This window comes from Galleria mellonella, unplaced genomic scaffold (genome assembly GCF_026898425.1).
Source record: "Galleria mellonella isolate WM207_F2 unplaced genomic scaffold, CSIRO_AGI_GalMel_v1 utg38, whole genome shotgun sequence".
NCBI lineage: Eukaryota > Metazoa > Arthropoda > Insecta > Lepidoptera > Pyralidae > Galleria > Galleria mellonella.
The window spans coordinates 2,491,565-2,779,922 of NW_026442090.1; the positions used below are offsets into that span (position 1 = coordinate 2,491,565).

The window sequence follows — 288,358 nt, forward strand, 5'->3', positions numbered from 1 at the left end:
GAGCAATATCCTACATTACCACTCCTAAGGACTATGAAGGTATTATGCGCCTTGTCTTAAAAAGCATATTGGGACAGTACCTAATAGTTATAAAGGGACAATACTAATCACAGAATAGATATTGCAAATGTCTCAATTTTTTTCAGGGTAAGTAAGACAAACAAATTTTATTTAAGTGCGCAGCCATATTATATTGTCTGTGTTGCAGCTGCTAAGACACGCGTCTCCATTTCCAACTTCTTTATCGTTCAATTGCTTGTTCAATAAGCATCAAAAACCAATTTCACGTGCCATCAATGCAAATAACTTGACTACTTCATAGATTTATATCAGTCTAGTCGACTTCAACTTTAGAACCCTGATCAAGATGTGTAACCGATCCCTGAGGATAAGTATGACCAGAATCACGTCTACGTTACAATATAAAAGACTTCATCAGTATTGACAAATTAAAATAATCCTTAAACTATTATACATAAAGACTAATTTCCCTAACAGGGATCATAAGCTGAAATTTTTGCGGCGTTCGGTACAAAATAATCCTCCGTTACTTTATCCCTTGCACAAAAAGTATACTACGGTCAGTCAACAGGGCCTTAGCTTTGTCCTACTTTTTCGACTTCGGCCCACAATGCGAAATAATCTCCAAAAAGTGACCCCAAAAGTACTCAGAATTGTACCGATGAATGCAGACCATCGAATCGGGCAAAATGGTCCACGAAAAAAACCGTATCGTGTAGTCCACACTCCAAACGTATAACTAGAGGGTGTTTAAAAATACACGTTGGAAAAATAAGTTAATTAAATAAATTAATATACTTTTAATGTTAACATAAAAAATTCTAAAAATAAAGAAGAAATCTAAACTAAAAAAGCTAATAGTTGTGCCTCATAACAGTATATTACTCTTTCACTGACTCATATTTTGTTAAGTTTTTTCTAGTGACTCAATATTTAAAGAAACTATTATTTATTTATGAATAAATTGAAAAATGAGTACTGTTTATATGTTGTCACAAGTGTATGTGACGCAAACTTATATTCTTGGTCGATAGATTAAATATAAAAACAGAAAACAAAACATGTCAATAATCTTTAATAATATTTCATTAAGTAAAAATTTACATCAATTACTTATAGAAACATATCTATTACTTTTATAAGTGTACCTAAAGTTTCTATTTAAAGTCTGTTTTATAAGTAATGATATTGAGTTGTAACCGCTTGATAGACAATTGATAGGTGCATATATAATTAATTTTCTATTTATTTTTGTGCTGGTACATTGACGTCATAGGAATATTACAAAATATAAGCAAAAAGTAAGTACTTACAATTGAAATGTCAATGCTAATAGTATATACACGTATTATTTTTATAATCTTATCAGATATTAATAAAAAATGTTATATTTTTCTCCAAAAAGAAATCAAACTTCAATTTTCACAGAATTACAGTTACGATCACAATCTAAAATTAAAATAACTCTGAAAATAAACTGCATTCAACCACGTTATGCACTCATTATTTACCATTCAATTACATTTATAACCACAGCTGTCATAATTTCTTTCAAATTTTGTAAAAATGTGATGTCTAGACACAGAGTTTCATATTTATAGTAAATGAACCAGTTATACTGATACTCACGTCTCACTATAACAATTGTTTTCATTTAAATTCGATACACGTTAACATAGAATTTTTATATCTATAATGAAAACCACTTACCTACTTGACTCGATATTATTATTAAACTATCATTATTTTCGTTTCGTCTATTAATATAGGCTACGATATACACATTATGCAAATATACAAAATAAAAATTCATTTACAAACAGAACATGCTGTATATGAGCACAATGTGCACGATGGGTGCCCACTGTAAGGGTAGGTACAGACGTACAGCAGCTTGTCCACAAAGGATGGACGCGCGCCGATGCGACACACCTGCTCCCTATAAAAAGTATTACCAAATATCTACATCGATTTTGCGATCAGCGATGGTTTATCTTCAACGTTTCAATTAGGTTATTAAAACTTTTTAATTCATCTTTTTCTGTAAACAGAACCACATCGTCCGCAGACACGATTACATCTAAAAACTCCACTACACCATACTCAGGCTTTTCGGAATTCCTTCACAGTTATATCCATTCGATTATGAAATAGTCTGCCATTCGAAATAAGGGAATAGCCAAGCATAGGCATCTCAGAAAGCATTACTTATCACTATACTGACGTATATAGATATATGATATGTGTGTTTGTTGTTATTTTTTTTTTCGATTATTATAAACTCCAATATTTGTATGTTTACAGACTTTATGTATTTTGTGTAATTAATATGTAGTTTGTATTATTCTTCCTATACTTATCTTACAAATATTATATGTTTATATACAATGTACACAAATCGTATGACTGCCTATTTTTATTTTTCTATATAAATTTAATTCACATGAAAAGGTTTGCTGGAAGAAATCACTTATTAGATATAAGCTCGCCTTTGTACATAACATTTAAAATTATTTGTTCTAATCATTATGTTTGTGTACAATAAAGAATAAAAAAAAACCTACTATTACGAACGGGCATTATGAATGTAAACTGTATCAATAAATTAAAGAAATCTGTGACGACATGTGAATAAGATTCAAGCTTAGATCATATAGATAGTGTCTCTATACAAATACTTCGAGAAAAACGGACCCACTTTTTCATACAATTTTGCGTGATAAATAGTTATGAGTGATTCTTCTATAACTTCTATATTTGTTTTGTCTTATAATTTCTGCATCTTTTTAATATGTAAATACTTATTTTATTTGATAAATAATACGTCAGGATACATTTTATGAGTAAGTATGTAAAATACTGATTAAAAACGATTCTGCTAATTTGACAATTAGCTGCCAAAAAGTTGACTCGTTTTTGAGGTTCCATTCTCTATCTTATATAATCTAAGATTCAAGTTGTTCAGAGCTCGATGGCAGAGTCCTATTATTACCTAAGTAAGATCTAGTTAGGCCTTCAGAAACAATTAGACATCTACTATGAAAGGGCTTTCCAAGATTCTACGAGAACTGGAAAAAACGAGCATGCAGACACCACGGTGTGAAGTGTTAGTTTATAAATTATAACCTATAATTACTGGATGGTAAGCGTACAAAATGCAATAAATAAAAAATTTTACAAATTAAGATTTTCACTAAACCGGAGAATTTTCAGTTGTGAGGCCATACCTCCTATAACTGCCAACCCGAACTCGGATCAATATCGCTAGCCGTTTCATCACGTCGATGGGAAAAAAGAGGAGAAAAAATACATAACTTTTTAGGGGTCGGTCGCCCCCTGCGGTCCCGTACATCACCCCACTCCCCACCCTACTCGCGACCCCGACGATGCCCGTAATCATATACAAATACACATAAACAAAAAAAATATAAAAATCAGCGCTTTGGCGCGTGGATACAATACTGCTTCATAAAATATCGTATCAAAATTATACATAAAGTAGCTTTTGTTGGCACGAGAAGGTGAAAAAAAACTTTTGATTCGAATTTATGAATGGGCCGAGACATTAGGGTTGTTTTGATGGATTTAGGGTGCTGGAGCGTGTACCTACCTAAGTGAATATACTCACACACAGAGTAATGATGGCGAATTTAGGTAAGTACTTAGATTATAGATAAATATTTAAGATGCGTCTACTATTAACGAACGCCCTTATTCATAAAAAAGTGGAAAATATAAACCTAGCTATTGCAGTGTTTTTTCTTTGTCTTCTGTGCTAAATTTCCAATTTGAAAAAATGACAAAACAGTTTAATGGATAAAATATATAGGTTTATATAAAGTTATAGTTTTTATGAATAAGAGGAAAGTATTTTAGCATTAAGCAAATATGTACTTAATTATAAATAAAAAATGTTAATTAACGTTAATGTTAACTTAGCAGCTTATGAAGCATGTGATTTCTAAATCCGTAGGGCGTGCTTTTTAATTAGGTAGGTACAAAGTATATTACGCCGATTACGCGATAGTAATAACTATAATTTATTTGATTATGTAGTCTTACTTTGTCTCCATACAAATGTTTCGAGAAAAACAGGTCAACTTTTTTATACAATTTTACGTAATAAATAGTTATGAGTGATTCCTTTGTAACTTTTATATTTATTTTGTCTTATAATTTCTGCATCTTTTAATGAGTAAACACTCATTTTATTTATTAAATAATACGTCAAGATACATTTTATGCGTAAATATATAGATAAATATATAGAACACTAATAAAAAGTTAATCCATTTTTTAGGCTCGATGCTCTATGTATTATAATCTAAGTATAATATGTACATTAATATAAAAATAATTAATATGGTATTCATTTATATAATCATCATTTCAAGCAAAAATTGTTTCTCGTTCTCGATAACAGCAGTCATAGTACTTAAAATAGGTAAGTGACATGAAAATTAATATTACTAATTTCTAAGAAAGTAAACAGTTTTGTCTAAGATAAATAATGTCATAAATAAATAAAATAATTAAAAAACACTTAAATAATGATAAAATAATGACCACACTACCCTGACATAAGCTTAATTGAATTTTTATTTATTTATTTATGTTTACCAATAATTGTTTTCACAAGATAGTGTAAATATTTATACAATTATAAAGCTTTGAACTAAGTATAACAATTTTTTATAGGCAAACACAACATATATTGATACTAACAATTGTCACTGCAACTATTTATAATTTTAAAGAACCTTACAACTGGAGAATTAATTCCCAGAACAGTTCTTCTAAATGGAGGTATTAGCGGAGTTATTGGTCCATGAGGTAATCTAAAAGGGTTTCGTAATTTTATAAGGCTTAGTAATTGGAGACAATGAAATTTATATAAGTTTATACATAAATATGGCGTCAGAGACTTTCCTGCGTTTTTCTAATGAATTTATTCAAAAGTACTGTAGCTTGATTAATTTTTTTTGACAATACCTGTGGAGAATGCCAAGTGCAAAATAAATGCATTGTGTAAATAATTGACTGTTAAAATTTATAAATTTATAATACCTATTAACTAGTTGACATGATAGTAGTAACTCAAAATAAGAAGTTGTTATTTGCAGTTTCAGACTGTATCCAGATTTTCTTCCCAAATTCCTCAGCTTTTATGTTGTGTTCAACAGGATTTTCCCAAATTCCTGCCCAAAAGTCACATGAGGTTCTTCAATCACTATTTCTGTTTTCTTGTATATTTGTCGTTTATTTATTTTTGCGAGTTTCTGTTTAAGCGTATCAAGTGTGTGTTGAGATGCATGTTAGATTCCTCGTGTGCAGAATGTGTTTTATATTGTTCTACTAAAAAACCAACACCTAAAAAATTTCATAATAAAAAACACAATAAAAACAAAAAACCAGTTATAGGTTTTCACAAATAAAAACAGGATTTAACTAATTCACATGACAATACTGATATTATACTTGCAATCAACTAAATAAAACCTAGATTAAGAACATTATAGTAGTATAAACATTATAAGTAGGCAATTGCACAAAATAAAAAGTTTAAATCACACGTTTAAAGATGAACCATCAAAGAACTCTCTAGATATTTTATAAAAATTATCACTTACACGCTAAATACATGTTGCATGTTCTTGTATATTTCACTTGTATATTTTAAGATTTTCAACACTGAACTTGGCCCCCATATAGATCTAATTTTTTTTTTCAGTAGAGTCGAAACGATGCAAATTCGTAATATTGAACTTTACTCTTATTTCATATTTATTTCAACACTGAACTTTTAGATCTAAATTTTTTTTTTCAGTAGAGTCGAAACGATGCAAATTCGTAATATTGAACTTTACTCTTATTTCATATTTATGTTTTGATTGGGCTATGCACTTCAACACCCTCTCCCGTTTCAACATTTAATTTATTAATAGTAAATAAATAGTAATTAAGTACTCATTACGTTTTGCAATTTATTAATATTTAGTGACTTACAAAAACGTGTTAAGGAAACGCATTAAAATCTAATTATCTGATAACAGTAATAACTATACAAAATTAAGTGACATTTTCATCCCATTATAAGACTATCCTGTCGTAAATTTCATTTAGTCATTTATGATCATAAATGATTATTAATTGCCCATAAATTTTATTAAATTTTTAGTAATATATAAATAATATTAGACCGTTAATCTTCCTAAAATAAATAATAATTAATTCGTGTCTATAGGTATTTACAGTCGTTAGTTTTTATGCAACGACTATGAGGAACCCTACATTGACAGTTCAACCGACGACTAAGGGTCGTCCGTTGAACGGAAATATCCAACAAAGGCCATCGAAACTTAAAATACATTGTAATATAGAAAAAATATCAACATCTGGCCATTGTCTCGCGGGTCGCGGGGGAGTCGCTATAAAATAAAATAAATAAATAACAAAACGTCGCCACCGCACGCGTCATTATTCAGTTGCGATTGACAGCCACTTCCATGGGTTTTGTTCTCTGTCGACTGCGTGCAGGACTTGGCTCAATAATACGCCTACTTATTGGCGCTGAGCAATCGTGCCTTACTACAACTTACATGATTTGATACTTACAAGTGATTTTAATTATATTAACGTATCAATGCAAAATGCAACATATTAATACTACGAAAGGCGATGAAGCAGTTTTTTTAATACAGTTAGTATGATGGATGAGATGATGACAATGGAGACATCAAGCAGTTAACTCATCATGACTAGTTTACAACAAATTAAACACTTGGTTCCAGGGCAAAACGCAAAGAGGTCCAACTGATAAAGTAAGTATACCACTAACCAAGATTATTAATCATAGGGCCGTTTAATAACAATCATACCAGAGGAAGATTTTGTACAAAAGTCGTTTGCTTAAACTCCTCTGTCCCATCCGTGTTCATACCGTGAAGCAGTTGTTTTTGCATGACTGTGTTTCGGTTTCAAAAGTGGGATATGGCAGTGAATTTACAGGGTACAGAAGAAAGAAAGAATAACATCTAAATCCTCAGGAATGCAACGCACAGGGAGTAACATGAGCGAAACAGTAAACTCTGTTATGTCCGTAGTACTGCTCATGTCTATAGGCGACGGTTACTACTTTCCATCAGGTGAGCCGTCAGCTTGTTTACCAATCTAAGTTGTATAAAAAAAATGCGCTTGTCTTGGCTTCCATTAGGTAGTACAAGGGTACGAAAAAACAATAAAATGCCAAAAGCTCTTGTTCATCCGCTGAATTAAAAAAAATAATATTATTATTATAATAACTTGCATTTTGTATTATACATCTAAAAGAGTTATATGATCTTTTTTAATAAAATATCAAAACCATTTAAAAGGACTTAAATAAGAAAAAATGGCGGATCGCGGATATATTTTTCTAAGACGCGTGTTCGCTTCTTTTGAACAACGGTGGCGAATCGCAAAAATCATGAATAAAATCAATTCATATTTAGAACTATTCCTTTTGAATAAAAACGTCGAATGAAACGGTGATTTATCAAAAACGTCAGCTCATTCAAATCGGATGGTCTTTTAGAACTTTTAAATAAACATCGTTTTTGGGATGACATACAAAATGGCGCGTATCGAATGCTGTTTTTTTTAATGTACCTACGTGTTTGGTGGGACAAGGGGTGCTAATGAGTGGAGGACACCCACGCTACGATGATAGTGCATTTTTGTCACTGTTTCTAAGTTGTTTGCGAATTTACCAATGGTACCATTGTGTGGGTATTACCTTAATAGGTAGATAAATTATGATTACACCTAAATAAAAATAGTATTCTGTATTTTTCAGTGCAAACTTTCATGAAATCCCATACCTTTTCGCTCAACCATTTTTAGAACGCTAATATTTACACTAGAAAATAAATATAATAAGTGATATAACACAGTGCATAGACACCAGATAATCAATAGACGTGAAAATGACTTGTTGTTCAGTCTCCCCCTAGTAGGTACCCATGTCTTATATAAAAAGCGAGTAGTAATTAGCTATTTATTATATTTTCATTTCATCATAAAGGTCATCCATCACACTTGCTGTACTGAAGAAAACCTCATTCCATATTTCTTTTAGAAACCACATTTTGAAACCATTCTGACCTAAACGATCTATATTGGAAAGAAGGGAATTATAGTAAGCAGTCTTATTACTAACAATACTACTATGCCACTTTAAGTAGAGTCAACCTCCACGCCGGATAATGATCCCTATAACAGCAAATAGTTGTAATAACAAATATATCTCATAAAACTGAGGCAGCAAACAAGCATACGGTCCACCTAAACATGTGGTTACTATAGCCAATAAAAGATTACAATACCAGAGCACAGAAACATTATGCCCATATTACCAATCTTAAAGAAACCTCTTTACTCCATTTTTATAGAATTCATCTCTCGGGAAAACTTTGCCAGAGAGCACGATTCATAATTTATTAGTCCGTGGGAAGAAACATCTCCAAAACCGCGCTGTGCAAGCAATACTTGCTATGTAATTCTTTGATATGAAAGTGAACTCTCTATTAGAGGCTAGTAAAAACACACAATAAATTTTTTATCTTCAATATAAGTGATTAACGAGCGACCGTTGGTGCTGCCTCTGTCGTGCTATTTAAGAACTAAAATTACTGTTGTAAATTAATAATTTCTTGCCGTTAAATAGCAAATAGCACTATTTGTTTAAAAATTAATTTTCTGATATGTCTTTATTTCATTTATAAGTTTAACTTTGTTTTAAAGATAATAAATCTAAATCATTAACACCATCGATATCGATCTCATAGCCTTCATAATTGTACATAAAGTAACGGAATACACACTGATGATTTGACATTTTTCTTGTTTGACATTGACAATTTGTTTGTCTTTTTCTAAGTGTAACCGGAATAAAATCGTGATTTGTAACTTTTTTCATAGTTTTAAATTTTATACATCTTTCATCTGTAAGTGTTAAGTAGTCAATATAAATTAATAATATATTCCTTTGAAACCAGATTCAACATACTTAATACTTAAATAACCTTCATCTTAAAGCTCAAATTGTTGTTTCTTTTTTTTTCTTTCTTAGCCCCCAAATTGTTGTTACCTATGATTTGTTATTCTTCCAGTAAATAAAATGGCAACGTCCGTTATCAACACATACGCCGACCCATGCATCCCAGAATGGATGAGTGCACCCCACAGCACTGGTACCTCTATTATGGCGTGCGAGTTCAACGGCGGAGTGGTGATCGGAGCAGACTCTAGAACAACGACGGGCGCGTACATCGCCAACAGAGTCACCGACAAGCTCACTAAAATCACTGACCATATTTACTGTTGTCGATCTGGTTCTGCTGCTGATACACAAGCTATTGCTGATATTGTCACATACCATTTAAGTAAGTACTGTAATTTTTCATACATGAATATTGATTCAAATCTTTGTTTACATTATAACATTTTTTATGCAACTTTCAAAGTCGCACCCTATAAACCACAGGTGTGCACACACTTGCACATCATCAAGCTGAAATTATTATATCAAATACTCAAATCTGCAATCCCTTGAAGATGTGAATAAATAATAAAACCATTTGCTGTGACTTCATAATTCCAGTCTTATGCTTGTTTGCCCTCTCAGTGGTCAATCTTCACTCAAATCTATCTTCTGAGTTAATAGAAATAATCTATCCTTTTAAAGCATACATTTTGAAAGCATAGGTTTTAATTCGCTTGTAAAATGTTCTAAAATAATAAAATTTGACAAGCGATGTTGTACATTACAATAAAAGGAAAACTCTGAAACTAAATTTATCAAATATTGCTTTATTTTTTTCTATATTAAAAAATGTATATATTGTATTTATGTATATATTGGTTTGCCTAATGGTTGACTGGTAGAGAACACTGTCTGGTGTTAAGTCCAATAAATGTACATAAAATTTTACTATGCATTAATGTTTAAATAAATAAATTTGTAGTTATGGGAAAAAAAAAAATAATTTGTACAGAACCCTCGACATATGTCCAACTTGTGCTTGGCAGATTTTTTTAAACCAATCTCTAAGTCAGTGTCACTTACATGGGTAAAATTTGACATAGTGTAATTTTCTTATGTGTCTATAGCTAAAGACAAGTCCTGAACATTTCATATAATTCATTTCAGATTTCCACAAGATGGAATTAGGAGAACCTCCTCTAGTGCAGACAGCTGCATCCATATTCCGTGAGCTCTGCTACAACTACCGTGATTCACTTGTGGCTGGGATTCTGGTAGCTGGATGGGATAAAAAGAAAGGAGGTGATTATTTTTAAAATGCCACTAAGAGTTTATTTGAAATGTTTAAAATAAAGTAAGGAATGGTCATATGGGTGGCAAAATCAGAATAACTTGCTAGTAACAAATATATAAATTTGCCACTAAATAACTATAAAACAAATCAAATTATGGCTTATGTACCAAAATCAAGTAAATAATTTCTGTAAGAATACAAACCATCATACATAACATACAAGAATCTCGGGTCCAGCAGTTGTATAATAATCAATAAATTTACCTGTTTCAGGACAAATCTACTCAGTACCCATTGGGGGTATGGTCCAACGACAAGCTGTATCCATTGGTGGGTCTGGATCTAGCTATGTCTATGGTTATGTTGATGCTAACTTCAAGCCTAACATGAGCAAGGAGGAAGCTGTAAAGTTTGTTACAAATACACTAACATTGGCCATGCTGCGCGATGGATCCTCCGGAGGCGTCGTAAGATTGGGCGTCATTACAGAGGCTGGGGTGGAAAGGTCCGTCATTTTAGGTGATCAACTTCCTAAGTTTTATGAGGGTTAATATATTTTGTATTTTACAGTATGTGTAATAAAAAATCTACAGTTCTACAGTTGTCTTTCATTTAAAACTTAAAAAGGAAAGTGAAAGGTATATTGATATTTAGTAATGTAGCTTCTGAATACAATTTTGGTAAAGACTAGCTGTTGCCCGCGACTTCGTTCGCGTTTCCGTTGTTTTTGTAAAATAAAAGTATATATAACACATTGTCCTTCACGGCTCTGCTCCTTGATCGTAGTGTGATGAAAAGTATATATAACCTGCCCAGGAGTATGAAGAATAATTGTACAAAGTTTCGTTAAAATCCATGGAGAAGTTTTTGTTTCTATAACGAACATACAGACAGACAGACAAAAATTTTACTGATTGCATTTTTGGCATCAGTATCGATCACTAATCACCCCCTGATAGTTATTTTGGAAATATATTTCATGTACAGAATTGATCTCTACAGATTTATTATAAGTATAGAAGATAAACACAGTTTTATATATTTGGTAAATGCATTTATTTTAATAAAATTTATTTCCATATACTATTTACATAAATTTCTAAGATTAAGATCCTATGTAAATTACATAAACGAACTTGCCCACCTTATAACAGATTTCCATTGAGTTTTATTCACCATTCTGTTTCTTATTCACGCAGCTAATTATTTGGAGATCTTGTTCCTTATTATTATTACCAAAGCTTATAAAAACCAACTACACTACAGCAATAAATCGCAAGAAATACATCAGTGAAATATTTTTTTAATAATTCGCAAAATCAGAGTGACCACATAAATAGATCATTAACTTTTTCTTAAAAACGCAGATTTTTTTATAACAAAAGTGTTTATAAGGGGCACAAGCAAAACTAAATTGCTCCAATTAAAGCTGAATTAACTTAAAGACGATTTCAAAATAAATTCGAATCGAAGATCCACTAACTAGCTCCGAGCTCCTCCATGGTATCTAGATCCCTCATCAACATCTGGATGGTTTGCTTCGTGCGCGGGAAGTAGTCTGCGGTTTCGTCATCCTCAAACGATGGGTCTTGTGACTCCAACTCTGTAAAACCCAGATAAGATCTTTTAAGTTCACCAGAGAAAGACTTTGTACAAAAGTCGATTGCTTGGGTACCTCTATCCCATTCGTGTTTCAACCATGAAGCAGTTGTATTTGCATGGCTGTATTTCGGTTTGAAAGGTGGAATATGGCGTGAATTTACTGGGTACAGAGTAATAACACCTGAGTCCTCAGGAATGGCAATGCATGGGGGGTATCATGGGCGAAACAGTATACTCTGTTATGTCTATGGTACCGCTCATGTCTATAGGCGACGGTTACCACTTTCCATCAGGTGGACCGTCAGCTTGTTTGCCATTCTAAGTTGTATAAAAAAAAAAGTTTACACACAAAACATCAAATCCAATTGGACAACTACAGTAGTTATCAAACTGAACAAATTTTTTATATTATTTCAATAAAGCCATAATTAGCAATAATTGAGAATCTAACATGACAATAAAATGATGTGCAACAGTAACGGCAGTAATCGATTCAAGATCCATTTCTAGTTCTGTAGACTGTAACATCAATCATTTTATCTTTCCAATTTAATTTAAATATAAAAATGATTAGAAGACTGTCATCATTGTGTTCTCTTGTATTTGATATTTATATGTTGTATTTAACGTGTGTATGTATGTGTGTATGTGTATGTGTATGTGTATATGTATATATATGTGTATGTGTATGTATGTATATATGTGAATGCATGTGTGTATATATATAATTATTTATAATTTATGTAAATATTTATTTAAATTTCTGTCCATTTCTAGTTCTACTGTAACATTAGGTTGACTGGAAGAAATCTCTTTTAGAGATAAGTTCGCCTTTGCTAACATTGTTATTAACTTATTGTTGTTACTGTATGTTTTTGTGCAATAAAGAATATATATATCAATACTATATTATTCTATTTCAATCTGAAGATACAAAAAGCTCTAAGTCCTCAGGTTAACTAAACTAAGTACACAAGAGACACCATAAATAGCACAATATAATAATTCTACAATGCCCGACGTGGCACTAAGCCACTTATATTTCATACAATAATTTTCATGACATGAATCGTTCAACTTGATATTCTTAGCAAAAAAAAATATTATATCCATTTCCTGTCAGTAAACGTTAATGAATAAAACTTACGTATTTTATTTTAAATTTAGAATAAGATTTTAAAAAACGACATTTAATTATGAAAAATAAGAAAGTAGGGCCATTTGTGATATCCACAAATAGCCATAACAATAATGTAATTTACCATTGCGACAGATAATTATAGCACTGACAGAGAAATTTTCTAATTAATTCTATCCATATAGAAGTCATGATTTATTCTATATTCATAATTGTTTTAAAAATATTTCTATACTTTTTGGTCATATTAATCTAAACAAGTAAAAATTATATTGAATATTAAGGTGTACATATTGTATACCTTTGTGGAAGTATCAAAACAACATACCCGCAACCTGTGCCTCAATGGAGTCGAGCCTCGCGTCAATAAGCGCCTGAGAGCGCTGAATATGCCGCAATAGACGTTCCCGACACGCGCTGTTCTCTATCGCCGGCTCCGGCTGCGGCCCTGTCGCTCTCTGTTGTTCTTGTTCTGCAAATTGATTCACTATTTAGCTAATGGATACCATCTAATCCTACTAATATTATAAATATGAAAGTTCATACGTTTAGTTATTCAATCACGTATTCAACGGCCGAACCGGTTTTAATGAAATTTGATACACGGGTAGATTATGTCTCTACATGGGATGCTTTATATACCAATACATGACATTACGTTTACCGCTAGTAGAGGGAGAAATGTAAGTCACGTGAACAGCAAAACACGCTAGTAGACAAAATCAATATGGTGAAACAATGTTTGCATACCATTCAGTTATTTGAGAATATCTTTTTAAAAAGATATTACAATTATAGATCTTATGGTCACTTTCAAACATCGTAAAATCATGAAATTTACTATAAGCTTTTTACGTGTGAATCATATTAAAATTCACTGTGTATACCCATTATGCATCTCGCATACAAAATTAATCAATATGATTCGCTTAAAGTAACAATTTTAACACCGCAATAACAATTTAATCTCTTAGTCAACCTACACGAAAAAATATCAAGATTTTTCACAAATGTATAGAATAAATTAAATATGAAGCTAGTAAAATTGGTATTTATTTTTTATGAACATAATGATAGCGTTTTTTTAACAATTCTTAAAAATACTAAAAGATTACCTTGAACACTCTTTGTCAATTTGTCCAAATCTGAATTGCTGAGAGGTAAGTCGAGAGACACTCCCCCTGGGCTAGAAAGCAGGCCACTGAGGAGAGTTTGTGGACCTAGCGGGCCTTCTCTTTGACTGAACCTATAAAAAAATTGTTCTTTTTAAAACTTTATTATAACTGACTAGTCATTTAACTGCATTTCAAGGATCACAAGATGAATTCCACTATAAACTCTAAATTCTTCAATGTAATTTTTAAAACTATGCTTTGGCGAACATGTAAAGTTGTCCAAAAAACAACTCTAAAGTTCGTCATGTACAATAAAGGCAATATGGTCATGAAGTATCGAATTGCAGGATCCAAACAAACTATAAAGCATTTAAGTCATGTTTTCAAGCTTTATAATTGTTTATTTAAACTTTAATGCATGGTGACAACCAATGGACAAACAGAGAAATGATTTTTTTATTTATTTTGTTTATTACACGCAATATAAATATTCATTACTTTGTTTAAATAATGAATATTTATTTTTGTTAAAATAATTTGCCCAATGAACATTATAAATTAAAAGAACAATCAGAAATCAATAAACTATTGTAAACAACTAATATATTTAATCTTCAAGACCTCATAGGGAAAGCAGAGTAAAAAGTGCATTAACTTTCTGTCAAAACACATGTGCTAAATTGTATATTAACATAAATACCTGTCATTCTCATCATCAATCCTCATATCAAGGTTCATGTCTCTCATATCATCCTTCAGCGGTAGATTCTCCTTGCCGATGTTGTTGATCATGATATTCAAATCTGAGTAGTCAGAGTTCAATCTATCCTGGCTGAAGTTAATATCACCATTCTCCCAATCTTGGGCCCAGAGGTACAGTTTCGGGTGATTCTTTTTCCTGTAAACAAAGTTTTAGCAATTAAATAGAACATGCATACAGGTATACTGTGTGTAGCAATTTTTTTTTTTTTTAATTCATGACAGAATTCCGTGTCATTTTAGCAGACATGCAGCACACCCTATATATTATCATACCCACTACATATACATATGTCCATATAAAAAGGTAAGGTACAAGTACTAATCAATCGACAAATTTATTTTTGCTATATTTTTGAGACATAAGGAAACAGCAGTATCTGAGATATCATTCTTTCTCATTTGTACTTTAATAAAACATATGTGCCAATAGATTAGAAATATGCAGCACGTTTTGTATGCTTAGCACACTACTCCTGTACCGGTCCAATATAAATGTTATATTATCTGTGTGGTCCCGGCATAGAATGGGCCACCCCTTCCTTTCCCGTAGGTGTCGCAATAGGCAACTAAGAGACCTTAATGGTCGAGGGATGGTCGAGCAGTGTCCTTTTTTTAAACATTACCAAAGCCTAACTGCAGTTGCCAACCCGCGTGCCAAGCATGGTAACTACTGGCAAAGCCCTCCCCAATAATGATTGGGGAGACCCTATATTCAACAGTGGAGAGTTGACAGCTGCTATGATAATAAAATAAAAATTCAAAAAAATTCAAAATTCAAAAATCATTTATTCATGTAGGACATTTTAGCCGCTTATGAACGTCAAATTTTTATAAATATAGTAATGTGCACTCACGTGGCGACGTGGTACTTGAGGCGGCAGGCGTGCAGCGCGTCCCGTATGCGCAGCAGGTTGCCGGCGAGCTCGTGCGAGCGCCGCAGCGAGGCGCTGGGCGGCGCGCCCGGCAGCAGCCCCTCGTACAGGCGGTCCTGGTCGTGCAGGAACCGCTGCGAGCGCCGCCCGCGCCGCGGATTCAGGCAGATGCTGCACGTGTACTTCTCCGGTACCTGACACAAATAATAAATAAAAACATTAAACTAATTTAAAAAGAAATTAAATGTAACAAGAGATTTATTTATAGGAACACCAACAGCATATTGCATTATGGCATATATAACAAACATTAAATACAATAATAATGCACATGAACCTTTTAAAGAAATCAAATCATTTTGATCTCTTAAATTTATAACAGCATGTTGTGACTAGTAAATAAGCTAGTAACTATTAGTTTGTTCTATGTTTTAGGCAGAGTTTGTACTATGGATACTAGACAACTGATAATAATACTTTTTATAATATTGTAAATATTTCATCTCTATTAATACAGCAGGCAGCTGAATAAATTGAAAAAACAAACATATGAACACATGTTCTCTGTTTGACAAATCTCAAAGTGATCTCACCTCAGATTCTTTCTGTATGTTGTGGCAGAGCGCGTGCTGCCAGCAGAGGCACAGCTCGCACTGTACCATGAGGCCGTCCTCCTCGCGGAACCCGCAGTGGCAGTTGATGATCTCCTCGCGTTTCATGTGCACTATCTTGATACGCTCCCCATCTGTCACAGATTATTTTGTTGTATATATTTCTAACTGACCTGCAAACGTTGTTTTGTCACCTACTTGGTTAATTTTTTATTAAATTTACAATTTGCAACATGTCTTTTTTTTATTTTTTAAGTACTTTATTATTACTTTAAAGGAATACTCAAGAAAAACTCATTATTAAACTGCCAGCGTACTCGTGGCCAACCTCATAAGGTGGAAAGCATCATCTATCAATATGAACGAGGTTAAATATTACAAAATATGAAACTTAAAGAGTTTGACTTGCTTTTCCATCAAGTATCAACAATATTGTATAATGGGGTATAAGAAGAAAATTCGTTAAATATTAGAAGTTATAACCATTATCCTTAGTTAACAATAAACTGTAAATATTAGATTACATAGATAAAGTGTCTCCATAGAAATGCTTCGAAAAAAATGAGTCAACTTTTTCCTACAATTCTGCATGATAAATAGTTATGTGTGTTTCCTTTATAATTTCTATATTTATTTAACTTTATAATTTCTGCATCTTTTTAATGCGTAAACATTCATTTTATTTATTAAATAATACATCACAATACATTTTATGAGTAAGTATATACAATACTGATAAAAAAACGAGTAAACTAATTTGCAATTAGCTGACAAAAAGCTGACCCGTTTTTGAGACTCGATGCTCTATCTATATAATCTAAGCTGCAAATATGACTGACTACTCACTCTCTGTGTACGTGTACATATCCGATTCTTTCTGTTCCTCGTTCGACACTGCTAACACAGGCTTCTGATCCGTATGTTTCGAATCCGGTGTCCCTGATCTTGGAAAACTGGACCTTGTCTCCATGTCAGAATTACCACCGAACCATTCGTCATCATCGCTTAAAGGCTTCTTTAATGGTAAAATATGTTTATCCTTCGTAACTCGTTCTAAGGGCTTTGTTACAGTGTGAGTGGATATGGCGGTCTCGAAATCTAACTGCTCTATCGGGGGTATGTATACCAGTGGATCTATAATTTCATTATCTGTCTCCACTTGGTTTTCCGTCTTTGGTTTCTTCAATTCAGGTTCTACTGTTTCAATCCTCCTGACTGGCAATAGAACTCTCGGTCGTTTCACCGGCTTGTTTATTAACGCGTGCCTAAGTTTAGGAGAATCTTGTTTTGATATCTCCACTTCAGCCTTCACAGGAGTAGTTGGACATTCTATGGGCACTTCTATCTTTGGTTCTTTTAATTCTTGTTTCACCTCTTCATAACGCTTTGGTAATCTCGGTATTTTGACTTTAATAGTCTTTAATTCTGGCATTTTAGGCGATTCTATATCAGTGGGCATAGTCCTAGCGTAAGCCAAGTCCAGAACTTTGGGTGTTCTGCCCATCATTTTACGAAGCTCCCGGTGGTAATGCTTGATATGCATTTGCAGAAGTGTATTGTTACGGAAATTCTTTAAGCACCCTTCCGCTGGGCAGCGCAGTAGATTATCTATGACTTGTACCTTCAGTGCTCCAACATATACTGAAATGTGATACAAAAATTAAAACTGTTTGTGTCATATTATTAGATTTCACATATATCTAAGGGTACAATAAAGTTTCAAGCAATTTAACCACACTTAAATAAAATTTAGTCATTGCACAATGCCAACTATAATTGTAACATAGATAAAGGTGTACAAAAGCGATATAACTTGGACAATCCTGTTAATATAATAAATGCGAAAGTTTGCAACAATAGATAGATAGATGTTTGTTGCTCTTTCAAACAAAAACCACTGGTCGTATTTGAATTAAACTTAGTACACGAGAGATAATATTCTTACATAGGATATTTTATGTACTGATTCACTGCGCAAAGCCGCGAGATACAACTAATAATGAAATAACACTGATATCAAAATTAAAAATGTTAAACATTGTATCGATTAAGCTTTATTAATTCATTTAGAAATTACAGGGCATAACAACTTAGTCCTCAGGAATGGCAACACATGAAGGGTATCATGAGCGACATTGTATATTCTGTTATGTCACTTTCATCAAGTGAGCCGTCAGCTTGTTTGCCATTCTAAATCGTATAAAAAATGAAACCTCAAAACGAGTTTCATACTATACTATATCATATATCATACCATAGAATGTCATAACAGTGCAAGACGAAGAGAGGTCGACTTAGCCGCTCGCTTGCACAGTCCTAAATCTACGCTACTTACACTAGGTCCCTAAAAGGTCACACATACATACTACATATACATATAAATTCATATAAACAACATAATCACAAAACCATTTTAAAAACTCACTGAGCACTACTTACCATATCCATCTTCTAAGGCAGGAGAATCAATTATTGGCTTATATTTCGACGTTGTTAACGACTTTAACTTTGATCTTGCTTTTTTCTTTAACTTTAATTTCGGTGGAAACACACCTTCGTTACTGCCTTCTGCACCAGTAGTAGACAACGGATGCTATAGCAAGACGAAATAATTAAAATTGTTACGCAAAAAAAAACGGACTTCAATTGTGACAAAACAAGTTATTTTGATTTAAAAACTAAACTAATGAATCGATTTTGATAAAAAATTCCAAGCTATAAGTATATTCTTTCAGATAAAAAAAATCTCCAAATCGGTTTTTTTTTATACAACATAGAATGGCAAACAAGCTGACGGTCCACCTGATGGAAAGTGGTAACCGTCGCCTATAGACATGAAGTACCATGGACATAACAGAGTATACTGTTTTGCCCATGATGCGTTGCCATTCCTGAGGACTCAGGTGTTATTCCTTTTTAACCAAGTTAATTCACGCCATATCCCACCCTTCAAACCGAAACACAGCTATGCAAACACAACTGCTTCACGGTTGAAACACGAATGGGACAGAGGTACCCAAGCAATCGACTTTTGTACAACTTTCACTGTGGAGGCGAGACACTTTAACGCAAAGCGCCAAATGCCCCCCGAAGGTGACTTCCAGATGACGTTGAAACAATTGCCGGAAACGACAAAAACACAGTCATTACTTTCCCGTTACATATGTATATAGATATTCGTAAACCGATTTGAAAAATCCATAAAACATAAAAAAATACCAATTGAGAACCTCTTTCTCTTTGAAGTCGGTTGTAAAACTGTTCATATAAATACTAAACAAACTATAATATTACACTACATTTGGTCTAAGTAATAATAATAAATTATGGCTTAGACCAAATGTATTGTACAAACATTTATTATACATATTTTACATTGGGCACGTTACAGGTTACAGAAAAATTGAATGGCAACATGAACAGTACCATAGGCGACACAGTATATTCTATTACGCCCATGGTACTTCATGTCTATAAACGACGGTTACAACTTTCCATCAAGTGGGTTGTCAGCTTGTTTAAAATATACACATTAAAAACATTTAATATACAATGGCGGACTTATCCCATAGAGGGATCTCTTACAGTTAACCTTTGAAAAGCCGATTATAAATTTGTATATTACAAGATAAAATTACATATATGTATACACGTATAATAGATATCTATTGTAAACTCTGTATCTAGTTTACAAATAGTTTTAAATAATATTGTCATAATTTAAGATAATTCAAAGTAATTTATTTCACTCACATTTTCATCGCGTCGTATTTTGACGCCAACGCCCATTTTGCGTTTTTTATCTTTAACACTGTGCTTACTGCTTTTAAGGCTCAGTTTTCTTTGCTTCACGAGCGGTGACGTGCTAAACAATGTGCCTGCCGGCAGTGTCGTGACCGGTGTAGTGTCAGTTCCACCTACAAATAAGCCATAAATCAGTGACTTATAAATCCAACTTTAAGTAATGTGACTAGGCGAAAAAAGAAAGAACGACTCCCGATTAGCATTCACTATATATTGGTTTTACGCTTTATTAAAAACAAGTGAAATGTGTAAATGGCAACAAGGTAATTTCTTTCATAGCAGCATAGTTAACCACTGTATCTACTAAGACAATTAATTACAATTTTAAATTTAGATTCAATTTGGCAATGAGTAAATCATAGCCAAATTATAAGTTCGCCGGAAAAATAAAATTATCAAGCAATTTGCTCTCCCGCTCTATTATGTATTTCAATCTATATTTCTATATCTAATATAGTATTTATAAATAATAAAAAGTGTATTAAAAATTATAAAACAGAAGTACCTGGAGTTGTGGTTACCCATCCTATACGGCGAGACAGCTTGAGATGTATTCCAAAGTCCAGCAACACATTCTCATATGAACGTAAATCTTCGCTAGGATTATTTTCCAAATAATTACGCATCTCATTTTTAGTGTGAAACCGACGATTATCAGGACTGCCAATAAATTTAAAAATATTATGAAAAGGAATAAAAAAAACTTTATTTTAAAAGCACGCTAAGAAAAAAAGAAATGCAATTCAACAACACAGCACGTACCTTACTAAAACTACATCCCATTTACCAGCTGAATGTCCATAACTTCTGCGAACCATATGCTTTGTCCAACCTTGCGGTAATCTTTTATCTTCAACCTAAAATTTAAAAAAAAAAATATAATTTTTGTGGTTGACTGATAGAGAATACTACGAGCATTATGTCCGCCTTTTATACCATATTTTTATTAGTTCAATAAAATTATATAAGTAATTTTTTAGAAAATATAAGCAAGTATATTAATACTTGCAACCTGGTTCTCTTTTCTTATATAGTCATATTTTTTTTAAATAAACCTAATCTACCTGTACACTTCGTCTTGGCAGGCCTGGCTTAGTGTTCCCATCCTTAACTTCTGCTTCCAGCTCACTAACTTTTCCAACTGGTTGTCCATTTACCCATTTGCAGCACCACTCCCCTGGCAGCAAGAAACCCATGGGCATATTGTGTTCCGCAAGTTCCTCTGCTCTCATCATCATCTGCTTTTTCATTTCTTCTACTTGCTTCTTCATAGCTTCCAATTCACTCTTAACCTTCTCCACTTGTTTCTTTACCTTTCTCTCCTGTAACAATCTTAATTTTTTACCTTTCTTTATCTTTGCTAACTTCTTTTTTTCTTTAGCATCATCTTTAGCATCATCTTTCTCAATCTTTATTTCTTCCTTTTTTTCAATTTTTATTAGTACGTCTTTAATCTCCGGTTTTGGGGAATTTACTTTTTCAACTTTATATAAATCATCCTCTATTTTGGTAATAACCTCTTTTATCTTGTCTATGACTTCTTCATGTTTCTCTCCATCTTGTTTATCAAACTTTTCCAGCTTGAGTTCTTCTTCTGATGTCTAGATTTTATAAAAATCAAACAACAACTTTTATTACAACAGAAATTCTATAACTAATATAATTAATAGACATCAGGCAAACTACATCTGCATAGATATAAACAATAAAATTATAAATACATACTAGAAAATTTTTTAATTATCTAGATAATAGAATTCAAAAATACCTTACTATAGATATAAAAGAAACAAAGCTATTATATTCATAATTTTCCAATATATAAATGACAAATATTTATAATATATATTAACTTACACGATCATCCTCTATTTTACTACTCTGCACGTCAGAACTATCTGAAATATCTATTGTCCCTGGTACCTTATTTAAATTCTCCATAGACTGACTTATTTTCTCATTTATATCTTCTTCTTCATTCATATCCTCTTCTGGTTTATCTGATTCTTCTAGTTTATCTGATTCTTCTGGTTTATCTGATTCTTCTATTTTATGAGTGTAGTCATTTGACCTTTGAACAGGTTGTTCTTGTTCATGGCTAAGTTCTGAAGGTGTTGGTTCTTCTGAAGATTTATTTTCTCTTTTTAATTTAGTTTCTTGCGATGGTTCTTCTTTTACTTCATTGTCTGATTCATTTTTAACAGTACCTATTATTGATGCTACTGCCTCTGTTTACAGTGAAAATTATCGAAAATATGCATTAATATACATATATATTATTATAAAAAAATAAATGAAATTTATACTAAATATCGCTCCACGAGTAACGCCAAAATATTAAATTTAAATACCAAATGTAATTTTTTCGAGGCCAACAGGATTGGCTATTAACACAGTTTGCATTGCTGTTTGTTTTTATTTTTGGTATATGTATGATACCAGTAAAATATTATATTTATAGAATATTAAAATTGTAAATATTTTCTTATTATTTCAGCCATCAACTGTCCACTGCTAAACAAAAGCCTTCCCCATTAGAGGGGGGGTATTGCCAGTAGTTGCCATGCTTGGCAGGAAAGTTGGGCACCACAGTTAGGTTTTCGGAGATGTTTAAGAGGAATGCTGTTATCCATCTCTCGGTCTTCCTTAGTCACCTCTTACGACCCCACAGAAAAGTAAGGGGTGGCCCATTCTATGGCGGGGCACACACGGCGAATTGTGATAATAATAATAAATTATTGCACTTACCAGGAACTTCCTTTTTCACTTTAACAGGATCAATTGGATGCTTCTCAGCCAATTTCTTTTTAACAATCTTTGGTTTTCTCACCACTGCAACCTTGGGTTTATCCGATGCCCGTTTTTTTGACCGCTTTTGTCCAATGTTGAATATTTCTTTAATATTCAACTTTCTCTTCATTTCACGACGTTCACTTTTAGAACCTAAATAATCACGGTTAGGGTCAAATAGATGTGTGTGGTAAGGAAGTGCCATGGCACTACTAGGGCCCCCTTGCTGTATTGGTGAGGGAACTGAATTTGCTGTCAAAGATGTCGTGTCAACAGTTAAGTTATCAGTGACTTTGGATTTGTACATCCTGGCGGTACTGCATTTCCACAGGAACCCATCATCAAATATTATCTCATAATTTCCTGTTAATAAAAAAAGAAAATGATTACTATATTTCTTATATGGCAGTAAAACCTTTATAACAATAAAATATTAAATAAACAAACCTTACCATTTCCCAAGTCTTTATTGACAGTAGCCATAAATCTCCGATTATCCCTCCATCGAGCTAAACATCTTTCACCTACTACAAATGTGAGTTTAGGTTTCTCTTCTGTTTTAGGCTCCTCTTTAACCATTATGGGATTAGCAACTGGTGTTGATACACTTTGTACTTCTTTTGCAGGCTCAGGAGAATTTACCACATTATTACCACTACCTAAGGGTCTTAATCTTGGACTGCTGAGACTAATCCACTCATCATGCCTGAAATTAAATTACACAATAACACTCTATTTTTATCATAGGAATAATAAATTCCATCAACTACTGCCCCATTATTAAAAACCAAAAATAACCGAAATGTAAATATTATCATGAGCAGCAATTATGATAAACTGCATATATGAGCCAATACATAGGTTTTATTATATATATGTGCAGAAAACAAAATAGTAATATTTTCATACTTATAATTTAAATTTGTCTCAATATATAAATTGGCTCGTCATGACGTTCATTCATGGTAATCTTCAATTTTAATGAAATTTTATTGTTATATATTAGATCCAACTTGAAGAATAGGATACTTTTTATTCAAATAGCAAAAAGTAACCCAGTAGGTGCTAGAAAGAGATGTTTTCTGGGACAGCTAGTAATTATACACAACAAAACTAACTTTTTCAAGTCTTCATAATGTACAAGCACCTCCATTTCATCATAGTCGACTTCAGCAATCTGTGCTTCATACCAAAATTCACCAAAATCCTTTGCCTCCACTCTAGAGCCTACTGAGAGAGGTGTACTGTTACCTATAAATAAATAATGCACTTTAAGTAAAAAAAATTATAACATTAAATATAATAAAATTAATACTATATTGATACAATGAGATTACTATGATCTTTTATATGTCTTCTATCTCACACTGTAATAATGAAAGGCAACAATAAGTGATAGAGATGTAAAACAACAGTAAAATCTCCTTGACCTAAATACATGATGGTGACAGTGAGATAAAGAAATGAGGCATTTTCAATATTAAATACAACGGCATCAAAATAATATGATCCAATTATAATTTTCATCTGATTATATTATAAATCCTAAGGTTTTTAAAGTAACATTTACATATTTATGTTGATGTTGATTCCAGACGTAATATTAAAATGAAATAAAAAATATATCAACACAATTAAAAATTCAGGATTTTCTATGATAAACTAAAATAAAAAATTACTATTAGATTTCTGAACCTCACAATTCTATTAAATAGTTATTATATTCATAATAAGCAATAATGCCCAAACTTCCCGTTTTCTAATTATTTATATTTCTAATTATAAAATACAAAAAAACATGTCAAGACCATCTTCTTTTTATCTTGTATTAATGTCATCAAAGACAATAATGTGATCCCAGGAGATCTCTTTTTAGCAATTTAATTTAGAACACTTATTATTAAGTTTTCTTTTTTACATCTTATAACCTGACAGCAAATTTAATAAAAAATAGAAATTACTACTATTATATGAGAAACAATATGGTCTAATGTGACAACTGTTACTCATATACATAAACAAAACCAAAAACATAGAATACACTGCAACACCCATAGTACCCCTTATATATTGTTATTCTTAAGAACTAACATGTTACGCCTCTGAACACTTCAATTTTACTGCCATATCTCATTTTTCAAATCAAAACATAGCTTTGCAAATATAACAGCAGAAATATGTAAATAGCATATCCGAATAGGCCCCACATTACTCTCTATCATTTTTATTACTTCATAATGTGTACTCACCTTTGTCACCAGAACACAAACTCTGTTTAGCTTCTGGTTTCATAATTCTTTTAGCGATTAATGCTTCAGACTCATTGAGTATTGCATCCATCATACTGGAAGCCACAGACATTCTCTCCTCTAGAGATTGATTATATTTATCTAATTCTACATTTTGATTTTCAATCTTTTTTTCTTCCTCTGGCTGTTTCTCCTTCTCTTGTATTTCCTTCTCTTGTTCCTGAATATACTTTTTTATAGCATCCAAATTCTCTCCTTCTGACTCTTTACTACTATTCTGAGAATCATTCTCACTTTCTTCTTTAACAACATTGTTAATATCCATGTTCAATGTATTCTTGTCTGGTAACGACCAAGGAAATATTGAGGGTATTGCATCTACAAGCAAAATTATTAATTGTATCATTGATTGTAAAGTAAAAAAAACCATGCATTAACTATACTCCATAAGCTCAATCTACTAGCAAAAATTATCAAAAGCAATGTCATTCTGATTACAAATATCAAATACAAAGTAAATATAAATAAAAAAAAAATAAAAACATCAGTGAATCCAGTGAACAAAAACAACTACTATAAAATACTACACATAATGCAAAGTAAATTGAGCATTCAAAATACACCAATGTACTCAAGCTACTAGCAACATTCTAAGAAATACCTGACTTCAAAACATATTTTGAGTCCTTATATATTCGAAAATCGCATTTACGAAAATGCCGAGAGCACACGTAACTTGCCAAATCAGTGTTAGTTAATTTATATTGTGTAACTTCTATCCAAATGTCACGTAATGTTACGTCTTTAGGATATCTGTGGTATGTAACACCGAAATCTTCCTTTCTTGTAGAACAAGAGTTACAGTTCTCAATACAACATTTTTTTACAGCCATCCTAATGTTAGAATAGTGTGTTAACTAGTGTATACACATGTTTATAATGATGAATTTCGAAATGCTTCAAAGTATAGCTACCCACTGATAAAAATGATATTTAGTAATATACATTGTTACTAACTAATATTGTTAGTCGCAATTTTAAGAACTAGAAATCTGTTTTGATAAGAAAACAAACCTGTTTGTTAAACGTTGATCTATACCAAATCACAAAAATTCATGGCGGAATACAAGTCTCAGACTACAGATATATAATCTATATTACTATAACAATATTATTTATATAAGTCTTTATAATTTAAGTTGGAAACTCCTTCAGGTTTCGTCTACAAGAGTAAATGGTATAAAAAAAACGTAAATGATAACTATTATTATGATTAGACCATATTTATGCTAATAAATACTGAAGTCACTAAATGACGTAGTGTACTGACTGATACGTACTGACAAAGATTGATTAGACCATAGATTTTTTATTTTATACCATTAAGAACCTTTAGCTACGGCCTATGGCTATATGGCTAAGAACAAAGAATTACACAGAAAGAATGATAAAATAAAAACTGTAGATCATATAGTTACCTCCTTTCTTTTTATGGAAATGTAATTAGTAAAAAGAGGACGAAAGATATACGCTCCATCAGATGAGTCGTCAGCTTGTTTGCTATTTCTAAGTTGCAATAAAAAAAAATTAATACATGAGCATTCAGAACATTAATTAGTTTTTAAATGTAATAATTTGCTCTATCGAATCATATACAAAATATTTGTAATGGCTATAAATAAATTAAATGTTTCAAACATATTTAGACGTAAAACATGAAATTATAAGTATTTTCTCTGTTATTCATATTATATATAGACAAAGCTCTCTAGTGAATATAATTAATTAAAATTACTAACTAATTATATTCACTTGAAACTAATTCCATTTCAATAGGTAAATTTATTAGAAATTATTTTGTACATCATCGCGCCAAAACAGTTTCGAATGTATGTTATGCAAATTATTATTGTATTGTCTCTCTCGCTCTAACACACACATTATTGTGTTTTCTGTTTCGTACATTGGCAATCTAAATACTTTATAATGTAAGATACTGATAATTTTTTAAAGAATAAAGCTGAGCTGTGTATCGCGATAAGGAACAAAAATTACCTACTTATACAGCTTTTTTATTTAAATGCTTTTTTCTTCGATTAAGAACTTCATTGACGATATAGTGACAGAAGACTGACATAATTTTAGTTCAAAAATTGTTCTGCAGAGCCTATATTAATATTCATTCGGTAATCGTTTGTGTTTTTAAGTAATGAGATAAACTTTGATTTATTATTTCTCTTTGTCTCTTAACCTCATATTTTGATTTAATAATTTCCCAAAATTATTGTTTTATGGACCATCATAAACTAAAATAATAATAATTTTTATTTGAATCTATTAGAAAATTAAATTATATTGGCCGTTACAATAAATATTTTGCTGTAACATGAAATTGAAATTTTTACTTTAAACATAAATTTATAACATTGAGGCTCCATACTCAACTACAATATAATAAAAAGGCCAAAAATAAGGATTATTACCTGTGGTAACGATGTGAGCCATCTAAACAATATATTCTTTAATTTCTTTTCCTGCTCCTTATATGATCATCATTTTACATCCATCCATCCATCATCACCACATTTTATGCTTGCTAGCTCATTCTGACTATGTAGGGGGAAAGGGATTATTAGTAATAGGGACTAAGAATCACATTGCTAGCAATATACCTAACCAGGTCGACCTCCTTGCGGTTCCCCCTCGAAACTATCATGGTTAATTCCTGATGAATTCATCATGATGGGCTAACTAGCCTGTTTTCATTCTCATTGATCACCCTTCATTGGTGCTCCGCCAGAATATCCCGTTAGCGCAGGCAGGGTTACCATTCCATTTTCACCCATCAAAAAGACTATGTATAACTACTTAGTTTCCTTTTTCATAATAACATCAAACTATAACTATCACTAACACCAAATTACTTGCTGTTCCTTTTTAATATCCTGTCTCGTTTCCCGTTTCTTGGTGGCAAATGAGCAACATATTTTTTAATGGGTGAAAATAGAATGGTAAACCCGACTGCGCCACCGATATACGCTGGCGAGGCGTCAGTGATAGATGATAGATGAGGATGAAAGCAGGTCAGTCGGCCCATCGTGAAGAATTCGACAAGAATTAACCATCATGGTTTCCAAGCGAAACTGCGTGGAGGTTAACCTGATAGGGTGTATTGCTAGCAATGGGGCCGTTGTAAATCATTTCTAAAAATCCATTTACCCCCAATGAGTAACATTAGCTCCTTGCTATAAAAAGCTAATATAGTGCAATTTTCGTCTATTGCAACACTTTACTATATAGGAAATCACCCTTACATAAATAAAAGCTACTGAATAGATAAAAACGTTTAAAACCTACTTGCATAAAAAAAATCTTTAATTTATTTTATATTATATTTATAAGGCGCTATGATTTCTGATTGTTCATAAGACTAAAATTCACATGAGAATAATATTTTTTTATACAACTTGAAGACAAACAAATTGAAGAATTTAATCGGAAATTATAATCGTCGCCTATGGACATATCACTATGGACGTCACAGTATAGACTGTGATACTACTCATGCGTTGCCATTCCTAAGGATTAAGATTGAATGTACCATGTAATGTCACTACTATGTCGCCTGTACCTTCATATACACGGAAAAAATATAAATAAGACTAAATTATTTACCTAAACAGAAACAACTGTCTACTATTGTAGTTTTCCTCTGGCAAGTATCATCTGCCCGTGTGGTCCCGGCATAGAATAGGCCACCCCTTCTTTTCCCGTGGATGTCGTAAGAGCCAACTAAGGAAAGGCGAGTGATAGGTACCAGTCCCTCTTAAAACATATTCAAAGCCTAACTGCGGTTGCCAATCCGCCTGTTAAGCGTGGCAACTACTGGTAATACCCCCTTAAGGGGAGGGGGAGGCTTATATTCAGCAGTGCACAGTTAAAACTTGTTTTTATACAGTTAAAAACTGATATGATGATGATGGTGAAGCATCATTTAAATCATTGCTTAAGCAAGTAATCAGATAATTTAAAAGCTACTTAAGCGTTATAACTAGCTACTTACTCTGGCTTCGCAAATCACAAAATCTTGCCAACAGCGCCATTTATGGAGATAAAAATTATCCTATCCCAAGATAAAGAAACAATACACATTTACAAAATCGGTTTGAATGAACACCGTAATATGTGATTTTAATATATTCAGATATTTATTTGAGAACAAAAGAGGGAATGAAACAATGAACATTATCACAATCTAGTTTTTATTTTTCGCTTACTTCTTGTTGAAAAATTTTAATACAGAAATAAATACAGATAGATATACATACAGTTATGTAGAAAACGAGATTTATAAAAAAAAATAGGAAAGTATACAGTACTTTGTAAGTTAAAACAGTAACTCCTATGTATGACTTTTTATGAGTATTTTTTATGGATGATAATTAAATGGTAACCCTGCCCGCGCTATCTATATACACTGGCAGGGCACCAGTGAAGGATGACTGGTGAGGATGAAAAGGCAGGTCAGTTAACCCATCGTGACGAATTCAACGATAAATTAGTCACGACAGTTTCCACTTTCCGCGTAGAGGTCAATCTGATAGGGTATATCGATAGCAATGTGTACCAGCCTCCCCATTACTTACAATACCTTTCCCCCTTATTATAAGTATTAAGGTATAATGAGTATTTTTATGATAAAATATAATATGGCATTGGGGTCGATTTTGAGGCAATCACTCTGTAAACATATCTTCAAAATTAAAATTTGAATACTACACCGAAATCTTTATTCTAAGGACCATAATGAGCTAAATTTGTATTAATAAAAATCAATATTCGAATATAGGTAAGAGCGTCACTTCAGAACAGCTGCGCCTATTCTGCCAATTCTTTTTTGTTGTATTTATAACTTTTAGGGAAATGTTTGAAATGTTTCTATGAAAGAAAATGTTTATAAAATCATATGTAAAATGAAAGAGTTGGGTCATTAAATCTCTGCGTAAAAAAGTGAGTAACTGAGTGAGATAGATGATTATGGATCTTTAAAAATGTTGACATAATTGATCGTAGTTGTGCTATAATCACATTTTGTTACCATGTAAAGCCGAGGCCGGCAGTTAATTTTTAATAGATTTTTAATCAAAATTATTGATGTTTAAATCAGTAATTTTGTAAAACTATTAAATCAAAACATCGAGAGGTAATTTTAGAGAAATGGCACCTCATACTCGACCCCATTGCACCCTTCCCTTTTCAAATAGAACATCAATAGAGTATTTTTGGATGTCCATTTTAATTTGTTATACAAGTCTACATGGTATCACTTCTATTATATTAAATTTTGGCATTATTATTTATATCTAATTCTTATGCTTATTATAATTTACTGCTATCAGTTCTTTATTTGGTTTATAAATTAATGTTATGATTTGAATCATTTATAATTTTAACATCTAACACTTACCTACTAACTTAGTCTTAATACTTTAATGGTATACATGTATCATGTTAATTCTTAGAGAATAAATAAATATAACTTTGGTATTCATACGACTAACTAATAGCAATATTATGTTTATAATATCATTTAGTTATATATTCTTTAATATTTCACGTCACTTTGCTTTCCTTTAAAGGTTTTGCAATATTTCATGATAAAGATTCTTTTAATATTTCCTTTTCAAATATTCTATTTTTTATGGTACAGTAGCTTTTAACACATAAAAATATAACAGACACAATAATGTGCATACGATTTGCATCAAAATGCTTAGAACAAGTATGTAACCAATCAAATGTCAACTGTGTTTTTAGTATATATATTAGTCTATTTTTTAACTCATCAACATAACCTTCTTCATCTAGATATTTATTAACAATAGTTGTAGCAGACGCGACTGTTTGTATGAAGTTATTATTTATATACATCAAACTGGTGTTAATACAGTTGTATTCAACAAAATTAAACAAATGGCTTACCTCAATGTTTTGATCTACAAGCATTGCAGTTTTACATTTTTTACAATTTGATCTTATTTTTTTAATAACATACCCACAAACATATGCACATGTTTGTAATTCACCATAACATTGAGGTGTTCCAAATTCACTTGCGTCCACATGAACAGAAGAATCATGTTGGTCTTTATCAACATTAATAATAGAAGAATGTTCATTAATATCTTTAATATATGAAGATTTTAAATCACTCAGTACAATGTTATTGTCATCTCTGCAGCTATTATTGCGGCTGCCGTGTTGTAAATTTTCAATAAATGCAGTTTTAAGAGCTGCAACAAACTGTGTTGAATTTGGGTTTTGATTGCGCCCACAGTAGCTGCGTATGCAACCAAAACAATTATCAAGAGGCTCCTGGTTGAGTCTTCTCGTGGACAAACTATTTACTTTATATTTCTTTTTTAAATTTGCAAAAAGATGCTCCACTGCATTAATCGTTCTTACAAAACCATCTTGACACATCGGTCTAGTGCTGGCACCGATAAATTTCAACTTTCGAAACATTCTCTTCATTTTTTCAAAATGTTCAAAATGAGAACTCCTCTTGGTCATATTTGTTAATAACTTTTTGCCACGATTACTGTCTGGTGAATCGCCATTTAATGCGTCAAATAATTGATCCATGTTTTCGATGGTCAGAGCAGTCACCGTCGCTTCTTGTGGCAGCTCCTCTGTAAAGTATAGTGGTAGTGCATGATAAGTATATAAACATTTCATCCAGTAGCGTAACAATAGGATTGCCATCTGGCATCTGTACTGGCAAAATGTCGCGGGCACCGGACCCAAAAGGACCCCAGCTCAAAAGGCCGCGAGCTCAGAATTTTTTTACCTTGTATCTGAGTATTTTATTTTACTTGAAAATTAATGATAGGGCCCCATCAAAAGAATTTGCCACCGGCCCCAAATGGTATATTTACGCTACTGATTTCATGAAACATAAAATAATCCTACCATATTATAAACGTGAAAGTGTTTAATTATATTTGAATATTTCAATGTTTGTATGTTACTTAATCACACTTAAACGGCAGAATAAAATTCGGTACAAGGGCAAGTTATATCTTAACACATAGAATACTTTTACTATATATATATCATTACATAATATTATATTATATATGATATATATTATAATATTAAAACAAAATGGTACATATTATTAATATATATCGTTTTGTCCATGCGAATCAGTATTCGCACGGGTAAGAAACAGTTAGTTTTTTTATAAATGTGACAGCCAATATGGCTGTCACTATGTTTTAGATATTTAAGGTATTCATTATGATAGGCTAACTGACCTGTCGTTTCATTCTCACCTATCATCTCTCACTGGTGCCCCGCCAGCGTATACTGTTAGCGGAAACGGGTATAAAACTTCATTGTCGTCCATAAAAAAAATATAGCTGACATGCCTCTGTACGTTTTATTCTAATAAATAATTTCTTCTTTATACACTCCATTGTTTTACTTCAAAAAACCTGCTCACATCAACAATGATACTGTATAAAGAAATAAGCGATTATATTTCAAAATATGTCAAGTCCTTTAGTAATTATACTACAGGACTTGAATCCAAGTCAAACCTCAAATAAAAAAAAAAGCCATCTAAAGATAAACAAATTGAAATGTTAAAAATGTGTACTTACTATTTGCAACCTTCACGAGAACTCCTACCGCAACTGAATGGCTCAACACTTGACAAGCTAGGGTGAGTTTAGTTTTTTGTTGGGAGTTTGGTTCAATATGATCTTTAGTTAAGGCGGGTGCAAAAACAAAACCGGTGTTTGCATGGTCCTTTTCATAAAATCCTTTGACATGGCTCCACTTTGCTATACCTGTAACATTTTTTTTTTTTATAAATCAGAAAAATAGTATCCTAAAGAAAGGAACATGTTGTGATATTATTACAAAAATGTCTTCAAAGTGCCACCGAGATATCAAGGAGATGAGGCTCTTAATAAATGTGCAAATTTATTGTAAGTATACAATATAAGTAAGATACAGAATGAGATACAGTTCAATAAAAAAAAAACACCGACATCAATAGTAGCAAATACAGTTATTTTTGTTTAAAAACTAAACTATAGAACTGATATTGATAAATTGTCTATGGAACCAATCTGCAAGTTTAGCTTTTCAGACGGAAACAAAATCCAAATCGGTTTGTAAATGACAGAATCTTAATGTAATAGAGGATATTAGGTAACTCCTCCTTTTTTTAAGTTGGTTGTAAATACTAGATGACCCGTAAACACCTTGCCCCTTACGACCATCTATCAACTCCATTTGTTCTGAACTTGATAAAACTTATTCTATTTATTAAGTTAAAATAAACAATACACATTTAAAAAAAATATCTTTAACACTGGTTGATACTAATGTGTTTAAAAGATAAAGTTCTGAACATCGTGACATAGTGTTTTTATATATATAAGATATATATTCCCCTTGTATATACTTGTGATAGCTGACCCCGTAAACGTTGTTTTACCACGTATTGCGAAATATAAAAATCGCGATTAAAATACAGGGGTTGATCGTAAAACGATGAAAATTTAAAGTTGTATGTATTTTTCAATGCTAAATTATAATAAAATAAAAATATAAAACATTGTCAAAAAAATAAAAATAAAATATTTTGAGGTGGGTCACCCTTATTATTGACGGGTATGAAAAATAGATGTTGGCCGATTATCAGACCTACCCAATATGTACACAAAATTTCATAAAAATCGGTAAAGCCGTTTCGGAGGAGTTTGGTAACAAATACCGTGACACGAGAATTTTATATATTAGTTATTCCCCTTGTACTTATACTTGTGTGTTATGTATGTTTTGACAGTAGTATTAAAAAAGGTACCTGTTATTTGAGTCCCATCATTTTGCTGTTGAGTGCAATCAATGTCGTATTTGATAAAGTTATCTCGGAAACTTTTAAGTAAATCAGGGGGGTCCAAAATTGTAACGATTTCATGATTCTTAAAATAAAAAAAGGGATTTACTACTGATGAACCGAGTAAATTTAAAGCTTTCACATTCACAGCAATATTCTTACAAACAGTAGCTGCAATAATGAGTCCAGCCTGGAAGCTAGCTTCAAGGACCTACAAAAAATATATATATGTGCTGATTATTCTGCAGTACTAACTTAGTGTACATAATACAATTCAGATTCGATGATTGCATAAACATACAGAATATACTGTGCTTTTATACATACTCTTATATTTCTATAAGAGAGAGAAACCATGAATACTAAAATACAAAACGTTTTAGGATCACATAAATAAAGAACGTATTTATTTATTATTACATGAATTACTACATTTTCAATCGAATTTAAAAAGGAGGATTTAAATTCGGTTGTATTTTTTGTTTGTTTGTCATAACTCCGATAGTTCTAAACCAATTTGAAAAAATATTTTATTATCCGAATTATATGAATATACTTACAGAATGGTTCCATAGAAATTTTATTGAAATCGGTCTAACAGTTTAATTTTTGAAACAAAATAACTGGTTTTGTTACAACTGAAGTTTTTTGTGAGATACAATTTTTAAATATTTTATAAATGGAAATAAAATATTACCTACCTCCTTAATAAGAACAGATAATTCGTCCGCCGTAATAGAATCACCAGAAAAATAATATGCAAGTGGTTGTTTCCATTTTTTTCTAATACCAATGGCCATAAATAATAATGCACGTGATGCTAGCTCTGTAGATCTACCTTGGGTACCGTGATCTTGGTAACCATTAATTATATCTTGTTCATTATTATATGATAATTTCTTTCGTATTGGCATTTCATCAAATGCCAAAATACAAAGATTTTCATAGCTTATTTGATCATCTGCGGTTCTTTTGATTGTATCAAATATTTTATTGTTTATGCCACATTTTATTGGGACATCATTTAAAAGCGCCTTTAGTGTGTATTCACTGGGCAAGCAAATAAGACGTTTTAGTAATCTGTAGCATGTAGTTGATCGTTTATATATACTCAAAGCCAAAACTTTGTCATCAATAGACCATTTTCGTCCAGTAAATTTTCTTGGAGCTTTTACAAGATGACTTTGCAATAGCAAAGCAATTGAACCAGATATATTTTTGTCCATCAACTGTTTAACATTTTCACTTGATACTAATGCTTGTAAAAGTGCATGAGGTTGTTTTCTAAGAATTTTTGTTAGCCTCATTATTTCATGCAAGTTCCTTGTGCACCTTTGGTATAGTTTACGCTTTTTAGGAGTTAATTCAGCAGCTTTATTGATGTCTAGCTTTCTCAATATTTCTTTAAACACCTTTGATGCCTGAAATATGAAATAGATTAATTAATAAATATTATGACGACTAAATAATTAATAATAGATTAATTAATTACTTTGTACCAGAGGGAGACTGTACAAAACTGTACACTATCTGCTTGGAATTCTCTGTCCCATTCAAGTTTCTGCTGTGAAACAGTTTTTTTTTATATTTTTTTTTATACTACTTAGAATGGCAAACAAGCTGACGGCCCACCTGATGAAAAGTAGTAACTGTCGCCTATAGACATGAGCAGTACCATGGACATAATAGAGTATACTGTTTCGCCCATGATACCCCCCATGCGTTGCCATTCCTGAGGACTCAGGTGTTATTCCTCTGTACCCAGTAAATTCACAGTTGTGTTTACATGGCTGTGTTTCAATTTGAAAGGTGATAGTTTGCATTTTCCATCAGATAGGCCATTATGTAGCTAGTTTGCCATTCTAAGTTGCATAAAAAAAATATATTTGTTAATATTGTAAGTAATTATGAAAATTTGTTTGTTTGTCAACCAATTATCATGAAATTTAGTATACCTATATATAGTGATTAAGATGGTATGATGGTATTTAAGATATACAATCAACATACACTGCTAACACATGAGACACAGGTATAAACTAGTAAATATATTAAAATAGAGACCAAATGAAGCTAATATACATTATACTTAACAATGTTTGTAAGAATTATTTTTTAAATATAACCCTGTAAAATAAAATTCACCTGTTCACCCAGCTGTTTCTGGAATTTTCTTGTAGAATTACTTTCAAAACTAAAGGTTTCTATATAAGATAAAAAGTTATAACAATAGATATAAGCAAAGCACTGCAGTTTTATACATTTTTAAATCAAATACAGCCCATACTCACTGGCAACTGGCTGGTTGTATGTGGTAACCATCACTTACAGATATGAATAGCACCATGGACATACCTGAGGACTATGATGCCATTCCTAAACACTATGATGATTGCACATGAAAGGATTATTAAAATAGTAACTTATTTAAGTTTATTGATTACAAAAAATAAAATTTTTCCTCTGTATAATATTTGTTCAGATAAACTTACTTGATCTTCCTTAATATCATGGTTAGGGGCATCATCCAATATTTCACAGGATTTTTCACGTTCTTCTAACTGGCGTAACTCTAACAATAGGTTTTGTGCATCAGCTGGAATGGCAAAATTGGTCAATCGTGTTCTTGAACTATTGGTATATGATGAGTCATCAAAATGCTTACTGCATAACATCTTATGTTGCAAGTATAAATCATTCAATGACTTTTCAGTTGACCAATCTTCATCTGGATAACAGTATTTAGCCCACACACGCGCCCTATAATAATTAAATTTTTTATACAATTTTTTAATGTATAAATGGGACAATAATTAATGAAGTGAAAATAGAATGGTAATCCTGCCTGTACCATGGTATATGCTAATAGGACACCAATTATTTGACGGATGATAATGGAATGGCAACCACTTTCACACTATTGTTATAGCAAAACAGAAGTTAACCCATCACAATGAATTCCACAAACATTAATTTTGAATCTGATAGACTACATTGCCATAGAAATGGACCTATTCAAACCCAATAATACAAATAATCAAAACTAATCTTCCCATTACTAAAAATCCCCTTCCCCCAATAATATCAGGTCATTTAGACCATAGTATCAAATTTAACAGGAATGAACCATGATTGTTTCTAGAGCGGATTGTATAGAGATCCACTTGACAGATTATATTGTTGGGTACTTAAGTGTCATCTGAATATGTTGTGATGGCCAGTTGTTTATATCTACACAGTGATGATTACCACTCACCAACAGATGGAGACTTGTTTACTAATATATAAATAATGTACATATATGATAGTTCACAGTAAACAATGATTTAAAACAAAAAAAAAATTACATATTTGTTTTTAAAGTTGTGCATAAATTTATTAATTTACTCTAAAGAACAATTATTGATCTACAAATTGTATATTTGTCAGAGTTACAGCTGAATACCTACTTTGTTAGGAGTAGATATACATAAAAAGACAGACCAGCATAAAAGTAATAGTAGCACTAGTATTGAACACAATAGATTTAGTTCTTAATCCAAGTAACTTAATTATAATAAATATAACAGTTTATTTATAATAAATACAACACACACTAAATACACAAAACACTATATCACAGTATTATATTAAAATATTATTTAAATTGCAAAGACAGTTTTTAGACAAAAGTCAATTCGTAAAAACATGACAAATATAAAGGTTACTAGGCAATATTTTCCTATTTTCAAATTTCACTAAAGAGTTTATTAATACCTAATTTGCACCTTAACAATACTTAGTGCCTTAAAATTTTTTTTAAGGTGAGTAGGGAGGCACACAATGATTCAACGTACCTAGTTAGTAGATCAACTCAAAATATTTTCAACACAGATGGTTACAGAAGAATGTTAAAATAATTATTATTATTTAGCAAAATTACTCGAGTTCTAGGTACTTACTTTAACGACCGGTGTTTACCAGGTTGAGGAAATCTATGAAAACTCAGATTTCGATCTTGTACTGGACTACTGCCACATTTGGCACATTTCCTATAATGTTCTTTGTTTCCCATTTTAACCTAAATAAAAAAATATTATTATATTCAAACGAAAACACTTAAAAATTGCACATAGGTAAACAATCAATGTTAAACACAGAGTACTCAAAGAATTAATTCTGTAAACATGAATAACAATAAAAGTCTACTCTATGACTGCAGTCACCTTGACACTTATTATATGTCAAATGAGTTATGAAATTCCAAGAAAGTGTCACTTTAAACAAATAATTTTACTCTTTTATTTATATTAGAAAGTTGGCTAACAGGTGTGCAGCCCATCTAATAGTAAACAATCAATAGGGTTAATTCTGAGGTATCATGTCTACATTTCTCTTGTAGATACTAAAATCAAAATTCTTTATTGTAAGGACGAATGTGAACCAATTTTCTAATACATTTAAGTCCAAACTATTACAAACCTGGTTTTCTACACAAAACACAAAAATTTCGTGCAACTGTCACATTAAAATATTGAGTTAAAAGATAAGGTTAGAGGAATGGTAACTCAGAATCAGCGCCACTGTAGCCTATTAACTAAATATCTAAAATGTAAAATGCATGCTATCTATACAATTAACCAGTACATTAAACTTAAAAAATAGTATAATATAAAATAATAAAATCTTTTATAGTACGTACCAATATAAATATTTTGAATAAAGGCGTATGATAAACAGACGTGCAACTATTACTACTTATATTTGCACGTTTGTTTATCATACAGTACTAAAAATTTTTTTATTATTTTATTTTATTGACACTTTTGGTTGCATAGATGTATTTTCTACTTTTCTAAATATAAAGTCGGTGACGACTTTTAAACGTTGATGGTGACAAGTGAATAATTGATTATTGTTTTGTGGCATTATCCTAATCGTTTTGTGTAGCCAATTCTATTCAACTATTTCATAAAACAGTAAGAGAAAGTGTACCTAATTTATTAACTTTTTCCATGGTACTATAAAAAATGGATCTTGCAAAATCATTTTTTAGTTCTCGTGATCATGAGGGCTATGTAGGACGCGAAGATCATGAACGCAAAATCAGTGCAGCTTTAGCAGACGATGATCCAGAAGATGTAATTGATTCAATACGGGGTCTAAATATAGCCGACGAACTGCTTCCAGCTCCTGGAGGACCATTTTCCGCGCTTACAGCAAGTATGGTACCACAAGATATCATGGCTAAACTAGCACAACCAGAATCAGAAGGGCACAGTGTGGGTTTACCTGACTACAGGTTTGACGAGTTTGGCTTCTGTGTCGAGGAAGAAGACGGACCTGAACAGAGTTCCAACAAATTATTAGCAAATGCCTTTGTTGAAGATGACCAGCATCGTCTCCAGTGGGAATTCTACAGTAAAGAAATCAGTTTTTCTGTAACAGAAGGCAAAATGGAAAAAACAGATAAATTACATCAGATGGTCAAAGATGGTGTGCCTCATTCACTCCGCCCGCAAGTGTGGATGCATCTCTGTGGTGCTAACAAGAAAAGAGCCACAACTGAAATTACATATCATGAAATTGTGAGAGCTTCAAGTGATGATGGACTGGTAACTAGTAAGCAAATTGAAAAGGACTTAGTCCAAATACTGCCCAACAATGTTTGCTTTTCTCATCCCACTAGTACAGGTGTACCAAGACTCAGACGAATTTTAAGGGCCCTTGCATGGTTATATCCAGATATTGGGTATTGTCAAGGTACAGGAATGATTGCAGCATCGCTGCTGCTTTTAATGGAAGAAGAAGATGCATTCTGGATAATGTGCACTACTGTGGAGGATCTCCTTCCAGCATCATATTACTCATCAACATTGATTGGTATTCAAGCTGACCAGAAAGTTTTGAGGAGTTTAATCTCAACATATCTGCCAGGTATAGACCAAGTTCTAAATGCTCATGACATAGAGCTCTCTCTCATAACAATGCATTGGTTTTTAACATTATATGCCAATGTTGTACATATGAAAATCTTGTTGAGGATTTGGGATTTATTCTTTTTAGATGGTTCTGTAGTATTATTTAAAGTGACATTGGCTATGCTTAAAATTAAAGAGAATAGATTCACTGAGATATCTAACTCAGCTCAGATTTTTAATGCATTATCAGACATTCCTGGTGAAATAGATGATGTCGATCTCATGATTAAAACAATTGATGAAGTATGTGGTGACACTTTAAGTCCTACTCTAATAGACACACATAGGAGGAGACATTTAGCTTACCTTATGGCAGATCAAGGTGCTCTAGTTGGAAATCCAAATGCAGTCCCCAACCTCCCTAAACAGCAATTACAGAGACGTCAAATTAAAAGGAATAAGTCAGTTATTCAAACAATTCTCTTTGGAGAGGATAGTAACAATGAAGATGCTATTTCAAAAAATGTTAAGCAAACTGAAATATTAGTTGATCTTAGAGAAGCAATATTACAAGTTGCTCGTCACTTCTTGGCACTAGAGCCACAGTTGGCTTCTGAAATTCAACTAACTGCTGACTACACAATGCAGAGTCATGCTGCAGATAGAGAAAGATATGTTAATGTATCCAGGAGTAAAAGGAGACGAGCAAAAGCATTACTGGATTTTGAAAGGAGGGATGGAGATGAATTGGGCTTTAGAAAGAATGATGTCATTGAAGTTATCAGTTCTAGAGATGAGCACTGTTGGATTGGTGAACTGAATGGCCTCCGTGGTTGGTTTCCTGCCCGCTTTGTCAAATTGTTAGATGAGAAAGGAGTTAAATATAGCAGAGCTGGAGATGATTCTGTTACAGAAAAGGCAGCTCATTTGGTTAGAGGTGTTCTTGCTCCTGCTTTCAAAAGAGTTCTATTACATGGAATTAAAAAGCCTAGTTTTTTGGATGGTCCCTGCCACCCATGGCTGTTTATTGAAGAGGCTTCATCACGCGAAGTAGAAAAAGACTTTAACTCTGTTTACAGTCGCTTGGTGTTATGCAAGACTTATCGTTTAGATGAAGATGGAAAAGTTTTAACACCTGAAGAATTGTTATATAGATGTGTCCAAGCTATCAATTTGTCCCATGACAATGCTCATGCTCAAATGGATGTAAAGCTACGCACATTAATATGTATGGGTTTAAATGAAGAAGCTCTGCATTTGTGGTTAGAAGTTTTATGTTCTTGTGTGGATGTTGTCCAAAAATGGTACCATCCATGGTCTTTTATAAACTCCCCTGGTTGGGTTCAGATTAAATGTGAATTAAGAATACTATCTCAATTTGGTTTTAATCTGAATCCAGAATGGGAGCTGCCATTAAAGAAGGACACACAAAATCAACCACTAAAAGAAGGTGTTAGAGATATGCTTGTAAAACATCACTTATTTTCTTGGGATCTGTAAACAAAAAAAAAAAAAACTAGGCAAATATATTTAAATTTAATGTGCAATATTTGTAATAAGTATTATATATTTAATTAATTTATTAGATTAAGCTTGCCTATTTATGACACTTCTAAAGTACAATTATATATAGGTATATATAAAATAACATTGCATTACTTCAAAATCTAATTATCTTTAAATGTATAAGTATCATGTCATGTATGTAATAAAAGAAATTCTATGCAACATATTTGACAATTTTTTTTATTTTGTATATTGGAATGACGGATAAGTATGTGAATTGAATACACTTCATAAAAATGAAAAATATTTTAAATATAAGGGTAAACTCTTTTCGGGTAAGAATCATTCGAATCGTTTTCAAATTATATGCTATTTAACACGATGGTTCGACAGTATACTAAAATCTCAGAGAAATGTATGTCCTCGGAATATTTTTCAACAGTTTAGTATGATTTCTATGTCAATAATACTTAGATTTTCCTAGTGACTAGGTATTAATTTTTTTAGAAGTAAAATTTTCTTTTACAGCAAATACTGGGCGCAAGTTTGCTAAATGTAGTGATGCGCGACTACTAATTATTAGACAGCAATTCATTAGATTTATTAGAATGATTTTCAAATTATTCGACTACTAATTTTATTCAATTGACTATTAATTTTAACCGATTACTAATGTCGTTGTTACTAATGTAGTAGTTGATGTACAAGTCGGTACGAGTCGGTACGAACATAACTGAGTCGCCCCGATCGCTGCAGGGGGAAAGGGATTATTACTAATGGGGATTTACCAGTTCCATAACTGGCAATATACCATGTCGACCTTCACGAGGTTCTTCCTAGAAACCATCGTGGTTAATTTTTGTAAAATTTATCACAATGGGCTAACTGACATGCTTTAATTCTCACCTATCATCACTCACTCTCACTGGTGTCCTCTCAGCGTATATCGATAGCGCAGGAGAGATTACCATGTCATTATAATTCCACAAAAAAGAAGACTCGATGACTGGAATGGCGTTTTTTTTTTTATAATGGACAAGAGTGTTACACAATTTGTTACATTATTGTTTAGGTTTTTGTTTTTGTCGTCACTTGTTATCACTGACCTTGTTAAATTGCCACGAAAAAGACTTGGTAGTAGTAGATACAGAAAAAGGACTTTGTTTTCGTTATTTTGATGGTTACTAATTAGTAAAATTGGGGGGAAAGGGATTGTTAGTAATGGAGACTGAGAATCCCATTGTTAGCAATATACCCAACCAGGTCGACCTCCTCGCGGTTCTCCCTGGAAACTATCATGGTTAATTCTTGATGAATTCATCATGATGAGCTAACTGGCCTGTTTTCATTCTCATCTATCACCCTTCACTGGTGCTCCGCTAGCGTATCCCGTTAGCGCAGGCGGGGCTACTATACCATTTTCACTCATCAAAAAAAAATTTGTAAAAATTGAGGAGCAAGGGATTGTTAGTAATGGAGACTAAAAATCCCATTGCTAGCAATATGCCCAACCAAGTCGACCTCCTCGCGGTTCTCCCTGGAAACTATCATGGTTAATTTCTGATGAATTCATCATGATGGGCCAACTGGCCTATTTTCGTTCTTATCTATCACTCTTCACTGGTGCTCTGTCAGCGTATCCCGTTAGCGCAGGCTTTCCATTCCATTTTTACTCATCAAAAAAAATTTGTAAAATCATTTAAATATAGAAATCAATATATTACTAATTCAGTAGTCGAATTATAAAATTAGTAATTACTAATTATTTTAATAACAAAATCATTCGGAATCGCGCAGCGTTATATAGCAAAATGTATAAAATTACTTGCTACAATACCACATACAACAATTACTTTCTAATCGTTAAAAGTTGTTAAACGATTTTTTCTCTGACAAACCGTCTTTTGCAAACAAGTGGCAAATAACAATTAATTCGTGTTAGTAATTTTAATCATTCCTAAATCGCTTAACTGGAATAGTATCTTATGAAGTGTAGTATGCTATATTAAGTTTATGTGTTGCATATATATTTCCACATTAATCGCTTTAATATAATACTTATCAGAAAGTAGGCAACAAAGGCATGCTAATATAAATAAATAAATACCAATTCTACAAATATAGTGCAATTTTGGCTGTCTAAAACTATTATTAAGTTATTAAGTAACTAATCTAAGCTAATGCAGTCCGCCTTAAACATGCATTAAAATATACGATAGAAATTTTAAAAAGGCAACATTAGATCAAGTATCAAGTGGTTCAAACTGACAGTGACACTGACAGCAATACGTAATACAAAAGTGTCACTAAGCCGTCTAAATTTTTCTTTCTTTTATAAATTGTGAAGTGAGACGTGCTTGTTCTCTCCGAGCTAAGGCCAAAAGGCGACTTGCACGTATATTATTAAAAATGGCAACGAAAGCCGAATTAGCTTGCGTTTACTCAGCTCTAATCCTTGTTGATGACGATGTTGCTGTTACTGTAAGTTGTAAATTATTATTTATTGTTTTAGGTTATAGCACGACTTAGAATTTCAATGTGAACGTGTTTATAAATCCACATTAATCTCTATTTTCACCTAATGTTTACTTGTTTATTATTTCAATTTTATATATATTCGCGTGTCTGCGCACTATTAAACCATTATTTTTCATGTTATTACTAAATTACTCACGATAACTTCACTTATTTTAGGGTGAGAAAATCTCGACCATTCTGAAGGCTGCGGGTGTAGATGTTGAGCCTTATTGGCCAGGTCTATTTGCCAAGGCGCTCGAAGGTGTGAATGTAAGAGATCTCATCACAAACATCGGATCTGGTGTGGGAGCCGCGCCGGCTGCTGGAGCGCCTGCTGCTGCCGCCGCCGCGCCTGCCGCTGAAGCCGCCAAGGAAGAGAAGAAGGAAGAGGAACCTGAAGAGTCCGATGATGACATGGGCTTCGGTATGTTAATTGCAAATAACTTGAGGATTTGTGTAAATTGAAATTCTTTATTGTGAAAGAAATGATCTTTTCGTGGAAGAATTGTGTGACTATGATGATGTAGTTATTTAATGTTCTATTTTCTCATAATTATGAATTGATACCTGCACACCACAAATATTATTATTATTTACTATAAACATTTGTGTCTGTTTATATTTATGGATTTGAGTGTACAATATGTGGGAATGCATTTATAAAAAAATGAGTTATATCAGTAATACTCATAGTCATAACTTCTCCTTTATTCAGAGTACATGATACTAATAGGAACATATTATATAAAGGATATTTGTTTATTGTATTTATAACTATATACTTCCAATGATGTATGATTTTACATGTATTAGCTTCAGAAAATGAATGATAGACATTTTTTTACTGAGGAAAATATTTTATCATTCTGTTTACTTTCAAGTTTCCATAGTTGTCTAATTCATATTTTTGTTTTGTTTCAGGTCTATTTGACTAAAAAGCTTTACTTTAAAGCTATGGTATTCCATTGTAAGCTTTATGAAGCTTTTAGTTTTAAGGAAATGACTTTATAAAAAAAGTTTAAAACAAGAGCATTTTGATTTTTAATTAATAACCTTCTTAAAAAGCAGTGTTGAGTGCAAGATATCTGTTTATTTAATAAATAAATATTTTGCTTTTTGGAATCTCATAAATTGGTTCCATAATGTTCTTACTTCAAATCCAGTATCAGGATTCTTCCTTGTGTACAAATTCTATAGAATATGATGTGTGTATCAAATTTCAATCTTATCCATTCAGCATTTTAAGTTTTATCAAATTGCAAACCTCCAAATATGATGTTTGGAGGTTAGAAATCCTAATATTATAAATTGTATAACATTAGGATTCATGAAATTATTAAGATTGATATTATTTAGTTACTAAAAACGTATTCATGATAGAACATATCAGAACAAAAATTGTATGAATTGAAAATTATTAAACCACTAAAGAATTCAAATTTTTCATACTATAACTGGTTAGCTGAACGCACCGAGTTATATAGGCTCTTAACATAGCTGTTAGAATTATTTAGTTTTGCTTAAATTTTTTGTGTTGGTCCTTAATTTGTTTAATGAATATGATCAGTTTCATTGATAGAGCACTTTCTTAAAAAAGAGTTCCAACGATCACGTTTTCACACCTATATATAAAAAATATAGCTTTAGGGTGATTTAGGATCATAATATACAAAATATAGATCTAAATAATAGCATGAAAGTATGAATACTGAGCTAATCTAGTCTTTATAATATATTGTTCAAATCATGAATGACCTAAAAATTCAATTTTGGAGGTACAGAGGAGTAATACGGACTAGCAAACTCATCGCTAGCTCGACCACCACGTGGTTCCCCTTGAAAACCATTGTAATTATTGTTGAATTCTTCATTGTGATGGATTGACCGATTGACTTACTTCACTGATAGTTCGCCAACTTTTACCGATAGCGCAATCAACAGACTATTTCATTATTATCCTTTAGGAAAAATACAATCGCATTTATAATAAGTTGCTCGCGACAGTAATACCAGATGTAATCGGAAGTACTTATTTTATAGTGAGAGAAATACTTGATATGCAATAAATGCCCAAACATAATTTTCAGTGGTAAGGGAGAGGAGCCATTACGGAATAATTTGGTACATCATTCATATGATGGTAGACATTCTGGAAATGTTGGTATAGACAATTATAAGAGTGATACCACTTTTACGCCTGCCCTGATTCTTCATACCTTGATATAAATAAAAGATTAAATATAATTAAAACAATGTAATTAACAATTATAACAATGAATCTATCACTAATATAGGTATTAAAATAAATCATCCCCACATAGCTCTTTGTACTCCAGAAAGTTTGTTATAGTCTGCAAGATGTCGCCAAACTATACGGCTCATTCGCCACTCTTTGACGATACCACGCGGTCTGAAATAAAAAGATTGTTAAAATAAGTGTGTAAAGGGAAATCAATTGTTACATAGCTGTTAAGCCCCATTGCTAACGTCGCAGTCCCCTATAACGATGAGCTAACTGACCTGCTTTCATCCTCTTCTATCATCTCTCATTATACCCGCCAGCAAATACCGATACTGCACGCAGGGTTACCATTTAAAAAAAAAAAACTATAGGTATATTATTCTAAACTATTTACATTGTGTTTAATAAGTCTATTCATGCTATTGATATTTTTAAATAACCAAATATTCTGATTACATTCAAACTATAGGAACAGTTCATATGAAAATTTTGTTGTGGTATTGACTTACAGTTCATTTTAAAACACCATGTATTGCTGGCTATGTGCATTACTTGGCTTCATTCATATTATCTTTAATATTATTATATTGGATAAGGTAAAAACTGTTTATTTAAAAATAAAATATCTGTTGACAGAGTAACACATTTAAAAAATCAGGGAATTATGACAAGAACTTTTGAAAAGACAACCTGCTTGTAGATTTAAAGAAAATCTACAACCATGCAATAAAACATTATTATAAAAAATAGAACATAAAACCACAATTAGTAAATAAATATTATCATTAGTATTAAAATGAGTATTAATTACGTAAGGAGAGAATTTATAACAAACCTAGATGTCACAACACATCTGTTGTTTATTCTCAATGGAATAGCATTCATTTCAAACTTATTAATATCTTTATCAGCCAGCTCTCTGATTTCCACTGGCAAGATATCGTTTTTCCTTATTGCATTGATCCTGGACCTTTCAAGAAAATTTTCAGCACTCATTCGGCGACGTTTCACATCACGTATCATAAGCCAATTGGCCCATTTGTTTCTTACTTGTTGATACTGTAACAAATTATTATCAAATTGTATCTGTACACAATGTAGAGCAGATATAGCAGGCTTGACTAGACCAAAGATCTACTGTTTATTGACGAAACCTTGTGCCATCTATTAATTACATACTTCTTGAAATCTCAAATGAAACAATATAGTTCAGTAGACAATTATGTAGTATTGTAGTATTTTTTATTTTATTAAGAGGCAAAACAAAACTTAAAAATTATTCTTAGTAACTACTTATTTATATTAGTGTGAGCATTGCCTCTGAACATCTTCTACTAGATTAGCAACATATTATATTTTTTGCCTTACCATGATCAACTGGACTAATAGTCTTGATTGACTGTTAGCCACCCCTGATGTAGAGCATAACATTGTGATTTACAATTAATATCTGTTGAATTAATAATTAGTTACAATAAAGTAGTGTACAGGAACTATACATATTTTTATTCTAATTTTTGTTGAGACTTCTGTAAGCTAAAATACAGAACCAGACATTAATTTATATTAAGAGAACACCATACAATGCTTTTAATACATTAACACAAAAAAGGCTATAGCATCTATAGCCTTTTTTTTTGTAAAGAGTTCAGAAAATGTTTCAAAAACATACTCATTTATATAAGGTAAAATTGATATGCCAAATTGTTTGCCACAAAAACACTAACTGTTAAATTTACTTTGTTTACGGTATATAAATTATTATCATAATATGTTACTATACATTCATCATACAATCAAGAGGTATTTTTTTTAAATCCCTCAAGTTATTTATGCTAAATGTTATGCCATTCATTTTTTAGCACTTAAAAAATTTTCTTTATAAATCAGTAGAATTGTTGGGCCCTTGGAACTATTTTATAAGTGTAATGAGGAATCTATTAACTAGCCATATACTTTGTTAGGACAAATTAGCACAGCCCCTGGAAACCATCCTAATTCCTTAGAAATTTATCACTATGAGTAACTGACCCAACTTCAAACTAACCTATCATCCATCACTTGTACCCAGTATAAACAGAAAGTAAAGATTACCTTTGCATTAAATCAATACACCACTGACTGATGGGGGAAAGGGTTTTTTTTTTTATTTATTAATGGAATGATAACCCCAAATGCACTATTGCTATATGCTGGTGGGCACTAGTCATAGATGATAGCTGAGGATAAAAGTAGGTCAATTAGCCCATCATGATGTATTCCACAAGAATTAATCACTATGGTTTCCAAGGGGAACAGTGTGCAGATCGACCTTATAAGGTATATTGCTGGCAATGGGGCTATTAGACTCTATTACTAATAATTTGGGAGAAAGAGATTATTAGTAACAGGGTCTAACTCCAACCCTTCCACACGGTTCCATCTGGAAACTGTCATGGCTAATTTTAGTTGAATCCGTTACAATGAACTAACTAACCTGCTTTTCTCACCCATCATCTCTAGTTTAATGCTTCGCCAGCATATCTATGCGCAGATGGAGTTATCATTCCATTATCACCTATACACAAAGTCAATAAGACTTCTAATAAACTGCTTCACGTAAGATATATGCTTAGTGCCTCTTAAGTAAATTGATCAGTTGGTACCGTTAAGGACAATAATTTTATTCAAAATCTCTAATAACATTGGCTATGTGTACATACCCCAAATCCAGCGACGATTTGAGATTTCCACACAAACTTTCCTAAATTTGAAATGTTTAAATTCATTTTTATTTTTAGTACCTTTGCCTAGTTCAAACGACTGTGGATCTGTATATATTAATTATTATTTCTTTCAATGCAAAAGTGAAAATTACAATATACACAAAAATAACCTTAAAAAAAAGCAGGTAGCGATGGGCGATTCGAATAAAAAAACTCGAGTTACTTGAGTTGCTTTGCCCCCGGCTCAATTCGAACTGGCTTTTCTATCAAATCGAATAAACTCGTATAAAGTCAATACGCCGCTACCTACGTTAAATCCACACCCTGTTCGCGTTCGTGGAACATTCGTTACACACCTGAAAGTGCGCCGTCCGCGGCGTATCCTCGTTCCCCCGTTCGATTCACCGACCCACCGTCCCTTGACGGGGGCCAAAGTGTGGTGGTTCGAGCCATTTACGCGCCCTCGGGCGCACGCCGCAGTCCATTAAAAAGAGCTGACACCTCTATCGCTCCCCTCTCGCGGGCTTAGAGTGCCATCTGCACTTGCCCCTGCTTACACACGTTCGGTAAAGTTGTTAAGAAGACACCACGTCGGCATACACAGACCACCAGTGTATGCCGGCTCAAGAATCCAGTGACCCGGAGGTAGTCGCCTCCGGACATGAAGCCGGGGTTTGTTTTGATGGGTGAAAATGGTATGGTAACCCCGCCTGCACTAATGGGATACGCTGGCGGAGCACCAGTGAAGGGTGATAGATGAGAATGAAAACAGGCCAGTTAGCCCATCATGATGAATTCATCAGGAATTAACCATGATAGTTTCCAGGGGGAACCGCGAGGAGGTCGACCTGGTTGGGTATATTGTTAGCAATAGGATTCTCAGTCTCCAATACTAACAATCCCTTTCCCCCCGATGCAGCCAGGGTAGAGGGGTTTACCCCGAGGCCCCTACCTCGCCCGTCTACACAACAAGGCGGACAAGAAGACTATTGATGATGATGATGAAATTGTTAAGGCCATCTGCGGCGCACAACAATTACAGTCAGAAAGAAAAAAGCCACAACCGTGATATGAATGCGATCCTCGCTCGGATCACTATCGCACGCAACTCGGCTGGCTGGCTGGCTATGTTTGTCATAACATCAAGTAGATTCGGTTGCTGTGAATGCGGTGTGGCTGTGTGCGTGCGACGAAACAGAAACATCATACAACGAGCAAGACTCTCGTGTGCGTGATATTTCTGCAGCGTGTTTTACAGTTACACTCTGCGCGCTATAGCATGGTGCGGTGATAGCTGAGATTTTTATTACTTCTGCCTTTAAAAATAATTACAATAACAGTTCAATCAACAATGTTGTTGTGACTTCTGAATTCTGAATGTTTACTACGTTACGCTAGTTTATTTTATTCGAATTGATTGAAACCCGCGAGTTCACGCTTTCGACGATTTAAATCTAAAGCGAGTTAAGTAATCAACTTGCCGAGTTCATATTCAACTGCAATACTGAGGGCCTATCATGACATATTTTCCGAAATTTCGGGCACGAACGAAATAGAAATTTGATGTTAAAATTACATAATACATGCCGTTTTAAATTATTAAAAATATTAAAATATCGTTCCTCTGGATTATTAGGATAGGATTTATGATGAATGAAATGTTAAGCTCCATTTACTGGGTCAAAAAACACACGAAATTGAGCCCGAAAATTCGGAATTTCATTTAATGGTAGTCCCCCCTGATTCTATACGAAGTGAATGCGAGATGATTCGAGCCGCGATTCGAATCAACCACCATTTCAATTCAGTTTATTCGAGTTCAAAACTATGCGAGTTGGCTCATCGTTAAAAGTAGGTTTAAATTAAACAAGCAAACATATTAAGAGTATATAATACACCTGAAACCTAAAAACAAGGAACCTGAAACGTTATATACAAATGACAGATCCGTAGTGATTATATATCATAGAACAAGAAATTACATGGAAGGAACTAAAAACAAGGAATTACATAGAAGGAGTGATAAAGTTGTCAATTCATAGCAGGCTAATGTATAGAAAATGTTATACGGCTGTATAACGCTACCAAATTCAGATACAACCTCCTTACGTAGTTTCTACATAAACTGTGTCGAATATATAATCTAGTAATGTAAAATTTGATATGGACAAATAATTGACATATCAAACATTCAAACATATCATACACTAGCATGGTATGAATTGAGAAAAATAGTAAATGATGGTGTATCTTTCATCCTCTTTTTACTAATTATATTTGCATAAGAAGAAAGGAAGCAATATAAAATAAATATTTTTTATGTAATTCCTTATTCTTAGCCTGTCTTTAAACATAGTCTGTCTAATCTGTGGTCGTTTCTTCCTATCGAACAAAGTATTCCGGTAATTTTTAAAATTATAAGTCTATTTTGCCATTTTTTCTTTTTCTTAAACATATATAACATAATAGAGTACTTACAAGGTAACGAGTGCATACAACTATATAATAAATATATAGTACGGACTTAAATCACAAACACAGACATAGTGCCCTTTCAGTGGTTCAGTGTCGAAGTCTTATACACAAATTATATAGAGATGCTAATGCATGAAGCTTAGAAAATTTTTATTGTTAACTATTAATTTGTAGAGTGTAATGGCATCTAAGAGATCTAATAGTGTGACTGGAAGTCAGAGCAAAAAACACAAAACAGACGATGAGTATCTTCAGAATAGTTATCTACGCAAGACTCTGATAGAAAGCGGCTTAATATTGAAACACCCTCCAGAGAAATGTATAGCTTCTGAGAAAACTATTATCGTGATACGCAATATAAAGAAAAATATTCAGAAACATTTTGATTATCCTCGGAATATTACAGATTTATATATGAATTTAAAACAAGAGTGTCACAATTTAGATGTTTTCAAACAATATTTGTTCCCAAACATAATCAGAATTGTTAGTGATAGTTCTGATGAAATTATTCTTAGTGACAGTGTCTTTAAAATATTGCTAAATGTTCCTATTCTTCAAAATAAATTGATTGATTTTATATTTGAAAAAGCTATAGATTTAGCAAGCGAGTCTAACTGTAGTCCGTGGATTCAAATGATACTCAAATGTTTCTCTTCTTTGAATAATATATCGGACTCTGAAAAAATGGCTACAAACCTTATTAACTTATTAGATGTAACTACCGAAAAGATTGTTCGTTTGGAAATTATATCTGCAATTCCGGGCATTATTGGTGACCAGGAACACAGCAATGTTGCAACTGAAATGAGCAGAATATTGAGTGAAGATCAAGACTTGATACCGGCTATTTTAGATTGTCTCTCATATCTTTGTTTATCTAATGAAGATTATGAGAAGTTGCAAAAAAAGACATTAAATATTTTGTTGAGTTTGTCAAAATGTGTACATTTTCCCAATTTTGTTAAATTTTTACTTCAACCATCTCGAATTAGTGATACAGCATATTTAGAGGCAGTACAAGGTTTAAGAAATGCTTTAGGTTGGTCAACTTCAATAGCAAAATATCAAGACATTGCTACAAGCCAAGTACTCACAGCAGTTGCTATCAGAAATTCCATGGTATCATCAAAAGTGATTGCTAATGCATGGTTAAAAGTAATATCTGCTTGTAAAGTTAATACTGATCATAAAGCTATTGATTTCATTATATTCTTAATTTTATATTCCACATCAGAAGAAAAACAGAAACAGGTTGAAATTATTATAAAAAAGCAAATTAAATGTAATGCCCTGAAAGAAACCCTTTTAGATGAGTGCTTTGAGAAATACAAGCCAATATTGAGGGATTACTTAAAACATCTCATTTGTCTTACAAATTCATTACTGAAAGTAAAAGCAGATATAGTTATTGCAACCTTCGCTTCACATTTATACACACTGATGTTCTCCAAACTTGAGAACAGCTCTCGGACAGTTGTTGCTGAAATACTTCAATTAGGTTTAGACAGTAAACATTGTGTTCTGAATATACTACTTATATTAAACAGTGTTGCAGCTAAAGACATATCTTTACTAAAACCACAGAGTGTTCAGATGTTAACATTACTGGACAGAATGGATGACATGAATTTGAATGAAATTAGGGCTATAATGAATTTACTGTGTGGACTTGCTTACAGTTATGAAAACTCTGTTATAAGAGATGATATTCATATGGTAATAAGAAAAGAACTCAGTAGTTCTAGCCCTAAAATTAAATTGCAAGGCATCCTTGCTGGCATTCATGCAGTGAAATATCTTATGGCTAACAGTAATGATGATTACACACCACATTTATCAGATGATAATAGTTTTGGATCTGTTTCTCATTTGTCTGAAGGTGATCTCCGTGAAGCTGCTGTAATTATTGAATTAATTAGCCAAAGCACCCGTCAATTACCTGACATGATTGCTTTTTTTTATGATGAATTTACCAAAGTTATTGAAACAGCATCTCATATAAACAAACAATTTCTGTCGTGGCTTACATATGCAGTCACAAATGACTTGCAACAAAATTTTATTGTTGAAAGTATAGAAAAAGAAATGATTGGTGAGCTAAAATTATCACTACAATATTGTCTTAATACTGAAAGTGAAATGGATGAAACCATAGCAATAAACATTGCAGGATTAGCTTTACAATCTAAAAGTGAAATAGATGTGGGTATCTTGTCGTCTCTCTTTCAACTTGTACAAATATTGCACTGCAAGCAATATGAAGGAGATTTATCAAATATAGATGCATTGTTAGGATGTGCAGTTATAATGCCAGTAGTTGATTTAGATGTAATTGAAGATCTAGATAATTCTTCTATCAGTAATATTTTGGATTGTTTAATTCATTGTGTCAATTGGTTTAGAGAGTTATTGAATGCCTTTGCTATGCAAGATGATGATGCACTGAAAACGAAAATATTAAAAAGAGTTCTTCAAATTGAAGAATTAGAAATATTAATTGAGAAAATTATTTTAAAATCCACTGTAACATATAAACCTCCAGTTTGTAATTTTAATGTAAAAAAATATACAGGAGAACAAATTGAAAAAAGGCCATTCAGAACACAGATATCAAAATTAAAAGCTCAGAAAGTTAATGCGCAAGATGATGCACTGATACCAGAAACAGTCAAGACTCAAGGAACACAAAACAATCAGAACACAGTAAAAAGTAAACTTGATTCCGTTCATAATGTCCCTCTTCGTCATTTAGGACTAAATGTGCTCCATTTGTTAAAGAATGATTTATCATCGAATGCTGACAGTGGTGAATCTGATATGTCTATTAAAACACTAAAATTCGTCTTAAAATGTGTTAATAATAATATAGAAAATATACTGATTGCTAAAATAAAGAGTCAAGCATTTCTCCTAAAACAAGATCATTCTATGATGTATGATCCAAAAAAAGCGGAAGATTGTGCTAAATTAATTAGTGACATATTACCAAAAACAGTAGATCATCTTAAAAATATAACATTTTTTCTAGATGATTTTATTGCATCTCACAATAATCAAGATGAACATGTATTTAATCTAACATCTGAAGTAATGGATTATATTACTTGTTTAGAATATATATTTAATATGTATACAATATATTTTAAATGGATTGGATTTAAAAGTCATCATAATGCCTTATTAAAATGCTCCCTCCAAACTATAGCATTTACTGATAATACTAATCTAGTGTCATTAAAAGACTTAGTATCAGCAGCGGTTAAGCATCTTAAAAAATATGAAAAGTACTGTTTACAGTTGACTACTGCTGTAGCACTGATAGAATTGTTGAAATCTGTTCAGGAATATTCTGAGAACACAGTTACTTTGAAAATACTTAGAGGTATGGCTCATAATTTCTTGTCACAAAAATGGCTTACTCCAGATGGAATACCAGAAAAGGGTTTATTTTTTAATCAGAGTGTGGATAAATTTGCTGCTCTGTATTTCATTAACAATGAAATTGTAGAACTAAAAGCTTTAACTATTCAGTTGGCCAATGATATAAAAGTATTGAAAAGTCGAAATGATACACTGAGTTCACTGAAAACTATTAGCAAAGGAAATTTTGCTATTTTGTACAGAAATTTAGGAACAGCAATTCATGAATCTACTAAATCTCGTTTAAATAAAGGATTAACTAATACAGATCATTTAGAGTTATGGAAAGATGTGGCTATTATTTTGAAGCATATGTCAGATATAGCAAAAACTCTTGAAAATAGAAATAACTTATCAGCATTTTTCAAAAAATCTCTTCCAATTATTAAATTATTTTTATCTCAAGGCATTCCCATATTAGAAATTCAACTGAAAAATGAAACGGAAGAAGTATTAGAAATTTTGAAAATTCTTCAACAATCTACAAGATTTTTGCAATCGCTCTGTTGTCATTCTAGATTAAAGAAAGACATTGTTTTAATGAGTAAAGTACCATATATGAGGCAGTTACTGGAGACACTGATTTACAAGGTAAAAGCAGCACTAGTTGCTAACAAATGCTCTGAAGCATTTTGGATGGGCAATCTAAAAAACAAGAATATTCATGGAGAAGTTATAGCCAGCCAGGAGAGTATAGAAAGTGAACAATCAGCTGAAAATGATGATGAAGATTTACTTGAAGAAGATGAAAGTACAAATAGCGATGATGAAGTCCTTAATCCTGATTCTAAAAGTATCAGTGACATTGTTTAATGTAATTTGTAAACCTGTTGTTTAAACTACAGTACAAAAACCTAACACAATAAAAAAGTTTATATCACTAATATTGTTATTATTGCTAGATAGCTTCATAGAGGTATCAAAGTCTATCAAATTATACATATAATCGAAGAACAATGAAAAAACTATAGTAGAATCTCAATTATCCGAATATTTGTAAACAGAAATATGACAGTTCATCTAGCAGGCAAATGGAACAGAAAGGTAACATCCGACTATTCGTCATAGTCGTAGAATACTGACGGATCTGACGAAGATTACATATAAAGATCCGTCACTATTATACGATTATGACAAATTGCCTGTGTGTGATGTCGTCACGGTAGCCTTTTTATTCTTACCCATCATCCTTCAGGTACTACTCTATTACCTATTTTTTTTTTGATGGGTGAAAATGGTATGGTAACCCCGCCCGCGCTAACGGTATACGCCGGCGGAGCACCAGTGAAGGGCGACAGATGAGAATGAAAACAGGCCAGTTAGCCCATTATGATGAATTCATTTAGGAATTAACCATGACAGTTTCCAGGGGGAACCGCGAGGAGGTCGACCTGGTTGGGTATATTGCTAGCAATGGGATTCTCAATCTCCGTTACTAACAATCCCTTTCCCCCCTCTATTATCTATTACCCTACTCTGTTCAAATATACTACTAGTAAAGCGTAAGAGATTATTTATAATGAAATCGAACAGCCCCATTGTTAGGGGGGAAAGGGATTGTTAGTAATGGGGTCAAATAGGCCCATTACTAGTAATATACCCTGTTGGTTGGTTGACCTCCAACCTCTACGTGGTTCTCCCTGGAAACCATCGTGGTTAAATCTAGTTGAATTCGTCAGGATGGGCTGACCTGCTTTCATCATCATCAGTCATCTTTCACTGGTACTCCGCCAGTGTATACCAATAGCGCAGACGGGGTTACCATACCATTATCACCCATTGAAAAAAGCCCCATCGTTAGTAATATACCCTATCAGGTTGACCTTCTCGAAGATTTCCCTGGAAACCATCGTGGTTATTTCTTGTGGATTTCTTCACGATGGGTTAATTTTTTTTTTATAATATGAAGACAGTTAATCGACCCGTTTTCACCCTCACTATTTGTCACCGACTGATGCCCCACTAGTGTATACAGATACAGATAGCACAGGCGGGATTACCGTTCCATTCTCACCCAAAAAAACTAATATACTTAAAATTTCATTGTACATTAACAAATTACTTTTAAGTTTCCGCCTTTGTTACACATTAAGGCCAATTGTAGTGAGTGATGATAACATACAAATGGAGTATATGATTTGATTTCTGAAAACCATGCAGTAAGTTCATCTTGGACATAGTGTTTGTAGTTGGAATTTTGTACCTGATTTTGGAATGTCTTTTATTTTATTGTTATTTTTACTTTTATAATTTCTTTTAACAATATGGTTTACTTATCTGTTCTTTGTATGCCAGTGGCTGAGTATGGGGGCCAGAATATCGTAACATAGAGTATCCTAGTACGGATCCTGTTCACTTCCAATGGCAGTCTATTGGAAGTGAACAGGATATCCATAATAGGATATATATTTGATTTTGTAAAATGTATAAATGAAACGCCATTGTGATAGAAATAAATATTATTATTATTCTTGGTTACACAAATGTAAGAAGCTTTTTGGTTCAAGAGTGGGTGCTGCCTTCACCGCTAAGAAAACCCCATTTGCTGTGGTTCCACAGTTCTAAGGCACGTCTCTTAACATCTCTAATAACATTGGGAAACTTGGTATCGACATCTCTAGTGATGTACAATTCCGTGGCCACCTCGAAGATAAGGTGAAGCTGGCATCCAAAAAACTTGGTGTGCTCAATAGAGCGAAGCATTACTTCACGCTGGATCAGCGATTAATGCTCTACAAATCGCAAATCCGGCCCCACATGGAATATTGCTGTCACTTATGGGCCGGAGCACTTAAATACCAGCTTGAACCTTTCGACTCGTTGCAACGACGAGCTATGAGAATTATCGATAATACCAGGCTCACAAGCGGTATCGAGCCCTTAAGTCTTAGGAGATTTTGCCTAACTCTGCGTGTTCTACCGTCTGTACAATGGATTATGTTCAGAGGAATTGTTCAATATGATGCCCACAGCCATTTTCTACTATCATACGGCTCGCCATCGACAGGGAGTTCTCCTTATGTCCTACAGCTTCAATGGTCATGTACTGCGCGGTTTCAGAGATGTTTCCTCCCACGAACACTCAGGTTGTGGAATGAGCTCCCTGCCCAGGTTTTCCCAAGAGACTACAACATGGGGTTCTTCAAAAGGGGGGTAAAGAGGTTTCTTCAAGGTCGGTAACGCACGCATAATACCTCTGGTATTGCAGGTGTTCATAGGCTACAGTAACAACTTACCATCAGGTGGGCCGTATGCTTATTTGCCACCTCAGTGGTATAAAAAAAAAAGACTGATAGTAGCAGGTGGAATCTATTATTATCTATACTCATTATAAAGAGGAAAGATTTGATTGATTGTAAAGGATAAATTTGAAAATTGCTAAACCTATTTTAAAAATTCTTTCATCTATATTTAAAACCTACATTTTTAGCAAATAATATGTTATTCATAGAATTTTCTAAAACAATATGGAATAAAAAATATAAATAAAAAACATATAAGATGTCAATATTTATAAATAAAAAGATTAGTACAATCTTTGGGGTGGTCCCATGGTTGACTTCATGTGGAGTGAGCGCACATTCTGCCAGTGTTTCTTCAGTAGGGACACAAGGAAGTTGATTGAAAGATGTACATTCTGTGCAAGCTCATCAGGACTCATATCAACATGGCCCACCGCAACAGAGAGACATAACACCTGTAAATGTGTAAAATTATATGTTAATTTTAATAATTTTTAATTTAATTTCACATCAAAATTGATCCTGTAATTTAGAAAACCAATATGTACTCTAACAAAATTGAATCAATTTAAATATGTTGATATAATATTTTTCCTATTATGTATAATAATATTTCCTATTATAGTGAGTGCTATCAAAAATACAAGTGGCATTTAACCTTTCAGTAGAGGTTATTGTTTTTAAACATATTTCAATATGTTTATATGTAAGTAGTATGAGTTGACATACAGTAAAAATACAGTTTGTTTTAAACATGAAATTTTGCATACAAAATTTCTCAAAATAATTCATTACACTGGCTATAATGACACAAGCATGACAGCTCCAACAGCGAGAGGAATAAATGATAGTGGGATCCATGGTGACAAGTTTTGCTAATGGTTGATATTGGAGTGGTAAGCCTGCCTGCACTGTCAGGGTCCTAGTAAGAAATGATAGGATAGGTAAGGATGAAAATATCTTGTTTGGCCCATAATGGCAAATTCAATGAGGATTAATCACTATGGTTTACAAATGGGACCACATGACAGGCTAACTTAACAGGTTATATTGGTAGCAATAAAAGCTCCATTGGTGTTCACTATTAACAATTCCTTCCTCCCCTATAATAAAGATTTTCTATTTGGTACTTACTGGCTACTCTATAGAGCCATGAGACAGCCAGTATGTGTTATGGATTTTATCTATAGATAAAAAAAAAAAATAAACTACCTTCTTCATCTGGAACTTGATAGTGGCTTTAACTTCATCAATCTTCTGAGTCATAGACTCCTGGTGAGATAGTAAACCAGGGAACTTGCCGGCTTTGTTCAGACCAGGACCCAGAAGACGGGGGATTTGTTTGATCAGGGACTCGGATGCAAGGAAAGCATCATATCTGCAACAATAAAAATTAATTTGTAATTCTTAATTCAAGAGAGCATTTACTCATACTCCAGATTGGTAATGACCGATATCATTTCTCAATAATGATATTTGTCAATGATATTGATGTTAACACTTAAGTTTATATAAATTGATAATAAAAATATTTAATACTATTCAATTTTAGCAAAAATAAGAAAAAATTTAAGAAAGCAATTTAGCAATAGTTTAAGAATGTTAAATTTATAAATTATTCTAAACTTCTGCATTTTAATAAGTATTATACACAGCCTCTAGTGGTCTTTTAACATTATCTACTCATTTTTATATATAGTAGTAATGGTTATTATACATTGAAATTAATGTAATTTGTTTCTTTTTAAAGAGAATTCTGGTAGTGAAAATGAATATTTTCTTCAATATACTAACATGGTCTGACTATCAAGTTCATAAGGAACACTCAATATTTTTTGTTTTCTAATCCATTTATTTAGAAAATATGTTGTAAAAATGAATGTCTTATACATTAAACTTAAAGGAAAATAATAATAATAATTAATAGGAAGGTTTTATCGTAACTTAGCACATAGACTACTTTATATAGACTTACTCGGGTGAAGCCATAGGATACAGTTAGTTATAAATATTGTTAAGTGACTGAACTTACTTCTTTGCCAATTTCTTAACCAACTTCTTGTTCTTATTCAATTTCTTGAGAGCTTCAGCATCCATGCATGGCACTTCAAGCTGTTTCGCTTCATCACAATGCTGTTGGTCACCCAATACACACACCTGCATCTTAGGCCTTGGGATGTACTTTAGCCTACAAAATTAAAATTTGTTAATAACAATTTATACAATTATAAATAAATCTAATATGGATTAAAAATACATCAGTTTATTTATTTTTCATCAATATACAGTTAATACATGCAATTTAAACATCATATTGAGTTTTTTTTTACAAATTAAAATTAAATCACAATATTTTCATCATTGTAAATAAAGATAATACCGGCCTATTAATGATCTTACCCCACATGATGGTGAGTGCTAAAATTTGGTAAGCGTGAGCTCACCTACCCATTATTTAAAGACTTCGGGTCAAGTCCCGTCAGATTGCTCTGACTCCCTGTACAGAGCCATTTTTGTGGAAAGCGGTTCATTATCTTTAATATTTATTATTTTCTAAATTATATTAGTCTTCCCACAAAAATGTTCCTTCCAGGTAAACGTACTTGACGGTGCCGGAGAAACGCTTGTCCTTCTGAGGATCATAATTCTTCAAACCAATTTGTAGCTCAACAGTCTCAAGGAAGTTCCGTTTCTTATCCTTGGACGATTGGAGAACCGCATTCACGCATTCATAGAGCGTATCACGAGATACTTTAGACCTTTAGAAAAAAGATTGTGGTTAAGTCGCTAGGTAAACGGCATGAGAACATATTTAAAAAAATAATACATATCACTAAAGAATAAAAGTAATAAATAATTTTAATATTAAATTAAATTGACAAAATTTAATGATTGCTAGGATTATTTAAGATTACTTACGACATCTTGACAGTAAAAATCCACCACCACGTTAGACGTGCAAATTATGAAAGAAAAGGAAAGGAAAATGTCAAGCTACACTTTACGTAGATGACGCCTATTGTCAATGTCAATTTCTATTTGTCATTACTCCTTTTGTTCCTATTCTTAGTCTATGGCTGTGAAAATGCAAACCACAGATATGACTTTTAATTAATGATAATAGAATGATGATCCCGCCTGCACTATCGGTATAGTAATGTATTGTTTATTTTTTTTTTCAAAAACTTATCAGCCTGGATTAAAATTGTAGTATCGTAGTGAAAGACCTATTAATTGTTCACATCCACAAAAATAATTAAAGTTTTGGTAATAATAGTTTAGGAGAAAATAAATAAAGAATGCAACATTTCGGGTACAAACGAAAAATTTATAAAAATGCAAACTTCTCGAAAACTATAAATTTTTGCAGAACATACATGGGGGTGTTTAGAGAAGCTCTTGGACCCCTCTATTGATGGTTTTCGTTTGGACCACATGAAACCCGACACCTGTATATTGTCGGGACACCAGTCGGTGAACATGAAAAGGCAGATCAGTTGGCCCATCGTGACGAATTAAACAATAAATTATTCAGGATGGTTTCCAGGGAGAACCGTGTGGAGGTCGACCTGATAGGGTATATTGATAGCAATGGGAACTAACCTCCTCATTACTTATAATCCCTTCTCCTTACTACAGATATGGTCCATGATGTAAACATAGTACTATAGGATACCTAAATTATTATCATTTAATTATGATAATATTAAATTATATTAATAGGGGAAACCTATGTTCGTATGACGAGGACGATTTTCAATTATTGGTTTATAAAATATTCTATGTATTAACCATAGATAAATTTAGATATCTATGGATATAACCCTTTAGACATAGTCTCTCTAATTTGTGTATACATTTACCAATTTCACTGTAATCTGTTCAGCCGTTTAATCATGATTGATTTGTGCCATATAATCATTTTTAAAAACTTAATTTAGTAGTACACAATGTGTAGCATAATAGTATAATGTACTATTATAATTCCATTCGAATTCAAGATTAATAATACTTTTTTTTACTTCTATAACAATTGTTTGGCTCTGTAGATGGTTGAAATTAAATCTAGCGTCTTATCAAAAAAGGTAGAGAATATAGGTGGAGTAAATCATTTAAACTTTCATTGTCATTTAGTTCAGACACGTGCCTCTAAAGTTTATTGTTTTGTGCTTAAAACAAGAACTTATACTGTGTAATGTATTTTTCGAACACGTACCTAACGTGTTATAAGATAGATTGTTTATATTAGTAGGTTATTTGTATTCGAAATTTTGAATTGCGATATTGGATGTTTAAGGGGTAAAAAAGCTACTATACATGAATACAATTGATTTCGTATTATCTACCGAATAAACTACAAGTCTATCAACATTATATCTCCAGCCCAATTTGCCAACTTTTTAACTGGTCTGGTTATAAATCGTTCAATGAATCATATTAGAATTTGTTTAAATCGTTATTACTATTGCTACATAACGTTCTATTAACTGGTTATAAAGCAAATAAAAAAAAAAACATGTTTTATGTAAAATATATGAGTTTTTTATAAATTTCATAAATATAATTCCATAAATTTTACTAAAACAATGTAGCATACTTATTGTTTTTTCTAACTTTGTCAAGGATTAAAGTATTTGGGGATGCAGGTTGTGGATATCTTGGATGAGTATGGTGCCAAGTAGTTAATGTTATTTCTGGATCATGTTGCCACCATCCAAACTGTATGAAAACGAAAAATAAATAAAATTCTTAGTTACTTAGTAATATCAATGTGATTTTTTTTTATTATCTATTAGAGCATTTACTATATACGTATTATTTGAGATAGAAAAGGACAGGCTACTGTCTTAGATTATATAGATATAACGTCAAATATTAAAAAATATTAAATGCGAGTCAAGTTTTTGTTAGCTAATTGTTAGCTAATTGTTTACTATAATCTAAGGTTGTAAATAAATTAATGTAAGTAAATGTATAATCTAAAACTGTTTATCCTGGTCAGCCAACATACCCCGGTCATGTGGTCGAAGTCGCAAGTAAAAGTATAGTATATACCACTGAGGTGCCAAACAAGCATACGGCCCATCTGATGGTAAGTGGTTACCGTAGCCTATGAACACCTGCAATACCAGAGGCATTACGCGTGCGTTACCGACCATATATATATACGACCATATGATATTTAAAATTACAACTGTGATTCATTTTTTAATCAAAAATATATTTTTAATTTAAAACTGACTGAACTAGCCTATGCGCGTTTTGATTATTTTTTTTTTTTGGGTATTTTAATTATAAGTAAAAAAAAAACCGCGTATATTTTTTTTCGCTTCATTTTCGCACATTGCTTTGACAACATATCATAGTACGAGTATTGAGCCATCCAATCATCGATATTCTGAGAAACAATATAAATCTACCAAAACAAAAATCGCAGAATAATAACGTCAATAAACATAAAAAATGTTAACACGTCGAAATCGCGAGATGCGTAAATTTAAACTAGTAGATACTGCACGCGAAAATCGCGGTATGCCCGGTCAGAGGGTTAATCGGTTTGTTTAAATTGTGCGATACATTTAAAATTGAATGGACCGGGATGAATGGAACAATCAAACCAATAGTTAGTGCTGAAATTATATCATGCCATTTACATCCCCAATTAACTGATCCATTCGACATAGAAATGAAGCCAACACACTGACTATAACCTATAGATTTGTAAGCAAAGGTAATGTAAGTATATTTCTTAATCTCGGACATGTTAAAACGTTTTTTAAGATAATGATGTCAAATTAGCTGATCCATCATAATGAAATCTCCAAAAATTAACCACAATGACTTCCAAGTGGATCCACATGGAGTTCGATTTGATAGGGCACATATGTTAATAACAATGAGACTAATAAACCTTATTAATAATAACCCTCTTCCCCATAATTTAAACATGTACGTTTAACTAACATATAATTTGTTTTATTTTTTTATAATATGTTTATGAATAAGAGCAGATGAGATCAGGACCGGCGATAGAGCGATGTCTTAAGACGCCGAAGTCCGAAAAAGACACCGAGATGTACGAGAGTAATGTACTCAAGATTAGTGTTATTACCTCCATTGATGTTGTAGGTGGAAATCTATACATGTCGGAGGGTCCAGCTGGTTTGATGACACCTTTTCTTTTCATTGTAATAAACCTTTGAATTGATCCATATGCAAACCCATTGACCCTACCTAGATAACAATCTATCAAACTGATAGCATCGACGTCAGGTCTTTGTATCTGATAACAAACAGAAATATTTCAGGTAGTATCGTGCATGATTTAAGGAACCCTAGAACAGAAAATCCTTGTAATTATATCCTTCACGTCAATCCTGTGCGTTAGTGATAGTCCTAGACTAATATCAAAACAAATATCAGTCTGTCAAAAGTCAAGAGTGTTCCGAATACTATTGATATTATGAATTTGGATAACGTGTGGTATTGGATGTAAACTACTTTTATCACGTTTAATTAATAGATTTTAATAGAACGGAAGAAGTCGCGTATATTATCTTATAAATAAATAACAGCGATTAATGAATCTAACTTCCATTTTGCACACATACCTGTTTAGGCATAGTAGAATACATAATAATTTTTCGCATTAAGGGGTTTACATCATCTTTATTATTTGGTTCCTGGTATTCTTCTCTCATAATATCTTTTATGTAGTTTTGAGGTCCATACAAAGTTAATCCAAAGAATTCCATAGTTAACAAACTAGAAAACAGCGCTAGATTCCTGTTTCAATTTTATTTTTTATTATTTATTTGGCGTTTACTATTATTAATTTGCCAGTGTGAATTGTTATTAATACTAGTTTTCCACATTCCGCAACTTCTTCCGCGTGACCGTAATGGATTCACAGATCGACAAAAAAGTACCTTCTCCATATTTTATAGTACGCATATACTAAATTTCATAATGAATGGTTTAGTTGTTAAGGCGCTAAAATTAATAAACAAAGTTACTTTCATACTTATAACACTAAATAGAAGGATTAATACGGATATCAATTCGAAAATTTTATATTAAATTCCTAAATCCGTGAATTAAATGCAGTAATTTTTTCTTCCAAATCGTGTGATTTGTAAAGATTTTATAGCTTTTCTGTTAAGAATATGAGTTATATTACGATTTACACATAATCAGTGTTTTATCTATGACGATGTCATTGCAAAGCATTGTGTTTGATGTAACATTTTATTCTGCATAATATACGTTCTTTAATATTTAACATAACTTTCTGTTCTCGACTTTAATAATTTCATTATTTACTTGTATGTAAAATTTTGAGATTTTTTGCTAATTAATTTAATTGTACTAAACTAATTAATAACGCACAATGGCCCAAATGAGAGGCTAAGTGCGGAAAATGGAGTCCCTTTCACAACTAATTAATACCCCATGTGGTCCCGACATAGATAAAGCCACCCCCTTTCTTTCCCGTAGGTGTCGTAAGAGTCGTTTAAGGAAGGACAAGAGATGGGCAGCAGCCTCCCTTTTAAAATATCTCTAAAAGCCTAACTGTGATTGTCAGGGGGAAAGGGATTGTAATCAATGGAATTTGACAGCCCCATTGCTAGCAGGTCCAGTATTCCTATTAGGTCGGCCTCCACATGGTTCTCCCTGGAATCATCGTGAAAAATTCTTATTAAATTCGTCATGATGGGCTAACTGACCTGCTTCATCCTTACCATCACCCTTCACTGGTGGCCTGTCAGCGTATATCTATAGCGCAGGCGGGGTAACCATTTCAATTTCATCCATAAAAAAAAACGGCGGGTTGACAAACTGCGGTTGTCAACCCGCCTACCAAGCGTGACAACTACTGGCAAAATTCCTTTTAGGAGGAAGGCCTATATTCAGCAGTGGACAGATAATAGCTGAAATAATGATATTAAATAATAATAAGCTAATTAATACCGTAAACTGAATTACATTTTAAATTAAATTCCCGGTAATACCTTTGGAGACTATAGTATATAAGTCGTATAGTAAATAAGTCAAAGACTTTTCTATCTATCTTACTTTATATTTTGTTCCTCGAAAGAGAATTCTAATATAAAAAAAAAGTTATCATCGACACATAATAGTCCTTTGTAAAAATAAAAAATGGGATTATTATTTTTAGTATCAATCCTTGAACACAAGGTCCGGTTCTGAGGTGCCATTTCTCTAATTTTACTTGTAAAATTAAAATATTAATTTGATATTACAGCAAAATATTTATTGTTAGGACTAATATGAACAGATTTTCTAATACAGTTCAGTCAAAATTATTATAAATTTAGTTTATGATTCTTCATAATATAGTAATCTTGTCAAATCATTAAATTAAAATATTAGGTTAAGAAATAAGTTTAGAGTAATTGCTATTCAGAATTGACTCCATTATCTCTTTAATCTGTGGCATCAATCAATCTAATGTCATTCGTATGAGGTCAACTCTTGAGGTCAGCTGTTGCGGTGATTGTGTTTTTATTTTTCTTGCTACCTAGTTATCTCTTTTGTTTACCTAGGTGCCGATTATTTAAATCTAACTCAATAAATTCCTATATTCAGATTCTCATATATGACGAGTAATTAAAGTCAACATTATTCTTCAATCATATACCTAATCCGAGGTCGAATAGACTTCATTGAGTCATTGCTTGATTTAACTCTTGTCCATTCTTTCAAACTTTTTAACGTAATTTATCATTGTTTGTTTACACAAGTGTACACGATTTGTCCTTTTAAACTTTTATTATGGACATGGTAAGTTATTTTACTAATAATTACAATAAATAAGAAATAAATATCTAACTAAATTTGAAATGATGTCATTGTAAGAACAATAAGTCCCATTTGCATACTAATCTCCTATTTATTATTAACAGTTCAAGCAATTGAAATGGAATATGGAACGTGGCAAAATTGCTATACTATCTAACTACATAATGTAACAGTAATAAGTAGCGAGTATTAACAAAGTACACAAAATCATGTATTTACCATTGCTAAGAATATCAATATACATATTGTTGATACTGTGCAGGTCCCATGATTTATTAACCATTATCCATAACTCAATATATATATTATAAATTTGCAGTTGGGAGTTGCAGAAGAGAAAAGAAAAGTACCAAACATGCTAAGAAAGGTTCTACAGTATGATGTGCAAATTACAAAAAAATTTGTTGAATTAGCTCTGAGGACTACAGCACTGAAATCACTTCGTACTCATGCAAAATTATTTGAGGTTAACAATATTTATGGAATTTTAAAACAAGTACACTCATGGGTGAAATGTTATCAGTTTTAAACTTTTTTGTCTTATTTTGCCACTGTACTAATAGTTTTTTGTTTTATTGATTTTTATGTTTTTCTAACAGGTGTCTTGTCATGGCATAGTGTGGCTAGCTGGCTGGCTCAGTTTCATATGGCTGTTTAATAATAAAGATTTGTACCAATTGCAAGTTAACATGTTAATTGGTAAGTTTGTTATTATTTTTACTGAGAACTAATGTATATTTTTACTATAAATACAAAGAAAAACAAAGAAACAAAAAAAAAGCTATTATTACTTTAATATTTTATATTCAGTCAATCAAACTTAAGTGATTGAATGGAGTTAAGTAGTAGTATATAGTATAAAGATGGACCATGTCCGGCATTATGGATTATAGATAATATCTAATATTATCACAAGATAATATTTACAGTTATAGTTTTATAAAAAATATTTTATAACTTGATCTGTAGTGTATTAAGTAATAAAATTAAATAATAATTACTTGTATACAGAATAGAGATCTCTATATTTATAAAATTTTCTGTAAACCTTAAATTATTCAATTACTCTAATGTATAAAAAATACTTGAACTACATATGTCCTGTTTACTTTTGCAGCTCTCATCCTGGACATTATAATAATAGCTGTAATCAAAGCATTTGTAAGAAGACGAAGGCCCGTGCCCATGAATAAGTTGATGGAGCTTGGTCCTGACAAATTTTCATTCCCGTCAGGTCATACTAGCAGAGCTGTACTGGTTGCTTTTATACTGATCTGTCTGAACCCCATTTCTATTATATTTTATCCTCCATTACTTGCATGGGTTACTGCTGTATCCATATCTAGAGTTCTACAGGAGCGTCATTATTTGCTAGATGTGTTCTGTGGAGTTGGTATTGGACTTTTAGAAGGCCTTCTCATGTCTTTAATATGGTTTTCTCAAAGCGCATCAGCGAGTATATTATCATCATTGTCAGATGAAAAATTAGATGGTGGAGAGTACCATGTTTAAAGTGTGCAAATATGTGTAATGATAGTGTTAATAAATTTATTGATACTGTGTCAGAGTTGCCATCCATAAAATTAACAAACCAATTATAATAAAAATAATATGGAACAGATTTTGACTATATATGAAATTTCATTTGGACATTCTCTAGAAAATACTTTGTGTAATCTCAGACGGATGGCAACCCTATGGTATTATTCCTGTGATCATAATATTGAGTGAAAAAAGTAACAAAATATAAATTAATAAATGATATTGAGTGTTAATAATATATAAGCTGTTAGAGTAACTAGTCATTTTAAAGTAATGTTATGTTCAAATCAGTTTTTATGGTTGCTACTTCCTACCAATGTATACAATGTCTTGATTTTTATAATACAGTCTATATAACCTGCAGTAACGAGGTGTCTACAAGTTTTTGTTTTTTTTTTTTAATAAGGTGTAAAGTTTGAATCCATTAATTTCTGTTATTATAGTGACAGTTTTTTTTTACAACACAGGGGGCAATCGAGCATGCGGCTCATCTGATGGTAAATGACTACCGCCGCCCGTGATCACTTACAACACCAAAGGCATTGCAGGTGTGCTGCCGGCCTTTTAAAAAGGAATATGCTCTTTATGTTGAAAGTGAAAAAAATGAATGCTTTAATGTTTTTAGATATTAATAAATAAATAAATATCATACAATTAAACATTTATTGACAATAGGTCAATATAATATCAACATTTAATTTTTGAGGTGAATAGTCCAAGAAATAATATTTTTCATAATGGCAATCCAAACCACAGATAATAGGTATTTATCAACCACATAATCCGAATTTGATCATTGGTACATTGGAAATCATTTCGAAAACAAAGCAGCTGTGATATTTAATTATGTGTTTATTTATTACAAATTTGTAAGTTTAAATACCTTTATGTGACATTAAAATCCACAATAAATAGAAATAATTTTTATTTTAATAAGTTTACAAGTTAGTCTTGGAAGTTACTGTTTTAAATAATTTCCATTCTAGGTAATTTACAAATAATGATTTTTACAAAAATAACGTTCACTCTTATATATAACTTACCTACCCACTTATTTAAAATTTTTAATACCTATTTTAAATAAATTATTTTCCAACAGCTTGTACACTTTCATCCAATAACTAATGCATTTTCTTTGATTAATAAATAAATATTTACCGAAGTAATAACAACGATACAGGTTTGAGTGAGTAATATATTTATAAGGTACGAGTAATGTTTTTTTACAAGCGTAGTATTTAATTATATAAAAAAAATTTACAATTAGTATTGTATTAAAGATATCTGGTTAAATAATATATACAGGAAGAAAAGTTGGACCACGATTAGTATGTAATGTATATATAAGAAGGATGGAGATATCTATATCGGAGACATTCAGTATCGAATAAGAAATTAAAGCAACTAATTATAAAGTAGGCACTACTTATAATATGGAAAGAATTTTAGAACTAGATACGCTATTGTCGTAAATTAGTACGGAAATAAACTTTGTCAAATGCAAAGAATCTATTTATTATAAAGGAATCATCAAAATTAGTGATAAAAAGTCAAATTTAAGAAGGTCCTTAAATTGATTGCAACCACAGACTTAGTTTATACATATAAATTAAGATTGAATAAAGCGTTACAGATCATATATGGAGCTAAAATAGAAAAATGTCAAACCCACAGGATAAATTTAATTTGTGTTTATGATTTTGATTCTGTGGATTCTTACAAGAATAAGGAATTACATAGAAGGAATGATAAAATAAAAAATTCTGTAAATCATATAGTGCTCTCTTTTCTTCTTATGCATATATAATTAGTAAAAAGAGGACGAAAGAGACACTATTAGTTGCTATTTTCTCAATTTATAGCAGGTTAATGTATAGAAAATGTTTGATAATGATAAATTTTACATTACTAGATTATATATTCGACATAGTTTATGTAGAAAGTATGCAAGCAGGTTGTATCTGAATTTTATAGGGTTATATGGCCGTATATCATTCCTTTTATATAATTCCTTGTTCTTGTTATAGTGTAGTACTGACGCTACTCTACACTTTAGACGATCTCTCTAATCTGCGTCCTACTCTATCAATTGTCATCGTCATTCCATTACTGCAACTAACGGATTATAAACAACATTATATTGGATCTACAATTTTTCTTCTAGAATCTACGTAAAAACTTTACTATTTAAAATATAAGTCGCTAATAAAATTGGTTTTATCGACAAACAATTATAAGGTGATATTTTCGATACCTATATCGTCCTACTTTCGTCGCTTTAATAAGATTTGTATACGAAGTAATTTATTACGTGGCACAAATAATTTCTACAATTTTTTATGATTTTAATTTTACAGCTTATCATGAGGAAACTTAAGGGAGCAGTGAAAGAAACTGCTAAGCAAAAGCGAGAAAGGAAGCAAGAGTTTGCTAAAATGAGGCAACAGATCCATACAATTGTCTTGCCAACAGTTGCAGTTATATTCCTCTTAATTTGCACTTACGTATATTTCAAAACGAGACCCACTTCAATGCAATACGCGTAACAATGTCTAAGGGGACCAGTGAAATTCTATGAATGTCTGCAATTGTACATATTTCTTAGTGAATCAATGTTCCAGAATGATACAAATACTTTTGGAAATATATGGCTAAATATTAATGGTTGTGAATTGGAATAATGAGTATTGTGAAAACATATTTATTAATATATTGAGTATTTAAAAGTTATTTGGTGAACCTGGTTAAGTGTATTTACATTTCAAGTGACATCCCATAAGTTTAAACATTTCAAGTGACATTCCATAACTTTTAAACATATCAGGTGAAATGTAAATAATAGATCATAAAATATATTTATTCAAAAATATGAAAGTATTTTTATAAAACTGTTCTTAGTCTATTCACAGGTGACAGTTACTTATTAGCTATTAGGAAGAGTGCCTGTTTAAAAAAAATCCTTGAATACCATTATATTGTGACAAATATGTCATGATGGTTAATTAACCTGACTTCCTTCTTACCTGTCACTCTGCCAACATTTTTTACTTCATTTATACATACAGTATACAGCTTTTTGGGGGCAGGGCCTTGTAAATATATCAACATTATTTGCAATCTAATTGAAATCCAATTAGACTCTATATAATAATAGGGAATACAGGAATTTTATACCTTATAAGTGGCAATACATGAAAAATAGCATGGGCATGTTATGAATAGAATAGTATATATGGTGTCATGTTCATAGGCAGCTATTATAATTACACATTAGGCATAAATAAATACAGTATTTATACATTTAAGATTTATTCACTTACATATTTCAACAATGTAACATGAAAGTAAACTGTTCATCCATACCACAGCCAAAATTGGTACAAATATTTTTTATTAATATCCATAACAATAAATATGACAAATTTTTGTCTATATCCACGCACAGATCTTATTTAGGTTTGCATTTATTTAAATTATTACAAAGGTAATATTTGATCAGGTAAATCAAAATACTGTTAAAGAAATAAAACACTCCAGACCAGATGTGTTGATGTAAGTGACGCCATGACGATTTACGAAACAAGAGGCACAAAATGTATTAGACAATTGTTTCCTTTAAAAATGGTACATGGTGGTAAGTAAATTTGATATAATTTCATATCGAAATGACATTATATGAATAAAAAGATTACTCTTACTTATGTATTGATGTTTAGTACATTTTGTCTGTCTTATTTTTAAATAATCAATTTTGCCCATAAAAAATTTAACACTAGGAATTTGGCGGGAAATTCATTTATACTTTTGATCATTTACAATGCTAACTACATGCTGATAATATTGCTTTGCAATAATTCATGTACACCTAATAAGACCATATTTTCAAATAGAGGAACAGACAGACAAGCAACATGATCAAAATAAATATAAATAAATAATAATATAATCAGTGAAAAAGTCGAAAAGAAACAATATTAAGAGCTCATACGAACTTCATTGACGCGTCGTAGTACAAGTTTAAAATTTTTATTAATTTTCGATCTGTTTCGATGATAATAGCATTACTGGTAAAAGATCATTAAGAATAAATATAACTTTTGCTTAACGAAGTATGGCAATTTCGCTATTATCTGTCAATTTTCATAAAACAATTTAAAAAAAAATTATTCTGACGGGTATTTAAAAAGGGCTCAGATAGCGAATTAAAACATTAATAATAACATACATTAATCTGAATATGAATCTGCGATTAAAAACTTTGCACCTACTTCGTATTTTGTTTTGGAATATTTCAAATACATTTTAAATGTGTATTTGTAAAATTCCGAATTCCAATAACAATTATAAGAATATTAATACACGATTAACGTTTGAAATCGCTATCAGAGCTCTTTTTAAATAATAATCAATCAGAAAAATTTAAAAGATTTACATTGTTCATGACTGTATGTGTAAAATAACAGATAATTAATTTCCATTTTCTATCAAGTATTTGTTTTAGGCAATAGCAAACAACCATTCTAAATTGCTGTTGCAAACACCAAATTTAATATTATACTATATATGGCAACTCTAAAATTGCTTTCGCTCTCTTCCGTTACAACAATCGTCCAATGTGCAAGTCTTTGTATAAAAATATAATTAAAATAAATATATTGTGAAATTAAAAGGTGGTTTTGCAATATAAAGTACAAATTCCAACAATTGCATAAAAAATACGACGTTATCGTATTTCGTTATGAATGCTCTTAATGATTTCTGTTTCATGATGTGTAATTTTATTTTAGACGGCTGTTTAGTTTATTCTCCTATTTGAGAATAAGGTTTCATTAGTTTAATATTTTTAACATTAATTCAATGAGTTTTATCACTAAATCAAACTAAAAAAAAAAAAAAAACTACCTCTAGAGGAACAATTCGTTAAACTTACGTATTGCACGATTAGTGTCTTTTCAGTCTGTAAGTTAGTCGCGTTAATCGCCTGTTTCTCCATTAAAGAGTCAATTAATATCTCGAGCCATAACTGAGAATATCCAGATTCGAGCCAATTTAGATTTTTTTTTATACACGTCGCACCCTTAATAAAATATTGAATTGAAACAAGCAAAACAAGTTTTAGTTAAATGTCGACCTAAAAAAAAAGAGATTTTACAATCTAGTTATCTACAATTTAGTCTAGAGATCTTTCCTTAGTACGTTATATCACATAAAGAAAAGCGTCTCTTCTTTTTTTAAATAGGTTATGAATTTTTTTTAGGTTATTATTTTATTAATACTCATTTTGCGAATTTTATATTAAGTGGTGGTACTAAAGGTGTATTGTATAAATAATTTAAATTGCCTCGACAAAGAATTAAAAACAAGACATCTTTTTAAAAGTATATACTTACAATCCGTCACTAAGTAACAGAGGTTATATTTATATCGACATTACATGTCATTTTGTAACATAAATAAGCGAATTTCTAAAAAAGTATAAATTAAATAAGATAAATAAAAAGTGTATACTGTATAATTTAAAATCTACATCAATAAATGCACTAAATATTGGTGACTTCAAGTGACACCAGTCAAAACTAGTAAAAAGAAATAGCAATACCTCAAATAAGGAGGACTTTGTCAAAGTAAAAATGCCTTATATGTTATGTTTTTAGGATTAGTTTGTCTGTCAATTTGTTTAAATTACATATTTTAATTATTTACATATAGAATTTATAAGACCAATTTTTATGGGTCAATAACCAGTACGCCTAAAATAAAAATTCAATAATAAGAAGTTTCACTTTTCAGTCTATAAATTTTAACATTAACTTTTTTACATAATTCGTACAGAGATTTTTAGATAGACCTTCTAAAATGCAATATAATTACATTTTGAACATGTTTGTTTAATTTTAAAAAGTCGCCTGAGATCACCAATAGACCTAAAACATACTGTATACATAACACTATGCTATAACTATAAGTAGTAAAAACAATGCGATTTCTTCTTAAATGATTAAGACCCATTTAGATATAAATACAATTAGCTTACGATATCAATCAAAAAGTTTATTTGTCTAACATTACGGTGAATATAAAAGAAAGACTATCACTTGTATAGAATGTAATCATGTATTGGAAAACAAATAATAATACTACATCCAGTTTAGAGACCAAAATAATTGTCATTTTTTCCCAAAGAGTAGAAATAAGACAAAAATTTAAAGCTTTCCGTACATACTTGATAGTCACGGCGTATAGATATAGGGGAGTCAAAATGTTTTTGTTATTATAGGAAAAATTATGAGTCTCATTGGATAACAGTCGCTTAATAGCTTATATTTATGGCGGCGACTCTCATCACGTTTTAGGACGGTAGAAACTCGTTCTATTGTAGCTGTTGTCTTCTCGTATCCATAAAACAACAAATTATCCCAAAAGGACACGTGACTAAATTGATCACGTGACTGCGCAGCAGTTTATATGAAGGCTGAAAAAATCTTTTTTTTTTATCGCCGTATCCATATATTAAATATAATACTTAATTCGCTATCATATTTAGACACATGTTTCTTGGGGAAAGTAGTTTGGTTTTATGAACACAAAAATCCCTTACTATTACTGTTTTAACCTTATTATTTTAAATATTGTAAGTCGCTATCGCCTTATCCAGCTTATATCTAAATGGGTATTAATTTAAACACGTATAATGCAGTCACATGACCAACCAGTAAAATTATTGGTTGGAATTTTTAAGGATTATCGTCACTCACAAGAAAAGCAGTAGTGATGATACTAATACTGATTGCTGATATGTATACTTTTCCTCTGACGACACAGGTTTATACTCCATCCGATTATCCAAATAGCAGCTAGAAATAGGAACAGTCCGCTAATGACGTAGTACTGCGTCGATATGTCCAGCACGAGGGTTTGGATGAGCACCAACGTGAGGATCGACTGGAGTCCGGTGCCGAGAAGGGTGTTGATGCCAAATATCAAGCCGAAGCAGCTCTCGTCACTTAACTGGCCAGCTATTTTGGCGCTGGAAGAAATATATGTTGCAGTTATAGGTTGTAATTTAAAGACATAGAAAGAGATGCACAATTTTTTTTATGCAATGGTGACTCCCTGAGAATCATCGTGGATAAATCCAAGTGAATTCATTACGAACTGACTTCATTTTCGCCTATCATCGTTCCAAAAAATTCGTGAAGATTGGTTGAGTTGTTAATACAACTTAGAATAGCAAACAAGCTGACGGCCCACCTGATGGAAAGTGCTAACCGTCGCCTATAGACATGAGCAGTACCATGGACATAACAGTACACACACATACTGTTTCGCCCATGATACACCCCATGCGTTGCCATTCCTGAGGACTCGGGTGTTATTCCTCTGTACCCAGTAAATTCACGCCATATCCCACCCTTCAAACTGAAACATAGCCATGCAAACACAACTGCTTCATGGTTGAAACACGAATGTATATTTGTTGTTTCTTTTTACCAGACTTTATACAAAGTCGTTTGCTTGGGTACCTTCGTGTTTCTACCGTGAACCAGTTGTTTTCGGTCTCAAGTGTATAGCAATGAAATTAAAATTGAAATTACAGGGTACAAAGATATAACACCTTAATATTCAGGAATGATAACGTATGGGAGGTATCATAGGTGATACAGTACGCTCTGTTAAGTCCATTTTTTTTCATCAGGTTAGCTCATTTGTCATTTTAAATTGCATAAAAAAAATTAGCATAGTTTATATACTGATTCGAGGACAGAGCCGCGGGACACAACTATATAGTATAAAATATTTTTATAAGGATTATTACTACTTATATCCCACCTGGCCACTGTGATGGTGTAATGGAAAAGCATGCCCATGACGATGTACCCCGCGTAGGAGACGAACACGTTGGGCACGGCGGTGCCGGCGAACATGGCCAGCGCCTGCACGGTGGCGGCGGGCGCGGGCAGCACCGCGCGGCACCACATGGCCGCCACCATCGCGCCCCCGGCGCCCAGCAGCGTCTGCGCTGCCTCCACTGCCCCATTGTACGCCACCTATACATTTTTTTTTTACATAAGTCGTTTAATGGTCGATTACGCAATATTATATACTTCAATTATATAGATAGTGTTTCCATAGAAATGCTTCGAGAAATACGGGTCAACTTTTTCATACAATTTTGCGTGATTAATAGTTTAGAGTGATTCTTTATAACTTCTATATTTATTTTCTCTTATAATTTCTCCATCTTTTTAATGCGTAAACATTTATTAAAGAACACGTTAAGATACATTATGTGCGTAAGTATGTATATAGAACACTGATAAAAAAAAAAAAAAACTATTCAGCTAATTTGACAAAAAGGTGACCCGTTTATGAGGCTTAAAGCTCTATCTATATAATCTATGGCTTCAATAAGTCTATATCTATTTCGTTCAATTAATTATAATTTATTCCTAATGGGCAAGATCTTAGTTTCTTATAGTCTATGATCTAGTAAAAAATGTAACTAAGAATGTCACTGGTCATGGCTGGAAAGAAGCCATATAGTATAATTGAAATAAAAAAGAAAAAGTATTATTTAATTTTTTTTCATAACATTCTTGTATCTCTTCATGTAATGTGTTATAACTATAATTTTGATATGTAAATAAATATAAAAAAAAACACTAGTGGAAATATAAAAATGGTATCATTTTGGAGTACGTCGTCTAGTCATTGATTTGATCTCTTTTTCATTTGGCGCTCGATCAAACAAGCGTGTCTCTGCAATTATATTTCGGTTATTTAGTAAATTAATAAGATATAGTAAATACATTTGATATTGCTCAATCAGAATACTCGTCAGTGAGCTTACGAGAAATAAATCAAAGGTGAATTCAATATTTTTCAGTTTTATTTACCAAGTCATCGGGTGGTATTTCTGCTCTATCCCGCGTGCAGTAAAATTAATCGACCTTTGAACTATAAATAAATATGTCAATAATTATACTCGCAGTTTAGAATTATAATATAATTGTTATTACAAATTATAATATAAATGTAATTAATTACAAGATAACGCTACGAATAATCTAAATTAGGTTTACTGAATTTTGATATAATTGAAGACGATTAGGTCAAGATAAACTTCCCCGTATAATTAAACGTCATTTTATAATTAATTATTATTACGTATATAAATTATAGACATTTTTATTATATTTTTTTTTAATACAATTATAATTGCAAGAAAACAAAGTATACAGTTTTTAAAGTTTATGATTATAGTCGTGCACGTAGCTTCAAATTTCAACAAACTAAACATTGACTGTCCACTTGATAGGACATTATAACAATATTTTTTATACGGTAATTTTTTTTTTATAAAAAATCTTTATAATCTTAATTATTGAGAAATAACTTAACTCGTCGCCGTTTTATACTTAACAAAATTAATAAATACATATTATGAAATTTTTTATTAATAGAATCCGTAATTAGTATCTTGTTTTTCTAATAAGGTGGATTAGTTCATTATTAATTTTTTTTCTATATCCACACATAATTAGAATTGTGAATATTAAATTATTTGCAATCGGTAAAGGGGTCAAAATAATAAGAAAATTAATATATAATATTCCTTTGTTTCCGGTGCGCAAATACAATCTTATTGGGTGAGAGGTCTTGATAGATAAGCGGTCTCGCTGGAAACTACAGTGTTAATTTCTGGTAAATTTATTACGATGAGTTTATTGAACTGAATCATTGGTACCCTGGTAGCATAATATAGCGTAGGTGAATTCACCATTCTATTTTCAATTATTAAAAAAAAAAAATAGGAATATTACTTTACCTAGAAGCGTGTTTATTAATCGTACTCGTAGCAGTGAACAAAAATTATACTGATAAAAAAAAATTGTAACTAGACGATGTCTATATACAGGAAATATTAAAAAAAAAAAATTACATTAGTGGTCTTAATGATAGCAATATAAGCCAAAATAATACTTTTTTTTTATAATTTTTGTCTTTCCGTCTATATATCGGTATCTGCAAAAAAATACTGCACCAAATTGAATGCATTTTTAACAGTTAGGAACATAACTGTTCCCAAATGTATAACTTAAAATCTGGGGTAAATTTTATTTTAATAAGTCATCTAGACGTGATAACCTACTTGTATTTCCAAAATCCACTGGTACAAAGTTGTAGGCAAAAGCTAGTGATTAAAAAAACGAGACTCACCGGTGCGTTGCTTTCGTCTTGTATCTGTTTCCAAAGCAGCTGCATATACGTTTGCGCCTGTACGAACAGCGCCAGCGCAGCCGCGTAGAGCGCTGACCACGCGAGCACCTTGGGCCGCGTGTACGCAGCGCGGGCGTGACGCCCGATCAGCATCGACGCCTCCACAACATTTGCACGGAACGATTGCTGTTTGGAAAAAAAAAAAAACTTTTTTATTATTAAATTATTTGCTATGTTGTGAATCAGACATGAGGTATCTTATGTCTAAAGTTAGATATATAAGATATATAAAATTTACATTAATTCAATTGATTATATTTATTAATAATATATATTATTGATGTATCTATAGTTACTTATATGTACGTATAGTTATTTATATATGTATTGTATGTGATTTATGTGTGTATATTTTTTGTAAGTATATTATTGTATATGTTTGTATGTTTATTTAACATAAATTGTTATCTTTCAAAATATTTATTTAATTTACATTTTTTTTTTTAATCTATGCACCGTCATTTATTCTCTTTCTCTGTTTAGCGTAACGGTTGATAGGTAGAGAATGCCATCAGGCATTAAGTCCGTCTTGTAGACATTTTTTAATGTGTGCAAAAGTATAAATAAAAATGTTTACATTTAAAAAGAAAGAAAAACTATTACGCACAAAAATAAAATTGGTTAAAAAATAACTAATAATGATTATAATTTGCCATCTCTACTCCTTAAAATGTTAAGAGGAGATGTGATATTTTAAAAATAATAATAAAACTACAAAATTAACTAAATACGTAGAAAAAAAAATCAACGAAAACATATTACAGCAGTTTCAGCAAGAATGAGTGTGTTCAATTAAATTTAAAAGTTCAATTTTATATTCAATCAGAAACAATTTAATGTTAATTATTGAAAATTGCGACGTTACCAACTCTTCGTCAAATTAAAATTACAAACGCTCTTAAGGACGACATAAGTGACTTTTGATGAAAGATATACAAATATCATACACATATATCAAAATTTTATTATACTTTAAAAGATATAAAATGATAAATATTATTATAAATAACAATTTTAAATTATAAATATAAATAAGTACTATTTACATCAATCCTATTTCTTGATTGTCATCGTTTTCAAATTTCGAAATTACAATTTTTTATACAACTTAGAATGGCAAACAAGCTGACGGCCCACCTGATGGAAAGTGGTAACCGTCGCCTATAGACATGACCATTATTATTATTAGGTTAATTATCTATTATATATTAATATATTGTCTGAAGAGAGAAGAGAAGCACCACTACCCACTGATAAATTTTAAGATCACGCCTCCCCAATAGAAGAGAGCTTATAGCCAATGATCCCGGTGTGGAAGCTGGGTAAAGAGGATTTCTCCGAGAGCCTTATCAACTCTCTTCCAGAAGGTATGAAGACCTGCTGGAGACGTGACGGAAAGTGGTAACCGTCGACACCTATAGACATTTATTTTTAAAGAGTAACTGTTGACTATCTTGCGGGTTTATCTTAGCAGATAATATTCCGAACCCAACGCTTTTTAGCAAACATCAAAACACGGCAATTCAGAAGTACTTGTGATTAAGTTCATTTAAGTAAATATTTTTTCTGTTCTATTTTTATTCATCTAGCCAGATTAGAATAAGGTCGATATGACAATAACAAGACGAAGTATGGTAACACATTCTTACTTCAATACTAAGGATATGGGAAAAATAGGGCTAGCAATATATTTCCTTGAGACCTCCACGAGGTGCTTCACCCATCTTTGTCGATTCTTGGTGACTTTGTCACGATAACTGATCTGACTTCATCCTTATTTATCATCATTTACTGGTGCTTCGCGAGCATATACCGATAGTATAGATGGGGTTAGTATTATATTATCTCTTGAGTAAAGATTGTTAGGAATGAGGATCTAACAGCTCCATTGCTAGCAATATAGGATATATTGCTAGATCAGGTCAATTTTTGATATATTCATCACGATGGGCCAACTGACCTGTTCATTCTCTTCTATTATCCGTCACTGGTGCTCTGCCAGCGTATACCGATAGCGCAGGCGGGGTTACAATTCCATTACCATTCATAAAAAAAAATATATATATCCTGGTGTAAAGAAATGACGTAGCTTAGAACCTTAGGTGCAGGCGGCGACTGTTTATCATCCAACGCCTTCGAGTTTTGTTGCAGTGGATTGGCGATGGACACTTTCCGATGGAAGTATATCCCGTACTGGACCGGTGGCAGCCAGAACGCCCAAAATGTCGCCAGGATCTGAGCTGAAACGAACGTCGTCGTGACGGCGATTTTTATTGTATGCTTTGTTCTAAATTTTACCTAAACACTTGAAATGAGTAAGTACAAATAAAATTACGATTACTGATACTGATTTCATCATCATCATCATCATTTCAGCCATTATTCGTCCACTGCTGGACATAAGGCTCTCCCATAGACTGCCATAAAGAACGGTCCAGAGCCACCTGCATCCTGATGTAATGACAATAAATTTACTACTGTCAATAATCAATACCATAGTTTTTGTAATAAAAATATAAATAATAAATAAAAGATAATATAAATTTTCATGACTGGTAGAGAATGCTGCCAGGTATTAAGTCCGCCCTGTATATATATGTATTTTAATGTGTGTAAAATGATAAATAGATGTCCTTACATTTATGCAGTATTGAGAGAGCCACACCAACTAGAACATATGGCGTGAATTTACAGGGTACAGAGGAATAACACCTGAGTCCTCAGGAATGGCAACACATAGGGGGTTTCAGGCGCGAAACAGTATGTGTGTGTACTGTTATGTCCATGGTACTCATGTCTATAGGCGACGGTTACCACTTTCCATCAGGTGGGCCGTCAGCTTGTTTGCCATTCAAAGTCGTATAAAAAAAAAATATATATTGCAAAACATAAGTCACATTGGCGGTATAGTATAATAATAGTTCCTTATGATATTTCGTAATTCTTTTTAAACGCTCTCCTTCCTTTCGAGTCTCTCATGATTACCCTAACAAGATATAAATAAATATGACGATTATGATAAATAAAAGTTCTGTAAGCACCTGTAAAAGTGATATAGTTGAGTTCTCGATAGTCCATGACCCCGTAGTGGGTTAAAAGTTGAGAGCTCACGCCTGATATGAATCTGCCGGTAAGAGCTGCGATTCGGGTATACGACGACACCAGCGGATACTTTGCAGAGTCCACCTGCCAAGGAAATTTTTATTACAATATTTTGCATAAAATTATAATATTTAAAATAACATCACATTTACAGCCCCACTGATGACTTTTACAAATTCGATATGACAGTCTCACCAAGACGGCGGATTACATTATATAAGTATTTAAAAATAAAGATTTGTTTTTCTATATGCAATTAAGATCTTGTAAGTTCCACAAGGATTGGTATGCTTTGGCCAGCGACCGTGGGAAGTGGAAGAAGTTAGAGGAAGCTTTTGCCTAGCACTGAGACACTATAGGCAATGTATGACTTGTATAAAATTAAACATACAGTTGAGAGTGTGGACTGTGTGGTTGTACAATATTAAATCATAAATATTTTATGGCAGTATATTTTGTTACTAGGAATAGCATCAAATACAACATCTGAATATTTGCAATATCAGATACATTACTCAGTAACTACCAATTTCACTGCTAATTTCATTCTTCAAACAGGTACACAATATGCAAGCGAGTTGCTTGGTAGGGCCATATTTTTTTTAATAGGTGATAATGGAATGGTAACTTCACCTGCGATATCGGTATATGCTGGCGGGGCATCAGTAAGAGATGATAGGTGAAGACGAAAGTAGAGCAGTTGGCTCCATCGTGATAAATTTAACAAGAATTAACCATAATGTTTTTTTTTTTTTTTTATAACACTGGGAGCAAACGAGCAAGCAGCTCACCTGATGGTAAGTGACTACCGCCACCCATAATTACCCACAACACCAAAGCCATTGCAGCTGAGTTGCCGGCTGGTTTTGAGGAGGAATCGCGAAGATCAACTTGATATGGTATATTGCTAGTAATGGGGCTGGGCTATTAGACTGTCAATCAACAACCCTTTTGCTCCCAACAGGGCCATAATAGGTAAAATAGAAGTATCAAGCCAGACGACTTTGTACATAATGTATATATAATAACTATGGTAATTACGATGATTGGGCAAAGCAATCGATCTCGTAAGTACTCAATATGAGGAAGCCTAAAAGTGGCATGGCAATTGATGACAGAATAAACGTTGATTCGACTTGGACATACATATAAAAGATAATAATAAAAAAAGATCGAATTTGGTAATGTATGGATACAGAAAAGAGAAAACTAAATATATTAATGAATGGTCTGTGTGAAGGATTACTTGAAATGGGCTAGCAGCTTGATTCCAAGTACATCATTAGTCATCTGTAACTTTTTATCTTATTGTGTATTTATTAAAGAAATTTAAATACATAAAATTTCCAGTTACATAAATATATTATTTTTAGACGGTAGGTATATAGATAAAGTATTTATTAATTATGTGAGGTAAAGTCATTATAATCAATTATTAAATAATTAATGAATTAACTTCAAAGTTGGTTTACAGTTCAATGTCGTTCTCTTCTTATCTTCACAGAAGTGTGTTCATTAAAGATTTATGTGCATATAATTTATTATAAACAGACTATATATCAATAGTTGTTATCTTCAATTGCAATTGATTTATTACCGATGGTTACACATACTGGCGTTCGCCTGTGATTAATTTCGCATCTAATAAAGTATCTATGTGCCTTACTGTGTACAACAATAACATAAAAAATTGTATAATCGCGTAAAAGTAAGTTTGTTTATTAGTTTTCTCTTAGCGTATATTTCATAGTGACTGGTTAACGGCTTAATCAGTCACTATGAAATTTGGTACACACGGTATAAATTTGGTAAATATGGGATAAAGAAGGACATAAGTTACTTTTCGTCCCAGTCAGCGAATATATCCCGGTTATGAGGACGAAGTCGGGGGTAAAAGCTAATAAAAGGAAAAAGTGAAGTATACGTATGCTTGATGTATTTACTCAAAATGAAGATAATTACTTTAGGTAATTACATTACCTTGTAAATTTAACGACGCAGACTGGTTTTTTCCAACTGTAATCTTAAAGATATACCGAAGAAACGTCTTATATTGCATACCACTTATAATTAAAATTTGTACTTCACAGCTGTGTTATTTTTATACGAATTACTTACTACGAAAAAAAAATGCAATTTGTTCGAGTAGTAATAAAATGTAAAAGTTAATTTCACTGGTGTATGTGTCACTACATGTGCAAGGCCAGTATGTATTCATATAATTTTTGACAAATAAATATTTTAACTGAATAATATAATTTATTTTCATTTGAGAAGTCAAAATTTTATCTACCTATTATTTTAATTTTCATCGTGTTCGCGACATTATTTGTATATATGTAATCGTAATTTATAGTTATGAAGTCCCTAGTTAATCGTTTCTGTATTCTGTTATTTTATATAGATTTACATAGATTTAAGATAGTGTAAGTTAAATAAAGTATTCCTTTGCGTGTTGTCATTATTACCTACGAATAGAAATAGAAATTGTAACAATAAATAGAATTAAGAAATTGTAAATTGCAATAAATAGACGCTATAGAGTACCGATCTGAAGAGACACGCGTCTCGTTCATTCTCGCCCCGTCCCGCTCACACAGATCGCTAACGCGAGTTGGAAATGTTATCGTGCGAGCGGGCGGGTATAAAGATAGGCCGCCTCTCGTCGAGCGGCATTCGCTTCCGGGCAGCGACACACTACACTCGAGAAGAAATAGGACAAGAAGAAAAATACTCTCTTCAGACGGTACCGGAGGCTTCAGAATAGTAATCCCTGTGTTTCACTCCAGCCTGAACCAACGCCCCTACAGTCCACGCTCACCGTACGGCAGTCCACACCGTTCATCGTGGTCCTTCGAGAAGCCGGATTGCTGGAGGAACACCGTTGGTACATCGAGAAGCCGGATCGCTGGAGGAAGACCATTCTGAAGCCGGATCGCTGAAATGCCGACTACGAGAAACATGAAGTCGTCGCAACAAAAAATCGCCGTCACCGAAGCCACAACGTCCGCCGCCACCACGTCGACTACGGCCGCCGGAACGCTGTCCGTCGCTGCCACGCCGTCCGTTGCTGCCACCACGTCGTCTGCGGCTGTCAGAATGCCTTCTGTCGCTGCCACGTCGTCTACCGCCGCCACCACATCGACTACGAACACGTCCGGCGATACGACGACCACAGGAGCCACGGAGACTACCGAAGCCACAGGAACGACAGAGGAGACAGCAAGGAAGAAGGAACCGAAGCACGGCACGGCACGCACGGTTCGCACCACGGCCTCGCAGAAGAAGAAGGCTCTGGCCAAGGCACGGGAGGAACTCCTACTTCGAAAGGAGGTGGAATTGGCCGCCGCACGTGTCGCCGCCCTGGAAGCCGAATCAGAGGACGACGAGGAAGTAGAAGACGACGACGCTACCGTCAGAAGAGAACGAACGTCGGATTGGGTTCGTCGAAGCACGCTGGCACTCACAATGGAGCCGCATGTACCAGAGATAGAAGAAGTCACCGGCAAGCGTCAGGGGTTCGTCCCATCGAGACCCGTTGAAGAGGACGAGAGCGCCGCCGCCACAGCCGAGCAGCGACGCACTTCACCGGGACCACGCACGCCACGTTGACCCACATGCCGCCATTCCTACGATAGCAGCAGCGATGCAGTCGATGAAGAAAGAAGAACCGGTGCTGAAGGTGGGCATCGATTGTAATGAGTTTGCGATCGCCATGCAGATGGCCGCTCGTAACATACTGCCCTCCACAGCGTCAAAGTCACCGAGTTGCCAGTCTTCAATGGATCGTCGAGCGAGTGGTTACCATGGAAGATGGCCTATGAAGAGAGCGCAAGTCAACTCACAGAACAAGAGAACCTAGCAAGACTGCGCAGAAGCTTGAAGGGGGCCGCAAAGGACGCGGCACGCTCCCTATTCGTCGGGTCTACGACCGCAGAAGAAGTAATGAAGATGTTAGCCGCGAGGTTCGGCCGCCCTGGAGCACTCGTCACAGCCGAACTGAACAAACTCCGCGCGCTACCACGACTCTCGGACAACGCAAGAGACGTCTGCCTCTTCGCAAGCAAGGTGCAGAATGTAATGAACAAGAGTCACTACCTCTACAACGAAGAAATAGTGAGAAACGTCACAGAGAAGATGCCGTCGGTACTACGCTTCAAGTACTACGATTTCGCCAACGACCAACCGGAGGGACAACCGGACCTCATAACACTCTCTGTATATATCGCCCCCGCCGAGGAGATACCGTCCGAAGACCGGCGGGATAGGAAGACGGCGAAGACATACACGACGCAGGAGAAACCCGCTACACCACCGTGCCCGATGTGTCGACGAGAGGGACACGCTCCATCGGACTGCAAGACGATGAAGGAAGCGGACACATCGGCGAGATGGGAGTTAGCGAAGACTCATAGGCTGTGTTTCCGTTGCCTCAAAGTAAGAAGATTTCGCCACGCCTGCAAGAGCAAGAGATGTGGAGTGGATGAGTGCACGCAGACTCATCACCCTCTGCTGCACACCACGCGACAACAGCCGGAGAATGAAGTAACGACACACGTCGTCGAGGACAAGTCCGCCGCAGTCACCGCATCGGCAAGGGAAAACGACAAGATCGCGTTCCTGAAGATGCCGATACGAGTCACGGTCCCACGGGAACGTGCGACACCTACGCGCTACTGGACGACGGGTCGACTTGCACCATCAACGGTGGCGGAGCGAAGACGGGTCCCCCCGCACCATTCTACATGGAAGGTGTGGCCGGGGCACGGATCAACGCAGCCCAATCGACGCGTGTTCACTTCAAGATCCGCGGGCGGAATTCACAAGAATACACAGTGGGGGCACGGACGATGGACAGACTGCAGTTATCACCGCAGTCGGTACCGCGCAGCGTCATCAAGGGCTGTCCACATCTACGAGACATAGAGAGGGAGTTGGTCTACGAAGAGGGCAAACCGACGGTACTGTGCAAGACAACTGGCACCTACTGCTGGCCCACGAAGTTAGAAGAGGATCCGACACGCAGCCGGTCGCATCACTCACCGACCTGGGATGGGTACTGCACGGTACGAGTCGCGGCAGGACAAGACAGCAGGTACACAGAATCAGCCACATAGTGACGACACATGAAGAGGAACAATCGATGGAAGAAATGATGAAGCAACATTTCGCGCTCGAATGTGGGAATCGCACCGAAGAGGTCTTACAATGAAGAGGAACGTCGCGCCCTACGCATTTTAGAGGAGAAAACTCGTCCGTTACCGGCGGGAGGATACGAGACGGGGTTATTATGGAAGAAGGACGACCCTGTGCCGCCGGACAACTACGAATCGGCAATGCGACGTCTCCAACTGGTCGAAAGGAAACTCGACAAGAATGAAGAAATCAAGAAGAGATATGAACAGCAAATGGAAACCCTACTCAAGAACGGGTATGCTGAAGTCGCCCCGCCACGGAGTTCCCAACGGGTGTGGTACCTGCCACACTTCGCCGTCATCAACCCGCAGAAACCGGGGAAACTATCGTGCACGACGCAGCAGCCAAGACGAAGGGCATCAGTTTGAACGACATGCTGCTGCCGGGCCCCGACTTACTTCAATCGCTACCGGGGGTCCTCATGCGGTTCCGGCAACGACGGGTGGCAGTCACGGCGGACATAAAGGACATGTTCATGCGGGTCACCATACGGGAAGAAGATAGGGACATGCAACGATTCCTGTGGCGAGGAGATCGACGAGAGGGTACCTTTGGAATATAGGATGAAGAGTGTCATATTCGGCGCAACATCGTCACCGTGTACAGCGATCTACGTCAAGAACAAGAACGCAGAACAGTACAAGGAGGAGTTCCCGGAGGCAGCAACGGCGGTGGTCATGAACCACTACGTCGACGACTACCTCGCCAGCTTCGACACGGAAGAGCAAGCCGTACGCGTCTCAAGACAGGTCGCACAGATCCACGGTCGAGCCAACTACTATCTCCAACGGTGGGCGTCGAACTCGCATCAAGTGCGCGCCGCGTTCTCCGACACCGGCGGGGACAGCGTGGTACAACTCGACGCGGAGAAGATACTGGGGATGGTATGGCGACCTTCTGAAGACACCTTAGGCTTCAACTTCAACGGACACAAGCTTCCGCCACAGATAGCCAGCGGGGAACAGACGCCGACGAAGAGGGAAGCGCTACGAGCGATCATGTCACTGTTCGATCCACTGGGCCTCGCCACTCCCATCACCATACAGGCGAAGAAGATATTGCAGGAGACGTGGCGTACCGGTATCGACTGGGACACCGAGCTGCAACCACGGGAAGCGGACGCCTGGCGGATATATCGACGGCTGTCCGCGCTGGAGGTGCCGCGGTGCTTCGATACATTGCATACATTCGTCGACGCCAGCTCGGACGCGTACGCCTGTGCCGTGTACTGGCGGGCCGTAAGCGCGACCGGCGAGGTCCACGTGTCGCTGATCGCGGCAAAGGGACGAGTGGCCCCACTCAGCAAGGTGACCACGATACCGCGACTGGAGCTGCAAGCGGCCGTCCTCGGGTGTCGCCTATCGCGCACGGCAGTCGAAGAACACGACCTGAAGCCCGCTCGCCGATTACTGGTCGGACTCACGCACCGTGCTCGCATGGCTACGCACCGGTCCTCGCGCATAAAGCCGTTCGTCGCGCATAGAGTCGCCGAGATCGTCGAAGAAACGAAGACGAACGAGTGGAGATGGATACCGACGCGGCACAACGTAGCAGACGACGCCACACGCGACCCACCGACGGACTTCGGCTCGCAGCATAGATGGTTCCGTGGGCCGGACTTCCTGTACCTCCCCGAAGAGCAGTGGCCGCGTGAAGATAGTACGAGCGACGATAGTCAAGCGGAAACGGGAGAAGAACGCGTACACAAGCTACAGAACGCGACGCAGTTGTCTATAGCATTACCCGATCCGTCACGTTTTTCTAATTGGTTGAAACTTGTTCGCAGTTCAGCACGGGTGTTGCATATTCCTCATCAACGCTGCACCGCCATGCCGTTGGACCCGCACGAAGAAAGTCGATAGAGAGAAGACGAAGATGAAAATCAAGAACAGCAATAGTCCATCTGTGTGTTTCATCCCCATAGACACACACTATAGATCGCGCGCGACGGCTATGGATTCGCGCGATACAACAAGAGGCGTTCGGCAACGAAATCGCAGCATTGAAACATTTGCCGTCATCCAGTCGACTAGCTGTCGGTCGTCATAGACAACGACGACATTCTGCGACTTCGATCGAGAATAGCAGCCGCCGCCGATCTGTCAGCCGAGCAACGAGAGCCCCCCGTCGTCGACGGAAACCACACCTGGGTGCGCCTATACATCGCATGGGTGCATTGGAAACTTCACCACGGCGGCTTCGAGATCACCACGAACGAGGTGCGACAACATGGGTGTTATACGACACGCCGTCCGCAGTGAACTGAAGAGGTGTCAGCTGTGCCGCCTACGAAGAGCAAGACCGGCGCAGCCATCAACGGGCAACCATCCACAAAGGCTGGCGCATCATCAAAGTGTTCACGTTCACCGGCCTAGACTACTTCGCCTATGACCGTGACAGTGGGCCGATCGCCAGAAACGATACGGAGTGCTCTTCACCTGCCTAACGACGCGCGCAGTCCATAGAAATCGCCGGCAGCCTCAGCACGGACTCCGCCATAATGGCCCTGCGGCGCTTCATAAGCCGCAGAGGGTGTCCCACGGAATTATGGTCCGACCAAGGCACCAACCTCAAAGGTGCTGACGTCGAACTGAAGAAAGCAGCCGAGGAAGCCATCCAAGAAGAGTCATCAGTTCATTTCATCCGGTGGCGCTACATTCCCCCGAGCGCACCCTTCATGGGAGGTGCGTGGGAACGGCTGGTGCGTAGCGTGAAGACCGCACTAGCCGCTACGTTGAACGAGCGGGCGCCCAAGGAAGAAGTCCTCCACACTCTGCTGGTCGAGGTCGAGCACACCCTCAATAGTCGACCGCTAACCCACGTGTCAACATCGGCAGACGACGACAGCGCCCTAACCCCCAATCATTTCATATTGGGCGGTCCATCGCGCGTCCCACTCCCAGGCAGCTTCACAGAGAGCGACGCGGCGGGACACAAGGAGTGGCGTTATGATTGCTTCTGGAACCGGTGGGTGAAGGAGTACCTACGAGTTGCAACACCGGCGGGAGCCCCGAGCTACACACGGAGCCATCAAAATGGACGACCTGGTCCTGATAGCTGATGGGACCTTGCCTCGCAACACGTGGCCGCGAGGCGTGGTGGTGGCGACCTACCCTGGACCAGACGGCGAGATCCGAGCAGTCGACGTGCGGACGAACAAGGGCATCCTACGGCGACCCACTAAGAAGCTGATCATACTGCCCACATCGACATCGAGCGACGCGAACACGAGTTAACTCCAGCTACGAGAGCTGCGGCGGGAGATTATGTTCGCGACATTATTTGTATATATGTAATCGTAATTTATAGTTATTAAGTCCCTAGTTAATCGTTTCTGTATTCTGTTATTTTATATAGATTTACATAGATTTAAGATAGTGTAAGTTAAATAAAGTATTCCTTTGCGTGTTGTCATTATTACCTACGAATAGAAATAGAAATTGTAACAATAAATAGAATTAAGAAATTGTAAATTGCAATAAATAGACGCTATAGAGTACCGATCTGAAGAGACACGCGTCTCGTTCATTCTCGCCCCGTCCCGCTCACACAGATCGCTAACGCGAGTTGGAAATGTTATCGTGCGAGCGGGCGGGTATAAAGATAGGCCGCCTCTCGTCGAGCGGCATTCGCTTCCGGGCAGCGACACACTACACTCGAGAAGAAATAGGACAAGAAGAAAAAATACTCTCTTCAGACGGTACCGGAGGCTTCAGAATAGTAATCCCTGTGTTTCACTCCAGCCTGAACCAACGCCCCTACAGTCCACGCTCACCGTACGGCAGTCCACACCGTTCACATCGATATATACAAAATACGAAGATAATTAAAGTTTTCACCTTAACGTAAGAATATCCATTTGTAATTTTTATTATTATTATTGACGTCGAAAATCGTTAGACTAGGGGATGCATTGAGTGGTAGCCTTCATAAGTAATTAAATATTTGAAATGCTTTTAAAATGAACAATACACTTTCAGTAACGGGTGAGCCTAATGCCTAACTATGCCTCTGGTGCAGCAACCATTCATGGGTTACTGAATCCGCTTATCAATATAACAGACAGGCCCTATGCTTGATTGCAACTCTTGTTGTATGTACAAAAACAATATAGATATTATTACAAGAAAACAATATACTTCACTACTTTTTAAAATCTATAGATACTATGAATCAATTTATTTCAATTGACATAAATTACCTTTGCATATATGTAAGTGAGGTACGCGACCTCTGTAGCCATATAGAGACCGAATAAAAATTGTGAAACCTGAATCCATTCCAGACTTGAAGTCCATAGTAATATAGCATATACAGAGATTCCACTTAATCCTGTAACAAAATAAAAAAAACACATTATTATCTAAAATTTTATGGAAATTAATTGTGGGCGTAATTTCGATCACGCTCCAAAATTGTCTTATCTCTTGAAAAAGAGAGCTCTTAATGCAGTAACAAGTAGTCTAAACATTGACCTACATACTATACAGTACTTTATTAAAATTCATACAACAGTTTAATTAATTTCTAATTTATTACAAGTTAGGTACTTGTAGTAAATTAAAAATTACTAGTAACACCTGGACTTACGCAAACCCGGAGTTATGTGGTTACGGAGTTACAAATCTCGTAGATTTGATCGTTTGAACGTCACATCACTCGGTATCTTATTCCCCACACACTATTGGTAAGCTAACGTATATATAAGAATGTGTCTCGTGAAAGAAATGCTTAGCTAGGAGTTTACAGAGATGCATAAGCAATTATACTACGACAATGCGGTTATCGCTTAGTCCTACCTCATTGCGACAGTACGAGGTATTAGTGTATAAATAATATCATTTAATATTGTATCAATACTCTATCTATAGTGTAACACATACTCGTATATATGTACAATACTATAATATAATAACACTTGTGTATAATGCAGACACGCTTTTGATTACACACACATTTATAATTGTGTCTAATTAGTTAATTCGTATCTGTAGTAAAATGTTAGGTGTACTCATATACGTCACACATGATGTTTACAGAAATTGAAAGTGATCATTGCGTGATGTAGTTAGAAATGGAGTCGCATTCAACCCGGAGTTTTTTTTTAATGGGTGAAGGTGGAATGGTAACCCCGCTTGCTCCATCGGTATATGCTGGCGGGGTACTAGTGAAGGATGACAGGTGAGGATGAAAGCAGGTCAGTTGGCTCATAGTGTTAGAAAAGTTAGTTTTCTAATTACCCCAACTGAGAATCGAACTCGTAGTCTAATAGCAATCCAATATGCTTGACGCTGCGATATGGAGTTTGTTAAGTTGAAATTAGAAGAAATTAAAATAAGTAAAGGAGTAAGTGCTTTTGTTTCATTTACTCAATAAAACTGATCAGAGGGCTTATCACGAAATATTTTTCGAAATTTCGGGACCGAACAAATACAAATTTGATGTTAAAATTACATAATACACACCATTCTAAATATAGTTCCTGTAAACTTTTATGATAGGATTTATAATGAACGCAATATTACGCTTCATTTACCAGATCGATTTCGGTATGAACGAAAACACGAAATTGAGCCCGTAAATGTGGAATTTCATTTCATGATAGACCCCTCTAACATCGTCCCGGAGGGAAGGTAATATACGTGAAAAACTTTCACAATACTATCTAATCATCATACAACGCATATGACATTCTTAGCAATAAGCACCACATTATTAGACCACATTCGCGTCATCTAGCCCTTGAATGAAGTGCAATTTAGTAGAATTATCTTATTGAAGTTGCAGATACACGCAGTAAAAATTCGGTAACTAGGCCACCTGTGTTATTTAACACACAGTGTAAAACGCAACAGCAGTAGTAAATCAACAAAATTAGTTTGAATTATCAATTCGATTACGTCACATAATTATTATGCATGCGTGTCTACTGCTTATGCTAAGTGGCCATTTATGTATAGGTATAGTGTTAAGAGAGCTAATGCAAGTATACTTACAGCGTATTAAACGCAAAGACCAATGTGACGATAAGGTTCTTTTGTGAAAGGATGATTAATGAAGTAGTAACCTACAACTACCACCGGTGAAGGATGATAAGTGGTAAGGCCCATTGTGACGAATTCATTAGGATTACCATAATGATTTCCAGGAGGAACCATGTAGAGGTCGGCCTGATGGGTATATTGCTAGTAATTACTAACAATCCCTTCTGCCGATAATAAAGGTTTTTTTTTTGGGTGATAATGGAATGGCAACTCCGTCCGCGCTATCGGTATACGCTGGCAGAGCACCAATGAGGTACGATACGTGAAGATGAAAGCAGGTGAGTTAGCCCATCGTGATAAAATCCACAAGATTTAACCACGATGATTTCCAGCAGAAATCACTTGGCGGTCGACCTGATATATTACAGTACATTGTATTATAGTACATTGCTAGTAATGGAGTTGTTAGATCCTCATTCCTAACAATTCCTTCTACCAACAATAAAGGTTTAGTCACAGTATAAAAATAGATGAAGTCTGCTATACAAAAGTTACGAGTAATTGTAATTTTTATGCTATCGTATTAATAGGGATATATTATATATAGGGATTCTGTCCTGTAGTACCAGTGTCGTCTACGTTTTATGCAACATTTACTACAAATGTGAATTACATTGTATTCTGTGGGCGACGGAACGTCTATCGATAGCCGTGTAGGAAGAAACTTGGCCGTGTTCCGATGTTTTACAAAACAATCACATGATACTTAGCGTCACACTATGCCGAAATTACGTGAAAATAAAATATATTCTATAGAGTGCAACTGAGGTTAGAGGACCGCATTTTTAATGTAGCAAAGGGAGACCGAGTTGGTTTGAAAGTATCAGTGTACACGTGAGAAACAGCGTGGTACGTTGGATTAGGTACTTACGTGTTGGAAAAAATATAAAGGGAAAGTAGGTACTTATGGCATGCGATAGAAATTTATGACAATTCAATAGATCATGTTTTACTTGAGGGAGAAATAAAAAATCTCCAGAACCAGTTTCTTGCTTTTCTCTATTTACGAAATGAGACAATTATTTTCTATACTAAAAAGAGATTGCCAATATTCAATTTCACAGTAAAATTCAATGTAAAATTTAGATTCAATTTCTAGGAGAAACCACAGATTAAACCCATTAATTACTGGGCCCAGATTCCTCCTGACAAGAGAAGGATATAGGCCTACCAATCTAATACAGTTCTGGCGCTCTAGACAAGTGACAAGCGAATTCGTCGATGGAATCGACATCGCTAGCGTGTCGTAAGTTGGAATGAGTCCTCCGGCATTGGTATCTCATTCTATCTCACGGACGCGCTTGTGATGTCGATTTCATCGACGAATTCGTTTGGCATTTGTATAGAGGCCCTGGTCAGACGACTTGACTTTAGTAGAGAGTTGAGGAGAAAATGTAGAGTGTTATTCCGAGGTTTCTTTTTCTTTACGGGATACATCCTATTTTGTTTCCTTAGTCACCTCTTACGACGTCTCATCTGATTGATGGGGAAGTATTTTCATCCTCATTACAATGTAATCTAAGTCCATCACCACAGAGAGAATTAATTTAAACGAAAGAAAGAATCCTTCCTTAGTATATTAATATTTTTTTTGTTTTTATATAGCAGCTTAACGGTTTAACCATTCACTTTGAAATTTGATATACACGCACTATATCGGATGGAGAAGAATATAGGCTATGTTTTATCCCAGTCAGTAAATATATCCCGGTCACGTGAACGAAGTCACAGGTAAAAGCTAGTATCAAATAAATTCGTAAACAGACTATCAAAGTACACATAGACATTGTTGATAAGAAGTAATCATTATAACGTTTTATAATCCGACAATTTCACTCTTGTGCGTTCATATTGTAAAGGATATAAAATAAATCTACTTTAATTTATGTTTATTTAGGAACGAATTTCGTACTTTAAGCTTTACTTATGGCTTTACACTCATTGTAAAGTATGTATAGGGACATACCTGTATGTGATAAGAATGGATGCTGACATAGATATGGTTTAATATACATGTCGTAATGTACTTATATTTTGCATATAAATGTTTGAAATAATTACTTAGTTTTGTAATAATACTCTGTTACGTCCACAATATTGTTCATGTCTATAGGCGATGGTTATCAGGTGGGCCGTCAGATTGTTTGCCATTATAAGTTACATAAAAAAAACTAAAAAAGTATGTTGATTTAAAAACTTTGATATAATTGTTAACAATTATGGCAATATCCTTCTAAAGAAACAACTATATGTGTATAAGAACTATAGTTGCAAAATGAACCTATGTTTCAATTCCATTTGGCGCCATTAGTTCAATTCAAGATCATGGCCACATGCAAAGTAATCTATATTAATAAAAAACTATAAAGATTTTTTGTTTGTTTTTCTGTACATACATTCTATAGGTACTGGATGGATTTTGATGAAACTTAGCATGATTTACTGTAATAATTATTATTAAGTATGGATAGAACAGTAATGGCAACGCATGGGAGGTATCGTGGGCAAAACAGTATACTCTGTTATGTCCATGGTACTGCTCATGTCTATATGCGACAGTTACCACTTTCCATCAGGTGGGCCGTCAGCTTGTTTGCCATTCTAAGTTGTATAAAAATAAAAATAAAAAAAATTCCTGTAGAAATTTCAAGAAATATTATCAATAATTTCTTCAATAATAATCTCAATAAGAATTTTGGCACTTATTTGGTTATAATTCTTTTTGTTGCATTTGTAATTATTAGGTTTGTATTAAAGCATATATTTGAAAAATTATACAGAAGAGTGAAAAGTTTGGGTTAAAAAAATCCATATAAAAAAGTGAGTGGGGGATGATTTGGTCTCATTATCATCTTTAGTAGACCGCAGGCAAAATTTTAAAATACTTTTAAATGCAACAAAATGAATGTGCGCACAACCAATGGGGTAATCAGAGGCATTTGTCAACTGTTGCTATTATAATGTATGTAACAATTAATATTTCAACCTTTTATCGAGTATAAACTGACACTTAGATTAATTTGGTCTTATATTACAAAAAGGGACAACTGTATAAAAATATTATAATTATTACATAAACAAATACACTACATACATATAATGCTTTACAGTATACCCTTGATATTCTTACATATCACCTTTTACAATGACTATGAAATAATTTTTTATAACTTTTGTTTTTCTAATAATTTTTGCTTACTGAAATGTGGCATTGTTACCTTTAAATTTTCAATAACAAATTTTTAATGTTTTTATTTATTTATAAAAGAGACCTGTTAATAAATTAAAACATTAATAGTAGAATATTTGGCATTTAAATCTATTATTAAAATTTTTGCACCTATTTAATATTTTGCTTTGGATTTATTCAAAAACATTTTTTTTAATAATAGTTTAATAACATAATATATGATTACTATAAAATGTTTGTTAGCAGAACATTTTTTAAATAATCAGTCAGAAACATTGTAAATTCTTCAATTATTTTTGGAAATTGATAGAGTTGCAAAGTTGTCACACTTCATTATGAACACTTAAAACTGTGCTAGTTTGTCTAATTAAAAATTCAGTTTGAAAGACTTTCAAATATTTATTTTAAGAAAAAAAAATATGTTTTTTAAAATGCATCTTTGCTGTGTGGTCCCGGCATAGAGTAGGTCACCCCTTCCTTTTCCATGGGTGTTGTAAGAGGTGACTAAGCAAATTGATGGTCAAGGTATTGACAGCAGCATCCCTTTTAGAACATCACCAAAGTCTAACTGCACTTGCCAATCTGCCTGCCAAGGTAGCAACTATTGTCAAATCACCCCTTTTGGGGATCATCAATCTTGAGTTAAATAAAAAAAATTAACCTTACAATAGTTGAAGTAAGTTTTTATATAAGATATATGAGATTTTAAAAAAAAAGTTGTGAGTTTCACTGCTACATAATTTGTTATTTAAATAGTATATTCATACGAGTCTTAGGGATAGGCAAAAATTTTATATTTTCATAAAGAGTAACTATATAATAAAATCAAATATGTATAAATATTATACACTACATAATATAAAATTCATTTTATAGATTAAGGTAGTTAATTGTCTGTTAAATTAAACAATAAAAACCAATAGAATATAATTAAATATAATGTAAAAATTATACTCACCAGACAAAATAATAATTGGCTTAAATCTCAAAAAGTCAGTTACTAAGAAGACCACAACCAACAGGCATAAATATGAATATGTTCCAACAGGATACACCTCACGATTCAATTGATCTTCTGTAATATTTCTCCATTCTCCAAGTAAAAATTCAGTTACAAACGGTTCCGAAGGGCGGATTTCTCGTAAAGTACCGAATAAGCATAAAATAAGAGTTACTTTGATCCAATCTTGCATTGTACTGAGTTTTTTGTACAATTTATTATTGTACAATGTATCTATTGAAAATCACGCGCGAACTTTTGACATTGAATGCACCCACAGCCACAGCGTTAACACTTCAGTCATAAGACGCAGTCGGCTGCCAACTGTTCGGTTTCTTATCTGGGTAGGAATGCTTATAGCTAATGTACGTAAACATTAACGGCGAGGGTTTTATTATCAAAGTTATCGTAAATATAGTATCAGGAATACCAAATATAGACATGTTTCCTTAAATTTATTAATGAAATTTCGAATTAATTTATTTTTAATTTATCATTGCAAAATAAACACACAACAAATAACTTACGTAATTTGTTAATTTTTAATTCTGACAGAAATTGGATTTGGAATTTATTTATGATAATTATAGAGTACAATGATTAGAAAATTATTCTGTGTTTGTTTTTTTTAATTTTGAAGACTATAATATGAAATGGAAATAAAAATAACTTTCAAAACGCGATTAATAATCCCAATCGTAATACCCAACACACATTACGAATAACGACACACGTGATAGTAGTGACAATGACATTGATTTGACATTGACGATATGACATTTTACTTACCACAGAATACATATGTCTATATTATCATACAGTAATAGTACTATCTTAGACTATACTTCTTCCTCTCGCCATACAAATGTTTCGAATTTTTTTTTAATCTTTTTCATGCAATTGAGTACGCGATAGGGTTACCAGATTAGAAATTATTACCTTTTATTAAAGTAAACAGGTAAATGTCGTAAAATATTAGGATTCAATAATCTTGTACAATATTAAACTAGAAATAGAAAATGTTGTACGGCCGTATACCTTACAAAATTCAAATACAACCTGTTTGCATATTTTCTACATAAACTGTGTCGAATATATAATTTAGTAATGTAATTGAACAAAAATTTTACATACACATTTTTTATACACTAGCCTGCTATGAATTGAGAAAAATAGCAACTGATGGTGTATCTTTCGTTCTCTTTTTACTATGATTTACAGTTTTTATTTCATCATTCCTTCTATGTAATTCCTTGTTCTCAGTTTTAGGCTCTACCGCAATAAAAAAATTTAGGCTACTTAAGGTCCAGTTTGGCGCATTCCGGTCCATTTTATCTGGCAACACTGACTATGTATTTCTCTATAGGAATTGTCTTTCAATAAGAATATGGTCCTTAATAATATTATATATCACTTCCAGCATTGTTTCCAATCCTTGTCTGAAATTTCAATCATAATGTTAAATGTTAAAGATATAGCAAATCACATTTATGTAAAAGTTAAATGGTCAATGTACAAATGTCCTTACAATTCATTGCTTAACTATCTAGATATTAAATGATAAATAGACTTAGTACATAACAAATTTGATTTTCTTGAATTTTTGAATAAGAAATCACATTTCTATGTCATCTATATTGATGGTTCTAAAAGTACAAATAGTGTTAGAGCAGCATATTATGATTTACAAAAAAATTCACTTAAAAATATTAAATTGGAAGAAAATTGTAGTATCTTTACAACTGAAAGTTATGCTATTGTAAGTGCTTTAGTATTTGTAAATAACTTTGTACATAATGTAAATATATTAATAGTTTCTGATTCCAAGAGTGTATTGGAATCTTTATATAATTGTAATTACTCATATAAACAAAATACTTTATGAAATTAAAGATCAGTTACAAACATTGAGTTGGAGTAAAAACTGAATTTGTGTGGGTACCCTCGCATAGTGGCATACCAGGGAATGAAGTTGTGGAACAAGTGGCTCGCCGAGACCACGTTGAGGATCAGTCGGAAATGTTGAATGTTCTGTTCACAGATTATTATCGACTAATTAAAAGTAATACTAAAGATAAATGGTATGCGGAGTTACAGCGAGACTTACCAATTAAACCTTGGTATAGCAAATTCAAATACTGCGGCAGGAAATTTATTATGACCATCAATCGCCTTCGTTTTGTGCATTGTTTAGTTCCGGTTCACCTCAACAGATTTAATATTACTAGTGGCAATAAGTGTGAATACTGTTTTAAAGACAATGCAGACATAAAACATATTATACTTGAGTGTCAAAATTTCAATATTCAACGGTTAAACCTTGTTACTGATATCAGTAACATTGCGAAGGAACATCCACAATGTGTTCCCCGCCGCGTTCAAGATTTATTATCCAACGAAACTTATTTTATGCTTGTTTTTAATTTCATTACTAATACTGTAGATAAAATTTAAGACATTTTTTATGTTATCAATATTGTTAATTATTTTTATTTGGTAATTTGTACTATATTTTCTTTTTTGTAAATATCATTTATGTTTGTGACTGAAGGCCATCCATTGTCATAAATAAATTAAAAAAAAAAAAACCTTTAGGTGTTTTTTTCTTATCTGTTTTTAGATATAGTCTCTGTAATCTGCGATGTATTCGCATTTATTTATATTTGCTTATATCGATGTTTTTCATTCATTGTTTTGTTAATTAATTATACATGGAAGGAAAGCAGGAAATCTTAAAAATAAAATCAATATGACAGAAAAAGTTGATTCAAATAATTCATTATTTTGTGCTTATTGTGGAAAAGAGTTTAAATATGAAAGTCAAAGGAAAAGGCACCAACAAAGTCACTCTCTCCCATTTCAGTGTAAAGTTTGCAAGAAAAGATTTAGTTTTATGTAAGTTTGTTATTATTTGTTATTGTTTTATTGGTTCTAGTAGAGTTCAGTAATGCACCTTTTAGTAGACTAAAATTTATCTGTTCATGTGGTGACAGAGTAAGGAGAATAAAATGTATCGTCATTCTATTATTGTGAACAGAATGAGATAAAATATTTGATGAATAATATATAGTATATGGTGGGCCTATATTGAGTATATTAGTGTAAAAGTCATCTACCCAGAATGGGCTAATTGTCTTCCTTTTGTGGAGAACCCACACCTAGCTAGAAGATGTTAAGTTTTTATGATATGTATAAAAAGTATAAAGAAAATTGATATATAGTAATTAATAAATTGAATATGAATGCATGTTACAGATCAGCATTACGTCGCCATGAGAAGCAACATGAAAGAACTGGGAGTGTTCAATGCACTGAGTGTAAAGGAAAATTCCGTGATGAGACATTACTTAAAAGACACATCAAATATGCACATAAAGGTGGTAATTACTTTTATTTATTTTTTTATCATGAAAGACATACAAAAGTCAAAGCAAACATTAAAATATGAACATTAAATCCCTTGGGAAATTTAATGTCCAATTAATATAATATTTGTATTATAGGTAATATTACTTGATTGTTTAACAGTTGATTATGTACTTAATCAATTATTATGAAATTCAGTATATATATATTTATTTTTTATACCATGAAGGTGGAAACAAGCATACAGCCTGTCTAAAGATAAATTGTTACTGTAGTCTATGGACACCTGTAAAACATATAATGGTACCCATAGTGGCCTAACTAGGTAATCAAAGGCCCTGGAACAAAAATTAAACTAACCTAAGACTACAGGGGAGTTTCCTGCAAGTTTCAAACAAAAATGTTGGTGACTTGTTGGCAATGTATTTGCCATCAAGTCTCCAACATTTTGTATTTTTTCAAATAAGTTGTCATTATTAAAGTTACATTTCTGGAATCTGGTTTATTTGTATTCTGTAAGTGGGATAAATTTTATTAGTTTCATTTATAGTTTGTTAGTCAGAGTCTGAGGGCCTGAACTTAGGGGCCCTGGGGTACTGCCCTATCTAGCCTTCTGGTAGCTACTCCACTAGCTATGGAAGATATAGGTTACTTTATCTTGGTTTATCAATATATCTCTTAAGTGGATGATATTTCCGGTAATTGCTGTTAGTAATACAAATTTTAAAATAGTATAACTAGTTATAGGATGAGCATTTAGTCAACAAGTCTAGCTAAAGAAATAGTATGAAAAGTTAAGCTTTATACTTATGTCCTTTAATGAAAACAACCATATTTTGTTGATATTATATTATCACAAAAACAATCTCGAATAAAATTAGTAACAAATGAAGATTTATTCAATTAAGTAATTGTTTGTTCTTACTACTATTGGACATCAGTAGATTGTCCTATGTTTAGATTAATTATTTGATTGTTTAAATTTTAATCATGTTTTGTTGAAACAGTCTATACCTACATGTTCCTTATAAATTTTACATTTAAATAAGATTTTATAACTTTATGCATTTAATTCTAAAAGAAAAAATAAATATTGTTTTACAGAAAAATGTGTTTGCTCACAATGTAGTACAATATTCAACAGTGAGTTAGCACTACGTACTCACATGAAAACGCACAAGCCCGAGTCAGAACGCAAGTATCGATGTAGTGCAGATGGGTGTAACAAATCATTCAACTTTGCACATCACTTAAAAAATCATGAGTTCACCCACACAAAAGCGAAACAACACTATTGTAAAATATGTGGCAAAGGTGACTTATATTGTTATTATAAAAAAATATTTAACAAAGTAGGCACTAGATCTGTAGCTATTCTTGGAATATGTGTTAGCCTGTGGCAGTTAAAATATATAATAAAATTCTGATTAAATACAGAGATTTAACAGATAAGAAATTTAATGAGAAATAATTGGCTTTCTGAGAAATGTGTTTACTTGCTTGAAATCTATTTTAATGTAAAATTTAAAAAACAAGTTCAATATTAAATATTTGTATACAGAAGTTGAATACAGATGCTATTTTTGATTTTTAACACTTCTAATGTAATTAAATAAATATTCAAGCAAATAAAGTTATCATTAATTCATAGGGGATAGAGGATGCTGTCTAACATGTCCAATGGTATTTATTATTATGTATTTAAATTCACCAGGATTTATACAACCTCATCATATGAAAACCCATATGAAATCCCATGAACCCGATGAAAACAAACTGTGCTGTATTATGCCTAATTGTACCAAGAAATTTTCTAATGAATATGCAAGAAAACGGCATCTAGCAACCCATAGTAAGTACATTTTTTTATAAAACTTGGAAAGATAAATAAGCTTATTACCCATTCGATAGAAGATAGTAATGGTATAGAAATGAATACAATCATCCACTCTGTTCTTAAAAAGAGGAATATTTCTGTTACACTTTATATTAAACTTTTTTACATCAATTGTGAACTCTTTTTGATGACTGTTATCTATTAATTTCATGATTGCCAATTCAAAGAATGAGGACAATTTTTATGTTTCTAATGTTTATAATTTTAGAAAATAAAATGGACAGCGGGATATCTTCCGATTCAAGCGCAGGCTGTGATGTTACACATGGACAGAACACTTCAGGTATATTATAAATATTATATTTAATTTCAAACATTATTGTGATCAGTGGCGTAGCTAGGTGTGGGCGAACTGAGCCCTCGTCCACGGCCTCGCACGTAAAAGAGGTCTCGCGAGACGTCTTTAAATGTGATGCCACCAAACTTAAAACACCAGTTTATTATAAAAATTAAATAAAAACTTAAAAAATATTGACCACACTTGTCTCTTTTTTAAACTTGAAATAACAACAACCAAACAATTCCTAGTTTTATTATATGAATTAAGTACTTAAGAAACAGTATGGAGCAGGACTAACTCTCTGCTTTAGCATTACTGTCAATCGAAGTAGATTTAGCTGCAAAAATCAATTAGAAATCCTTACTACAGGACTTGAGTAAAGCAAAAAGCTGAAGCTGATTACTTTTATAAAAAATTTAATCACTTATGTTACAAAAATATTTTTTTTTTTCACTATCATAAGTAGGTATGTCGTGTCGAAGCATGTTTGGTAAGATAGGTTTATTGGGTAGATATTGGGAACGAAAGAAAAGGGGCTCGGTTATGCGACTTTGCTCATGTCTATATTAGTCTACGCTACGCTACTGATTGTGATTATTTATTTTAATATTATGATATATTTCAGGTGTGCTACATAATAAAGTTGAATTTGGACAGACTAGTGGGTGCACAACTAGTGATATTAACACTTCATTAAATTTGGAAAAATCTCTATTGAAAGAAACACCTAATAATAATAAGTCAACTAATAATGACAAATTATCTAATGCAAATACAATTGATAATTCTACTGTTAGAGACTGTAAATCAGCGTTAGGTGGATGTATTATGGGTGATGGAACGGATATAAATAAAAATTGTTTGTGTGCTCAAATATCTTCTCCTGTCAACGAATATTACGATTTAATACCAGAAGAAAATAATCATAAATTAAAGGAGTTACATAAAAACGAGAATTTACAAGAAGTAAATAAAAACATTTATGCTAGTGATATAAGCGTGAAAAGTACAAATACTTGCGAAGGTTGCGATTGTGGAGGTGTTTTTAATACGAGTGATACACAAGTTACAAACTGTGTAAATATTGATAAAGACAGTGTAACATCGGAAAATGAATGTGGGTTTGGTTTGTCTAAAACAAAGGAAATATTTGACATGGAGACAAATGAAAACATGAAATTAGAAAAAAATGAAAATATTTTTGTATCATTCAACAGCTGTAAGAGTGTACTAGGAAAATGTATAGTTAGTGGTAATGGTACTATGGGAGAAGGATGCTTATGTGCGAGAATGGCTTTAGATGATCAGTCGATGATTGCTAAGGAAATTGATGAAATCACCCCACAACCAAATATTTATTGATAAGACTGTAACATATTTTAGTCAGTGGTCACATAAAATGATATTTAGATTTTTGTTTTATTGAAAATACTATTTAGAACATATCTATTGTTGCGTAGTATCAATAAAATCGTTGAGATATGTGTATATGTGATTGAGTAGCAAATATCCAAATTTGTAAAATTTTTCAAATTGTTATTGTTGAAATAAAATTTCTAGTTTTATAATTATTATAATTTTATATTTATTTACAAAGTAATTCTTTACAATTTCAACCATTTATACAAAATATATCTTAGTTAACAAATACTACATAATTATTATTTTACAATCAGACCTCACTTCTGCATATCACTAAATTAAGATATTTAAGAACAATTGGAATGTAGCTATTACTTGCGAGTTATCACAATACGGCATGGCAGACAATATTTTCATTCGTCACGAGAAAATATACATTAGACGTAATTTATTAATACATTAAATCGAATATTTCATTCAAGAATTAATTTTGATAATATAATTATAATATACACAGCTATGGTAACAATTTATAATAGGATATTTCAAGTAATTCTTTTTGGCTGAAGTACCCATTCAGAAACATCTACACTCTTTTGGAAACATCATGTTAGGGTATATATGTGAATCAATAAATAATTCTAAAACCTCACGATGATGACTCTTTTCTAGATTGACTAGTCTAATAAAATTAAGTGTCATCAACTGACTGACAAAATCTAAATTACTATTCTTTAGTAGGTAGGTACTGTTTTAATAATATTACGGGGGAGTATCACTTCTTCATAAAGTGGTCAACTAATTAGAATCAATAACCTGCTTTTACATTGGTATAAAAAGTTTGTTTGATAGAAACTTGTTCGACAGCATCACAGGAAACAATCAGAATATAATACAAAGTACACATTAATTATAATATACTACTACGCATCATAATTAGTTACTGTATCCAATTTGGTTATATCTAATGTCCTTTTATCACTCTTTTTTGGAGAATCACTAATGTCGTTAAGCTCCTGTAGGTTCTTACTTTCATAATCCTTTTTAAGTGCTCCCCTTTCGTCTGTTTTTTCAGGTTCTATAGGAACAACACTAAGATAATCGCTTGAATCGTCATTTATAGCTTCTGTTGTCTCGGGAATAGCTTTGGTTGAATTGTTTAATATTTCATTTACATTGCTTTTTGTCTCAGAGATCTGTTTTCTATAAAGATCTAAGTCGTCAGTGTCTTGTAAAAATGTTGATAAATTTTCTTGCTCAACTACTGAATACATATGGTTTCCGGTACTCTCTTTGTTTGTTTCTATGTTTTGGTTCAAGGAGTGGCTATTCATCAACTCATTGAATGCTGTATCAGTTTCTGTGGTAGTAGTATCAGTTTCGCTTTTCGTTAATACTACTAATGTGTCATTATTTGCCGAAGTATGGACATCTGAAGTATTCATAATATGCTCTTCAGTGTTTTCGTTTTGAGTCTCGTTTAAGTTAGTTGGTTCTAAGTCGTGTCCTTCTTGTAATTTCTTAACGAGATGTTTATTGTTTTCCACCTCTGGTAGAAAAGGATTCATTTCTATTTCGTGATCATCATACTCAGCCGAATGAGAATGTGTGATATTTGTTAACGTACTTGAATGGTTACCAATATGACTAGGTATTTCATATATTTGAACGCCTAAATTGTTCCCTTGCGTTGAATTTAGATTTTCGGTACTTTTAGTATTATCCAAACCTAATACTACAGTCGTTGGGGTATTTGTGGTTACAGACAGAACTGTATTATTTATAAGAGAAATATTAACATCCGATCTTTCCGATATCTTGTCTGTATCTGTATTCTTTTCAGTTTCTGATACTTCCCAAACTGGTGCTGGTTCAACATTAGTAAAAGTTGGAGATTCATTCGTAGTTTGAGTCCTATTTTGATCATTTAAAATATCCGTAGATTCATTCGTATATTTTTCGGCTGTTTGATAGATATATTCGCTGATAGTAGTAGTTTCTATTGGTACGATATGTAATGAACTGTTGACAGGTGTTTCTTTAATGTTTTCTGTAGAACTTTGTTTTGGAAGGGGTTCAGTTGTTATATCGTTATTTACTCTTTTGACTCGAGAATCTTCATTATCATAATCTTGTATTACACCATGGAGAGGTACATCAGATTCCGTAATTTTTGTACTAGTTGAACTCATGTTATTTAAATAATCTGGTTCGAAGTCATCTTTGGTAACATCATGGTTAATTATATCATCAATTTTACTACTTACACTTGTTTCAGTCGTTTCGTGCTTTTCCATTTTATTTATTGCTTCTTCATAACTAATCTCTGTGATAGTTTCTGATAACCAGTCTGAATCAGTAGTAACAGTAGTGTCTTTATTTAAGTGATCAGTCGGCTCAGTAACATCAGAAATGTCGGTGTTCTGATTTTCAATTGATTTAGATGAGCGACTATAAAGTGTATTTACATTATCAAAAGTTATATCCGATTCATCGTCTTGAATATTTTTTTCGGAAGACGTTTTTTCCTTTGCTTCACTTTGATTTTTTTTATTAAGAGTGTCCATTAAATTTTTGTTCTCCACCGAATCAGAATATTGGTTTTTAATAGAATATTCATTTAACAGTTGTGATCCCGTGGTTGTAGTTTCTGAGTGCTCATTACCATCAAAATGAAATGATCTCGCTTGATCAGTGACAGATGTTAACGAAGATTTATTATTTTCAGTGTTCTCTAAATTATTTTCAGTTTTGTCATCAGCCGAGTGCAATGAGGTGTGATTGTATTCTATTTCTGTTGTTTCTTGGTTTTTCATGTTAACTGGAATTTCTGACAATGTTGTCGTTTCTATTGGTGTATTTGTATTTAATACTTGATCTTCGGCATTATTTTCAGCATTCATGTTATTGATGTTGGAAGACATTGTTATCGTAGAGTTTTCAGTATTAGGAATAGTACTAATTTCTGTGATTGTTTGGTGCATTTGTTCTTGTTTTTTAATAAAATCATTAAATGAAATGTCTTCATCCATATTATTTATGATATCTTTGGTAGTTGTAGTTTCTTGAACAAATTCATTATCGAAAGTTTTAAACGATCTTTGTTGTGTTAAATAATTTTCATCCATTTTATTCTCAATATTTCTTACAGTATTAGTTATATCAGTCTCATTGTTGTTGTTCTCTAGCCATTCATGATTAATTGGGTCTTCAGTGTTATTGTCTGATATATAGGTAGTAGAATCATTCTGTTTCTTAGTTTTACTTAAAATAGAAATTATTTCAGGTTTTGGTTCATAAGATGGTTCATTTATAATATTCGGTTCAGATATTGAGACCCTGGATGTTGTTTTAATAGGATTTTCACTAGACTGTTCTTCATGGATTGCAGTTTGGAATGTATTTTGTTCTGAATCGTGTTTTGTTTCTGTTTCAAGGTCTAGTTTCGGTTCAGGAGTTGGTTCAGGTTCTGACTGTAATTCCGTATTATGCGATTCAGGTTCCGTCCAGTTTTCAGATAATATTGATTGGTGTTCTGGATTAAAATATGAGTCTGTAGTTGTTTTTGTCTCTAGAATTTCTTTAGCAGATGGTAGGGGTTCAACACGAGGTTCAGAATCTGATTCAGATTCTGCTGTTGGTTCTGCTGTACGTTCGATATTTAGATAATGTTGTGCTGATGCAGGCGTAGCTTCTGCTTGTTCAGATTTTGGTGCCGGCTCTGGCGCAGGCTCCGCGGTTGGTTCTGCGTTTGGTTCTGGCTCTGGTGTCGGTTCTAATGGGTGTTGTTCTACTGATGATTTAGATACAACTGTAGTTTCTATAGCTGGTTCAGATTTTGCAGCTGGTTCTGCAGTTGGCTCTGCAGTTGGTTCTGCTGCTGGCTCGGCGGTTGGTTCTGCTGCTGGCTCGGCGGTTGGTTCTGCAGCTGGTTTTGCAGCTGGTTCTGCAGCTGGTTCTGCGGCTGGTTCTACAGCTGGTTCTGCAGTTGGCTCTGCAGTTGGTTCTGCTGCTGGCTCGGCGGTTGGTTCTGCTGCTGGCTCGGCGGTTGGTTCTGCAGCTGGTTCTACTTTTGGTTGCAGCTCCACAGCAGGTTGAGGTTCAGCAGTAGCTTTTGGTTCTGCTGTTGGTTCAGGTTCTGGCACAGATTCTGAATTTGGTAATTTAATAGGTATTGACTTGGGTTCAGAATTGGTTTCTTGTTCAGAAGAAGGCTCTGGCTCTGGTTTTGGAGTATGTTCGTTATTGTGCTCTTCGTTCATATTACCAAATATATGAGAAAAGTTGACATCAGCTTCAGATTGTGTAGTTGTTTCTGGAACAACATGGTGAGATTCTTTCCAGTCAAAATTTCCATTTTCAGCAACATGTACTGACTCAGTATTTGGTTTTTCTTCTTCTGGTATAGACTTACTTGTGCTCGGATTTTCACCAATTCTCAGAACTTTGAACTCTTTTTGTTGTGTGTCTTCGTTTGAATCTTGTTCTTTTTCTTCTGTATTGCTATATATTGGCTGTTCAAGGTAAGGTACACAATTTTTTGAATTCATCATATCTAATATTTGGCCGTGTGGACAAATACAAGTAAAATCAAGAGTAGTTTCGTCGAACTCGCATTTGTATTGACAATCGTAATTTGATATTTTACATAGGTCCAGAACAGATCTTGTGGTCATTTTGTCTTCGGCGATGTGATAGATATTAATCATTCTGTTGTTTCTACCTAGATAGTTATCGAGGTTTGATTTTAATGATTCGGGTGTCAATAAGTCTTCAGCAGGTTCATGTTCTTTAGATCTTGGTTTCCAGTGAATCCTGTAGGTTACGATCAGCGAACCCTCTCTGTAAGTAAAATAATATACATGGTTACAAATCTACTAGTACGGTACATTTATTACAGTTTGTATGTAGACACTTTTAATTTTTCGTTACGACATTGTGGACGTAAACGGAAATTTTAAAGTTTCCATATAATTGCATATATATTGCACCCTTATTATGACGCGACAGTAGAATCGTACGAAATCGTGTAAACTATAAAAGCGCTCCAATAGTGCTTAATTAATTTAAAAATTTCTTTCTGGATTAATGAGAGTTAATTTCATTCTGGGACTGTGACATTTTTAGGAAAATGAAATGTATTTAAAGGGTTAGCAAATTTAACGAAATGATTTATATATGTGGGGGCTATGCAGTGGTTTGTGGCTTTTGGTCCATGGGTGTGTAGTCTATTCCTGTAATGATCATTTAAAAAAAGGCCGATTTGCTATAATCTTCTGAATAGTCATGTTATATAAAAAAATTGCATTATCGAAATTTTTTTATATAACCTGATAAAAAGATTTCGATAATGCAATTTTTGTTTCAAATAAATTTTATTTAAAACGTCAAATTTTAGATGTATAATTGGATGTTGATTTCAGGAATGGCAATGCATGAGGAGTACCATGGGCGTTAGTGTTATTCTGTAATGTCCATGTCTTCAAGCAATGGTAACCATTTTTCATCAGGTGGGTCATCAGCTTGTTTACCATTTTAAGTACCATAAAAAATTATAATTCTTCTAAGTGTGTGATAAATATAATACTAATACGAGAAGAAAATGTGAATAGAATGTTATAGTAAATTTTATAATACCAACCTGACATCTACTACTTCAACCATAATTTCGTCGTCACCATGCTCTAATGTGTTCCTGTCAAACAGCGCCCTTTTTAGGGCATCACTGAAGGTTTTAACAAATTCCTGGTACTCTGGACTTTCAGGGTTGCGCATCGCATTTGTGAATTCTTCGTTGTCGATCCTCAGCTCACCTTCCACAGTTTTTGGTACTGTAAGAAGATAAAAAGATTTTTTATATTTAAACAACTGAAATTAGTTTGGTTATTATTCTTTTTTGGGAATTAATTTCTTTGACACTGACGAGTTATAATTAAGTCACGTAACAGCTGTTAATTTTATAACTATAAATTTATGAAAAAAATTGAAAGGTCCCGACATAAACCTATATAAAGAGTTGACCTTGAAACGCCTGAACAAATCTTCATAGTCAAAGTAGATCACGTCAGTTTAAAAAAATCTGCATTATAATCGGTCCATTTGTTTAGGAGCTATAAATTCACAAACAAACATACAGACACTTTAAACTGTTAACACTATTCTTTTTGTAGCAGGGGTGTAGCATTTGAAATATTTTTTTTTAAAATGTATTTTTTTCTGATAGAATTTGGCGGGAGTTTAAGTAGAATTAAATACGTTCAAAGTTATTTTTACACTGGTGATATGATTTACAGACTAATCATTCGATAATGCATCTGACTACTCCATTTGGAATAGTAGTCATACGACTATATTATATTTATATAAGTTATGGATTTCATAATTTGGTGTATTTCTACACATTATTACTTCTGACTGATGTGCTGGATATTTATACTCTAATTCGTATTCTTGAGAAAAGATCTGTAACCATAGGTATCCGTATTTGATACTATTTGGCGGGACTTCAATATTTGTTTAAATGATTTAATTTCTTTTTGCAATGCAATTGTTAACACTATATTCTTCAAATACATATTTAACATATATATGTTTACCATATATTGTAGTCTTAAAGGAATTAATTAAAAGATTTTTAAGTCGTAAAAAAGTTGAAATCCGTATTCATATTGGCGGATCTAGACTCGAATGATCCTTATTAGTATCCGCGAATACAAATTTTAATTATCTGACATATAACGTACCTTATACATTACATATAATATATTATAAATTGTGTAAGAAATTAGATTTAGCGTTTTTTGTCTGAGAAATAAGAGAATAAGGAGTCGACATGAAATGTTCATTGAACCTCCTCTTTCTGTAATTTAATAGAATTTTGCCACATCTTTCCCCCAACTTAAGGTCACATAAGTAATTGATGTTCATAGTGGAATGAGAATTTTGTTTTCTGCGAACAAAAATTTTCGCATGACATTTAGTGCAGACACTCGAGATTAATTAGATTTTAAGTAAGTAAACACTTTTAGTTAGCGTATCAAAGTAAACTATAAACTATGCAACTATAAAGCAGCATCTAATTTGATGCAGTATGTTTTGCGTGATGCTAAACAGATAGAAAAAAAAAAATCTAAAATGAATATTTTGCTCTTATCAAGATTTCTCATTTTTTTCCTAAATATGCCCTTTGTCTATCATAAACATATCTTTAAATATCGTCTAGTAACAATTTTATTATAGTTCCGGTATCACATAATTTTTTGAAAATAAAGCACATCTCGTGTTATTCGCTGATAATATAACTTTCTTAAGTATATTTTCGATTTTATCCATTACAAACAAAAAATGAAATATTTCCTTTTTATCACATAGACTTACCATACATAGATAAATCCGATTCATCCGACCCAATGGAGTGATGACTGTCGTCATTCTGCGTGTCTGGTCCGTGTTGTTGGGTTGTGGTTTCCACATTGTGGTCGTGATCGTGGTCGTGGTCGTGGTCGTGGTGGCTGTGGTCGTGACTGTGGTCGTGGTCGTCATGATCATGCTCAAGGGTGATCCCGCCCAGCGCGCGCGCAGAGCTTACTGATGAATTGTATTGCTCCAGAGTTGTTGGTGAGCTCGCAAATAGAATCCCAGCTGAAATGTTAATAAATGTTTACAGGAAATATTTTTTAAAATTATATTATCATATTTGTATAAAAATTGTTTAATTTGATTTAAATATGATACTGTTTGAATTGATTTGCTCCGTAATGTCATATGTAATATGGAATCAATATAGAAATATAGCTTGTCGATTGCTAAAGGAATTCTTAAAATCATTATATAATACATCTCTTTTTGTTTAAATCCAAGAAGAAAAGAGGTTGCATGGAAAAAATGGCACTGACGTTCCTTCTTAAGATTCTCCTGTAGGGGTTTGTTTTGAAGCTCACAATATATATTATTACTAGATGACACAGAAAATGCTGTTCTACCATATAAATTAGGGACAGTAAAACCTTAATTACCTAGCGGTATGAAATATACTTTACAATCTATTCCATGCCTACCATACATAAAAAATTCTTAAGATTGACTGGAAGAAATCCTTTTAAGGGATAATGTCCCCTATGTACATTTTCGTTCTAACCTCATATCTATATTAAAAATGTATGTAAAAAGCATAAATAAATAAAAAAATATCTTAATCGGACATGTCGTTTCAAAGGAGTGCGACCACAAACACCGTGGTGCAATATCTTTATATATATAGATTATTATTATCAATCTAACTTACTTGCTGCTAATACAATCAAAGCGACAATGGCGGCCACTACTAGCGCCAGTAGCGTCCAGCACAACGGTCGTTTGCAACCGCCTTTTTCACCGCGTTTGTCCGCTGTCACGTACAATTTCTCACCTCTGAAACAAGTAGCACAATGCTCTTACAAATAGGTTGATTTATTAAAATGATTTTTAATACATATATATTTAAATTAATTGTATTTTGAATGCAGAATCACGTAATAAGTATATTATCTTCAGAGTTCTGCAATAAGATTTTGTTGTACTAAGAAAATAGCTGTTCTTTTATGATAAAAATAACATGCGATCAATATTGGAATAAAAACTGCGTCTGAAACGTCTCCAAATACTTAGGTGAAATGAGAACAGTTGAAAATAAATTTTAGTTAAGAAATTCATCAGTATCATCATATCGGCCTTTAACTGTTCATTGCTAAATATAAGTCTCCCCCTTGGGTGGTTTTGCCAGTAGTTGCCATGCTTGGCAAGCGGATTGGCAACTGCAGTTAAGTTTTAGATGTTTTAAGAGGGACGCTGCTACCTATCCCTCGCCCTTCTTTAGTCACCTCTTATGACACCCACGGGAAAGGAAGGGATAGGCTATTTTATGCCTGGACTACACGGCCGAGTTCATACTTGAACGTTTACATATATTCAGATTTTCTAGCTTTTTTTAGCGGAATCTTGACTGTTTACAATTATGAATTTTATATAATGTATTTTTACAACTTTTAAACTAAAACTTTAGAGGAATTTAAATAATCTCCCTTCGTTCAAGTAGGTATTTTTATAAGGCAAATTACCTACTTATTGTTTTTAAAGTCCCGACTATTTCTACTTATTGCTTAACAATTTTTATATTTATTATATGCAATTGGCTACTTTTACCTATGGCTGTCAATGTTTATATTTTAATAATAAAAAAATAATAGGAAATTTGGGTTTTGTAGTGTCTTTCTCTAAATGTACACCTCTTGGGATTTTTTAGATAACAAAAAATACCTAATATTTTCATATTGGAAGCTTTTAATGAAGAACAATCATTAAACCAATGATTATAAGGTAGAAAATTACTCTAGCATCATCGTCACTAGTAATTATTTTTTGATAGGGTCAGATGTGTTCACCAATGCACCTATGCAAATATGAGATGCCAGAGGAATGAATGGCTTCGGTATGTATCAATATGTTTTTATTATAGTTATTATTTTACTATGATGTAAAACTTGAATTTATGTTTAGTGTTTTACGTTATTAGTCGTTGTCTACTGCTATTTACTGACACTACAACGTTCTCATCTCCTGTATGGCTCTACTCTCTTAGTATTTTATAGGATACTAATTAGGCAGTGGATAGCAATCGAAACTATTCATGTGTTGACAAATATTTTATTTTTGTTATAACCAGTCATTGTTTTATTTCGCGGGATCATCTCTTATTTAATCCTAGTTGTATTCTGCAGCTTTATCTATGTTAATCAGTACATATTGTCCGCTAAATGAGAATATAACCTACTCGCGTACTCAAAATTTATTTAAATCCGTTCAGTAGTTTTTGCGTGAAAAAGTAACAAACATCCATCCATCGTTACAAACTTTCGCATTTTTAATATTAGCAGGATTTATTATTAAAATAAACACATGAATTTGCATGTATTTTATTATTGTAATTACATAGGTGTATCAATGACTATGAAAATATAGTAAAATCTATATTCGGAGAACTACTGAGTACATGAAAATGTATTCAGTGATTTTTATCTATTATAACGGAAGTATTGAGGGTTTTACACGGTTGTAAGCTTCGCGTAACCTAGTCCATAAATACAGAGCTAGACCAGTTTGCAGCTATCTCGTTCCCACTTCCACAATTTGGTAACTCCACGACAAGGCTAGACGACAGAAGTGTTATAGAATACCGAGATATGTCGGTTAATATAAAATCCGTCTCTCCAGGTCCGAGGCAAGCGCGGTCAGGTCGATGCCCCGTGCTTTGTTCCTGCGCTTGCGCATGCTCCCCCCCCCTCTTTTGTAACATGCCCCCCCCCTGCACGCGGAACAATCGACTTTGTTATGGTCCCTAGGACTTTTACGTGACGTGAGCCCTCATTTAGGACCGCACTGGTGGTGTTTTGCCATTCGCGTGTTAACAGCATTAAAAATGTAGCCATAAGTACGAAATACTTAAACAAAAACTTTGCACCTATAGAGCTTTAAACTTTCTCGTAAGACTTTCAGGGCCCATTTAAAGTTTCTTAATACTGATGTTTCTGTGAGTTTCAAATATTATTGGTCTTTATTTGTTTGTGATTTTAATTTTGTCAAATAACTTATGCCAAGTTTATCCGAGGGTTATTACTATGTTAGATTATCGAGTTGGAGCCCCCTATAAGAGATAAGCAGGCCACCAAACTTGCCTTCAACACTAGATCTGTCACTTAGCATTATAGATCCTTTGTGACATGAAGATCTTAAGTTACAGTAGGTATTTTATAATTTTAGTGTTATTAGTGGTAGTATTATTGTCACCATCATCATATCAGCTTTTAATTGTTCACTGCTGAACTTAAGTCTCTCCCTAGAGGGGTTTTGCCAGTAGTTGGTTGGTTGCCGCTTGGTAGGCTGATTGGCAACTGCAGTTAGGCTTTGGAGACGTTTTAAGAGACGCTGCTGTCCATCGCTCGCCCTCTCTTAGGCGGCCTATTCTAAGCAGGGACCACACAGCAAGTATTATTATATCACCGTCCAAATATGAACATACTCGTAAATCTTCCTCCAGTAATCGAATTTATGAGAATCATTAACCTATTGCCACTTGTTCTGTATTTTGTTTCCTCTAACATACACTTGGTCACCCATAATACTTCATAGTTCGAATACTGCTCTATTTTTTGCATCTCGTGATACATGTCTGGCTACATTTGTATTAATTTATTGTATTTTATTTATGTAGGTAGTTCAAGGTTCTAGTCAAGTTAATTTCAACTTAACTATTAACTGGATCATTATTAATTTTTATTATGTTTCATTAATGTATGAGGTTTGTAAAGGTTTGATCATCTAGGAAACAATTTGCGTAAATTTTAATTGTAATTATGTAAGATAGGCTCTTTAATATGGAAGACGAGTTTCTAGGTTGTTATTGTATTTAAAAACTACTGACTGAAAACTATCCAAGCTAAGAGTACTACGACCTAGTTTCCCACGCATTCGATCGCTCGACTCATTGGGCAAGCGAGTATCTAATAAGCGGTGCCATTCCATTATGAATGAACCGAAATATCAGTGTTACAAAACTGGTGTGACATGTTATTGTTGTAGGGCTTTGTTTAGTGGAATACCTATGTTTCGTCATTGTTAAGTATTGACAGGAGATGACATGATAATGGCACCGCAGGGATTATGAAAGGGTTTTAGTATATTGCTCATTAGGTAGGTGTTTCCTTATTGAATTATTCTACGCAAAGATATTTAATAAGTATATAAAGTTTCAAGTAAGGTTTGACGTAAAAAAAATTTCGCTTACACATACAAAATTAGATACCTATTAGTAACATTTCTATTTTAAATTTGAACAATCTTAAAAAAAAATTTATATTTTGGTCGATTTGTTTCGGAGAAAGTTGTTTATAGAAAATATTAGGTAATTTATTTTCGGATTTCAGATTGTACACGCATTTCATTATATCTACTGGGCGTAGGTGTATGATAAAATAGTATAGCCGAGAGGTTACACGTACATACAAACAATAAAATATAAAATATTCCAACAGTAAATACCTTGTGAGGTCTGTGGTACATTGAAATGGTCTACCACACATGCGGCTCTCACGAAAACATAAATACGCCTAATGAATTCTTGATTAATGTTAAATAAGTGATGTCACCAGTTTTTAATTTTGGGTTGTTACGCACTGTCATATAGACATATCTACTTAAATGAAGAGTTGACTAAGTGGTAGCTACAGTAATGATCACGACCTAATTTCAAATGAAGTAAGTAGTTAGTGGCATTATAGTGGTTGTTATGGTGAATGTAGAACATTATGTGTTGTCGAGTATATTTGATTTATATTGAATACTCTTATCGATGTCTATATTGCTATAAAATTTTCTTATTTGAATTTGAGTAACAGAAACATTATGAATGCACAAAATTTTTCCTTGAAGTGAAGGAAGGAAGGGACGAATTAAAGTAGAGAGTTGCATTATCTAGTAATATAGTAGTGTAATTAATATTATTGTTGATTAATGAATCTTGTCAACAAGTAATGATTTATACTTATGTATGACTACCGGGTGGTTCGGTTTCGCGTGATTATACAATAAGTTTTGTGGCGCGGTGGAGGTATATCATCGCATCACACTGATGTCAATATATGTAATCAATGATTAATTTTCCAAAGTTTTTACGTCATATTCATCTTTCTTATTAACCTATACTGAGTTGGAGAGTCAGTGATTTAATAAGATGAATATAACGTCGAATCCGTGGAAAATAAATTATTAATTAATAATAAAATTTATTCAATATAAAACCTATTACAGATGCTATTACACAGTATAGATTCAACCATAAAATGATATATAAGTGATTTAATTATTTGGTAATCATAAAATAATTTAGTGATATTAAGTGGATTTTATTTTAAGGTTTATTTGACTAGAATTAAATTTGAGAAAATTAAAAATTTGAAAATCTGAGAGAAATTGTAAATTATTTTAAGAAGTCGTCAACGCTTTGATATCGATGACGATATGATATGTAGTATGAGATGAATTATGAATGAATTAACATAAGTATATAAGGATAGAGGCTTTTGGCATTCGACTCGAATATAAATCCCAATATCTTCACGCATTTATTTAGACGCTAAGAAATAAGAACCCACTTAAGGATTTATTATAATAACTAAATAACTACACATATTTTACTTGTTTATGAATGTAAGTGGGTAACTAACTAATAACAACGAATTGTTTTGCCTCAACACAAATATGACGCAGTGACAGTTTGAACGGATTCTTAAACCGAACCTAAAGGAGATTTTTCAGGTATGGGCATTATCTTGTGCATTGTTTTGAATTTCTTTAAGTCGACATCGTTGGTTTGTTTTACCATATTGAATATGCAAAGGCTTTCTTAGAAACATACTGGGATGACAATAGTTCACCAGTTATTTGTTTGAATAGTCCGTGCTAGTTCGCTTTCAGCCGGATTTGACTGCTAAAGAATTTGTTGCACAACCAGAGACTTCCTTTCGGTAATTAGAGGAATCGAAATTTATGTTTTCCGTGACAAAGGGATATGATCATCAATCAGGTTTTATTATATTATTAAAGTTGATTTTTAAAGGATATAAGCAGTTAACTATTGTTTCTGATAATTCATAAATTACTCAAATTATAAACTTAATAGAATAATACGAGCATGAAAATGTACTTTGTTCTTTATTTATTGTTGAATGAATATACATACCTATACTTATTATTTAGTAAGTACCTAATTGTACTATTTCTAAAACAGATGAATATAAAAATACGTAAATGTAACTAATCTATATATATATATATATATATATATATATATATATATATATACGAGGTCTGTCCGGAAAGTTCGTATAAAAGTGTTCTGGAATGCGAGAAAGAGGAGTGGGGAGGCCAGGTAAGCGCAGGACCCCTTCCTTATGTCCCTAACAATGCTTCAGTTCTGGTCTGACCGCCGTGCGGTGCGAACTGGCTTGTCACGCCATCTGTGAAGTTACCTCTTAACGAAACCCCGTCGGCATGGAGCCCGCTTCCGTTGAAGAGCAGCGCGTCGTAATCAAGTTTCTCTCGAAACTCGGCAAGAATGGCCGTGAAAGCAAAGAGTGGAAGACATCCGGGGAACCACGAACAAAAAAATCAAGAAAATCCCGCTCAAATGTCAAGACAATGTTGATTGTTTTTTTCGATGTTCGGGGGATTGTCCATCAAGAATTCGTCCCTCCAGGCCAGACAGTTGATGGAAAATTCTACGTCGATGTGCTCAGACGCCTCAAAGCTCGTGTGGCACGAGTTCGTCCAGAATTGGCGCGAGAGGGGCGTTGGATTCTTCACCACGACAATGCCCCTGCCCATACCTCTCTTGTTGTCCGTGAGTTTTTGAGTAAAAATTCCATTACGGTGACCGAACACCCCCCCTATTCGCCGGATTTGGCCCCGTGTGACTTCTTCTTGTTCCCAAAAACCAAATTGGTACTTCGGGGGCGGCATTTGGGGGACATAAATGAGATAAAAAAAGCTACGACGGGGCAGCTGAGAAACCTACAACCAGAGGACTTTCAAGGAGCCTTCTCACAGTGGAAACGGCGTTGGCACAAGTGCATTATGTCACAGGGGGAGTACTTTGAAGGGGATAAAATTGATTTACCTGAATAATTGTAAAATAAAATTTTTAAAAAACTTTTATACGTACTTTCCGGACAAACCTCGTATATTGAGAAACTGCATCTAAATACTTCATAAATTAAAGAAGATTTTCAATTATACTCTTACTAGTTTAGTTCAAATTGAAATACGTTATATCTTAAAAATTGTATATCTACTACATTATTGATGTATGGGCAACTTTAAGAGAGTAATGAATTATGTATTTATTGTAAGGATATAATCGTACTGATATTAAAAATGTAAATGTTTCTAAAGATATTTGAATGGTTAGATGTTTGAATCTTAGTTATCCTGTTTAAACTGCTGAAAAGATTAAATTAAATTTGGTATACATAGGATACTTTATATACTGAACCATGCAGGTAAAACCGAGGGAAATAGCTAGTAACAAATACTAAAGAATGTTCTTATTGACAAAGAATTTCCGTTAGCGAAAAGTGCCTATCAACCGTAGATTATGACCGTAGTGTCTCGGGCTAGGCTCAGACTGGGCGTGTGCTTTATGCAATATTTGCCGTTGCATAATTATTTAATGTTAGTGTCGCCGAAATACTTCCTTTTCGATCCACTTTAAAGAAAGGGGAAGAATCTCAATTCAGTTGTATTTATTTGTTTGTTATCGCATAACGTCGTTATTTATAAATCTATATGGACAATTCTTTTTTTTATCTAATATATATTATATCTAATGGGTACCATAGAAATGTTATTAATATCGATTCAGTAGTTTGATTTTTAAATCAAAATAACTTATAATTGAGTTTATGGTTTTTTTGGTGAATCAAAATCTACTTGAATTTCCAGGCTTAATATGTAACACGTGGGATAGAGAGGCTCCGAATCTTTAGGCATTCTCCTAGAAGTGAAAGTTTACTTTCATTGTTAAGTTTGGGAGTGTCTTACGTTGAAAATATAGTTCGATAACATTTACTTATGGAATACATCAATAAATGAACAAACCCCTGAAGTTAAAAATTCATATGGTAGGCGTCTATTTTGACATTAGTAAGTATTTTTAATTAGTTAAAATGTAGGCTTTTTATTTGTAAAACTAACACCATTTTTGTGATAATTATATTTGGAATGAAAATATAATTTGTAGAAGAAATCCTGTAAAATCATGTGATTTATAGGTGGTATGGAAGTATATGAAAGTTTTTTATAATAAAATTCGTTTGTGATATCATCATAATATGATATTATAATAGATAATACAGTAAATTTAATATACGTTTCAAAATCATTAAATTTTGCAAATCCAACTTCGACGAAACGTCTTCAGTTACAAATTAAATATTTTCTAAATATTTAAGTCGTAATTTACTAATGGTACAGCATTTTCTAAAGTTACCTCTCATCAAGTACAAAATATTTTTAGCGACAACATCAGAGGGCAGGGCAGTGCCCCGCTATGCGAGCAAAGCCTAGTATGGTTTCTATAAGTAAAAGTATTTTGTAACTGATAAGTCAGCTAATAAAATACGATTCAGTCGTAATAAATTATATAAGTAATCTCAAATAGTGCGAAACACATGAATACAAAAGTAGATTTAGTTGTATTGTAACAATATTTATAGGCAATGAAAATTATAAAGAGACAGTAAGAAAGTAATCCACTGTAAATTTTATCTTAAATCTGTGCTCAAACTCACGTTTTCCGTACTTACCAGTCTTATACTATTGTGCTATAGTTTATTGACTATTGTTATACATATTAAATATTTTTATGAAGTAAAATTAAGTCAGTTAAGACAAGTAAGAGGTTTTTATTTGAATATTTTTTTGTATGTTTATTTCACTAATTTTCTACTGATTTTGGTAATTCTTTTGTAGTTCACAGGGTAGATACGAATATACTCCCATATGCGATTAACTATATAATTTTTTTTCGTCGCATGTTTTGTCTCTTTTGTTAACAAAATATAACTGGTTATTAAAGATTTAGAGAGACAGAAGATTAGAAGTTTTTAATATACATTATTCTTTTTAGTTGTTTAAATATTTTCTCAGGTAATCTTGGAAGTTTGAATCATTTGTGTATTTTAATTGTTTCCGCAGTCATACATTATCTGAATAAGTGCTTAACATATTTCCGTAACGTCGTAGAGTTTTATCTTAAAAACAAGCGGTAGCTCATTAAATAAGTAATTAAATTAAAATTGTTTACCGAACAAAACGAATGTGATTTTGGTAAATACTCACAAATTTGAGTAAAAAAGAAAATGTTTCAATTACAGAAAGGAAACAATTTGTAAAGTGTGACCGGTTTTCGTACGGCTATAGGGAAGCTAACCTTGTTTATGATTTTATAGCAAAATGATACGTTTGACCTTCTGTTTGTGGTCATTAATTATAGGTAACTACGCCTAGTACTGAGAACAGGAGAGGAGATAAGGGTGGTTGCACAGACAATTCCTTTGTTCTTAACTTCTTCGTTAATTATTTATCCAATATAATAATAAATATACTGGGTTCAACCTAGGTATAGTGATGTGATTATAGAAAAAGATATTCAAGTCAATTTTACAAGTATTGCTTCGTCATGAAAAATGACAGTTATTAATCGTTTTAAAATTAACATGTTTAATAAACATGTTTGACTGCGGGAACTTTCAACAGTAAAAAGACATATTTCTTGTAAAAAGTATTATCAGAATCTGTTATAAAAATACTGATCGAGAACTTCGTCCCCATTTAAGTTAATAAGATTATTTTCCAGATTTTTTGGCCTTTTAGAAATGTCTTTGCGTGTGGTTTAAAAACTGCGCTCGTAACCTGGACTGGGCGGCAGACGTTGAAAAGAAATGGGAAGTTAAATTGAAAAGAATAAGACCATTATGTAAAAATGAGTGTATTTTTACTTTTATAACGAATAATAATTTATTAAAATTGGCAATCAATTGCTCATTTGTAATACAAACATATGAGCAAATAGTTATATTATTCATAGGTGTACAGGCGTAAATTTTATATACAGTGTTATGAGCATTGGAATTCATTTGCGATTCAGAGGCACGCGCGAGATTTTCCGGATGAATAAATAAAGTTTTTATGGCATATTTAAATTTAAATTCAATCGTCAGTGGATTCCTACATAAATTTTAGAATGCAGAACTAAGCAGTTGTTAAGTTTAAATAATGTTGAGTAAAAATTTTCTGATTAAGAAAATTATGATTCTTTATGTGACTTATTGCTAAAAAAATTTTAACCGCATTAGTGTTTTTTTTATGGACGTAATTAATTTCTATCTTAAATGCGAAATTGAGATTGTTTATGCTTGTTACGTCTTGGCGCTTTAAAAAATGTTTGGTATACATATTGTACGTAGAGGGGAACTAAGAAGAACGTAGGTTTATCATTATGTCACAATCATGTCCCGGTATGTATAAATGTATGGAAATACTATCTACAGCAGTACTACTAGTAGTATACGATAGAGCATTTAGTTATAGATAGTTAACCTAACAGCAATAAATTTGCCATTCCATTAGGTCACAAGTTGTAATTATAAATATGTAAAGATGTGTCATTCGTGTTTCTGCTGTGAAGCGATTGTATTTGTTTGGAATGGTAACACCGCCTGTGCTATCGGGATACGCTGTCGGGGCACTAATGAGGAATGATAGGTGAAGATAAAGCAGGTCATTTGGACGATAGTGATGAAATCGTCAAAAATTTATCACGATGGTTTCCAGGGGGAACCGCATGGAGGTCGACCTGTTAGATATTGCTATATTACTAGTAATAGGTCTGTTGGATCTCATTATTAAAAATCCCTATCGCTACTGTATTTCGGTTTGAAGGGTGGGATATGGCAATAAAACTACAGGGTACAGAAGTATAACACCTCAGGAATGAAGTGTATTATGGGCGACACAGTATACTTCGTTATGTCCATGGTACTGTTAATATTGAGAGGCGAAGGTTACTACTTTCCATCAGGTGTGCCGTCAGCTTGTTTGCTATTCCAAGTTAAAAAAAATGTAAATAGAGAACGTACTTACGTAACAAAAAATCTATTAATTAGTGTAAGCAGCTATGTACACGTATTTACAAAATTATTCCGCTATGTTCCCACTACATTCCACAGATGCTTCCACGTGTGAGCAAACGGTAGGTAGATAAGTACCTAATTAGCAAATCTTGTGTAAGTTTTGTCCACATTTTTATTCCGGTCAAACAATTTTGAAGAGAACGTATGTAATCTTGTTGAATTAATAAAATAAAAAAAAAAACAATAATAGAAGGAATTTATACGATTAAAGGATAACGGTAACTTTATGAACTTTAATTTAATAAAATTTCCGTTATCTCGTTAATAATAATAAAAGAAGGTATGCATTATGTACAAAGTAACTTATTAATCCTCAGGAATAGGATTCAATAAAATTTTATTTTAGTAAGATTCTTTTCAAAATTTTATAATCTCCTTTTATTTAAAAAGTGCTTCAAAGCAAGTTCACAACAGAAAAAACAGCGCAAAGGAAATATTAACGTTGAAGATTAGGTTATTCAGTGAAATTAAACAAAACATATCGTAATAAAAGGACGCCCCTTTATTTGCTAATCCTAGTAAATGTATAAAAAACTAATCTCTAATTTAACATTGTTTGTTATTTAAGTGTTAGGAATTTAACGAAGCTTGCGTAAATGACGTGCCAAACGACTATAGCTAATTGAATCTTTCCGATCGAATCGAATCGAGTCGAATGCGTAAGATTGAGTAATCAAAATTACCCGTTAAATTTGTACGATACGATGATACTGCCACAGCTTAGAAAGTAAACGTCTGGGAAAGTGATTATGTGGCGTATGTGGCGTCGAATACCTACAGCTTAAGGAAGCTTCTTCAGCTTAACAAAATATATAGATTAGTCCCATTATTTATAAAAATTAAAAACATCTCATTATGTCATACGTTGAAAATAGTACTATGAAAAACTTATTTAGTTAAAAATATGCTTCAAGCATTATGTTTTTCTGTGATATATTTTTTAATTTTAAAGATAGTGACAAAATATTATAATAGTTAAAATATAGATTTTTTTACAACACAGGGGGCAAACGAGCATACGACTCATCTGATGGTAAGTGACTACCGCCACCCATGATCACCCACAACACCAGCGGCATTGCACGTGTGCTGCCGGCCTTTTAAAAAGGAATATACTCTTTTCTTGAAGGTTGACAACATAATGTCGTATCGGTTCGGAAATACTGCTGCTGGAAGTTGATTCCAAAGAATGGTTGTGCGTGGAAGAAATTTGTAACAGGTTCTAGTTTTTATAAATACCTCTCTTATGAATATGACAACATATTTTATAAAATCAGGATAAAATTTGTTGTTAGTACTAGAGTTATCTTCAAGAAGGCTACGTCAGAAATTTAACCTTTGAGATTAACGTATGGTACCGTGAGATCGTATTACAAAATATTTAATTGTAATTTAGAAATTAGCTACAGTGTTAGAATAAATACTCTATTCAAGGCAAACTTTTTTATTAAATAAAGCAATATAAGATAGGTACTGTTTTTTATGTAATTTGAACAGTAGATTATCTGACGTCGTAAAATGGTAACCTTTGTCACCTATAGATATGAACAGCACCACGAACATTACAGTAGGTATGTGTTGTTTTTTTTAAATGACTATGGTGTTATGCCTCCGTATTTTATAATGTCACTGACACATCCCAATCTTACAAAAAAGAAACATAGCCATACAAATTAAAACATAAGTTGTATTTGTTTTTACTTTAGGCGTCATTAAAGTTAATAGTTGAAACTTATCTACATAGTACATGAACTGTGGACATTCTTTCATGACATTGTTTTGCACTTTTGGCAACAGAAGTGGAGAGTTTCGGTTCACTTCGCGTCCATGTGTCATCGAGCAGAACGTGTCATGGATATTGCTAGAACAAGCACCTGAGTTCGCTGATTTCACGCTGGGGCCAAAGTACTCAGGGACAATGTTACTTTTGGGTATAATTAAAATATTATTGAAGCAGAAAATCTTGGATCGATCGAACCTGTATCGAATTGTGTGAAATCAGCCGTCGCTGTAAAGCTCGATAAATATAGTAAGTGACGTTGCTATTTGTATCTTGCATTGTGGTTGCTAGTTTGCCTGTTAAGCGTGGCAACTACTGGCAAAAGCCCCCAATAGGGAAAGGCGTACGTTCAGCAGTGGACAAGTAGCTAATATGGTATAGTATTATATTTATAAATATAACAAATAAATCGCAAGAAAACATCGTTTAGAAAAGTTCATTCTAAACAAAGATGTAATAACTAAATAATATTTACAGTTCAATTATTTATTACTTATTCTATCATTTCTAAATAGTTTTTTTTTTCAAAAAGGAAAAAATTCTCTATTTCTTTGTATATTTTGTGCGTATTATACAATATCTTCGCCAATTGTGAACCAATATTAATAATTCTCTTACTCGACAGCGTTAACTCCTATGTTGGTTTATATAATAATAGATATATAAATATAAAATTGACACGATTATTTAAATATAATTACAAAACTAGTTATCTAATATTCAGTAGACGGTTTATTTTATTCAGACAAATCGAAATGAACTCACAGAGGCACCGGTATTCTCACGTGAATCGAGAATGATTACTATCACTTTGAATCGAATGGAATGAATGAGCTCTAGTGGAGTCGTTTCTTCGTGCGTAGCTTTTTTTTATGCATGATATAAAAAATCACGATAGGAAGAACTACAAAATACCGGTGCTGAAACGGTATACTGGTAGATAAACATCGATTGTTCATTCGAAAATGATTACAGTCGTTACACTTTGAATTGTGACGATCTTTTTTAGTGTACATCTTCTAGTATTTCATTACATTGTGATGAACGATTGATATAGTATTATTTACTAATTGAGCTGCTATTACTCTATGTGAAAATGACCTATCTCCTTACAAAAGACTGTGAATTTATTTTTGTTTATTATTATTATGTGTGCTCGTATTTTTATAATGGATTTATGCTTATGTACTTATCACATTTTGTATATGTTTAGACCGTGTCTATGTGGCACTCAATTCTGTCTACTTCGCAAGAAACTTGGTGAGAAGATAGACGGTAATTGTTTAGATTTATTATTATTATAATCGTTGCTGGGCATAGGAGTCACTCTCTATCATTGTTCCAGTCATTTATTGTTTACTGCTAAAAATAGGTAAGTGATCTATGTATAAATACCAAAGATTACCATAAGGTATGACTCTGAGCTATCCCTTTATTAGGAAGTTGTCAGGATATTTCAGACCAAGATATGATTAAATTCAATTATTGCCAAATATGTGTCAAACATATCAGTTATTTTAATTAGATATTTTCTAAAGATACTGTGAAAAATCATACAATGTATTATTTAAAATTCTATGGTAAAACAGAAAATTATTATATTGCAAATCTGAGAAACGACTCCAGAACAACTTTTATACAAAATTATTTTCTTACAGTACGGACCGTAGGATATTTTGGTTGAATGAAAATAAAACCAACTTTTTTCTTAAAATTTCTAAACCATTAGTCTATACTTTTTGGTCAAATTACATACTGTTATTACGGTCTAACGATGGCTCAATCTACGAGTAGGTAACTATTGTAATTTATTATCACTATATAAAGTTAAAAAAAATGGAAAAGTGATTTCAGGTAGCAATAATGAAATGATCAACTAGTTAGACCATCCGTGGAAAATTTTTGTATATGTATTCTTAAATTTCTTTTTTTCGAGTACGTACCAATATCCGATGTTATTTGTATGCTATAAGTAATGCAAATTATATATCTATTTATCTTGATCAGTATATGAGTAACAGATTCAGAAATAAAAATTGTAATTGTAAATTAAAAAAAAGAAAGAATTTTAGAATTTGTTGGCGAAGGGTACGTGTGTCCCATACAAAGAAAAAGAAGTATCTACGTGTATGGTAGGAAATTTGCAAATGATTGATTGCAATCTATAATTTGAATTGTACCTATAGTAGATACAAAAAAATAAAGCTAGAGGCCCCTAAAATTATCTGAACAATTCCGACACAAATTTTAAATGCAATAAAAACAGTTTGTTTACCAGAAAAAAAAAAACCAAGGAAATAAATACCTCATATATTTCCTGTGCTCATTCACTGGAACAAAATATTCATCGTATGGGTTTGTGGTACTCATATCGACTTCCACGTCTTTTTTCTTTGCATTTCCATTTTTAGGAGTCAAATTTATCAGTTCAAGATTTACTGCTTCCAATGTTTTGGCATCTCCGTTTGGTTCCTTGGTGTGGCCGTTTTGCTGTGGCCCGTTCGATGTGAAAGAGTCGTTGTGGTTTTGATCTGACTCGTCATGTTGGTAAGCTCGATTGTCGAAGGCAGCTGGTGACGGAGGGGATGGTGGTCGGTGCTGGGGTCTAGGAGGGTCTCGCGGCGACGCCGATCTACTGTTGCTATCCATTATTTTTGGGGCGGACTGACATCTGTAAAGAAAAATATTTAATTTATGACACTGTTTTAGTAGAATATAAGATATAGTACTACTACTATATACAGGAACTACACACTTTATAACTATGTATCATGACATATCATTGTGTTAATATAATATATATATATATATATATATATATATATATATATATATATATATATATATGTATTTTGTATATAACATTATTTGATATTATATTATTATTGTATTAATTTACATCAATAGATTTATTTTTTTCTTTTTTTACCTAATGGTTTTCATAGATATATTTCAGAAAGTCTAATTTAAAATCTTGCATATGTTTTATCTTGATACGCCATCTAGAAGCAGTGTACTTCATTATATTCCTACTTCTGAAATCTACGCGTATGAAGTAGCGGGCAAAAAGCTATATAGTTTGTAAATAAAAAAAGTACAATTTTCGATATTCACGTAATATAGGTTACTAGAGTTGACGAGACGAGTTGTACGAAGAGTATAGTCACAAGTATAGTTCCCTAGTTACCTAGTACATAAAAGAGACAGTTCGTTTATAAATTGGTCTAAATAAAAAACCACAAGATGAATTCGTCTCGGTCGACTTTTGTCGGACGAAAATAACACAATACAATTTTGAAGCGGTTGAATTATACTTAGGAAATTAGGTTCCATTCTTACTTCCTACTAATATTATACGTGGTAGTTTGTATAGGTGTATATATTTGAATATTTGTTACTTTATTACATAAAGATTTGTATGTAGTATCACATAGGATATAAATCAAATAATACGGAAAAATAAAAACTAATTAAGAACCTCCTACTTTTTGACGGAATTTCCTGGTGTCCAGTTCCGACAATAATAGGTACACTAGAAGCCATACATGACGTTAATTCGACTATAGCTACTAACATACCTAGTAACACCACTATACAATTAATTTAGCAACAAATTCACGCCACATTGTATGTTATTTCCAAACAAACATCAATGTCGTTTACCTAATACACAGAGTAATTAAGACAAAACATGAATTCCTTAGCATGTAATAACCGCCAAAGCCCTCCTTGAGACTTAATATTTATAAACATTTCGACAGGCAAAGGAATTTGTTGGTGTTCAATTATCAAGCTAAAAATTAAGTAATATACTTGATAGGTTGATCGTAGATAAAAAATAATAGCACCTATGTATGTAAATAGTAATTTGTTCGTTCAAATGGTATACTGAGATATATTGAGTTTAAATTTTTGAAATTTAGATTATATAGATAGAGCATTTAGTGTCAAAACAGATTAACACTGAGTCAGCCAAACCTTACTTCAGCTGACTCAATTTTGACAGATTTATATTTTAAATCAAAACAAATTGCGCCATTTTTCAATGTTAATACGTAATAATAATTGGATTAAAAATTTCCTCAGTACTATTTTTAAAATTGAATGAAATGAAACAATTTTTTCGGCTATAATATAAATATACATCTGTACAATTGCTTACAAATTATCTTGTATGTATTAATTGAATAGGCTTTTAACTTTAATACGAAATTATATTTTAAGTTTATATTTAGATTTATATCAAAGTTATCACCATATAATCATAATAAGTGTTTATCGTGTTATTTCAAAAATATTCGTAAAACAATTATATTATTTTTATGTATACTTTATAATTTCTCTCATATATTGAGTAATAAAAATATATTATGATGACCCTATTTATGCACACATGAATAAAAATGTTGAGCTGTTTTTGGCGAACTATTTGGATCATCAGTAGATTATCTATATACTTTATGGTTTAAAGTTTATAATAATAGTTTAGTCTGATCTGATTTTTCGTGTTAGATACATATGACGATGACTTTAAAATCATTATTCTGCTGTATATTTTTGCCATTTCGTATTTAGTATTATTATTATTTATTTAGGTAATATAATGTTGCTATGTAAGGTCACGAATATTTGACCCTTGGGTCATTGTTTTACACCAGTAAGAGGCAGTTTACCTTGTTGGCGACACGTCAATTTTATTAGGAATAAGGACAACAACTAATAAACTTACATTATAATCCAAGTACAGTGTAGGGCAGAATTACTCGAATTAAAAACAATTTAACATTTTGGTACATTTTGTGTAGCATTTGTAGCACTGAATTGTATAGAATTCAAAAAGAATCATCAAAATTACCACATACCTACTTTGCAAAGGCTTAACGCTCCTTTTTGTAGTATTGTCCATTCAATTATATTTTTTTTTATATTTTCCAGAGATAAAAAATACCATACGTTCACGATTATATAGTCAGTTATTTATTAAAATTAATAAATCAACGTTTTCAGAGGTATACGTAAAGTGCATATTATATTTATTTTTAATACCGAATTTTGTATATTAATATATAACTTATTTAATTAATGGTTTTGGTTCTATCTTCACCTAGAGTGATTCTATTTATGTATACTTCAAGTATATCTAAGTATTAACATCAGACAGTTGGATCAGTGTGTTTATTAACATCTAGTTATTTGCATTCTCACCTTGTCCTATGTTTGCTAGTATTTCTAGGTTGATCCAACACCAAAGATCTGGTATAATAGTAGCGCGCATGAGCCGACCTTGAGGTACGAGGCCTTTTTCTATACCTCTCCACCCTTACTAAGTTCCCTCCACCGGGCATCTTGTTTATTCACTCACATTTTTTCGGTTAGATAAAGAAACAAAATTTTGTCATTTTTATTTTTTAAATCATGAAATGTGCATTTTAAGGCAAATGAATTACATTGATTCTGCCCGTAGCATTGACGTGCGAGCTCACCGACGACACGATTCACTTTCAGGTGACAAAGAAAATAACCATGTAAACAATAATATTATTGTAGCATCCATTGTGTACACAGGATGCCCGTTTAACACATTTTGGTTAAAACTGCACGCGTGTGTTTGCACTTAGAACAAGGCTTTACTTTGTCTCGGTCGCTGTATATTTTTTTATAGCAGCTACAAGGGATCTAGAAAATAAAAAGTTTGAATGGTTAAAGATTTCACTTTATTATCAAAAAATAAAAAGTAATTACAATTGTAATTTAATATAAAGACAAAAAAGTCTATAAATTGCATAAAGAAATCTGTTCATAATAGACAAAGATGTAGCGTAAACATACACACAAAAAAATATAGAACTCTTGAATTCGTTTAAAAAGTTAGTTTATTTTGTAACAAAATTTTAAGGCACGATATATCCAATATCTGCTGATATTATAAAATAGTTGAAAAAAAAAAAGGAACATCCTATGCAGATGCACTATAATCAACAAGATGACTTCATGCAGAAAGAATATCATGCGACGTGTCATTCGAAGAATAGCCTTTGATAGTGGCATTTATCTATAAATGTTGTGTACTGACCATCATTAGGTATACTTAGGGACCATTGTAGATTGTCTAATTCCCATGCATATTTTATAGCGCAGTCTTGGTGTCATGACACTGTACGCGGACAATGTGAAAAGGCAATACTTATTGAACACGAGGACAAAATTTGGTATATTCAACAAAATGACAATTTTATAGTTTCATTTCTTTATTCTACTCGTACTAATGTTATAATGTGAATGTTTTTTAAGACGTTTGTATGTTTGTTACATCACACTTAAACGACTGAATGAATTTGAATGAAATTTGGCATACGGGTAGGTTATATCATAACTGTACACATAAGTAAGGATACTTTATATACTGATTTACACGGGAAAAGTTGCGAAAAATGGCTAGTACATCATAAAGATATTTAGTAATTTATTTAGGAATTATTTGCAGTTGTCGGTCATTGTTTTTATCAAAATGTACTTATTTGAATGTATTTAGTAATAATAATAAAGTTGTGGTTATTTTCCAGTTTATCTGTGAATAAAATCTATAAATTATGGCGCACCTATTTTCCGTAGGACAAGAATGTTAGATATCTGGTCGTGAAAGGCTGTAAGCTCGTAAACCTGCGTTAGATTCTAGTATAACCGCATTTCACGTTAACGTTGACATACTACGTCATTTGTTGATGTCTATGTATATATATATATATATATATATATATATATATATATATATATATATATATATATATATATATATATATATATATAATAAATAATAGAAAATATATAAATGTTAATGTCCTAGAGAACTATATTTAGAGTAATTTAATTTAACTGACACTTTTATACTATTTATCTTGGATTGTCATAAGTGTATGTAAACAGTGGTCGTGTTTTAGCAGTAATCATTTGTTACAGACTGTATTTGTTATAAACAAAAAACAAAATAAATCCCAGCAATTAAAAAAATACAAAATAACTTGTTTATTTGATACTTAATTAGAAACAAGTATTTCTTTCTCGCTTGTTAGCCGAGTCTAGACAACTGAATAATTAGCTTAGTACATATTTTTATGAAATACCTAAACAAATTACGTTTCAAGGCTGTACAAGATTTCATTGTAATGTTGCCAGCTTTGCAACGAATTGCTGGCCAATAAATACTATTCATGAATGAGAGCATGTAATCGTTTGTTGTTGATGTTAAGAAATATTGTATTTACTGGCACTGTCTGTTACTATAATTGTATGAAAAATCTGTGAAAAAACAATATTGAATTACTATCAAAATAAACACTGTAATCTTTAATGGAATAAATACATTTGGTAAGTATGAGATTTTGTCTCTTGGATTAGATTGCTGGAGAGTTAATTAGAAATTAACATTGATAACGTTTGGGTATAGATATAAGTGAACCATAATAGACAACAAAGTTTTTATTAGCAACTTGATAGATAAATCAGTAATTCATGACGGTGAAATAAGAGTTCAAATTAAAATTTTGAATGTGAGTAGACATTCTTGTGCGTGCATGCGTGCGTATGTGTGTGCGTGTTCGTGTGCGTATGCGTGAGAGTATGTATGTGCGTGTGTAAGTTAGCATTTTGGTGATTGTTTAAGGTTGTCAATTTAATAAAAGGAGTAATTATCGCCTTATCTACCTATGTTGATGTGTTGATCTGTTGTTACCAGAGGGAGTCTTTGTTCCATTTGTGTTTCAACTGTCAAGCAGTTGTGTTTGCATGGCTGTGTTTCGGTTTGAAGGGTGGGATATGGCGTGAATTTACTGGGTACAGAGCAATAACACCTGAGTCCTTAGGAATAGCAACGCATGGGGAGTATCATGGGCGAAATAGTATACTCTGTCATTTCCATGGTACTGCTCATGTCTATAGGCGACGGTTACCACTTTCCATCAGGTGGGCCGTCAGCTTGTTTGCCATTCTAAGTAGTATAAAAAAAATCTGAAAACGAATTTCTTGTTCTTTTTATATACTCGTAAGATATTAAACTGACTATTTTAAAACCTTTAGTACCTAACAACAATATACGCATTAATACCTTCTGTAGGTACTGTTTTTATTTGTAATGGTTACCATTGTCTATCAGGTGCATAGTCAGTTTAACATTCAAAGTTGCATAAAAATACTCACATTGTATTCCTACAGAACCTATAATATGGGCGAGCCTATCATTTTTTATAACTAATATAGCAGTGTCACTTTTCATGACTACCCTTTTATTTAATTGATAAGCTTATATTCTTATCCAAAAGCCTTTTTACTCGTTCCCGTAGGGTTGAACATTATACTTTCTTACTGGAAGTTAGTTTTTTGATAATGTTATATAAGGTTATACCTAATAAGGGAACTACCTTGTATAAACTTCGTAGGTTGATGTGTTTGATGTTTCGTAATTAGTGAGAATTCATCCGTCAGTTCGAATTAGTCAGACATTTGTTACTAACATTTGACCTCTATACATCTTGGTTCTATAAAGACTAGGTTGTTCATTGCATGTTGAAAGCTTAGTTTTTGTTAGGATGCACTTTGTTCCGTTGTAGTGAAAGGAATCTGAGTTCAGAGGTCGCGAGATAGTTCAGTTTAGGTTTTTATTTTGTGGTAAAAATTTTATTCAATGTTTAATATTTTTAGTTTTTAGAAAAGTAGGTCTTTAAAACACTTTAACTGACTACTTATTTAAAAGTGCAGGTATATAACTATTAGAGATTCTGTGAGATAATGAAAGAAGAGTAAAGTATCAAATAAAGAAAATAGAAGTCTGAGTTGAAATATAACTTTTCTTAATTTATTTGTGTAAAACATAATATTGGTAATTATGTGTGTCTTCTTATTTTTAATAATACTTATTATAAACATGAAAAAGTTTGTAGAGTGTTTATTTATATTTGTTAATTATTTTATAGTGTTTTAACGATTCCACCAGTTATAAAATTTGGCATATAACTTAGAATGCCAAGTTGAAGACAATAATGTTACGGTGATAAGTCGTAATACTTTATACAAGGTTTCAATCCTGAGGAACGCCCCCGTAACCTGTAATTTATGTACTTATTATATTTATTGTTATATTAAAATATATATTTTAACAATTTCCTTGACAATCATCGTATTAGCTCTTGACTGTCCACTGACTGTCTTCCTCATAAGTGGAGTTTTTATCAGTAGTTATTACGCTTGGCATGCGGGTTGGCAATCGCTGTAAGATTTTGAGAGCGACGCTGCTGCCCATCCTTTGACCATTAGGTTCTATTAGTCACCTCCACAGGAAAGAAACGGGTGGCCTTTTCTATGCCGGGACCACACGGCTGACATTCTTTTAAGCACAGCTGCTTGACACCGGAGGCACGAGTGGGACAGAACTACCATAACAGGCGACTTTTGTGCAAGCCGTGTCTCTGGTAGACTAAGCTCTAAGATGTAGTTATAGTAAATAATGAATAATAAAAAGGGAGTAGATACTTATTTATACTTACAACTTATTATGTTTATTGGAATCGAGAAGAATGTTAGAACACGAAAGTAAATATATCGTCGTAGATAGATAATTCGACACTATTCTTAAATTATGTACGAAACAATATCCGGGTACGATTAAATTTAAAATGGCGAATGGTTAAAGGCATGACATCATTGTGTCACGTCTTTAACAATTCGAGATTTTGGCGTTAACAGATACTGCAATGTACGAATAAACATCTACTTTGATTATATGCGTAGCTACTGACATTCAAACATCTGTTGATCCTTTTAATTTAAATATATATAATATATATAGTGCTCTACACATTTATATATTTTACTTTCTTTAAAGTTTGTAATGTGTAATGTAAATTAAGGACAAGAACTAAAGTTATAATTTCACGAAGGTTTTTTCCAACAAAAACAAAGTAAAAATATTTTTTACAAATAAATTTTGGACTTTAGAAGTAAAAATAAAAAAAAATATTGCCCATCTTTGTGTTTAATTACTTGTTTATAATAAAAGGATGTCGATTCAACATATGATATTTTTTCTCATTTTCCTGATCTTGAATTGCTACAATGGTTGAATCATAAATGAGTCGTGGACATTATTTTATATATGGACAGTATTTTATAGTTACGAATGTTAAGAAAGAAGGTTGTCTTATAAAAGGAATTATAGAGGCTGTTATTAAAATTGGGATATCCAGATCCTTCAGGAAACTTCCTGAGCTGAGTTACTTGAATATATAATTAAATTCAACAATGTTATGTATGTAGAGAATTGATTTAATTAATGAATAAATTTAAATAGAAGCCTGAAGATTTACAACAGCAATAATATTCCACTAACATATTTATGCCTTGTTCTGACTGACAAATGATATTGGTTTGAGATAATATAAGAAACGAAACACCTAGAAAATTTATATTACTAAAGCGACCTGACCCTGAAAAAAGAAAATAAATATGCTCACGATCATAAATAATGGGGTAGTCTGAGGCATTTGTCGACTCGCATTGAATATAAAGCCCTATTTACACGAAGTACTGGGCTACAGTAGACCTCGAACAAAAGGAAAACCATTTATTTGCTGAATCGAAAAACGAAATAATCTACTTTTGTAAACAACTTGTAAGTCAGTACGCGTCCAATCAAGGCCATAGGGTCTATTAGCATGAACCTCGGGCCTGAACTCATACAAACGACTATAAAGTGAACAAATTCTATCAAAGATTCACAGGAGTTAGCGTTGCAGTCACTGTTCGATATGAGGTAATTCCAATCGCGTCGGTCGGTTGCGCCACGTTGTGTATGGAATCTACATACAATCGCTCCCGAGTGTTAGTTCCACACGAATGCGCGGTGTAACAACCGATTTGGGATGTGTGCCGAGACCACGCTAATGGTAATGTAGAATGCATTTGTTTTGAAAAGGATAATCTTTGTTAGCCAAAGATTATCCTATACAACAACGAAGAGATTTAAATATTTTCGCATTAGCTTTTGTCACGGATATGTGCATTGAGTGGTGTGAAAAGTAGCAAGTTTATATATGTATTTATATATGTATTATACGTCTCCATCCAATATTGATTAAGTTGTTTTGCTGCCAAGAGGTAACAAAAAACAAAGCATTTATAACAATACAGTAAAGATTAGGCCTTGGTTAAATAATTGTAGATGACTCTACATTTACATTAAGGGTTACTAATGTAAATAAAGTTGTAAATTTATGAAAGTGGTGTAGATAAAAACAATCGAAATTAAAATAACGTGTAGTACAATAATATAATTTAAAGAATCAAATGTTTTGTTAAATATTTACTATTACGAATACTATGAGTATAAGGAGCAATCGTATGAGGATAACGCACTGATAATGGAGTCGATTCTGGGCTGCTCTAAACATATCTTTAAAATTAAAATTTTTATTTGATCTTATAGCAAAATCTTTACTATAAAGACTAATATGAACCAATTTTCCAATAGATTAGTCAAAATTATTATAAGTTTAGTTTAGTGACGGTCCATAAAACAGTAATTTTGCGCAATTATCAAATTAAAATATTAGGTTAAGAAATATAAAAATGGCGCCTGAGAATTGGTTGATTTGACATCAGTTTGGTGAAATAAAATAGTAATTGAAAAGATGTTCAATAAACAAAGGTTGCTCTTCCTGTTAAGAAAGTGGTCTTGTCGTATTGTGGAATTAAAATAAAATTCGCTTTTTTTACTTTGAAATACTACTGTATAATGTATAGATATATATAATGTCTCAATACCTTTATAACGATATATTGTTTACAACACAATATGTTGTTTTTTTTAAACCTTACAATGTGATCATCAACAAGTAATAAAAGAGGCATAGACTGTAGCTGGCTGAATAGTTTTTGATGGTAGTTTATGAAAGATGTCTATGCCCAGTTGTGGATGTCAAAAATAATGAAAAATGGAACGAAATTATGCTAGGTATAATTTGTTTTTATTATGGCTCCGTTCCGAACAAATTTCTATGTCTAGACTTCATTAAAGTCGATAAAAACGGTAAATTCATATCTTACATATAAAGGGCTTTTTGTAATTATGATTTTTTTGTGTACATATTTTTATGCAGCTATTCTTTGAGGGGCACAATAATTCATTCATTAATCGAAATAGGACGGATAATTTTACTAAAGACACCGTCTTTTTTTTAAAGACGTACATTTTGTTTATTTCAAATGTATTAATTTAACGTAGGATTTATTAGAAACAAAAAAAAAAAAAAATTTCAGACGGCGTAAATTTTATAAATTCGCACTTCAGTATATTGTAGATTTTGATAAGTTAGATATATAATTTTTTTTATGTTGCAACACGCTAATATTAAAGTGTTATAAAATAAAAAAAAAATGCTCACTTTTTTAATTTATCTATGCTGAATAAATTAATAATAATTTTTATTAAGCAATAATCCTATGATTGTATTGAAATTTTAAATGTAGTAAATTTTTAAATTTAAATATTATTGACTTACAATTAGGTATATTCTTGCAATATTTGCTAGTGATTGCAATAATCAGTAGTAGTTTGACGTGTTACAACTAATGTAACCGGACCAACAAGTTATGCAGACATGTTGTTAATGAACCAACACACTTTTATGTTTGATTTCTAGTAATTATATTATCTGCAATATACATAAACGTAGCATTATTAGTGTTATTACGCCTACGGATTTTAATATTCATTATATTTGTCTAAGAGTATATAATATGTATGTATGTGTTAGTTATATCTAAATACTACATAATACGTAGCTATGTATATAATAGTGTTTTGTAAGAAATAAATTTATTATAATAGTTATGCATCGTTAATGGAAGACTGTATAAAGTGGAATTGAATAGAATGTAAGTAGATATCTAAGCTGTTTGTATATGAGTAGGTAGCATCCATGGGATATAGGGGATAGGGGACATTTTTTTTATTTAGGTAGCAAACAAATCCATCAATAAATACGTTTTCGGTAGCGTACACATGAGAAAGGGTAAGATGATGGACGTTGCTGTCTCGTTTCATTTCATGCAATAGCAATATCTATTGTTTACCATTTATTTAAGGGGGCGGTTTCAGTTCGAAGCATGCATTGATAGTGTAATCACTATGACTGGGTACAAAACCATAACACTTTAGTCTTCAGGAATGTAAATTCATGAGAAGTAATGACAATTCCAAGCCGTAAAAAACGTAAGAATCACACCATCTCCGAAGAGGAGGCCTATGACTATATTTTATTCCATCTGTCAACATTAAAGCTTAATTATCCATTTATACTCTATGGTCGCTTCGTGTTTCTCAGGGTGCGCTGCGTGCGCGTGCGCGCGTGGGATCAGCATCATAATTATGTTCGCGCTTTGAATCACTAAGCAAAACCCACATTGCCCCCGCAGTAGTTGAGAACGATCCTTTGTTACTCGTGAATAGTTTTATTGTATTTTGATTTAATTAGACCTTAATTAAATAACATGGCGTTTCGCAAATTTCCATTGCATCCATTGCAGCCTCGATGATGTACTCGTACGAGAATGTTGCGTGGTTGTGCAACATTTTGATTTGAATGTAAAGTTGATTCATAGACAGTGAAATTATAATATTTAACATATTTTAAGGCAGTGTTCTATCAGAACAACTGTAAGGTATCCCAAAAAATATTGAATAATATCAATTTTGAATATATTGTGGAATCGCGGTACATCCAGCAAGTAGGTAGGTAGGCTTAATTTTTTTATAATGACAGAAGTACGGTAAAATGACGCGAATGATTTCCATTCTCCATTAACGGATTTTTTTTTGTAAAATACATTTAAAATAAGGTCCGAGGATCAATTTGAAAACTTAATGTTCGTTTTGTTTAGAGAAAAATAATGTTTTAAAAATATTATTTTTATAATATCAATAAATAAAGTTATACCAAATAAATAAATATAAAGGCGTGACGATTCAATTTAGTGATGTGGTTTACAACTCACAAATTTATTCAAAGTCTGAAAACCTCAATAAAAATTAATAAAAAAGAATAGAAATTTAAATACAAAAAAAAAAAAAAAAACGAAAATTAGATGTTTACCCACCTAATTTAATACGTGTAAAGAATTAAACATACACAAAATTCATAGTGATGAAATTGATTTGCATCTCCTCACACAATGTGAACCAGTTCTAGATTTGGGAGGTCAAAATAAAGTCAATGATTAATAGTAGTAGAGGAGTCATTATTTTAAAGATTGATCTTTATTCAACCGGACCAAATCACTTAATAATATTGAATTCGAATTATTCTTGATGTGATGATATATACAGAATAATTTATTAAATAACAGTGTTCATAGTGCACGTTAAATAATGACTTTTATGTGCAAACTTTTGATACCTTGTGTATCAAAAATTTATTGTAATTTTTGTTACAATTCTTTTTGAAAATAATATTAATCTATTGTAAGTAACAGATGCTTATAATGTTGCTTTCTATAGATGACAAAATTTTTAAAATTGGTTAAGTAATATACTTATCTATACTTATATATTATAAACAAATATATAATCAATAAAATTTTTCCTGTTTAAAATATTAGTGTAGATACATCAAATATAATGGGGGGTATCATGGGCGAAACAGTATACTCTGTTATGTCCATAACAGAGTATACTGTTTCGCCGTACCGTATAAGGTATTATTCATGTCTATAGGTGACGGTTACTATTTTCCATCAGGTGGGCCGTCAGCTTGTTTGCCATTCTGTTGTATAAAAAAAATCGAAAATGACTTGAATTAAATTATATATTTATTTATTCTACGTGAGTTGTAAAAGCTTTTTATTATCTACTCTTAACTGTATTAATATTTAAATTCATATAGGTAATGACACTCAATATAAAATAACTGGCAGCATTATTCATAGAGGAAATGCTTAAAATGTCTGAACAATCCGAGAGCTTCATTCAAGGTTCTTTATTACTCAATTCTAACCATTATTCAGTACAAGCGCATACCACCTGACTCACTCTCCCAGTTAAGGTTACCAAGATGAAATTATTCATTATATGGAAATTAACAAATTTCATTATTAATAATATTATTTTATGTAGATTAATTGAAATACGTGTACTTTTTAAGTGACATCCAAATGTAGGACTTTTTCAAATTACTTGTATTTTATGTGATATATTCGTCAATTGTAATTTGCGATTTTGATTTTATATTTAAGAGTATATATCGTTCCGTTTAGTACTCTGCTGTATTAATTTCAAATAAATTTTCTTAGGATTTAACTAATTGGTAATTTAATTGAATTATTACCTTTGCTTCTTTCTTTGCTATTTATCAGTAACTCGTTATGGCTTCACGAGAGTAGACAGTAAAAGATTTCCAATAGTTTGAAAATAAAATGCAGCCCAGATTATTTGCTGACAAAATATCTAATACAGGTAAAGATATTTTAAAATCAGTTAAATATTTATTTATTTTACCCTTTTCTTATGCAACTTAGAATGGCAAACAAACTTACCTGCTTGAAAATGGTAACCGTTGCCTATAGACATGAGCAACACCATGGATATAACAGAGTATACTATTTTGCTTATGATGCTTCTCACGCGTTGCCATTCTTGAGGACTCAGGTGTCATTCCTCTGTACTCTGTAAATTCACTGCCATATCCCACCCTTCAAACCGAAACACAGCAATGTAAACACAACGTTCAAAGCTTCACGGTAGAAACACGAATGGGACAGAGGTGACCAAGCTAACGATTTTGTACAAAGTCTCCTACTGGTATTCTACACAAACAAAAAGATTTAGATTCTTGAATATTGTCGGATCTCATATATCTACATAAATTTTAGATAAAACAGGTTTACAACAAGCACAAGTGTTAATTAAATTAGAATCGATGTGTAAGTGACAGTATTATATGAAAGACTTAAGTAAACACCGAAATGATGATTGATTATCATCATTACTGCGACCATTTAGTCGAATGTCTGAAGACATTTTGGGTGGTGTAACTGTAAAGTGGTCAGTGACTTCATAGGATCTAATGAGTACCTATCTTAAGGTAAACGAACCAATAGCTGCGTGGGAGTCTATAAAACTGGGCAATTGCTTGTGCGGACTTAATCATGTTTTATTTCGATCCAAATGAGTTTCTATGTTTACGATCTTAGAGTTATTTGCGACGGAATTCATATGTGGAGAATAGTGTATCAAAGAATTTTTTATATTAAAACGTCGATACGTTTATACCTGTAATAATAGCTGTTTAAATTCAATGTATTCATACTCGTATGTATTCAATGCAAAAGATTGTTTAGTGATAAGGCCGTCTTTTGTATCACTTCTCATTAATATTTATTGTAATTATTAGTTTTCTACTTGGCGTAATAAAGTGTAAAATAAATGAATAAAAATCCGAAAACGGTTAGTACTACTAATAACCAATTATAATTATAAAGCTATTCTCAATTGTCATTTAATTTAGTTCAGTAGTTTAGCCGTAAAATGAAATGAACGAAGTCACAAAAACTATACAGATGTCAGATTTGTACAATTAAATACTTGTAAGAGATTGCGATAGAAGACATAGATTGGTAAGATAGTACGTACATACGTGCCTAAATATTAATCTTCATTAATATTATAAATGTATAAATTATTATAAAAGTGGATTTGTTTGACATTTTTTAGCGTTTTAACTGCTCAATCAATTGAAATGAATGGCATATTTACACGTAATATTTGAGATAAAGAAGGACAAAGGTTACTTTCTATTACGATAAATCGACATACTAGGCAGAGGAAGTCACGAGTAAATACTAATTACCTATCATGCTGTGTGTACGTAATCAATCCATATAGAAGAAAATTGGATTTGAAGTAGGTAGGTTTAAATGTTATCGACATTTATTTTTCCTACTACGTGTGTGAATAGTAGGAAATCCTTATATGCACGATCAGGCAATTTCTTTGTTTCTGCAAGGTCCCCGGATAATTTGTTATAATATATATGGAGTGTGTTTAACAATCCTTGTTAATAGATTTTTCAATGAATAATACATTCTGTAATATTATACACAACGTTTTATGTTATGATTTTTTTTTTGTATTTATAAAAATGCTTATACCGTAAGATTGTAAGAATCTTTCTTAGGTATTTAAAGGTCAAAAGTAAAAATTAAACATAATATTACGTATTTTTAATTTCTGTCGATAATTTTAAGGAATTTTCCATTGAAAATTTCTATTTTCGAGTAAATGCTAAAGTTATTTAGACTGTAGACATCATACCTATAAGAGTAAATTTGTGGCAACCCGTACTTTTTTAATACTAATAAACATTTACACCAGAAACAGAACGTGATAGCTCTTAATGTCTTTTGTAAGTTTTTCATCGGTTTAACAATTTTTATCTTTGAACAAACACTAAATTTGCTCAGACTTTAGACAATCAAACTGCATACTAAGTCTTAAACTAGGACTTAAAAGTTGGGCAGCCATTTTTGTGTCAATACAAGGTCGCTAGAAATAAAATCTCAATCCGTGGTCGTGTTCGTGACAAAGTGACAATTGAAAATGTGATCGGTTTGTAATTGATTCAATATCGTTATTGATTGAAGGACAATTTTGTATTTATTTCTGCAGCGCTGAAAAAGAGCTGATGGGTAACTCGATGGAAAACTGCAACCATCGCCTATACACGTAAACGCTATGACTTGATCCTTATAAATTATAGATCAACTATAAAGAATATACCAAGATGCACAATCAGAAATTAAATAGAGCCACTAAAAAGGGAACACAATCAATAAAAATATGTACTTATTTTAATAAACAATTCTGTTCTACCTTTTATCTTATTAACAGTAAGTAAGACTGTATAGCAATTAAAACAGCTACTGTTAAAAGTAAATTGCTAAGGAATTTTAAAGTAATATATTTCCTTCTCCTAAAAGGATTACTTAGACTTGAATGACTGATATACTTAGGAACGTATCAACACTTAGAAATACTTGGGGTTAGAATGACGTCCTATTATAATGTAGGCCATTGTAAACAATTACATAACCAGAATTTTTTACGAGAACTAATAAATTCTTACAAGCAAAGTCGTTTTGAATAGTTAGCCCTCATAAAATCGTGTACTTAGATGCTTTTAAGGTTACTTATAGACAATTAGGTATTTTGTTCAAGTACATTGTCAACGATATGAACACTTGCAACCAGCTGTCAGAGGTAAAGAATTTAGGCGGGGGCTAGTCACGCCTGCGCTCGTGTCGCTTTCTGACACAACTCGAACTGAATCTGTTAGTAAACTGGTTATATTCGTAATCGCATAAACATACTAGAGTGACTAGACTTACTTATTGCTGCATCAAGCGTTGAGTATTCATAGTTTATTTAGATTCTTTTGGTACAAGTAGAATTTGCTCTACAAATAGTGGCCCCTTTAATCGTGGTAAAGTTATTTTGAGCTGTAAGTGTCACTATTCTTATTTTAAAATATTTTAAAACTAAAAAAATATATTTTAAAACATGGATGACTCATGAGAAATTTTTAAACATTTTGTATTTAAAATATTTGAATATAGAACGTAGAATCGTGTGTCTACTGCGATTTTTCTTCGATACAAGCAGGATTTTATTTCATAAAAAAAAAAAAAACTGTGAAAACAATCACGTAATACCATTGCTAAATAGCTACAAGAAAAAAAGACAACATAGATTCCCTCTTTTTGGTTGCCGTATCAGAATGCAGAAACTGACCATATAGGTGTTCAAAATCTCGTTGGCATTTGCATATCGAACCGATAAATTTGAATGTGTTAAATTACATAAGGAAATGTAACTTTTACATGGCAATGAGTGGACGCCGATTTTCGAACGGCCTCGCCGAGACGGATGGATATCTCGCACGCGCGCCGTTACTTCCGCCGCACAAATCGAATGTCGATCAAATCATATACAGATATTGGCTATTACTTTACGTCGTATGACTTTATTAGATTGCAATATGTTTTATATAATTTGTAGATGGCCCTTGTCAAAGGCGTAGTAAATTGTGATCGTCTCGTGCGCGTGAAATGTTTATTTTTATTGATATATGTATATATTATGTACAGGCTTCAAATCTAAATTTATTTTTGACACAAATCTGTATTATTATCATCATTATGATTATTATTAATTCAGCCATTAATTCTACATTGCTAAGTACATAAGTTTTGCCAGTAGTTGCAGTTAGGCTTTGGAGTTGTTTTAAGGGGGACTCTGCTGTCCATTCCTCGACCTCTCTTAGTCGCCTCTTACAACACCCACGGGAAAGATAGGGGTGGCCTATACAATGCCGGGACCACACGGCGAATCTGTATATTGTCTTTGAAAATAAATATGCCGACAAATATACATTCTCTATATTCTCTCTTTCTGATAATGTAGTACACATTATCAGAAAGAGAGAATATAGAGATAAGAGTTAGAAGTTTAATAAACCCTTCTATACTCATTACATTAAAGTGTTTATAAAACTTCTAATTCTCTATAACATCTTAAATTGCACTTATTGCAAATTAATAATAATAAAAGCGTTTGATTAGGAGCGTGAGCACGACCGCAACCGTTACTTCCCGTTGCCGGATACAGTGGACGTGACGACCAAGACGGTGCGGTTTTACTCGTCTTTTATATGATAATTTGCTTCGATATAATTGAAAATGAATAATATATTACAAAACTGATACGTTGGAAATAATGCAATTTATATCTGTGTTGAATTTAAAACTATAGTTTCGTTTGCTAAACATATGCTTGTCTAGAATAAATAAAGTATATGCCCGTGCCAAACACAACCATACCATATTGGCCGTTAATTGTCCACTGCTGAACATAGTCTTCCCTCTATTGGTGGGGAGTTTTATTAGTAGTTGCCACTCTTAGCAGATGGTTTGGCAACCGCAGTTAGGCTTTGGAGATGTTTTAAGAGGGATGTTGTTGCTCATACCTCAACCATTAAGTCGCTTTAGTCGCCTCTAACAACATCCACAGGGAAGGAAGGGGTGATCTATTCTTTACCGGGACCACACGACAAATACTGCGTGTATGTGAAATTATATAACAACCTATTAAGCCATTGAGGCTTAATTATTAAATATTAGTAAATATTCTTTATTATAAACAAATATAATAATAGGAACAATTAATTTTAATTGTAATGTACAAAGGCAAGCTTATCTCTAATAAGAGATTTCTTCCAGCAAATGTAACAACATTAAAATGATTATAAGTTGATGCAGCCTATTTTCAATAAGCTCATGAATATGATGGTTAAATTCACAAAAATATGTAATGAAGAGTGATTTTAGTTTTCAATAAATACTCACGTAAAGTCGTAAATCTCAAATGGAGACAACTCTACAGTTGTACTTGGCAAATGTGTACCTATTAGCTAACATACATACGCACTGCAACTCTTTCGCAATCATTTACATACATATTGAAAGCTGTTGACACTCTCCTTGTTTCTCTACATATATACATATCAATTGAATTGTGGGTCACATACATTTGATGATAAAATTTTCAACAGACTTTAACTGTGTGGACAGTGAGTTGTAAAAAGATATACATTGCGAATGTGTTGTCGTTTACATTCATAATATGTTTTGAAAACTCAACTTTAAATGGAAACTGAGATTCTATATTGTTATTAACGTACACGTGAATGCAGTTGTAACAAAAAAGTTGGGCAATTTACACTAGTCACAAAGTATTTTTAAGCATTTATATATTTATTTATTTATTGAACTAAAAAAAAGATACAGCAATTAATTTAACACCTTGTTAGCAGGTGGGCTTATCTCTGAAAGAGATCTCTTCCAGCCAACCCAATGCGGTGAGAGAGAAAATAATTAGCGGCTAATTTAGTGCAGGAAAGGTATAGGAAAAAAAGGTAAATAGAATACAAATAAAAAAAAACACACACAAGTTCTAAATTCTACTCAAACACTATAATACGAGTATATATATATAAACGGGCTTTAAGAATTGTCCACGATCCCAAGCTCATAAGCGGTAGCGAGTCTTTAATTTATATTGTATGGTTCTTCATCTTTATTTTTATTTTATATGCTGGTAATATAGATAACAAATAGTTTCTACGCGTGACAAAACCTTATAACTTTATACTTGTACCTTTCTAAAGAGATCACCACGCCCGCGGGCGTCGTCTCATGGCCGTCTAGCGCCCAACCAACCCACGTCCCACTCTCGGTTTCTATAATATTATGCGTAAACACCTTATTGAGTTGCCATAAGAAAAAAAAAACTATTAGGGTAACTGTTATAAAAATTCACTGTTTCTTTAATTATGATGTATAACTAAACAACCAGAATGAATAAAATTATTAATAATATAATTTAAAAATTATACGGAAAACAGCTACTTAAATTTTTGACAAAATAAATATTTAACTAACACGGGAGTAAATCGTATCAATTGCAAAACGATTTAATATAATCGGTTCTCAATTGGCGAAGATATGACGTAACAAAAACACATACATTAACAGAATAGAGAAAAAGACATTTAAAATATTCAGTTGAATAATATAGAACCCATCATTTTACTCTATTTGTGTTAAATTTCATGACGTTTGGTTATATCGTTAAGGTACCGAGAGGTAAAAAAGAAACTTGTTTTTAAATTTATATATATATTAAACTATATTTAGATATATATTAAACTAGTAAAGATGACTTTTGTACACGATAATTACTTGTTTTTGGATATCAATAGTTACAAATTATAATTTCCGTACGACAAGCAGCTAGCACCAGAGTTACCAAAAAATTTATTCACATAATACTTGTACCAGCTACTATATACAAGTATTTTATTATAATCTTATTATCTAATGATAATTCTTACTAATATATAAATGTGAAAGTGAATTTGTTTGTTTGTTACCTATAAGCGCCTTAACGGTTTAGCCAATCTCTATGAAATTTGGTGTAGGTATATGTATTATATGGGATGGAGGAAGACAGAATGCATTTTATCCCAGTCAGTGAGCGAATTTGCGAGATAAAGCTAGTGTTATAATAAAAGTTATAGATAGATAGACAATATTGTATTCATCTCTACGCCAGTTTTTGTAAAGTTCAAACAGTTCAATCCACTAAATTACCATAGACGCTTTTTTTAAGTCGAATAGCTTCGAGCAAATCCAATCAAATCTAAACGGTTGTGAAAAATGGTCTGTATTAAATTAAATTTACATAAATACCCGTCACAGTTGGGCGATTTGGTAATTGTTAGATACTAATTTGGAACGAGTTTATAACGATGAGAATCATTCCATACGACGGAAAATAGTATGTTGAACTTAAACTGGAGCAAAAAGTCTTGCAGTGTGGTATTAAAATTTTTGTTTTTAAGAGGCCAAAGTATTAAGATGCATATTACAGTCACAATATTCTATTATATTTAGTACGTTTTTAATTAACAGTCTTAAAAAAGAACCAGGCTGTCAGTTCGATTCTTTTTAGTATCTTGTCGTATATTATATAATATGTTGCTCAACACAGAACTTCGTTTTTAGTAAGAAGTGCATGATCGGGAAACGTAATTGGGGATATGGTTTACCGTTATTTCAACATTTTTTTTGATAATTTGTATTTTAATTAGGTTTACTATCTTCTTGATTTATATACTAGTTTTGTGAAGATAGAAATATATTTTTCTCAAATTATTGCCTGTAATATGGTCCCTAGAAACATGAAGAATTGAAAGACATCAAGCTTCAGTCAATATTATCGTACAGATTTTAAAATTACAATAATCAAAAACTATAAAACTAGACAGGAGATGGCGACGTCGCAGTTCGTAGCCAGGAGGGCCTCTTAACTGTAATCTGCCAGGTTTGATTTGCCCGTAGCCTTGTGGGTCAAGTTACGAAACTCGCCCATTGCCAACTGGTAATAATGACATAGTTTATCCGTTCTTTAAGAATGTATAGCCTATGATTATTTTCAATGGCGTTTAAAAGCTTATGGAGCTATTTGTTAAATTAATTGCACAAAAAATAGTACTAGTGATAACGAAGAGGTATTTTTAGTTCCTGCGCGTGTTAATATAATTTAAGATTTTTTTTTTCAATTTATAAATGACATAATTATGTGTATTTATCACGTTGTATGATTATAATTGTTGTAGTGGATATGATTGCTATTTTAATGTTTTAGTTTGTAAAAAATATACATATATAGTTACAATAATTAGTAGAGTGGTATCTTATATAGTAATATCTAAATAATTTTCAAAAAAAGTTATTTCACAATGAAATACGTTCGGCAAAATGCGAGCTTGTCGAATGTTAGGTTTATCATAACGGCAATAGTCAATAAGTGACTTTGATTGACCTATTATTTTATAATTTTAAAACTTATTATTGGTATTATGTTTGTATGTTGTTGTAGCTATTACTAACAAATGTCTTTTTTTTTAGAATTATATTAATGACTCATATTATTTTCATATTTATAAGCAAGTGATGTTACATTCAATTGATTCACCCATCCATTTATCTAATTGGTTAAAAACATTTAATTAATAACATGTTTTCGTGTTAATATGAATCGTGGTTACCTTATCTGCAATTTTTACGATCGTTTGATTATTCCTCAACAGAAAGTCATTGCTACCGACTTCCATATTGGAATGTCGTTGAAATCTTTTGTATGGGCATTTGTAATAGAACGTTTGATGATTATGTTTTTCATAAAAATAATGAATTATATAGAATGTGGAGAAATTAGAATAAATTTATATATTTCATTCTTTAATTTTAAATTGATAGGTCGAGTTTTTATTTATTTTGTAAAATCTGATACATAACATTATTACAATTAAGAAAGTTTGTGAAAATTTTTTGATGTTTGTTATTCAGTTACACTTAAACAGCTTAATAGATATGAACGAGATTTGGTACAAATGTGACTTCACCCTGAATTAACATATAGGATATTTTTCACTCTAATTTACGTATTCAAAATGTGGAATCACAGTTAGGTAATAAATATATTATATAAGATTACATTTATTTTGCTATGCATTTTAAATTTCACTTTCACGAAATCTATAAAATGCACATTAAGTTGTCAAAAATAAAATAAAATAATGGAAAGGAGTTCAGAGACTGTCGTCGGTGAGGATAGTGTCGTTGCAATCTCGTATTATATTTTATAGTTTTTCGTTATTTATTTATTTACACTTTATTGCACCATTTATAAAAATAATAAATACAGCGAATTTTAATGAGAAGTGACACAAAAGGCAGTACCTAACCAACCTCTTTCAGACAACTTTTAGGTAGAGGACATTGAGAAAAAAGACAAACGGAAGGTGGCGTTATTTTTCTCATATAAATATTTTTTTATTTTTTTTTCTATATGTCGTGTTAATTGAATTTACCTTTTGCAGCTCTAATAAAAAATATGTCCGACATTCAGGTTACATTTGAAGCTAAGTAACTTTGTAAAATAATGAAATATTAAAGTACAGTTCAATGAACTAGTACACCAATCTATTCGGTTTACATGACTCATTTATGTAGACAAAAATAACTTCTTTATCGCATGCAATATCTTTCTTTTCAATTTAGTCGAATAATAAAATAGTCTTTCACTGAGATGTCTGTCCAAGGCATTAATTTGAAGATAAATTGGAACACTTTATTATCATAGACATAAGGATGAAAATTGTCCAATATTATAGCTTTAACTGTAATTTGTCGAAGTGTAGTCTTCAGCATGATTGAGTAACAGTGCAAGAACAATGTGGCTTTGTTAGTTTCGAGTTTGTTTTATTATAGAGCTCTAGAGTTCAATTACCTAATATTCGTAATTTATCTTGTACTTTTACTCAATTAACTCGTCATGGCGGAGGTTCTGAATTTATTGCCAGCCTTAGTGTTATACTAATTTTTATTCGCAACTTTGTCCATGCTACCGGACAATGCTGGACAATGGTTTAACCCATAAGAGGAGAAGTTAACATTTACTATTACTATATTGGCCAGGTGGATTGGTATTGGTATACGTTACATCATTCTAGAGGTGTGTTGACGAAGATTACATGAATCTTCGTTATTGCATGGAGATCGGACGTGATGGATTTTGCTCACGCATATATTATTTCTAATACACATTTCCATATTAAAATAAAAAGGATAACAAATCCAATTCAAAATTCCCTCAGTATTATTTAAGAAGTTAATAAATTTAATAGAAATTTAGAACATGACCTAAATACTTATTGACTTTACTAATTCTAGAAGAAATAGTTTAAGCTTAAGATTTTTATGAAATACTTATGGCGAAAGTAAATAAAATATTTACGTTTTATTAAATAGCATAATTTGTCTATAAACGTACTTTACGAATCGCGTTCGAATATGCTGAGTTCAGTAAATTTATCATATTAATTATTGAAAATTTAAATGTGAAAGTTTGTAAAAATGTTTGGATGTTTAGACATTTGCTGCTTAATAATACTTAAATAGTCGAACGGATTTAAATAAATTTGTTATATAAATCGAGTCTTCTATATCCTGAATTTATAATATTTTATATACAGTATCTTTTTTTAATTCACACGTTGTTGTAAAGTAAAAAAAAATATAACAGACTTATAAAACCAATCGTACTCTGCAGCTATAATGGCGTAATTCCTTACTGATATAGTTCCCCACACATAAAGTAAATTTTAAAAGTTAAATTTAGAATTACAAGAATAGTAGAGAAAATCCAATAAGAAATAGAATGTTTGTACTTTTTTTGCTCCAATTACAAGTTGATAGAAATAGAGTTACTATAAAATTAGACGCTTTACGGAATCCTAAAAAAGTATGGCAATGATTGAGATTAAAGGAGATTGTAATGGGTACTAATCTGTTTTAAGCTTGAGGCTATACACTTGTCCACTCGAAATATGACGTGATAAATATCGATCGATACGTAATACATTCCTCGAGCATGCCCATTCGCGTATCTTCGAAAATACTTATCACATATAGAAAGTGTGTTACATCAGAGTGAAGTGAGCATGCGTATTTTTGGATAGGGTTGTTAATTATGTATTAAAAGAACATGTAAAAGCAGGGTGTGCCCGTGATTTCGTTCGCGCCATTAAAATGTGGCATGTCTCTCATGACGAATACCAAGTGTAACTCAAATTTCATGATATTTCGGCTGTTAATGAGCCAACAAGTAATAAATAAAAAAACAATTAATTCATTTGCACATTTATAATATTCGTAAGGATTATGTAAATCATTAGCGTATTTATTTATATGCTATATTAAGCCATCCCGAATTATTCATTCAGTTACTTAAACGACGTTTAAGTAGTAAGTAATTCAATTTTCGTTAAATTAATTTTTTTAATTGGCTTATTGTTGTCATATATAATTAATTATTCATCATAACTTAATAGTTATAATAGTTGTAAGCTTCTCTCAAAAATAATAAATATATAATTATTTGAAATTTTGTAATTCTGGATAAACTAGGTGGACTGTAAATTGTTTTTTGTTTGTAGTAATTTTACCAACAGAATATAATAATCAAATAATATTAATAGGCACTATCCCATACGAATTAACGCGTTCAGAAAAAAATTAAGAGATCAAAAGAAATCAAAGATAAACATATCTTTAATATTTTACTTATGTGATTTTTAATTAATTACGGGAGAATAATTAAATTATTAATTCATTCAAAGGTAACTTTCATCAATATAAAACATCTAATATTATTGTTTCATGGTATATTTTTTATGGTTTATAAATTGGCCGCATTTTATATACAGTAAGAAATATACCATGGAACTGGTAATTTTCATATAAAGTTTACTAAAGATGAGGCCAACTATATACACTGAGGGGAAGGGATTGTTACAAAAGCAGACTACCAGTCCCATTGCTAGCAATATACCCTATCAGGACAATTTCCACGTGGTTCCTTCCGGAAACCATCGTGCTGAATTCCAGGTGTATTCATCACGACGGGCTAACTGACCTACCTTTTCATTCTCGCATATCATCTCTCACTGGTGTCCCGCCAACGTACATTGTTAGTGCAGACAGGGTTACCATTCTATTAAATCATTCTTTAAAAAAAAACTATAAGCATTAACGAGTTATAGGGATTGTATAGCGGATAATTACTGTGATTGTCTGTTTTTGTTACTTTGTCGGAAGAGAACATAAATCAACGGTAGCTATCAGTTGGCAACCCTGAAAACGACAGATTATGTAATCAATTTGTCTTATTGATTATAATGACACTGAGTCGTGGGTGGTTATTTTTTTGTTTGTATATCATGGATATTAATGTGTTTATACTGTCAATTGAAATCTTTCGTTTAGTGCATCTACATCCGGTTTACTTAACAGCTTATGATCATGCCGCTGAGTTAGTAGGTTTAAGAGATATTTTTAAATCTTTGTTTTAATGAAAAATAAGAGAGAATTTAATAGTTGTCTGTTCTTTGTTAGTCACAACCTAATAGGGTTGCCTTTTAAAAAAGTTTCATTAATCTCTGATTGCTTAGCAGCCAGATATTGATATATTTAATGTAAATATAGATATATTTTTAAAATGTTGTAAATTTGTACAAAATTTACAAAGTTTGTAAAATAAACCTATGGTTCACTACACGTTTTGGGAGATTGTAAGCGTGGTGAGTAATTTATAAATAAATAAATAAAATAAAATAAAAATGAAACAATTTTAAACCTGTAAAATTTTGCAGCGGGATATTAGGCTACAAATAATGTTTTCGTGTAATGTTTTATATAACTAAAAAACTATATCAATAATAAAAAAATGAACTAATGAATAACGGAATGTTTCATAGACACTTGAAAGTATTTGAAATACGGAATTGGGGTAATGTGTAAACTTTGTTTTGCAATATGCAGTTTTTATTTAGCGGTTGCAGTTGACCTATCGTGATTAATCCATCAAATTTAAATACGATAGTTTCCAGTGGGAACAGCGTGGAGACCGACCTGATAAGATTTAATAATAGTGATGGGAGTTTATACCTTATCACAAACGTTTCTTTTCTTCCCCCGCCTAAATGAAGAGTTACGTTATTAAAAATTATTTAAAATATGTAGTTTTTGTCCTACAAAGAAAAATGGCTTCAATTGTCACAACCTTAATATGGGGCTAAGATTAGAAAAAAATCGATGTAATAAGAACTATCTATATCAGTTTAAAATTGGCGATATAATTGTCTAAGATATCTACAAAAGAAGATATGAACCAATTGAGAGTCCCCTTGTACTGGTTGTCACCTAAAAAGTTACTCTATGCTTTTTTTTATTATAGCTGTATTATAGAAAGTCCATTTTTTAAATGTTCGATTTAATTGTACACACCTATAACAGATACTTTATTTTCATTGTTTTATAGTCTACTATTACGCGATCGCGTAACAATACACAGTAACAATGAATTATTAAGTTACACCACTTACCACAACTATTCATTTGTTGAGAACTAATAGAAAGTATTTGAGAGCGGGTGCTGCCCAGTGCAGCGCAACGTTCAGAGTTCATAACTTCAGTAAAAAACACAATTCGATTTGTAATACTTCCGTTTCACTGAATACGAGTTAGAGAATTAAATAAGCCGGACAACCAGAATTTTTTTTTCAATAATCTTTAATAAAGCCAGGGTGAGTTTTATGTTTTTTAAGAAAAAGATTTACTACCGTGGGAGTACCACAGTCTAAAAATATTTTTCAATAGCCAATTTCATTAGAACCTAATAAAAATTAATAATTGAGCTAACTACTGTTTATTGATATTTAATAGTAATTAAAAAATCGATTACTTGATTAATGTTTCGATTTGTTACTAATTCCATTTTATAGGATTATGTCAATTAAAAAATTTAAATGACAAACAAGTTATCCATTATGTTCTATTGAAATGCGTTATACTTGTTTAATAGACACGTCTAGACAGAGCAATGCATCCCGAGTTTTTATGTATTTCGGGACGTGTCAGGCGATGTATCACTGATAGCTTCTTAAAATGCGTCAGTATTATACTAATTCTGTTAAAATTAAAGTAGTTATGTCTTATTAAAAAAAAAACATTATAAAAAAATATATTAGATTTGCTACAAATGCAATCTGGCAAAATCTACATAAATGTACTGTAGGTATAGTTTTTATCGATTTCTGAAAAGAGATACCAGTTTCTCAATTCGTCGTTGCTTAATCTAATCGACCGACATCTACAAACAAGTGCAACTGTGCTTTAAGTATTTCAAAGTAATACCTAGTAATAATAAAATAATTATACCATTGAAGGTGTCACGTTTGAGTGCGGTTACAGCATCGTTAATATGCTTGGATATTTAATTTGTAAATGAAGTGGTTATGTATTTGCATGCATGCATTATCTTATAAAACATATTTAACGCTTCTTTAAATTAGTTGCTATTGTATCCGGGTTATAGAGTTATATAAAAAATAAATAATATTATCCAAAAGTATTTAAAGATTTGTACATTTAAATAGTTTCGGATTATTTAAAATATTTACATTTAAATAAACGGGTGGGCAATATATTCGTATTCGAGTATTCTGACACTTCCCTATAGTTGACTGGGTGAGAATGCTTTTAGCATTAAGTCCGTCATGTACACATATATGTACTAATGAATTAATAAATAAATATATAGCAATATTTATATATAGTAGGTCCTTAATATTATAAACTGACTCTTATCCGTGAGTTCGACCGGGTGACCGAGATAAAAGATAGCCTATGTTCTTCTCCGTTCCAAATCCGACTGATATGGACGATACCAAAATGGATGATGAGTGATGACTTCTTTCCGAAATCAATGTCTAGAGAAACCCAATATATAGATATTGGAATAGTACCTACATTACCCATATCTATTTAAATATACCAAAGTTTCTCTACCTTTGTAATAAATAACACTGTAGTTTCAGTAAAAGTTGCTAATGAGCAGTCACTTTCGCTTCGTAAGCTTATATGTTCGACATGAGCTCGTAACGATCCACGTTTTGTTAAGTTCGTTTTAAACTCCATTTGATGGATGGCCGGGTAACGACATGAAATCTCTTTATGGTAGAAACCGTCGTTAAATTAGCTGCAGATGGTAGAAAATTAATAAATGAAAATGTTATTAAAATTGTAAGTAGAAGTTGTATTTTATCCAACACTAGAAGGCTTTGCTCGCATGGAAACCATTTTCTAATAATCTTGTGAGACATTTACTATGATTACACATCTGAGAATTATAAAAACAATTAAACAAAACCATGTACGAGAGTAACAAGATGGCTTTATTATTAAAATCTTGCTCAAATATAATTATTATAAAAACATGATAACACTACGAAAATTATATTTTTTATTAAGTTTGATTTCGCAACATAAAATGTATTAATTTCTTTTGGATCGGTAGATTGATGTGAATGATCCAAATTTGTTTTATTGAAGTAACCATAGCAAGAAATTTTTTGTCGGTTAATAAAAATACATTTTATTGTATGAGATTTGGTGGGAATAAATTAATAGTTTTAATCCTAGTAAAGCTCTAAATGAGCGGTAATTTAAATTAAAATAATAACAAATATGTGACTCTCGACAATTTGTTCAAGTTTAATTTCTTAAAAATTCAGAACTGTCCATTTGAAGATGATCACATTCATCACATTTTGAAGATTCAAAATGTGAATATTTACGGGTAGATTCAGTATATTATTATTTTATTTACGATAACTCGGTATTTTGTACCTCTACCTACCCTTCCTCTGTAATTGCATACCCAGTCTATCAATACGTGATTACGTCTATGGTGTAAACTACCATACTAGTAAAGTAAATGACTAGTTCATCTTTAGCATAACCAAATAATGTAACAAGTACGTAACATGTCGACATAGATGATGAGCCGATCACGATACCCTATCACGAGAGCGCTTGTTTGCGATTTCACTAACAAAACTATTTTGCGTCACAACACACTGCTATGATAGTGAAACTTGCTAAGTGTAAATACACGAATCACACTACACTTAAGTTATACACAACTTGTCAATTTGTTATTGAAAACCCTGCTACAGTATCGATAATAGTATATACACGCGCTATTGTAAAATTTATTATTTATTATATTGTTAAATAGACCCAGGTTTGCCCCCATTAGTTAACCCTTCTTTGCATAATGGTAGAAATTTCCACCATAAAATTGAATGCCCAAAAATTATATAAACGACAAGTTCACTTTAAGTTGATCATGTCTGGATACCTTTTTAATGTCTATAGCAAAAAGCAAAACATAGCTGTCAAATTTATTTTTTGAACCATTTTTCCTTTAATTTTGAACATGACTTATATCACCTCGATTTAGTTCACCAATAAAAAAAATCATGCAAAGAAGGGTTAAGATAAAAATATCCTGTGTTATTTTGGTATAGGTCTATTCTCATGTGCTGTTATGATGCCTAGTAGTAAGAAGTAAATAAATAAGTAAATAAATATATTTTAAAATCCCAACTTCGTCTGCTTGACTATGGTATGGTATGGTGGTACGGTCTTTTTCTTTTAATGGATAAAAATGGAATAATAACTGCATCTGTGCTATCGGTATACGCAGTACCGAGGTATGGTTGGTGATCTGGATAAGATATATCCAGTCTATATTTTTCTTCATCCCATATATAACGTTTTTTATAAATATTTAAGTATAAACAAGTTATTTAACTACCCATTGAGATATAGGCTTGGCCTAGTTCGATGACTATTGGATTTAACTAAATGTAACTTGTATTAAAGACATGATTATTATATAGTCTGTATATACACGCGTTTACTCAATAACTAGAAACAGCTTTCCGTTAAGACACTAAACCGACTCTCTTTCCCCTTTGTAATATTAATAAGGATTATATTGTAAACTTCTTATTGATGTTCTGTACTGTTGATCTAGATAAAATCCTATATATTTGTCAGTGCAATAATGCCCTTAATATCTTGCTGCCTTGCCTGCTGACTGTCAGGTGGGCAGGTGGTAAACAGGCGAGTGCTTGCGAAAGCAGCTATCCCTTATTTGGTACAGCCGCTTTTTGCTTTGACTTTCTGATGTGTTGGTATCTACCTATTACACAGCGGTCGTAAACTTTATGATTATGCAGTTTATATCATGACATTCGGTTTTATGTGGTGTTTACTTTTAATTGAAATGTTTGTTAATTAATAGTTAAGTTTATGAAGAGGCATGTTGTGTTTTAAACTCACGATTGTTTTTTGTTATTATTTGGTATATTTAAATAAAAACAAGTCGGCAAAGGTACGTCGGTAATATTTCTCAAGTACATTAAATAATTATTATAACAGAATAATATCATTAGCTGTATGTATATATACAGCTGAAGTGTATAGGCACGAGCAGCGTTCAATGAAATATATTTATAATTTATAAATATATTTATTTAAGAGCTGCGCTCTTGTCGGTGGAGCTTTTGCCACTCACTACGATTTTCAGCGAATCTCTTCACCTCTTGATACGACACGACACCCACTCCTTCCTTGATCCGCCTGATGTAACTATGTTTCGGTCTCCCTCTTCCCGTCCTTTCTTCTATCTTACCTTCTATTATAATGTTCATAAGTTCGTCGTGTCGTATCAAGTATACCAACATTTTTCCCCTTCTGTCCTCAATAGTTCTAATAATTTGTCTCTTTTCTTTAACCCTAAGCAGGACCTCCTCATTGCTAATGTCCTGCTTAGGGTTAAGGAAATCTTTTAATATATATATAATTATTATTTCAGCTGTTCAGGGGACAGCCCTGCTGAACATAAGCCTTCCCCATAAGGGGAGTTCTACCAGTAGTTGCAACGCTTGGCAGGCGGGTTAGCAATCGCAGTTAGGCTTTTAGATATGTTTTAAGAGGGACGCTGCTGCCTATCTTTTGACTATAAGTTCCTTTAGTCCCTTTTTGACACCCACGGGAACCTAAGGGGTGGTTTGTTCTATACCAAGAATTTAAATATATATATATTGGACATGAACTGTTAAAAATTGGCCCAATTTAACAGTAAGGGTTTTTGTGATTGCTGTATGCGCAAGTATGTATGAGTATATATTAATAAGTGGGTATAATGATTTGTTAGTATCTCGCATTGTATTAAATCGTACAACTAGTCAATAGATTGAATGGTGGAAAGGAACAATTGATTATTGTTGAAGTTGCGTAATTCTTCAATCGCTTAAATTTTTTTTTATGTGTCTACAAAATGAAATGAATACAAGAATAATATATTCATGTCTGTCATAATTTATATTTATTATTTGAAGTTTACAATTAATGTGAACAAGAAGAAATAATTTCACAATATTACAGTAATGTATGAAGAATTAATATGAATGCGGATAGCTTAAAAATTATACATACAATCTTATGACATACAGAGCCGCGCCTCCTTTTTACAACATCCAAAACAAAGAACGAATTTACTCAATCTGATATGAGTAATTAATTTACCATGTAATAAGGTCGTAGCATCGCATATTTGTTTATTTATGGATTTCATATATATTTTTTATTTATTTAAGCCTTATTGACTAATAAAATATGTGTGTAAATTGCTATTGACATTCTCTACCAGTTAACCTTCCATAGGTGCAGGAGTACTCGATACCGTTTTGTATTTTTGTTATTTCTATAAAAGATTGTTTTCTAAGCATTAACAACAAATCTTTTTAAAGAAGTGTAAATATAATCCATATAATAATAATTAAGACAAATATTTTAATAGTAATATCGATATGGAAGAAGTTTGGTATTAGTTTTTTTCTCAAAATGTTCATATTAAACATTTATTAAACAGATTTTTGTTTATAATTTTGACATAGACATACGCTTAATTATTTCTGGGAGCATTATAATGATAAGTTGAATTTAAAATAACCGATGTTTCTCATTAGAAATTTCAATAATGTCGAAAGAAAGTGAAGTTTGTGTCCAAAAATTTTATATGTTCAATGTACTTACATACGTATGTGGTACTATTATATATATTTTTGTCTGGCTGGTAGATTAAGAAGGAAGTTAAAGTAGATATAAATGAAAAAGAAAGTTAGTATTTCTTTATTGTATGATTCCAACCCTTTCGATTGGCAATCAGATTGCTGCATCTCGGGTGTTTAATATTTGATGTTATCGAACGGTGTTAATCGAAAGTGTATTTAGAGTTCTGTTTATTGGCCTTAGATAAATGATCAGTGTATTAATTTCTTGATGATTGTAAATAAAAATATTCTACAACTATCTGTTTGCGATTGGCCATTGAACTTTTAATATTTTGTTTCGGTTTTGCTTTATCTAATTTTTTGCAGGTAAAAGGTCTCGTAATTAATTCGAACACATTTGAAGTAATATTAATGTTGAAGATGGAGCTTGCAGGCTTATAAACTGTCAATTCACGTTTGATTTTTTTATTTGATTTAAATAATTCTAGATTTTATATAATTGGAAAAACAAATGCAGGTGGAAAATTTAATTTCTTTGCTTTACGCATGATGTAAGAAAATGCTAAGCGCTTCATACTTATAGATAGTTTATCTATTACATTAAAGGATCAAATCATGAAGTTCCTGAGCAAATTCGATTTTGCAAATATTTGTGTTTGAAATTTACAATGTACTATAGTACCTATAGGAATGGCAATTCAGTCAACGTATTTAGATCATACTACTATTGTATACTTAATATTATTATTGTATAAATTTTAAAGCAATTTCAATTTATTATATTAGTTATTATAATTATATATTAGACGAATGCCTTATATCTATTTCTATTTTGTCAATTTTGGGTATAAATAATAAAATAATGGAAAAGTAGATAAACAAAAGGTAGTTGTTATAATACAAAATATATAAAAAATACTAAATATTGTGTATTCTTTTTGTCGGATTCTATATTTAGTGTTTAGAGTCAAGATGTTTAAATAAGTACCTATAGTCTGCTTAATAAGAAGGTAATGTCGTAAAATAAAATTTGGTCCTTTCACATTTACGTAATATGAGTACATTCTTTGGCGAATCTGGAAATATACTGTAATTCAGAAATATCAATACGTGGAAGCGAGAGAGTGGGCATTATGTAAAGAAACAAGTTCTTTGGCTTGGATGTGGGTCGACAGGCTTTCCACCGGGGTCTATGTCCTCGGGAAGAGCCTTAAATTTATAATAGCCTGCTAAGAAAACAAAGATGAAATAGCATTTGAATGTATATTTTTTAATGATTCAATATAAACGCTTAAGTTTTGAAATTCGAAAATGCTCGACTAGTTTCCAACTCAATAACAAACCAACCAACCAACAAAGTATATTGTTTACCGGTATAAAAACCAGCCTATCTTTCTCTATATTAAATACCACGTGTTTTTTTCAAGACATTTGGTAGAGCCGGTAAGTGCTAAATGGTAGGTAAGAAACAAACTTACTTTCACATTTAAACTATAATAGCTACTTCCCCTGACTTCATATAAGTGCAATTATTATGTACTTATACAAAAGTTTATTTAGTATGTCTTTTATATATGTACCCTCGGTAAGAAATGTCAAAATATCAGTGAAACTCGTAACAAAATTCGTTGTGTTTGAAATAAGTAAGCGAAGAAAAAACAAACGAGGAAAACAATTTTGTTTTATACTATTTATAGAGGTGAAGAAAATAAATGTAAAATTATACGCAAAAGTTGAATTCTGGTGGAAAAATATCCAAGAAACTGTACATATACTCTGTATTCTTATGTACTCTTTTAATACATAGGAATGAGACAGTTCTTGTATAATCTTGTATAATAAATCGAGGAAATATTATAATATGCTGTGCAAGTAAGCTACGTATTTACTTGTTTCGTCCTAATTATTATATAATAATAATTTTTTTATAGAGCTTAGAATGGCAAACTAACTGATGGCCCACCTGATAGAAAATGGTAACCGTAACCTACAAACATGAGCAATACCATGAAAATAACAGAGTATACTCTTTTGTCTATGATACCTCCCATGGCTTGCTATTCCTAAGGACTAAGATGTTATGTTTCTGTACTCTATAAAAGGTTTAAAAGAAACAGATGTACACCTAACTTTACTAGCACTAAATGACTATATATGACAGTAGTCTAAAATGAAATACTAAAGTTTATAATATACCAAACTATACCTTGTTGCTTTAATTCTAGTCATATAATATTGAATGCGTTATTTTTTTAATAAAATAGTACGCTACGCAAAAAGATCTGTTACAATGTAGGTGGGAATTAATTTTAAAATACTCAGTGGCAATTTATTTGCGTTATAATTATGAGAAAACTATAATAGGTTGTAGCGCCTTGAGGTCAGTGTCCATTAGTTTAAACACAGAGGTACTCAAAATTATTTCACGATTATATCTTTGAATATGAGTCATTCTTAGATAAATAAATTTATTATAAATAGATGACGCAAACGTGACTCAATATCCTAAATAGTTCAGTAGACGAACATTTTAAAAGTCTTTTAAGAATATAATATTAGTACTATCTGGTTGAGTTTATAATTAAATAAATTGAAACTCTATGGAGCTAGTATGCGGATCCTTTTATTAAACATTTAACACACAATTTAAATCTATTATAAATACTCTCTGTTATAAATAAGTCTAAAATAATAGCTAGGATGAGATGTAAAGAATAAAGACAATCAAATATTTGAATTTAGAATGCGGACACGTGTATTAACAAATATGGAAGAAAATCCTGGTTGAAAATAAAAAAAAAGACGCTGGCCTCAATCGTGACAAAAATAATACGAAACTAATAAGGATGTATCTGAATTCTATCAATTGATTGAGCAAAAGGATTGAACATCATGCAGAATTAGCGAAGACATTGAATAGGATTTGTAAATTAGAATAAAATTGTCATCTACCAACATTATTAAACCCAAAAAATACGGTTTCTGCAATAAATAAATAAATAGATAAAAAAATGTAAATAAAACACAAAAAAACATACAAGTGAATTCAGAATCTCCTCCTTTCCAAAACTCCTTAAAAATTGTTTGATTATTAAAAAAAAGACAGATAATGAGGACGTTACAAAACTATATTTAACATTTTGACCGTCTTACCTACAAGCAATTGAAACAGTAATTATATATCTGTGCCTATACTGACTAGACTGGAAACGAGTGTCACCTGTACTAGTATAGTGGACTATCACGTCTGTCATATGTTCATGACCTTGACTATTGTACCATAATTGTGTGACCAAGGGCACTAATAACATCCGACGGCGGAAACACCGGAACAGCCCCATCACCATGACAGCGCCATCGTTAAAAAAAAACTTAATACCATTATTTTTTGGACTTTATTTAATTTTTTTTAATATTTACGCAAGTACATATAGCGCTGGCTGAATATAAATATTTTTAAAATTATCTTTAATATACATAACATATATACACAACTAATTTAAGAATATAGTAAAAATACTCAATAAATGAAACAAATTCTTTGTTTAATTAAAAATCGTACTCATTATAATATCTCAATTATAATAAAGTCTATCAAGTAATTTACTTATATACATTGCACCTTAGAACCAAAGATTTGAAAAACTCTGCAACAATACTGTCGGATAAAAGTATGTGTAGTTGAATTGAGAAATTACTCCATTTAAAGACGGTTGAAAAAATAATCTAAAATTTGCATGTAATATATATTACAGATGTTTATAATTAGCAACACATGTTAAGTTCAAGGTGTACCTAATTTTGTCGGTAAAGAATTTTTTTTGATGTAAATAAAATAAGCGATGCTGATTACGTTTTTAAGGTTTCTTTTTTTTTTATAAAAAAAGCTTCATTCGTACCTCGTGAGTATAAGCGCCTCATCGTTTCCTTATTTTTTACAATAACAGCGTATTATATAACTGCAAGTGTGTATATATATATATACTTAACATATGTATACGAAAAAATACATTACATAAATATTTGGATGTGATATTCATGTTTGTACAGAAGCGAGTTTCGTATATTACATATAATGAGCAAACAATTTGATTGTGTGATTATTGTGTTATTATTTTGAAATCATTGTAGTTTTGCCACTTATCTAAATGTCAATGTGCGATTCGAGGTCATTTCTTTTGCTATAAATTGTGCAAGCATTGATATTAGTCTTTGGAGATGATCACTCTATTATAGATAAGGTGATAATTATATGAAATTCTAGAATTTCATAGAAGAAATCTAGAAGATAGATTCTAGAATCGATCTGGCAACCCAAGAAGGTACATCAGGAGGAGGAGATGTTCAGCAGCAGACAGTTAACGGCTGATATGATGATGATGATGATAAATTGGATAATTACTACCTATGGATATGTCATCAAAGAATAGAATGTAATGTAACAATAATTTAAGATTTTGTTACACTAAATAAGTAAGTAAAATTTGCACATCAAAAAAAACCAGGAACTTCAAAGATGACAAAAAAAATATATCACTATTAACATATTTTAAAACGAATACGACGCAACTATAGACAAGGAAATGTCATATATATGATGCATTCGATTTTAATTTAATTAATTCCGTGACATCGTGTGGTACAAGTAGATTTAGCTCCGCATTAAGTTGTATTTTTCTTTGCGAAGATTAGTTGCTCAATCGTGATAATATTAATATAGGATCAACGTAGAAATATACAATATCGAATCTAAAAAGTTATTAAAATTGATCTAGAAGTAGCGAAAATATCGCATAAAATACACACGCAGACACAAAATATCGATAAATTGAAAACACTCTAAAAATGATTCCAAACATTACTAATAATATAATAACCATTATTTATACAATAAATAGAAAAATTTGATACACGGGTACGTTATATCTTAATTTAGCACACCTACTACTTACTTTATGTTTTGACGGGCGTAACCGTGGGATATAGCTAGTGATAAAACAAATATGGAACTAGTAAGTGTCTTTGTGGTTGTCTTTATTACGACACATACAAAATACAAAAACCTGTACAATTAATAAGATGACACTGAAGCCCATTTTGATCATAGGTTTTAAAAAGAAAGCTTGCTCAATAACATGCCATTAATTATGTGAGACAACACGACAAATAACATAGAAAGTATGTCTTTGTAACAAATTAGGGATGCGCAATTTGTTTACTGATTTAAGTCCATTTCATTGAATCGAGCGTGAATTTATTTTATACAATTTAAGACTTCAATAAGCTATGACATAATGTCATTATGCAAAATTATGAAACGAACTATTCGCAAATCTTTTACACAGACAGATGCTATCTATTATTAACAAAATAATATTTAAAAACATCAATGTTTGAGGTTAACTAAAAAATTTATTAAATATGTTCATATCATATTTAATATTTTTGTTTTAATATTATGTTTTTAATCAAGTGTAAAGGTTAAACTGCAAATAATAAAAGAGGAGATTTGAATTTGGATTTTAAATACAAAAGGCTGCTTGTATAAGCGTAGTATTTCTGCTTATTTTTATATTTTGGCGCGACCTTGTCCATTTAAGGTCCAAATAATTTTGTCAAATATTATTAGGTTTTTTTACGGATGAAAAAGGAATGGTATCTTGTCTGTGCTATTGTATTACGCTTGTGAAGTATCTACAGGTCGAATTACTTGCTCCAATGAGACAAATTCATCAGGATTCAATCGCATTAGTTTGTTCAAGTTACAAATAACACCTTCCCCTAGTGTTATTTCTCTTAGGTTACATTTTATTTCGATACATATATTTATAATTATAGACGGTTTTTATGTTAGTTAACCCACAACAACTGGTTGAATTAAAAAAAACAACAGTAAAAAGAATAAAATGTAACTCACCAAGGCTATACCGCCAAATTGATGAGCACGGTCCAATATCCGTGTTTCAATACACTTCACTGTAATTATCCCAGTTTTTGGTTATGACGCGAAAACCACTATGCACGATTTGTCGACAGTTATTATAACACAATTTCAATTCACAGTTAGCTCGATCGATTTGTTCGGATTTTACATTTTACGCTGTACAACCAACGAGTGATAGCACCATCAGAATCTGAAACAAGAAAAGATATTATGAGTAAAACATGAGTAGATGTAATTAGTAATAGTGCTTGGTATTAGTCGATCATTGTGCTTGATTTGGATATTCAAAGGCCTGTGGGCTTTTATATGCATAAATGTAAAATTTTCTTTAAATTGTAAAACTGCTGAGATTCAGGCGGATTCTTCACAGCAGATACCTACATCCCGAACCCAGTAGTACAATTATAAAAAAATTACGATTTAAAAGAGCATATAAATTTTTTGAGTAATGAGTTCTATTCTATTTATTGATATTTTTTGTTATTTCTATAACTATATAATTTTTGTAACTAGATGTACGCACCATTTAGTTTACGTGACCGGGATAAAAAATAGCTAATATGCTTTCCTCTATATCCAATACTATGTATATGCCAAATTTATAATAATAGTTTATTTAATGGATAAATTATAGGTTAATATCAGCAAGAGAAGATACCTGAGAATGAAATGAGGCCAAGTGGTCCAAATTAAGAAATTCGATAGAAATTAACTACGATAATTTCCAGGGGAGACCGCATGCAGTTTGACCTAACAGGTAGGTACGGTCACAAAAAATTCTAACATAATTATTACAAACATCTTCTGTTAAAAATAAATGTTGCATGGATATTTTAGTATCTATTAATAAATAAATTATACATGAAGATCGAGAACCTCATAATTTAACGTACCTACGTATACTATGTGTTCATAACTCGAGTTTTTATGGTTTGAACGTCAATAGAATTGTGAATCATTGCTTAATATAGAGAATGTGCTTTGATTAGGATATGATTATTGATGTCCAGTTTACATATTGTTCAGTTGACCGTTAAATTGGGGTGTTATGTATATATCCCAGTTTAGATGAATACTTGGCAAACGAGTTTGTTTTAATTATAGTTACTTGGAGTATTAACAATTAATAGATATATAATAAATTACTTTATAATTATCAGTAAATAGGTAGATATATTCTTATTTAAAATTTTGGAGATATAATATATACATATAATATATATATATATATATATATATATATATATATATATATATTCAATAAATTGCATGGTAATTGTAAAAAACACATGAAATAGAACGAAATAGCAAATAAAAATGTTTCTGACAACAGAATATTTTGACTGTTATTTAAGCGATTAATGACAGATTGAATAGATCCATAGCTAAAACTGCTGGATTGATAATGAATTTTTAATAATAATGATGAGATGGTGTGTAAGAGAGTGTGAGGGAGGGTATTCAAATTCTCCGGAAACGTTGTGTGTCTATACTTGAGACGACTTATGAAATCGAATGAAGCAGTAAATATATATAAAGATGAATAAAGCCTGTAGTTCTCGATTAATTTTACTTACCTAATGAGAAACCTGACTTGAAGAAAGTGTGAAAAGTTCGTTGGTAACAATGAAAAATAGATGACTGAATATAGATGTATTACATAGAGATGTTCCATGACATAGAGACCATACGAGCATGCACTTACGGTCAGATGACCGTAAGTGGATATCATTGTCCATAGATGAAAAAATTAGCAATTATTGTGTAATTTTTGGTTATCGTGAACTGATTGCAAGATACGTAATTAAGGAGCCAGTCTCCTACGTATATTTGTCAAGAAATACATTATAGCCATAGATATGTATGTACATGACTGTAGTACATTACACAACTAACTAATAAATTCAGTATAATCAACATTTAGATTCAATAGAGTCGTTAGTCGGTAATTGCGCATATTATAACTAATTACATAGTACATACATACTGGTTTATAAATCCCGACCGCTGTAACACGACAACTTTTTAGGCAAGACAAACAGAGCGTATAATTGCTTATATTTGTATACATATATAGCGAGTTTAATTACAAACTTAAATTCATTGAAATTATGCTGATTTGAATTACATAAAACATAAGGTCGTGTCATTTACTTAATCGGGTAATGACACGTTGTTTGTATATTACAATAATTATGAAACATTTTAAATCGATCATTTTATAATTAAATATTCGATAATTATTCATATTTAATACTAGCGACCGGTCAAGGGTTCGCACAGTTTTTTTTTTAAATAAAATACTGCCTATGTTACTTGCTGAAAATGCAGTTTTAGACAGATGAAAAAAAAATTTAAAACCGGTAAACATATTTTTGCGTTTATCAAGTACAAACAAATATTTTTTTCTTTTTATGATATTTTTTTTTACAACACAGGGGGCAAACGAGCATGCGGCTCACCTGATGGTAGGTGACTACCGCCGCCCATGATCACCCACAACACCAGCGGCATTGCAGGTGTGCTGCCGGCCTTTTAAAAAGGAATATACTCTTTTCTTGAAGGTTATGTTGTCGTATCGGTTCGGAAATACTGCTGCTGGAAGTTGATTCCAAAGAATGGTTGTGCGTGGAAGAAAGTGATATTAATTTATATTGAAATTTAATTAAATAAACAATATTAAATCAATGAGAATAAGTTGGCATATACCTAAATACGAGTACTATGTTTTTTTTTTATCAGCAAACATAGTATATCTATTTTGTGGTCAATCTATTTATGGTATGTGTCAATATACATTCTATATCTATAACAAACCATTAACATACTATTATTGGGCTTGGGACGTCCTCCATTAGAAGAGGATATTAGCCTACTACCACAGATAATATAACACTAAACTGGTTTTATTATAAGCTGGTCAAGTGTCAAGCCACTTGAGAACAGAATATAGGATGGTGCATAGTTTTTTTTATACCACTGAGGTGACAAACAAACATACGGCCCACCTGATGGTAAGCGATTACCGTAGCCTATGAATGCCTGCATAGTGTTTTGTTTCCCTAGAATGCATGGTCAGTCTCCTTTTATGAAATCTTAGAAAATAACGGGTGTTATTACATTGTATTATAATAAAGTTACAGTTAACTGTGTGGTCGCAGCATAGAATGGGCCACCCCTTCCACGTGGGTGTCGTAAGAGACTATTAAGTGTACTTAATAATCGAGTGATAAGCAGCAGCGTTCCTATTAAAACATCTCCAAGGCCTTAATACAGTTGCCAATCCGCCTGCCAAGCGTGCCAACTACTGGCGAAATCCTCTAAGGGGGAGGCCTGTGTTCAGCAATGGACAGTTAACGATGGTGAGCTGATATGGTATGTTATTACATAGTTACATACAAGGATAATGCGTAAATTACTATAAATATGATTGTTAATGAATCTTTTGTTAGAACAGATGTTATCTTCTTATAATTTTTAAATTATATAAACTAATATTGTAAAGAGGAATTTTTTTTTGTAATGGATAAACTAAAGAAATACTGAACTTATTATTTGAAAAATAATTTATCTATATGTCTAGATATACATATATTATTATCGAGTAATATAGTATATATTGTACCTTGTATTTTATTTAATAAATTTAGTTTGTTCTCACGAATTGTAAATGTTAAATTACTGATACGGTAATTAGGCAAGTGACATAATATGCGATGCATCAGCGTATCGAATGCATGCAACTAGCACATAATACGCAATTGATTGCTCTGCAATATTTGCCCAATATGCAAGTCCACGTTGTGCATTGGTCCGGCGAAAATTACAATGAATAAATTAAAGATTTCTAAATGTTGGGAAACTAATAGGTATCTAGCGTACCTAAATATACAAGGTTAGTCGAAATCGATATACGGATATCGAAACTCATTCATGTAACTGAACAAATTTTTTTAAGCAATTGTTAATCAACCAATCGTTTTACATTATGACTAATTTTTAGCTGCGACTTCGTCCGCATGGGATATGTATACTGATCGGAATAAAAATAACATCATTCCATATAGTGTGTGTATATGTTATTAAATTTCATGATGATTGGTCGAAGCATTAAGCATTAAGCCGCCAATAGGTAACACAAACAATCTAACGTAGTTTTACATTTATAATATTAATAAGGATAGAGTTTATAATAGGACTAACTCATCATTATCATCATCATAACAGCCTTTAACTGTCCACTGCTGAACATAAGCTGCCCCTTTACAGGTGTTTTGCCAGTAGTTGCCACTCTTGGCAGTCGAGTTGGCAAACGGAGTTAGGCTTTAGAAATGCTTTAAGAGGGACGCTATTGCCCATTCCTCGGCCTTCTTTAGTTGCCTCTTATGACATCCACGGGAAAAGAAGAGGTGGCCGATTCTATGCAGGAACCATACGGCCAATAGGACTAAGTGGCAAAATACAATTTATTATTATCATTAAGATATCGCCAATAAACCTTTAATTGAATAGGGATTAAAGATTTTTTCGCTACTTTCCCGATAATGTTTTTGTTTTTGAGTAATGTCACTTGTTTGTTGGATAGTCGCAAATTGCGTATGAATACAATGAAATTAATACAAGTGTATTTTACGTCTGTTTATTTAGATGTCCACTTAAAATAATATCTGAAACATATTTATAATAATAACTGTATGCCAATCTTTATTGAGCTATCGTCTACAGTTTTTGTTAATTATATAAAAATCTTTTTGATCTATATTATAAGAAAGATGTGTGATGAGCATCCGTTAATCTAAGCCGTTAATATAGTACAGTAGCCTTGAATTTTAATATAATTAAAAAAAAAAATAACCTGTCACCGCGGCGAATTAACACAGAAATAGATTATACAAGGCCGTATTGGTTTTGGTTTATCTGTGCCACATACGATCACATAATCCAAACATAGGTAAATGCCAACGGAGCGGGCGGCCTCGTCGCATGACCTGGTGGTTGATTGGGCGTCCACAATTACCGAAAACTAGATTATGTAATAATCAGAATACGTAACACTACAAAGTTTGCTCAGACATTTCTGTTGATTTCTCGCAGCGGTGACATATCGCTTATTAATAATGAATTCAGTAAATAGTCTGTTAAATATTTTTATTATTTCGTAATGTGACAAAAACTCGTCTTTCAACTTATCAATGGGTATTTTTATTGAAAAAATTTGGCATGAGGTTGGGTACACTGTTTTTTGACATACGCTTATAATCTCTTTGCTTTTGATTTTGGTCTTCTTAGAAATTGATTTAAGACAATCATTTTGTAACCTTGTGGACATGAGCCTATTACTATAGGTATGTAATTATTTATTTAAGTTGCGAAATCATGGCAAAAAGGCTAATTTAGAATTTGTTAGATGATGCCTTCAGTGTAATTTGAAACATGTACCTATTGTGATTGTTTTATTTATAGTGTAGCTGATTATTACAACTATTTTTTACTAACATTAATTAGTAAATATTTATATCGGTTTTTCTCATATTTTAAATTTGGGGTTATTATTTAACAATATTACTAATTTATTTAAAAAAAAATTAGCAAAGACTGCCGATGTGCGGTAACGTCGGTATTCTCAAATTTTATGATACTTACTACCTGTGTTGCTACCTTTACTGATCGGTGGTGTCTATGATGCCGTATCATCAGTGATATATGATACTTCTCATGTGTCACCATACCTGAGGAAGACGGTGTTATGCTTCCTTATCCTGTAATTTCACTGTCATATCTACCTTTACTTACTTATATTTACATCAAAAAATAAGTCATTAGAAATTTATAAAAACTTACATTTGAGCATAGGGTGTGAAACATGGACAACGACGCAATAGGAAAGAAAATTTTTATAGAGCATAGTATAAGGAAAAATAGAGGGCAAAACATGAAGGGAAAGACCGAGAAATAACTACATGGGACAGATAAAGGCAACACTAGATGTCCGATTCACATCGGACGTCTAGTGACATCACTGTCAATGCGAGGCATTCAATCGCAAAAAAAACAAGTACAAATCTTTCATTTTGCCTATTTTATACAAGTTGTTAATATATAATAATCACATTATTTTATTTTTATAATTATTTCTTCATTTTCTACGTGGTTGACCTAGAAGCTATTTTGGATATAAATACCGGTGTTTTTATTATTTTATTTAACTTTGGCGCAATTTTAATAGACGTGTGAAGCTATTGTGAAAGTTTTATTGTGTATAGTTAAATTATAAGCCCAGAACCATAGATGTAGGATAATAACGCCACAGATAGATGCAATTCTTAATCTATGATTGTAGTCTACAATCATAGACTAACGTATTGTACATAATGGGATATATGCCGTAAACCAATAAGCACCATTTGTTAATTATTGTTATTATTCCAACAGAACAGAACACGTTTCTTCATTGTATATGTCTAAACATTTATATTAATATTATAGATATTAAAATAGTAAGATATGATGTCTGTGTCTCACTACAATATCAAATTTATTACGAGGAAACTCAAACCGCATACTTAATAGCGTAAGATTCATATTTATGTAAAATAAACTTTACAATTTATGGGGTTTTCATTCACAATATATTACGTAAGAATAATGTGTGACTAGACTATGGTTTAAGAGAATTAAATATCTATACTTTATATTGTATGTACAACTGAAATAAAAAAATAAAAAATTAGATAGTAAGAAAATAGGTTAAAACTGTTAGGCCTTATTAGAAAAATAAAAGACATTCTTTAAGGGCGTTAGATATCTTTTTTTGACAAAATGTTTTATTAAGTGCCCATTTTGTGTATTTACTTTATTCTTTATTGAAATAACTTTATTGACCAAAAAATGGCCGTGTAATTCAGGCATAGAGAGGGCGAGGGATGAGCGGCAGCGTCTCTCTTAAAATATTTCTAAACCTTAACTGCGGTTGCCAATCTGCCTGCCAAGCATGGCAACTACTGGCAAACTCTCCTAATAGAGAGAGGCCTATATTCAGCAGTCGTCAATTAACGGTGATATGCTAAAAGGGACGCTGCTGCCCATCGCTCGATCATTAATTTGGTGTAATACATTTCAATTATAAAAACAGGTATTAAAAATACAGTAGAGCCAAGCAAGTAGTTGCACCAATGAGAAAGAATAATCAAATAAAAAATCAATTAAAAGAATTCTATTTATAGAGGTCCATTATATTATTACCATACGTTACTTGATTATTTAGATTTTGAGGCGTATACTGTGATAACCAACTAAAAATTGTTATATATTAGGATTTATACAGATATAGTATATAACAAATAACCAACGAATAGATTTATTTATTTATTTATTTATTTGAAAGTTACTCACCACACTTACAGTTTCCCAAAACGTGTAGTGAGCCAAAGTTTTATTTTACAAACTTACAAATTAAAAATAGATGAACAGTCTAAGTTGGCTGGACTGACCATAATCTCAAGCAGAGTGCCTCAATTGTGATGATAAATGTAGAAATGCCTTGATAAACCCACTAGCAGATACTAAGAATACCCAGTAATTGGTATACTATGTATACTCGGTTTATACATGCTACACAAGTGTCACTTGTGTTTCTGGCTAACCGTATTGAGAGCACAACTGTGTTCAATATAAACTTGTCGCTGAATGCAGTCTGCCTTCACCACCTACATAATTCGAATCCACGTCACAGAAAGGGCACTTTGCTTAGTTTTCTATCTATAATAGTTTCTTACTTAATATAATTTTAATTTATTTGATATAAATGTGTCAATGTAAGAAAGTAATGTTTTAAAAAAAAACCAGAACTATGACTATAGTTTTTTAATTAGTGGTTTACAAATAATATAATTTAAGATTAAGTTCCATAAAAAACCGACTTCAGTTATGACTGAAGAACTAATCTGTACAGTATGTCCTGTTAGATAAAAAAAGAAATTTTCCAAATCGGTTTAAGACTGAGGGACTTATGAGGTAACAAACAATACAACTAAACTAAGATCCTCCTATTTAAAGTCGGTTGAAAAACAACAGCTGCTTCAGACGTGACAAAATTAATATTGAATATAATATCTCACTATTCTTATTTTAAAATAAAGCAAACACTCCGGAGAATGATGAAATGTTTCGTAAACACTTTTGCTTTGAAATATTTAATAGGTATATCAGTTAAAAGAATTCATAAATCGTTCAGTATGCACGAAAATATCGCGTAACATACAAAAAAAAAAAAACTATTTATTTATATTTTTGCACACATTAAAACACGTCTACAGGGCGTACTTAATGTCTGATGGCATTCTCTACCAGTTAACCGTTACGCTAAACAAAGAGAGTAAATGGCGGTGCATTGATTTAATAAAATCTATTTGTAAATTAAATAAATATTTTAAGAGATAACAACTTTAATACATTTATTTGTTTTACGACATTAATTATCTTCTCTTTTTGGGTGTCGTTTAAAAAAATTAAAAATAGCTACAAATAGTTTCCCCTAAAATACATACTGAACATTATCTTGAATGGTTATAGTAATAGGACTGTGAGAAGTAAACAACGTTTTCCATAATGCAAAATATCTAAACGACAGAGTTTCACTTATCTTCACCTTTCGTCTATCTTAGGTCAAGCTCTCAGGTTGTTGTGTTTCTAAAAAGTTCCTCTCTCACTCAGCTAGAATTACATTATTATGTAGGAAAAGGGAATATTTCCTATATAATAATTTAATTTTGTTTTTGAAAAGGTTAATCAAGTTTTCTTTCAACTTATAAATCTGTATTGGGTTGGTAAATTCGTCATGATGAATGAACTGAAGTGACCGAAGCGAAGTGAAGTGAATCTTCACCTATTAATCTGTTACCTGATAACGTATACCAATAGTGTCATTATTATATTTATACAGAGGCGTTATTATATTTTTAATCTATAAAAAAATTTTATAAAGCTATGATGTGCTTGGCTATTTGATTTTATCTGTGTGAAGATGGAATGAAATGAGTAAAGGGAGAAAGAGTCTTGAAGTACAATTTACTCCTTTCATCTCTAAGTCAATAAAAATAAGGCTAAGGTGGAGAGAAACTGGTTTCCAGTAGTGGGATTTTAAGTAGCTGTTTTTCTATGGATGATACTGGAATGGTAACCCCGCCTACGCAATCGGTATTCGCTGGCAGGGTATCCGTGGTAGATGATAGGCGAGCATGAAAGTAGGTTAGTTAGTCCACCGTGATGAATTCTACAATAATTAACTACGATGTTTCCATGGGGAACCGCGTGGAGGTGACCTAACAGCCTATATTGCTAGCAATGGGACTGTTAGATTCCATTACTAACAATCCCTTTTCCCCTGTTAATGGACTGTTAGGCTAAGTAATAGAAAGGTGTTTGCTGCATCAGATAGAATTAGCATACCTACCGGCTGAGTTTACATTAACAGTTATTAATATACAGGAAATTCTACTTTATACCTTGTTTATAAGGTTTTGTTTTAATCTGACACGCTGTCCTCTCCCTGAGGAGCGGTCAAGACGCAAAAACGAAGTGCCTAGTTTAAATACTAATATATCTGTTATATGTTTTTTATTTGTACGTTTCCTATACTTTTAAGGGCTACAATGAGTGTTCAAAACGTATAATGAATATTAACTACATACTTTGAGTGATGTTATGATTGATTAAGAGTTATTTATGCTTTATTCACATGTTTATTTATAGATTTGCTCAACTAGTTTCAGATTTGATTGAAACTCCTAACTGCCATGCGGCATGTATCCGAAATATCAAAAATAGTTGAAAATCATAAAAAAAATAGCGAGGAAAAAAAATAGGTATTTCATCCGTCTTTGATTTATTCGTGTAGTAAAGCGTAAAATATATGTTACCATTTCTTAGTGGTCTCATATATGCTCTCGGTATACACTGATGAAGCACCAGTGAGGGATGACAGATGAGCAATCAGACTAGTTAAGTCGTAGTACCAAATTTACTAGGTATTAGTTACGATGGTTTCTTGGGAGAACTGCAAAGAGGTCGACTTATTTTTTTAATGGATCATAATGGAATGGTAGCCTTGCCTGTGTTAACGGTATAAGCTGTCAGAGAAGTAGTGAGGGATGATAGGTAAGAATGAAATGGCAGGTCAGTTTTTTTTCTGATGGGTGAAAATGGTATGGCTCCGCCTGCGCTAACGAGGTACGCTGGCGGAGCACCAGTGAAGGGTGATAGATGAGAATGAAAACAGGCCAGTTAGCCTATCATGATGAATTCATCAGGAATAAACTATGATAGTTTCCAGGGAGAACCGCGAGGAGGTCGACCTGGTTGGGTATATTGCTAGCAATGGGATTCTCGCTCTCCATTACTAACAATCCCTTTCCCCCTGGCAGGTCAGTTAGTCCATCGTGATGAATATACATACTTGTAATTCAGGGACCACGTGGAGCTTGACTGGACAGGGTATGCAGCTAGCAATGGGACTGGTAATCTTCATTACTAATTATCACTCCCCCCCCAAACTCAACCTATTAGGGCATATTGCTAACAATGTGGACGTTGGTCTCCATCCAACAATCTTTCTCCAGAATATTGTACATGTAAGAGACAATTAGCGGAGTTCAGCACAAAATACAATAAAATTCCATTCGTATAGTTAGTATCGTAAATTCTTCTTATATAGGAAAAGATCATTGCCCAATTTAAGTTGCCCAAGACATTTAGAGGTTGTTTTATATCACGAAGGTAAACAAGCATTTCGTCTGACGGTTAACTTGACATAATGTATACCTAGTATATATATGGACGGACACTAGTGATACAAGGGGTGTCACGTGCGCGCTGCCAACCATGACCTTGAACCTTTACACTAATTTGGTTTATTACAGTAGTGTTAAGAAGTATGTTATAAGACAGATATTATATTTTTTAATGTATAACTTATGAGCATATATAGTCTGCAGTAAATATATACGGTAATGAAATGTAGAGCGGAGTAAGAGAGTAATTGTAGCTAGTTGTACAAAAAAAACAGTCAATCTCTTATAGGATTTTCAAAAAATATATAAATCTATGTATATGACTAATTTCAAATTATATTACATATTCATAAGTCAGTTATTTTTGTTAGATTTAAATTTGTCCTATTTATATTTGGACCATAGGCTAATATTCTCAGTGCATTTATATTTCAATTAGATAAACAATTTACTCAAAATTATAATTTACTCGTAGTAAATTTGTACTTAAGGTGTAATATATCGTATTCGTAAATTGCACAGGTAGAGTTTTAATATAAAAAAGCATTAAAAATGTACCTGTACTGAAATAACGTACTTTATCAACCTTATATGTATGGTTATCGATACATATTTTTACAACATTCAATGGCATTATTCAGGCAAAGCGCACGAAAAATGTGGCTCAGTGTACATGCAAGGCGAAAGTAAGCGGCGACCGGTCGCTCGAAGGCCGACAGCCAAGCGCTTTTGTCTAATGCCTGTAGTTAAGTCATGAGATGAAGCGGAAATATAACGCAGTCAATGTTTGTATTATAGAAATAATTATGAATTGAATTTATGAGTATAATACAAGTTGTTAACTGGATCTTTTGAGGGAAAATTGTCATAATGACTACTGAATCCTGTATTCACGAACATTTAATATTACCTTTTTAGTTTTTATATTTAATTATGTTCTACATATATGCGATCTTGATGAAGGCATAATGACTATTCTATTCGACTCCAAAACAAAAATGTCTAAAACATTTTTGTTTTGGAGTTTATTTCCTTTAGTATGGAATATCATAAGATGTAGAAATTTAGCTAACGGTATATATTACGCATATTTTTTATACTTAGCGAAATACCTATATAAACGAAATCTTGTTTTATTTCCTTTAATAAAAATCGCTTCAAATTTGCAATATCACCGATGATAGCATCCATCGGTCGGGAATATTGCGTACAATTTTAATTTCTTAGAATAAATATTTTTTATTACATGTATTATTATCCTAAATATCAATCAAGTTATTTTTTGTTACCTTATGACTATATAAAAATGAACATAAGTTACAAAGGATTGAGTACTGTCAAATTATTAAAGTATAGACTTTTCTAAATGATATGGGTAAACATTAACACTGTCTGTTTATTACTTGAACCATTCAAGAATGCAGAAACACTACAGCAAAAACGCATACTGCACCACTCCTACATCGGGGTAAACTGTCTCGTTTCTACACCCTTTGTGCCCGTCTATCTGTCCTTGTCGCTTTTATGGACCCATGACGAAAGGCACAACGACTCTTGTGATGATTATAGCAAATCACCGAAGTTTTGACGTTGTATGATGCACCTTCGTACTGACATTCCATTTTTGGATTAAAAAAATACGAGGACTAATTCGTATTTGCTCGAAAATAAAATAATTTTTAAGTTTTTTTTTTGTTTAATTTCTCTCTGTATTAATTACTATTAATTGGGAAATTTTCAATTACTTTGATTAAAACTTGCCCAATGGTATTTTATTTGCTGTCACCGAAACAAGTTTCCTTTTTGTGTTTAAGGTTAAATATATAATTTTGAAAACAAAATACAAGTTGTTTAGGTCTAAAGGTAAGCTACTGCAATTAATAATATTATAATAGGACAAAAAAAGTCAATGAATCCAACTTTAAATTAAAAAATGATAATTTACACTCTGAACAACATGTTGCGATTGACAGGACTTTAAACTATAGACAAAACTTAGTAAATCGTAACTTACGGATCCAGCAAGAGGTTTAATGGTGGAAAGAATCAGTTACAACGATTCGATTGACTTCGATTTTAAAAATGTCACTCAGTGCATTTTTTTACTAATAATAAAAAGATCGCTGTTTCACTGTTGTTTCGCAGTTTGGGTGCCAAGCGGTTAACACTAGGCTCCGAGCAGCGATCTATAAATTTGCTTGAAGATATCTTATTTAGAGGTGAAACACGTGTCGCAAAAAGTGCGTGGACGAAATGACAGTCGGCGATTGATGGCTAATATAGAGGGTTGTAAAAGTTATGCTAATAATAATAATAGTAGTCAATCTGCGAGCATTGGCAGGTGTACACATACTAATGGTAGCAGAATTAAACAAAATAATTCTAATCAAATAACCAGTGATATGGAATTCCACAAAATAACACTTCAGTAAAAGATAGCTGTCACCTGTATTGTTGTACCACGCAGTAGATAGCAGATATAGTCTTGAGAAATGGTGTAGTGAGTTTGACGGTATATGTTCCTGGTGGGAATTTCGGAATTATTTATATATTTGATTTTTATACATCTTAAGGAATGTACTTGCAAAATTATAGCAGTAGTTTTGATATTTTATGACATTGAATGAAAGAGTAAGAGCAAATTTAAGTTTTATATAAATGAGTAATATTAAACTAATATAGAAAATGGTTTTAATTAAAATACGTACTAAAATGTTTGAAAAAGTATAATAAAAAAAAATACTTATAAACGTATTTCTTTATATCTGATTCGAACTGTAATTATTATTGGCATTATTTGTAAAAATAAAGAACTGCTATTGTACAGAACTTTTATGTATACTATAAATAGCATACTAGTATTAGCGCAGAGACAGTTTTTTTTTGTTATCTTTTTTATAGGTTTGTTTTTAAAAAACGTATAACAGCTATAAAAGTTTTATTATTGGCTGCAGCTGTCTCCGGTGGTGCATTTGTATGGACCTCGTACTTATGTCGGAATGACATAAGTTAAAATGAAAAAAATATCATACATATGACTGGGATTTTAGAATTATAAATAAAATTAATTTGTTGTGGGTTTCCACATAATGCCTTCATATTAGATGGTTTTTCATTTAGATGGTCTTTTTTATGTCAATAACATTAATATAAATAAATTGGCATGTTTACCAGTGTGGTGTTAACCTCTATGTCATTATCACGCAGACATTTAAGTAGTTTTTTTTTATTGAATTAAAGCAACGTAAACATACAGTTGTTGACTCTTATACATAAAAATAATAAATTTATTAAAATACACTACATTTTTTGAGTAAAAATGGATCCAAATTTGGGTAAAAAATAATACTTAACCAGGTTTTATTGTTCTTTTTAACGAGAGATATGCTCTTGAAAAAGAACTGTATATTTTACGAAATAATAAGACGGTCGCTGCTAGTGGTAGAGAAAAATATAATCACGAATGATGACATTGTCAAATATCAAAAAACAAAATAAAAATTTAAAAATATTCTCTAAAAAGGTGCGTTCTGCACAGTTCTATTATTTCTGTGTTTGAGCACAGTAAAGTTTCATTGAAGTGACTAAATTATAATTTAATATTGCGAGTAACCGTTGTCATCTATTTATTTTGTCGATAAACGGAGGAAGTATAAAATTAAGGGGTGAGTTATGCACAAGGGTTGAGTTAAACTGCTGAGTATAGTTTACATGGTAGGTAATTAAGGAAATTGTAACGATAGTACGATTAGAAAAATTCAAGTTTATAAATGGATTAGTCAATACCTCAGTAAAATTAACTTTATACATTTATACTCTACTAGTTATATCCCGCGTCTTTGTCCACGTGAATTAGTATATAAAATATTCTAAGTTACGGTAATGACCTATACGTGTACCAAATTTCATTCGAATCCGTTACCTAGTTTTTGTGTAAAAAAAAATAACAAATGTCGGTCCATTCAAATATCTTCACAAACTTTTATATTTATAATAGTGTTAGGATGTCCAGGTAGAGACGGGAGAGTTAATGACTGGTTATGAACTGAATAGGGGTTAGTCAGATGTAAGTTAGAATTAGTTAATAATACTGCATTCTCATTTATATTATTAAGACCAACTTTATCTTTTACAATAGATTTGTGACCACGTAAGAAGACACATATTCTATAGTTTTATTCGTTTTACTGATGTGATGGAAGAGTCATAAATAAAAATAAAACAATTCATTTATCTATAATATAATGCTATTAACGTCTTGTAAAAGGTTTGTAATGTTAGGGAGATAGTTAAGTTTGACATGTGACACAAAAGTTAAGTTTCAAAATTGAGTTCTGAATACTATAGTAATTTGCGACAATAATAATATTTACATACTAACTATTTACTTATTTTCGCCATGTGGTCCCGGTATTGAATAGGCCTCCCCTTCCTTTCCCGTGAGTGTTGATAAAGGAGTAAGTGTTGACTAAAGGAGGGCGAGGGATAGGCAGCAGCGTCCCTCTTAAAACTAACTGTCTAACTCCTAAAAGCCTAACTGCGGTTGCCAATTCCGCCTGCAGTGTGACAACTATTGGCATAACTCCCCTTATGGGAAAGGCTTATGTTCAGCAGTGGACAGTTAACGGCTGAAATAATAAATAATAATAATATTTACTTATTTATAGTGTCTTTTTTTAAATAAGTAACTTTGATACACTGTGCTTATGTCCAATAAATATATATTTTGATTAAATATCAGAATGTGATTCATTAATGTTAAAGTTACAACACAAATATAAGTTAATATAATACTGCACGTTGAACAAAGATAAAAATGTGGACAATCTAAATATTGTTGAAATCGACAACATTACGTGCGCCTGCGCAGTTCGTTGCAGTTGATAATATTGTTAGATACGTGAAACTGATATAACTAATTATTAGATTAGAGATTATAATCAAGTATATCTAACATCAAAAGTTTCGTAACTCAACGTTCTGTTTTGTGTAAAAAAAATCTTTTCTCTTTTTCTATTTACGTTCGTTTGACCATCAAATTCTATATTTTTTTATAGTAAAATATGGTTTTTTTTGGATTAGATTTTTTATTTGTATATATTAGCTATTACCCGTGACTTTGCTCGTGTGAGCTAGTAAATATATAAAGCATCCTATGTGCAAAGTTAGCATATAAACTATCCGTGTATCAAATTTCATTCAAATCCATTCAGTAGTTTTGCATTAATGAGTTATAATTATGCATCCATACAGATAAATGTTACAAACTTTCGCATTTATTATATTAATAGAAGAGTGGTGAACAATCGGTCATCGACATCAACGTCAGGCTATCACAGGTTTTATTAATATAATTAAAATGCAATGTTTTAACGGATTAACATGAATTGTTCATAGCAATATATAAGAATTTAAATTTCAAATAGTTGTATGGGCAAATGAAATGGAAAAACAACCGTAAATTTTAACTATAAATGAATTCTTGAATAAGACTCTTGGAATATATCTATAAAATTATAAAGAGAGAGAGAGAGAGAGAGAGAGAGAGAGAGAAAGGAAGAGAGAGCTAGGTTTAGACATTCATCATTGAAAATCGTTGTCTCTAAAGCTATCTCTATTACTGTTAAGTGAATATTAGTCAATTTGTATTTTGTAAATTGATTTGATTATTTTTAAGTAATTAAATGAGGTGTTAATTGCAATTTAATGTAGATTTCATTTTATATTCTTGAATAAACTGATTTGATACCATATTAATACATCACAAATGTTGACCAGTTCGACGCTATTTCAAATTATAATGCCAAATCTCAGCATAATTTGACCCGTGGTGGCCATGATATTTACACAGATAACTGTCTTAATTGTATTATGTTATTCAGTAAGCACTTGGGAAGCTGCCATTAGATGAGCTAGTTATAATTGTAAACAGAGAGATATTTAAAGTCCAATACGAATTAAAACTTGTGAAAGAAAGCAGAATTTTTAGAAATGAGAGAAGACATTTACTTTTTTGTATAAAAATAATATTACATTTTTTTTAAGTCTTTACAGGATAGATCCCAAGTCGACAAAGTCCAACAGATAACAAAATAAAATTCAATCATATTTAACTGTAATATAATAGTGAATATTCTAGCCCTTGTAAATTCCGTCAGAGAATAAAGAGATTAATTAAGTAATTAGTGAAATAGTCGAAAATAACATCCTTTTAGACCTTATAAGTGATAACATATGTTTGATGTTTAAATGGCGATAAAATCTATTAAAATATCTTTATACCTATAAGGAAATATAGCGGTGTTTACGTACAAACTGTAAAATGTAGTACTATCAAAATGTAAATTATATCAGTAATAATAAAAATAAAATAATAATATATACTAAAATATAAATATATATTTAAGTTTCAGAATAATATAAGTCAACTAACTTTAAGACTTAAGAAGTGGACGCTACTCTGTACTAAAAGAAGTACGTTGAAGTCTTTAGTTAAGAAGACATCTTACAGACGTATTTTTTTTTATAATTTTTTATCAATTATATCAATAATAAATTAGTTCACATAATGTAATGTCTAGAAAAAAAAAAAAACAGTATATGTGGTTATTTATTAAATTAGCTTATTTATATTCATCCCCAGCGTTCAACATTCCTTCATCATTTAACCATGAAAACCGAGGTGATAGTGAATGGACGGATACTTTCACATATAATATTAGTATGAATTTATAGATGTATTAATTTCTAACAACAATAAAATTGAAAAAAAAAAACGATATGTCATACTGAATTATGTAGAGCTTTTGAAGACTAGGCAGCATGGTCTCCGACCTTAGCCTGTTCCAAACGGAACAAACGTACTAAAAAAAAAAAATTATGTAGAGCTCTTAATATTTCGCGTAGGAAACCGAATTAATCATTTTAATGATAAATATTAAAGAGTATAAATAAAATACTTATAATTACATAAATAAATTATTAATAATAAGTGATTATATTTGGTTTTAAATTAATTTTGATTGTGATAAAAAATATGATGGCGGCAAAACAATTTGAAATAAACGGTAGATAATATTGGCACTAACCTGTCTACAAAGAAGACATTCACTATAACACAGGCACAAAATCCTTAAATAAGTTCGTTTCACTGGCACTTTGTTATGTGAAATAAAAAAGAAATAAAAGTATAATTAAAATATTTGAAAATGGAACGGTTAACGTTCCGCGTTCAAATTTCGAAGCGGCTGGGTCCGCGGTGCGCGCGCGAATGTCGACCGGTCACGTGCGCCCGCCCACCGGTCGAGCGACACCTGTTACCTTACCAAATTAAATAGGTAGGTGCATACGACGTACAGGGTTTTTTCCCTTTTCCGGTCTTGAACCCTTTATCGCTACAGGTCTTTGTTGTTTCTTAGGATTCCAATAATTTAAATGCTCATTATTTTAATCGAATTATAATTGTAAGATATTTCAATTTGTAATACGAGGTAGGTATTGTATCATATTTTTAAAATATTAAAATCTAATTCCAGTTTATAATCGTCTCAAGGTTTATTGTATTTGAAAGTAGCACTATTAATAACTGTTTACTAATAAAACATCAAATTGTGATCCTTTCTATTGAATTGATTTGTTTGTTTTAATCTCGCCAGATACAAGGACAATAGATTGTGTTTGAAAAACTGATAGTTTTTTGTGAGAGATTAATTCAATACCAATTACTATCAGCTTTTTGTTTTATTCTATTTATTACCTTTTTAAACATATTTAGCATTTGTTTTGTTAGGTAGTTGCCGGTTGCACGTTATACCTATTTAAATCGTATTTTATTTTTACATACTTATTTATTATATGTATACATAGATGTATATATTGTATTATATGTTGCCTGTATTTATTGAATTATACTTATCGTAATAAAATAAATTTAATACACAATATGTAAATAATACGAGATATAACAATTCGGAATTGTTATTGAAATTAATTAATGTTCAAAATAAAATAATATATTTTTATTATTACTCCAATGTTTTGCATAATATACCACTTTATAATATATATTTTATTTATTTCTATCATTTGTCATACATGATTATTATAATTTGGCACCATTGTGTCTATTATTATTTTTTATTCGATTTATTCCTAGATATTAGTAATAAAGTATAATATATTTCAAAATATTTTTTCATAGGATAATGCAAGAATTTTAAATTTTTACTTTCATATAATTAATACCAATGTCAACTGAAATAATTTTCTATGGTATATTGCCAACATTAATTAATATTGTAATACATTAAACATTACAACATAATAAATTCATTAAAAATTAATGTATAAATCAGTCTTTTTATAAATAGTTTGATAAAGTATTGACAAAGCTTGATTAAAATAGGGTATATATGCAAACATGGTACTTTTAAATTTGTTAGGGTTATGCGTCTAACTCGCAAAAGCTCAGGTAAGCTGTTATCGCCCGGAGCAACTCGGAATAAAATTGCCCCTGATTGGAATTGGAAATAAAGAAATGTATTATGTTTTCTATAATATTCTATAAAAACTTCTTTTGTTTCCTTTAATTCAATGAAACGGGCATGTGTAAGCATAATGCAGACTGTTTAAAAAGATGACCGCAATGGAATTTATAAAGTAATTGATAAAGAGTCTCGTCAGTCGCAAGAATAGTTGGAAAACATACGTGGGTTATAATTCTTAGTGCAGTATTATGACGTTACCTATTAAAACTTTCCGTTCTTTATAAATAAGAATGTGAGTTCTTTTTTCTGTTTGTTAGGTGTGTTGTAAACGTGTTTAAATTTAGTATATATTTTTATTTAGTATTTGGGGTAACGAAGGAAGGATATAGACCACTTTTTATACCTTTTATATATTTGTATTTATATACTTTTTATATATTTTTGTTTGTTCGATGAATATGAGCGCCTACATCATGGTAACGCTAATGAAATTGTAGATAAAAATTTGTATTATTATGATTAATAATATGAGTTTGTTTGTTGGTTTCCTCTTGGAATCTTAAGACCTTAATCATTTACACATATTAATAAAAATTACTGTAACTCTCTTCTTTTGTAAGTCGATATAAAGGTGATTAGGCGCATTGGCATGTTACATGTAAGTTGCTACTATGTATTCGACTCTTCAGAGAAACTTCAAGCATAGGTCTTTCGTAAGCTGTCTAAGTGAACCCCAATTGATAGCATATCCATGTTCTTTTGACAGGCAAATGCATTATTCGTAATTATAGGACTTTTGTTTTTAGGATTTTGGTAGGGATGAAGTGAAGATTCCTAAAATGTAAATGTTTGTATATATTGTGATTGCTAAGGGAGGGAATTGGGAAACTGTCAAGCTGGTTAATATAAATAAATTAGTTGCCTTTAGTTGGTAAATATAAATAATAAATAAAAATGATTTTACGAAAACTTTTACGAAATTAGGTAATTTTAGCATAGTTGGAGTATTTTCTATATGTATATGTTATATATATATATAGATTATATATCTGCATTTATTATATAATAAATGCAGATGTATAATAATTATCGAATATTTTGTTCATTGAAACGGTTCTAATGATTTCTTATCAGTATTTTCTATCATCGGAGTGTGAAACAGGAATTTAAATTAACACAAAGTTTTTCTTGTTGGCCGGACTTGAACTCACAACCTTTGGGGTTTACGAGTATTAGTCGATGTAGTATACCATCAGACCACAACGCTCTCGGTTTACTAACACTTATCAAATATTGACGTTTAGTTGTTTTCAATTACTGTAATTGCTCCTCCTTGCAAGTCACGCTGCAAACGATGGAAAGCTTTCAAATTTTGTATCAGTAACCGTCCGTAATTATGATTGACTGATGTAACGCGGATTGATCGTGGAAAATGAATTACTTGTTGTATGAGACGTAAAATTGATTCGATTAAATAAATTAGTGTTAAAGAGTAGCATTTTTTATGTAATTCAGAATGTTAAGCTAACAGTCCCCTGATGGAAAGTATTTTTTTTTTAATTTTTTTTTAATGGGTGATAATGGAATAGTAACCCCACCCGCGCTATCGGTATACACCGGCGGGGACACCAGTGAAGGATGATAGGTGAGGATGAAGCTGGTCAGTCAGCCCATCGTGACGAATTCAACAAGAATTGTTCACGATGGTTTCCAGGGGGAACCACGTGGAGGTCGACCTAATAGGGCATATTGCTAGCAATGAAGCTGTCAAACTCCATTGCTAACAATCGCTTTTCCCCCTGATGGAAAGTATTAACCGTCATATATAGATATGGAAACAGCAGTGATGTTTACTATGATATTCATGGTATCCTTAACGACTTCCATTTGTTAGGAGTAAGATGAGGAAGACCTATGTTCGGTAGTGGACGGATAATCGCTAAGATGATGATAATGAAGATGTTGTATTGTACCTCTACCTTCTAATTTATGCCTTATACACAGTTATACAAGTACAGTTAATGGGCGGCCAAACTGGTAGAGATATCAATGAAGATGATTTTTCTGCAGTCTCTATCTGGCAAATCTTGCAGATTTTTTATTTTTTATTTTTTATACAACTTAGAATGGCAAACAAGCTGACGGCCCACCTGATGGAAAATGGTAACTGTCGCCTATAGACATGAGCAGCACCATGGACATAACAGAGTATACTGTTTCGCCCATGATACTCCCCATGCGTTGCCATTCCTGAGGACTCAGATGTTTTCCTCTGTACCCAGTAAATTCACGCCATATCCCACCATTCAAACCGAAACACAGTCATGCAAACACAACTGCTTCACGGTTGAAACACGAATGGGACAGAGGTACCCAAGCAATCGACTTTTGTACAAAGTCTCCCTCTGGTAAATGGTGATTCTAATTCACTTCTGTACCTTCCATGAAAACCCGTCCAGTAGTTTTTAAATATCGTGAACATAAAGACAGATAGACGCGGTGGGGACTTTGTTTTATAATATGTAATGATGTGTAAAGTGTGTAATTATATCTATAGATGATTGTTACTTAATTTTTAAAGAAATTAATAAAAATTAATTAAAATACACATGGGCCATGTTCTATTTTATTCTTATCGAAGCCACGGAATATAGCTAAAGATATAGATAGAGTGAATAGTAAATATTTATCATACAGTATTAATACGAAGACATCGTAAGGTAGTGTGACAGGAAGTGTCAGGGGTGCTAAACAAGTGGGGCGCCGGCTACTGTGCCCAGTGGAGCGCAGCCGAGACGCTGTCGACCAGCGGGTCAGATACGTGATATGGGAGCAGGCCACATTAGACCATGAATGAATTATGAACATTAATCACTTTTTTTATACTCAAAATGACTAATAAGCTGATGGTCCATGTAATGAAAAGTGGTAACCATTGCCCATAGAGATGAAGAGCATGATGGACTTCACATCATCACACGTGGTCATCGCTATATATAAATGAGAAATATAAATATATAAATGTGAAACTAAAAAGGAATAATATTTTTAAGCTACTTCTAAAAAGGGCGTTACTTTGATCATTCCTTTTGCAAATAAAAAAGTTTATTGCCCTATTGGTCCTATATAAATTTTTTGACGTTTCAACAAAGCTGTTCTTTTTCTTTGCGGAGCAAAAACACTGTAAAGAGCTAGTGTTGTGTGTTCACAAACGAATCTGCTTTTTAAAGGAGCAAGATGTATAATAAAGTATAAAGTTTTGTTAGTAGAGTAAATGGTAATCTTAATTTACTTCATCACTAAGTAATAATTAACATGTGGATTGTTTTCAATGTACTATACGAGTATGCAAACAATCAGCTTATGAACATATCCGATGTCTTATCTTCCCGCCTGAGCGAATAAGAGGATGTTTGAAGCCTGAGAGCGAATCTTGAATGATATCACTACTAAAGTATTCCAACCTTTGTTTGCACAATAAGGTTATGAATAAATAAATGCAGATATATATGAGTGAATCATGAATGAATTTGAAGACTGTATGACTATTTCTATCAACGTACTTACTGATTCGTAAATGTTTGACACAATATGCTTATACTTTTGACTGTTATGGCCTTGGAGACAACAAGGTTGCCTTGCAAGTCCTATATTAATTGTTTGATCGTTGTATTTTAGATTCAATTATATTCAAAAATATGTTAAAATTTGTTAGAATTTCACTTAAATTATTTGACATGTGTTTAAATAAAAATGCTCGTTTAATTACCAAAATATGTAAATACATATTAAACAACATAACTAGGTACGAGTAATAAAAATTGAAATTCATATTTTGTTCATTATTCTAAAGTTTAAATTGTAGTTTAAGTAGATTCATAAAAAATTTAATTATACGTGTTGAACAGAGCTAGCTTTTAAGTAATCGGTTCGAAGTCCGGTATAATAAACATTGTTAATTTTTTAAAATTGATAGCTATCTATTACACTTGGATTTTAAAGATTCATAGATGTATCTACAAAATAATTGTGGATATCAATATAAATTAAAAGCTCAAGAATTCATGGTTAGCTGTAACTATAAATATAAACAAAACAGTACCGGATCGCTAGTTCGCCACAAAAAGGTTGTAAAAACCACGACTCCGTGAATCCCAACCGTCAGCGGTATCTTCACGGTCGTGTATGACTCATCATGGGGTTTATAAGTAAAACATTAAAAATCAAAGCATTTCAAACCATAAAAACAAGACGTTGGAGTCTATATTCCTGTAAATATAAAACTACAGGATTCGTTGATCAAGACTTTCCGTCGATGAGCTTTTTCGTGTTTATTATGTAGTCCTATCCTTTACTTTTAAATATTTCTATCTCTTTTCTTTACGTTGATTGAATGACGGTTAGTGACGTCATATATTATGGTGTTCCTTAATGTCTTTTTTTGTTGCGAAGTTTTACATATAGGTGCTTATTTCTTCAGTTTACTTGTTTTCGTGCCAGTCTCTTCTGGCTCCAGGCGTAGTAATGTCAATAATGAGAATAATTGGGGCCTTCATGAGATTTTCACACGAGAATCTTTGAGCACGGTTTTAAGATTTGAGATGGATGTTACAGGTATGTTTTAATCGGACGGATACAAATAAAATACAAATGTAAATAGTCATAACAGCAAACAAATATTATATATTGTAATTAAATAAATAGATTTGTAAAGATTTCCAGCTACAATAAATGATTTGATTTGATTTGATACATAAAGCAAATAGAACTAAGTATTTAATAAGAATAGACAATAATGTTATAATAGTCAAATAAAAAAAAAATTAAATCACACTAGACTCTAAAAAAAAGTCGGACGTATAAGTTCGCACCTTTTTTCAAGTGACAAACGTACAGCATTTTCTTTTATTTATATAGTTTATTCTAGAGAAAACTTATTTATTACTATAACTTATTTATTATCCGGCTACGATATTCTGTCTAAATTCCAATTTTAAAAATTGCCAAATATGTCTAACTCTCTCGACTATTTTGAAATCCATCAGGTTTTAATGAACAGTATACATTTTTATACAGATTACAAGATGTGGCATCTACTACGTAGACTGTATTTAAGATAAATTCTTGTTGTGGAAACCAATAGATATTTATGTGGTGAACTTTTGCATCTCCCGGCAGAGGTCAGTGTAGGTTACGCTCTATCAGCATCCAGCACCGTTATGTCCTATTACTGAGACTTGGGCCTTGATTGAGAAATATAATTAGAAACTGCACTAGGAATATTTACTTGTTATAATTAAATGTTATTTTTGCAAATATTTTTTATTTTGTAAATACATAAGAAGATATTCAACGGTTTTGCATGGATGTTACCAGATATCTCGGCTAATTCTAAATCTATTTTAATATTTTTTTTGGCACTTAATAGAAATTTGCTGTTTTTTGACCTAGCTAGAGATTAAAAGTTAACCTAAAGATACTCTTGTTTCTATATTACATTTTATTGTAATTTATGATAATAAAACTGCGGGGTACAAATATTTATTACACAATCATCTGATCGGGATATGTTGAAGAAGGGAGGGTGGGGGGGGGGAGGAATTACGTTTACCATCTATTTTCAGATGTCAAGAGGTAACAAACAATGCCACTTTCATATTTATAATTTTAATAAGGATAATTTATTAATTCTGCCATTTGTTCACTACAAAATATTATGAGCAGCTCCGTTGCGAGCAACTGCCAACATGTCAAGGTGAACGGATTCAAATCGGTTGGACTGGTTTAACGACTTTTATTGTTATTTCATTCTATAAATGTTAGTTACATATTTTGTATGTTTGTACGTCATTTGTCAACCATAATTATGCCAATACGCCACCTCAATTAATAGAGAGGCCAATTAACATTTTTTTGTCGAGACATTCACTCAGTATTGTAATAAAATCATAATTATTTAATATTGTTCATAAACCTTACATTCGTCATACTCACATTTCGTCAATCATATTCGAATTCAACGTAGCAGAGGGCGAGCACACCGCTGTCACTTAAATTGATTAGTTAACGGCACTTTTTATCAACGAAGAAGGAAAGAAACAATTTTTATTAAGTAAAATTAAATTTTAATACTTTTTCATATTCTACTATCCATTTTGAGTGTAATTTCAGCTAAGAAGAATGGATAAGGAACTCCGTTGTTACTTTTTTTAAGAAATTGAATTATATTATTGAGAGTTAGAAATTTAAATTGACACATCTTGGTATTAGATTAGAATTCATGATTTTCACTTTTTAATGTCAGGGTAATAAGGCGGTGGCTAATGCAATAATATTACTCGTTATCATCTTTATAATATTATCATAATTATTTGAGTTTATTATAAAATGTTTTCTTCTTCCATTCATCTATATTCGATGTAGAAGTATTGAAATGTATAAAAAATAAAAGAGATTTCAATTGCGTTCGCTAAAAAATATTAAAAATAGCTAAAGGTTTTGATGGTTGGTAAAGTAGATGTAAGTTTCTTTATTAATAAATCAACTTATCGTAATCAACTTCCAGTAGTAGTATTTTTGAATTGATACGACATTATAACCTTTAAGAAAAGAAAAAAAAGGCCGGTAGCACACCTACAATGCCTCTGGTATTGCGGGTGATCATGGGTGGCGGTAGTCACTTACCACTAGGTGGGCCACATACCTGCTTGCAATTGTTTTATAAAAAAAAAAGAAAATCATAATGAAAAACCTCTATTAACAATTAAAACTTTAAATGTAGAAATTGGCAGTACATCAAAGGAAAGTCACAGATTATTGTAGCTTGTTAAAGATGATGTATAAAATATACAGTTGTTACATTATCGTTTATTTATTATTTTTGTACACTTTATTGTACATAATAATAATACATACAGAAATATGACGGTGGAAAACAGATGTAAATATAAAGGCGAATTTAACTCTGCAGGAGTTCTCGTTTATTGTCGTTATTGATATAAGTATATTTATTGACTGGTTTATTTCAGGTATTTGCTAAATTTGGATTTCAAGGTGACAGGTGGATTATGAGTTCGGTTCGGTAAATACGCTGTTAGTAAATATTTTTATAAATCATTATATGGTAGCGTCACGGTCCAGTAGTACCTATACCTACTACTTCGACTTATACGTCACAAAGGTCGTGAGTTTGGATCTGTTTTTTTTCATTGTCATTTCTTACTAACTTACTCTCCGATGATGATAAATATCGATAACAAACCAAATTAATCCATCAAACGGCTTTCTTATACGTATAGACGTTGCAGAACGTGCTCACGTACTGATAGACTGGAAATACAACTACAAAAACGAGAGAAGAAATTAGTTTACACTAGTACGCGAATTTTGTAATTGGGTCTGAGTTTATATAAAATTGTAATTATAAAAAATAACATAAATATTATTTAATATAATGTTGTTATAATTGTAATTTAAAATCGTGAACGTTTAGAACTGTATTTAGGTTAAATTCGAGAATTTTTGTAAAAAATATTTTGAGTTTTCTCTAATTTTGCATTTAAAGAAGTAAATGTTTTTCCTAATTATGTTATATACAGGTGCAAAACACTAAATTCCGACCAGCTGGTTAATGTTGCTGGTTCACTTAACACTAATTCCACTTTAAAACGTAATAAATAATTAAGACTTGTTTTGTTTATAACTCCTTTGAGTTCAAAACTATTCAGGAATTCTGGAATTTTAGAATATAGTCATATAAATATTTACAAAATGAATCCTATTATGATTTGTGTAAAGCGGGTCTTTTAATATTCCAGGTCATCACACTTTAAGATTTAATATGATTCACAAAATTCAAACTAAACAGGTACGGTACTGTTTTTAAGCCTTTTCTCCGTTTTGCATTTTGAAGTAAGACTTATTTAGTCTCAGGACCTCTGCTACTCGAAATTTGAACCAAGAATCGTGACTCAAGCTCGTCGAACAGGTTTCCAACCATATACACAACGCAGCGAAGGTACTTACGTGTTTAAGGTGAAAGGTGCAATTATATGCACTAACGTAATAAAAATTTATCAAACATGACTCTATGAATCAATGCCTAAATTTTGACAATGTTTATTTGTATATATACATCATTCAACGTAAAATTTATCGTATGCTGTTTTCTTTTGTTAAAATAATTTAATCAATGAAAGTCAACTTTAAAATGGTAAGTCATAACTATTCATTAATGTCCAACCACTAGGATTTAAGTTGCCAAAATAAAATGAAAGCAAAATATACTACTACTTTTTAGCTAATAATAAAGTATATTAAAAAGTCAATATCAGTAATCTACTATTTTTATAAATACTCAGTTTCTGTTAATAATGAAACAATGTTAATAAAAAATACAATATGCTGCTGACAAAATTGAAAGTCATATATTTATTTTATTAATGAAAGTTACTGAACTATAAATATACATATATTGTGAATATTTGCCATCTCAACAATTGGTACTAGTACCTTATATAGCAGTTGATGATATCTGTTATTCCTAATGTTCTCTAGTATAACTTAGCTGGGAACGTCGGAGTCACTATATACTCGTAGATCTTCCAATAATTAACGAAATACTTTTTCATTTATTTGATTTAACCGAAAACACAAAATTCTCGATAAGACAAGATAAGATTATGTAGGTCTTAATAAGTAATAAACATTAAAAATGTAAGATTATGTCTTAAAAAGAAAATAGCGAATTCAATACAAATATATAAAAAATCAATATGGGCCCAACATGGGTAAAGATCCAATTATTTTAGTATCCTATTGCAAACAAAATAATCACAATAATTTCTAAATTGATGAGAACAAAAAAAAAAACTATAAAAATACTGTCGATATCAAATTTATTTTTATTTATTTTTGCATATCATTTAAGATTCACAAACAACGTTTAAATTTTCGTTATCCTTCCTCGTATTTCTGACTGCTGACAGTGTTATCTCACTGGATTCAGCGGGTCTACCATGAAATGAAATTCCGAAATTTCGGACTCAATTTCGTGTTTTTGTTTATACTAAAATCGGACCAATAAATGGAGTTTCATGAACATTGCGTTCTTCATACATCCTATCACAAAAGTCCAAAGGAACAATATTTTAACATTTTTAATATTTCCAAACGGCATGTATTTTGTAATTTTAACATCAAATTTGTATTTTCTTTGGCTCCGAAATTTCAAAAAACATTTCATGGTAGGCCCTCTGTTGCTGGTTCTTCGTACAAAATACTTATGTCCAGGAAAGTCGACCAAATACCTGTTAGCGGTTTCATAGTAGACAGCGTAGGTAGTGAGTAAAACAACTAGCTTAAACAAAAGTAATGCTGCTCAATGCCAAGAGGATTTTTTAATATATGAAGATGGAACGGTGTTTATACAATGATAGGGTACCAGTGGAGGATGAAACAATTAGAATTAAGGCAGGTCAGTTACAAATAAAAATTAATTAAGATGGTTTCCAAGTGGAACTGCTTGGAGGTCGACTTGACAAGGTATATTGCTAACAATATGTATTGATTGGTATTTGTGATCAGTTCTTATTATTAGCAAAGAAAATTTACAAATATTTTCACTTCGGTAGCACTGGTTAATATTGCCACGCCGGACATACAGTTTGATATAAAGTTTTAAGTTTTCATTTTCATGCTTTCATACACTGTTATACTTTGTTATCTTAGTCGTCTCTTACGGTATCCTGGTGATAAATGAGTCATCATCATCATCTTTTTTGGTAGTAAATAAGAAGGCAAACAAGCATATGGTATAAGTATAAGCCACCTGATGGTAAGCGTTTATTTTAGCGTAAAATATATTAAAAGTAACCTCTTTTCTTTCTAATTTTTTGAAGAATCTCATGCTGTAGTCTGTTAAGAAAATCTAAGCACAGAGCTCATTACATAACCGTTTCATTTTATAATAATTATTTGGGCAGGTCTTTAGAAGCTCTTTAGTTCTGACTTTGTAAAAGAGACAAAATCCAGAGTTTCTAGAACTTGCGTGCATGCGTAAGACAAGATCTAAAAATGAGCGAATCAAGAATGTATGAACAGCTAGTTAATGTACAGAAAAATAATTTTACTATCGATTTCGAATGATCTTATTTGTGCGAACACAAACAGCAACGGCTATTCATTTCAAATCAGTATTTAACGGAACCTCAAAATTTGATAATGATCGCGATGACTAAGGCTTGAGCTTTTTGTGATGTCATCTTGTTTAGTTCGCTTATTTTAAGATCACTGTTTGTTAGCTAGTTTGTTTTTTTTTTTAATAGAACAAAGAAGTGATGGCTTTGCTTTTAATAAAAAAAGATGTGATTGTATCTATCTTATAACAGAGCCCAGAACTAATATTATAATTATTACTGTTTTATTGTAAAAAACAGTGATGCGATGTAGAAAATTTCTGTTTCAATTTGAAATATTACGAGTTACGTAGCTGTGAATAATGTATACGTAATATTTGAGTTAATATTTGGATAAAGATTTCTTAAAGCATTCATTAGGATTCTAGAGCTCTTATATCTATTATGCTAGTCGGTAAACTTATATCATCAAAATTTTGAAATATTCGTAATTATAGTCTCTTTCAAAATAATTTAATTAAAAGGTAACCAAGTTTTGTTGAAATTACCACAGAAACACTCTCTAAATGACATTAGCAACAGATCGAAACGTGCAATCTATTAATGAATTTTTGAGTGTAGTATTTATTTATTGAATAGTACCAGATTTTCTTATGGCCATGTCAATTATTTGTTTTACATTAAATTGTATTGAAATAGACTATAGTATTTATTAAAGATTGTTGTTATGAGTACTACTTCATGAGAAATCATTGCACTTAGGGAGAGAAGAGTTGGAAAAATAGTTGCATGAGCAGATGTTGTTATATCCTCAAGTCCTATTTGGTAATCATGAGATATTTCGTCTTTCTTTATAGGTGAAAATACTTTAACGTATGGTTACAGAAATATTGGGATTGGAATAAAATTGTTTATATATATGTATATAATATAGATAACTGTTATATAAAATTAAAGAAAACAAGCATATTATTGTGTAGAATTTTAATAGTTCAGTTAAAATTATGCCTACAGATTTTAATTTCTACGTTAAAAGTCCAAATATTTATGACATGCAATTCTAATTAGACAATTTGCTTATGTTAGTATTTTCGAAGAAAGAGTATTGTATTTTTTTTTTATACTACTGAGGTGGCAAACAAGCATACGGCCCACCTGATGGTAAGCGGTTACCGTAGCCTATTAACGCCTGCAATACCAAAGGTATTACGCGCGCGTTGCCAACCCTTAAGAAACCTCTTTACCCCCTTTTGAAGAACCCCATGCTGTAGTCTCTTGGGAAAACCTTGGCAGGGAGCTTATTCTACAACCTGAGTGTAATTATTTGAGTGTATTTATTAATTGTAATTCTGCAAGAAACATACAATTCCTAATGACGTCAGGCTTCATAAATCATATACTACTCGGAACTCTCAACCTTAGGAATATATGAATTACTCGTTAAAAACTTTTGATGACTCAGTGATCAGTTTTAATGAATTAGAGTTCAAAGTAGGTAGACTAGATGCAGCAAACGAATCTATTGTTTAGGTTAGCACTCGCATGGGGAAGACCAAGACACTTGACGTCGCCATCTCATTCTATATCATGGACTCGCTAGCGATAATGGTTCTATTGATAGATTTGTTTCATACTTATTAAGAGGAGCCAATATTAAAAAAAAAGAAGAAAAAAAAGATTGAGAAAATTGTAAGGTAGCTAGTTACCCTTAATATTATAAATGTAAAAGTGTTTTTTTTTGTTTATTTGTTACCTTTTATCGTCGTAACCAATCATTATGAAATTTGGTATGTACATATTATATAATATGGAGAAGGTATACAAAACAGTATACTCTGTTATGTCCATGCTCTGTACTGCTCATGTCTATAGGCGACGGTTACCACCTTTCCATCAAATGGGCTGTTAGCTTGTTTGCCATTCTAAGTTGTATAAAAAAAAAGGTTACTGGCTACTTTCTATCCCTTCTCTTTGTACTATGGACGAAGTAACAGGTAAAAGCTAGTCATTAATACTTAAATAAATTAATTAATAATAACAAACATTATTTTGTTACATAGAGATATATCTAAAATAATGTATGTTTTCTTGTACTGACGTCATCACCAATAATGTAATTACGGTGATAATCCTGGTTTGTGGCAAGGAAGTCGTAAGTATATAGCTATAATGTAGTAGTTTAATATTTGGCAATAAATATATAAGAATGATCAATATCTATAAGTCAAGATATTATCATCGGATAGAGTGATAAAAGTTTGCAATCAAATTGTCCATTACAACCTATAGTTATATTTACTATGATATAGTATGCTCAACAAAGCACATAATACAGAAATGCACAAGAGAAGCAAAATTCGAAATAAAACGTTATATCAAGCCGTTTGACTATAGCGTGGTAATCACAATTCTTACTTCCTTACTAATCATTAAAAAAATATGAAAGTGAGATTTTTTGTTACTTCGTAACGCCTTAACAGATGAACAAATAACTATGAAATTTAGTATACAGACATATATTATATGGTATGGAGAAGGACATAGGATACTTTTATTCCGATAATTAATATCCCGGTTACGCGGATGAAGTGAGTAAAAGCTAGTAAGTTATATTTTATTATTTTGAAATCCCTGTACTCAGTAGTGGTACATTGTTAGAGGCGGAAGATAGATTGTTAAGGAAAAGGGGAATGGAAACACTAGTTCAAAATTCGTAGTGAGTTTGTTTATTTGTTATCTTATAGCGCCTTAACAACTTAACGAGGATGAAGTAGCGGGTAAAAGTTCGTTAACAATATGTTCAAGTAGATCTCTAAGCAGTTCACCTTGGAAACTAACGTGTTTAATTCCTGGTCGTTTTGTCACGTTTCCCTATCATTCCTTAATAGTATCCCATCTGTGTAAACTATCAGCAAGGGCATGGTTACTATTTAATTTTCATCCATCAAAGATGTTAAGGTAACTTTTATTAGATAGATCATGTAGTTATAGGTCGATTCGTACATTTGCTAATCGGATATTCACGACAATTGAGCCTATGACCTTTTCACGAATGCTTTCGGAATGTAACCTTTTAGTTTTGATGAGTCTGTCCTTCTTTACTGTTTCATTGTGATCATTTAATAGGTTGAAATATATTGCTCGTTTACATAAATAATGTATCATTATTCTTTGTTAGTAATCGACAATGGACTTGTAATGTTTGTAAGGATGTTTGTATTTTTGGATATTTGTTACGAATCACCGTCGAATAGATTTTAAACGTTTAATCTCCAACCTGCTGTTATGTACAAAATTGTTGTAAAAATTTCGTCTAATTGGCTTAATATGTTTTCTATGTAACAAAGATATTATTATATTGAGATTTGATATTAAAACCAATTTACTTTATTTTTTGGCTTTATAGTATTTGGGATAAATTTAGAATTAGTTATTCTTTCCGTGTCCCCTGTGTAAATTTTGTCCAAGTTAGTTAGATGATTTTCCTTATAAACCATCGCTATACGTCAATGTAGTTATTTATATTTATATTATAAAAAAAATCACTTTGCAAATAATGTTATAATACATTTAATTCTATATTTTAAATCTATATTTATAAAAATATATTTTATAGTAACTTTATACAGATAAACGATATTATTGTCTGCATATTATTACTTAGTTTATTAACAGATAATAAACTAAAATTAAAGACTATGTTCAATATTTATGTGCCATAGATTCCTCTGAATCTATTGTCGAGACTTCCGTACGTGGGCCTGTAGCGAGGAGTCCGCTGGCTCCAAGGACTGCGCCGGTTCTTGAAGCTGGAACACGCTATGAGGCTGTTCATGGCCGGAGGACGAGACTTCTCCACGCTGATACCATAGCCGCGACTGTAGCATATTTATTTATTTTAATTTTATTTATTATTTAATACTTTTGATCTGTGACTTAATCCACGTGAGAATTGTCATCGTGAGCACCACAGTGTGTTCTGTTATATATACAGAGTTGATGAAAAAAATTGTTTTATTTGGAAAATGCTATTTTTTCAACAATAGAAGTTTCCTTTAAAATGAAATTAGGTTATGACTTCGATTTCTGCATGCTAAAAAAGTTTAACATGATTACCTTTAGAGTGCGTCAACGTCGTTGATGGACACGGGACTTTCTTTATAAGATGAGAATTCTATACTACCATACTGGCTATATGGTTTGGTATAGGGATTTATTTTAAGTTTCTCTGTCTTGCACTGATGTATTGAGATTAATTCCGTTAGTGACGTCCTAGAATATCTAAGGAGGAAAAGGAGCGTTAACACTGTATTATCTTGGTCATGCTAAAACCAGAAAACCTTTGTACAAGATAAAGTTGCAAACAGATTGATGGCTCACATGACAGAAAGTGGTAACTGTCGCCTATAGACATGAACAGTACCATGAACATCACAGAATGTATTATATCAACCCATAGTAACCTTCATGCATTTTTGAGAACCCTTTGGTTATACTTCTAGTACCCAATAATTTCACTACCATGTCCTACCTCTGCTTTTAGTAAAATAAAACTATAAGTATTTATTCTTATAATAAAACTAAACTTTTACCTTTTAACCCTCGGTGGCGGCATATATTTCTCTCCAATAAGCACACTCTCGTCCAGTGTACCGTCGAGCTGCAGAAGATCACCGGCCGAAGCTGACACGTCTATCTTCGAAGAACGCTCACATGTCCACAGGAATGACAGTACGATTAGCATCTGGAAAGTACATTCAGTAAATTTATAAAATATAAATATATATTTATACACGAAGGTGGCAAACAAGCTTATAACCCCTCTGATGGTAAACGGTCACTGTAGTCTATGAATGCCTTTTTTATGCAACTTTGAATGGCAAACAAGCTGACGGCTCACCTGATGGAAAGTGGTAATCGTTGCCTATAGACATGAGCAGTACCATGGATATAACAAAGTATACTGTTTCGCCCATGATACCCCCCATGTGTTGCCATTCCTGAGGACTCAGGTATTATTCCTCTATACCCCGTAAATTCACGTCATATCTCATCCTTCAAACCGAAACACAGTCATGCAAACACACGGTAAAAACACGAATGGCTGCAACAATAGGGGTGTCTCGCGCGCATTGATGTCCTTGAAGAAACCTTAGGGAGATATTTTTAATAAAAAAGTCGTCTGCTTGAATACCTCTGTCTACTATAAAGCAGCTGTGCTTACATAACTAAATTTTGGATTGTATTAACTATAGTTTAGTTAAATTACAGGATACGGACACATAACAACATAGTTCTCAGGAATGGTAACGTATGAGGGTACATAAATGTACTCTATGAGGGTATATTCATGTCAATAAGCGATGGTAATTTTATTTTTATCAGGAGGGCCATCAGCTTATTTGCCAAATAAATTAAAAATGATGGTAGTAAAGAAGCAAATGGTCCAGTTTGTGAAAAAGGTACTCTACCTGGTTAACAAAAATAAGTCTGTGGCTATAAAAATACGTCATTTATTAGTCATTTTAGGGTTACGACGTCAAAATGACTAAAAAGTGTGTTAGGTAAATTTTTCAAATCGCAGACGTCACCGTACCGTCTGAGTAATCTATGTACGCCTGCATGGTTAGTATGTTACCAAACCTAAAGATACCTTAAACCCTATGTTTTTTGCACTACAAAGATGACAAACAAGTGTACATGTTTCATACTATAGTCTTTGTAACAATGAAACGTTTTAGAAATTGTGCTGTGCGCCATGTATGAGGATAAATTCAGAGTCGATAATGGAGCGTGGCGGTTCCCATCGCCACTGTCATATTACACAATTCTTCAGAATACAGTTTGTTGTTGTTGTATATATTATGTTACTATACTCCTTCTATTTTATTGTTTATAGTTTTATCTCATATTGATGCTTTAATTCACTTTGGGTTTGTTGGAAGAGAACTCTTGCACAGTTAAGCTCGCCTTTACACATTTGCTTTTCATTGCCATGTCTCTGTATGTATTGTTAGTGTGTACATGAAAGTATTAATAAAATAAATTGATAAATAAATACGGTTATATCATTTAACTATACATTAGTAGTACAAATCACAGATCTGTCATTATTTTTATCTATATAAAGTATAATATAATAAAAAATTATGATATAATATTTACCACTAGTAGATGCAAAAAAAATATGAAGATTGTTGAGTTTTGGAAGCCAATAGAGTCGAACAGCACTCCTGAGACGGTGGGTCCGATGAATGCGCCAAGAGCGAATGTGGAAGTCCACATAGCTGATACGAGGCCGTAGGTTTCGATAGAGTTCGGTAATCCTCTGGCACTGAAAATAGGATTTTTACAATAAATATATACTAATAAGATAAGAAATATTGTGTGAGGTAGTTTTGTATTGTATCATCAGTGCTGAATGCCATCAAGTATTAAAATCCGTTCGCAGTTTGTGAAAATCTACGTATTACGATAGTATGAGTACATAATATATGCACCGTTGAATATAGGCCTTTTCAATAAGGGGATTTAGTTAGTGATTTAATGATCGAAAGATGGGCAGCAGTGAGCAAAAGCAGTTATCAATCCACCTACCAGGCGTAGCATCACCATCATCATATCAGCCTTTAACTGTCTACTGCTGAACATAAGCCTCCCCTTTGGGGGGTTTGCCAATAGTTGCCATCCTTTAAATGGACAGCTGCGTCCATCTTAAAACATCTCTAAAGCCTAACTGTGATTGCCAATCCGCCTGTTAAGTATGGGGGTTACTAACTACTTTTGGTCACTGCTGCCCATCTTTTGATCATTAAATCACCTAGTCACCTCTTACGACAACCACGCGAAAGGAGTGTGCCTCATTCTATATCGGGACGTGTGGTCAGTAAAGTGTTTATCAATGGATTTGAGAATTTAAGATAAAAAATTATTTTACAAATAATCAATCAGCCTATTTGCCGTTTAAAAGTACGGTAAAAATATTGGATTAGATATTATTTATAATTATTAATTATTTATTAAGTATTATAAATTACATCACATATGTTCTTGATTATTACATGTAAATTTACGCATAGTTTGCTTGTAATTTTTATAAATAAAAAAAAAATTAAGATCGCGTTTCAGAATTCAACAAATTAGGAAAAAGTCTCATTATAATCCGATTAGGGCGTGTCGAAGTAAATTCCCAAATGCACACTGATTTGTGGTCAGAGTAATTCATGGAGTTGAACATGTTACTGTGCATTTTGAGTCATTTTACACTGAATTTTAACGGTCGTATGAAAACAAAGTTGCATTCCATCTGTGTAGGTAGTATTTAACTAAGAATTATAATATATATATGTGTAATATTTAACTTAGTTATATACTCTATTCTATATCTGTATCTATTATTTATCTAAAATGTGTGAGAGAGGGAGAGAAATAGAAAAAAGATATTGTTATTATATTATGTTACTATAATTAATTTGTTATATTATAACTTATTTATATAAATATTTTTTAGAAAAAAATCATGTTGTGGTAATTACTTACTTACTTAAAATACTTACATGGCAGTACTGAGCGCGTCCGAGAAAGACGCCACCAGCTGGCAACCCATACCGAACCCGTGTAGTACCAAGCCGACTACTATCACCCATGTTACACTGCAATACAAAATAAAAGAACTTGTTCAATTCCTGTCAAGCCATCAACGTCGAGGGGCGGGGGTTCTCAGGGTTTTTTTTGACGGGTGAAAATGGTATGGTAACCCCGTCTGCGCTAACGGGATACGCTGGCGGAGCACCAGTGAAGGGTGATAGATGAGAATGAAAACAGGCTAGTTAGCCCATCATGATTAATTCATCAGGTATTAACCATGATAGTTTCCAGGGAGAACCGCGGGGAGGTCGACCTGGTTGGGTATATTGCTAGCAATGGGATTCTCAGTCTCCATTACTTACATTATTGTCAGGGTTGTCAGCACATGGGCACTGAGATGACTTTTGTACATTTTCCTTTTATATGCTGTTAATATTATCATTAAGTTTATAAAATTTTTGAAAAGAAAAAGCTACTAACGTTGGTAAGTGGAGGAAAGGCGCCGGTCCAATAAGTAGGAACCCCGCCGACACGAACAAGCATCCGACGACGGTAACGTGCTTCTGCTTCACGTACGGCCGGTCGCACAGCCAGCCCCACGCCGGCGCGGACGCGGCGTACACACCGCCATTAATCACGAACATCAGGCCCAGCACAACAGGGGAGAATTGGAACTGAAGTAATTAGAAAAAAAAACTATATTATTTTAAAACTTTATTATAATAAATTATTTCATTTAGCATCAGATTAAAGAAAATCTTTTAATTTAGAAAATACTAGTCAAAATTGGAAAATAAATCGAATGACAACAACTGTATCTTATAAGATTGTTTTCAACAATCAGGTTGCTTTGTTGCAGTCATATCAATTGTCTGTATTCGCGATATTATTATTGTTAATCAAAATACATGTACTATACACGCAAATAAAGAATGTTCTCTCTCTCTTTTCCTCTTGTTCTCACAAAAAATACATTTGAATTGACGGCCATATGCCATATGAACAGTAGACCAGAATATAGCAAAATTGTTGTGGCTTAACAGTTTGTTATTAATTATTAATTGTTAGGTGATATACGTAAGAAATATGAAAGAGACGTTATATAACAATGGCGATAATGAGATAGTATCGCTCAAGGAAGATGTATTTATAGTCGCTATTTACTTCCTATGCATGCTAAAGCCCCCGAGCACCTATGTAGTCGGCGCCCCTTTAACTTTACCTGACGTAAATGTGGTTCTAGCGTCGCCTGCAGGAAACTGATGCTCAAACTTGTGCTCATGATGCTTATTGCTGCTAACAACACGCCAGGGATCCGCAGTAGGGCCAGCATCGTCGCTGTAAGCGTAATAATGTACTATTGACTACCGAATATAATAAAAGAGTATTTTTCATAGACTACTATGGCTAGTTATTTTTTGATGGAGCATCAAATGTCGAATTCTTAGTCAAATTATGCCCCTAACGATGGTGAATATATATTCTTTAAAAACATAGCGCCGTTTTTCATTATTGCAATTAATATCTAACATTTTAATTAAAAGTAATCATTAAGTTATTTAAGAGTCGACACGGCCCTCATACTAATGAGATTGGAAAATGGATCTATGTAACCACTAACAATTAATATTCATAGCATTGTAAGATTATAAATAATATACCTCTATTCAATATATCGGTAGCTATTATTAACAGGCTAATTATTTTATATTCTATAAATCAGTTGCATAGATTTGATACATATTTTTTGTTCGAAGTTTTTTATCTATTTTTGACGGCTAATATTGCTTTTTTACTTAGTACGTAACTTACTTAGTCTTAAATACTTTTGGTACTAAGTTTAGGTAAAAAAAAAAATATTTCTATTTAATTTTAGAGATTTTCGAGATCAGATGGATCATGTACACTATTTTTATATGTAATAATTATTGTCAGGGTAGGTTTATATGAAAGTAAAAATAAAGTAATTTAGACTTGACAGTGTGCATCAAGTTAGTTAGTAGGTTTGATGAAGGTATTGTGAAATAACATCGACAAATACTCACGGCCAGTGGGTTTTACATCTTCATCGTCATGGGTCTTCGGCAGCACAACGCAGCTCATTACGGCGGCACAGAATAAAGCTGAACCGAGCACAGCAAATGGTAACGTGTAACCACCCAAACTGTACAGCGTCCCACCTAGCATAGGACCTACTATAAGGCCGAGGCCGAAGAATGTTTCTAATGAGGCCTGGAAACAATATTTAGTTGATATTATAAATAAGAATCACCGAATAAAGAAAAAAAAAATTGTAGGCATTATATACTTATTTCCTTAGCCTTAACTCAATAGATGTAGATTGTCTCTGTCCACTGATCTAAGCTCTAGGTTTTATATCATCTTCCCCGACATGCGGCCTATTCTAAGGTAACATTTCTCTAAAGTTATATTTTAATTTAATAATTTCACGAAATAACTGTTTTATGGACAATAACAAACTACATTTATAATAAATTTGACTTAAATCTATTAGATGATTATTTCATATTAGTTTCTTTTAAATAGAAATTTTGCTATGATATCAAATAAAAATTTTAATTTTAGTTTTTAAATTTAGAGCAATGACGCCCCAGAATCGATTCAATTGTTTTTAATACGAAGACACAGGACAGTACTTTTGTGATTAGCTTTATTTATTGAAATAGTATTTATTAGTTTATATAAATAAATAGATACGTTTTTATGACATGTAAAGTTGTTGAATAACAGATGTTCATTTATTATTAATTTTAAGTGATTTGCAAAAGTTTTTGATTCGCCTTTATTTTTTTTGTACAAATATATATATACATAAAACATACAGTATTTTACATATAAAAAATGTAGAGGCATAACACAATAGTTATCATGGGCGTCGAAGTGTATTTCGTGATATCCATGATGTTGTTTATGTCTGGACTGACTAGACAGTCTAATAAGTGACTGTTAATTGAATTGAATACTTTACTTGGCATCAGGTGGTTGGTAAACTTGTTTACCTTGGCCATTCAAAGTTGCATAAAAAATATTATTTTAATAGATTTATAATTTCGAAATGATTTGAAAATTTCGATTATGGTAGTGTTTCGTCAGTAACGCCTGTAATAATAAGTTTAGCAATATCGGAGTCTATTACTTTAGCGCAGTACTTTCTGTGAATATCTTAGTTCTTTTATTTATTTTAATTTATTACACAGTTTTCCAATATGTTCACCAAGTTGTTTGTATTTTTTATGTACATGCACGCGAGACGGCAAATAAAAAAAATATATTGTAATTACTATACGTAAAGTGTAAAGGAAAGGATGTAGGTTACTTTTATCCTGGTCTGTCAATATAACCTAGTAGAAGCAAGTTAAAAATAAATTCAAAATAATGTGTTTTACACCATACATATACATATACATTTTCAATATTAGTATATCTATGTTATTCGTGGTAACTTCATTGAAATATTGGTCTTTTTACAAAAAGTACCTAATACTCAATAAAATAGATGTTTCTGTGATGAATAAATAATTATGGTATCTTTTATGTAAACATGTTTGGTTAGTGTAACTGTAGTTATAATAAAAGAATAATAAAAAATATATTTTTATTAAGCAACATAAAATGGTAAATAAGTTTACATTTCGTTTCATGAAAGAGAAGAGGATGAACGTGCTATTCGTGTCTATAGGCGATACTTAATAATGGTAGTCATTACGGTATATATAGTGTCTTCAAACCCTATAATTTTTCTGCTATACTTCACACTTCAAACAAACATACATTTTTTTTATGGGTGAAAATAGAATGGTAACCCCGCCTGCGCTAACGGGATACGCTGGCGGAGCACCGTTGAACGGTGATAGATGAGAATGAAAACAGGCCAGTTAGCCCATCATAATGAATTCATCAGGAATTAACTATGATAGTTTCCAGGGAGAACCTTGAGGAGGTCGACCTGGTTGGGTATATTGCTAGCAATGGGATTCTTAGTCTCCATTGCTAACAATCCCTTTCCCCTCAGCTGGTTGGGGTTAGAAATGTGATATAGACAGAGATCGGAGTGCGTAAGTGTGTTGGTATACAGAGAATTTTTGTGTGAAATCTCTAGTATGGGGTCAAATGGGGTCAATTATACCTTTGTTTCATCATCATCATATCAGCCTTTAATTGTTCACTGCTGAACATAAGCATCCCCCTTGGGGGGTTCACCAGTAGTTGCTACGCTTGACAGGCGGATTGGCAATCGCAGCTAGGCTTTGGAGATTTTTTAGATTTTCCATCCCTCGCCTTCCCTTAGTCGTTTCTTAAGACACCCACGGGAAAGAAAGGCGTGGCTTATTTTATGCTGAAAGCACACTGTAATATCTTTATTTACTTTTCCATTTATTTGTATTGAAGTAGAGTATATATACAAATGTTATATAAGTATATGCCTATTTGTTCTATGAGAGATTGCTGATGGTGAATTGTGGGAGTGTCTATTTGAGTATCAGTACAATATCTTTTTAGTATATTTATACATATTTTATGTCGTTATACTCCTATCGATAAGGCTTCATGTGTGGCATTAATAAACGGTACGTAATCTATTCTATTAATGAAATAAACTTGAAAAAAAATTTACTACTTGTTTAAAATGACCTCTATGTTAACTTAGGTCAATAATATAAAAGTAATTATAGGTAGACGTTACAGACTTTTGTTTGATAAGAATTAGTCTTGAATCGAATTTATGAATGAATGGTATATAGTGAACTTACGTTCTATTTGTATGAAATCTGGGGTAACAACGCTATAGAATACTTTATATTGTATTATATTTATAATTGAGAGCGTTATCATCGAAATCCTAACACATCAATAGTCCATTTCTAATTTCCCATTCCACTACAAATTTGGCGAATATAGGTATTACTATAGTTAAAAAAATCATAAAAATATAATAAGGACCTATCAAAGTAAGTGCCTACAGTCTGGTAGTATATTATTTTTTTATAACTTGATATTGTAAAAGTAACTTTACTCCTAATACATTATATATATGTGTGACATGACCGTTGAATTAATGAGTATAAGTTCTGGGTTATAATACTCGGTACAACATTACAACTAGTTGAAGATTTTCCAAAGTGAATATTAATGCTTTTACAATATAATGTTATTGTACATTAAGTAGGGAGGACGCTCAAGACAAGTTTTGTACATGACATCCTTCCTGTCGTGTGTCGCGACTCCGGATTCTCGACCTGTTTGGCCTCGCTTGTCGATAACTTCGCCTCGAAAATGATAATAATAAGAGTGTATTAAACGAAATAAGTACCGCACATTTATATTCGATTCTTTACAATGTCACATCTTTATTTTAATTATTAATTTATACTCCACTTATTTATGTAAATGTGGTTATAACTTTGAATTCATAATAACCGCGCGTCCTAACAGTAGAGAGTGTACAAATTCTGATATAAGAAATGACTAGCTTTATGCCCGCTACTTCATAAGAGATATGTACATATATATTAAATAAGACCTTAAAGAGCACAATTAAATGAGATACATAAAACTCGGTATAGTAGATTTAGCCTCATGCCAGAATAAATACACAGATAGCTAGACAGATAAAATTTCTAAAAATTATTGCTTCGGTATTTATATATAATATATTTATTATAGTTTATAATATAATATATATATATATATATATATATATATATATATATATATATATATATATATATATATATATATATATATATATATATATATATATTTAAATATTTTCCACATCATTGTCTAAATAAAATTTTATTATTTTAGTAAGATAAGATAACGCATCTATAGGAGATGGAATTGTCAGTATTTGCTGTTTTTAGATGTTTTTAAATTAACAAAAATTATACGTTATATTTAAATACAAAAAAATAAAATAAAAAATAAGTATACACAGCTAGGGCCCGAAATCTGTTCGTCTTTATTTACTTGTAGTTGTCATTATGACAGTTTATCGAATAATACAAATTATAACAGATAATTTACAGTTACTTTGTAATGCTTAAATACTTTCTGTTGTAGGTTAAAGAAACGATAATAACCAGCCTACACTAGTCTACGCAAAAGAAGTAATACGTCTCAATTTCAAATATATCACATCTATTTAACGTTTTACTCAGTAACATTTACATCTCACTTCTGTCACTTTATATCCATTTCTTGTATCCTACTAGTAGAGGCCTACCTAGACCCAAGTTTAAGGTAAGGCAAAAGAACATTCTGGTAAGGCAAAAGTCATAACTAAATAATTTCGAAAAAGCCACTCTATGTAATTTTCTTGGGGCCTTTTATTTTAAGGTAGGGCATTACCCCGCAATTCCCCCCCCCCCCCAACCCTAGCTACGGCCATGCACTAGCATGAACCAAAACGCAGTCGTGGTTTTTATGCGACTTACCTTCATAAACAAGAATTATTATATATTTTTTGTGAATAATGAAGTGATGCGTTATCAGAAGTGTATGTTATGTATGTATTTGTAAATTAAATTGTTAAATATTAATTTGAGCTTTTAAAGAGATGTAGTACTTACAAACATGCTGGCGGTATTATTTGGAAACTCCTTAGCGATGATGGCGAAGGATGCTGTCAAAAAAGCAGCGTTGCCCATGGCCTCAACGATACGTATTATGAAGCTGAAGGTTATGAACGGTATGTGACCCTCAATTTTATCTAGAAGCCTGTAAATTTATACAACATGAAAACAGGAAAACAGAATTCAGCAAGAAAAAGAAGTTGTACATAAACTGACTAAGGTATAGATTAGGAAGTTAAAGTTCACGGCTTAAAACATTTTTTTTGTACGGCGCCGATAAACAAATTGAATGCATTGATAACAATCCAATGACGAATTTTATTTATTGCATTTAAATGCCGAAAAGAGCCATTATACAAATGTTCTCTGCTTGGGTACCTCTGTTCCACTTGGTTGGCATGTTGGGTTTCAATTTGGAAAACGAAAGATATGTGTCTTCTGTCATGTCTATCATAGAACTTATGTCCGTAGTGAAGTACATATCAACATATCAGCTATTAACTGAACTTCTACTAAACATGCCTATATGGAAGGTTTTACCAGTAGTTGCCACTTGGGGGGAAAGGGATTGTTGGCAATGGAGTTTGATAGCCTCATTGCTAGCAATTTGCCCTATTAGGTGCCTCCACGTGGTTCCACCTGAAAACCATTGTGAACAATTCTTGTAGAATTCGTCACGATGGGCTAACTGACCTGCTTCATCTTCACCTATCATCCTTCACTGGTGGCCCGCCGGTGTATACCGATAGCGCGGGTGGGGTTACCATTCCATTATCACCCATTAAAAAAAAAGTAGTATCCACGCTTTACAGGCGGGTTAGTAACCGCAGTGAGGCTTTGGTGATGTTAAAAGAGAGACATTGCTGTTCATCCCTCTACCATTAAGTTACCTTAGTCGCCTCTTACGACACTCATAGAAATGCAAGGGGTGGCCCATTCTGTGTCAAGATCACACGATATATATGTACATGTGCATATGTTACTTGAAAATACATGAAGTCTTAAACCAATACGTACCCAAAGAGTATGGCACAGGTTCCAGTAGTGAGTATGCCTCCATTGAAGAGCACTTTGGGCCCAAATTTGTTCAGGTGAGCCCCATAAATGGGACTGACTATAAATACAACTAATTCGAATATACCAAACACCAAACCATATTCTGTTGCCGTACAACCCTTCTTCTCCGCCTGGAAAAAATATTAACGAAATTAGAGTACGAAAAAAAAAATGGTTTAACCTAACAAATAAAAAAAAATTGTTTCTTTTGCATTATTGGTGAAAAAACAAGAATATTTTTGGTCAAAAATATCTATATATAAAGGGGTACTTATTATTACATACTGCGTACAATATAGCTTTGCCTGTGTAGATTTGACCTAGAATATGGTCAATTTGTGTAATAATTTCCAAATATTTAAATGCTTACTTCTGTACAAACAAATCTCAATTAAAGAAATACTAGCTTAATTCAGCGGTTTTGCGTGCGTGAAATTGATGTAGAAATCATTATGTACAGTATATATTTTGTACCTTTGTGTCAATTTAGGACAAGATCCATTTATGTAACAAATTTTATTCAAATCTGTTAAACCATTCAAGTGCGATTGAGTTACAAATATCTAAATATCGAAACATCTTTATAAACTTTCGCATTTATAATATTATAGTAGGTATAGGATTACATCAATTAACGATTATATTGTGACGTCATTTATATAGGATTCTATATATAGATACTAAGATACCACGAGAAGTTGAACATACTAGAACGGAACGTGGCACTCGTAATAGGGTTATCGTTTATACGAGAGTTTAGCGCCGGGTGACTTGGTGGCGACCTCGCCACCTATCACAGGCCTCCAGTTCGATTCCGTACTAGTTACGAACAAATCGGTAACTTTCTAGAAATTCGCATTCGTTTAATTGGGATTCGTAATAAATAGATTATAAATATTAATCGGGTTATAATTTTGTTTTCTTTTGTTCAAAATATCATTTCACTTATTTTTTGTTTTTAATAGATGATAATGAAATCCGCCTCCGCTAATGGTATACATTGGCGGGGCACCAGTGAGGGATGATAGGTGAGGATGAAAAGACAGGTCAGTTAGCCCATCACGATGATAACACCTGGAATTCAGCAAGTTGGTTTCCAGGGGGACCACGTGGGGGTCGATCTGACAGGGTATTTTACTAGCAATGGGACTAGTAGTTCGCATTACTAACAATCCCTTCCTCCTCTTGCACATATGTTGTTAACAGAACATGTTATTAACATAAGTTTAAAGGCAATAAATATTCTTGAAGAATATTTATTGTTCAAACTTCTGTTATTGTTAATTTAAAGTGAGTGAAAATAATAGAATTATAGCAAGTAAAATTATATTCAAATAAAATATAGTAGTTACTCTCTCAAAAATAATATTTTTTTGTACTTCAAGCATTTGACACTATACCATCGATAAGATTATATAGTGTTATTTTTTATTTAAGCGATATTAAAGATTTCCAGCATGTACGATCTTGGAATATTATAATTAATTAACATTACCATAAATTAATAGTATAATCATCATCATCATCATCATATCAGCCGATAACTTGTGACGGTTCACCTATAGTACAATAGGTTTAATACCATAAGTACATAGAAAAGAAACAGGGGTTCCTGTGGGTGGCCGCTGCGAGGGCTGAGCTATTTGATATAAACAAACTTTAAAGTCAAGGTTCACAATAGTATACAGAGAAGACGTTACCATATATGAAATATTGACACAGAAGGGAAACTCCTTTGATGTGTTTCCAAAGTGTAGTAGATGTCACAAGAAAATTAAATAAATTAAACAAAAATATATTATATTTTATATATAACCAAATTATAGTTTACCTTTTATCATCAGGTGTAAAAAGGATGCATACAACACAGTTTAATAAGGTTTATGAGAGCCTTTAAAGTTTTATAAATTCGATAATAAAATTAATAGAAAATACCAAAATACGTTAACATATAATTAAATGAAATTTGAAGAAAAGTTCAGTTCGAATAATAGGCTAAATCTGATTATTGAAATATCTACCCTTCGGTGACATAATCTATGACGTTATTAGAGAAAGAATAGAAAGAAATAAAAAAAAAAAGGAGAGACGGCAGATCGGCGGGCGCGCGGGAGTCGGTTTTTAGGAATTGCGCAATAAGAAAAAAGAGAAAAAAAGAAAAAAAAATGGCGCAGGAGTCGTGTTTTAAGGAACTGCGCCATAAAATAGAAAAATAACTGGGATATAGATCGAGGAGGGACTGGATCGATGAAGGGGTTTGAGATCTTAGTGTATCACTATCGATTAAGTGTGTGAAATTAATCAATAGAAGACTGGAGAATCCGGTGAGCTTGTTCCATTTATTACTACGTAGTTAGATTTTTGACTGTGATCACAGGCAAAGTCTATACTTAATATTTTTCCCAACAACTATTAAAATACGTATTTAGACGAGTCCATATACCTTTAAGTAATGCGTATATCGTTAAATGCAATCACATTTGAACAAAGTTTACATCAATATAATTTACGTACTTACGTTATTCTACTCATATACAAAATCCAATTATATGGTCGTTTGATAGAACTTCATCAATTTGATTCAATGTTCTAATTGTCCAGTTTTGCAAAATACTTATTGAATCAACTATTGAACTATTACAATACTAACTAGTTTCATATCTAGTTATTATAAAGTATTTATTTATTGAGGATAATAGACTAAAGTGACTATGGTCTGGTCTCATTGCTGGGGAAACAGCCATTGATGAGAGAGAGGGGTTATTGAGTGGCGACCCTGTAAATGCAAGTGCGGTGTGGGCTGCCTCCATTGTTTGGAGTGACTGTTTTATGTGTATTGTGGGGCCGTTCCTTGTGTCAGTCGGTGGAAATTGCCTGTGTTCAGACGTGGGTTGGTGATGGTTGAGACGATGATGATGATGAAATATTTGTATTTATTACACTATTACAGTGTTGGTTTGGAATATCTGTTCATACTTAACGCTTCATGGTGAAGTGTTTTTATACCATTACTCGGTCGACCAGATTAATGATTCTTAGTCTATATTTGATTATCCATGACTACATGTGGGGATTTGTTTTACACCAGATGTACAAAGAGACAGCTTAACTGTTGTAAGTGATTTTATGTGGATGTAATACTTTTAATACATTATTAATTGTGTTACTAGATAAATTCATGTGACTGTGGGGTGTTTATGGTAAACAAGCCTGTATTGTTTAAATAGATATTTTGTCTTGATTTATTATAAACTTTAATATTGATTTTGTTGTAGTAAACAAGCTGATAATAACAATTCTGTGTGTATTACTGGTTTCTAATAATGTTTAATTATGTTGATATTATAGGTGTGGATTTAATTCCTAATGGTAATAAAATTATCAAATGATTCTCTGTCAATAATTACTCTTAACTAGGTATGAGGTACAGTATAAAATTAATACTAAATGACAAGTGTGAGCTATTTATTATATTATTTTACTCATATTTAGGAAGAAAGTTGTCATGGCGAAAAGGTTTGTATGTGTGTTGTTTGTTCATGCTATATTGACTAGACAAGTTCAGACAGGGTTAATATTAGTGAATCTTTATTGGATTTATATTTAATATACATATTTTGAATATTTATGGGAATAGAATGGAGATATACAAGTAGTAAAATGTAATATTAGTATTTTATAAATTTCATTATCGAGTTAGTTGTATATGTTGGGCTGTATCCAAGGAGATATGAACCTATTAATATCAAGTTAGGACAATTACTTTAAATATTAATAAAGCAAACACTAACACTGATTATTCACTTCTTTAATAAATTTACATTAGAGGTTAGGAATCAAATAGATAGCATATTGGGAAATCTTCACCACACTTGTATTTGAGGAATGTTCTTGATAATTAGTACTGTATGTATATATTATTGCAAGTACAATTGCAATAAGAATGTTAAACTTCTAATCTTCTGTTCATTCTTGAATTTGAAAGTAAGCTTGGCTACTGATATGAATATAAAACTGCAGCATTACTGGATACTATTAATTATTACTGGTGTAAACCTTGATTATTTATATCACTGATAATTTAGTTGTAAATTACGGTTGATATATGATGATTTTATATTTAATTATATTAAACAAATACAAATGAACAAACTTGCTAGTATTTGTTACGTTGACAGATGTGATAGATAATGAAAATTCAATTCAATACATCAATACGTCATTCAATACGTCATTAATGTGACAGATGTCAAACAAAAGGAGATTATACACGTTATGATTCTATATCTAAGTCTATAGAAAATTTATATAATTTTCTGTTATTTTATAATAACTGTAGGGGAAATATTGGAATTATTTATATGAGAAATTTCACTTAAATGATATGATAATTATTTAAAGACCTAATTTCTTAGGGATTTAATCATGATGATTTAAACACTAAAACACTTGTTTATCTGAGAAATCCTCTTAGTAAATAGGTTTACTAAGACACTAAAAGGAAGTAGATATAGTATAACTATAGTACAGCTACAATAATTGTATGGGACTTACTGTCCTTTCTATACAAATATATATTTAATCTATATCTTTCACATTATAATTATGCAATATATTGCCTCTACTACTACAACATACACAAATAGGACTTATTGTCCTTCCTATATACCTATATATAATAATTGACCTAGCACTTTAATGTGTAATTTATCAGTACTTATGACAACAACCAATTAGGACTTATAGTCCTCTCTATAAAGCTACATAATTATTTAATCTGATTATTTCACAATGTGATTAATCAAACCTCTACAAATATTACAAAAGATCTCTATTACTCTCAACACAATAATAGCTTGTTGGACTTAGTGTCCTCAAACTTATAGAAAACCCAACTGGTTATTTCACGAGACGTTGTTAACTTGTGATTAATCAGTGTCTTTTAAAGGACTTATAGTTCCTTTAGATATATCTCTCTGAATAAATAATTGGTTAATTCACAATGTGGTTAATCAACAATAATATTATATATAATTGACTGGACTTATAGTTCATTCAATAGCACTCATTACTTTTAGTAGCTCTCGACCTATGGGTTGGACTACTCGTTCTTAGGCTCTGGCCTAATCAACAGATGTAACTTGAACCTTGAGTATTCTTGGTATTAAGTAAATAATATTAAATTGACAATGCTATGTTATGATATAGCAATTATCAACATTATATGGCTTGGCCAATTCCAGGGTGTGGAAGGTATCCCCTATCACACAAACCTTCATCTCTATCGGACTGTCTTCACAGGTGATCTCTAATGTCACATTATAGGGCCGAAGGGTTATGTCCCATCAAAGTAGGTTCTGGTGTCTGGGTGATCTCGCTTCTTGGTCTGATCTCTTGTGGAGCCGAAGGGAAACCCCCATTGAGTAAGCTCGTAACAGGGTGACGCTGGGAAACAGTTTCGTACTGTTAGTGGGTGATCTCTATGTCGCCATATAGGACTGAAAGGGTCATCGCCCATGAGTAAGCTCTCGTGTCGGAGTGATCCTGGGATTTCAGTTCCGATCCGTTTGCCTCTGGCAAACACTAATTTATACTGGAAGCATCGTGGGGCTGGTGGAGCCACTGTAATGTTGAAGTAAATGTACTTATGTTTGGTTTGGAACTGAGAATACTCATTCCCTTATTACCATCAGAGTGCATTAATAAATAGTAATACCCTTCCCTACCTTTTTGGAGGAAGAGTTATAGATAGTTGGAAAGTCTTCCACTGGTCCGGGCGTGTGAGGGGCCCGACCGCTCCCCCATTTTTTTTTTTATTATTACAGTTATTCTGTAATTTACTATTAAATTATATATTATATTCTAACTTCCTAGTTACATGAATTATGAGTATAATTCATTAATTATTCTTAATCCTTAAATATTTATCAATCATCTTCATTATTTAACTCCTATCATATACCAATTAAAGAACCTTTTGGTTATTACACACACAACGGGTCCTACATTACTAGACGATCACACATTTATTTATCTGGCCAGATGATCAAGTGTTCTACTATAAGATCTGTTCAATATTAAGTGTTTATTGTAAGGGTTTATATGATTCATAGGGTGTTTGGGGTGTATAAGGCAATATAGGTATGGGGTTATATTGAGGGTGATAAGCCATTCTTTAGAGTAGGTTTCATTGGATTTTCATAGATTTCATTAGGTTAAGCCTTCGTAGGCTTTTCTTAGGCTTTGTAGGTTTTCCATGTGTAGGTTAGTTTAGAGGGTAGCTATTATTTAGGGGTACACACACAAAGGGGGGGGGGGACCATCACAATTGGTGCCGTGACCAGGATATAATTGGTTCATGGCTATTTACATATCAGATCAATAAGAACACTTGGTCACAATTGGAGCTTGTGACTTCAGGGATTGGTTATTAAAATATGAAGGAGTATAAAGTTAAACAGTAATATCTGCTAATAGTATAACTCAAAACCAACTTTGATGTTTATGACTAAATAATTATACCGTCATAGATCTAGGATTTGGACCTAATTTCGTGATTTCTATGTCTATAGGTAAATAGCCTATTTTACTGTTATCTCATGTTCTTAGGATTTAATTTATCAAATTCATTCAGTGGTTACCTATTGGAGTCAATTATACAACAAATTTACATGATTTGGTTTATATTTTATTTTACTCTATATCAATTGAGTAAATAATATTAAGTATTACACTAATAGGTACATAACAATAGTAGTGAGGATAGCTTACTAGGTTATATTCAGTTCACATTGATCTAATTTTATGCTATAAGACACATTTATTATTCTTTTGCTTCATTAATTCTCAATACTTACTGAACTATTAATTTAACATTATATAAATTTTATAAACAATAATTATGCTATAATGACTTATACATAAAATTTATTAAATTCTTTTTATTGTGAAAGAAATTATTTAAGATGAATTAATGACATTATTTATTTCTGAGGAAATTATTGACTTTTATTTCATAAACTTTTATGATGCAGTGACATTGATTATATATATATATATATAAAAATAAAAAAAAAAAATATTAAATAATTATGATTTGATTTTGATCATCCTAAGATGTTTAAATAGCTTATATAATGTTTTATAGGGGGTTTCAAATTGAAAGTTAGACATTTCATAAAATATCATTAAGGTTAGTTAGGGCCTTTAGTTACTTTATTTGATTACCTAAATTTGAAAATTTAATTAGATGTTTTCATGTTGTTAAATTTAATTCCAACAATTTATTAGGATGCTATTATAATATTTTATTTATGGTTCTATACATAATTTCTTTATTCCACTTTACAATTATATTTCAGATTTTATTTGATTATTCGCTTATTTTGACTTAGACACTTATTATAAAAAAAAAAAAAAAAAAAAAAACTTTATACTTATATCAGAGGGAGATTTTGTAGGTTATTTATACATATACACTCTTTACATGCCTAAGCATTTTACATACTTAGATGTTGCGCACACTTAGTTTATTTTGCTCTTTGTAATTGCACATAACACAAGACATTTGTATCTTTTAAATGATAATTTATTGTACAAATTAAATTAATTGATGTATCTAATATAGTTGGTTGTATTTATGTTGGGTTTGCTGTTGTGATCTTTTGGAGGAGGCGATGGGGGGTGTCTATCTACCTATCTAATGGGGTTACATAATATTTTATTATAAAACTTATTGATCATGTTATTTCTGAGAGTATTAAGAAATAGTCATTGGTAATTTAAGTATATTAAAGGAATTTCTTATAATAAGAGTTTTAAACTATGGGGGCCGTTTGTATTATTTTATGCAACATATTTATAGGAGTCTTAAAATTGGGGGGCCGTGCAAAATTTGTCAGACAGGGGGGCCGGTGGTGATAAATTATTTTTATATAAGCTTGCAATTGAATATATGTACTTGGGATTTTATTTAATCATTTATTTACACTTAGACAATTATTTTAGGATTCTTCTTTTTGCATTTATTACATTTTAATGCTTAGATTTTTCCACTTCATTTCGCTTTAGGTTTTCTATTTAGGCTTGTGACGGTTCGCCTATAGGGAAATAGATTCAAGAGAGGAGGGGGAGCGCAACAGAATATTTGTAATTATCAATCCGGTAAACTCCTTGATAATTAGGGGGCCGGATGTGACGGTTCACCTATAGTACAATAGGTTTAATACCATAAGTACATAGAAAAGAAACAGGGGTTCCTGTGGGTGGCCGCTGCGAGGGCTGAGCTATTTGATATAAACAAACTTTAAAGTCAAGGTTCACAATAGTATACAGAGAAGACGTTACCATATATGAAATATTGACACAGAAGGGAAACTCCTTTGATGTGTTTCCAAAGTGTAGTAGATGTCACAAGAAAATTAAATAAATTAAACAAAAATATATTATATTTTATATATAACCAAATTATAGTTTACCTTTTATCATCAGGTGTAAAAAGGATGCATACAACACAGTTTAATAAGGTTTATGAGAGCCTTTAAAGTTTTATAAATTCGATAATAAAATTAATAGAAAATACCAAAATACGTTAACATATAATTAAATGAAATTTGAAGAAAAGTTCAGTTCGAATAATAGGCTAAATCTGATTATTGAAATATCTACCCTTCGGTGACATAATCTATGACGTTATTAGAGAAAGAATAGAAAGAAATAAAAAAAAAAGGAGGGACGGCGGATCGGCGGGCGCGCGGGAGTCGGTTTTTAGGAATTGCGCAATAAAAAAAAAAAAAAAAAAAAAAAGAAAAAAAAAATGGCGCAGGAGTCGTGTTTTAAGGAACTGCGCCATAAAATAGAAAAATAACTGGGATATAGATCGAGGAGGGACTGGATCGATGAAGGGGTTTGAGATCTTAGTGTATCACTATCGATTAAGTGTGTGAAATTAATCAATAGAAGACTGGAGAATCCGGTGAGCTTGTTCCATTTATTACTACGTAGTTAGATTTTTGACTGTGATCACAGGCAAAGTCTATACTTAATATTTTTCCCAACAACTATTAAAATACGTATTTAGACGAGTCCATATACCTTTAAGTAATGCGTATATCGTTAAATGCAATCACATTTGAACAAAGTTTACATCAATATAATTTACGTACTTACGTTATTCTACTCATATACAAAATCCAATTATATGGTCGTTTGATAGAACTTCATCAATTTGATTCAATGTTCTAATTGTCCAGTTTTGCAAAATACTTATTGAATCAACTATTGAACTATTACAATACTAACTAGTTTCATATCTAGTTATTATAAAGTATTTATTTATTGAGGATAATAGACTAAAGTGACTATGGTCTGGTCTCATTGCTGGGGAAACAGCCATTGATGAGAGAGAGGTTATTGAGTGGCGACCCTGTAAATGCAAGTGCGGTGTGGGCTGCCTCCATTGTTTGGAGTGACTGTTTTATGTGTATTGTGGGGCCGTTCCTTGTGTCAGTCGGTGGAAATTGCCTGTGTTCAGACGTGGGTTGGTGATGGTTGAGACGATGATGATGATGAAATATTTGTATTTATTACACTATTACAGTGTTGGTTTGGAATATCTGTTCATACTTAACGCTTCATGGTGAAGTGTTTTTATACCATTACTCGGTCGACCAGATTAATGATTCTTAGTCTATATTTGATTATCCATGACTACATGTGGGGATTTGTTTTACACCAGATGTACAAAGAGACAGCTTAACTGTTGTAAGTGATTTTATGTGGATGTAATACTTTTAATACATTATTAATTGTGTTACTAGATAAATTCATGTGACTGTGGGGTGTTTATGGTAAACAAGCCTGTATTGTTTAAATAGATATTTTGTCTTGATTTATTATAAACTTTAATATTGATTTTGTTGTAGTAAACAAGCTGATAATAACAATTCTGTGTGTATTACTGGTTTCTAATAATGTTTAATTATGTTGATATTATAGGTGTGGATTTAATTCCTAATGGTAATAAAATTATCAAATGATTCTCTGTCAATAATTACTCTTAACTAGGTATGAGGTACAGTATAAAATTAATACTAAATGACAAGTGTGAGCTATTTATTATATTATTTTACTCATATTTAGGAAGAAAGTTGTCATGGCGAAAAGGTTTGTATGTGTGTTGTTTGTTCATGCTATATTGACTAGACAAGTTCAGACAGGGTTAATATTAGTGAATCTTTATTGGATTTATATTTAATATACATATTTTGAATATTTATGGGAATAGAATGGAGATATACAAGTAGTAAAATGTAATATTAGTATTTTATAAATTTCATTATCGAGTTAGTTGTATATGTTGGGCTGTATCCAAGGAGATATGAACCTATTAATATCAAGTTAGGACAATTACTTTAAATATTAATAAAGCAAACACTAACACTGATTATTCACTTCTTTAATAAATTTACATTAGAGGTTAGGAATCAAATAGATAGCATATTGGGAAATCTTCACCACACTTGTATTTGAGGAATGTTCTTGATAATTAGTACTGTATGTATATATTATTGCAAGTACAATTGCAATAAGAATGTTAAACTTCTAATCTTCTGTTCATTCTTGAATTTGAAAGTAAGCTTGGCTACTGATATGAATATAAAACTGCAGCATTACTGGATACTATTAATTATTACTGGTGTAAACCTTGATTATTTATATCACTGATAATTTAGTTGTAAATTACGGTTGATATATGATGATTTTATATTTAATTATATTAAACAAATACAAATGAACAAACTTGCTAGTATTTGTTACGTTGACAGATGTGATAGATAATGAAAATTCAATTCAATACATCAATACGTCATTCAATACGTCATTAATGTGACAGATGTCAAACAAAAGGAGATTATACACGTTATGATTCTATATCTAAGTCTATAGAAAATTTATATAATTTTCTGTTATTTTATAATAACTGTAGGGGAAATATTGGAATTATTTATATGAGAAATTTCACTTAAATGATATGATAATTATTTAAAGACCTAATTTCTTAGGGATTTAATCATGATGATTTAAACACTAAAACACTTGTTTATCTGAGAAATCCTCTTAGTAAATAGGTTTACTAAGACACTAAAAGGAAGTAGATATAGTATAACTATAGTACAGCTACAATAATTGTATGGGACTTACTGTCCTTTCTATACAAATATATATTTAATCTATATCTTTCACATTATAATTATGCAATATATTGCCTCTACTACTACAACATACACAAATAGGACTTATTGTCCTTCCTATATACCTATATATAATAATTGACCTAGCACTTTAATGTGTAATTTATCAGTACTTATGACAACAACCAATTAGGACTTATAGTCCTCTCTATAAAGCTACATAATTATTTAATCTGATTATTTCACAATGTGATTAATCAAACCTCTACAAATATTACAAAAGATCTCTATTACTCTCAACACAATAATAGCTTGTTGGACTTAGTGTCCTCAAACTTATAGAAAACCCAACTGGTTATTTCACGAGACGTTGTTAACTTGTGATTAATCAGTGTCTTTTAAAGGACTTATAGTTCCTTTAGATATATCTCTCTGAATAAATAATTGGTTAATTCACAATGTGGTTAATCAACAATAATATTATATATAATTGACTGGACTTATAGTTCATTCAATAGCACTCATTACTTTTAGTAGCTCTCGACCTATGGGTTGGACTACTCGTTCTTAGGCTCTGGCCTAATCAACAGATGTAACTTGAACCTTGAGTATTCTTGGTATTAAGTAAATAATATTAAATTGACAATGCTATGTTATGATATAGCAATTATCAACATTATATGGCTTGGCCAATTCCAGGGTGTGGAAGGTATCCCCTATCACACAAACCTTCATCTCTATCGGACTGTCTTCACAGGTGATCTCTAATGTCACATTATAGGGCCGAAGGGTTATGTCCCATCAAAGTAGGTTCTGGTGTCTGGGTGATCTCGCTTCTTGGTCTGATCTCTTGTGGAGCCGAAGGGAAACCCCCATTGAGTAAGCTCGTAACAGGGTGACGCTGGGAAACAGTTTCGTACTGTTAGTGGGTGATCTCTATGTCGCCATATAGGACTGAAAGGGTCATCGCCCATGAGTAAGCTCTCGTGTCGGAGTGATCCTGGGATTTCAGTTCAGATCCGTTTGCCTCTGGCAAACACTAATTTATACTGGAAGCATCGTGGGGCTGGTGGAGCCACTGTAATGTTGAAGTAAATGTACTTATGTTTGGTTTGGAACTGAGAATACTCATTCCCTTATTACCATCAGAGTGCATTAATAAATAGTAATACCCTTCCCTACCTTTTTGGAGGAAGAGTTATAGATAGTTGGAAAGTCTTCCACTGGTCCGGGCGTGTGAGGGGCCCGACCGCTCCCCCATTTTTTTTATTATTACAGTTATTCTGTAATTTACTATTAAATTATATATTATATTCTAACTTCCTAGTTACATGAATTATGAGTATAATTCATTAATTATTCTTAATCCTTAAATATTTATCAATCATCTTCATTATTTAACTCCTATCATATACCAATTAAAGAACCTTTTGGTTATTACACACACAACGGGTCCTACATTACTAGACGATCACACATTTATTTATCTGGCCAGATGATCAAGTGTTCTACTATAAGATCTGTTCAATATTAAGTGTTTATTGTAAGGGTTTATATGATTCATAGGGTGTTTGGGGTGTATAAGGCAATATAGGTATGGGGTTATATTGAGGGTGATAAGCCATTCTTTAGAGTAGGTTTCATTGGATTTTCATAGATTTCATTAGGTTAAGCCTTCGTAGGCTTTTCTTAGGCTTTGTAGGTTTTCCATGTGTAGGTTAGTTTAGAGGGTAGTTAGATTATTTAGGGTGCACATACAAAGGGGGGACCATCACAAACTGTCCACTGATGAATGTAAATAGTATATTATTTATTTAACTCTTTATTGCACTAAATACATAAAAATAAACAACATAAAAATTCAACTGAAATACAGTACATATGAAGCATGAAGTACAGATTAAAATATACATATAAAGGTACAAAAGGCGGTCTTATCCCTAGGGCAATCTCTTACAGACAACCTTTGGTTAAACGAAAACATATAGAAGTGGGTAGGTGACGCAACAGTGAATTAATAATTTTTACGTATAATGCTCAAAAACATCAAATACATATTGTATATTATAACAAATAATATATTCTACATATACATACACATATAAATATATACATAGCACACACTACGAGATATGACGAATCTACTAAAATGAAATAAAGAAATAAAATAAATAAAGAAAAGAGTAATGACAGTGAAAGAAAATAGGATATTGACTTGTCCTTTAAACGAAGCTAAGAACTGGGCGTTCCATATAAAGGGTGGTAGCGAGTTCCATAGGCGCACAGTCTGAATGGAGATTTGGTGTAATAGACGGAGATATGTGAATATAAATAACATTAACATTAAATAGTCATAGATGTCAATAAATGACGCATCACTTGCAATGTTTTTATTTGCATTATAATAGTTTGTTATTTACATAATAATTATGACTCCTCTTCAAGAAAGTCTGCTTGTTATCTGTACATAAATATTAAATCATTGCCACCCTTTTAAAAGATCTAACTATTAATGAAATCGGACATTTCCCTTTAAGAAACGTGGATCAAAATACGACAAAAAATTTTGACACGGTGCACCCAATTCTCTCATTTTTTTTTTCGTTTTTCAATCCAGGTTCCCATATTAAAAATATTCAGTTTATTAACAGAATACTCTTTTCTTTCTCTCTCAAACTTGAATTAAGTATAGTGCACAGGAAAGATTTTAATATAAGTGTAATTAACAAAAACTTTTAGTTCCCAAGATCCTGTATCTTGGGGACTAAAAGTCTGGCCTAGTTTGGGAACTGATAGTAATGTAGACTTTTTCTCTAGGAATATAAATTGTAAAAATTGTAAATTGTACTTTATGCAACTGTATCTCACTTGAATTATCTATTTAATATTGTATATTTTTATGTTTGTAGTGCAATAAAGAATTATTATTATTATTAAATCCAAATGAAGAGCAGTAGGAATGACCTGATTATGAGCTGATGTAGAAAATCTATTTTCTAAACTGTTTCGAACGCGTATTAAACCTGATATTTGATTTAAGAGATCAGAGACAATGCAGACAATCTTTACTAATATTAGAAATGTGAAAGTGAGTTTGTTTATTCAACCGACTTCAAAAAGAAGAAGGTTCTCAATTCAGCCGTATTTTTTTTGTAACCTCATAACTCCGTCAGTTCTAAATCGATTCGGAAAATGTCTTTTTTATCTGAAAGCATATACTGACTGATTGGTGCTATAGAAATTTTATCACAGTCGGTTTGTTCTAGAACAAAATCACTGATTTTGTTATAATTAAAGCCGTTTTTTATTTGTGGGACACAATCTTTCATAATAATAATAAAAGGTAATCAATACATTTGTAAAGTACTCGTAAGATAAGAAGGTTTGTAAAAATATTTGTATGTTTGTTATTCATTTACACTTAAATGTCTGAATGGATGTAAATGAAATTTCTAGAACACAGAAACTAGTTTTGTTACAATTGAAGTCGGTTTTTTTATGGACACAATCTTGTTCAATCTAATTTGTGACTTTATAACGCCTTAATGCTTTAAATAATTAGTATGAAATTTGCTATAAATGATCGGATCTAGAAGGACGTAGGTTACTTTTTATCCTGGCCAGCATCCTGTAATAAAAACCATAATCGACTAATTTAATGATTTTTAACATGTGACAATGTGACGACGTCACATATAATTCAATGTTAGGCGTAAATCTCTAACAAATTTCGTCCTAAGCAGTAGGGTATACAGACAGACTGTATTAAATATGGGCTTATTACTAATTATATACTATATCTATAAATAACATTAATATATTTTGTAAAGCGTAAATAGATAAAAAGCATATTTTTTATGTAAGGCACTTAAAACTGCCGCTGTCTTTGGAAGAACATTTTGCACGCTATTGTCAGCAAAACATGTTAGATTTATAAAATCTATCAATGAATAACCAGTATGTCTTTTTACCTACTGTGCACATATGTATACAAATATATTTAGCTTTATCTTTACAATAATATAATTAAAAATTGTGTCCTACTAAAAATAAAACTAATTTCAAATGTGACAAAACTAATTATTTTGATCTAAAAACTAAAGTAAGGAACTGGTTTTAATAAAATTTCTATTGGACAAATCTAAAAGTTTATCAACCTTTTAGATAACAAAAAAAGTTTCAAATTGGTTCACAACTGACAGAATCATGAGGTAACAAAAATAAAAAAATAAAAATTGCAACCGAATTGAGAACCTCGATCTTTTTGATGTCATTTGGAAAATTATTACTAGATTGCGTCATTTAAAAATTACCTCTCAGATTTTGACTAAACGGTATGGTTACTAAAAATCTATTACCATACCGGACATATATATTTTTTTATATGACTACTAATTAATACTATTTGTCAGCGGAGGAATCTATCATCATCATCATCGGGTCTTCTTGCCCGCCTTTTGTAGTGTAGGCGGGTGAGGTAGGGGTCTCGGGTTAAACCCCTTTACCCCGGCTGCATCTCCGGAGGCAACTACCTCCGGGTCGCTGGGTTCTTGAGCCGGCATAATGATGCGGCATGAAACTTACCTCTAAAGGATAAAACGGTGCCTGCAACGCTACACAGATGGCATTGCAGAAGTCTGCTATCGATATAACGATTATAGTAAGCCACTGTCTTCGTGTAAAGTCAAAAACCATTTTTCTTTAATATAAATAACACTGTACGAATTATAATATGACTTTAATTCCAATAGATCTACAGTCTATTTTCTCGATTTTATTATCTATATTTTATTATCATGTTGTTTATTTTTCTAAGATCTTTAACCCACGCATTATTTTGACAATAAATAATTTAAGTATATTAAGTCTAACTTAGTATGCCGCGGGAGAGACACTGACCATACGACCGCATTCTGGATACAGTAAATTATTACATTAAACGATAAATCAGTCTAATTATCAAATGAACTTTACACTGTACATATTAAATTGTTATACATTGCTAGCCAAACAATGGTGCTTTCGTTTTAATTAGAAAGTAACCGGCAATGTATAATTATCAATATTGTGAAGTTTGAGTAAATACCGTAAGTATAAGACTATCGATAAAGTAGGTAATGACCGCTACCAGTTGAAACAACAGTCGTAGTAAAACGTCTAGATACGATAAAAATGTAATTAATATTGTTTGTAAGTGATTTAATAATTGTATTAACAAACAGTGATTACTGTTTCCCATTCTCGTAAGATCAGTTGAGAATGGCAAATAGTGGTTACCGACGTGCACGAGTTTACTTAAACTTAAACAACGGTAGTAGATATCCCTCGTAATCATTGTAATACCTATACTGTGTTGTCGATTAGGTACTGATAAAAACTTTGAATATATGCTAGAAATATACCCTATCAGTTCGACCTCCACGTGATCACCCCTGGAAACCAACTTCTGATCTGCTGAATTCCAGGTGTTATCATCGTGATGGGCTAATTGGCCTGCCCTTTCATCCTCACTTATCACCACTCACTGGTGCCCCGCCAGCGTATAGCGTTAGCGCAGGCGGGTTACCATTCCATTATCATCCATTAAATAGCAATATTTATATTTATTAATCGCCGTTTAATTAATAATCATTGGTTACTAAATATACGTTTTTATACAGAGCTCTTGTTTTTATATCAAAAATTATTAACGTCTGCATTATCAGTTGATTTTGGTCGTCTTCAATTAATGATGAAAATCACAATACTTCCATTTTACATATATCTCCGAATATTACAGATATATAAATAAATTCTTAAATAATATTTAAATAAACTTGTATTGATTTTTGCATAATTATATATACTCTTATGACTCGTGATTAAAAATGAATAAATAAATATTACTAGAATACACCAGAATGCTTATGTTACCTCTCATGCAATGCCATTCCTAAGAACTATCGTGCTATACTTTCATAGCCTATAATTTCACTGACATATCTTACTAATCTTTTAAATCGAACATTGTTGGCAAAAACAAACATACAAGAACAACAGGGACTGAGACAGTCATCTAAATGAATCAATGAATTCACTGTGAGTTAATATGGTCCTTTATTAGAAAGGGCGAAAAATGTTTATTTTTACCAGGAATAAAATATCTATATAGAATTTATCATGCAAAATTATATGAAGAAGTTGACTCGCTTTTCTCGAAGCATCTGTATGGAGATACTCTATCTATATAATCTATACGTATTATGTAATTTTAACATCAAATTTACGTTTCGTTCGGACCCGAAATTTAAGAAAATATTTCATAGTAGGCCCTCAGATTACATTAACCGGTTTCACGAGTAAAATGATGTAGTGATGTCATGTCTCCGCTTCCGAAGATAATTTAGGTAAATTATTATAGTCTACCTAAATGATAACGTTAATTCCTGCCTGTTATAATTATAAAAAAAGGCAACATGTAAGTCTAAAAGTTAATATTTATGGTAACCGTAACAGATATAGAAATGGAAATGCAGAAAAACATTATACCTGAACATTGTTTCAAAACAGGATTACAGTAATGTTGAGTGAAAAAAAATATTACACTGCATATTGTCAAAGAAAGATTTAATTTTTTTTGAAGGATTTATTACAAACTTTTAAAAATTGGACAGGACTTTTTTAATGAGTGAAAATGATTTAATAATAGTGGTTGGCCTCACCTATCATCTCCCACTGGTGCGCCGCCCGCGGTGTCAGTATACACTGGCGATGCACCAGTGAGAGATGATAGGTAAGGCCAACTGTTAAAGCAGATTAGTTGGCCCGTCGTGACGAATTCAATAATTATTAACTACGATGGTTTCCATGTCTGCCACAGATTATTTCATAGTGACTTCGTCACCAGTATGCTTGCCTTATATTATGTGAATAAGATCATTGTTAACTTATGACGCTGGTTTTGCTAATTACCATGAAGTGGGAATCCTTCCGTGTACTATTTACTCTGTGACATAGTTTCAGTAATAACACGGGCATGTTACTGTCGCGTGCAACCGACAGGTTTCGAAAGAAGTTAATGTGAATTCTCCACTTCTGTTTACCATTTAAGGTTCCATTTATAAAGTCATTCTCATCTTGAGTCGTGTTGCAACTGTATAACGGTCACACGGGTAAAATCTGTTGTTGGCAAATATAAAAGCTATATTTTTATGCTGTTTTTTGGAGTAAAATTTTAAACAGTTTTTAGCAGTCTTGATTAAAACTTATTAAATTTATTGTATTATTTTTAGTCTTATAATAAAATTATAACTAAACGATGTTTGTATATGGCCGTATGGTCCCGGCATAGAAAAGGCTACACGGACCAAAGGATAAAAATTACTAATTGGTGAAAAATAAATAAAATAAAAATAAATTAATTACAAAATATAGTTATTTTCATACTAAACAAATATTATATATCTGAATTACTTACTAATAACTTGTAGGCAGCAGCGTCCCTCTTAAAACATATCTAAAGCCTAAACGCGGTTGCCAATCTTTATGTTCAGCAGTGGACCATTAAGGGCTGATATGATGATGATGAATTCTTATACTAGCCAGTGGGTGGGGAAGACAAAATAGAATTAAACTTATTTTAGATAAGAAAAAAAATGCAAAATTTCTTTTTTGATAATTTTTTGAGGATTACTCCAGACCCAGACATGATAAAAAAAAAAAAAAATATATATATATATATATATATATATATATTATAACTAAAATGTATAGATATTTCTATATATTATCTACCCCTAGTTCTGACTGCGAGCCCGCACCAGATAATTACTATTGGCATTGGCCAGCGAACACTAACCGCGGTACAAAGTTCAGAAGCATCGCAAGGGGATGTGCTCCCGTGACATTTGTAAATCCGCCATCATTGGCGGGTTTCATTTGGAAACGACGGGAGAGACTCCGCTCATTTAGTCCGCCAGATTTATGCAGCAATATGCTGCATTTTACATTTCACATTAATTATAGGCATGGATAATCGCAATACCGCTCTAATATCTAGGTGTATATTGGGTTCCTCTACACCTTGATGTTAGAAAAAAGTCATCACTTATTTCGATATTACCTGTACCGTTCGGATATTTACGAGTATATGCATAAACTGCTTGGATTCTTCATTTCGACATTAAATATTGGATAAAATTTATTTAACATATTCATTATCGGTTCTGTATATAGATATTGTAACTAAAACATATAGATATTGCTATATATTACCAACCCCTAGTTAATTTTGTTATTATGCCCACGTACATACAATAAAACTTAAAATTTTTTAAACAGACATATTTACGAAAAATTTATATCTTAATAGAATGGAAGCCAAACAATATTGTATTTTAATATTCAGACGAATGTCATATTCATAATTTTCACGTATGTGAAATTTGGCGATATTAATTTGTTTGGCAATCTGGTATCAATAACTAGGTGTACTTGATCAAGATATTTGTTAACTAAACATGACGATGATTGTATGATAGAAGTAGAAACTCGGGCAATATTATTGCGCAATTTAAAATGTACAAAACAGTAAAATATATAGAATAGAGTAAATATTTTTATAAATTTCATCAGATTATTATCAGAGAGAGACTTTGTACAACAGTTGTATTTACTCGTGCATAGTTGTATTTCGGTTTAAAAGGTGAACCATGACAGTAAAATTACAGGATATCGTGGTATCACACTATGATTTGGGGGGGGAGGTTGTTGTTAGTCATGTGGACTACCAGTCCCATTGTTAGCAATATGTCAGGTCTTCCCGTGGTCCTCCTGGATACCATCGTGCTTATTTCCAAGTGTATTCATCACGATTGGTTCACTGACCTGCCTTTTTATTGTCACCTATCATCCTTCATTGGTGTTTCGCTAGCGCATACTGTTAGCGCACACGGGTTTACCATTCCATTATCATCCATAAAAAAGTTATTATTCTCACGAACGGCAACGTATAGATATCACAGTGTATGTAGTCATGAGACATAAAATTTTTTTGTTGTTCTTCATTCATCTCTATAGGCTACGGTTACCGCTTCCCATCACGTGGACCGCTAACTTGTTTATCATTCTAAGTGTTAAAAAAAATTAAAGTTTGGTATTTTAAATGCAGTTTTTAATAGTATTTATTTCGCAAAAGCAGTTGTTAGTGGTAATAATAAAATATGATTACTCGGATTTATTTTTAATATCACGTCTAATTGTTTTACTTATACAAATACGAGTTCGATCGCTTCTGTATTTAAGTTTTTCTTTATTTCACTACTAATTACTTAGGCTTATCAAATAATTTCGCTGAGAATATTCAGTAGTTAAGTAATAAAATGACATATTGTAATTTTATTAGTACTTGTATTAAACATTTACTGTCTCACTACAATATATATTTAAAACACCGTTTGCCTAAATAGTGTTTAACAAAATTGTTAAATGTTGTTAAAAAGGTAATAATAATATTTATTTGTATTTTCAAATGCTAAAATGTATAGATTAATTGTCGTGTGGTCCCAACATAGATTTGCCCACCCCTTTCTTTCATGTGGGTGTCGGCAACTTATTCTAGTCTTTGCCTGCGTCATTAGTGGTAAAAGTGCGAAAGAAATAGAGATATATCTGAAGATTACTTCGTATAAACTGGGACAATTTATATAAAGCCGCAAGTTGTTGCTATTAATGCCAAGGTTAGCTCATTGTCGCTGAATGCCACTATGTCCAAATTCGTGGTCAACCGATACCAAAACTTAATTTAGGATCTCTTCTTTAGTCCAAGGTGACTTTCTTTATATACATAAGATGAAACCTTAAGATTTATGAAACCATAAAAATAAACTGACAAACTTTCAAGCCTCCGGTCAACCTGTTTAATAAGTTAAAAGTCTGTTTATAATTGATTACTTTTCTCCATCTAAAGGTTGCCTGGAAGAGATCGCTCTTAGCGATAAGGCCGCCCATTGTTTTCTCAGTGTAGTCTTTTGTTGTAATTATTTGTATTTATAATAAATTTACTAATGTTATCTTTTGGAGGAAACAATGAAGAGTATCTGTCTAACTATTGACACGACAGAGTCCTTTCTAGGGACACGCCTGCAGGGTACAAAGAGCAGCCATTTTTTTTGTATGGAGTGCAAATGGGATTTTTTTTAATGCATGATTAATGGCATGGTAACCGCGCCTGTGCTAACGGTATACGCTGGCGGAGCACCTGTGAGGAATGATAGGTGAATATTGAAAAAAGGCAGGTCAGTCAGCCCATCGTGATGAATACACCTGGAACTCAGCACGATGGTTTCCAGGGGAAACCGCGTGGAGGTCGATCTGACAGGGTATATTGTTAGCAATGGGACTGGTAGCCCGCATTACTAACGATCCCTTCCCCCCTGTGCAAATGGGATTATAACGCTGTTTGCGTTATCGGTATAAGCTGATGGGGTTCCAGTGACGAATCATTAGAGATGATGAAGTTAGGTTACTTGGTCTGGTGAATTCGTGGGAGTACAGTGAGGAGATCGACAAAAATATTTGTGAAAAAAGAGTATGAAATTTTTTTTAGTGCAGGAACAGAGTTGATCTTGACTTTGACCTTGAAATACCTGAAATGGCTGAAATTATTTTAAACATATGTTATATCTTAATTAATTAAAACTAAGCGATAATACGGGTAAATTTTTTCCCGTAAAGAGGAACGATGTTTTAATCATAGCACCACTGATGAACGATGAGATACATATTAAATATATTTCACATTGAAATTATATTCTTTTTTTATGCAACAAATGGCAAACAAGCTGACGGCCCACCTGATGGAAAGTGGTAACCGTATCCTATAGACATGAGCAGTACCATGGACATAACAGAGTACACTGTTTCGTCCATGATACCTCTCATGTGTTGCCATTCCTGAGGACTCAGATGTTATTCCTCTGTACTCTGTAAATTCACGCCATATCCCACCCTTCAAACCGAAACACAGCCATGCAAACACAACTGCTTTACGGTTGAAACACGAATGGGACAGAGGTACCCAAGCAAACGACTTTTGTACAAAGTCTCTCTGGTGAATGGTGGTGGTCATTTTATTTTAGAAAATATTTGAATATATAATACGATATCTTGTATCTGGAAGTAAATTTTACTCAGCAAAGAACAACAACAATCTATTCAATTCAATTTCAATTGTCATATATATAAAAATGTTAATCCCAAGAAAGCCGAAGTAAGCCCTATCGATTTCAAAAATAAACATATGGAACACGTTTTATTTATTTGAAATTTATATTTTAATACCATTATAACACAAAAACCTATTAAGTCTGAGGGTTATAAATGCTGTTGGCTAAGAAGTCATAATTGTTTCGAATAGTTGCGTGTGTTACATGACATGACATAACATAATGGGCGGTCAAGAGATTATTAGTACGAGCAAGTATCATGAAATTTGATGGACAATAATTATGTTCTACGATTCTTTTGATCCACACACATGGTGTTAGTAAATAGTTTGTGTTAGTGGGGGTTTAGCAGAGGGATGTCGAAAATGGTACTCGAATAAAACTCATCGGCTTGGGCTTTCACTTCAAACAAACGAAACGTGCGGCCGTCCAACGCTCCGAACGCGTCCATTGCCAGCTGATTCTGTCGTACAGCGGACGGACGCGGCTAAAATCAAATTTTGAACTGTCAATAACTTTTGTATTTTTATCTATTCATGTTATAAAACCAGTGATATTGTGTGATAAGTTATGAAATGAATTGTTTATAATAAAAAATATTTAAGATTTTAATATAAAAAAATATTATAATTGATAACGAAAAAAGAAAACTATGAAAATGGCTTATAAATACATTATATCATTATTGGTTTTGTACTTTGCTGTATTCTGCCACAATGGTGAAGCCGCTGAAAATGATAATTCACTCACAACACGTAAGTAATGAAATAATTATTTACTGGTATTAATAAAAGCTAATAAATATAAATTTGTAATACTACTTTTCTCTCCTTATAAAAAAATTCTGCAGATAACAAAATTACATAGTTCTTATGATATAAAATATAAGATGCCAAACTCTTAGTACACAATTTAGTAAACGGTAAATACCAAATTTCAAAATATCGAAACTGCATTTCATCTTGGTTTAATTTGGTCACTTTAATCTGAAATAAATGTGAAATTCACCAGTCGCAGTCAAGAGTCAGGGTTGAGTTTCGATATGTCTGAATTATTAATTAAAAGAACCGAAAGACCAATCTATTGCAAAAACAAATTATAAAAACAGAAATTACGTCAGCTGCACAAAAAATATTAGACGAATTTAGACTCTCTTCTTGATTCCGATTCTGTTGTATTTATTAGAAAAAGAATCTTGAAATTCTATATAAAGCTACTGAATATATTACTTTGATATATATCACCGAAGTAGTTATTTTAGATCCCTACATAATAAACAACGATTATTGTTTTTTACCATTATGTTGGTTAACAAAGTGATTTTTATTGAAGTTGGTAGCAGTATATGATACAGTGTTTAAGTGGATACCAATATTGTATTTAAATAAGTATTAGGTAATATATTGTCTGCTTGGAACTACACTTTGACTTGGTGTACGCAAGGTGTCGAAACTTTTATTGGGTAACATATGATTAGTAAGTGCGATTTGCGAGTTGTAAAGATTAAAATATAATTTTTTTAAAATACGTCGCTTTGCGACGCAATATTATAATACTTTTAGGCATATTGCATAGTTCTTTTTTAATATTTATATAAATAAAAATTACTCTAATTCCTTTTTTTTTGACAAATATTCGTTAAACTTCAAGGAAGGTGTCTGAACAAAGGTACAAACTTCATTTGGACAAAAGCCCATACAAATTGTTCCTAGTTGTAACATACTGCAACAGTCCAATAAATTTTGACAGAATGACGTCAATCCGAATAGCTGGTATTAAATAAAAATAATTACATTTAATTTAAATTAAATACATACAACCATTAATTGTTCATGTTAAATACAACCACAAATGAAAAATCGGAACTTGTGATAGTGTGCAATATAATAGAATACAATAACTAATACAATAATTTTTCTTACTATAATCGTACTCATCGTAGATAGACAATATTTGTTTTTTTTATAAAATATAAACATTTCAATGAACATTAATTAGTATTTTAAATATATTCATTATTTCATCATATTGTAATATCTAGTGATATTATTATATAATGCAATTATTTTTATTCGACTTTTACATAATAAGAATGTACTGAGTATATATTGTAACTGTAGCAGAGCATTAACAATTCTTTAAACTGCGGTATAAGCGTGTATTTGTTAAAAGAAAAGTTAAGAGAAAAGTTTAACTGACTGTGCAATAAAGCATTCGATAATGGACAATTTGAAATTTTGCGGGGTAAAAATTTATATTTTATTTTTACACATCTGTCCAAAAAAAAAGTGAAATGTTTTTAGGATTTATGTACTATATATAAGTTTATTTTATACTACTTTAACTTCCAAAGGTCTGAACAGGGGTGTTCATTTTTGTGTGTTTCTTCATACCAAAATCCGCCTAGTAAATAGAGCTTAAAATTTCATTAGTTATAAATCCTACTGTAACAGTCTAAAGGAATGATAGATTAACATTTTTTATGTTTTTAAACAGTATGTATTACGTAACTTTAACATCAAATTTGTGTTTCGATCAGCCCCGAAATTTCAGGAAACATTTCATGGTAGGCCCACAGATTTGTATGTATGGGTATAGTTCGTGTTTAAGCGCAGCAGTCGTGTTTTTTTTAATTTATGGCGACAAATGTAATCACTGTGTCACCCACGGTACTTTTCATGGGTTACCATTTCTGAAGACTATGAAGATATGCCTCCATGGTAATTTAGTATAAAGTATAATCAAATATATGTATGTGCATTTATGGATTTTTTCTAAAATTTATCAATCAAAACAATGAAACCATGCAGTTAGATTGATATTTATAAGTTATTAAAGGTTATCATATATTGAACAACAATTTTATTTCTGTAACGATTTATCGCTTCATTTTTGTTAATTGTGGAAAATATGTATATAAAATAATGTTACAAATGATAAATATTAATGCGGCATATGTAGAAACTATTCCTTTTTCGAATTCAGTTAAAGTTAAGTATCATTATGGGGTTGAGATTATGAACACCAGATAATTCTGGACTCTATTAGTATATAGAAAGGGTAGAAATTTGTAGTAGACTTACGTCACGTAGAAAGATGCTTGAGTGCCCATAATATATAATCTATTCACATTATCATAATCTTTATTTTAGCAATTATCTGTACACTGCTGAACATAGTCCTCCCCCATAGGTTGCCATAAGGAACGGGAGCGTTTCTTATGGCAGTTTAAGAATAAGGGGATTTTGTCAGTAGTTGTCATGCTTGGCAGGCAGATTGTTTGGAGATGTTTGGAGTTTGAAGATGTTTTAAAAGAGACGCTGCTGCCAATCTCTTAACCATTAAGTTTCTTTAGTTGCCTCTTACGATACCCACGGGAAAGGAAGATGTGACAAATCTTATACCATTAGGTATCCACAATATTTACGATTTATTTTGTTTATAGAAAGATAAAATAGTTTAACATCAAAATAAAAATAATAATAAATACCGAAGTTTCTATCCAACTGATATTAAAGTAAAATTTATAAAGAAACCACGTAACACCTACTTATACACATACAAGAATTTACAGGTAAATTAATTATTTATCTGTTTATTTATAACTCTAGTATAGAAAATATGAAAAATACGGATTTAATGCTGAAAGTATTCTCTCCCAGTCAACCTTAAGGAAGCGACAGAAAATTCGTATGCTGTACTAGAATTAATTAATACACATACATACCATTATTTACGCAGGTACATAGGTTGATTATGTATAAATAACAAATATACGTAACTACACATATTCATGATATACTATATTAGATAAGAGGATGAGAAAAATAAGTATTATATATATAGGGTTGACATCTCTATAATTTGATAACCAGGACAAAACACGTGGAAGCCACAGATTTTAGAGCCCAAAATCCGGACATATCAACAAGCTTTTTAAACATAGTCAGAGTAATAAAAACAGTTGAAAATGTTGTAAATAACTTTTATATTAATATTCAAACCTTTAAATTAGAACAAATAGAATCTTATTACAGTTTGTTACAAATTGTTTTAATAATCAGTTAGAATTTTTTGAATCTGGACTTGTTTATACCCTCTAAATTAGAACATTAGAACAAATCCGGGGAAACCCGGACGGATGGCAACCCTATGTTAATAGTTGCTTTAAAACAATAGTTCTTAAAATTAGAACATGAAAAATAAACATACTTAGGAAGTCCATACAGATCATACTCGTAGACAATTATAACAAGAGATAAATTATATTTGCTAATTAGTTCCCCTTTGACATCCAGTAAGTTGATTAGATGTAACGTAATGCCATATATAAAATGTTAATTACTATACAATTATTACTGTTCTACAGAACAAGGTATCAGTTCAGTGTATTATTTAAATATTGGCACTGCCCTTATATTGAAGGGACTAGAAAATAAATCTGTGTAACCACCTAGAAATATCAATACAATAAAATAAATGAATATTCATAGTATTGTACAATTATTTATAATATAATTTTGTTTAAAATATGGATATCGATAAGTATTATAAAATGTTGCTACTTTATAGCGCATATTTTTGAAATTTAATGAATTGACTTCTTAGATTTCGTACAAATGTTTTTTGTTAGAGGTGACGCGATCCTTTACGATTTTTATAGAAATCTATCCTTAAATAGTTTTTGGAACATTTTTATCGTAACGGAACAGGCAAAGGGTCTTCGGAAATGCAGCTAGTGATTGAGATTCTTTTAAATGATTATTGCGAAAACCAATAAATTTAGTCAGCGTCCATTAGTTGTGTAGGTACTAAAAAAATCCAGTTTAGGCCAATAGGTCGAACTTCCTCCGACCGTGTGGCTTATGAGGCACTTAGTATTTTAGTGTTAATGGCAACCAATTTTCTATTGTCACCGGGAATGATTTTAAAAGCTACTAAATGACCCATCCGTGCCAAGGTCTAGAGTTTTATGAGTTTGTTCCGTTGACGAAATCAAGAAGTGATGTATTCTGCAAACAATTTCGATGTACCTTTGTTTGACAAAACCTGTCCGTAGCGTTTGCTAATATAGTCACGTGATTTGGCTAATATTTAACTTATTTTGTATTCTGTATAGTCATTATGGCCATTTGTATTTTTATGACCAAAAAACAGGTACAAAAGACATTATAGATTGTCACATAATAAACATCTGCAACCAAAATGGCGTAACAAGGTTTCTTTTTATTAATTTTGAAGAAATTTATGTTGTAGTCTCTAGAGAAAAGTATACATGACCACAGCACATGTGTATTAGGATAAAAGTTACTTGATGAGTTGTAGTCAAAGATTATGATCTTTTGTATGTCAAATTTCATTTAACTATAGCTTGATTTATTTATTTATTATTTATTGATTAATGAAATGTGATATAAAATACCAACCAATTACTGGGAAGCTTAGAGTTGCTCCAATAAACAATATTTGTTTTACTCAACAAACAAACAACATATATCAAAACATCTTCACACACTTTCATAGTAATCGTAGGATAACTATCTCTCTTTAACAACTGGTTAAATAGACACAGACTTACGTCTGTTATTGATTATATATACAACTGTTTAAGGTAAAGTTCATTGTAGTTTTTATCATTTTTTAAAACAATTATTAATTTATTATTTACTAACGAATAATAATGAACAAATATGTAATTAATTATTCATTTTGTTTGTGTACATATTCTTAATTTTTATAATCTGTATCATTTTTTGAAGGGAACGATAAAGAGTTGTCATTCATTCATACTGTTTGTTGGCAATGACATTGCACGAAAAGCTGCATCTATTTAAGTTTTTTTTTTTAATAATATCCTGATTAAGGTGTTCAGAGGATGAAAAGAAAAGAAAACTTAGAAAGAACAACTTCTGATGAGTTCGCTATTAAAAATTATTATTAAACATTTTATTTAATTAAAACGGATTTTAATTATGATATAAATAATATTAATTTGTAATTTTATTTCATTATTTTATTCTACTAATATAACAAATTAGAAATGTTTGTAAACATATTTGAATGTTTGTATGTTTATTATTTAGTCACGCTTTAAAGACTAAACTGATTTGAATATAATTTAGTATGAATATACATCTGATTAATACGTAGGATACTTTTTGTTATAATTTATGTTGGCAGTGTTACGGGAAATAGCTAATAATCTATAAAATGTACCGACGAATGAGAAAATTATTCATAAACATATTCATACAATATTTGCATTTAGAATGGGGCATTATTCATCAAACATGTGGATATAATTGTTGATTTTATCTGCGGAATATGTACTCAGGAAAGTCTTGAATTATGGCATAAGTACAAGTAATATTTTGGAAAAAAAGGGTATGAATTACTTTTTATCTCAAATAATTAACTTGTCACGCGAACAATGTCTACTAAAAGTCTAAAAACCTAGTCACATGGACTTTGTTTTTATCTGCTTCAAACAAAATAAAATATAATACTTAATACCAAAATTTATGTATAAATAACATGTTTATCCACAATACTTGCTAATAGCAAATGCCAATTTACATTAAAATAAAATATAAATTAATGTTAATTAATGCATATTTAACATTTTTGTTATAAAACTTGCAAAATATTTATTCTGACACATGTATTTCTATTAAATTAAAATCACGTGTCTGTAGGTTTGTACATGTAAATCTCCAAAATTCGCCAAACGATTTTAATAAAATTGTGTAAATGCGTTTGATTTCAACTTGAAACGTAGGTACTTTTAGACCTTATAAATTACTTATCGGCTTTTTTTATATTTTTAAATATAAATATTACGTGCGTATCCGGGGTAGATCGCTAGTTATTTTCATAAAAGGTTCTGTAAACTACAGCATCTACTTATATTTGAAATTAAAATACTATTAATAGGTACATAATTTGTAATAATAACAAACAGCTATATTTATAACTGGCATTAAAAATAATATTTCCAATATACAATAGAAGTGAGAGCCATTTAAAAAAAATATTACATTGAAACTGGCCACTACATGAGTTGAATTATACTGTCAATGATTAATAAGCTATTTATTGGCCCTTGTCCGTCTTTTTGTATAGGTTATAATAATTTTATGGTCAGCATATCATACGTGCGTTGATTGTGGGTCATACACATGCACATATATGTATGTACAGTAACCTAAATGTTGAGTAAGATGGGCAAGTGAAATAAGAACCAATAACTTTTCCTTTTTTTTACCAGACGGTTCTTATGAGTTAGGAAAACATTATTATATGATAAATTGGGCAGAAATGTTAATATGTAAAAAAAAAAAGATTTGAAATTTGACATGGTTTAACAACAATTAATAAATAAAAATTTAAAATTATGTTAATATTAAGGTGAAATTAGTTTATTTGTAAGAAGCCTTATTACCAGTAATATAAATCTATAAATGATTTCGTTATTACATCATTTATTACATTTTGGCGCCTTAACGGCTTAACCAATCGTCACGACATTTGACATACTCGTACTGACTAAGGACATGGACAACTTTTTATACTAGTCAATCAATATATACCAGTCACGCAGACAAAGTAACAGGTGAAAAGTAATCTTCTCTTTGATAATTAATAAATAATTTGAATAGTGAGCAAGTCTTTGCAAGCAAGCACAGAGCAGTCAACGATCGCGGCGCATGCGCAGCCTTGACACCGCAGTTGACAGTTGCGTTTTGCTTGCGAAACTTTTTGGTAGTCATATCACGATGTCTGCATTACAACTCAATTGCACGAGGGAGTAGATATTGTAACTATTTATTACTGATACTATACTGATCTCTGACGTATACTGATATATATATCTGATATAGTATAGAACATATGAACGTTAACCCCCTACGTAAACGTAGGCCTCCCCCTATTGGAGGGTCATGTCCAATATATTATATATATATATATTTAATTCGGATAATGTTATTATAAAAGTCCACGTTATATACACAGGATTGACAAAGTTAAAATAGCAATAATAAGCAACCCTGCCTGAGTTATTGTATTTACGCTGGCATTTTGGGTTCCAGTGAGTAAAGATAAGTAAGAATTTAGTCGAGTGAGTTGGCTCAACGTGATCAACGCTAGGAATTGATTACGATGCTACCAGGGTACACTACGTGCAGGGTGACCTAGTAAAGTGTATTACTAGCAATGGAATTTAAATGCCATTGTTATTATAATTCTTTTCGCTTCCACTTAACTTGGTAGGTCGAAAACAGGGATTATCAATATATAGTAGAGATCTAATTATTCTCAAAATATTAAATATTAAATTTTTACTGGTTACGTTTATACGTTTACCGTTACACATGGATTTCAGAAATAAAAAAAAAACAAATTAAATGTCCTATTTATAAACGTTGTATCAAGATAAAACATACACAAGATATTAAGTTAGACATTCAGCCTTTTTTTAATGGATGAGGATGGAATGGTAACCCCGCCTGCGCTAATGGTATACACTGGCGGGGCACCAGTAAGAGACGATAGGCGAGGATGAAAAAACAAGTCAGTTAGCTCATCATGATGAATACACTTGGAATTCAGCATGATGATTTCCAGGGGGACCACGTGGAGGTCGGCCTAGTTGGATTGCTGGCAATGGGGCCCTTAGTCTCCATTATTAAGAATCCCTCCCCCCCCTCACATCCTATTTGTTGCTGTAGTTTTTGCGTAATACTTTAACAAAAATAATAAAGTATTATTTTGGCCTCTATTACTCTTATTAAGACCCCGCATATATTCCAAACACAGACATCGTCTACAATTTTGTTGTATTAGTAAGATAAATAATTAATATAAACAAATAAAGTGGTATAAACAAATTATACATATTATAATATCAGTATAAACACATTCGAATGTCTAATATCATATTTAGAAAATGGTTATAAATTCAGATGGATCAAAGACAAATATCACGTCATCATAACAACTCACTATCGTTTCGCTGCCGAACACGGGTTTTTCTTTAAAAAAAACCGAATGAACAACAATGATGGTCTTGCTAACTAGACAGCATGATATAGTGCTTTATTCTAAACTAGCGACCCGCCCCGGCTTGGCACGGGTGCAGTGTTGATACTAAATATACTACAGAATCGTTTAAAATTAACGTTAATTAACTAAAGTACGAACAAATAATTTTCAAAAAATTGTCGCCCTGAAAAGTACGATACTATACTTCATCTTGAAGCGCTCTATCCATTGCGTAGTTTTAAAGATCTAAGCAAACATAGGGACAGGCAGCGAGTAACGACTTTATTTTATACTATATAGTGATAATTCATTTTCTGTTGCACTGGTGTTTTACAGCTGTGTCATTAGCCTAGTAGCCTTTATTTCTATATCAATAGTACTCTTTTTGTTGTTGAAAAGAAGTAACGATACATTATTATTTACTCTCTCTCTCTCATTCAGAAAATAAAAGTAAACTAAGGGGATTTAGGTATATTCCAATAATTAGATTTGTTTTAAAAAACAACAGCAGGCCTACTTTGGAATCCAATATAGATATCAATCCAATCTAATGCCAATAACAACTTTCTACTGCGCTCGTGAAACAATAATTAGGAATTAAGTTAAAATTAGGATTTTTCTTGCAATAGTTTGCATTGGCAAGTTATACTAATATGCATCTATCAGAATATTATGGAAATATTATGTCGCTATTGTTACAATTCGAGTGTGAAACGTCTCAATTCCAATATTGAACTATATATTAGAATTTATTTCAAGAGTAACCTTACTGGTCTTCAATAGACAAAAAATGGTGACACAACGCTGATTATTATAAATAAAATATCGTATTTCGAATGATCCTACCAACCTAGAGTAATAACCTGGTAACCTTCTTACGCACGTGGTTTATAGGTACCATCTTTGGATTATAAACTACGTGCACAAGAATTGTTTTCTTACTTATAGTGACTGTAAATATTTACTCCAACTCTCTGAATTAAAAGTCGGTATATGAAATACTTAATTGCCAATACTCATATTATACTTATATACTGATTATTTATTTTTCATACTCGGGGTACATATTTGAGTCTAAAATCAGATAATCTAATTACGGTAGCTAACAATTCTTACCCACTTCAACCTACCGCGACAAATTCTGACGATAGAATTGTTCCCTTCTACCGTCAATCCCTTGACGGGGTTGAAGTATGGCATCCAAGTCTCAAGCTGCTCAGGTGTCATTTAGAATAAATCGCAGTTCATCGGCTTTAGTGGACCCTATATCGCTCCTCTGCGGACTTCGAGCACCTTTTTACCCCTGCACGCATTTGGTGAAACTGTAAAGGTCATTCACGGCTAGCAGCATTAGAGTAATCCGAAAAAAAAAATGGGTTTGATATAATTCTGGATGTATTAATTTGTACAAGTCACGCAAACTTATGCTCACAGTTCTTACTCTTGTTGCAAATAACAATGAATTTGTGAAACTATACAGGTCACTTTTTATCGGTTAATACGAGAAAATTTTGTCTATTAATCAGAAAAACATGTCAGTTCACACAATTGATTCCACTATATTTCCTACCCGTGTCACAATAATATTTCAGTGTGGGAAACAGGTTGTCACGGAGTTTCAACTCGAATTACAATGCAATTACGTGAACTGGTCTGTTGTTGCATCACTAGGATTTCATTTAATTAGATTAAGCAGATTGTTTATGTCAGATATTAACTTGATTTAAAGAAGATTGGTAACTATTACATAAAAATAATAACAATAAGTGCCATATCTATCTGCTGGTCCTCAAGCTAAGATACTCTTAGTTATAAGGAACACGGCAATGAACATCTGGTTTTCCCTAGAGACTACAGTATGGGGTTCTTTAAAAAAATATATTAATGTTTCTTCAGGGTTGGCAACGCACACACACGTAACACTCTTAGTGTTGCAGGCGTCCATAGGCTACAGCGACCGTTTACCATCAGACGAGCTGTATGTTTGTTTGCCACCTTCGTGGTATAAAAAAAAACATAACCCAGATAATCCAGACCGAAAAGTTTGTTTCCTTAATTGGTCCGAAAGCAAAGCAATGTTCCCTCCGTTGTACCATGGAATATAGAAAATATTAAAAAGATAACAGAAAAATAATATGCCACTAATATTATGCACAAGGTGACATGGGAGGCAATAAGGGGAACAGAGTATTAACACAAAAACACTAGTATGGAAAACTTTAAATTGAAATGCATACTAAGGCAATTGGCAAATATAGTATAAATAAGCTACTATATGATATTTATTATAGTGGCATAGGAAAAAAAATTGGCAGTATAAGTAGTATGTTTCATGTTTCCTTTTTAATATACGCGTATTAGCAATTACAAAACCACGTGGTATCTATTGTATGCTATAACGAAATCGATTATTATTCGTATCTCGTATCAAAAACAAATCGGCCATTCTTTATCATAATGGTGTTTGCTTGGGCAATTAAACTACGCTGTACGTGCCTTACATGTTATTGTAATATCAATATCTAAGGTCGTGATTATATTTTATATTTATCTACTAAAATAGAAGACGTTAATATTGTAAATTGCGATTCTATGTATAGTATACCGTAGTAGGTCATGTGGGCTCGGTATAAAATAGGCCATCCTTTTTTTCCTGTGGGTGTCGTAAGAGTCGACTAAGGGAGGGCGAGGGATTGACAGCTGCGTTCTTCTTAAAACATCTCCAAAGTCTAAGTGCGGTTGCCAATACGCCTGTCAAGCGTGGCTACTAGTAAAACTCCCCTAGGGGGAGGTTTATGTTCAGCAATGGACAGGTAAAAGCTGATATGATGATGATGTATAGTATACGCTATAATATAGTAGTAACTATATGGTTAAAAATGAAGAAGTTTTAAAAACAATATCTCTTATCCTAAAAGTAGACAAAAAACACACACACACACACAAAAGGAACAAAATTTAATGTTATATATCATCTGGGCAACAAGCGATATGTGCATTGGTAACCAGTAACGTAGCATGAGATTAATCTCTCTTATAACATCTACATTCTGATTACTGCTGGAATTACTGATTGCGGCACATCAGGGAAGTGACTTTTTTGACATAATCGCGAGAGAGACATCAGTGTGAGATTCTTCAAATTTCCTGATGCATTTTCTGCATTTCTGCATGCAATTGCATGCAATTTTCTGAACATCGCAGCAGCATCATCAGTATCCTGAACGTATTATTAATATAATAATGAGGCAAGACTCACTCTCGGCAGTTATCATCATAAAAATTTGGTGATAACCATTTCTTTTTTCTCTTTTATAAGCTTTTAAATATTTTGTTTTATTGTGCAAGTTTTTCCGTTCAAAAATTGCAATCGCTTTTTAACCACTACTTGGCATCCAATTAAGCTGAAATTTAGCATACTTATGTTAGTTTGATGACAATAAAATATGCCGTCATCAAAATGGTTTGATGATGAAAACTATGACCATGGAAATACTCGTAAACTGAATAATAATAAGTCGTACTCGAGATAATAAAATAAATCAAACGACGATTTTATTAACTTATTTATTCTTTATTGCACACAAAAATTTGTACAAATGACGAGCTTAACGTCGTATGGCATTCTCAACCAGCTAACCCTAGGTAAAAACAGAAAACGTTATTTATCTTGAAGAAAATCAAAATATAACCTTATATAGTGGTCAGAGTCTGTTTATAAAGCTTGACAACTCAAAAAGTTTGTTTTCAAAAATGTTTTTAAATAGACTTATTTATCATAGTTTTATTTGATTAATGATATGTCATGAAACAAAATATAAATATCGCGCGAGAAAAGGAAAGCAAATTGATTTCGTTTCACCGCGTAGTGCAAATACTTGGGTTTCTCGCCGTAACTGTGTTTTGGTGTCAGTGGTGGCATTGTGTAATACAGTTATATAATGTGACCTTGTGCAACTCGATTATGTGAGATTCGGACGTTCAAGTTCAATTTCCCGCACTCCGAAACGAACTGAATTCGATTTTTAAATTTAGAAAACAAAACTGACTGTATCTCGCTGCTTCCTCCACATGAATCAGTTTTTTGTGTATTCTAGGTTCTAAGATATAATCTATTTGTATACCAATATTTTTTAATGCTTCCAATAGTTTTTGCGTAAAAGAGTAACAATCCATTCACCAGATTAATAAATTTTCGTATTTATAATGTAGAAAAATCTTTTTAAGAAAAATGTATTTCTAAATTATTTTTGTGTGTATGTAACGTAATATTATCGGCAATTTGTAAATTATTTGAATTTGTGTTTAATTTGTAAGAAAAGATAACATTTAAGAAATATCTATCTTGATTTTATTACTTAAAATATAACAAATCTTTATTTTAACATTTAGTAAATAGATATCCAATGTGGCAATAAATTTGAATAACGTTGTTATAACCTAAAAATAACCTAGAATATTTGAATTTAATACGTATACCTATTTTTTTTTAATGAAGTATAGGTATAATACAGTAGCGATAAATATGTCTTAATTATATAGGCATATTTTTTTTGATCAATTTATCAATAATAATTTAATAATAATTGTGTATCTATGTTAAAAATAGAGTTATCATTCGATAGCTAATTTTGGTAGTAGGTACCTATTGCAAACCAGAAATATTTTTATGAATATAAGACGCCAAAAAATTATCGTTTCTGTTATTGTTAGGTACATCCATTGTATGTAATATATTATTTAAAAAAAATTATCTTGGCAACAGCTCAACTTTAGAAAGGTCGTAAGTTAATTAAAAATAATATTTGATTATCTACATAGGACATTGTCAAACAGTTTTACCTAAATTAAATATTAACTCTGATAAGTGCAGATAAACAAATATACATTAAAATGGTGCGCAGTTGTTCTTAAGGATGTAACTACTTATATGCATAGAAAAGTAAATATGTTTTATTTGAACTAAAATCGAAAAAAATTCATAAATAAAAAAAAATACTGATTGCAAAATAAACTGTATAGCAACCTTTGCCTGCAATCAGTAGGTAAACTGAAAAATAACAAGAACTAAAACCATAGATTAAGAATAATGGTACCTACAGTCCAACTGATTGATTCTTAGGTTTCTAAATTTGAGTTTTTCGAACAAATTATAGGTATTACTTTATTACACTAAATGGAAATGTTCGCAACCCTATGCATCCGGTAGTTAGTCTAGTGAATTTCTTGTCAAAGACAGGAGCTCTTAGTATAATAAGCCTTACTAAAAATGTAGACCGAGGACTATCTGTCCTTGGAATTGGACTTAAAATCCTGGGCAAACCAGGCAAACATAAAGTGAAATGTTATAACTCGTCTATGTAGGTAATTAGGATGTATTTATTCTGTGGAGTCGATGAGCGACAGTTACCATTTTTGACCAGGTAGACTGTCGGGTTCTTTGCCATTTCAACTTTCATAAAAAAGGTGTGGGCAGACTCGTAGGCGTAGGGGGTGCAACACTACTTTCAATCAAAAGTCATTGCGTAGGATATGACTGCTCAAGAATGAACTGGTTCAGTTGTTCGAGATAACAGTTGACAACTAAGGTCAGTAACTACTCTTTGTAGGAACATATACTATGAGAGCTCAATAAGAATATAAAATGTTTAGACGATAGTATATATAGCAATATATGATTTCACTTTATCGTTTCCCAAGTAGATTTTGCTTCACTACAAAAAACTGATGACTTTAATCATAAAGACTTGACTTATGTTGAAATGACCAGAACGCATATCAACATGTAATTAACGACATGGAGTTCTGTGTCTACTATCATAGTGAATTTTGCTATCTTTCAATTTGGATTTTGCTAAGATAACGTCAGTTTCTACTGTCACAAAATACGAAATAATAATGGCTTAAATGTTATAGATTCTAAAAAAAATAATTGAATCTGTTTAGAGTTGGCGCGCGTAGTGTTCACACACGGAAATTAAACATGCATTGATAACCTCCTGCTTTCGAAAGTTAGTTAAAATTATGCTTATCATCGTTTAATTAACGTTTTAATTGAATTTATATTAAATTAAATTTACGTCTCTACTTATATAGCTTTGCAGACAACAAAAAATAATTATAAAATTTCAATATATTCTATATGCATGTACATTATATATTGTATTATAAAAATGCTAATAAAATAATACTTAATGCTTCTTTTTATTATAACCCATATACGTAAAAAATACCACTTATGCCCACTGGTGCCGTACAAATAGACGCATATTAAAATCGCGTGCACAACATTTCACTCTCGATTTTTTAAACTGTCGGTCATTGTACTTTCATCACCTTGTAACTGGTGACTGGTTTGCTTCACCCACTGGTACACTTATAATGTTACATAACGTGCGGCATTTGAGCAAGTACTATGTATCACTAAGCATGAAACATGACATGAAATGCAAATATTAAAGAATGCATATTCATTGGATCAAATTATTATTTTTTATTCAAATAGAACTATGAATATTTGAATATAATTAAATTTAATTATTACTTAGTTGTATGGCAAATAATGGTGTCGCCGAATGGTTCCGGCATAGAATAGGCCACCCTTTTCTTTCCTGTGGTTGTCGTAACAGGCGCCTAAGGGAACTTAATGGACTAGGTATGGACCACAGCGGACAAGAGGGATCTTAAAACATCACCAAAAGTTAACTATGGTTACTAACCCGTCTGCCAAGCGTAGCAACTACTGGCAAACTCCCTTTATGGATTTAAGAGGGAATTTTTAGTTTTGAGGGACGTTAAGTGAAGAGGGACGTTGTTGCCCATTCCTCGATCATTTATTTATCTTATTTGCCTCTTACGACACTCACGGGAAAGGAAAGGATGGCCCATTCTATGCAACCACATGGGACCACCTGGCAATAATATTAGTAAGAATCAAATAAATTTAATTTTAAGCATTTTTAATACCAACTTTGCTAATTAAATTGCAAATTCAGGTGAATTTTTAAACTAAACAATAATTTAATTATCTCATCTTTGATATTGTTTATCTACTCGTATATGTTCTCCGTAATAAGATTTGTACAGGCAATGTTACCATCCTATACCACCTATTAAAAAAACCTTCATGCGGCACTCCCTGGAAACATCGTGATTAATTCTTAACGTAGTGTTAAGTCAACTGACCTGCGAGTCTACCATGAAATGAAATTCTGAAATTTCGAACTCAATTTCATGTTTTTTGTTTATACCAAAATCTGACCAATAAATGGAGTTTAACATTTCATTTGTCATACATCCTATCATAAAAGTCCGAAGGAACACAATTTTATCATTTTTGATATTTCCGAACGGCATGTATTATGCAATTTTAACATCAAATTTGTGTTTCTTTTGGCTCCGAAATTTCGGAAAACATTTCATGGTAGGCCCTCTGGTTTCGTACTCATCGTTTTATCCTCCATGGTACTCCGCCAATGGATATTGTTAGCATAAATGAACTAGTTCATATTATTTATTAAAAAAGACTTTTTTTTATGCAACTTAGAATGGCAAACAAGCTGACGGCCTACCTGATGGAAAGTGGTAAACATCGCCTATAGACATAATAGACTATACTGTTTCGCCCATGATACCCCCAATCCGTTGCCATTCCTGAGAACTCTGGTGTTATTCCTCTGTACCATATAAATTCACTAGCATTCCCCACCCTTCAAATCGAAACATGCCATGCTTCACGGTTGAAACACGAATGGGATAGAGGTACTCAAGCAAACGACTTTTGTACAAAGTCTTCCTCTGGTACTTCAGTCATATCTTTTTATTAATGTATGTTCTTTTCATAATTTCCAGCGGAGTACATCCTACCATGCAGTCGGAGTGATCCGCAATTGGATTCTTGTATCAAGAACTCTTTCAATCATTTGCGACCATACCTCGCCAGAGGCTTACCCGACATCGGCGTTCCAGCAGTGGAGCCTCTGAAAATAGATCGACTGGTCATGGAAAATGATGCTGGACCAGTGCGAGTTACAGCGGCATTTACCAACATCACCGTGAGAGGGCCCAGTAACTACACTATCTCTAAGATTAGGTTAGATTTTTCTGCAATTAAAATATCAAAGCCAATTCATCGCCAACACGATAGAAAGTAGTAACAGTGGTCTATAGACATGAACAGTGGCATGTACGTCATACTGTGGCATTCCTCATTAACTTTCCTGGGAACTAAGATCTTAGGCCTAGGGTGGGTAATATGTAGCAAATATATAAATAATGAAATATATATATTTAAATATCTATTTATTTTTTAATATATATATATCAAAATTAATATAGGTATTCAACTGGGATGAGCGATTTCGAAATGAGTGATGACCTTTTTTCAATCATCAATGTCCAGGCCCAATATATAGATATCGGAACGTTACTGATTTACCTATGTCTAGTTATGCTTACTTTAGAATTTTTTCAACAAAGGTGAAAATCTGACTTGGTATGAAAAGTAAAGCCGCAATTTTCAGAGTACTACAGTTCGATTTTTGGTTTGTAAAAGCCACGTCCTAATTTGTGAATCTTTAAGAATTCACATCTCTTAAATTATTTAATTGAGAACTTCAAATTGTTTTGGAATACATTTGGAATGAAAATCTATCAAATTATTAGTATCCTTGCTAATATTACAAATGTAAGAGAGACTTTGATTATTTTATTATCACTTAACACCTAAACGGCTTAACCAATCACTATAAAATTCGGTATTCAGGTATTATATGAAATGAAAAAAGACTACTTTTAATCTCGATCAATTCACATATCCCAGTTGCGCGGATTAAGTCATGATGAAAAATCTGATACTCATACCTACATATTTATATATATATAAATATATAAAAGACTACAAAATAATGATGCAATTTCGCGATATCGTTCCGCTGTAAAAAGTGAGTGTAAGGATGTTGAAATAGATCAATCGACCGTTACCATCTGTTAGCTGCGGGTTATGCAAGGATCGATATTGATGAAGTAATGTATATATAAACATAAATAAAGACAATAACTGGTATAATTCTAAAAAAAGACAATTTTTTTTAATTTTTTTTTTATACAACTTAGAATGGCAACAAGCTAACGGTCCACCTGATGGAAAGTGGTAACCGTCGCCTATAGACACGAGCAGTACCGTGGATATAACAAAGTATACTGTTTCGCTCATGATACCAAAAAAATAGATAAAATAGTAGTCGGAGGTCCTGGAGACCAGCATTGTTAGATGCGATATTTTATTTTTCCTCATACTGCAATTTTTTTTCCACATTAATAAAAATATTTCCATTGTTTTCTAATCACAAACTTTACTTTTTACCAAGCAACCTCAACGCAAAATTTTCAAATATAAGAGAGACTGATTTTATTTTATGCAACAAGTCCTTCCTAAAATCTGTCCAATACAAAAATTTCTCCAAAATTGTGGAATTTATTCCACAACTTAATCTGGTAATGGTGTTCAGGATCTTCAATCATACGTTGTCATTTATCATAATATTACATAATGGTTAATATTATTTATATTCTTGTCAAATAACTAATATATATATATATATATCTATATATATATAATGTGAAAGTCAATAATGCTTTCTGGAAATTTGACTGCTAAATGTTGGAGCTTTAATACTGGCTGTTGACGTTGAGTTTTTTAGAACAATGTATTATTTGTGTTTGTTTTATGTCAGATTTTCATAATACGTGTCTTGTATTTTTTCACTAAACCTATTATTTTATATCATAAATTCATGTGTTTTATTACTGCATTTATATATATATATATATATATATATATATATATATATATATATATATATATATATATATATATATATATATATATATATATAATACAGAGGGCAAACGAGCACGTTCACCTGATGGTAAGTGACTACCGCCGCCCATGATCACCCACAACACCAGAGGCATTGCAGGTGTGCTAAATAACATAAAATACAATACAGGAATGTATAAATAGTCAATACTATAAATTTAGTTTTTAGCAATAAAACTAAATTTAGAAAGGATAAATCCAGTTTTAGGAAGTAGAGCGTAAAATGTAATTAGTAATATTTTATTATACAATTTCATCATATATGTCTGTCTTTTTGGCAATCAGAAATGGGACTGCAAATGCGCTAATAAAATAAAGAAATGTCATGCTATCATAAAAATTATGTAATCCTCGAGTTAGATTAGATTGCATCGTGTTATGAGAAATAGAGAACATCATGAAAAATATTTTGAAACAAACGAGTCCGAGCCAATTTAGAAAATTTATTTGATAATAATTTTACAACTATAAATAGTAAAATTCAGCAAATTTTGTTTTAACCTTGTATATTTTTTACTTATTTACTAGATTACATATTTATTAGGGAGACTTTGAACAAAATTTGTTTGCTTAGGTACCTCTGTCCTATTCGTGTTTTAACCGTAAAGCAGCTGTGTTTGCATGGCTGTGTTTCGGTTTGAAGGGTGGGATATGGCGTGAGTTTACAGGGTACAGAGGAATAACACCCGAGTCCTCAGGAATGGCAACGCATAGGGGGTATCATGGGCGAAACAGTGTACTCTGTTGTGTCCGTGGTGCTGCTCATGTCTATAGACGACGGTTACCACTTTCCATCAGGTGGACCGTCAGCTTGTTTGCCATTCTAAGTTGTATAAAAAAAACTACGATTATCTACTGATCTACCCGTGTAAAGCCAGGTCAGATCAATAGAAAGTCTTTAATTATTTTGAAAATAAAATACAGCTCACGTTATGTGGCTAATATAGGTGAAAAGGGGGGGGGGGGAGTGATTTTAATTAGCTCCATTGAAAATATGCCTTAAATACAGAAACCATCGTGAACATTCTTGTTAAATTGTCACGATGGGCTAACTATTCATCCTCACCTATCATCCTTCATTGGTGTCCCGCCGGTGTATACCGATAGCGCGGGTGGGGTTATCATTCCATTATCATTCATTAAAAAAAAATATAGGTGAAAGAAAATTTAAAATCCGTTAAGAGTTTTTTAAGTTTACCCATTACAAATAAAAATCAAATCTTTCGTCTTTATAATATTAGTTCAAATGTAGTGAGTTGCGACGAAGTAGATGATACGAAAATAATATTCGTAAGTTTGAAAATAATAGTATAAGTATTTCTAAGAGATGACCATCCCTTAAATGGTATTGAAAGAAATGTATTGTCGCGTCATTTAAGAGCGAGTTTTGAAAAAGCGAATACTGTAAAAACCTTTTAGAAAAAAAACATGTTCCAATTTTCATGCTCATATGACGTCGAAGGTATATATATATATATATATATATATATATATATTCGTAAAATAATAAAACATTTCCGTTCCAGGTCAGACCTAAAGAAGTTACGTATAGATATGGGATTATTATTGCCTCGCATCGAGATCACAGGCCGCTACGAAGTCTCTGGGCAGGTGCTATTGTTTCCAGTCCGTTCACAAGGAGACTTCTGGGCTGCGTTCAGTTAGTATACAGATTTCTAGTTAGGAATATCAACGAACTAACGCTCCACCTGAGAGAAAGAGACAACCATTGTCCATTAATATTTGAAATATGAAGGATATTGCTATAATATTGTTAGCCTTTTTTTTATACAACTTAGAATGGCAAACAAGCTGACGGTCCACCTGATGGAAACTGGTAACCGTCGCCTATAGACATGAGCAGTACCATGAACATAACAGAGTATACTGTTTCGCCCATGATACCCCCATGCGTTGAAATAATTTATAATTATTAATAATAATTTGTCGCCTTAGAATAATTAGAAATTTGTAGGATCTTTTAGTTTTGTAGATTCCATATTATAGCACAAATAGGCGACGGTTATCACTTTCCATCAGGTGGGCCGTCAGCTTGTTTGCCATTCTAAATTGCATAAAAAAAAATCCTTAAGTTGAGAGTATTAGAGAGAGTATAGTTTCGTCGACAATATGAACTTGACACTGTATGAAAACAAGTAAAAGAAGTTGAGCTTGGTGGAGAAGGATAAAAAAAAACCCTTTTAGCCTATTTAGAACCTCAAATTTCTTAGAGATCGATTTAACTTTTCACTGCAATTAATATTTTCAGGGATCTTTAATTTGGATCTTCACATGGATAAATATATTTCGCTTTCCATTAATCCATAGTAACAAAAAGTACAGAACAAATTTAGAGGCTGTGACTTTAAAACAAATAATGAATGCTTTCTAAAATGTTTTTGAGAAAAGAACGTTAGTTCAAGGAATGGACCTTGATCTTATCGTTATTAGAAAACGAGTGCTTATTACGAATTATTTAAAATCAAGATTTTATTACAGTATAGGTTATCTGAAATGTATAAATACTGTAAATATGATCTTTTATACGAGTTATGCTTGGTTTTATGATCTTGAAGTATGAGACAATTTAATAATTTCTGTTTCACCATCATCATCAATTTATTTATTATAATTATAACTATAATGGCGACGACAAAACTACCTTTTTAATAATTTACTTATTCATTAAGGAGAATTTTCCTTCAATATTTATTACGCATTAGTATTTTAAAAAATTTTAATTTCATTATGAAGAAAACAAAAAGACTTTAACATATTTTCAGTCGACGTGGCTGCGATCGGCAGAATATTTGGCAAAGAAGTTGAGAGGGAAGGAGTCAAGTACATGATGGCTGATAGATTGCTGGTAGACTTCAAATTGAGAAACTCCAGGTTTAAAGTCAGGGACACTGTTAACTTTGGAAGTGTCATTGGTAAGCAACGTTTTGTAGTTGGTGTTACAGTTGGCATATATTTAGGATATCATAAACATAATTTTAACTATTTACCACTCTTAAATTTATTATAAGGACTGTCATAAAATGTTATTAATAAGTCCGTCTGTTTATCTAAATTTAATCTCAGTTCTTTACATCATCATGCAATCGTAATATTTTTTAAAAGTATATGATTACATAGTTGTATTATTCAACATTAATATCATGACAATTGAAATTTTAAAGCATACTAAGTAACCAAAGCAACAAATTTATGCTAACACTAAAAATAATCATATTGTATGGAATTGATTATTGTACATTGCATTTTTAATTATAAAGTGATTGTAGTGTAAAAATATTTTATTTGTTTATTTATATAATATAAAAATAATTATTTAATTCCAGGTGAAGCAATGAACCAATTTTTAAATAACAATGCAGCAGAAATCATTGATGAGATGAGACCAGCAGCTTGCGTGTCCATAGCAAAACATTTCCAAGCGTTCCTGAATGCTGCTTTCTCTAAAATACCCATCGATGTTTGGCTCAAGCCTTAGAGTTCTAGGTACATTAAAAATTGTGAAAATTCGGTAGTATTTACTATTTAAAAGAATTAATTTTGCAGCATCAACATTAATTTAACCTTCATTACTTAGGACTTTGAGAAAGTGCATTAATATGTATCGAACTTGATGTCACGTAGGTAATTGATACAAAAGGTGGTTGTCGGTGTGGTGGTAAAGTGAGAATAGAATGCGTCTCTACTTCTTGTTGCCAGGTTGTCGTAAGAGGTGACTAAAGGAGCAAAGCACAATAGACCAGTGTATGAAAATGAAAACTAACCAATCACAAGCAATCAATTCAGTGTTGTATTTGAAGAAATCATTCCAAATTAAGGAAGCATTAATTAGTTTGGGAGGGCAATTATTAATTATAATTTTGATGGTAATTATTGAAAAATTTCATTTTACACTTTGTCCCTCTTCAAACATTACCAAAGCCTAACTGTGGTTGTCAATCCACCGGCCAAGTGTGGCAATTACTGGTGAAACCTTTTGGGAAGGCCTATGTTCAGCAGTGGACAGTGGACGGTTGATATGAATGAATAAAGGAATTGAAAAATATCAGACAAGAAAATACTTTTGTTATCGTCAAAGTACGAGTAAATCTCTTCGATCAAAACGAATGGGCCTTGATATCGTTAGATAACTATAACGATGAACAAAAAATTTATCTAATTGCTTGGTATCTTCATTGGATAGAGTTTAATTTATTGTGCACTATTTTAAGCAACGTAACAGTTCTTCAATTTTAGAAGACTACTAAGATGTATGTGTGTTTTAGGCTTACGATAAAATATACTGACGGTGATTGTCAATTGATGTCCAACAGATTTCACTAACAAGAGTTAAAATTTTATCCTAATACTTAAGATATTCATAAATAACTTAAATACAAAAAGTTTTAAAAAGTATTTTAGTAATTTGTTAGAACTATTTGTCAGATAGTATTGTTTGTAATGAGTATTCAAGCATTATAATGCTTACTTTATTAAAGATTGTTATAAATTGCAATCTTTGTTCGGTCTTCTATCCGAAATTCTTTAGTATTCCTTACTAACAAGTACTTTACATTATGCAAAAGACAAAAAGTCCATCACGATCTTTGATCCTAAATCTACGATTGTCTTAATTCATATCTCCTATGGTAATGGTCCTTGTCTGAAGTTTTTAATAAAAAATGTGATAACTGCGCTTTTTGGAGAAGCGAATACTCAAAATAACAAATGAATAAATTTTAGTACCCATGTCGAAAGTTCAGTAGTAAAAAAAGCATAATTCGTTCTGATAATGACTAATTAGATGCTAAATAATTTCTCATCTTGTTCGTTACCTCCAAACCTCCACCTCCAAATATAAAAATATCTAAAATTAAATATACTTCAAAGACTGACGAAATAGCTCTTCTAGGTATAGTGATGTACTAAAATGAAAAATTATTCAACAACTCCAATCGCTAACCTATCGAAGATACCTATTAATTCTGTAGAATTATTATTATATAATAAATAAAACCACAGTCTATATTATAAAAGTACCCAACGAAGTGTCTTAAAAACAATAAATGGGGAAGCAGTATTTTAGACGTACTCGTATTGTGAACTTTTGTTTGCTGTTTGTAATAATTTGTTTAAAGCAATTTACTAATGAAGAACTAAATTAAAGTTAGCTAATTACACAACTCTGAGCAAAAAGTTTACAATATTTGAGTTATTGGTATAATGCACAGTTATAGTTGTTTTGAATATTCTTGTGACTTTTTCAGATAATTCAGGAAAATATTGAAATGAATCTATATAATGCGTCTGTATTTTACTATGATTTTTAAGCTTTATTTATTTAACTACCAAAATTAGGGATCGAAATAGTTGATAAGTGAATACTATTATGTTTAATAATAAGATTATAATAAGGACAATTGTGATTATTAAATATAGTTTTGTAAGAAAACCAGTAAGGTTTATATTGGTAAAATAAAAATATTCCAAATACAAAGGTCTTTTTATTATTGTTAATGATGTGCGTTTGCGTTTTGATGATGAACGGATGATGAAGATGATGATGATGAATAAATACACCTAGTATTTGAAGCGGTTTAACTAGGGTAAATAAAAAAAAATTTGAAGCGTTGATGTAATATAAATTTGATGTAATGCGCTGTAGGTTGTTTTGCAAGTAAGTTACAATTTGAAACCTGAAAGATCATGTAAATTTCTCCTGCGTTATGATTGGCGTTCTCGCGATGTCGTGATGAGCGACTCTTGTGACTGGTTGATGTTGTGTGTGATTAATAACTTAGCAGTCGTCCATTGGCTTTACCGCTGAAACCGCTTTATTATACGCAGGAGTGAATAATATTCATGGCATATTGTTAATGCTTTGACAGTTATACTTATAATAGATAAAACTTTCTGTAATCTGATAGTTTTACTCTAGTGGATACTTACTCCTTTTTTAAATTAAAATCCACCTGTTAAAATACATTATAAGTTTATTTGATTTATTTCTTGGGTTTTTATTATACCTATTTTTTTATAATACGAGTAATAACTATTAAAATCTGATATTTATAAAATTTAAAAATTGATACTGACCCTATAATTATAAGTGTGTAATTTTGTATTGCTAATTAAATAAAATTCAAAACAGAAATTTATTATTTATTATTATAACATAAAATAAATATTTAAATAAATATTACTTACAGTACTTTACTTTACTTTACGTACAGTACTTTAGTGATTTGTGTTTTATTCGTGTTGTCTTAATTAAAGTTTATAATAAGTACCTTTAATAAAAATCTATTTTAAGATTTGTCTCTCTCTCTCTCTCTCTCTATATATATATATTGAATCTATAGAATGTCATCAGCATTGAGGGTGCCAAAAGCGTGGTCAGCCAGCGGCTTCAAGAAATCTCTCAGTGCTTCTTCCATGGGGGCTTTCAATTCGTCCGCTAACTTCTCCCAATTGTCGTTCAAGAACATATTCATTGTTTTACCTGGAAAGAGTACAATTTACTAATTACTTTATAATTAAAACAATTAATTATTTTAAGATATATTAATTGCATTTTTTAACATTAAAAATTAACAGAATAATATATTCATTTGGCAAAACATCTTCAAAGCCTAACTGCGGTTGCCAATCCGCCTGCAAAGCGTGGTAACAACTGGCAAAACGGAGAGTATTATGTTCAGCAGTGGATAATTAAAGGCTGATATGATGATAATGAATTAATGATAAATACATTGATTCAAACTAAGAAAAGAAATAAATAATTCGACTTACTGTTTTCTTGTACCTTACATCAGGATATATTTCCCAATTTTACGCCGATGTGACGCCAATGGTGATACTTTGTCGGGGTAAATTGACAATAATAGTATACACATTTATATAAATGATTCTAAGAATTATTTTATGTATTCATATCAAATTTTTTTATAGCACAATGAAGACAAACAAGCATACACGGTTAGTGCAGCTTAGGAACGCCTGCAATGCCAGGGATGTCTCGCGCACGTTACCATCCCTGAATATTCTACCGTAATGTTAGATAAATTAAAAAGAATTATAAACCCACCTAATTCTTCATCTCCTCCGAAGAGATTATCCAGCTGCATGGACGCGTACCCGATGTTGAATCTGACGTCTAGGTCCTCACAACTCAGGGCATCTACGTCGTTGTGCCGAGGCTGTTTCCCGAGGGTAATGGTTATTATAGCATCTATGTCACCTGTAATATTAGAATTTATTATTAGTCTCTGTGATCATGATGTATTTATTGATTGGAATAAAAATATAGCTAAATAAGAGGATAGCCTATATTCCTTTCCATCCCAAATAGTATGTACATATATGCCAAATGTCGTGACGATTGGTTGAGCAAAGACAAGTGGGAATAATAAATAAACGAACTTACTTTCATATTTTTAATATCATTAAAGAAAAATATTCTTTATTGACTGCATTTTAGAAATTAATATAATAGTGCAATTTTCTGTTAATCAACCAATCAATAAATGTACTTATGTGGTCCAAATTATTGAATTGTTCATTACTAAAAAATTCCTTTTACTGTAGTTATATAACTTTAAAACATATCCGTTGCCATATCCAAAAGTATTGGGATCCTCGATGTCGACATTTCCAACCTTATCGAGTTCCGAGGTCAACTTGAAGACGGTGTCAAATTAGCGTCCAAAAAATTTGGGGTGCTATATTGAGCGAAACAGTACTTCATTTCTAGACAAAGACCATTGTTGTACAAGTCACAAGTTCGGTCTCTCATGGAATACTGCTCTGATCTGTGGGCTCTCGGTTCATAGACGAGTTTGACAGTTGTTGACTATACCAAGTTCTCAGAAGGTATCGAACCCTTAAGTACGAGTATAAAGCGTGATTTTGCCTCCCTTTGTGTGTTGTACTGCTTGTATAATTAATTATGTTCTAAGAAGTTATTCGAAATTATGCGTATAGTCATCCTTTATTATTACACCGCTTGTCATCGGCAGGGAATTAAAATTAAGTGATCGCGTACATTACGGTTTTAGAGGAATACTAACGTTTAAGCTGCGGAATGTACTTCATGCCGGGATATTCTTAGAGACTATGTATGGATTTCTTTAAAAATATTGTTTTAAAGTATCTTGAGAGTCGGCAAAACTTGATATTTAATTTTAATTCAATTATGTACTTACCGTATTTGGCAGTAAATTTTCCATTTCCTTTAATGGGCAGCATCAGTAACTGTCCGTAAAGAGCGTAATTTCCCTTCATTCTTAACTCAGGAATGTGAATCTTTACTACTACTTGGTGCTTTTTTGAATGTACTCTGAAATGAAAAAAGTAATTGTATGCATTGAATTATCTTTATTTTTCTTATAGTATCATATCACAATTTGTCACACGTCAACCCATTGGGATCTTTTTACTTCTTCCGGCCTTACTCTATTTTATAAATTTGTACATTGCCTTGCGATAACTCGCTGTTTAAGATACCTGTAATTTTCTGATAAACTCTGGTAAACTCTATATAAGATGGGCCTGTATTTAAGCACATTGAGAACGGTATATCTGGACCGTTCTCAGTATACTTACTATAAACTCTGCACAATGTGCTCAAAGACAGGCCCATCTTATACAGAGTTTACCTTACCGGCATGTGTCGCTACGAAGGCTTCTGTAATGGGTTGTGTCTGTTGTCTGCTTCCACTCTAGATAGTTTATATCATCCTTCTCAAACTGAACAAAGTTTATACTATGGGTATTAGGAACATATATGTACAAGCTTGAAATACTTTCTATATAAATTCATAAATATAATGTTTGTATTTTTATACTCTAGTACGTTTTTTACAGTCTTAGAGTTATTTTTAAAGTAAATCAAACAAATATTAATTAACAATACATATGTATTTAGAGAGTATAGTATCTAAACTCAGAGAAATAAAATTCAATTATGCACAATTTTATGCGATAAATTTAAATTAATATCTTTGCATCATTAGACAAGGACAATTCTTCTTTATCTATGTTAGTTTAGGCAAATCAATTAACTAATTTAAAAAACTACGTTTTAAAAAAAATATTTTTATTCATTAATAATGTCATCTTGTGAATGATAAGTAAAATAAATGGTCGACTTTTAACTTACTTAACATCTTTTACCCTCATAGAAGACGGTCCTTTCACGGTGACATCGGTGTACGATGACATCACCGAGATGGGCCCTGTGGACTGTTGCACTGACAAAGATGGGACCTCCAATGGCTCGCATGACGGTACTCCATACTCTGGTACACCTTTTCAAAGAAATTTCTAATTTTTATTCTTAATTTAATAAAATATGTATACATATGAAATGTCTTATCTACTCGACTAGTTATCGTATTAAAAAATATAGACAGAATAATTTATATCGAATTAAAAACTTCTGTAAACGCTTTGGATGATTCTTAAATGAGTAAAATCTTATGAGTTAGTATTACCAATATGTTAACGTTTGTAGTTTTCACTACTGTTCCAGAGTCACCAATGGCTGTTTTTGTTTGCTCTTAGTTTTTTTTACAAAATAGGTAGAAGGCACGAAGCCATAAATAAAGTCTAGCCTGATGTTGTAATTTCTTTTTATTTCTTTTTATTTATAAATTTTATAAAACTGGGTATTAAAACTATGTGTCCTCTGTGCTGTATTTGTGATACAAATACATACCTGTAGCTAATCGAGGAATGTAAGTGTTGAGTGCATCTCTCAAACAGCGCCCCAGCGCTTTCTCCTCACGTGGGCAGATGAAACCACCGACTAAATAAATAAATTTTTATTAATAGATCAGATAAAAATAATAAGAAATTTTTAATTTGAGATTTTGCTCAGTAAGAAAACAAACAGAAACTTTAATCGTGGCAAAATTGATATATAACAGACATGGGAACTAAACCGTTGCATGCAATAAAGAATTATTCTTTCGGTGACAGAAGAAATCATAATTGGCGAATATATATATATATATTTTTATACAACTTAGAATGGCAAACAAGCTGACGGTCCACCTGATGGAAAGTGGTAACCGTAGACATGAGCAGTAACATGGACATAACAAAGTATACTATTTTGCCCATCATACCCCCATGCGTTGCCATTCCTGAGGACTCAGGTGTTATTCCTCTGTACCCAGTAAATTCACGCCATATCCTACCCTTCAAACCGAAACACAGCCATGCAAACACAACTGCTTTACAGTTGAAACACGAATGGGACAGAGGTACCCAAGCAATCGACTTTTGTACAAAGTCGATTGCTTGTACGTGAAGCTGTGCAGTTTAGTACATTATTTAGAATTTAATTATCTCCAATTAATTGATTTTTTAATCAATATTATCAATATTTAAAATTATAATATCGTTAATATTTTTGTTATTTTGATTATCTGCATATTATTTGCAAAAATAAACGGGACGAAAAGAAGGATTGATTGTACAATTGTATAGAATATCCATTCTATCCTGAATACTAGACAATTATCTAAAAATGTTCAGATAGACGTAAATCTTGGAAGTAATCAAACTATTTATGTAATCATTTGTAACATAAGTTTTATTTATAATTGACGCTTACTTACAGTTAATCAGACTTTTCTGGAATGCAACGCTCGATTTAGCTAACACAATTACACATAACACTTTCCACATTGTAACGAAATGAATAAATGAGTTAAGTTAATCATTGTATTAATTATATACTAATCAGAACGTGATATATAAACTCTGAAACTATCTTAATTTTATCTCTCATCTTATCAAGACAACGTGCATGCCTCGTCGTCTCTTGCGAAATAAATAGTTGTAACATTTCTCTTTTTTATTAAATAGTTAGTGATACGGCAAATTTCATTTTGACCCCTACCACTGACTGGGTTCATATTGTTTTTATCAGAATAAAAACTACACTAAATATACTTTTACAAAATTTCATTGTAGTATTGTGATATTAAAACGTAACATTCAATAAAACATATGAAAATGAAGTGTCAAATACATTATTTTACTAAAGGGAGACTGTACAAAAGTCGTTTGCTTGGGGACCTCTGTCTCATTCGTGTTTCTACCGTGTAGCAGTTATGTTTTCATGGCTGTGTTGCGGTTTGAAGGATGGGATATGGCAGTGAATTTACAGGGTACAGAGGAATAACACCTGAGTCCTCAAGAATGGCAACGGATGGGGGATATCTTTTTTATGGATGATAACGGAATAGTAACCCCTGCTGCGCTATCTGTTTACGTTGGCGGGGCACCAGTGAACGATAATTGGTGAAGATGAAAAGGCAGGTTCGTTAACTCATCGTGACGAATTCAATGATAAATTAGTCACGATGGTTTCCAGGGGGAACCGCGTGGAGGACGACGTGATAGGGTGTATTGATAGCAATGAGAACTAACTTCTCGATTACTAACAATGCATGGAGTGTATCATGAGCGAAACAGTATACTCTATTATATCGATGGTAGTGCTCATGTCTATAGGCGACGGTTACCACTTTCCATCAGGTGGGCCGTCAGCTTGTTTGCCATTCTAAGTTGCGTAAAAAAAAATATTAAACTTTACGCATTTGAGTTCTATTGAAGTAGAAAATGTCAGCTATTATGCTACATCGCATATAGTTATAATAACAATTAACCAAGTACCATAATCACAGCTTTCGGTGACTTTATGTAAATACAACGTAGAAAACGGCCATTAAGGTCACCAAATAACATAGACTTCTATGATAATGCAAGCCGCATGCACTTTTAATGATGTCGTCACAATTGTATAATTTTAATTCTTCGACCTAGAAGTGAAGTGCAATCGATTCTCACCTCAATTTCGTTAAACGTTAAATTCAAACTTGAATAGCGGTTTATTTGAATCGCATGTTGTAATTCGACTCTTAGCGGTCACAGGCCTACGATTCTGTTACGTCATTAATGTAACAATCGTGAGGTTGCGTTTCCATTGCTTTGTACATTTGCATAAATAATTGATTATAAATTTTATCGCGACATGTCACTTGGAAAAAATGAATGAAAGAAGGGTTACGAAAGTGATATGCCGAGATAGATATGGTAGAGGCCGTCTACTTACCGAGTAGGTAACGTGCCAGGAAAGGGCCAAGTTAAAAGTATGTATCTATTCATAACTTGCGAACATGTAGGAAGCTTCACTTGTCTCTATTCTAACTACATAATTTTATATTATATGAAAAAGTGTTTTTTTTTTTTGTACTGTAACAAATTCGACTCTGACCAATAGTAAATTTATTACTATTAATTTAAACAAAAACTACTAATTAATTCTAGTGGTAGATGTTTGCCTGCCATATTGGATTTAAATATAGGTATCTACTCGCTGAAATAAATACAAGCCATAGTTTTATAACGAATATATTTTTTCTTATCATTTTGCCAAGGAGTACAAGACCGATCTACAAAATGCCTCTGACAGAGTTTGCAAGTTGAAACCTTCGCCAAAAGAAATTTATAAGTCACTTTTAAAATGCAAATTTCTTTAAAGATATCAATTTGTTGTAAAATAATTTAATTAAAATGTAAATTATGACAAATTTATCAACATATATTTGCATATATATTAATATATTCACAGATTAAATAAAAGATGTATTATTTTATTTAATCTGTGAATATATTAATTTTATAAATATTTTTTTCTTAGTTGCTTTTTTCACGTATTTACAATAAGCTTATACAAACAAAATCTATTCTAAGGATATAAACCCTTAATAAGTTGCCTTTTTTAAAGTCTAATTTTACAGGCAATAATATACTCATGTAACTTAACAGTCAATAAATATGTAACTAAAAGTAAAATATTTACACAAATCAATATAAATTTTTTTAATTTTCTAAAAATATACAGTTATTATTTCATTCTAATGAATAATGGCTATATATATATATATATATATATATATATATATATATATATATATATATATATATATATATATATATATATATATATATATATATATATATATATATATATATATATATATATATATATATACATATACATACATATATATATATATATATATGTATATATTTACATATTGCTCTCACTGCAAATATAAAAATGGTTTAATCAGGAAAGACCATTTCGGGGGGGATATGCTTCAGGAACTTATTAGCAACGTCTTCTAAGACCATAGATAATGCTGTCTCCACAGCGGGTTGGACTTCCTTTAAGACTTCACTCGTGTGCATGGACATGATGTGATCTGTGATCATTTCTGAAATAAATAGCCATTTTATATACACGCCCTAGAGGAATAAAAATATTAGAGATTTTCAGCAATATCAAATACCACCTTTTACCTGCAACTTTGTCCACATGACTGGGATATTTTGTATAATCGGGTTACAATAGTAATGTATGTCCTTCTCTGACCAAAACAATATGTGTATACAAAATTTCATGACGATTAATTAACTATATCGCTAAGAGGTAACAAACACACTTTCACAGTGAACAAGTGTCATTGCTTGGGTACCTCTATACCACTCATATTTCTTTTGCTAAGCAGTTGTACTTGCATGATTTTGTTTCGGTTTGAAGAAGATATGGTAATAAAAAGCAGGATAAAAATATTACAGCACAGCATGATTATCATATCAGCCATTACCTGTCCACTGTTGAACATAAGAACATAGGAAGGTTGCCACGCTTGGCAGGCGGGTTGTTTGTAATGGATGATAATGGAATGATAATCCCGCCTGCGCTAACGGTATACGCTGGCTGGGCACCAGTGACGGATAATGATGAAAAGGCAGGTCAGTTAGTTCATCGTGATGAATACACCTGAAAATCAGCACGATGGCTTTCAGGGCGGATCACGTCGAGATCGATATGACAGAGTATATTGCTAGCGATAGGACTGATGGTCCGCATTATTAATACTCCCTTTTCTGGGCAGGCGAGTTGGCAATTGCAGTTAGGTAGAGATGCTGCTGCAATTCCTCGACTATTAAATTCACTTAGTTACCTCATACGATACCCAAGAAAAGGATTCGGGGAACACAGTTTACAAGCACGATGTTTAGCGGCGTGATTTTAAAGTTTTCTACATGAGAGACAATGTGTATACAGAGTTTATTATTATTGCATTATTCCAACGAACCCATTTCGTTAGTAGTAGAATGCGCCTCATCCAGCCTCCCGTTTAATGCTCCAGTGCACCGTAGACGGACATCCGCATCTTTGATCACCATACGTTTGTGTACCCGAGCACCTAAAGCTACCAAGGCCGCTGTACACATCGCTGTAAAAGAAGATATCAATTACCTTATATGTTCTCTCTGTATAACTCTATAATACCACGCCCTTTAGACAAGTGGCAAGCGAATTCGTCGATGGAATCGACATCACTAGCAAGTCCGTGAGTTGGAATGAGACATTCGTCATTGCTATTTTATTCTATTTCACGGACTCGCTAGCGATGTCGATTCTATCTACAAATTCGCTTGCTGCTTGTCTAGAGGGCCAGTACTGTCGACTGTTTATGTAGACACAATTCTTATTTTGAACTACCAGACGGCGGCGGGCGACCTACCACCACCTATTGGATAATTTTTTTTATCAGAAAAAGAAAATTTTTATATTTTTCCGAATAATTTTTAAATTCTTTACTTTTAAAAACATTCTCGGGCTTCAATGAATAATAAAAAAACAGAGTTAACAATTAATTTTATTTTAATAGATAGATATTTTTTTTATTTCGACTCAATTTTCTTTACACGATGCATACACAGCACAGTGGTTACAATTTCCTTATATGTATAGACAAAAAAAAAATATTAATAATAATTAATCCTAATTTAAAAAATAATGATCACTCACTAAAATTTGCTGACAGTTTCCCAGTGGATTCGACGGGTAACATTTGAAAGCTCCCAAGTATCACGTAGTCTGCAGACACATCGAGTTTAGGCAGACTTATATTCGCTGTTACTTTCATTTCCTCTGGGTAAACACTGGAACAAATTTCAACTTTCAAATAAACAATACCGTACCATACACTGAACGTGTGTGTCCTAGCATAGAATAGATCACCCATTTTTTCCTCTTAGGTATCAAAGAAAGTCTTTCTTTCTTTCTTCTTTCTAATAGGCGACTAAGGGAACTTATAGTCGAGGGATGGGAAGCAATGTCCTTCTTAAAACGTATCTTAAGGCCTGTCTGCGGTTGCAAACATGCTTGCCAAGCGTGACAACTACTGACAAAACCCCCTAATAGGTGGAGGTCTATATACAGTAGGGGAAGGCTAACAATTGATATGATGATAATAATGATGGAACCATACATATGGAACATAGGAAACGAAATTTTCTAAATTAGCTCGGATATGAATGTTCTGGGTTATGCCCGCAGATATTGTTTGATATCTCGTGTCTTATACGACAAATACTTACTACTGTTATAATTATGAAAGTGGATTTGCTTATTTGTTCCTTTATAGCGCTTTAACAACAATCATTATTAAATTTATTATACATGTACTATATGAGATGAAGAAGGATATAGGCTATGGTCACGCGGACGAAGTCACAGGTAACAACTAGTATTATAATAATTAGATACTTACTCTAATTTATTGAAGGAGAAATTCGTTAGCCCATCCAATACGATATCTGAGAGCCAAGCGTCGTATTTGAATGCGTTTTTCGGGGCGTTGTGTTGCCGTAACCTGATGCTTGGGACTTTGAGTGGTTCCAATGGCTGTATACCTATCGACGGTACCCCTTGAGCGAGGAGATGCCTTGCTTGTTCAGCCATGCGTTGAATGCACTGCGCAACATTCGGGTCACTGTAGTGGCATACCGACGGTGTCACTTTCCAAGAAATTAACAAAATATTATAGGTATCATCACAGTTATTGACTAGTGAAGAACTAACTTAGATATTGTTAAAGTACATTGAATATCCGACTTCGTTCTGCATATATACTATAATATTATTAACTTTGTTAATAAAGGGAGAAAGAGATGAAATATCTGTCTACTTTCAGACAGACCTATCACAGCAAAGAGAATAAAGTTTCAAACTAGTTAAAATTGTTTACAATAAGAATAAATGTTAACTTCTAACTTATTATAGCTACGATCTTATTCCAGGCTATCTCATAATAATCAAAACAAAAGTGGTGCAGTGATCAGAATTATGAATATGTACTTACTTGATTTGTCCGCATTGTTAAAATAAGTCTTATTTGTTTCCACCCGTCTTCCATTCACTTGATAGAAATAAAATACCAACAGGATAAACTTTAGCAACATGGTTGAGCAATCTCCAGTAACTGAACTAGTTCTAGGATTTTAGATGAAAAAATATGCCTTTATAAAAGGTATGGACTAGTAGCCAGTGCATGCCATATATGTGGAATATGCAACCTCGCTTTGTAGGCCCGAGGAGAGGTCACTAGAAATATTTACAACGTCACTACAATGTTCTTCTTTATAGAAATCTTGCATGTTAAATAGTTTATTTAAAATAATATTTATTTTTTACAGATTGTATATCTATAGATTCTATTGCGAATACTTAAAATAAAGATCGTAATTTTAATTAGTATTCACGTTTTGTCCATTGTATTTTATTATTTTATACATCGTTATGTTTTAATGTAAATGTAACTCATGTATTTCATATTATTTTGCATATAATCTCACCTCATGCATATCATATGCTTGCAAATTATATTGACCCATGCACTCTGTATGCTTACATGTTAACCTTGTCCCATACAAGTTGTAAGCTTATATGTGTAATTACTTTATGCATTTTTTAAGAAGACCTAAAAGTAAATTGAATGTAACAAAAATATTTAACGAATTTTATATGCAAAAAGGTAAGTGTACCTTCATATCATATTATCGTAATAATACATAAATACAAACTTAAGTACTTATATTTTTCCTTAAATCTTTTAGGTATATTACAATTGGAGAGAAATTTTTATTTATTTATTTTATACTAGCTTGTACCAGCGACTTTGTTCCCGTGACTGGTATGCATTTACTGACCAAGTAAAAAGTAGGTTTTATTCTTAAGCCGTTAAGGTGCTATAAGGTAACAAACGACCTCACTTTCACATTGATAATATTAGTAAGGATTTAGTATGCAAGAATCTCGAGTACAATAAAAAAAGAAATATGGTGTCATGAACAACTTGATCGTTAAGAAAATACTGAGCGTCTAAGTGTATTGAAATTATGTAAATTTTACTAACTCACTATCGACAGCTACCTCAGCTATCCCTAAACAGCCATTTTTTTTTATACCACAAAGGTGACAAACATGTATACAGCCCATCTGATAAACGGTCACTGTAGCCTATAGATGCCTGTAACACCAGGGGTGTCACGTACATGTTGCCCACCATAAAAAAACCGTAGTGTATCCTTTTTAAAGAACCCCATACTCTAGGGAAAACTTCGGCATTCCACAGTCTGAGTGTTCGTGGGAGAAAATTTCTCTGAAACTGCATTGTACGTGATCATTTAGGTTTAAGTGTGTGGGGATGAATTCCCTTTCGATGGCGAACGGTGCGATGATAAAAGGTGTCGGTGGCTATTATACTTTCGAATTATTACTATTACATGTCAGAATGTCAAAAACCGCTCTAAATGCAGTCAGTTAAAATGACATTTAATAGAATGAATTTAATTCCACCAAAATTGAATTTTCCAAAAATTCGTCCAACTATTGATGCGTTGTTGGATCTCACAGTAGGTATGTTCTATTCATGTTATTACGAGTACATGATTACTGGCAGTCTACATTTAGGTACTATTATGTGATGTAGTATGTTTTTTTTATGGGTTGATAATGGAATATGGAATTATAAATTATAATTTATAACTCAATAATTTATTATTATGAATATTATTATATAATATACTTAAATATGATGGTATATTTTTGTTTTAAAAAAGAAAAAGTCAAATGTTATTTGTGTTATTTTTTTTATTTTCAATCATAAATATAAAATAGTGAAACATAATACATTTTATTATAAATTGTATTAAAAATAAAGTTATTAAAGTAGCTATGGCTGTAATCTAAGCTGTAATATACATTAAGAATAATCAACCATAGAGGCTACATGAAAAAATTTAATTGACAATTGCACTGTGATAAATTGGAAGTAAGTTATTTGAACAGAAAGGTATAAATGATTTACTTCTAGTCTATGCCTTAAAACTACGGATCACGGAATTGCTAATAAATTATACAATAACAATATTAACAATATAAATAGGTACTTATAGCTTTATACAAACAACATTTCCTTATAAATTTACCTGCGATTTACTATTGTAATAAATGTTGACTGAAAAATACAACGCAACAAAACGGTCCAGCCGCGTTTAATCAATTTAACGTCTTTAAATTTACCTCTGTAAATTCACGCCATACATACAGAGGAATAACATCTGAGTCCTCAGGAATGGAAACGCACGGAGAGTATCGTGGGCGAAACAGTTATGTTATGTCCATGGTACTGCTCATGTCTATAGGCGACGGTTACTACTTTTCACCAGGTGGGCCGTCAGCTTGTTTGCCATTTTAAGTTGTATAAAAAAAATATTTTCATTTGAAAGCTAAACTACTGAACAGTTTTTGATAAAATTTCTATGAGGCCAATTTGTAAGTATATCTTTTCAGGGAATAAAAATAATTTATCAAAACGGTTTACAATTGATGGAGTTACGAGGTAAAAAAATACAACCGAATTGAAAACTTGCTTCTATTTGAAGTCGATTGTAAATATAATATTTCATTATCTTGCCTCAGTCCAAATCAGTGCAATATTTTCCCCGTTTACTTCATAAATTGTATAATATTTATAAATTTTAATATAACATAAAAAAATTACCTTTTTGCTCCCGGCATAGAATAGGCTACTTCTTTTTTTTCCGTGGGTATCGTCGAGAGATGAGCAGCAGTGCCCCTCTTAAAACGTCACCAAAGCAGTTGCCAACACGATTGTCAAGAACAGCAAGCGTGTTGGCAACCGCACTACTGACAAAACTACCCAAAGACACGGCCTTTGTTCAGCAGTGGACAGTTAACGGCTGATACGATGATAATAATTTAATTAAATATATATTTAAATATGTATTTAATAGCATATATATATTTAATTATATATCTACCTACTAATGCAACTTGTGTATACTATGTTAATTTTTTTTCGACATTGCTAACTCAGGCGGAGTGAAATTTTTAAATGGTTTATACTTCTAACAAATCAGCATTATTTCCGTATACAGTTACATAAAAAATTAAAAAAATTAGTGAAAACTCAAATATATCTAGATATATACAAATATATCTACAATCCTACTTTAGCTACGAAAGAGACTCGTAAACAAAAACATTACTTAGGTACGATATAAAGATATAAATTTAGAAATCTTATAATTAATCAATGGTTTATTAAAATTATTTATGTTCAATACAATAATAATAATAATCATCATATGTACATTACAACAGCTGTTTTTGATGATTATTTCCTAAGTTATTTATTTGACTGTTGACTGTGTTTTACACAGCCACAGTTTTTTTAATATTGAAACAACAACACATACCTAGTTATCACATTCTTTTTATTTATTTTTATCAAAATATTTAAAGAAAGAAAGGGAGTAATATTCTTGGAGATCGTTACAGCAAACTCCCTTATGTTCTCCAAAAATATTACCTATACTATTCATTATCTTAAAATAATAAATAAATACATAAAACACTTGCGATATCTCGAGGTAATGGGCACATGTATCCCTCTAACGATAACAATGAAATGCAAGTGTTAAGACTATTGCTATAGGGCTTATAATCTTTTACCACGTAGTCAGACTTAACTCTAATTTGTACTTATGCTGCAGGTTCATCGTCTATCAATACTTCTTTAATAGGTATTGAGCCCAGGATTTTGTTAATGTATTTCTTAGCAATAGCTGCGCTGGTCTCGTCTATCAGTGGGCCGATGACGTCAAGCACAATTCTTGGGCTGGCGTTGAAGAAGGTAGCTGTAGAGGCACCTGAATAGAAAGTATTGAGTAATTAACTTATTTTATATTTTTAGATTACCGGGAGTACCACAGGTTTTCTATATCACAGTGTATTCTGTGCATATCTATGGTGATATCTATCTCTTGTCATAAACCTTTAGTTACCTTTGTTTTAAATTATTTATGTACAGTAATTGTATTAATCTTCTAGAAATCGGCCTGACTAGCGACTATGCTTCAAAGGAATTTTCTTCCGCGAACGCTCATGTTATGGAATGAACTCTGCCGAGATTTTCCCTAAAGATACAGTATGGGGATTTTCAAAATTTTTGTTTTAATATACCCTTTATTTAGGTTTTTTTAGGGTCGGCAACGCGTACGTAACACCCCTAGTGTTGCAGTCAATCATAGGTTACAGTAACCGTTTACAAAGGCTGTGTTTGTTTACCACCTTCATGGTATAAAAAAAATTATGTTAACGCTGCATTTTGCGCATATATTTTAAAAAATATATGCGCAAAATGCAGCGTTAATGGCCTTTTAAAATGCAACTTAACCGCTGATTGCTGATGCTAAATATATTACATTCTACTGGATCATAATTGAGACAAAAGACATGTAAATATCCATATCATCAATAAGCTCTTTGGACAGTAGGTAGAGAGAATATATGTTTCAAATATATTGTTAACCCCATAAAAAATAATCTTAAAAGCAAATGAGCCAATAAGTGCAATTCCTTCTCAGTACCTACATCCATTCAGTTTCTAAATGCTAAATTCTCTATAAGAAATCAAAAACTCACCAACAAGAGGTCTGTCGGCGTCATCGACTGCTACTTGTGCATTATTGATTCTCACTTTAGTAATAACTTTTTCTGCCTGAAGATACTCCACTCCTTCCTTCTCTATTGCTTTAGCTACACCTTTAGCTACTACTGTTATGCCGGCTGTTGACAATAGTTTAAAATCAATAAAGATACTTACATGTTAAAATTACTTGTATGAATACAGAAAAAAAAATCATGCAAAAGTCACAGTGTTACAGGTATCTCTGCTTGAAAAAAGCCCGAATTAAATACTTATTTGAACTTTGTCAAGTAATAACAAATCATCAATCTGTACGAACTTAGTGGTCAAACAACGATAAAAAAAAGTTGGCTTGATTTTGGCAATACGTTTGTAAGAAGACACTATTTAGAGGTATACGATATGTACTTATTATGGAAGTACGTTTCGGATTGCGTGTGAGGTAACAAAGGAAATAGGTACCTACATTGAGTAGGTATAACGCATTGACTTAATAAGTCGGTTTTTAAGTAGTGTGTCGACACCTTGAATGATTTAGTTTTGTTAACCCTTGCATAGTAAATAACATTCCATATCAGAGTTTCACAACTATGTCTTAAATTAGTCAGTTTTTATTAATTAAATTAGTATTTAACGATTAAAAAATAATAATCGTTAAAATCAACTTACAATGTAATATAATTTGTAAATTCCATAATACTATAAATGTCTATAGATTATGGTTGCCACCATTAATCAGATGGTACTCGTATTTCAGCTTGTAAAGAAACATAGATGTTGTATAAAAAAAAGAAAAATATAGTTCAATTTGTAGTCATTATCCTTATTTTGTAAATTGTATATTTTATAAATGTATTTTGCTTTACAAGAAGCAATTTTTGCAGTGCAAAAAATTTTTAAACATACAATCGTTACAAAATGAATATGGGACCAACACGGAGGCAAATTCTACCCATTACAATAAAAATAAAAATTTATTTCTTTAACAGTCTTACAAACATAACTCAATATCATGTTATGTGGTCCCGGCAAAGAATGGACCGACCTTTCCTTTCCTATGGGTGTCCTAAGAGGCGACTCCCTTGACTTAGCTCCCTTAGCTTAATGATCGAGAGATGGACGACAGCGTCCCTCTTAAAACATCATCAAAACCATAACTGTGGTTGCCAACCTGTCTACCCAGCATAGCAACAACTGGCAAAATCCCACAATAAGGGGAGGCCTATGTTCAGCAGTGGACAGTTAAAGGCTGATATGTTGATGATGAGAATTGATAAAAATTGGTCCAGTATTGGCAACTTATTTACGTAACACAGTTGCAAAAAAAAACAAACGAACTGAGAATATGCTTCTTTCGTTGAGTGGTTTAAAAATATTAAAACTCTTACTGAAATTTCCCTTGAGTCTTCCTTTCCCGTTGATGTCAAGAGTGAGCAGCCGGGAACCTTGGACGTCGTAATCAGCGATGACCATCAACTTGGGGAGTGTAACTTTTACTTCAGCCGCGTACTTGTTATTTAGATTGAGTCTGAAATTTTCAATCAAAACAAATCAGTATATAATATATACGTAGATAGATATTTAATTTCTTAATTATATTAGCTACTAAGTTTTTACATTATTTTTTTTTTGTATTGTATATATTTTCTGAGAAATAATTCATGCTGTATTTATTTTTTAATAGCATAATAGGTTCCAATTCATGCAGATAACAAGCACGGATGATTTTAGTAAGAAAAAAAAGTGCACGAAAACAAAAAAAAACTGTTTTGATTTTAGAGTAAAATATTACACACACATATATATATATATATATATATATATATATATATATATATATATATATATATATATATATATATATATTAATAGGTATTTTTATACAATGTTACTATGATACTACTATGTTACTACTATGGACACCAGAGTATAAATAAATGAATGAATGAAAAGACTTTTTTGTTCCCTTTAAAAAATGACACAGATTATAAAAATTACAATATGCACACAAACGAAATAAATAATTAATTACATAAACTGAATTACATAAAAGCAAAATAAAGAGACAACAATGGACGGTCTTATTGCTATACAGCGATCTCTTCCAGGCAACCTTAGGATGGAAAGAAATAATTTAAATCACAGTATACAATGATATCCATGGTACTACTCATATCTATAGGTGATTGCTTTCCATAAGGTGGGTCGTTAGCTTGTTTGCTGTTCTATTATTGCATAATTTACGAATTTATTTACACCACTGAGGTGGTAAGCGTACGGCCCGCCTAATGGTAAGAAAGTATATCACCGTAGCCTATAAACACCTGTAATACGAGTATTAAGGGCATTATGAGCACATTAAAAACTCTGAAGAACCGTAAATAATTAAATTAAGTTAATTAATTAATAAAGTTTATTATGAAAAAAAAAAAACTTACTTTAGCTTTTCGATCTTGAAATTGCTAGCTCCAAATGCTTTAGCCTGCTTTATAGTAGCTTTCAGTCTGAGATTAGGAACATTTCTGTCTAGTTTCAAAGTAGGTACAGTGAAAGGTTCAATAGGAGGGATGTTGACTTCGGGTATACCTTTTTCAAGGTATGGCCTCATGGCTTCTATTCCGTCTAAGATGCATTTGTTTATTTGAGGGTCACTCCTTTTACATGCTGGGAAGTAATCCGCTACAAAATAAAAAACAAACAATTATTATTTACGAAACATCTAGATTATTTGTATTACAAGTATTCTAAAAATAAATGTACATAAAATAAATTAATTGACTTAATTGTCACAGAATGGAAAAATTGTTAAATAAAAATAAATAATTTATAAAATAAACAAAATTGAATATAATTACGTACATAATCTATTTAATTAGTAATATTGTTAAATATTACACCTATTGTTCCGATAGTAAGTTAATTTTTAATTTCTATAAATTGAATCTCTGATCAGTACATCATACAAATCTGGTATCATCTAATAATATTATGAATATTATTTAAATATAAAAGGATCTAAAAGTTTAATGATTTCTATAGACAATGGTAAAATCTGCGCTTCATGAGTTGCATTTAATATTTATTAAATGCAAATCCTGAAGCGCAGATTTTAATTATTAAAATAGAAATTCATTCTAGAAGTAAACGAATAATGCATTTGCTCAACCATTTATGCATCTCATTCGAATTTACAGTCGAAGTATTAAAGTCGCTTTTCTAAAAGTAACAGTCTTAAATTTTAACTATAGAGGAAGTTCCGTAACACCAATACATTTATTATCTCAATTAAACACAACGTGTTCTGCTCGAAAATAATTAAAACATTGTAGTATCACAACAATGTATGATAATGGAATACTGCTTAAGATGACATGCGTGACATCTATAGTTTGAATTTACTGTCAAAGTATCAAAGCAACATTATAAGACACCACGCCGGCATACACAGACCAACAGTGTATGCCGGTTGCAAACCCAGTGACCCGGAGGTCGTCGTCTCCAGAGTAGAAGCCGGGGTAATGGTGTACGCCCCGAGGCCCCTACCTCGCCCACCCACACATCATCCGGCGGGCAAGAGAAAACCATGTTGTTGTAAGCAATATTATTAAATCTTAATAATAAAACAACATACAACAAAATAAGAAGAGACCCTTAAAAAGCATTATCATCATCGATTCACAATTGTCGCAAATGTCGCATAACATGCACAAAAAAAAGTAGAATTGAGACCTCTATTTTTTAGGACTATTAAAAAGTAATTGTTACCAACATCCAGTTTCGCAATATGATTTCATAGCTCATATCTACAGATAATGATATAACTGATCATAGACTATGACCATAGACTATATTATTATTTGTCGTTATTTCTCCATAATGCCGCCTAACATTCTCAATGACTGGAACCACCTTGCCCTTATTATTCTTCCATTCAATACGTAACTATACACTTTTATTATCATATGTCATTATACAGTTATTGTTTGTAACTTGAATAATTAAAAATCAAAAACATATTCACGTAACCTTTATATACTTATACTATATTTTAATGGTTTTAGGTCCTATGGTTGTAACTTCGTCTATCCTTCTGTATACTTGTCACCGCGTTATATCTAAGTAACTACTAATACTGTCTATTTAAAATTTGGATTAGGTGTGAATGAAAAAGAGCATTGTCACATTTCTTCGTCGCTACACGTTGATTTCTTTTTCCACAATACACAATTAATCTTATAAAGTTATAACTTTTTATACGCAACGCACGTATTAACATATTGCGGACACTCTGTTAATTATGACAGAGATAAAAAGTAGCGCACATCCTTGTCCGTCCCATATAGTACGTGTATACCAAAATTTATAGTGATTGGGTTAGCTGTTAAGGTGCTATGCGGTAACATTACATTTATAATATTAGTAAGGATTACTGAAAATTATTACTTGTAGAATTTGAAGTAATGATAAAAAAATAAATATAAACAGCAGGTATAATTAAAAAAAAACCATAGTAAATAATTTTTTTTATTTACATATGAAATTTAAAACTTCCTAAAAGTTAATGGGAAAAAATGACATAAGATTATATAAAACTATTAAAATTAACGGGCCGTGTGTTCCTGGTATAGAATAGGCCACCCCTTCCTTTCCCGTGAGTGTCGCAAAAGACGACTAAGGGACGGCAAGGGACGGACAGCAGTGTCCCTCTTAAAATATTTCTAAAGCCTGACTGCGGTTGCCGAGTTGTCCGGCTGCCTAGCGTGACAACTACTGGCAAAACCCCCCAAGGGGGAGGGTTATGTTCAGCAATGGACGGTTAAGGGCTGATATGATAATGATTTAGATTAACAAATGACTGATTGCTCATTATTATATATATGGATAACGTAAAACCTCCGTAACTTTCCTAAAACCTCTTTAATTATACACTAACGATCCAGCCCGGTTTCGCACGGGTAGGTAGAGTTTTTTAAAATATTATATTATCTATATTACTCGCTGGTAATATTGCTTTTTGTAGATGAAAGAATTTTTAAAATAGGTTCAGTAATTTTTGAGTTTATCCATTACAAACAAACAATCAAATATTTCCTCTTTGTTATATTAGTATAGATAAGATACATATGGACAATCAAGTCACGTAACGAATTTATACGTATCATAAATAATAAAATATATAAAACAAAAGGTCATACATTTATATATAGAATATTATATAAGGAGCATACAAAAGACGTTAATTATAAACATTGAGTATGGCTACGTAATGTATGTATGTAATTTGTATTTAAGACTTGTCCCACATACGAGAGTTTAAGAACTAGACTTCCTTGAATGGCGTTAGATTAACAGCGAACAACCTTGGAACTGCACTAAATCTGCGAAAGTAAACTTTAGCTACTAAGTAGTCAAAATTTATTTATGTTCTTGTATTTATTGATCTAATATCAGTCTAAAAGGCTATATTTAAGCTGTTCTAATTTTAAAGTTACAAAAAATGTTACATTCTCTATGACAGGATAAAGTTTTACTTATATAAAATAGATATACGTACAAAAAATTTGAAAGATTGAACGATCGACCAGGTCAATTTAGAACATTCGTAAATTGGCTCGTGTCGAGTAGTTCTGAATTATAATAACCTTACACATTACATTTTGGTTTAAGTAATTGAGCTATATATGGGATTTTTTTTATTAGTAATTATTATTTTTTAAAATGTATCCGTGTAAATTTTAACACTAAAATAAACAGTATTAGTAATTGAAGAATTGAGTATTAAAATTTTTAGCTATTTGATTTTAATAATGATCAAACACAGCGTGTCGATGCATGATTTAATAAAATATTAAAAGATTTTATTCGCAGCAAATTACTTCATTTCAGATACTAAGAATTCAAAGTAAGCAACTAGAATCTAATAATATAATTTATAAAAATGTAAGACATACAAAAAAATATATATAAAAAATATATATAATATAAAATGTATATATATATATATATATATATATATATATATATATATATATATATATATATATATATATATATATATATATATATATATATATATATAAGAACAATACTAACATCGAATAAGCATAATAAAATATAGTACTTAAAAGGTATTTCCAAAGAATAAAGTTATAACTTCCTCGTAAAAAAACACGATACTTATCTATTTAACAATAATAGAAGGCCGAGACTAGAATAATACTCGTATGCAAATATTTGTGAATGGAAATGACCAATATTTAATTTAACAATTACTTGTTTTTCTACTATTGTAGTAGTTTTTTTTTAAATACGAATACATTGTCAATATATACATATATATTTTTTATATATATTTATTAAATTATGCTTATATTCTTTAGCTTTTGTGTGTTTAAATTATTTTATCTTTTATTTTCAAACATGAAAAGATGGAAAAGTATAATTCGCTCTCATACAAAGGGAATTAGTTTTTTTTTAAGTTGTATTGACAGAATTAAAGTATAATTAAATTGATTAAATTAATTATTTACGAAATATTGGTAACCAACAAGATATTGTATTTTTTCGAATCGATTTCATATTGGTTGATATAAAATTATAATTGCTTTTTTTCCCCTTAAACAGAGGGAAGACAATGACTTTACTTAAATTTAAAACAACGGAATGCAATTTATTATATGTATTAAAATTCATTATTTATTATATACATTTTACATCTAAATTTATATAAATAAAATAATAGTAAAACAATTAGATAATTCCTGCCCTTATCCCAATGAATTGGAGTCGGCGTAATATATTAATTAAATAACATAAATAATAAATATTTATTGCACTAAAGTCAATGACCTATGTAGATGAAGATTTTTTATGATAATAGGAAACGTTTTCAGCAATCTCAAATGCATGTAATTGCACAAATGCATTTGAATGTAGTACTGTTTTACATTAGATTAGATTAAAAGCTGTATCTTTATTAAAATGAAAAAAAAAATACGTAATTCGAAGCCTCGTTATATGAAAGTCATATTAAAGTCATCTAGATACGCGACAGCGTGTCCAACCAAGTTTATATTTTGCTAGACGGTACAACAGTAGTACATTCAAATGCATTTTATTTATGCAATTATAAGCATTTTAATGTACTACTACTACTGTTTTACAAATAAATCAGATCAAAAGCTGTATTTTTTATTAAAATAAACAAATACATAATTCGAAGCCTTGTTATATAAAAGTCATCTAGACACGCGGCAGTGTGTTCAGCCTAGTTATACTTTTGCTAGACAATACTATGTAATGATAATTTATTATTGTTTAATTATTAACAGAACATTATCATACGAGTAGAGAGATACTTGGCATACTTATTTGCTTGTGAAGATAAACTCACAAGCATAATTATAATAATTTGTTCCGTGTTTTGTGTAGTAAATTTTTTTTTTAATTAAAAAGCCCTATATTCTCGTTTTTAATATTTTAAAATGTCTCACAATTGAAGCGCAATATAAGTACATTTACTATTATGTTATGGAACAGTGCAAATTTCAAACATTAACTAGAACTAAGATCTAGGTCACTGTATCATATTCGTAATAGATTATCTTTCGATTGTAATTTAGAATAAGTAGTGAAATTACGACATAATGTTAAATAATCATGTATGTTATGCCAGTATGCCATTTTGTGCCGTGTAGTCCTAGTATAGAAGGGCCATCATTTTCTTTCCTGTGGATGTTGTATGAAGTGATTAAGGGAATGTAACGGTCGAGGGATGGGCAGCAACGACCCTCTTAAATCATCACTGAAATCTACTCAATAGGAAACTGCCATAAAGAATGGCCCAGTTCCTTATGACGATCAGATATACAAAATATACCAATATAATACAAAAAATATTAAGTAAAAAAGTTTAGTGTTGTTATTCCTAGGAAAACGGTTAAGTGTATAAAATTCAATACAATGCAAGTGTAAAGTAAATGTAAAAGAAGAAAAACTCGAAAACAAACGTTTGGATAGCCAGATTTGTATAATAAGAAATTGGTACCGATCAATGGGATGTCAGTAAATTGCTACGGTCATTGTAGTATCCACTATACGTATTATATAATGAATAATTTAAATTTTATATTTATATTTATCACGATCATAATAGACCGTGTTCTAATTCTAGGAGGAGTCGAGGATTTCCGAAAGCAACATGCATGAGACGAATCATGATAATGTATTAAGAAAAAGTAAGAGATTTATGTAAAGATACTTTCCTATAAAACTCGACTCTCTCTTTCCTTAAACGATATAGCGTGTATATAAAAATATATTCCATAAAAATCAACTCTATTGTGACAAAAATATAATATTACCTACACACTGAAATTAATATTGAAAGTTTTTGTTAAAGTGAATCATAAAAATCCATGCAGAATTTATTAATATTTTGTATTAGATAATCGCAAAAAATATCGGTGAATTCTAAAAGTCAATTGAAAAGTTAATATAATTATTTATTCATCAGTAACAATGTAGGTAACAATTGCAGCCGATCATAAATTTACGCTTTGAGAATATACATTTATCACCAAATCCCATTTAATTACAATGCAAATTGGTGATTAGATTGACAACAGTTTTTTTCAATTTGTCAACAATGCAAATTTATTCCATATTCAAGTCTTTTTAAACCGATTAAGAAGTTATTTGTTATTATAATTGTTTATCACTTTGATCCACTTTTATTTATCTTTTTATCTTTTTATTTCATTCAAAATGTTAAGTAAAATAATTTCAATTTATAATATTTCAGTACAATTTTGTAACTAATTGTCTATAAACAAATATTCTAATTTCTATTATTAATTAATTGTGCAAAAAACGTCATGTATACATATAAGGTGACATCGAAATTATTAGCATCATTTTGGGAGGGAGGATCTTTCATCCTTTTTTTGTATACAATACTAAAAACTTTTCCTTAAGAAATATTGATCGAAAAACAAAAATAAATTTACTGCCTTCTATACAACTTGACGCTTAGATTTTTTATTGTAATTTTTTTTGTCCCATGTAATAGGAACTGTTTTCTTTAATAATACTTGGCAATGATTTTAGAAGAGAAAAAATCCATATTTAACAGTTTAGTATAATAAATATTATAGAATACACGTTTATACATAGTTGCATACATTGTTGTTGAAAACTATGAAGTAAATTAAACTGTAAATAAACAGCGTCTGTACACGCATCACGCAAAAACCTAAGCATGCGCCATTCAAAATATACTGAACGGATTTTGATAAAATTTCGAGTTGAGATAACATAGAACCCGCGTCAATGTGTAGGATAATTTTACTACAAAAAAATATGTTAGACCTATAGAAAAACACACGCGCAGTACTTCACAAATACAGCTAGTGTAAAATTAAATTTATTAAAGAAAAAAAAAAACAAAAATCTAAGAACATTTTTTTTAAATCCACGGTAGTCTCCAGATGTTTCCTTGGACAATCTATAATATATCCCACAACAAAACTCAAGGATAACAATAAAATAAACGTTATACTCACGAGCAACTTTTCCGTAAATATTTGCAACACATGCAATTAAAACAATTAGCACCTTCATTTTCTTAATATATTAATTTATAAATAAACAAACTTATTAATAATAAATCTATTTTGATGTGCACTTAATTTGGCAGTATCTCGCAACTGAGTCTGAAAGCGAATGTGCTGCGGCGACCAAATTTCTGTTATTTGTATAGCAAGGGAATGGCGCGCCTTCGCCGCGCCGTTGGGTAAGCAGGATGAAACAAAGAACGAGCAAGAAGTAGTAATAACGATATCCATTGACAATACTAGTAGTAAATATTGTTCATATTGGGAAACGATATTGATTGAAAAGTTAGTAGGTACTATATAATTTTCACATCCCAACGATGTGATTTTTTTATTTCTGTCTAAAATTTCGTATACACTGCTTCCATAAATATCTCAAATATTCTGAAAAATTTTGAAGTTTTATGTCAAAACAACCCCTTATATGCTGTTGATAAGGAGTTTTTTTTAATCAAATGAGCCCGCAATTATCACCCTGGTCAGCTGGTTTGGTATAAGTAGGTATAATTAATAAATAGCTAAGTATTCTAAAGGTCATGTGTTTCGTAATTAGGATTATTGTCCATCTCAATCTACAGACAATAATAGACTATGCATGTAACAACAGACTAAATGAGGAGTATTTAAACGGGAACTTGGCTCTGACAGTGCCAAACACAGCATAGGAGACTGTCCACAACAGACTACCACTAGGTTGATTGACTTTTTTTTATACAACTTAGAATGGCAAACAAGCTGACGGCCCACCTGATGGAAAGTGGTAACTGTCGCCTATAGACATGAGCAGTATCATGGACATAATAGAGTAGACTGTTGCGCCCATGATACCCCCCATGCATTGCCATTCCTGAGGACTCAGGTGTTATTTCTCTGTACCCAGTAAATTCACGCCATATCCCACCCTTCAAACCGAAACACAGCGATGCAAACAACTGCTTCACGGTTGAAACACGAATGGGACAGAGGTACCCAAGCAATCAACTTTTGTACAAAGTCTCCCTCTGGTAAACCTATTTTCAATATTCAATCAATGACTAAAACTATGAATAACAAAACAATCAGAAGAGTTTTTTATAATAACACGAGATTAAACCCTTTTCATTTACAAAAAATAAAAAAAAATCCATTCAGAATTGAAAATAACACTCGCGCAAAGTTCATAAAAAACCTGTCTCTGATCGATCTAATTCATAAATAGTTTTTAAAAAAAATTAAACATATCAATTTGGTTGATTTTTATTTTTATATATTAATGCGTCTTAATAGATAATATTTTAAACAGGAATTTCCCAATGACTGTAATCTTTTATATATATAGATATAAATAAATCGCTAAACGACTTGCTAAAAATATGAAAATAATATTTCAATAGTTACTAAGCGATTTAAAAATTACCGTGTGGTCCCGGCATAGAATAGGCCACTTCTTTTTTTCCTTTGGATGTCGTAAGAAGTGGCTAAAGGAATTCAATAGTAGACAGACGGACAGCAGCACCCCTTATGGGATAAGTCCGCTATTGTATATTAAATCATTTATGAGTGCTTAATTTGAATTATGTACAATAAAGATTTTACATTACAAGACAATACCCCTTTTAAAACATTTCTAAAAGCCTAATTGCGATTGCCAACCCGTCTTCTAAGCGTGGCAACTACTGGCAAAAACTCCTCTTATATGGAAGGCTTATGTTCAGCAGTGGACAATTAATGACTGAAAGGGTAATTGAAAACTTTCGAAAAATAAAGACGCTTTATGCATCCATTGCAAAGCTAATTAAACTGACCCCATGTATATCCAAATCTGTGATTATCATGATGCTTTTGATGTCCCCATAATAGTTCTCACTTCCTATTAAAATAAAAATTTGATTTTACAATTTACCTAAAATATTAAACATTGGCTTACTTAACTGATATGTAAAGGAAATATTTATCGCTTGAATGCTCGAGTGTGATCGATGGCCTCTAACTATCTCCCTTTTAATTACATTCAAGTAACAGTATTATTATTTTATTTATTTATTTGCAACAGAAAAATCAGCATTTTGCCCTTTTGAGGATAAAGCAATAAACTTAGTTGTGACCATTAAATGTAATGTAAACAAAATATTTACCTATACTGATTTACAATCTATGTATAACATGTGACTTTGGAATATTCTCAAACACTCAGACGTATTTATCAACAAAATAAATTAAAACAATAAGAAATAACGTTTCTTGGGTTCCGCAGAACTCTTTTTAGAACTCAAAACTTATGATAATAACCTCTAAATAAAACAATAAAAGATAATGATTTTTTTTTTCTTTAGTGGCATTCACCCTGATATTATGGTATTTTGCCAAGATAATGATTATATAATATATTATACTAGTTTGTGATACAACTACTAGAACTAGAGCAAGTAGATTTTGCTCCACAAAAAAAACCGACTTTAATTGAAATATAATCCGTTATTTTGATTTAAATACCTAACTACTTTCCAAAATAGGTTTACAAAAAAACAACCGAAGTTCCTCCTTTTTTTCCAAGTCAATTAAAAACTACACTATCTATAAAGAAACTGTTTAAAAACAGCACATTTATTAACTTATAGGTAGAAAGAAATTATTTAAGAATAATAACACTAAAAATATTGAATAGAAAAATACAACTTATACAAAATTGTGTTTTTATAAATTTTAAATGTAATTTTTATTTTTTAACTTTTGATTGTACGGAACCATCGTAGCGTGAATTTTACTACAACTTTACCAAATTTTTTCTATGACCAACAACTAAAATAGGATGGAAATTTTAAGCTCGAATTATAAATAACCTTGGTTGATATAAATAGAATAATGATATGCACAGGATTTCTAAGATTGTCTGTGCACAAGGTTAATATTTCTGGCGTTCATGTATCTGCAATCAAATAACTTTTATATATTGCATATACCTCCTTCTTTTTAAAGTCAGTTGAAAATATAAAAATCGAATGTAGAATTTTTTACCCCCTAAAAGTTTTAGTTTAAAACAATATTGAATATAATGTTAGCTTTTATAATAGTTCGCGATTAGCGCAATTTTTAAATAAATCAATTAGAAATATTGATTGTCTTTTTTGTAATAAACAGATTATTCTAACGTTGACTCATTTCGACTTTTAAGTTACGTAGTGTAAATGTTATGGAGAAAATACAGTACACAAATGATAAAAATATCAGTAGCAATAACACTCTAGATACTAGCAGAAATTATGTTCGAATTCTTCTAGTTGGGAGACTTAATTTTATTTGCCACCCCTATCAAATAATGAAAACATAGTAAAGTATTTTTGTTTTTTGTTTAATTTCATTTATTCAAACATTAGACAATTGTGTTGCTTTCGACCTATACTTTCGGAAAAATGTTCAAAAAGCCATAAAACGAATGTGATTTCAACCTGTGGGTAGGTATATCAATATGGGCCAAGTTGACTGATTTAAATAAATGATAAATGTTATTGCATACAAGTCATAGTTTGGCAATAATATACAAGGTAATTTTCTTAAAGATGCCCACGTCCAAATAACAGACAAAGCCGTCAAATCGTTATTAGTACGAACTTGACCTGAGTGAAATCGATGCTGCACAAGGCGCTATTAAAATAAAGCGACATGACATTTCTACGTAATAAATTGCAAAGTCTGCATTTACATTATCCAAACATCCATGTACTAACAGTGTTGCCATTATAAAATTTATGACCTGCTCTTTTAGCTATATAGAAATTAATAAATCTTGCAAAATTTTACCGAAAATCAAAAGAAAATATAGCCCTATTTTCTTTGACAGTCGTGTATCTAAAAGTAAGATATGAAGAAAAAATAGGTTGTTAGTGATGACGTATAACAACCTAATTGCTAGCAACGGGGGGAAAGGGATTGCTAGTAATGGAGACTGAGAATCCCATTGCTAGCAATATACCCAACCAGGTCGACCTCCTCGCGGTTCTCCCTGGAAATTATCATGGTTAATTCCTGATGAATTCATCATGATGGGCTAACTGGCCTGTTTTCATTCTCATCTATCACCCTTCACTGGTGCTCCGCCAGCGTATCCCGTTAACGCAGGCGGGTTACCATACCATTTTCACCCATCAAAAAAAATTGCTAGCAACGTAACCTTCGATTTTCACGCGGTTCCCGTTAAAAACCATCATGGTTAACTATTGTTGAATTCGTCACGATAGGTCAACTGACCCGACCTCCTTCAGCCTCACTTATCATTCCTCACCGGTGCCCCGTCAGCATATATCAATAGTGCGAAGAGGAAGGAGGGGTTGCTATTTAATTTTCATCTATTAAAAATGATTTTATTTTAGACTGTCAGAATTTGCCAAGCAAAGTATGGCAGTGTATCTTAATTTTATTATATTAAAACTTTCTGCAATGCAAATTGGATAATGTAATTTAAACTTAATATTAATACTCGAGTTCAACCGTGAAGGTCACATCAGAGATCAAATACTTTAAATCCGTATATTTAAATTTTATGAGAAACGCCTCTTAAAATATCTTGCATTATTTAGAAGAAAAATTGTTCTTGAACGAAAGCCTTGAATAGACAGAGTGTAGGAAGGTGCAACAATTCGTTGTGAAATAAAATTAAGTAGTACATATAGGAATATTTTTGTGAGACAACAAAAATATTAAGAGACAATACAAACAGCATGGATGACGTGTTAGAAAATACATTTAATTAATCTATATGACATGATGTTTTCAATACATTTTTTGCTGTTTAATAGACTACTTTTATTTTAAAAAAGCAACACTTGAGTTTCTTGTTCGTTCTTTTAAGCCGAAATTGCAATCCGAATGAGTGAAAAATCATAAACAAAATACTACAGACTTGTAATTAAATCCACTTGTACAAAATTATTGTATATTATTCTATTTATATATTTTTATATATAAATGTAAAATTTATATATAAGTAATATAAATATATAAGAAAAGTATTTTTTGTTTTCAAGCTAATGTCGGAAATTGCTATTTAAGTTTGAAAAAATTCTTTTGCATTTGATAGCTCAATTATTGAGAAAGATTTAAAGCTGTTCAATATTGCGATACAATCAAGGGTGAAGCCGCAGGCAGAAGACTATCTGTATACCTCGTATAAATACAATATATGTATAACAAACACTGGCTATCACGCCCTCCATCTGAATAGTTTCACACTCTAACGTCGAGAGAAAAAAAGTTTGTCTGTAATAGCTAACAGCAAAAGGCTTCTTCATTGCTAGCAATATACCCTATTAAGCTGACCTCTACACAGTTCTACCTGGAAACTATCGTGGTTGGTTCTTGTGGAATTTGTAACGATGGCCTGCTGTCATCCTTACCCTTCATCTCTCACTAGTGCCCCGCCAGTGTATACGATAGCGCAGATGGAGTAATCATTCCATTTGAATCCATCAAAAAATCTAACGTGGCCATAATGTTCATACTACCTAGTTTATGTTCTCAATAGTTATGTTAGTTTCCCTTCCCTCGCGCCCTTTCCTCTCTCTTTTAATTTTATACAATACCAGCTGTACACCGAGGCTTCACTCGCGTAAATCAGTACATAAAGTCTTATCCTATGTGCTAAGTTAAGGTATAATCAACCCGTGTACCCAATTTCGTTCAAATCTATTCTCTTATTTTTACCTGAAAGAGTAACAAATATCCATCATCACAAACTTTCACATTTATTATTTTCATATATTATACCTAATATATAATAGGAATTTACCTATCAAACTTTACATAGTAGCACGTTTAAATACGATAGCTGTTATCCTTGGACCATCAAAAGACCAATCAAATACAAATGTAGAATAAAAAATATGCTCATAATTATGATGTAAATATGGCATATAATTGTACATAAAATATATTTTATAGTAACATCATTATACTAAAATAATGGTGCGTTTAAAATGACACAGACAAAATACTTACCAACTTATCAGTACAATATTGGATATCTCGTATTAGGGATAAGAGATTTAAAATACAAAAGTTTTAGCCTCCCATAGGTATTAAGTTGCTGGAAATAGTATCTCATTAAAGGTATGCTTGTTATTTTACTTTCAAAATCAAATAAATCCATACTCTTATAATCAACTTTGATAAATAAATTCATTAGAGAAACGAATTTGCGAATGCCAGTTAATTGGAAAATAATGACTGCGTAACAATTATAAAGTAGGTGTTTAATAGAAATCGAAGGATAATCGCTGGCGACCTCAAAAACGACTGAATCCAGGTAAATTGTTGCATGGCATAAAAATAATTCTAAAGAGCATAGATATCAATGTCTAAAAAATAATATTCACGTAATAATTGTAATCATAATACAAAATATACAAATCCTTCATAAGAGAGTTGAGTCTACTCATTGCGGATAGGGGCCGTGTTCGCCGTTCCGGTTTGTATCTGGCTCACATTTTTTTTGTGATTGAAACATTATTGCATGTATAAAATATACAAAACATAGTAAAATTAACTATATACATATTTTAGTGAAATTTGCCTGCATTTTTGTATGTAAATAGTATGACTTGATATTTTCATCTATTGCCCCGATTTTATCAATTTTGAAAATTGCTTTTGTAAATCACTATTGCAGTTTAGATATGCGATTATATATGATTGAAAAGTTATGTATGTGACCATTGAGAATTTTTAATCATGAAAACTAGTCAAGCGTTCTCGACAAAAAATATACGTAAATCAATCCGCTTAAAACATAATATGTACCTAGTTACGAAACTTCACAATATAATAATTTCAACATAATTTATTAGGGATTTTTCAAAATTTTAACTTATCCATTATCCTCTTACCGACACAAGTGCATTAAAAATAAAATTTAACGCTTCTTACATGTACTTCCGTCAATTAGCTACCAAGACAAATGCAACCATGTTCC

At 32.1% G+C, this 288,358-nt stretch overlaps 17 protein-coding genes across 25 annotated transcripts; 9 read left to right on the forward strand and 8 right to left on the reverse strand.

Moving 5' to 3' along the window:
- The first annotated feature begins 8,870 nt into the window (after positions 1 to 8,870).
- Positions 8,871 to 10,935, forward strand: LOC113522638 (proteasome subunit beta type-6). The gene is made up of 4 exons (XM_026908394.3): positions 8,871 to 9,005; positions 9,171 to 9,443; positions 10,211 to 10,345; positions 10,611 to 10,935. The coding sequence occupies exons 2-4, from the start codon at positions 9,179 to 9,181 to the stop codon at positions 10,886 to 10,888; spliced, it is 678 nt and encodes a 225-aa protein (XP_026764195.1). The 5' UTR covers positions 8,871 to 9,005; positions 9,171 to 9,178; the 3' UTR covers positions 10,889 to 10,935.
- Positions 10,936 to 11,374: 439 nt separating this feature from the next.
- LOC113522526 (PHD finger protein 20) lies at positions 11,375 to 26,593 on the reverse strand. 2 transcript variants are annotated; one of them, XM_026908232.3, is made up of 19 exons: positions 26,355 to 26,593; positions 25,942 to 26,174; positions 25,281 to 25,658; positions 24,150 to 24,282; positions 23,484 to 23,737; positions 22,990 to 23,394; positions 22,099 to 22,469; positions 21,306 to 21,842; positions 21,004 to 21,098; positions 20,747 to 20,901; positions 20,191 to 20,354; positions 18,877 to 19,030; positions 17,284 to 18,078; positions 16,420 to 16,571; positions 15,809 to 16,020; positions 14,893 to 15,090; positions 14,193 to 14,323; positions 13,406 to 13,549; positions 11,375 to 11,940 (listed from the first exon to the last, which is right to left on the reverse strand). In XM_026908232.3, the coding sequence occupies exons 2-19, from the start codon at positions 26,171 to 26,173 to the stop codon at positions 11,816 to 11,818; spliced, it is 4,635 nt and encodes a 1,544-aa protein (XP_026764033.2). In that variant the 5' UTR covers position 26,174; positions 26,355 to 26,593; the 3' UTR covers positions 11,375 to 11,815. The 2 variants fall into 2 exon arrangements, with proteins under 2 accessions (XP_026764033.2, XP_026764035.2); XM_026908234.3 differs by lacking the exon at positions 25,942 to 26,174 and having other exon boundaries at positions 26,355 to 26,592.
- Positions 26,594 to 39,040: 12,447 nt separating this feature from the next.
- LOC113522805 (small G protein signaling modulator 3 homolog) lies at positions 39,041 to 41,824 on the forward strand. Its single transcript, XM_026908625.3, has one exon. It carries the CDS (start codon positions 39,204 to 39,206, stop codon positions 41,592 to 41,594), a length of 2,391 nt encoding a protein of 796 aa, XP_026764426.2. The 5' UTR covers positions 39,041 to 39,203; the 3' UTR covers positions 41,595 to 41,824.
- A 2,076-nt stretch (positions 41,825 to 43,900) lies between these two features.
- On the forward strand, positions 43,901 to 45,141 carry LOC113522616 (60S acidic ribosomal protein P1). Its single transcript, XM_026908363.3, has 3 exons — positions 43,901 to 44,081; positions 44,295 to 44,541; positions 45,039 to 45,141. Exons 1-3 carry the CDS (start codon positions 44,010 to 44,012, stop codon positions 45,050 to 45,052), a joined length of 333 nt encoding a protein of 110 aa, XP_026764164.1. The 5' UTR covers positions 43,901 to 44,009; the 3' UTR covers positions 45,053 to 45,141.
- Positions 45,142 to 46,356: 1,215 nt separating this feature from the next.
- Positions 46,357 to 49,268, reverse strand: LOC113522755 (28S ribosomal protein S14, mitochondrial). The gene is made up of 3 exons (XM_026908562.3): positions 49,062 to 49,268; positions 47,195 to 47,418; positions 46,357 to 46,527 (listed from the first exon to the last, which is right to left on the reverse strand). The coding sequence occupies exons 1-3, from the start codon at positions 49,125 to 49,127 to the stop codon at positions 46,425 to 46,427; spliced, it is 393 nt and encodes a 130-aa protein (XP_026764363.1). The 5' UTR covers positions 49,128 to 49,268; the 3' UTR covers positions 46,357 to 46,424.
- A 1,675-nt stretch (positions 49,269 to 50,943) lies between these two features.
- Positions 50,944 to 55,992, forward strand: LOC113522657 (Fanconi anemia group D2 protein). Its single transcript, XM_026908419.3, has one exon. The coding sequence runs from the start codon at positions 51,720 to 51,722 to the stop codon at positions 55,773 to 55,775; it is 4,056 nt and encodes a 1,351-aa protein (XP_026764220.2). The 5' UTR covers positions 50,944 to 51,719; the 3' UTR covers positions 55,776 to 55,992.
- Positions 55,993 to 58,459: 2,467 nt separating this feature from the next.
- LOC113522460 (60S ribosomal protein L10a) lies at positions 58,460 to 61,254 on the reverse strand. The gene is made up of 5 exons (XM_026908143.3): positions 61,124 to 61,254; positions 60,808 to 60,963; positions 60,237 to 60,392; positions 59,417 to 59,582; positions 58,460 to 58,659 (listed from the first exon to the last, which is right to left on the reverse strand). The coding sequence occupies exons 1-5, from the start codon at positions 61,126 to 61,128 to the stop codon at positions 58,489 to 58,491; spliced, it is 654 nt and encodes a 217-aa protein (XP_026763944.1). The 5' UTR covers positions 61,129 to 61,254; the 3' UTR covers positions 58,460 to 58,488.
- Positions 61,255 to 62,782: 1,528 nt separating this feature from the next.
- On the reverse strand, positions 62,783 to 65,141 carry LOC113523098 (uncharacterized). Its single transcript, XM_026908978.3, has 3 exons — positions 64,816 to 65,141; positions 64,317 to 64,487; positions 62,783 to 62,923 (listed from the first exon to the last, which is right to left on the reverse strand). The coding sequence occupies exons 1-3, from the start codon at positions 64,957 to 64,959 to the stop codon at positions 62,783 to 62,785; spliced, it is 456 nt and encodes a 151-aa protein (XP_026764779.2). The 5' UTR covers positions 64,960 to 65,141.
- Positions 65,142 to 66,619: 1,478 nt separating this feature from the next.
- Positions 66,620 to 68,950, forward strand: LOC113522658 (polyisoprenoid diphosphate/phosphate phosphohydrolase PLPP6). Of its 6 annotated transcripts, none has more exons than XM_052897685.1 (4): positions 66,620 to 66,705; positions 67,347 to 67,535; positions 67,627 to 67,726; positions 68,145 to 68,950. In XM_052897685.1, the coding sequence occupies exons 1-4, from the start codon at positions 66,688 to 66,690 to the stop codon at positions 68,537 to 68,539; spliced, it is 702 nt and encodes a 233-aa protein (XP_052753645.1). In that variant the 5' UTR covers positions 66,620 to 66,687; the 3' UTR covers positions 68,540 to 68,950. The 6 variants fall into 6 exon arrangements, with proteins under 6 accessions (XP_052753645.1, XP_052753646.1, XP_031769838.2 ...); XM_052897686.1 differs by having other exon boundaries at positions 66,621 to 66,705; positions 67,347 to 67,523; XM_031913978.2 differs by having other exon boundaries at positions 66,627 to 66,718.
- A 1,675-nt stretch (positions 68,951 to 70,625) lies between these two features.
- Positions 70,626 to 71,443, forward strand: LOC113522746 (single-pass membrane and coiled-coil domain-containing protein 4). The gene is made up of 2 exons (XM_052897688.1): positions 70,626 to 70,807; positions 70,927 to 71,443. Exon 2 carries the CDS (start codon positions 70,933 to 70,935, stop codon positions 71,113 to 71,115), a length of 183 nt encoding a protein of 60 aa, XP_052753648.1. The 5' UTR covers positions 70,626 to 70,807; positions 70,927 to 70,932; the 3' UTR covers positions 71,116 to 71,443.
- A 418-nt stretch (positions 71,444 to 71,861) lies between these two features.
- Positions 71,862 to 98,115, reverse strand: LOC113522514 (folate transporter 1-like). The gene is made up of 8 exons (XM_026908218.3): positions 97,910 to 98,115; positions 97,341 to 97,722; positions 91,350 to 91,480; positions 81,892 to 82,036; positions 80,948 to 81,090; positions 78,791 to 78,976; positions 76,400 to 76,617; positions 71,862 to 75,596 (listed from the first exon to the last, which is right to left on the reverse strand). Exons 2-8 carry the CDS (start codon positions 97,573 to 97,575, stop codon positions 75,347 to 75,349), a joined length of 1,308 nt encoding a protein of 435 aa, XP_026764019.2. The 5' UTR covers positions 97,576 to 97,722; positions 97,910 to 98,115; the 3' UTR covers positions 71,862 to 75,346.
- Positions 98,116 to 98,401: 286 nt separating this feature from the next.
- LOC128201259 (uncharacterized) lies at positions 98,402 to 99,654 on the forward strand. Its single transcript, XM_052897713.1, has 4 exons — positions 98,402 to 98,414; positions 98,951 to 99,250; positions 99,295 to 99,444; positions 99,596 to 99,654. Exons 1-4 carry the CDS (start codon positions 98,402 to 98,404, stop codon positions 99,652 to 99,654), a joined length of 522 nt encoding a protein of 173 aa, XP_052753673.1.
- A 342-nt stretch (positions 99,655 to 99,996) lies between these two features.
- On the forward strand, positions 99,997 to 104,411 carry LOC113522596 (oocyte zinc finger protein XlCOF28-like). The gene is made up of 6 exons (XM_026908335.3): positions 99,997 to 100,277; positions 100,638 to 100,759; positions 101,853 to 102,062; positions 102,463 to 102,600; positions 102,854 to 102,928; positions 103,551 to 104,411. Exons 1-6 carry the CDS (start codon positions 100,132 to 100,134, stop codon positions 104,285 to 104,287), a joined length of 1,428 nt encoding a protein of 475 aa, XP_026764136.1. The 5' UTR covers positions 99,997 to 100,131; the 3' UTR covers positions 104,288 to 104,411.
- A 74-nt stretch (positions 104,412 to 104,485) lies between these two features.
- Positions 104,486 to 183,019, reverse strand: LOC113523037 (uncharacterized). Of its 2 annotated transcripts, XM_052897672.1 has the most exons (7): positions 182,823 to 183,019; positions 164,921 to 165,137; positions 127,155 to 127,520; positions 112,572 to 112,696; positions 111,665 to 111,928; positions 109,929 to 110,118; positions 104,486 to 109,129 (listed from the first exon to the last, which is right to left on the reverse strand). In XM_052897672.1, exons 3-7 carry the CDS (start codon positions 127,496 to 127,498, stop codon positions 105,211 to 105,213), a joined length of 4,842 nt encoding a protein of 1,613 aa, XP_052753632.1. In that variant the 5' UTR covers positions 127,499 to 127,520; positions 164,921 to 165,137; positions 182,823 to 183,019; the 3' UTR covers positions 104,486 to 105,210. The 2 variants fall into 2 exon arrangements, with proteins under 2 accessions (XP_052753632.1, XP_052753631.1); XM_052897671.1 differs by lacking the exons at positions 164,921 to 165,137; positions 182,823 to 183,019 and adding an exon at positions 130,055 to 130,323.
- Positions 183,020 to 197,910: 14,891 nt separating this feature from the next.
- Positions 197,911 to 225,708, reverse strand: LOC113522574 (MFS-type transporter SLC18B1-like). 2 transcript variants are annotated; one of them, XM_026908307.3, is made up of 10 exons: positions 225,372 to 225,705; positions 209,557 to 209,726; positions 208,537 to 208,684; positions 203,989 to 204,175; positions 203,166 to 203,281; positions 202,424 to 202,617; positions 201,913 to 202,008; positions 200,522 to 200,690; positions 198,949 to 199,100; positions 197,911 to 198,234 (listed from the first exon to the last, which is right to left on the reverse strand). In XM_026908307.3, exons 1-10 carry the CDS (start codon positions 225,480 to 225,482, stop codon positions 198,066 to 198,068), a joined length of 1,512 nt encoding a protein of 503 aa, XP_026764108.1. In that variant the 5' UTR covers positions 225,483 to 225,705; the 3' UTR covers positions 197,911 to 198,065. The 2 variants fall into 2 exon arrangements, with proteins under 2 accessions (XP_026764108.1, XP_031769891.1); XM_031914031.2 differs by lacking the exon at positions 197,911 to 198,234 and adding an exon at positions 198,460 to 198,637 and having other exon boundaries at positions 225,372 to 225,708.
- A 6,680-nt stretch (positions 225,709 to 232,388) lies between these two features.
- LOC128201278 (protein takeout-like) lies at positions 232,389 to 256,975 on the forward strand. The gene is made up of 5 exons (XM_052897752.1): positions 232,389 to 232,746; positions 248,885 to 249,125; positions 252,440 to 252,573; positions 253,697 to 253,846; positions 254,258 to 256,975. The coding sequence occupies exons 1-5, from the start codon at positions 232,644 to 232,646 to the stop codon at positions 254,407 to 254,409; spliced, it is 780 nt and encodes a 259-aa protein (XP_052753712.1). The 5' UTR covers positions 232,389 to 232,643; the 3' UTR covers positions 254,410 to 256,975.
- Positions 256,976 to 257,117: 142 nt separating this feature from the next.
- Positions 257,118 to 281,536, reverse strand: LOC113517177 (uncharacterized). The gene is made up of 14 exons (XM_052897714.1): positions 281,365 to 281,536; positions 274,240 to 274,480; positions 273,190 to 273,329; positions 271,798 to 271,941; positions 270,857 to 271,022; positions 265,813 to 265,946; positions 265,094 to 265,234; positions 264,069 to 264,205; positions 261,536 to 261,620; positions 260,629 to 260,718; positions 260,071 to 260,218; positions 259,115 to 259,248; positions 257,998 to 258,150; positions 257,118 to 257,412 (listed from the first exon to the last, which is right to left on the reverse strand). Exons 1-14 carry the CDS (start codon positions 281,420 to 281,422, stop codon positions 257,267 to 257,269), a joined length of 1,917 nt encoding a protein of 638 aa, XP_052753674.1. The 5' UTR covers positions 281,423 to 281,536; the 3' UTR covers positions 257,118 to 257,266.
- Positions 281,537 to 288,358: the final 6,822 nt, after the last annotated feature.

Bases quoted from the DNA above. Each gene is read 5' to 3' on its own strand.
- LOC113522638 (XM_026908394.3), top strand. From the start codon at position 9,179: ATGGCAACGTCCGTTATCAACACATACGCCGACCCATGCATCCCAGAA. The intron at 9,444-10,210 runs GTAAGTACTGTA...AATTCATTTCAG, and splicing joins TATTGTCACATACCATTTAA to ATTTCCACAAGATGGAATTA. The intron at 10,346-10,610 runs GTGATTATTTTT...TACCTGTTTCAG, and splicing joins ATGGGATAAAAAGAAAGGAG to GACAAATCTACTCAGTACCC.
- LOC113522526 (XM_026908232.3), bottom strand. From the start codon at position 26,173: ATGGCTGTAAAAAAATGTTGTATTGAGAACTGTAACTCTTGTTCTACA. The intron at 25,659-25,941 runs GTATTTCTTAGA...TTTTGCTTGTAG, and splicing joins AAAATATGTTTTGAAGTCAG to ATGCAATACCCTCAATATTT. The intron at 20,902-21,003 runs GTACGTGCTGTG...ATTTATTGGCAG, and splicing joins TGGGATGTAGTTTTAGTAAG to TCCTGATAATCGTCGGTTTC.
- LOC113522805 (XM_026908625.3), top strand. From the start codon at position 39,204: ATGGATCTTGCAAAATCATTTTTTAGTTCTCGTGATCATGAGGGCTAT.
- LOC113522616 (XM_026908363.3), top strand. From the start codon at position 44,010: ATGGCAACGAAAGCCGAATTAGCTTGCGTTTACTCAGCTCTAATCCTT. The intron at 44,082-44,294 runs GTAAGTTGTAAA...CACTTATTTTAG, and splicing joins ATGACGATGTTGCTGTTACT to GGTGAGAAAATCTCGACCAT.
- LOC113522755 (XM_026908562.3), bottom strand. From the start codon at position 49,127: ATGAATTTAAACATTTCAAATTTAGGAAAGTTTGTGTGGAAATCTCAA. The intron at 47,419-49,061 runs GTATGTACACAT...AATTTGTTACAG, and splicing joins AAATCGTCGCTGGATTTGGG to TATCAACAAGTAAGAAACAA. The intron at 46,528-47,194 runs GTTTGTTATAAA...TTTTTATTTCAG, and splicing joins AGATGTGTTGTGACATCTAG to ACCGCGTGGTATCGTCAAAG.
- LOC113522657 (XM_026908419.3), top strand. From the start codon at position 51,720: ATGGCATCTAAGAGATCTAATAGTGTGACTGGAAGTCAGAGCAAAAAA.
- LOC113522460 (XM_026908143.3), bottom strand. The intron at 59,583-60,236 runs GTAAGTTCAGTC...TTATTGTTGCAG, and splicing joins GTTAAGAAATTGGCAAAGAA to ATATGATGCTTTCCTTGCAT. The intron at 58,660-59,416 runs GTAGTTTATTTT...ACACATTTACAG, and splicing joins TCAAGTTCCAGATGAAGAAG to GTGTTATGTCTCTCTGTTGC.
- LOC113523098 (XM_026908978.3), bottom strand. From the start codon at position 64,959: ATGGAATTCTTTGGATTAACTTTGTATGGACCTCAAAACTACATAAAA. The intron at 64,488-64,815 runs GTATGTGTGCAA...GTTTGTTATCAG, and splicing joins ATTCTACTATGCCTAAACAG to ATACAAAGACCTGACGTCGA. The intron at 62,924-64,316 runs GTAATAACACTA...GTTTTCATACAG, and splicing joins CACCTACAACATCAATGGAG to TTTGGATGGTGGCAACATGA.
- LOC113522658 (XM_052897685.1), top strand. The intron at 67,536-67,626 runs GTGAAATGTTAT...TTTTTCTAACAG, and splicing joins TAAAACAAGTACACTCATGG to GTGTCTTGTCATGGCATAGT. The intron at 67,727-68,144 runs GTAAGTTTGTTA...TTACTTTTGCAG, and splicing joins GCAAGTTAACATGTTAATTG to CTCTCATCCTGGACATTATA.
- LOC113522746 (XM_052897688.1), top strand. From the start codon at position 70,933: ATGAGGAAACTTAAGGGAGCAGTGAAAGAAACTGCTAAGCAAAAGCGA.
- LOC113522514 (XM_026908218.3), bottom strand. From the start codon at position 97,575: ATGCAAGATTGGATCAAAGTAACTCTTATTTTATGCTTATTCGGTACT. The intron at 91,481-97,340 runs GTGAGTATAATT...ATTTTGTTACAG, and splicing joins GCCAATTATTATTTTGTCTG to GATTAAGTGGAATCTCTGTA. The intron at 82,037-91,349 runs GTAATTTATGTC...TTTCCTTGGCAG, and splicing joins TCACTTACATATATGCAAAG to GTGGACTCTGCAAAGTATCC.
- LOC128201259 (XM_052897713.1), top strand. The intron at 99,251-99,294 runs AACAAAATACTT...ACAAACATTGAG, and splicing joins TAATTGTAATTACTCATATA to TTGGAGTAAAAACTGAATTT. The intron at 99,445-99,595 runs GTAATACTAAAG...TCACCTCAACAG, and splicing joins TTATTATCGACTAATTAAAA to ATTTAATATTACTAGTGGCA.
- LOC113522596 (XM_026908335.3), top strand. From the start codon at position 100,132: ATGACAGAAAAAGTTGATTCAAATAATTCATTATTTTGTGCTTATTGT. The intron at 102,601-102,853 runs GTAAGTACATTT...TTATAATTTTAG, and splicing joins ACGGCATCTAGCAACCCATA to AAAATAAAATGGACAGCGGG. The intron at 102,929-103,550 runs GTATATTATAAA...GATATATTTCAG, and splicing joins ACATGGACAGAACACTTCAG to GTGTGCTACATAATAAAGTT.
- LOC113523037 (XM_052897671.1), bottom strand. From the start codon at position 130,194: ATGCCCGGTGGAGGGAACTTAGTAAGGGTGGAGAGGTATAGAAAAAGG. The intron at 127,521-130,054 runs GTGAGAATGCAA...TTTTCTTTACAG, and splicing joins ACTAGCAAACATAGGACAAG to ATGTCAGTCCGCCCCAAAAA. The intron at 111,929-112,571 runs GTAAGTTAGATT...TTAACATTTCAG, and splicing joins TTTGATTGTATTAGCAGCAA to CTGGGATTCTATTTGCGAGC.
- LOC113522574 (XM_026908307.3), bottom strand. From the start codon at position 225,482: ATGGTTTTTGACTTTACACGAAGACAGTGGCTTACTATAATCGTTATA. The intron at 209,727-225,371 runs GTAAGTTTCATG...TATTTTTTCCAG, and splicing joins CACCGTTTTATCCTTTAGAG to GCGGAGAAGAAGGGTTGTAC. The intron at 208,685-209,556 runs GTACGTATTGGT...ATAAATTTACAG, and splicing joins ACCTGTGCCATACTCTTTGG to GCTTCTAGATAAAATTGAGG.
- LOC128201278 (XM_052897752.1), top strand. From the start codon at position 232,644: ATGAAAATGGCTTATAAATACATTATATCATTATTGGTTTTGTACTTT. The intron at 232,747-248,884 runs GTAAGTAATGAA...CATAATTTCCAG, and splicing joins TGATAATTCACTCACAACAC to CGGAGTACATCCTACCATGC. The intron at 252,574-253,696 runs GTTAGTATACAG...ACATATTTTCAG, and splicing joins AGACTTCTGGGCTGCGTTCA to TCGACGTGGCTGCGATCGGC.
- LOC113517177 (XM_052897714.1), bottom strand. From the start codon at position 281,422: ATGAAGGTGCTAATTGTTTTAATTGCATGTGTTGCAAATATTTACGGA. The intron at 259,249-260,070 runs GTAAGTTAAAAG...TTTTCATTTCAG, and splicing joins ATGAGGGTAAAAGATGTTAA to AGTACATTCAAAAAAGCACC. The intron at 257,413-257,997 runs GTGGGTTTATAA...TACTCTTTCCAG, and splicing joins CGGAGGAGATGAAGAATTAG to GTAAAACAATGAATATGTTC.